General features: G+C 46.1%; 2 long non-coding RNA genes across 2 annotated transcripts; one reads left to right on the forward strand and one right to left on the reverse strand.

Annotated features, from left to right (window-relative positions):
• Positions 1-114,897: 114,897 nt before the first annotated feature.
• Positions 114,898-121,621, reverse strand: LOC141083724 (uncharacterized). The gene is made up of 3 exons (XR_012230803.1): positions 121,483-121,621; positions 115,758-115,838; positions 114,898-115,618 (listed from the first exon to the last, which is right to left on the reverse strand). It is a non-coding gene; the product is annotated as an uncharacterized lncRNA (long non-coding RNA).
• Positions 121,622-122,231: 610 nt separating this feature from the next.
• LOC141083725 (uncharacterized) lies at positions 122,232-208,143 on the forward strand. Its single transcript, XR_012230804.1, has 3 exons — positions 122,232-122,360; positions 192,646-192,788; positions 208,075-208,143. It is a non-coding gene; the product is annotated as an uncharacterized lncRNA (long non-coding RNA).
• Positions 208,144-288,358: the final 80,215 nt, after the last annotated feature.

Consider the following 288,358-nt stretch of genomic DNA (forward strand, 5'->3'; position numbering starts at 1 on the left):
GTCTATACAGCATGAGGCAGGCTCAGACGGTGTTAGGCCCAGTATGGATTGCACGTCATTGCACAAAGGTTAGAAGGGGTACCGTATCCCCGGATAACATGTATGGATAGCGTACACATTCAAAATATATGTCTATACAGCATGAGGCAGGCTCAGACGGTGTTAGGCCCAGTATGGATTGCACGTCATTGCACAAAGGTTAGAAGGGGTACCGTATCCCCGGATAACATGTATGGATAGCGTACACATTCAAAATTTATGTCTGTACAGCATGAGGCAGGCTCAGACGGTGTTAGGCCCAGTATGGATTGCACGTCATTGCACAAAGGTTAGAAAGGGTACCGTATCCCCGGATAACATGTATGGATAGCGTACACATTCAAAATATATGTCTATACAGCATGAGGCAGGCTCAGACAGTGTTAGGCCCAGTATGGATTGCACGTAATTGCACAAAGGTTAGAAAGGGTACCGTATCCCTGGATAACATGTATGGATAGCGTACACATTCAAAATATATGTCTATACAGCATGAGGCAGGCTCAGACGGTGTTAGGCCCAGTATGGATTGCACGTCATTGCACAAAGGTTAGAAAGGGCACCGTATCCCTGAATAACATGTATGGATAGCGTACACATTCAAAATATATGTCTATACAGCATGAGGCAGGCTCAGACGGTGTTAGGCCCAGTATGGATTGCACGTCATTGCACAAACGTTAGAAGGGGTACCGTATCCCCGGATAACATGTATGGATAGCGTACACATTCAAAATATATGTCTATACAGCATGAGGCAGGCTCAGACGGTGTTAGGCCCAGTATGGATTGCACGTCATTGCACAAAGGTTAGAAAGGGTACCGTATCCCTGGATAACATGTATGGATAGCGTACACATTCAAAATATATGTCTATACAGAATGAGGCAGGCTCAGACGGTGTTAGGCCCAGTATGGATTGCACGTCATTGCACAAAGGATAGAAAGGGTACCGTATCCCTGGATAACATGTATGGATAGCGTACACATTCAAAATATATGTCTATACAGCATGAGGCAGGCTCAGACGGTGTTAGGCCCAGTATGGATTGCACGTCATTGCACAAAGGTTAGAAGGGGTACCGTATCCCCGGATAACATGTATGGATAGCGTACACATTCAAAATATATGTCTATACAGCATGAGGCAGGCTCAGACGGTGTTAGGCCCAGTATGGATTGCACGTCATTGCACAAAGGTTAGAAAGGGTACCGTATCCCTGGATAACATGTATGGATAGCGTACACATTCAAAATATATGTCTATACAGCATGAGGCAGGCTCAGACGGTGTTAGGCCCAGTGTGGATTGCACGTCATTGCACAAAGGTTAGAAGGGGTACCGTATCCCCGGATAACATGTATGGATAGCGTACACATTCAAAATATATGTCTATACAGCATGAGGCATGCTCAGACGGTGTTAGGCCCAGTATGGATTGCACGTCATTGCACAAAGGTTAGAAGGGGTACCGTATCCCCGGATAACATGTATGGATAGCGTACACATTCAAAATATATGTCTATACAGCATGAGGCAGGCTCAGACGGTGTTAGGCCCAGTATGGATTGCACGTCATTGCACAAAGGTTAGAAAGGGTACCGTATCCCCGGATAACATGTATGGATAGCGTACATATTCAAAATATATGTCTATACAGCATGAGGCAGGCTCAGACGGTGTTAGGCCCAGTATGGATTGCAAGTCATTGCACAAAGGTTAGAAAGGGTACCGTATCCCTGGATAACATGTATGGATAGCGTACACATTCAAAATATATGTCTATACAGCATGAGGCAGGCTCAGACGGTGTTAGGCCCAGTATGGATTGCACGTCATTGCACAAAGATTAGAAAGGGTACCGTATCCCCGGATAACATGTATGGATAGCGTACACATTCAAAATATATGTCTATACAGCATGAGGCAGGCTCAGACGGTGTTAGGCCCAGTATGGATTGCACGTCATTGCACAAAGGTTAGAAAGGGTACCGTATCCCTGGATAACATGTATGGATAGCGTACACATTCAAAATATATGTCTATACAGCATGAGGCAGGCTCAGAGAGTGTTAGGCCCAGTATGGATTGCACGTCATTGCACAAAGTTTAGAAGGGGTACCGTATCCCCGGATAACATGTATGGATAGCGTACACATTCAAAATATATGTCTATACAGCATGAGGCAGGCTCTGACGGTGTTAGGCCCAGTATGGATTGCACGTCATTGCAGAAAGGTTAGAAGGGGTACCGTATCCCCGGATAACATGTATGGATAGCGTACACATTCAAAATATATGTCTATACAGCATGAGGCAGGCTCAGACGGTGTTAGGCCCAGTATGGATTGCACGTCATTGCACAAAGGTTAGAAGGGGTACCGTATCCCCGGATAACATGTATGGATAGCGTACACATTCAAAATATGTGTCTATACAGCATGAGGCAGGCTCAGACGGTGTTAGACCCAGTATGGATTGCACGTCATTGCACAAAGGTTAGAAGGGGTACCGTATCCCCGGATAACATGTATGGATAGCGTACACATTCAAAATATATGTCTATACAGCATGAGGCAGGCTCTGACGGTGTTAGGCCCAGTATGGATTGCACGTCATTGCAGAAAGGTTAGAACGGGTACCGTATCCCCGGATAACATGCATGGATAGCGTACACATTCAAAATATATGTCTATACAGCATGAGGCAGGCTCAGACGGTGTTAGGCCCAGTATGGATTGCACGTCATTGCACAAAGGTTAGAAGGGGTACCGTATCCCCGGATAACATGTATGGATAGCGTACACATTCAAAATATATGTCTATACAGCATGAGGCAGGCTCAGACGGTGTTAGGCCCAGTATGGATTGCACGTCATTGCACAAAGGTTAGAAAGGGTACCTTATCCCCGGATAACATGTATGGATAGCGTACACATTCAAAATATATGTCTATACAGCATGAGGCAGGCTCAGACGGTGTTAGGCCCAGCATGGATTGCACGTCATTGCACAAAGGTTAGAAAGGGTACCGTATCCCTGGATAACATGTATGGATAGCGTACACATTCAAAATATATGTCTATACAGCATGAGGCAGGCTCAGACGGTGTTAGGCCCAGTATGGATTGCACGTCATTGCACAAAGGTTAGAAGGGGTACCGTATCCCCGGATAACATGTATGGATAGCGTACACATTCAAAATATATGTCTATACAGCATAAGGCAGGCTCAGACGGTGTTAGGCCCAGTATGGATTGCACGTCATTGCACAAAGGTTAGAAAGGGTACTGTATCCCTGGATAACATGTATGGATAGCGTACACATTCAAAATATATGTCTATACAGCATGAGGCAGGCTCAGACGGTGTTAGGCCCAGTATGGATTGCACGTCATTGCACAAAGGTTAGAAAGGGTACCGTATCCCTGGATAACATGTATGGATAGCGTACACATTCAAAATATATGTCTATACAGTATGAGGCAGGCTCAGACGGTGTTAGGCCCAGTATGGATTGCACGTCATTGCACAAAGGTTAGCAGGGGTACCGTATCCCCGGATAACATGTATGGATAGCGTACACAATCAAAATATATGTCTATACAGCATGAGGCAGGCTCAGACGGTGTTAGGCCCAGTATGGATTGCACGTCATTGCACAAAGGTTAGAAAGGGTACCGTATCCCTGGATAACATGTATGGATAGCGTACACATTCAAAATATATGTCTATACAGCATGAGGCAGGCTCAGACGGTGTTAGGCCCAGTATGGATTGCACGTCATTGCACAAAGGTTAGAAAGGGTACCGTATCCCTGGATAAAATGTATGGATAGCGTACACATTCAAAATATATGTCTATACAGCATGAGGCAGGCTCAGACGGTGTTAGGCCCAGTATGGATTGCACGTCATTGCACAAAGGATAGAAGGGGTACCGTATCCCCGGATAACATCTATGGATAGCGTACACATTCAAAATTTATGTCTATACAGCATGAGGCAGGCTCAGACGGTGTTAGGCCCAGTATGGATTGCACGTCATTGCACAAAGGTTAGAAAGGGTACCGTATCCCCGGATAACATGTATGGATAGCGTACACATTCAAAATATATGTCTATACAGCATGAGGCAGGCTCAGACGGTGTTAGGCCCAGTATGGATTGCACGTCATTGCACAAAGGTTAGAAAGGGTACCGTATCCCTGGATAACATGTATGGATAGCGTACACATTCAAAATATATGTCTATACAGCATGAGGCAGGCTCAGACGGTGTTAGGCCCAGTATGGATTGCACGTCATTGCACAAAGGTTAGAAAGGGTACCGTATCCCTGGATAACATGTATGGATAGCGTACACATTCAAAATATATGTCTATACAGCATGAGGCAGGCTCTGACGGTGTTAGGCCCAGTATGGATTGCACGTCATTGCAGAAAGGTTAGAAGGGGTACCGTATCCCCGGATAACATGTATGGATAGCGTACACATTCAAAATATATGTCTATACAGCATGAGGCAGGCTCAGACGGTGTTAGGCCCAGTATGGATTGCACGTCATTGCACAAAGGTTAGAAGGGGTACCGTATCCCCAGATAACATGTATGGATAGCGTACACATTCAAAATATATGTCTATAAAGCATGAGGCAGGCTCAGACGGTGTTAGGCCCAGTATGGATTGCACGTCATTGCACAAAGGTTAGAAAGGGTACCTTATCCCCGGATAACATGTATGGATAGCGTACACATTCAAAATATATGTCTATACAGCATGAGGCAGGCTCAGACGGTGTTAGGCCCAGCATGGATTGCACGTCATTGCACAAAGGTTAGAAAGGGTACCGTATCCCTGGATAACATGTATGGATAGCGTACACATTCAAAATATATGTCTATACAGCATGAGGCAGGCTCAGACGGTGTTAGGCCCAGTATGGATTGCACGTCATTGCACAAAGGTTAGAAGGGGTACCGTATCCCCGGATAACATGTATGGATAGCGTACACATTCAAAATATATGTCTATACAGCATAAGGCAGGCTCAGACGGTGTTAGGCCCAGTATGGATTGCATGTTATTGCACAAAGGTTAGAAAGGGTACCGTATCCCTGGATAACATGTATGGATAGCGTACACATTCAAAATATATGTCTATACAGCATGAGGCAGGCTCAGACGGTGTTAGGCCCAGTATGGATTGCACGTCATTGCACAAAGGTTAGAAAGGGTACCGTATCCCTGTATAACATGTATGGATAGCGTACACATTCAAAATATATGTCTATACAGTATGAGGCAGGCTCAGACGGTGTTAGGCCCAGTATGGATTGCACGTCATTGCACAAAGGTTAGCAGGGGTACCGTATCCCCGGATAACATGTATGGATAGCGTACACAATCAAAATATATGTCTATACAGCATGAGGCAGGCTCAGACGGTGTTAGGCCCAGTATGGATTGCACGTCATTGCACAAAGGTTAGAAAAGGTACCGTATCCCTGGATAACATGTATGGATAGCGTACACATTCAAAATATATGTCTATACAGCATGAGGCAGGCTCAGACGGTGTTAGGCCCAGTATGGATTGCACGTCATTGCACAAAGGTTAGAAAGGGTACCGTATCCCTGGATAACATGTATGGATAGCGTACACATTCAAAATATATGTCTATACAGCATGAGGCAGGCTCAGACGGTGTTATGCCCAGTATGGATTGCACGTCATTGCACAAAGGTTAGAAGGGGTACCGTATCTCCGGATAACATGTATGGATAGCGTACACATTCAAAATATATGTCTATACATCATGAGGCAGGCTCAGACGGTGTCAGGCACAGTATGGATTTGACGGCCCAGATTACACAGCGGAGGAGCAGGGAGAGGTAAAGATTGCAAATGCTGGGGCCCTGGCCAAGCAAGGGGGGCACACTCGTGGGCGTCGGTACTGGCACTGGGCCCCTCATAGTACAGCGGTGTGTCTGACGGCGGGTGTGTACCACCACCGTCAGAGACACTTGATTGCACTATGAGGGACCCTGTGCCAGTGCCCGCGCCCAAGAGTCGGCCTACCCACCTGTCCAGGGCAACGGCACTCGCACGGTGTCGGGCGCTAGGTGGTGACCCCGGCCATGGGGGGGGAGGCAGCACAGTTAGGGAGTTTTAGAAAGTGGCATATGTTGATGTTGGACATTCAACTGATGCAAAAGGCGAAATAGGTGAAGTACCAGGAAGAGGTGGACCAAAGCAAGCCATTTTTCTGTCACCCTATGTGTCATCAGGGGAAGGTGGGACAAAATCCTTGGAAACCCATGCGTGGTTCATTTTAATGACGGTTAGATCATCCACATTTTGGGTTGACAGACGGGTCCTTTTTTCTGTCAGGATTGATCCAGCTGCACTGAAGACTCTTTCCGATAGCACACTTGCAGCTGGGCAAGCGAGCTCCTGTAAGGCATATTGGGCCAATTCAGGCCAGGTGTCCAGTTTAGCGGCCCAATAGTCAAAGGGGAATGACCTGTATGGGAGAACATCGATATGGGAGGAAAAGTAGTTTGTAACCATAGTTGACAACTGCTGTCTCCTGTCACTTTCCATCGATGCAGTATTACCAGTTGTGTGAGCGGTATTTGAAAAATCAGTCAACAACATTGTCATGAAACCCCTGTCTCCAACGCCACTTCTGCTGTGTGCACCACGAACACCTCTGCCAAGCTGCCCCCGGCCCGTACGGCTCGTGTGAGAACCATCACCGCTGCTGTGTGCTGGGAATGCCTCAAGCAACCGATTTACCAGAGTTGCTTGTTTATTAGCCAATATTAGGTCAAGGTTCTCCTGTGGCATGATGTTTTGTAATTTGCCTTTATAGCGTGGATCCAGGATGCTGGCCAACCAGTAGTCGTCATCTTTCATCATTTTGGCAATGCGGGGTTCCCTTTTTAGGATCCGCAAGGCATAATCTGACATGTGGGCCAATGTTCCCAGTGTCAATGATGCACTGCGAGTGCTGGGTGGAGGAGCACTTTCTGGCAAATCCACATCCCTCCAGTCACGCACAAACCCTGTACCAGACCTTGCCACGCCAACATTTTCACTTGCCCCACGAGATGCATCCTCCTCCCCTAAGTAATCATCCCCATCATCCTCCTCCTCCTCTTCTTCCTCCACCTCGTCCAGGAGAGGTCCCTGAGCAGACAATGGCTGAATGTCATCAAGGATTCCCTCCTCCTCTTCCTCCTCATCAACATTGGCTGCAGACGCCTGCTCCTTAAGGTGCGTCAAAGTTTGCATGAGCAGACGCATAAGTGGGATGCTCATGCTTAGGATGGCGTCGTCTGCGCTTACCAGCCGTGTGCATTCCTCAAAACACTGAAGGACTTTACAAAGGTCTTTCAGCTTCGACCACTGCACGCCTGTCAACTCCATGTCTGCTCTCAAAGTGCCTGGCCGTGTATCCTCCCACAAATGCATTATGGCCTGCCTCTGCTCGCTCAGCCGCTCCACCATGTGCAGGGTGGAGTTCCACCTTGTTGCAATGTCGATAATGAGGCGGTGGTTGGGAAGGTGGAGCAATCGCTGCAGCTTCTGCATACGAACGGAGTGTACAGGCGACCGGCGGATGTGCGCGCTCAGTCTTCGCACCTTCTGGAGCAGGGCTGTTAACTCCGGATAATTTTTGAGGAAGCACTGCACCACCAGGTTCAAGGTGTGAGCCAAGCAAGGTATGTGGCTGAGTTTTGAAAGGGCTATGGCTGCCACAAAATTACGGCCGTTATCACTAACTACCTTGCCTGCCTCAAGATGTACACTGCCCAGCCATGACTCAGTTTGTCACTTCAAGTACTCGGCCAGCACCTCGGCGGTGTGTCTGTCGCCCAAACACATCATCTGCAACACAGCCTGCTGACGCTTTCCACTAGCTGCTCGATAGGGGGACACATCGTGTGCAACAGTGGCAGCTGCAGATGGAGTGCTCGTACGACTGCGCTCTGTGGACGAGCTGTCACTTCTGGAGGAGGAGGAGGAGGGTCGAACGCCTACAGCCAACTGTTTCCTAGACCGTGGGCTAGGCAGCACTGTCCCACCACCGCTGTCCCCTATGGACCCTGCATCCACCACATTAACCCAGTGCGCAGTGATGGACACGTAACGGCCCTGGCCATGCCGACTGGACCATGCATCAGTTGTGAGGTGCACCTTTCCGCTCACTGACTGCTTGAGTGCATGGACAATGCGGTCTTTCACATGATGGTGGAGGGCTGGGATGGCTTTGCGAGAGAAGAAGTGGCGACTGGGTAGGTCATAGCGTGGTACTGCATAGGCCATGAGTTCGCGGAAAGCTGTGCTTTCCACCAAATGAAAGGGCATCATAAACGAGATTAGTTTGGCAATGTGGGCGTTCAAACCCAGTGTACGCGGATGAGAGACTGAGTACTTTCTTGACCTACTCATAGTGTCTGGGAGGGTGAGCTGGACTTGAGAGCTGCATATGGTGGAAGTAACGGTGGACAGGGCGGACTGAGAGAGTGTTGATGATGGTGATGGAGTTGGTGTTCTTTCTGATGGCCTACAATCAGTCTTTCGTTGATATAACAGTGGGATTCCCTGACTGCTGTGGCCTTGCAACGACACCTCAACATTTGCTGCTGTGCTAACCGGTGTGCTTACAGTGGGGGAAACAATGTAGCGTTGCTGACTACCTTCGTTGTGATCAGTTGCACATGTGGCACTTGAGGTTTGGTGTTGTGTCCACGCTTGCAAGTGCATGCTGGTTAAATGTCTAAGCATGCAACTGGTATTCAAATTTTTCAGATTTTTCCCTCGGCTAAAGGTCTTTGCGCACTTCTTACAGATAACCTTGGCCTGATCATGAGGATTTTGTTCAAAAAAGTGCCACACTGCACTCTTCCTACTTTGGCAGACATTTTGCGGCCTAGCACGCTGTGATCTTTTGACCCTCTGGACAAGCTGTCCAGCAACTCTTTTGATGTTTGGAACCTGTCTTTGGAGTGCTCCGGGCCTGCCAGATAACAGCTGTTGCGATGTCGATGTCTGCTGTGGATGCTCCTCATCTGAGCTATTGGAAGCAGCACCCTCTTCCCCCAATGGATGCCAATCTGGGTCAACAACTGGGTCATCCATCACCTCCTCTTCTATGTCATGTGCACCTTTCTCTGTGTCACCGTGTATGGTGGTATAGTGTGCGGGAAGGGGCACCTGAGTCTCATCAGGGTCAAAATCTGGCTCTGTACACTGCGAGGACAATGTAGTGCTCTGAGTGAATGTACCAGCAGAATCATCCATCAGCGGCTGTGCATCAGTGCACTCCATGTCAGATTCATCTTGGCCTGGGTAATTCACCATTTGACTTGATAATCCAGGCATGGTATGTGAAAACAGCTCCATGGAGTAATCAGTAGTATGGCCTGCGTCATCCTTCAATCTTGGTTGGGGTGAAGGACACAATGAAAGGTGTGGTTCATGAACATGAGCCTCCAATGACGACTCAGTGCTTTTACTTTTTACAACTGAAGAAGAGGAGGCGATAGAGCTGGAGGCTGAGTCAGCAATGTAAGACAAAACTTTTTCCTGATGCTCTGCCTTTAAAAGCGGTTTGCCAACTCCTAGAAAACTAAGCGTTCGAGGCCTTATGTAGACAGACAATGACGCAGGGTCAGCACCTCCTGCATTTGGTCCTATTTTGCTCTTGCCACTACCATCAGATCCACCACCAACACCATCATTACCAGCTGCCAACCCCCGCCCAATTCCACGGCCTCTTCCACCAGCCTTCCTCATTTTTGGTAGAAATGTAGACAAAATCCAACAAACTATATAGTAATGTAAAACAAGGTACAAGGTGTCTATAGGACAGGGGAGTTTTAGAATTTCTGCACACACTTGTGGACAGTGGACACTTGTGGATTGTGTGCAGCCCACTGATATCTGAGCGCTATGTGACACGCTCGATGGCACAGCTGCCTGTGGCCAAAGTGACGAGAGGATAATGGAGATTTTGAATCTCTGCGTACACTTGTGGACAGTGGACACTTGTGGATTGTGTGCGGCCCACTGATATCTGAGCGCTATGTGACACGCTCGATGGCACAGCTGCCTGTGACCAAAGTGACGAGAGGATAATGGAGATTTTGAATCTCTGCGTACACTTGTGGACAGTGGACACTTGTGGATTGTGTGCGGCCCACTGATATCTGAGCGCTATGTGACACGCTCGATGGCACAGCTGCCTGTGACCAAAGTGACGAGAGGATAATGGAGATTTTGAATCTCTGCGTACACTTTTGGACACTGGACACTTGTGGATTGTGTGCGGCCCACTGATATCTGAGCGCTATGTGACACGCTCGATGGCACAGCTGCCTGTGACCAAAGTGACGAGAGGATAATGGAGATTTTGAATCTCTGCGTACACTTGTGGACAGTGGACACTTGTGGATTGTGTGCGGCCCACTGATATCTGAGCGCTATGTGACACGCTCGATGGCACAGCTGCCTGTGACCAAAGTGACGAGAGGATAATGGAGATTTTGAATCTCTGCGTACACTTTTGGACACTGGACACTTGTGGATTGTGTGCGGCCCACTGATATCTGAGCGCTATGTGACACGCTCGATGGCACAGCTGCCTGTGACCAAAGTGACGAGAGGATAATGGAGATTTTGAATCTCTGCGTACACTTTTGGACACTGGACACTTGTGGATTGTGTGCGGCCCACTGATATCTGAGCGCTATGTGACACGCTCGATGGCACAGCTGCCTGTGACCAAAGTGACGAGAGGATAATGGAGATTTTGAATCTCTGCGTACACTTGTGGACAGTGGACACTTGTGGATTGTGTGCGGCCCACTGATATCTGAGCGCTATGTGACACGCTCGATGGCACAGCTGCCTGTGACCAAAGTGACGAGAGGATAATGGAGATTTTGAATCTCTGCGTACACTTTTGGACACTGGACACTTGTGGATTGTGTGCGGCCCACTGATATCTGAGCGCTATGTGACACGCTCGATGGCACAGCTGCCTGTGACCAAAGTGACGAGAGGATAATGGAGATTTTGAATCTCTGCGTACACTTGTGGACAGTGGACACTTGTGGATTGTGTGCGGCCCACTGATATCTGAGCGCTATGTGACACGCTCGATGGCACAGCTGCCTGTGACCAAAGTGACGAGAGGATAATGGAGATTTTGAATCTCTGCGTACACTTTTGGACACTGGACACTTGTGGATTGTGTGCGGTCCACTGATATCTGAGCGCTATGTGACACGCTCGATGGCACAGCTGCCTGTGACCAAAGTGACGAGAGGATAATGGAGATTTTGAATCTCTGCGTACACTTTTGGACACTGGACACTTGTGGATTGTGTGCAGCCCACTGATATCTGAGCGCTATGTGACACGCTCGATGGCACAGCTGCCTGTGACCAAAGTGACGAGAGGATAATGGAGATTTTGAATCTCTGCGTACACTTTTGGACACTGGACACTTGTGGATTGTGTGCGGCCCACTGATATCTGAGCGCTATGTGACACGTTCGATGGCACAGCTGCCTGTGACCAAAGTGACGAGAGGATAATGGAGATTTTGAATCTCTGCGTACACTTGTGGACAGTGGACACTTGTGGATTGTGTGCGGCCCACTGATATCTGAGCGCTATGTGACACGCTCGATGGCACAGCTGCCTGTGACCAAAGTGACGAGAGGATAATGGAGATTTTGAATCTCTGCGTACACTTTTGGACACTGGACACTTGTGGATTGTGTGCGGCCCACTGATATCTGAGCGCTATGTGACACGCTCGATGGCACAGCTGCCTGTGACCAAAGTGACGAGAGGATAATGGAGATTTTGAATCTCTGCGTACACTTTTGGACACTGGACACTTGTGGATTGTGTGCGGCCCACTGATATCTGAGCGCTATGTGACACGCTCGATGGCACAGCTGCCTGTGACCAAAGTGACGAGAGGATAATGGAGATTTTGAATCTCTGCGTACACTTTTGGACACTGTATACTTGTGGATTGTGTGCGGCCCACTGATATCTGAGCGCTATGTGACACGCTCGATGGCACAGCTGCCTGTGACCAAAGTGACGAGAGGATAATGGAGATTTTGAATCTCTGCGTACACTTTTGGACACTGGACACTTGTGGATTGTGTGCGGCCCACTGATATCTGAGCGCTATGTGACACGCTCGATGGCACAGCTGCCTGTGACCAAAGTGACGAGAGGATAATGGAGATTTTGAATCTCTGCGTACACTTTTGGACACTGTATACTTGTGGATTGTGTGCGGCCCACTGATATCTGAGCGCTATGTGACACGCTCGATGGCACAGCTGCCTGTGACCAAAGTGACGAGAGGATAATGGAGATTTTGAATCTCTGCGTACACTTTTGGACACTGGACACTTGTGGATTGTGTGCGGCCCACTGATATCTGAGCGCTATGTGACACGCTCGATGGCACAGCTGCCTGTGACCAAAGTGACGAGAGGATAAGGGAGTTTGGATTGCTTTTAAAAAAGCAGTTTGCGGAGCAGTGGGTAAACAGCAATGCCAGCGTGTCAGGAAGCCTTAGAAGGCAGCCCAACAACCAACACCACTGATACACCACAATATAGCCTCCCCTTGCACTGCACACACAGTGACTTGTGTGTTGTGCAGGCCAAATCGCTAGCAGCAGAAGCAGTTTTTTTGTCTTCTTCCCTGCCTAACGCTCTCCCTACAGAATCAGCAGCAACCTCTCCCTATACTAAGATCGGCAGAAGTAAGATGGCGGTCGGCGTGCACGCCCTTTTATACCCCCCTGTGACGCCCACCAAAGCAAGCCAATCACTTGCATGCCCTTCTGAAAGATGGTGGTGACCAGTGCCTATGTCATCACGTTGCCCACAGTGTCCGTGGATCCTGATTGGCTGAAAAAGAGCGCAAAACAAACTTTTGAAACGCGACTTTGGCGCGTAAGTCGCCGACCTCGTGGCCGACCTCATCCTAGGGTCGGGTTTCGTTTCATGAAACCCGACTTTGCCAAAAGTCGGCGACTTTTGAATTTTTTCGACCCGTTTCGCTCAACTCTAGTGAAGAGATAAAATCTCATGAAGTTTGTGAGCTAAGAACTAAAGAAGACAGTCACCCGGTCGGGACAGCTGTAGTGAGAGAAGTGTCCGTGGTAAAGCCCGAGTCTTCTGTCCAGGAAGAGAGCAAGACCATAACCTTCAAATCTGTGATTCAAGTACCCGAAGACATGCAAGAAGCCTGCACTGAGGAAGGGGTGCATGAGGCTTTTAAAAAGGCGGTCAAAGCATGTAAGGTGCACTGGGCACCTGAGACTCGGCAGTTGGTGATAATATCAGCCAGGAAAGACACAGCGAACTGGGTAGCTGTCCTGAAAAATATGCATCTGCAATGTCTCCACGCTAAGCAGTTGTTTAGGCAGAGTAATATGACAGCTGCTCGACGCCTAGAGTTAGCAAAGGAAGCAAATAAACGGCTGGGCTTGGGCGAAGATATAATTCCCATACCCAAAGGTCTGATTGGGAGAATCATTGGAAGACTCGGGAAGGTAATGCAAGACCTGGTAAATATCTCCGGTGTGGCGAGGGTGAGGATCCCTCCCGATGATGAAGTCCAGGTGTCGGGTGAAGAGGCCATGGTTCCCATCACTGTGGTTGGCTCCATGGAGAGCCGGAGAAACTTTCGGATTCTCTTGGAGTATCGAGTAGTGTACCTGCAAGAGATTGAACAGTTGAAGCTGGACTGACTGTGGATCAATAAAGAGGTACGAACCCAGGTCGAGGCCACCTACAAACCAAGATGTAAGGACCCGAAGGGTCCCTCCAAGTAGTGACATGGCAGGTGGCCGAAGAATGTCAGCAAGGCAGGGACATCAAAAATCGGTGAGTGGCAATTTTACTGGCAAGACAAAACTGAGAGACCTTAGCTCCTGTGAGACACTAAATGGGTCAGACTCAAGCCAGACAGTTGACACGACTGGGAGTGGAACTTCTGACTGTACCCACCGGAAGAGCTGGTCAGTGAGAGAAAGGTTGGGTGACGAAGCGCACTGCAGACGTGTGGAGACTAAAGAGTGTCTGGTCACGCTGATGGACTTTGACGGGAAGGCCAAAGACCAACGCCGATATTCGGACCGCTGGGGGCGGAGGAGGCCTAACGTGGAGATGAGGCCGTATGATAGACAAAACAGATGGAGACGGTTCTCTTGACTAGTAGGGCAAGGTGACATGGGTGCCCGGTCTCGAGATCCCTGGGTGATGTCGTGTGTTCAACCCCACAAGTTTGAACAGAGGGGGGAGGTATGTGGTGTAGTGACCACTGTGTCCGCTAGGGGGCGCTGTGTGGGTGTCCCAGGAGAGAGGATGAGTGGCAGGATGCTGAATGATCGGTATGTACCCCAAGGTAGGTGGCCTCAGGATGAAGACTTATTTATATGTTGATCAGCAGTGATACTGCTGAGTCTGACTTCTATACCAGGAAAGATCTTTGACCAAATTATTAAACAACATGTATGTCAGTACCTGGATAAGAATGAAGTGATTAAACAGAGTCAGCATGGGTTTGTAACTAATAAGTCATGTCAGATTAACTTAATTTTCTTCTATGACAGAATCACTGACTGGGTGGATCAGGGAAATGCTGTAGATATAGTATATCTTGACTTCAGCAAAGCATTTGACAAAGTATCTCACACAATCCTTATTGAAAAAATGACTAAATATGTAATGGACAAGGCAACTGTTAGGTGGATTCATAACTGGCTTAGTGATCGGACCCAAAGAGTTGTCATAAATGGCTGCAAATCCAGTTGGAAGAATATCTCAAGTGGGGTACCACAGGGCTCTGTCCTGGGCCCTGCATTGTTCAACATCTTTATCAATGATTTAGATGAAGGAATTGAGGGTAAACTGATTAAATTTGCTGATGACTAGAGTTGATCGATACCAGCCGATACTTGAAAATATCGGATCGGAATGGATCGGCCGATCTTAAAAAATTCCGATACCGGGAACCAATGCAAGTCAATGGGGCCAAAATATCGGAATTAAAAAAAACACTTTCTTTCCTTGTAGGTTAATTCTACATGAAGAAAAACAACTAAGAATAATGTAGAATGTATTGTGGGAGGTGGAGGAGACATTAAAGCCATAGAGGTTTAGCCCAATCAAATGGAATAGCAGGAATTAAACTTTTTTTTTTAAAGACGTTAGGAGTTACAAAGATATTGACTATGTTAGCCTCATTTATATTTTGCCAGACATGTATGTCTTCTTCTTCTTTCTTCTTTCTTCTTCTTTCTTATTCTTCTTCCTTTTTTTACCTTCTTCTTATTATTATTATTCCTTTTTTTACATTCTTCTTCTTCTTCTTCTTCCTTTTTTACATTCTTCTACTTCCTTTTTTTACATTCTTCTTCTTATTCCTTTTTTTACATTCTTCTTCTTCTTCCTTTTTTTAAATTCTTCTACTTCCTTTTTTTACATTCTTCTTCTTCTTCCTTTTCTTACATTCTTCATATTCTTCTTATTCAACAATTATTATTCTACATATTCAACTTCTTCATCTTCTTCCTATTCTTCTTCATCATATTCTTGTTTGTGTCAGGCATTCCTGTAGTTGTTATCTAGAAAAGTTAGAAGTTTACACCTTCCGTTCTGCCTGTCACAAAAGATTTACAACAGGATTTGTCCGCGTTCAGTTTGGCCTGCAGCAGCAGGCCTTTTCCAGGGGCACCACGAGGAGGAACGGACTCACCCCCATACACTGCTTAGTCTTCTTCTGCTTATAAATAAGATAATATCATTTGCTCAGAGTATTAGTCTTATGCTTAATGTTCTTCTGCTTTGTTTTTTTATGCTTCTTTGTCTTCTCTCTCTTGTTGTTCTGCATCTTGGTGGTTGTCTTCCTGTTCTTTGTCCTCTTGAACCAGCTGATGGTACTGGCACCCGGAGGGGCAGCAGAAGGAACAAGAGCCAATGGCACAACCGAGGACCAGCTGACGGTGCTGGAACCCGGTTACTAAGCAGGAGGTACCTGTGCTAAAAAGCACTACCAAGGACCAGCAGACGTTGCCGGAACTCGGATACCGAGATGGAGGCACCTAGGCCAAAGGCTCTGACGAGAACCAGTTGACGGTGCTGGAACCCGGAGGGGTAGCATAAGCTGCAAGAGCAAATGGAAATAGCGAGGACCAGCTGACAGTGCTGGCACCCGGAGGGGCAGCAGAAGGAATAAGAGCCAATGGCACAACCGAGGACCAGCTGACGGTGCTGGAACCCGGTTACTAAGCAGGAGGTACCTGTGCTACAAAGCACTACCAAGGACCAGCAGACGTTGCCGGAACTCGGATACCGAGATGGAGGCACCTAGGCCAAAGGCTCTGACGAGAACCAGCTGACGGTGCTGGAACCGGGAGGGGTAGCAGAAGTTACCCCTGAAAAGCAAAGTTGGCATGCCTCAAGCTGGCCGCAGTTACCGAATCACACAGTCCTACAGGGGGTGCTTGTCCTACTGGCACTACGGAACTAGCCTTTCTTACCAGAACACGCAGTCCACATAGGAAGCACCTAAACTGCTGGCACCCTAGCCTCGGCTAACCCAACCGCAACACGACATGGCAACTTGGGGTGGCAAACTGACATTGACACTTCCCGGAAACAGCAGGCTGGGCTGGAACCAAGCTGGGCAGGAGGAAGTACCCATGCCAAAGTCAGTTATGAGCAGCAACTGGCGATGTTGGAGCCCAGGGACAAGCACTTAGCAGGCTGAGGCCTGATGTGCTGTCAATTGGGAGGCAGCAGGACAGATTGCCATCAAAACAGCAGGGGAACAGCTGACGTTACTGAACCCCACAAACACAGGAGCTAGTGTTTTACTCTGTGAAGACGGCACTTCCGAGCAACAACTGGCTGTGTTGAAGCCCAGGGACAAGCACGGAGCAGGCTTAGGCTGCATTGAAGAAATGTTAAGATCGGTTGTAGACTTCTACTAATTTTAACCAAGCTCCACTTAGGCCTGTGGCTTCACTGATTTTCGTATTTCCCCTGTCCTCCAACCCCACCAGTTACAGCTCCGAAGTGGCGTCTGCACAATCCACACTTGTTCCTGTGTTACAGGTGTTCAGTCCGGTCAGTTAATCCCCTGATGTGTGTCCGGCAATGTCGCCTGCTCTGTCCACATTCCCATAACTAGTGGACAGAGCAGGCGACATTGCCGGACACACATCAGGGGATTAACTGACCCGACTGAACACCTGTAACACAGGAACAAGTGTGGATTGTGCAGACGCCACTTCGGAGCTGTAACTGGCAGGGTTGGAGGACAGGGGAAATACGAGAGACAGTGGAGCCACAGGCCTAATTGGAGCACGGTTAAAAATCAGTAGTGGTACGACTGTGTAGGCAGCAGGAGACTTTGCCATCCACACAGCAGGGGATCAGCTGACGTTACTGAACCCCACTGAGACACGGGAGCAAGTATCTCTTTCCGTGTGGACGGCACTTCCGAGCTACAACTGGCTGTGTTGAAGCCCAGGAAATAGGAGGGTGTAGGCAGAGGCCTACTGTATTTGGAATGTGGAGACAGCAGGAGAGACTGCCATCCACACAGCAGGGGATCAGCTGATGTTACTGAACCCCACTGAGACACGGGAGCAAGTGTCTCTTTCCGTGTGGAGGGCACTTCCGAGCTACAACTGGCTGTGTTGAAGCCCAGGAAATAGGAGGGTGTAGGCAGAGGCCTACTGTCTTTGGAATGTGGAGACAGCAGGAGAGACTGCCATCCACACAGCAGGGGATCAGCTGACGTTACTGAACCCCACTGAGACACGGGAGCAAGTATCTCTTTCCGTGTGGACGGCACTTGCGAGCTACAACTGGCTGTGTTGAAGCCCAGGAAATAGGAGGGTGTAGGCAGAGGCCTACTGTCTTTGGAATGTGGAGACAGCAGGAGAGACTGCCATCCACACAGCAGGAGATCAGCTGACGTTACTGAACCCCACTGAGACACGGGAGCAAGTGTCTCTTTCCGTGTGGACGGCACTTCCGAGCTACAACTGGCTGTGTTGAAGCCCAGGAAATAGGAGGGTGTAGGCAGAGGCCTACTGTCTTTGGAATGTGGAGACAGCAGGAGAGACTGCCATCCACACAGCAGGAGATCAGCTGACGTTACTGAACCCCACTGAGACACGGGAGCAAGTGTCTCTTTCCGTGTGGAGGGCACTTCCGAGCTACAACTGGCTGTGTTGAAGCCCAGGAAATAGGAGGGTGTAGGCAGAGGCCTACTGTCTTTGGAATGTGGAGACAGCAGGAGAGACTGCCATCCACACAGCAGGGGATCAGCTGACGTTACTGAACCCCACTGAGACACGGGAGCAAGTGTCTCTTTCCGTGTGGACGGCACTTCCGAGCTACAACTGGCTGTGTTGAAGCCCAGGAAATAGGAGGGTGTAGGCAGAGGCCTACTGTCTTTGGAATGTGGAGACAGCAGGAGAGACTGCCATCCACACAGCAGGGGATCAGCTGACGTTACTGAACCCCACTTAGACACGGGAGCAAGTATCTCTTTCCGTGTGGAGGGCACTTCCGAGCTACAACTGGCTGTGTTGAAGCCCAGGAAATAGGAGGGTGTAGGCAGAGGCCTACTGTCTTTGGAATGTGGAGACAGCAGGAGAGACTGCCATCCACACAGCAGGGGATCAGCTGACGTTACTGAACCCCACTGAGACACGGGAGCAAGTGTCTCTTTCCGTGTGGAGGGCACTTCCGAGCTACAACTGGCTGTGTTGAAGCCCAGGAAATAGGAGGGTGTAGGCAGAGGCCTACTGTCTTTGGAATGTGGAGACAGCAGGAGAGACTGCCATCCACACAGCAGGGGATCAGCTGACGTTACTGAACCCCACTGAGACACGGGAGCAAGTGTCTCTTTCCGTGTGGAGGGCACTTCCGAGCTACAACTGGCTGTGTTGAAGCCCAGGAAATAGGAGGGTGTAGGCAGAGGCCTACTGTCTTTGGAATGTGGAGACAGCAGGAGAGACTGCCATCCACACAGCAGGGGATCAGCTGACGTTACTGAACCCCACTGAGACACGGGAGCAAGTATCTCTTTCCGTGTGGAGGGCACTTCCGAGCTACAACTGCTGTGTTGAAGCTCAGGAAATAGGAGGGTGTAGGCAGAGGCCTACTGTCTTTGGAATGTGGAGACAGCAGGAGAGACTGCCATCCACACAGCAGGGGATCAGCTGACGTTACTGAACCCCACTGAGACACGGGAGCAAGTGTCTCTTTCCGTGTGGACGGCACTTCCGAGCTACAACTGGCTGTGTTGAAGCCCAGGAAATAGGAGGGTGTAGGCAGAGGCCTACTGTCTTTGGAATGTGGAGACAGCAGGAGAGACTGCCATCCACACAGCAGGGGATCAGCTGACGTTACTGAACCCCACTGAGACACGGGAGCAAGTGTCTCTTTCCGTGTGGAGGGCACTTCCGAGCTACAACTGGCTGTGTTGAAGCCCAGGAAATAGGAGGGTGTAGGCAGAGGCCTACTGTCTTTGGAATGTGGAGACAGCAGGAGAGACTGCCATCCACACAGCAGGGGATCAGCTGACATTACTGAACCCCACTGAGACACGGGAGCAAGTATCTCTTTCCGTGTGGACGGCACTTCCGAGCTACAACTGGCTGTGTTGAAGCCCAGGAAATAGGAGGGTGTAGGCAGAGGCCTACTGTCTTTGGAATGTGGAGACAGCAGGAGAGACTGCCATCCACACAGCAGGGGATCAGCTGACGTTACTGAACCCCACTGAGACACGGGAGCAAGTGTCTCTTTCCGTGTGGAGGGCACTTCCGAGCTACAACTGGCTGTGTTGAAGCCCAGGAAATAGGAGGGTGTAGGCAGAGGCCTACTGTCTTTGGAATGTGGAGACAGCAGGAGAGACTGCCATCCACACAGCAGGGGATCAGCTGATGTTACTGAACCCCACTGAGACACGGGAGCAAGTATCTCTTTCCGTGTGGACGGCACTTCCGAGCTACAACTGGCTGTGTTGAAGCCCAGGAAATAGGAGGGTGTAGGCAGAGGCCTACTGTCTTTGGAATGTGGAGACAGCAGGAGAGACTGCCATCTCCACAGCAGGGGAACAGCTGGCAGTGCTGAATCCCACTAACACTCGAACGAATGTGTTTGGCTCTGTGGAGACGACACTTCTGAACACAAACTGACGCTGTTGGAGCCCAGGATTAGGCGTGGAGCAGGCTGGGGCCTACTGGATTTTGGCAGGTGAAGGCAGCAGGAGACTTGCCATCTCCACAGCAGGGGAACAGCTGGCAGTGCTGAACCCCACTAACACTCGAACAAATGTGTTTGGCTCTGTGGAGACGACACTTCTGAACACCAACTGACGCTGTTGGAGCCCAGGATTAGGCGCGGAGCAGGCTGGGGCCTACTGGATTTTGGCAGGTGAAGGCAGCAGGAGACTTGCCATCTCCACAGCAGGGGAACAGCTGGCAGTGCTGAACCCCACTAACACTCGAACAAATGTGTTTGGCTCTGTGGAGACGACACTTCTGAACACCAACTGACGCTGTTGGAGCCCAGGATTAGGCGAGGAGCAGGCTGGGGCCTGTTGCTTTTGGCTGGTGAAGGCAGCAGGAGACTTGCCATCTCCACAGCAGGGGAACAGCTGGCAGTGCTGAACCCCACTAACACTTGAACGAATGTGTTTGGCTCTGTGGAGACGACACTTCTGAACACCAACTGACACTGTTGGAGCCCAGAATTACGCATGCCGCATGCAAAGGCCAATGGGCAGCTGTTTTTATGGAGGTTGTTGACTACTACTGATTCTAACCTTGCTCCACTTAGGCCTCTGGCTCCACTGTCTCTACTATTTACCCTGGCCTCCAACACCACCAGCTACGTCTCTGAAGTGGCGTCAGCACAATCTACACTTGTTCCTGTGTTACTGGTGCTCAGTCCCGTCAGTTGATCCCTTGATGTTTGTCCGGCAAGTTCGCCAGCTCTGTCCTCATTCCCTCTACTGGTTATGGGAATGTGGACAGAGCAGGAGACCTTGCCGGACACACATCAGGGGATAAACTGATGGGACTGAGCCACAGGAACACAGGAACAAGTGTAGATTGTGCTGACGCCACTTCAGAGATGTAGATGGCAGGGTTGGAGGTCAGGGGAAATAGTAGAGACAGTGGAGCCAGAGACCTAAGTTGGGCACGGTTAAAAATCAGTAGTGGTTTGAATGTTGATGGAGCTGGTGACTTTGCCGTCCACACAGCAGGGGATCAGCTGGCGTTACTGAACCCCACTAACACAGGAGCTAGTGTGTTTCTCTGTGCAGACGACACATCTGAGCGACAACTGGCTGTGTTGAAGCACAGGGATTATAGTTCAGGTGGTAGAAAAATGAACACACCAGCAGACCTGGATACAGTTGCCAACCACTAATTTAGTCTGTAAGAGGAATGGCAAAGTCTTTGGAGATCCAGGCCTTGTTCATTTTCAGAAAAGTCAGCCGGTCAACATTATCGGAAGATAGTCGCGTGCGACGGTCTGTTAGTACACCACCTGCGGCACTAAAGACACGTTCCGATAATACACTGGCAGCAGGGCAAGCCAGCACCTCCAATGCATACTGGCTAAGCTCTGGCCAGGTATCCAGCTTAGAGACCCAAAACTTGAAGGGGGAAGAGCCATCTGGGACTACAGTGACAGGGCAAGACATGTAGTCTGACACCATCTGACGGAAGCGTTGCCTCCTGCTGACTCGAGGCGTCGCTGATGGTGTAGACAATTGTGGTGGACACACAAAACTTTGCCACATTTGGGCCATAGTGGTCTTGCCTTGTGCTGCGGCGCTGCCTCTGCTCCCTCTTTGTGCAGAGTTTCCTCCACTGCCTCGACGCACAGAGCTGCTTTGTAAAGCACTAGCAACAATGCTGTCGGGTGGAATGGAAAACATTATGGACTGCACCAGTGACTCTTCGTACTCCCGCAGTTTACGCTCCCGGTTCAACGTTGGTATGAGCCTTTGTACGCTGTCCCAGTAGCGAGGATCTAGGAGGGTGTACACCCAATAATCAGCCGAGGCGAGAATGTGGGCGATGCGGCGGTCGTTTCTCAGGCACTGCAGCATGAAATCAACCATGTGCTGCAGACTCCCAACTGCCAAAGAACCGCTGTCCCCTGTTTGAGGCGTGACCTCGGCCTGCTCTGCATCACCCCACCCTCGCTGTACATACTGAGTAGAGGTTTGTGTACCTCCCTCCTCTGGAGAGATGTCTTCCTCCTCCATCGACTCCTCCTCATCCTCCTCACAAAGTGTCCCCTGCCTAGGACTTTGTGAGGAAACACGTAGCGCAGACTGTCCAGAAGCAGATGGCATTTGGGACTCCTCATCCTCCACCTCTTCCGAAACCTCATCCCTTAGTGCTTGCAGTGTTTGTTGAAGCAGGCAGATAAGGGGGACAGTCATGCTGACTAGTGCATCATCTGCACTCGCCATCCGCGTGGATTCATCGAAGGCACGCAAAACGAGGCAGATGTCCTTCATAGAGGCCCACTCAATGGTGCTGAAGTGTGAACGGCGCACAGTGCGACTTGTTTGCGCCTGATGCAGCTGGTACTCCATGACTGCTGCCTGCTGCTCACACAACCGCTCCAACATATGTAACGTTGAATTCCACCGGGTGGGTAGGTCACATATGATGCGATGTTCCAGAAGGCCAAATCGTCGCTGCAGAGCAGCGAGGCGCGATCTTGCCGTGCTGGAACGCCGCAAGTGAGCGCACTCTATGTGGACCTTGTGCAACAGTGCATCAAGATCCGGATAGTCCCTCAGAAAGCTCTGCACGACCAAGTTAAGCACATGTGCCAGACATGGGATGTGTGTGAGGTTGCCTAGGCCAAGATCTGCCACCAGATTTCGGCCATTGTCACACACTACCAAGCCCGGCTGGAGATTCGCTGGCCCAAACCACACATCGCTCTCCAGCTTGATAGCATTCCAGAGCTCCTGCGCTGTGTGGCTTCGATTCCCCAAAGAAATTAATTTGAGTACAGCCTGTTGACGTTTGGCCACGGCTGTGCTCATATCGGTCGTAACAGGCTCCTGCTCTGCTGTTTCTGAGGAACTTGAGTAGGAGGAGGAGTCTATGTGTACAGACTGGAGTCCTGCAATCCGTGGCGTTGGAAGAACACGTACAGCGCCACTCTCCAGATCTGTACCCGGCTCCACAACATTGACCCAGTGGGCAGTGAGGGAAAGGTATCGTCCCTGTCCATGGTTACTGGTCCACGCATCGGTGGTCAGGTGGACCTTGCTACTAACAGTGTTTAGTAGCGCATGTTTTATTTTGCCCTCAACTTGTTTCTGCAGGGCAGGGACGGCTCGCCTGCTGAAATAAAAGCGGCTGGGCACGTTGTATTGGGGGACTGCCAATGCCATTAAGTCCCGGAAGGTGTCAGTGTCCACCAGCCTGAATGACAGCATTTCAACTGCCAGAAGTTTGGCAATGCCAGCATTCAGAGACTGTGCTCGGGGATGGTTTGCCGAGTAAGGGCGCCTTTTATCCCATGCCTGTGCTACCGATGGCTGTGATGGATGGGAACGTGCAGCTATGGGTGGAATCTGACAGGGTCTCCGGACAACAGTGGCAGAGGTTCTTCCTTGGCGATCCTGAGAGGAAGCCGAACCAGCAGTGTGTGAGCTGGAGGAAGAGGCCCCAACAGGAACTGAAGAGGTGGTAGGTGGTGCTGTACGTTGGCCTACGTCTTCAGGGTGTCTCTGCAACTCCAACTCGTGCTTGGTGCGCACATGTTTCCACATATATGTGGTATTGAGGTTGAGCTGATGACACAGCTTGCATTTGACAAAGCAAATGTCATTTGCAACTGTGTCAAAAAAGGACCACGCACTGCAACTCTTGGGAGCGCCAGTTTTGCCTTTGGAATGAGGAATGCTCCTAACGGGTGCCGAAGTGGAGGGTACAGGCAACCAAGTCTTCCCCCTCCCTCTGCCTCCTGTTTTGGCCGGTAGGGGAATCTCTTCCTCCGAGCTGCTCCCACCACCTTCCTGTTCCTCACGCCATGATGGGTCAAGGACCTCATCATCTTCCCTCCCCTCTTCAAACAGCTGCTTCTCCGGGGTTGTCTCGCCAGCACCGTACGCACCAGAAAGTGGCAACTGAGTCTCGTCATCATCTGATGCGTACTGAGGTGTGCTGACCATAGGCACTGGCCCACTCGCCTCTTCAGATTCAGAGGGACAAAGAAGTTGAGCATCACTGCATACTCCCTCTTCTTCACATTCAGGAATGCTGCTTGGCTGGCCCCCTCTTTCCAAGCCAACAGATTCCGAGAACAGAAGTAGAGACTGTGATGGCTCCTGTCCATGTCTCTCTGACGGCGTGGGCACTTTGGCAGGTGGTGAAGAGACAGATGGTTGCTCTTCGGTGCTCTGGTCCTGAGAGGCTGTGGAAGTAATTGAAGTCGATGCATTAGCTGCCATCCATCCGACAACGGCTTCAATTTGTTCCTCCCGCAGCAGTGGGGTACGTTGAGGTGCTACAAAGCTGCGCATAAAGGACTGTTGCCTGCTAAAACTGGGGGATGCTGATCCACTGGTGCCCGCAGCAGGCCCAGAATCCCCACGTCCTCTCCCTGCAGAATCCCCACGTCCTCTCCCTGCTGAAACTCCACGCCCACGCCCACGCCCATGCGCCTTACTCCCTGCCTTCTTCATCTTGCAAGACTGCTTAAGATAGGCAGAAAAATACAAAGGGGGGCCTTAGTGTGCTTATTCCTGAACAGCTGGTTACAGGTACAAGAAATGCTAATTTTATGAAGTGTGTGTGTGTGGACTACACTTTAATAGGAGCTGATGTGGCCTACACAAGTTCCAAATGTAGTGTTTGGTGAACTTTTTTTGTGGTTTCTTTGTTGGAAACAAACTCAAAGTATGTGAACAAAGAATTGAAACTGATAGTATCACCAACTTTTTGGAGCTATTACAATGCAGGCAGGTAACCTACAATGCAAAAGATGAGGCTCCAAAAAAATTGGGTAATACTAATCTGGCTGCGCCGGCAGGGCACAAGCCAGAAAAAAAGGCTCCTCTATCTACTCCTATATAGTGTTTGCAACCAACCAATGTTGATGGATACGGATGGATGCACACTAATAGGAGAAGAAAAAATGAGCTGCACTCAAAGACAAATATGTGTGAGGCACTGACGCACGTTGAGCGTCCTACAACCAGACGTAGCTGCAGGACACTCTACTCAGCGTGAGCTGCACTCACACACAGTCAGAGACCTCTCAGACAGCCGTCAACAGTGCAGCTAAGTGGGCACTGGCACTGACAGGCTGCAGAAAGGCTCCGCTGTGTACTCCTATATAGTGTTTGCAACCACCGTAGATGGAGACGGATGGATGCACACTAATAGAAGAAAAAATGAGCTGCACTCAAATACAAATATGTGTGAGGCACTGACGCACGCTGAGCGTCCTACAGCCAGACGTAGCTGCAGGACACACTACTCAGCGTGAGCTGCACTCACACACAGTCAGAGACCTCTTAGACAGCCGTGAACAGTGCAGCAAAGTGGACACTAGCACTGAAAGGCTGCAGAAAGGCTCCACTGTCTACTACTAGTGTTTGCAACCAACGTATATGGATACGGATGGAAGCACACTAGATTGAAATTATGTAAAAAATGCAGCTCAAAAATTAAAATATGTATGAGGCAGCAGTGATCACACTGGGTGGCCTACAGCCTGACGTGGCTGCAGGACCCACTCCACAGCGTGAGCTGCACTCACACAGCCCTTGCAGACAGCTGTGAACACTGCTGCTAGGGCAAAGAAGGCTACAGTGGTGGTTTATGTAGCCTGGGTAAAGCACTAGAAGTTTGGTGGAATCGCTATTTCTAACTGTCCCTCACAGTCTTCTACAGCAGCCTGTCCCTAACTGAATTCCCAGCAGAGTGAACCAGAAATGGCGGCTGCAGTGGCTTTTATAGTGCATCATGACATCATTTCAGCAGCCAATCACAGCCATGCCAATAGTTAACATGCCTACATGCCTAACAGGATGTGCCCACACTTCGGAGGATTCCCATTGGCTTAATCAAAGCAAGCAGGCTCATAGCATGATGGGAACTTCCGATTCCGATTCCGGAATCCGATATGACAAAAGTATCGGAAGTCAGTATCGGAATTCCGATACCGCTAATATCGGCCGATACCCGATACTTGCGGTATCGGAATGCTCAACACTACTGATGACACAAAGCTAGGAGGGATAGCTAATACTAGAAAAGAGAGAGAGAAGATCCAAAAAGATATAAATAAACTGGAGCAGTGGGCAACAACTAACAGAATGGCTTTTAACACGGAAAAATGCAAAGTACTACATCTGGGCAATAAAAATGAAAAAAGCATATACAGAATGGGAGGAATAGGGATAAGCAACAGCACATGTGAAAAAGACTTGGGTATACTAATAGATCACAGACTGAATTTGAGTCAACAGTGTGATGCAGCAGCTAAAAAGGCAAATGCAAAAAATGCAATTCTAGGATCTATTAACAGAAGCATACAGTATAGATCACGTGAAGTCATTATTGCCCTCTACTCCTTTTTGGTCAGACCTCATCTGAAATACTGTGTCCAGTTTTGGGTTCCACATTTTAAAAAAGACATCAACAAACTGGAGCAAGTTCAGAAAAGAGCGACCAGAATGGTGACCGGTCTGCAAACCCTGTCTTAAGAGGAAAGGTTGCAGGATTTGGGAATGTTTAGCCTGCAAAAGAGAAGACTGAGAGGAGACTTAATAACTGTCTACAAATATTTCAAGGGCTGCCACATTGCAGAAGGATCATCTTTATTCTCATTTGCACAAGGAAAGACTAGAAGCAATGGGATGAAACTGAATGGGAGGAGACACAAATTAGATATTAGAAAAAACTTTTTGACAGAGTGATCAATGAGTGGGACAGGCTGCCACGAGAGGTGGTGAGTTCCTTCAATAGAAGTCTTCAAACAGAGGCTGGACAGATATCTGTCTGGGATGATTTAGCAAATCCTGCTTTGAGCAGGGGGTTGGACCAGATGGCCCAGGAGGTCCCTTCCAACTCTACGATTCTATGATTCTATGATTCTATGATAAAGGGGATGTATACGACTCAAATAATGATGACCATCATCTGTTAATATTACATTGGTAGGGGTCTGACATCCAACAACCCAACAATCAGCTGTTAGTGTGTCCAGTGACTATAATTGCTGTTGAGAGAAATAGCGCAATAGTGTTTTATCCGAGGTACATATAGCAAATGAAGGTAATACACTCACCAGATGGAGCTTATGACAAGTAATGGAGGATTCTCTGCTGCAGAACCACAGATCCATGAGGGACCGACGTTGAAGATACAGAGTAGGAAAATGTGGTAAAAAATCTGCGCTGCAAATCACTGTAGTCAAGGATTAATATTAAAGTGGTCTTTATTCGACGCATTTCAAAGTTTCACAGAACTCCTTCCTCAGGAAAAAACTACATATGTATGGTGATGGAATTCAGTAAAACCTGTAAGTGTGAGTGCAGGTTGTTGGATTCCGATTGATCTTGTATCTCTATGGTGTAAGGTAGCGCTTGTCATTAAGGTAGGGGATACTTGCTAGGCAGCTGATAAATCAGGTCCGGCACAGGTTTCTCAACAAAACTCAGTCCATTCGGTTTATTATGCAGCATAAACCAAAGCAATATGCAACAAAAAGTTCTTATTAAACAGCATAGCATCCATGACAGAGCTTCACTCTGTTAACCCTGTGGTTACACAGGTTGTTGCTATCTCTGGTGCACAGGCTCTCAAGCCTCACAGATATATCGCCTGTCCGGGTTACTCACAGCTGCTTGTCAGTGCAGACGTTCATTCCCTCCCTTGGGGACTCTCAGACACGTGCAGCCATTACACACAGCCTCTCCACATGCTGTTGGGGCGGCAGCCACATCTTCCTCAGCACAGTCAAGCAAGACCTTTCATATGGATCAATCGGGTCCAAGCATTCACCCATGTGACCCACCCTGGCCACCTTATATGGTGCATAGCCACGCCCACCACATCACATGGCTCTGAGCTCATTGCAGGTCCTTCAAGCACACTCACATAGTCTTTGCTATAGGCATTTTTAGACACACCCCTAGGTGGATTTGTAGGTAGATGGCCGCGCCCGTCTCACCAGCTACTTGAAGACTTCCTTACTACATTGAAACAGAACCTCACTGGCCTATAGTTGCCTGGGTCAACCTTCTTCCCCTTTTTGAAGATAGGAACAACATTTGCTCTTCTCCAGTCTTCTGGGACTTCTCCTGTTCTCTATGAAGTTTCAAAGATTATGGAGAGCGGTTCAAAAATTTCTTCTGCTATCTCCTTCAGTACTCTGGGGTGTAATTCATCTGGACCTGGAGACTTGAATTCATTTAGGTTAGCTAAGTGTTTCCTCATTATATTTCTGTTTATAGTTATCCTGGATTCTTCTATTCCCTTTAATCATTCCAGAGCTAAAGCAACATTGATAAATTCCATTCCCACATTTCTCTTTGGTTTTCTACTATCACTAAACTAAAAATGACTGATCTTCGGTTTACACCCTTTAGAAAATTGCATACTACTACTTTAGGTGACACATTATTATACTTCGAGTAATTCTGATGCCTGTGTGTCGTGGGCACTGATTTAATGTTATCTGCAACTGCTAAAATCTCTAAACTGCTCTGAAAAATATGCAAATCTCATAAAATTGGACACTGCTGTTTTTTATTCAAACAGTTTTTCTGTTATTAGATGCAAATTATATGTCCTTTTGTAGAAGTATAACATATAATAGCTTTTATTCTTCCTTTCTTAGGTACACGCTAACTTCAAAAACAACCTTTGTTCGGCACATCTTTTAAATATATTTTGGTAGACTTCACGTCAGTATTCTGTCTTTGAGTTCAGAATTTTCTTATCCACAATGACATTTTTTAAAAGGTTCAGAACATTAATTTATATATTTTTGGTTTCTTTTGTATATCAAGAAAATACCAAATTACACCTTAATGGAAAAGTGCCCAAAAATCCTGAGCAACAAACAGCTTTCATGAGCTACTTTCACGAGCCAAAATACCAAGCTACCATCAAATATAATTCAGTTAATGAGCTTCAAAATTTTACATCTGAATACCTCTCAAAATGATTCTAATTTATTAATGTCAAATCAAAGGCATTAATTCATCGTTAGCAACAAACTAGTTAATGACTGATGCCTGCATTTGAATGAGCTTTTAAATAAAATTAAGGAACTCAAATGCCTTCTGTTTAGGTAAAACGTTAATGACAACAGGCAATTGTAACGTAAAAGTGTAGGGTTGTTTGTGCAGCTTTCTAAATATCTGAGGATAATTAACACAGTCTACTGACAACTTGATATTGTTCAGCTGGCTGCTTAGACTTTTGGCAGCGTTTCCACATTCTATAAAGATGCATATTGTGTAAGAAAAATGAGAATTTTAAAGATTTTCATAAAAATTATATTGATGCTTTGTTTATATCAGTTAACAGTTTTTGGGCATGTGCTGGGAAAGCTCTTGGCACTTGCGCCGAACATGCAAACTATATTTCCAACATTAATATATCCAAAAGGTGTCCAAAAAGTAAAAGGAGACTGTCACTTCAAAATAGATAAACACAAATTTGGACTAACGTGGTAAGGCACCGAATGAAGAGAACTAGAATGATAAGCTACTTATCATGCTTTATTAATACACAAAAAAAGAGTCAAAAATAGAGAAATATTTCTGTAACAATAAATGGAGCACCCTAACCAGGGAGGGACACTGTGATGTGCTGCTATGCCATAATAAGTATTAAGAAAAGAGTTGCAGTAAAATAATAGGATAGCATAATATCTAATATTCAGATTAGTGACCTCCTAAAAAAATATATAATGCACCAAATATGTAAACTACTCAGTAGAATAAAGGCAAGAATAGTATGAGCGTTTGTAAATGAAACATATTACAGAAATAGTGATGTGGAACACAGCCATGGAAAGACCTCAGTGTTCCTCCTCACCCCGACGTGCGTTTTGCATCCTGCTTCTTCCATCAGTATTTCTACATTGACAGTTTAAAATCTATATGATCAAATGCAGTTTCCAATGTTAAAAATGGCAATGTACATTAGCTGTGAAAACTGGATACTACATGGATTATCCATAGACTTGACTAGGTGAGGTTTATCCGGTACACAGTGCACGTTGCAATTTTTTCACACGGACATTTGGTCTGTGTGAAAAATACTGTCTTCTTGGACAGCCCCATCCAATAATATTAGTCCATGTGCAAACAACGTGAATAAGCCCGTCAAATCAAAGAGCACACTGATAGTACGCTGACCAATGTTATTCAATAGGTCTATTCAAATAACAATTTTGTCATATGGACCAAGTATCCATCTAAAAAAATCACAGCTTGCAACATTCTCTTCTAAACATTGGATGAGACCTGCCTATTTAAGTCTAAAGGTGTGCAAACAAATTTAAAAAACATCACATGGTCATGATTATTCATTCTTGGGAATGATGCAACAAGTTTTTCACACCTGAATTTGGGGCTCCTCTGCCATTCTTCCTTGCAGATCCTCTCAAGTTCCGTCAGGTTGGATGGTGAATGTTGGTGGACAGCCATTTTCAGGTCTCTCCAGAGATGCTCAATTGGGTTTAGGTCAGGGGTCTGGCTGGACGAGTCAAGAATGGTCACAGAGTTGTTCTGAAGCCACTCCTTTGTTATTTTAGCTGTGCATTTAGGGTCTTTGTCTTGTTGTAATGTGAACCTTTGGCCAAGTTGAAATGTACATGATTAAATACGGTTTAAAGTGAACCTGTCATGTTCCAAAAGGTTATTAATGATTCAGAAAAAAGTATGCGGCACTCATCAAGGCAGCTTGAATGAAAAGTCCTTTATTTCGTGACTATCATCTTGGTAAGGTGCAGCAGCGGGCAGAGGTTATTAACCTACAGAAAAGGGATTAATCTGTAGACTAATAGTGTCCAAAGCTGCCAGCCGTCATAATGAAAGCAGCTACTGGAAGAGAATGAACTTAATTTCTCTCAGCAGCCTCTGACTTTCAGTCACAGATTTGTGGCTTGAGCAGATACTCAGTATATAATGATTGGTGGCCGTTAAATATGCCCCGACATTCACTGAGAGCAGGCTCTGTACTGATGCACTGCTGAGCCAGCTAAGATAGGTCACTTCAGTAAAGTACACACCATCATCCGTTCTGCACTTGTAGAGCTTGAAGGTCCAGTAATGTCACCCAGATCATCATTCTTGTAAACAATCATTTTTTTACCCCCTAACTTTATGTGTGCACATTGTGGCTAGCCAATCAGGGCGCAGGAAACGCCCACAATGTCCTGTCACAACAGCTTGTGCCACTGGCTGCTGAAATCACATTTCCCTCTCCAAATAAGTAGAGAGCCATTTTGGTACTCTAAGACTAGTTTCACACTAGCGTTTTTTGCGCTACGTTTTTGCGCAGTGCAAACGCATACAAAAAACGCATCATGCGTTTTGTATGCGTTTGCTCCTTTTTTGCACATGTTTTTTAACCATTTTTTAGCCATTTTTACTCTTAAAACGCATGTTTTTTTAAACGCTGACGTGCGCATATCCATGCGCACATCAGCGTTCCCATAGACTGTAATGTGTTTTTTTGCGCATTCCGTGCGCATTCCGTGAGCATGCGTTTTTTTGAGACAGGTCGGACGGACCAAAAATACAACAGGTAGCACCCGGCACGCTTGTGCGCACACTACAAAAAAACGCATGCATACGTAAAACGCGTACGAACGTGTGCAAACGCTAGACCATGCGCACCCATGTTAAAGATAGGGGAAAAGGATGCATGCGCATGTATGTGCAAAAACGCAGCGCTAAAAAACGCTAGTGTGAAACCAGCCTAACAGTGCAGAGAGGCTCCTCCTGACACTGGCATTGTTAACAGCAATATTTCAGCTAGTTAGTTAGGTGGTTGCATATCAGTCAGATAGTGTAGCTAGCTAGTGTCCAGTGTGGCTGTTAAATTTACCTTACAGCATTTTTTTGGCCATTACTGAGGTCCACAGACAAAGCCAGCAGGGCACATGTCCTACAAGTGTGTTGTGCACTGCTCCATCCACGAGTATAGCATTCTAGTTAATATTTTTTCACTAGCTAAATGTGAAACAGCCTGCTGTATCCCACATTGTCATTGTGTGATGGTGATATGAACTATGTACATAAGGCACATTAGAAAAAATTATAATTTTTTCAGTTGCAAAAAGACAACCCGCTGTATCACACTTTGTCATTTTGTTGGGTTGAAATTAAGCTGTAGAGGTCTGATCCAGTGTAACAACCCTGCTGGCATCACTGCATGGCCTCCCATCCCCCGCACACCAACTTACTTACAGCTCCAAGCCATGCTGTGAATTCTGTCTGCTGCCAGCCCTTTGCTCTGTGACTCTGATCTACTGCATGCTTTCTGGCTATGTGTGTAAAGGGGGGAGGCGCCAGAACTCTCGGGTTCTTATGTAGTCAGGGTGCACCTGGCTAATGGGTCCCTGACCAATTACCTACAGCCCTGGACTATTTAACCCTGCCCCATTCACTGGAACATTGCCTGTGCAATGTCTAAACTCAGTTAGCATATCTTGCTACTGAGCCTGTCAGGTCCTCTCCTGTGTTTCTCCTCCTTCTCTGGAGGAATTCTTGTCTCGCCAAGTACCTTGTCCACCTGCCAGGAGGCTGAATATCCTGGTCCTTGAGTCTTTGTCCCTGTACCTTGTCTGAACTCTGTCCTACCCCTGCCTCCTTGTCTTTGGCTTCCTTCCCTGCTGGCTGTGTCTTTCCTTGTGTCCTCCCTGTCCGTGCCTCTGCACCCTTGCAGCTCTGTCCGTGCCTCTGCAGCCTTGCAGCTCTGTCTGTGCCTCTGCAGCCTTGCAGCTCTGTCTGTGCCTCTGCAGCCTTGCAGCTCTGTCTTCTCTGCTGCTGAAGAACTTCTTGCTGCGGCTTCTCTCCACAGACCTTGTGGTTTAGCTTTGCTCTGCTCCTGCTGCCACTGCAGAACCTCTTTCTGCAGCTTCTCTCGGCACTCCTGCGGCTCCGCCTACTCTGCACTCCTGAGACTCTGCCTAGTCTGCACTCCTGCCTGTATCCATATCTGCACCTCCTGTGTGAACAGGTCCAAAACCTGTTCCTTCATATTCCACTCCTTCCTACCTATATCGGTACCTGTACCTGCTGTGTGAACAGGTCCAAACCTGTTCCTTCATATTCCACTCCTTCCTGCCTGTATCAGTACCTGTCTCTGCTGTGTGAACAGGTCCCTACCTGTTCCCTCATATACCACTCCTGCTTGTTCTGTGTCTCCAAGCCGTGCCTGCCTGTCCTGTGTCTCCAAGCCATGCCCGCCTGTCCTGTGTCTCTAAGCCGTGCCCGCCTGTCCTGTGTCTCCAAGCCGTGCCCGCCTGTCCTGTGTCTCCAAGCCGTGCCCGCCTGCCCTGTGTCTCCAGGCCGTGCCCACCTGTCCTGTGTCTCCAAGCCATGCCTGCCTGCCAGTGTACCAAGCCATGCCCGCTTGCCCTGTGTCTCAGCCTTGACTGCTAACCCTGTGTCTCAGCCTGCCTGTCAGTCACACCTGTCCAATTGACTTGTCCCCAAGTGGGATCAGCAGCCACAGCCAGACACCCCCTGGAGTGGCACCTGACAGCTATCTGCCGCACAAGCCTGACCTCACCATTAGAGGCTCCAGCAAAGACCGAGGTAGCTGTTATAGTCACGCCCCTTCCAGGGTAATCTGGTTTGTGGCACAGTGGGGCCACAACCCCCCGGCTCACGCCATTCAGCCAAGGTGCGAGCGTGACATCCAGAGGCCACAAAATAATTCTTCTGTTCCTAGTGTCATACAGTAGGGAACCTGACTTTCAAATAGTTTGTAGCATCTAGTGTGTTATAGAGGCCTGATCCATAGGCCACCAAAAATTCTTCTGTTCCTAGTGTCATACAGTAGGGGACCTGACTTTCAATCTGTTTGTAGCATATATTCATTGTTATACAGGCCTCATGCAAACTCAAACAATTCTTTGTTCTGTCACTCACACGATACATCCCACAATATTTCTACTTGGAATTCACTGTAGCTGAAACTCAGCTGTTTGCAGAGGTGGTGCAGAGTTTAAAATCAATTTTTTTGTTGCTAATACTGTACTCCTAACATACTATCTGAGCAACATGACTGAGAAAAAGCGAGGCCATGATGGAAGGGGAATTATTAGGCTTGGTGTTCAAGGTGTACGCTTGGTGTTCAAGACATGTACTGTAGCGTTGCAGCCACGATGAGCAATGCATCCTCAGTCACAAATGTGCCTGTGACCGCAGCTTCTGCGGTCTGCAGCTTGCAGGTGTGGCAAGGGTTGCCTAGCCTGGACATTTTTTGACACTGCAAAGGATGAGCCAACTCACATAATCTGTCAACTTTTGAAAAAAAGCTGAGTCGAGTTAAAAAGTACAATAATTTGACTACTACATGTATGAACCTTCATATGTGCAATCAACATGCTTTCCTGTGGAAATCCCACTCCACAAAAATGCGAATCAGAGGACCTCAACAACCATCAGCCACCCCATCAATCGCATCTGCTGCTTCTTCCTCCTCCTCTGCTACCGTGCCAACTATTGAGATGCAGGTCTTCGTCCGCAAACCTCGGGTTCTTTACGCACTCCTGTCATGCTGACTGAGAGCCCACCATCAGCTGTAATGGAAGCAGACATTCCTGCTGTTTTTGACCAATCTCAGAGAAAGAGCACACCACAAGTTTCTCAATCCACCATAACATCTCCACCTGCACCTCTCTCACGGTCCAGCAGTTTGTCCGGTTCACCGTACTCTGGCCTCACTCAGCACTGTAGTCAGCCCATGCTAAGAGGTTGAACACCACCATCTCCAATCTGTTGGCCACGGAAATACTGCCTTTCCTCCTGGTAGATATAGGCGGTTTCTGAAAGCTCATGGCCTTCGCAGTCCACCAGTACCAATTGCCCAGTCGCCATTACTTTTCTAAGAAAGCTGTGCCTGAACTACACCAGCATGTCGCAGACAACATCACCCATTCCTTGACTAAATCTCTGTCTGCCAGGGTGAATTTCACCACAGACACACACTTGGATGAGTAAGCATGGCCAAGGGCATTGCATCTCACTGACTGGGCACTGGGTGACTCTGGTGGCTCTGGGGACAGGCGCTGCTCCACAAATCTTGGAATCCCCAATTCTTGCAGGACAAACCTCTACATTTAACACTTCCTTCACTGCTTCTGCTTCCTCTATGGCCTCCACCTGCTCCTTCAACCTCTGCCTTAATGAGACACAAGTTCCAACAGTGCAGAGCGAAACCCCACCACCTCCGTACTGCTCAGCGAGGGTTCACCGCAATCAGGCAGTCTTAAAATTGATATACCTTGGAGATCGCAGTCAAACAGTTGAAGAGTTGTAGACAGCTCTCCATGTTGAGTTTGATCAATGGCGGTCTCCACTGAACCTGCATCCAAGAAAGGCTGTGTCCGATAACAGTACGAACCTGGTGGCAGTCCTACAGCGAAGCAAGCTCACACACGTGCTTTGTATGGCTCACGTCCTCAAATTGGTGGTACAGCGTTTTCTCCATCACTATCTTAGCCTGGATGAGCTGCTCCAAAAAGCTCGTAAGCTGTGCGCTCATTTCCGCTCTACGCACACCTCTGGTCATCGACCTTCATTGATACATAGGTCTTAGTCCATGCCAGTTAACATGCTGATATGCAATGTGCCAATTTGGTGGAATTCCACTCTGCTTTTGTTGGAGCGTGTGTGGCAGCAGCAACGAGCCTTGACAAAGTATGTCATGTCGTATAGCCTGGGCCAATGCAGCACAGACATGGCGCATATCATGTTTACAGAGTGTGCACAGATTAAGAACCTCTGCACCCTTCTGCACAGTTTCAAAATAGCTACTAAGATGGTTAGTGCTGATGACGCATCACTATTCCGGTCATCTATTTGCTGGAGCAGACTTTGAATAGCCTGTGGAAGGGAAAATATTGTCTCTAAGTTCAAGACTGTTGTCACACAGGTCGGTGCCAAAGGAGGGTGGATTACTGCGATCGAGGGGGGTTGGTGATAACAGACAAACTGTTATCAAAGGTGCAAGATCTGACGAACAAATGGAGGAGGAAGAGGTGATGGGCGAGCAACTGTCAGATGAAGAGGATAAGCCTCCCCGCTCTGTTTTTCGTGGTTGGCAGTAGAGGGAGAAAAAAGCCTCATTGTTACCCAGCCTGCAACACAGCATGGGCTTGAACCTCATTGTAGAGCCCGACATATGAGTGCCTTCTTGCTGCTCTATCTGCAACATGATCCCCGTATAGTTATGATAAGGAATACTGCTGACTACTAGGTTGCCACTCTATTAGAGCCACGTTATAAAACCAAATTTTGCCAGATGATTCCCACCCTGGAAAGGGACCTGCGAATGCTGGAGTATCGAAACACACATATACACAATTTTAAGAGAGCTATTCCCTAAGACAGCAGTGAAGAACACAGTTTGCACCACATCTATAAACTTCCAACCTCTGGCACATCAATTTGTTAATGCTAAAACATTAGCAGCAGCAGTGGTGGAAGTGAAAGAAGCAATTTCTGTGAGCCTTTGACTCTTTTTTTTAGATCAACTCGTGCACCAGCATAACATAGTCCAAGTCTTACACATGGTGAACGAATAGATGGATGGTGCAGGAGTATGTAGAACTGAATGTTACCACCACTGGCCGCTCTCCCCCTGCGGCTGGTCGCGCCACTGTTACCTCTGTTCCTGCTGCTGCCCGCTCCTCCGTTCCTGTCCTTTGGTCCTGCCATGCTCCCCGCACTGCTGGAGGCTCCAGGACTCGGCACTTGCGCTCTGGCACTCTGGGAGGGTGGCCACGCCTCCTCCAAGGTCCTGTAGCTTTTCTGATGTCCTGACCCGGGTGGCCACGCCCCCTCCCAGGTGCTTTATACACTTGGATATCCTGACCCGGAAATCCCAGCAGCCAATCAGGGTAAGGTGGGGGTTATTTCAACCTGCTTCCCCTTTCCTCTGGCTCCTGGTTATTGTTTAAGCTCCTGCTTCTGTGACCCAGGCCCGTGTCTATATTCTGTGTGCACTATCTGCACGTCCGTATCCTTGCTCTCTGCCTGTTGCTCTGTTGTGCCTCCTGGCACAAGCTCAATCCCTGTACTCTGCTTTGTACTCTGTTGTGCCTCCTGGCACAAGCTCAATCCCTGTACTCTGCCTTGTACTCTGTTGTGCCTCCTGGCACAAGCTCAATCCCTGTACTCTGCCTGTTGCTCTGTTGTGCCTCCTGGCACAAGCTCAATCCCTGTACTCTGCCTGTTGCTCTGTTGTGCCTCCTGGCACAAGCTCAGTCCCTGTACTCTGTCTTGTACGCCTTTGTGCCTCCTGGCACAAGCTCTGTCCCTGTACTCTGCCTGGTGCTCTGTTGTGCCTCCTGGCGCATGCTCTACTATACTCCTGTGCTCTGTTCCGTATGTCCGTTCCTAGTGCTCCTGTGTTTGTCAGTCTTCTCAGTTATCCTTCTGTTCCATGTCTCTCCTGCTATCTGAGCTGTCCTTCTTGGTACCGGCTACCGTGGTATTAGAGATCCCTAGGCCTGTCCCTGACGATCCCTGTATAGGGGTCGGTCTTCACTAGGTTGGCTCGTCTTGGTCAATCTGTTCCACGGTCCAGAGGGTCCACTCTTATAGCTTGCCACACTGAGGCGTTACACTGAATATCAATACCATCAGGGATGGTTTGGACCCTTTCACATTTTGGTCTTCCAAAATGCCTGAGCTCACCTCAGACACCTTGGAGATTTTATCATGTCCGGCAGCCAGCGTTCTCTCAGAACGTGTCTTCAGTGCTGCTGGTGGCGTCCTGACAGAAAATCGCAGCTGGCTGTCCCCTGAAAGTGTAGACCGCCTAACTTTTATGAAAATGAACAAGTCATTGATCTCCAAGGACTTTTGCACCCCAATCGCAGATTGTGCAGACTAGGTGATATTGCATTTTTTAGTGTGATGCATTAATATCACGTAGCTGCACTCTGTGATATGTCTAGTGTGTCTTCTGTGCGTGCTGTGGCTCCTGCTGCTGATGTTAACACAAATTTGTGGAAATGTGAGCAGTCATGGTTGGTCTTCATCTGCTGGTTTAGTTGTAGTGGAAGATGTCTCGGTCCCAATTATACTATTTCCATTCTCATGACAGTTATTCCACTTTGGTGGTGTCAGGACCTCATTTTTTAAAAAGTGAACACTCTTGGTTGGAAGTCCATCTGCTGAATTGGGTGTAGCGGAAAACCTGTCGGTCCCTATTATACAATCTATACTGTAGTGAAATTGATGCCATCTTTGTGGTATCTGCCGGTAGTTTGTGGAAACGTGAGCACTAGTGTGGAGCATTCCGATACCGCAAGTATCGGGTATCGGCCGATATTCACTGTATCGGAATTCCGATAATGAGTTCTGATACTTTTAGCATATCGAATACCGGAATCGGAAGTTCCCATAATGCTATGAGCCAGTTTGATTTGATTCAGCCAGTGACAATCCTCAGAAGTGTGGGCACATCCTGTTAGGCATGTAGGCATGTTAACTAATGGCATGGCTGTGATTGGCTGCTGAAAAGATGTCATGATGCACTATAAAAGCCGCCGCCGCCATTTCGGGTTCACTCTGCTGTGAATTCAGTTAGGGACAGGCTCCTGTTCAAAACTGTGAGGGACAGTTAGAGATAGCGATTTTCACAATCATAGTGTGCTTTACCCAGGCTACATAATCAACCACTGTAGCTTTCTTTTGCCTTGCAGCAGGGTTCACAGCTGTCTGCAAGGTCTGTGTGAGTGCAGCTCATGCTGTTAGTGAGTCCTGCAGCCACGTCTGATTGTAGGCCGCTCAGCGTGCATCACTGTCTCATACATATTTTTCTTTTATTGCTGCTCATTTTTCATTCTACTTTTAGTGTGCATCCATCCGTATCCATACACGTTGGCTGCAAACACTATAGGAGTAGACAGCGGAGCCTCTCTGCAGCCTTTCAGTGCTAGTGCCCACTTATCTGCACTGTTCACAGCTGTTTGAGAGGTCTCTGTGTGTGAGTGCAGCTCACGCTGAGCATTGTGTCCTGCAGCTACGTCTGGTTGTAGGCCGCTCAGCGTGCGTCACTGCCTCACACATATTTTTCTTTTATAGCAGCTCATTTTTCATTCTCCTATTAGTGTGCATCCATCTGTATCCATCTACATTGGTTGGTTGCAAACACTATATAGGAGTAGATAGAGGAGCCGTTTTTCTGGCTTGTGCCCTTCAGCTGCAGCCAGATTAGTATTACCCTATTTTTTGGAGCCTCATCTTTTGCATTGTAGGTTACCTTCCTGCACTGTAATAGCTCCAAAAAGTTTGTGATACTATCGCTTTCAAATCTTTGATCACATCCTTTTTGTTTTTTTGAAAAAAACAAAACAAAATAAAGTTCACCAAACACTCCATTTGACAGTTGTGTAGGCCACATTAGCTCATATTAAAGTGTAGGCCACATTAGCTCATATTAAAGTGTAGTCCACACACACACTTCATAAAATTAGTGTTTCTTATACCTGTTACCAGCTGTTCAGGAACACTAAGCCCCCCCCTTTGTACTTTTCTGCCTATCTTTATCAGTCTTCCCAGATGAAGAAGGCAGGGAGTAAGGCACGTGGGCGTGGAGTTTCAGCAGGGAGAGGACGTGGGGATTCTGCAGGGAGAGGATGTGGGGATTCTGCAGGGAGAGGACGTGGGGATTCTGTGCCTGCTGCGGGCACCAGTGAGTCTGCATCCCCCAGTTTTAGCAGGCAACAGTCCTTTATGCGCCGCTTTGTAGGACCTCGCCGTACCCCACTGCTGCCGGAGGAACAAATTGAAGCCGTTACCGGATGGATGGCAGCTAACGCATCGACTTCAATGACTTCCACGTGCTCTCAGGGCCAGAGCACTGAAGAGCAACCATCTGTCTCTTCACCACCTGCCAAAGTGCCCAGGCAGTCAGAGAGCCCTGGACAGGAGCCATCACAGTCTCTACTTCTGTTCTCTGAATCTGTTGGCTTGGAAAGAGGGGGCCAGCCAAGCAGCATTCAAGAATGTGAAGAAGAGGGAGTATGCAGTGATGCGCAACTTCTTTGTCCCTCTGAATCTGAAGAGGTGGGTGGGCCAGTGCCTATGGTCAGCACACCTCAGTACGCATCAGATGATGACGAGACTCAGGTGCCACTTTCTGGTGCGTACGGTGCTGGCGAGACAACCCAGGAGAAGCAGGTGTTTGAAGAGGGGAGTGTAGATGATGAGGTCCTTGACCCATCATGGCGTGAGGAACAGGAAGGTGGTGGGAGCAGCTCTGAGAAAGAGATTCCCTGAACGGCCAAAACAGGAGGGAGAGGGAGGGGGCAGACTTGGTTGCCTGTAGCCTTCACTTCGACACCCGTTAGGAGCATTCCTCTTCCAAAAGCCAAAACGTGCACTCCCAAGACTTGCAGTGCGTGGTCCTTTTTTGACACAGTTGCAGATGACATTTGCTTTGTCAAATGCAAGCTGTGGCATCAGAAAGTCAAAAGAGGGAAAAATGTCAGCAACCTCAATACCACAAATATGTGGAAACATGTGAGGACCAAGCACGAGCTGGAGTTACACAGACACACTGAAGACATAGGCCAACGTACAGCACCACCTACCACCTCTTCAGCTCGTGTTGGGCCTCTTCCTCCAGCTCACTCACAGCTGGTTCGGCTTCCTCACAGGATCGCCAAGCAAGAACCTCTGGCACTGTTGTCCGGAGACCCAGTGACATTGCACCCACAGCACCACGCTCCCAGTCATCCTCACACTCCCAGGCCACTCTACAGCCATCGGTAGCACAGGCATGGGATAAAAGGCGGCCATACTCGGCAAACCATCCCCGAGCACAGGCTCTGAATGCTGGCATTGCAAAACTACTGGCAGTTGAAATGCTCTCATTCAGGCTGGTGGAGAATGACACCTTCCAGAACTTCAATGCATTGACAGTCCCACAATACACCATGCCCAGCCGCTTTTATTTCAGCAGGCAAGCCGTCCCTGCCCTGTAAAAGCATGTGGAGGGAAAAATAAAACATGCGCTACTAAACGCCGTCAGTAGCAAGGTCCACTTGACCACCGATGCGTGGACCAGTAACCATGGACAGGGACGATACCTTTCACTCACTGCCCTTTGGGTCAATGTTGTGGAGCCGGGTACAGATCTGGAGAGTGGCACTGTACGTGTTCTGCCAACTCCACGGATTGCAGGAATCCAGTCTGTACACATTGACGCCTCCTCCTACTCAAGCTACTCAGAAACAGCGCTGCAGGAGCTTGTTACGACCGATATGAGCACAGCTGTGGCCAAACATCAACAGGTCGTACTGAAATTAATTTCTTTGGGGAATCGAAGCCACACAGCACAGGAGCTCTCGAATGCCATCAAGCAGGAGAGCGACCTGTGGTTTCTGCCAGCGAATCTCCAGCCAGGCTTGGTAGTGTGTGACAATGGCCGAAATCTGGTGGCAGCTCTGGGCCTAGGCAACCTCACTCACATCCCATGTCTGGCACATGTACTGAATTTGGTCGTGCAGAGCTTTCTGAGGGACTATCCGGATCTTGATGCACTGCTGCACAAGGTACGCATAGAGTGCGCTCACTTGCGGCGTTCCAGCATGGCAAGATCGCGCCTTGCTGCTCTGCAGCGACGATTACGCCTTCTGGAACATCGCATCATATGTGACCTACCCACCAGGTGGAATTCAACGTTACATATGTGGGAGTGGTTGTGTGAGCAGCAGGCAGAAGTAATGGAGTACCAGCTGCATCAGGCGCAAACAAGTCGCACTGTGCGCCAGTCACACTTCAGCACCACTGAGTGGGCCTCTATGAAGGACATCTGCCTCGTTTTGTGTGCCTTCGATGATTCCACGCAGATGGCGAGTGCAGATGATACACTAGTCAGCATGACTGTCCCCCTTATCTGCCTGCTTCAAAAAATACTGCAAGCACTAAGGGAGGAGGTTTTGAAGAGGTGGAGGATGAGGAGTCACAAATGCCATCTGCTTCTGGACAGTCTGCGCTATGTGGTTCCTCACAAAGGCCTAGGCAGGGGACACTTTGTGAGGAGGATGAGGAGGCGTCAATGGAGGAAGAAGACATCTCTCCAGAGGAGGGAGGTACCCAATGCTCTAGTCAGTATGTACAGCGAGGGTGGGGTGATGCAAAGCAGGCAGAGATGACGACTCAAGCAGGGGACAGCGTTTCTTTGGCAGTTGGGAGTCTGCAGCACATGGTTGATTTCATGCTGCAGTGCCTGAGAAATGCCGCATCGCCCACATTCTCAACACGGCTGATTATTGGGTGTACACCCTCCTAGATCCTCGCTACCGGGACAACTTACAAAGCCTCATACCACCGCTGAACCGGGAGCATAAAATGCGGCAGTACCAAGACACACTGGTGCAGTCCTTCATGTTCTCCATTCCACCCGACAGCAGTGCTGCTAGTGCTTTACAAAGCAGCTCTGTGCGTCGAGGCAGTGGAGGAAGCTCTGCACAAAGAGGGAGCAGAGGCAGCGCCTCAGCACAAGGCAAGACCAGTATGGCCCAAATGTGGCAAAGTTTTGTGTGTCCGCCACATTCCCATTACTAGTAGTGGGAATGTGGACAGAGCAGGAGACATTGCCGGACACACATCAGGGGATCAACTGACGTGACTGAGCCCCAGTAACACAGGAACAAGTGTGGATTGTGCAGACGCCACTTCTGAGCAGAAACTGGCGGGGTTGGATGCCAAGGGAAATACTAGAGACAGTGGAGCCAGAGGCCTAAGTGGAGCACGTTTAAAATCAGTAGTAGTCTACAACAGATATTAAACTTGATGAAATTAGGCCTCAGCCTACACCCTGATTGACCCTGTGCTCCAACATCGCCAGTTGCTGCTCAGAAGTGTCTTTGGCATGGGTACTCCCTCCTGCCCATCCTGGTTTCAGCACGCCTGCTGTTTCTGGGTAGTGTCAACGTCACTTTGCCACCGACTCGTTGTCCGGTCATGCTGTGGTCGGGTTAGCTGAGTCTATGGTGCCTGCAGTTTAGGTGCTTCCTATGTGGGCTGCGGGCTCTGGTAATAAAAGCTTGTTCCGTTGTGCCAATAGGACAAGCACACCCTGTAGGACTGTGGGTTTCGGTAACTGCGGCCTGCTCGCGGCCTTGCAACTTTGTTTATCATGGGTACCTTCTGTTACCCATCTGGGTTCCAGCACCATCAGCTGGTTCTCGGCAGTGCCTTTGGCCTAGGTGCCTCCTTCTCGGTATCCGAGTTCCAGCAACGTCTGCTGGTCCTTGGTAGTGCTTTCTAGCACAGGTACCTCCTGCTTAGTAACCGTTTTCCAGCACCGTCAGCTGGTCCACGGTTGTGCCATTGGCTCTTGTTCCTTCTGCTGTCCCTCTGGGTTCCAGCACCATCAGCTGGTCCTCGCTAGTTCCATTTGCTCTTGCAGCTTCTGCTACCCATCCGGGTACCAGCACCATCAGCTGGTTCCAGGCAGAGCCTTTGGCCTAGGTGCCTCCTTCTCGGTATCCGAGTTCCAGCAACGTCTGCTGGTCCTTGGTAGTGCTTTCTAGCACAGGTACCTCCTGCTTAGTAACCGTGTTCCAGCACCGTCAGCTGGTCCACAGTTGTGCCATTGGCTCTTGTTCCTTATGCTGCCCCTCCGGGTTCCAGCACTGTCAGGTGGTCCTCGCTAGTTCCATTTGCTCTTGTTCCTTCTGCTAACCATCCAGGTTCCAGTACCATCAGCTGGTTCTCAGCAGTTCCTCAGCCTTCTTGTACCTTCTGCTACTTTTCCAAGTTCGAGCTTGTGGAAATGGTTTTTGGTTCTCACTCTGGATCTCCCTGACGACGACCCTGAAGACCACACCGAAGTAGACCAAATAGATGACCCAGAAGAAGATGACCAAGAGGACAAAGAACATGAAGACAACCACCAAGATGCAGAACAACAAGAGACAGAAGACCAAGAAGCAGAAAAACCAAAAGCAGAAGGACATTAAGCATAAGACTAAAAATCAGAGCAAATGATATTATCTAAATTATAAGCAGAAGAAGACTAAGCAGTGTATGGGGTGAGTCCGTTCCTCCTCGTGGTGCCCCTGGAAAATGCCTGCTGCTGCAGGCCAAACTGAACACGGACAAATCCTGTTGTAAATCTTTTGTGACAGGCAGAACGGAAGGTGTAATCTTCAAACTTTTATAGATAACAACTACAGGAATGCTTGTCACAAATAAGAATATGATGAAGAAGAAGAAGAAGAATAGGTAGAAGATGAAGAAGTAGAATATGAAGAAGAATAATAATTGAATAAGAAGAATATGAAGAATGTAAAAAAAAAAATAATAGGAAGAAGGTGAAGAAGAATAAGATGAATAAGGTGAAGAAGAAGTTGATGAAAAAGATGCTGCTGCTGAGGATGATGAAGGAGAAAGTGTGGGAGAAGTAAAAAAGAAGGTGAAGAGCATGGAAGTAGTGAAACATGCATATCTGACAAAATATAAAAGAGGTTAACATAGTCAATATCTTTGCAACTCCGAACGTCTTTAAAATAAAAAAATAATTCCTACTATTCCATTTGATTGGGCTAAACCTCTATGGCTTTAATGTCTCCTACACCTCCCACAATATATTCTACATTATTATTAGCTGTTTTTCTTCATGTAGAATTAACCTACAAGGAAAGAAATGTTTTTTTTAATTCCGATATTTCTGTCCCATTGACTTGAATGGGACTTCCGGGATCGGAATCGGCGATACCCGATACTTTTTGGATATCGGCCGATCCAATCTGATCCGATATTTTTCAATATCGGGTGGTATTGCTCAACACTAGTGAGCACTCCTGGTTGGGTGTCCATCTGTTGGATTGAGTGTAGTGGAAGACCTGTTGGTCCCTAGTATACCATCAATACTGTGGTGAAATTTATGCCACTTTTGTGGTGTTTGCCAGTAATTTTTGGAAATGTGAACACTCCTGGTTGGATGTCCATCTGCTGAATTGGATGTAGTGGAAGACCTGTCGGTCCCTATTCTGCTATATATACTGTGATGAAATTGATGCCACTTTTGTGGTGTCTGCCATTATTTTTTGGAAATGTAAACACACCTGGTTGTGTGTCCATCTGCTGGATTTGATTTAGTCGAAAACCTATCTGTCTCTATTATACTATTTCTACTGTGGTGAAATTGATGCTACTTTTGTGGTGTCTGACAGTAATTTTGAAATGTGAACACTCCTGGTAGGGTGTCCATCTGCTGAATTGGGTTTAGTGGAAGACATATCAGTCTCTATTATACTATTTCTACTGTGGTGAAATTGATGCTACTTTTGTGGTGTCTGACAGTAATTTTGAAATGTGAACACTCCTGGTAGGGTGTCCATCTGCTGAATTGGGTTTAGTGGAAGACATATCAGTCTCTATTATACTATTTCTACTGTGGTGAAATTTATGCTACTTCTGTGGTGTAAGGCCTTCATTTGTTTAAATGTGAACACTCCTGGTTTGTTGTCCATCTGCTGGATTGGATCTAGGGGAAGACCCATCGGTTCCTATTATACTATTTCTACTAACTCCATCCGGTCCCGGTCCAACCTGGCGGTGCTTGCACCATCCCGCTTGAGTTCCTTCCTAGGTCCGATGCCCGAAGCCTGATGACCACAATTTGGAACCTGATGACTGCTGCCTGGTGCCTGGAGGTGATGTCCAGTGTCCGGAGTTTGACCACCGCTGTCTGATATCCGAAGCCCGACCTCTGCCTGGTCCTGTGCCGTCCATGCCTGAAACCATGACCTGAGCTGCCATGCCAGTGTTTCTGGTCCTGTGCCGTATGTGTCTTAGCCGATATCCTGAGTTGCCATGCTGGTGTTCCTGGACCTGCGTTGTCCGTGTCTCTGTCAATGATCTGAGCTGCCACACTGTTGTTCCTGGTCCTGTGCCATCCGTGTCCCAGCCAATGACCTGGGCTGCCACGCCTGTGTTCCGATGTCCAGCCTGTGTCCTGATGTCCTGCCTGTGTCCTGATGTCCTGCCTGTGTCCGATGTCCTGCCTGTATCCTGATGTCCTGCCTGTGTCCCATTGTCCTGCCTTTGTCCTGATGTGTCCCGATGTCCAGTCTGTGGTCCTGGTTGTCCAGCCTGTGCCCAGATGTCTAGTCCGTGGTCCTGGTGGTCCAGCCTGTGTTCCAGAGTCGGTCTCGCCTGTCTTCCTGCATGGACCCCTCCTCCCTGTTCCTTGTTAGTCTCCAGCCTTGTGTCTCTGTGACGGCTCTGCCTGGATCTGACCAGCCGATGACCTGTGTTGCCATGCCGGTGTTCCTATTCCTGTCGTGCCTGTGTCCCGATGTTCCACCGGTTCCCTGGGGTCCACCCTGTGATGACGTCTGTCCTGGGTCGGTATCTTGTATTCTCCTGTTGAGCCTGTGCTACACCTGAGGCTTGAGAGAGAGGCTGTCCAAGTATGCGAATGCCAGATGACCCTGGACTGCATCAACCCATGATGATCCCTGCCATCATCTGACGTCTGTCCGAGGTCGGTCTCTGATGTTCTCCTGCTGAGCCTGTGCTACAGCTGAGGCATGAGAGAGAGGCCGTCCTAGTATGCCCGTGCCAGTTAACCCTGAACTGCATCAACTCGTGATGTCCTCCTGCCTTCGTTTGCTATCCTGAGACATGTACCTTTCCCTGATGTGCGAAATCGGGACCCTGGCATAGATACGTTCCGTTTATGTACTGTGATTTCATTTGAGTAAACTTTATGTTCTTTATGCTTGAAGCTGTGCTGTGTCTTTAAGTTCTGCACGTCGCCATGTCGTCCAAATGCTCAGCTGCCACAGACTCTGCTCGCTGCCCTTCCCTAGTCTCTGTAGGTCCCAGGTTACTCTATGTGGTCCAGTGGGTCAATATTCCACTCACACCTGGGACGCTCGCCCCACGTCGTCGTGATCGGGTGACGTGGAGGCTTCGGCTGGGCCGTGTCCGCAGTTGCAGTCGTAACACACAACTCCAAGATGACTACTACTTTGCTAAAGAAACTGAGGGAAAACTGGAAAATGATGTTAGCCACACAAAATATGGACACTTTGGGCACAATTTAGCCATTTTCACTTAGAGGTAAACTCACATGTTTCCAGCGGTTTAGAAATTAGTGGCTGTGTTGAGTTATTAGAGGGCACACCAAATTTACACTGTTATACAAGCTGTACACTGACTACTTTACATTGTATCTTTATTATTGTTGTCCCATGAAAATATATAATAAAATATTTGCAAAAATGTGAGAGGTGTACTCCCTTTTGTATTATAATATACAAATGATGGTTGGTTGGAGGGCATTGGGAACCTGTTAGGTTTCCTTGAAAATCCCAACTTTGGGAATCACACATAGCTAATGATGAGCGAATATATTCGGCACTATTCATTACTCGCACAAATAATATGGTATTCAGGCTATTGGTTACTTGGTACGAATACACGGATATTAGAAATCACTCTTGCCGATTTTCCCGAATCCAAATATTTCACTATTTGCTCATCACTACACATAGCCTAAAAGGGGTAATTTGGATTAGGCCAATTTTTAACTGAGCTGCATATTAGATTCTTTGCCTATTCATATTGCCTCCAGAAGAAACATTTTAACTATTGATGGGTGATGTTGGATTGGACCATTGATATATTAGAGAAGACCTCCCATGACATTTTTTATTCATTAAATGTGCAATGTGCATATAATGTTGTGGGCGTGTATTAATGTCTACCGCTGCTCTCTCTGGTGTCCGGCGCCATTCTTCGCCTATTCTTAGTGACATCACCACTCTTTAGACACTCCTGATCACTCTGTGCTTTGTGTAACTAGCAAGTGACTTTTACAATGTAAGACTATGAAGTATCAGACTAAGGTCCCAAAGACTTACACTGTAAAAGAGACTTCTAACTCATACATAGTGCATAGGACGAGCCGGCTAGTCACTATTGCAGTAGCTTCACTGAGAAACAAAACAGAATGACGCTGGAACCAGATAGTAGGAATAGTTGAGTATAGAGTTGAGCAAAACGGGTCGGTCAAATTCATAAGTTGCCGACTTTCGCTAAAGTCAGGTTTCGCCGATCGAAACTCGACCATAGCGTGAGGTCAGTCATGAGGTTGCCGACCCACGCGCCAAAGTCGCGTTTCCCATAATGCTTCAAGCGCCTTTTATTAGCCAATCATCACGGATGCACACTGTGGGTAACGCGATGACATGGGCAGCGGCCACCACCATCTTAGAGAAGGTCATTCGAGTGATTGGCTTGCTTTGTGTGGTGTCACAGTGGCTATAAAAGCCCTGACCGCCGACCGCCATTATACTTCTGCCGATCTTAGCATAGGGAGAGGTTGCTGCTGCTGATTCCCAATAGGGAGAGCGTTAGGCAACAAAGAAAAAAAAATCTGTGCTTTTTCTGATAGCGATTTCAGCTGTACAGTTAGTGTGCAGTGACAGGGGAGGATTTTTGTGCGTGCAGCAGCGCTGGTGGTTATTAGGCTGCCTTATAAGGCTACCTGATAGCTGCATTGCTGTGTGCACACTGCTGTGCAGACTGCTTTTTTCAAAGCAAAAAAACTTTTATTCTGATTTTCTGCACAGTTACAGAGCATTCATTTTTTCACACACTGTATAGAGGTGTATGCTTCTCACACACTACCGTGTACCGGCTGGTATCACGGACATATACATGCTATCTGGGTGTGACTCCGTAAAAAAATAGACGGAGATTTTAATTTTTCCATACATACACCGTATAGAGCTGTCCGCTTCTGATACAGTTACGTATATCTGCTGGTTGGATTACGGTCAAATACATACTGCGTGAGCGTCTGTGACTAAGGAAATATATAAGGAGATTTAAATGTTTACCTACACCTTATACAGCTGTACGCTCCTCATACAGTACCATATATCTGCTGGTATTTTTGTTACATTTTCACAAACATGAGAAAGTATGGTGGAAGAGGCCACGAATGTGGGCAGGGGGGCAGCTGGTACTGATGGTGGTGGTGGTGCATCTGCTGGTTATGCCAAAAGCACAATAGCAGCTAAGGCAGGAGGTGTTGAGCCTGCGTCACCGTCTGGTGCAAGAAGGCCTGTAAGGTTCCCTTTTATGGGAGTAGGAAAACTGAATTTAAAGCCGGAGCATCAGGAACAGGTTTTGGCTTACATTGCCGAAACAGCCACCAGCTCTATTGCCTCCTCTCCTGAACGTTCAAAACCTGCAAGCACTGAGTCGTCAGTGCAGGGTTCTGGTCAGGAAAAACAATTTTCCTTGTGTCCTTCACCCCCACCAAAAGTGAAGGATGCGGCAGCCCACATTTCAGATTACTCGATGGAGCTCTTTTCACATACCATGCCTGGGTTATTCAGTCAAATCCTGAATTCCCCAGTCCAAGATGAATCTGACATGGAGTGCACTGATGCACAGCCACTGCTAGATGATTCTGCTTGTACATTGACCCACAGCACTACATTGCCCTCGCAGTCTACTGAGCCAGAATCTGACCCTGATTAAACTCAGGTGCCCCTTCCCGCATACTATACCACCTTACTGGGTGATACAGAGGAAGGTGTAGATGAAATTGAAGAGGAGGTGATGGATGACCCAGTTGTTGACCCGGATTGGCATCTATTGGGGGAAGAGGGTGCCGCTGGCAATAGCTCAGAATAGGAGAAGGATCCGCAGCAGGCATCGACATCGCAGCAGCGGTTATCTGGCAGGCCTGTAGCTGTCTAAAAACATGGAACAAAAACCAAAGGAGTTGCAGGACAGCTTGGCCACACGGTCAAATTAGCACAGAGTGCAAGCCCTGAAAATTTATACCATAGTAGTAAGAGTGCAGTGTGGCACTTCTTTGTCCAAAATCCTACTGATGAGGCAAAGGTTATCTGTAAGAAGTGTGGAAGGACCTTTAGCCGAGGGAAAAGTCTTAGAAATTTGAATATCAGTTGCATGCTTAGACATTTAACCACCATGCACTTGCAAGCATGGACGGACTACAAAACCTCAGGTACCACATGTGCACCTTCTCCGATTGAAGGTAGCCAGCAACGCTCCATCGCTCCGCCCACTGTGAGACCACCGCCACCGGTAAGCACACCACCAACAATAAATGTTTAGGTGTCATTGCAATGCCAAAGCAGTCAGGGAATCACAATGGTTTTGCAAAGAAACACTGAATCTAGGCCATCACCACCAACACCATCACCATCACCAACCCCCTCTCAGTCTGTCTGGTCCACCACTAGTTCCCCCATATGCAGCTCTCAAGTACAGCTCACCCTAGCAGACACTCTGAGTAGGACAAGAAAGTACTCATCCTCTCATCCGCGTACACTGGCTTTGAACGCCTACATTGCCAAACTGATCTCATTAGAGATTATGCCCTTCCATTTGGTTGAAAGCGAAGCTTTCCGAGAGCTCATGGCCTATGCTGTCCCATGCTATGACCTACCCAGTCGGCACTTCTTTTCTAGAAAATCCATCCCTGCCCTCCACCTGCATGTGAAAGACCGCATTGTCCATTCACTAGTGTTGAGCGATACCTTCCGATATCGGGAAATATCGGATCGGATTGGATCGGACCGATACCCCAAAAATATCGGATATCGCCGATTCCGATACCGGAAACCAATGCAAGTCAATGGGACACAAATATCAGAATGAAAATAAACCCTTACTTTCCTTGCAGGCTAATTCCACATGAAGGAAAACAACTAAGAATAATGTAGAATGTATTGGGGGAGATGGAGGAGACATTAAAGGCATAGAGGTTTAGGTCAATCAAATGGAATAGCAGGAATTAATTTTTTTTTAAGACGTTTCGTCTTCTTGTTTGGGGTGGTCTTCAGGGTCGTCGTCTTTAGGGTCGTTGTCAGGGAGATCCAGAGTGATTACCAAAAAACATTTCAACCAGCTTGAATTTGGAAATGTAGCAGAAGGTACAAGAAGGCTGAGGAACTGCTGAGAGCAAGCTGACGGTACTGGAACCTGGATGGGTAGCTGAAGGTACAAGAGCCAATGGAACTACCGAGGACCAGCTGATGGTACTGGAACCCGGTTTCTAAGCAGGAGGTACCTGTGCCAGAAAGCACTACCAAGGACCAGCAGATGTTGGTGGAACTTGGATACCGAGAAGGAGGCACCTAAGCCAAAGGCTCTGCCTGGGACCAGCTGACGTTACTGGAACCCAGGGGGACATATTCAAGATTGACTTCCAAAGAACCAGCTAATGGTACTGGAACTCAGAGAGGCAGCAGAAGGTACACATGAAAAAAAAAGTTGCAAGGCCGCAAGCCGGTCGGAGTTACCGAAACCCACAGTCCTACAGGGGGAGCTTGTCCTATTGGCACTCCGTAACCAGCCTTCATTGCCAGATCCCGCAGCCCACATAGGAAGCGCCTAAACTGCATGCACCATAGAGTTGGCTAACCCAACCACAACACGACAGGACAACGTATTGGAGGCAAAGTGACATTGACATTACCCGGAAACAGCTGGCGTGCTGGAACCAGGCTGGGCAGGAGGGAGTACCCATGACAAAGACACTTCTGAGCAGCAACTGGCGGTGTTGGAGCCCAGGGATTACAGTAGAAACAGAGTGTAGACAGAGACCTAATTGGAGCAAGTTTAATATTTGTAGTAGTGTGAGTGTGGCCGGAGCAGAAGAAATTGCCGGACACACAGCAGGGGATCAGCTGACATTACTGACCCCAATAACACAGGAGCAAGTGTTGACTGTGCAGACGGCACTTCTGAGCAGCAACTGGCTTTGCTGGAGCCCAGGGATTACAGTTCAGGTATTAGAAACATGAGCACAACAGGAGACCTGGATACTGTGGCCAACCAATTATTTAATCTGGAAGAGGACTGGCAAATTGCGGCGAGATCCAGGCCTTGTTCATTTTCAGAAAAGTAAGCCGGTCAACGTTATCGGAGGATAGTCGCATGCGACGGTCTGTTAGTACACCAACTGCGGCACTAAAGACGCGTTCCGATAATACACTAGCAGACGTGTGGGAGAACACTGAGAGGGCAAGACATGTAGTCTTTCACCATCTGACGGAAACGTTGCCTCCTGCTGACTGGAGCCGTCTGTGATGGTGTAGACATTTGTGGTGGGGACACAAAGCTTTGCCACATTTGGGCCATACTGGTCTTGCCTTGTCTGAGGCGCTGCTTCTGCTCCCTCTTTGTGCAGAGCTTCCTCCACTGCCTCGACGCACTGAGCTGCTTTATAAAGCACTAGCAGCACTGCTCTCGGGTGGAATGGAGAACATGATGGAATGCACCAGTGTGTCTTGGTACTCCCGCATTTTACGCTCCCAGTTAAACAGTGTTATGAGGCTTTGTAAGTTGTCCCGGTAGCGAGGATCTAGGAAGGTGTACACCCAATAATCAGCCGTGTTGAGAATGTAGGCGATGCGGCAGTCATTTCTCAGGCACAGCAGCATGAAATCAACCATGTGCTGCAGACTGCCAACTGGCCAAGAAATGCTGTCCTCTGCTTGAGGCATCATCTCTGCCTGCTCTGCATCACCCCACCCTCGCTCTACATACTGACTAGTAGAGCATTGTGTACCTCCCTCCTCTGGACAGATGTCTTTCACCTCCATTGACTCCTCCTCATCCTCCTCACAAAGTGTCCCCTGCCTAGGCCTTTGTGAGGAACCACGTTGCGCAGACTGTCCAGAAGCAGGTGGCATTTGTGACTCATCATCCTCCGCCTCTTCCACAACCTCCTCCCTTAGTGCTTGCAGTGTTTTTTCATGCAGGCAGATGAAGGCATAGTCATGCTGACTAGTGCATCATCTGCACTCGCCATTCGTGTGGAATGATCAAGGCACGCAAAACGTGGCAGATGTCCTTCATAGAGGCCCACTCAGTGGTGATGAAGTGTGAACGGCACGCAGTGCGACTTGTTTGCGCCTGATGCCGCTGGTACTCCATTTCTACTGCCTGCTGCTCACACAACCTCTCCAACATATGTAACGTTGAATTCCAACTGGTGGGTAGGCCACATATGATGCGATGTTCCAGAAGGCAGAATCGGCACTGCAGAGCTTCAATGCGCGATCTTGCCATGCTGGAATGACGCAAGTGAGCGCACTCTTTGCGGACCTTGTGCAGCAGTGCATCAAGATCCGGATAGTCCCTCAAAAAACTCTGCACGACCAAGTTGAGCACATGTGCCAGACATGGGATGTGAGTGAGGTTGCCTAGGCCCAGAGCTGCCACCAGATTTCGGCAATTGCCACAAACTACCATGCCTGGCTGGAGATTCGCTGGCACAAACCACACGTCGCTCTCCTGCTTGATGGCATTCCAGAGCTCCTGCGCTGTGTGGTTTCGATTCCCCAAAGAAATTAATTTCAATACGGCCTGTTGACGTTTAGCCACGGCTGTGCTCATATCGGTCGCAACAGGTAATCGTTCACGGGTCCATGTGGAGGTAGACTGTGACGGCTCCTGCAGCGCTGATTCAGAGGAACTGGAGTATGAGGAGGAGTTAATGTGTACAGACTGGATTCCTGCAATCCTTGAAGTTGGCAGAACACGTACAGCGCCACTCTACCCAATGGGCAGTGAGGGAAAGATATCGTCCCTGTCCATGGTTACTGGTCCACGCATCGGTGGTCAGGGGGACTTTGCTACTGAGGCCGTTTAGTAGCGCATGTTTAATTTTTCCCTCCACATGCTTTTGCATGGCAGGGACGGCTTGCCTGCTGAAATAAAAGCGGCTGGGCACGTTGTATTGTAGGACTACCAATGCCATGAATTTACGGAAGGTGTCAGTCTCCACCAGCCTGAATGAGAGCATATCAAGGGACAGTAGTTTTGCAATGCCAGCATTCAGAGCCTGTGCTCGGGGGTGGTTTGCTGAGTATGGGCGCCTTTTCTCCCATACCTGTGCTACCGATGGCTGTAGACTGGCCTGGGAGTGTGAGGATGACAAGGAACGTGGTGCTGTGGGTGGAATGACACTGTGTCTCTGTACAACAGTGCTAGAGGTTCTTCCATGGCGATCCTGTGAGGAAGCCGAACCAGCTGTGTGTGAGCTGGAGGAAGAGGCTACAACACGAGCTGAAGAGGTGGTAGGTGGCGCTCGAGGTTGGCCTAGGTCTTCAGTGTGTCTTTGTAACTCCACCATGTGCTTGGTCCGCACATGTTTCCACATATTTGTGGTATTTAGGTTGCTGACACTTTTCCCTCTTTTCACTTTCTGATTACACAGCTTGCATTTGACAAAGCAAATGTCATCTGCAACTGTGTCAAAAAAGGACCAGGCACTGCAAGTCTTGGGAGCGCCCATTTTGGGTTTTGGAAGAGGCATGCTCCTAATGGGTGCCGAAGTGGAGGCTTCAGGCAACCGAGTCTGCCCCCTCCCTCTCCCTCCTTTTTTGGCCGTTCGGGGAATCTCTTCCTAAGAGCTGCTCCCACCACCTTCCTGTTCCTCACGCCATGATGGGTCAAGGACCTCATCATCTACACTACCCTCTTCAAACGACGGCTTCTCCTGGGTAGTCTCGACAGCACAGTATGCACCAGAAAGTGGCACCTGAGTCTCATCATCAGATGCATACTGAGGTGTGCTGACCATAGGCACTGGCCCACCCGCCTCTTCAGATTCAGAGAGACAAAGCTGTTGCGAATCACTGCATACTACCTCTTCTTCAAATTCTCGAATGCTGCTTGGCTGGCCCCCTCTTTCCAAGCCAACAGATTCAGAGAACAGAAGTAGAGATGGCTCCTGGCCAGGGCTCTCTGACTGCCTGGGCAATTTGGCAGGTGGTGAAGAGACAGATGGGTGCTCTTCAGTGCTCTGGACCTGAGAGGATCTGGAACTAATTGAAGTCGATGAGTTAGCTGCCATCCATCCGACAACGGCTTCAATTTGTTCGTACTGCAGCAGTGGGGTACGGCGAGCTCCTACAAAGCTGTGCATAAAGGACTGTTCCCTGGTAAAACTGGGGGATACTGAGTCACTGGTGCCCACAGTAGGCACAGAATCCCCACGTCCTCTCCCTGCAGAAACTCCATGCCCATGACCACGTGCCTTACTCCCTGCCTTCTTCATCTTGGTAGACTGATAAAGATAGGCAGAAAAGTACTAAGGGCTTAGTGTGCTTATTCCTGAACAGCTGCTAACAGGTATAAGAAACACTAATTTTATAAAGTGTAGACTAGACTTTAATATGAGCTAATGTGGCCTGCACAACTGTAAAGTGTAGTGTTTGGCGAACTTTATTAACTTTTTTTTTTCACAAAAAGACACTGGATGTGCCCAAAGATGTAAAACCGATAGTATCACGAACTTTTTGTAGCTATTATAATGCAGAAAGGTAACCTACAATGCAATAGATGAGGCTCCAAAAAATAGGCTAATTCTAATCTGGCTGGGGCTGCAGGGCACAAGCCAGCAGAAAGGCTCCTCTATCTACTCCTGTATAGTGTTTGCAAATATTCTAGCCGGATACGGATGGAACCACACTAATAGGAGAAATCTGGAAAAATGAGCAGCACTAATGCAAAAAAAGACAATGTATGAGTCAGTGACGCATGCTGAGCGGACTACAACCGGAGGTGGCTGCAGAACACACTACAGCGTGAGCTGCACTCACACACAGAGACTTTGCAGACAGCCGTGAACAGGGCTGCAAGGCTGCAGAAAAGCTCCTCTATCTACTCCTATATAGTGTTTTCAAGCAATCTAGCTGGATATGGATGGAACCACACTAATAGGAGAAATCTGGAAAAATGAGCAGCACTAATGCAAAAAAGGACAATGTATGAGGCAGTGACGCACGCTGAGCGGACTACAACCGGAGGTGGCTGCAGAACACACTACAGCGTTAGCTGCACTCACACACAGAGACCTCGCAGACAGCCGTGATCAGCGCTGCAAGGCAAAATAAAACTTCTCACACAGCGGTTGCTAAAGTAGCCAAGGTAAAGCACAATAAGGCAAATCGCTAGCTCAAACTGTCCCTCAGAGTCAGAATAGCAGCATCCTGTCCCTAAGTAAATTCACAGCAGAGTGAACCCAAAATGGCGGCGGCGGCTTTTATAGTGCATCATGACATTTCAGCAGCCAATCACAGCCATGCCATTAGTTAACATGCCTAACATGCATAACAGGATGTGCCCACACTTCTTAGGATTCCTCATTGGCTGAATAAAATCAAACTGGCTCATTGCATTAAGGGAACTTCTGATTCCGGTATTCGATATTCTAAAAGAATCGGAACTCAGTATCGGAACTCCGATACCGCGAATATCGGACGATACCCGATATTGCAGTATCGGAATGCTCAACACTACCATGCACTCAAACAATTAGTGAGTGGAAATGTGCACCTCACAACAGATGCATGGTCCAGTAGGCATGGCCAGGGCTGTTATGTGTCCATCACTGCGCACTGGGTTAATATGGTGGATCCAGGCTCCACAGGGGATAGAGGCGGTGGAACAGTGCTGCCTAGCCCATGGTATAGGAAACAGTTGGATGTAGGCATTCGACCCTCCTCCTCGTCTTCCTCCAGAAGCGAAAGCTCGTCGACAGAGTGCAGTCGCATGAGCACTCCATTTGCAGCTGCCAGTGTTGCACACGAGGTGTCCCACTATCGAACAGCTAGTGGTAAGCGGCAGCAGGCTGTTTTAAAGATGATGTCTTTGGGTGACAACAGACACACCGCGGAGGTACTTGCCGACTACTTGCAGCGACAAACTGAGTCATGGCTGGGCAGTCTACATCTTGAGCCAGGCAAGGTAGTCAGTGATAACGGACGGAATTTTGTGGCAGCCATAGCCCTTGCAAAACTCACACACATACCTTGCCTTGCTCACACTTTTAACCTGGTGGTGAAGTGCTTCCTAAATAATTATCTGGAGTTAACAGCCCTGCTCCATAAGGTGCGAAGACTGTGTTTGCACATCCGTCACTCGCCCATAGACTTCAGTCGTATGCAGAGGCTGCAGCGATCGCTCCACCTCCCCAAGCACCACTTAATCATAGACGTTGCAACAAGGTGGAGCTCCACCCTGCACATCGTTGAGAGGCTGTGTGAACAGAGGCAGGCTGTAATGCATTTGTAGGAGGATACACGGGCAAGCAGTTTGAGGGCAGATATGGAGTTGTCGGGTGTGCAGTGGTCAAAGCTGAAAGACCTCTGTAAAGTCCTTCAGTGTTTTGAGGAATGCACATGGCTGGTAAGCACAGACAACGCCAACATAAGCATGAGCATCCCACTTATGCATCTGCTCATGCAAAGTTTGACGCACATTAAGGATCAGGCGTCTGCAGTGGAGGAACAGGAGGAGGAGGAGGAGGAGGGAAGCCTTGATGACAGTCAGTCATTGTCTGGTCAGGGAACTATCCTGGACGAGGTGGAGGAAGAAGAGGAAGAGGAGGAGGAGGATGAGGGAGCTCATTATTTTGGGGAGGAGGATGCTTCTCAGGGGGCAAGAGAAAATGTTGGTGTGGCAAGGTCAGGTACAGGGTTTGTACGTGACTGGAGTGATGTGGATTTGCCAGAAAATGCTCCTCCACCCACCACTGCCAGTGCATCATTGACACCTGGAACATTGGCCCACATGTGTGATTATGCCTTGCGGATCCTAATAAGGCACCCCCGCATTGCAAAAATGATGAAGGATGACGACTACTGGTTGACCAGCATCCTCGATCCACACTCTAAAGGCAAATTACACAACATCATGGCACAGGAGAACCTAGAGATAATATTGGCTAACAAACAAGCAACTCTGGTAAACCAGTTGGTTGAGGCATTCCCAGCACACAGCAGCGGTGCTGGTTCTCGCACGAGCCGTAGTGGGCAAAGTGAAAGAGGTGTTCATGGTGCACACAGCCGAAGTGGCGTTGGAGACAGGGGTTTCATGACCATGTTGTGGACTGATTTCTCAAGTACCGCTCACACAACTGGTAATACTGCATCGATTGCAAGTGACAGGAGACAGCAGTTGTCAACTATGGTTACAAACTACTTCTCCCATTCCTCTTTAACTATTGGACCTGTAAACTGGACACCTGGCCGGAATTGGCACAATATGCCTTACAGGAGGTCGCTTGCCCTGCTGCTAGTGTGCTATCTGAAAGCGGTTTTAGTGCTGCTGGATCAATCCTGACAGAAAAAAGGACCCATCTGTCGATCCAAAATGTTGATGATCTAACCTTCATTAAAATGAACCATGCATGGGTTTCATAGGATTTTGTCCCACATTCCCCTGATGACACATAAGTTGCTAGAAAATTAGCTCGCTTTTGTCCTTCTCTTCCTCGGACTTGTCCAATTCCTCCATTTGCAGCTGCTGAATGTACAGCCTACACATCAACATATGCCATTTTTTAAACCTCCCTAACTGGGCTGCCCCCCCTCAAGTGCTGGGGTCACCACCTGGTGCACCTGGGCAAGTGCCGTTGCTCTGAACAGATGGGTGGGGCCATTCTTGGCCGATGGCACTGGCACAGGGCCTCTCATAGTACAATACAGTGTCTCAGATGGTGGGGGGCCCACTTGCCGTCATACACACCGGCGTACTATGAGGGGCCCTGTGCCAGTACCATTGCCCACGAGTGTGCCCCCCCGCTTGCTTAGGGCCACAGCACTTGCAAGTTGCAATACTTACCTCTCCTTGCTCCACTGCTGTGTAGTATGGGCAGTTAAATCCTTCACAGGGACAGCCACTACAAATTTGGTGAACTGATCGATGATGGTTAAGATGTAGCTATGGCTTGTCCTGCTGGCCTCTACCTTCAGATGATCAATGGCTACCATTTGTAATGGACATCAACTCACAAACAGATGCAAGGGTGCTTTATGATCAGCTTTCACAGTTTTCCTAGTCACAGACGTGTGACATTCCTGTCAGCATTTTTCAATGTCTCCTCTCAAGGCAATCCAATAAAATCGCCCACGGCCTGTGGCTTCTGTCTTTTGCACTCCAAAGTGACAAGACACATCATGATAGGCAGGGAGGACCATGTCTACATCTCTCCCTGTGATCACAATTTGATGGAGACGAGTAACGGTGATGGAATCCATGCTACTGCGATACAGCAATCCTTTCTTCACAAATAACCATTTTCGCTGTCTCCACAGACAAAGTAATTGAGGGTCAGCATCACCTCTGCGAAATCTACCAGGAGGTTTTCCCGTGATTAGCAATTCCCAAATTTCTGCAAACACTCGACTTTCCGTTTGTACTTATATTCATCTAGTTTCCAGCAGCGGAGAGTCTGGACTGGCTTACTGAGACTGAAATATATATGAAGATTTAAAAGTACCCCAACAATGTATACTGTTGTACGCTTCAAATACATTTCCCTTTTTCTACTTTTTATATTCTGGTGTAATCCATACTGAGCCTGTGAGTTTCTGTGTCTGACTCCAGAAATGTAGACGGAAATTTACAATTACCCCTAGACTGGATACACCTGGTATCTGGTGATACAGTACCTTTGTTCTAAATTTTTATTACGGTATAATCCATACTGAGTGAGCGTGTGTGGTTTATTCCTTCTATATATACGGAGATAAAAATTTTGCCCTTTACTATATACAGCTTCTATCTTGTTATACAGTACCTTTGTTCGACATTTAGTATTACAGTCAAATCCATACTGAGTGAGCATCTGAGGGTGACTACGGGTATATCTATACGGAGATTTAAATTGTACCCTATAATATATATACTTGCTATCTTGTTATCCAGTACCTTTTTTTCAACATTTTGTATTATGGTCAAATCAAGACTTAGTGAGCCTTTGAGGGAGACTCCGGAAATATATACCGAGATTTCAAATTTGACCAACACTGTTTACAGCTCTATGCTTCTGATACAGTACCCTTTTTTGCTATTTAGATTCTGGTGTAATCCATAATGAGCCTGTGAACGGCAATTTATTTGGAGATTTAAGATTACACCAACACTGTATACAGCTGTATGCTTGTGATACATTACCCATTTACTGCTTTTTATACTCTGGTAAAATCCATACTGAGCCAGTGAGAGTCTGTTTCTGACTATGGAAATATATACGGAGATTTATAATGCCCCCTATACTGTATACAGCTGTACGCTTCTGATCCATTACCCTTTTACTGCTTTTTACATTGTGGTGTAATCCATACTGGGCTGTTATGACTGAGTCACCGAGGAGGAAAAAACAAAACACAAGCTCAGCCCAGAAAATCAGAGAGGTTGGAAACTAGCGGATTGCAGACCCCTAATCCTATCACACAACTAGCAGTAGCCTTGGAGTGTTCCTATGGTGATCCTAGACACCTCGTCACAGCCGGAGATCTAAATAAGCCTAAAGAGAGAAAAGGAAAAACTGACTGCCCCAGAGCAGCCCCCAAAGCAATAGGCAGCCCCCAACATATAATGACGTTGAAACGAGATGAAAACACTAACACAGATAGAAAGATAGGTTGAGCAAACGATGGGGCCCAAGCTAACTAAAAAGGACAGGACAGAAAAGCTGCTGTCTGTAATCTGAGAAAACCCTGCTAAAAATATTACCAACACAACTGATAATCAAAAAGGACCCTGAAGTCACTAGACTTCAAACCCTATATCAGCACTCAGAATATTCTGAAAGCAGAGCAAAAGAGAACACTGATCAAGGAATAAGAATCCAGCACATCCCCGGCCGGGGATTGCTGAACTCAAAAAACAAGGTAAACAAAACCAAAACTAATAAGTTCAATGACAGAGCAAAATCTTATCTTTGGGAAGCAGGAATCAGACTGGTCTCCAAGAATCCAGCAGAGAAATCACCAGCCACTCAGAAGGGCGTCAGCTGCCTTATATCCAATCTGAAGTTCCTGTTACCCAGTCACAATCCACCTGATCAGGTGTTTGGTTTCTTTCATCCAAATCAGCCTCACTACCTTCCTTCACCAGAAGAGGGAGATCCTCGGACACAAAAGGTGAATGTACAGATGAGCTCACAACACTGGGCCTGAGAGCATCTGTGTCTGCCTCCTCAAATATATGCTGAGATTTAGAATGTTTATACTATACTATATATACCTATTATCTGCTGATACTGTACCCTCTGTCAAATTTCTATATTCTTGTCGAATCCATACTGGGCCTGAGAGCGTCTGTGTCTGCCTCCTGAAATACATACAGATATTTTTTCTACTTTCACTAAACTATATACCTTGTATCTGATACAGTACCCTTTGAGCCAGAAAGTCCTCCTCCACCCACCACTCTAAGTGCATCATTGACACCTGGAACATTGGCCCACATGTGTGACTGTACGCTTCAGATACAGTACCATATATCTGCTGGTATTTTGGGTACATTTTAACAAAAATTAGGAAGTATGGCTTAAGAGGCCGCGGATGTGGGTGTGGGTGGCTAGCTGGTACTGATGGTGGTGGTGGTGCATCTGCTGGTAGTGCCCAAAGTACAATACCAGCTAAGGCAGGAGGTGTTGAGACTGCGGCTTGGTCTGGCTCCGGAAGGCCTGGAAGGCTTCCTTTTCTGGGAGTAAGTAAACCGCTTTTAAAGCTGGAGCATCATGAACTGGTTTTGGCTTACATTGCCAAAACAGCCTCCAGCTCTATCGCCTCCTCTTCTGAAGTTTCAAAAAATGCAAGCACTGAGTTGTCAGTGCAGGTTTCTGGTCAGGAGCAACCCCTTTCCTTGGGTCCTTCACCCACACCAAAAGTGAAGGATGCGGCAGCCCACACTTCAGATTACTCAATGGAGCTCTTTTCACATACCATGCCTGGGTTCATTCTAAATGGGGCAGATTATATATGGAGCATTATTTGGGCCCATAAGACACTGGAGCATCATCCATGGGGCTCATCATATACTGGAGCATTCAAAATGAGGCAGATTATATATGGAGCATTATTTGGACCCATAAGACACTGGAGAATCATCCATGTGGCCCATCATATAATGGAGCATTCTAAATGGGGCAGATTATATATGGAGCATTATTTGGGCCCATAAGATCCTGGAGCATCATCCATGTGACCCATCTTATACTGGAGCATTAGAAATGGGGCTCATTATATATGGAGCATTATTTGGGCCCATAACACACTGGAGAATCATCCATGGCGACCATCATACACTGTAGCATTATGTGGAGCTCATCATATACTGTATGGAACATTATATGGGACCAATTATTCTGTATGGAGAATTATATGGAGCTCATTATTCTGCATGGCACACCATGTGGTGGCCTTAATACTGTATGGAGTAATATACTGTCCGTTTTTTGAGCTATTGTAGAATTTAAAATAGACATCAGTCATGTCATGTAAGAAGTGAAGTATTTTTCATTGTACTGTACCTATATTTCTGTGCCGTATAGGAGCATCATGAATTGTGGTATGTGTTAATGGGGCACACTGACACTCTTTGGCCTGGGGCACACGAAAACCTGGAGCCAGCCCTTAAAGTAAATTAAGGTTGACAAGCTTAAGTAATAAGAATTGATGTTGTTGGCATTGAAATGGGCACTGTAGGTGTGTTTACTGTCCTCCACTTCCTGCCGACTTTGCTTCCCCATTGACTTGCATTGGGTTTCGTGTTTCAGTCGGACCTCCGACTTTTCCCTATAATCGGCCGATTTCATTCGACTCGACTTTTGAGAAAGTCGGGTTTCATGAAACCCGACTTGACCCTAAAAAAGGCAAAGTCGCTCATCTCTAGTTGAGTCTATTAAGACGTACACATTACATTACATGCACATATACACATTTAATGTATAAAAAGCTTATGAGAGGGCTTCTTTAATAAGATATATTGTGGACAACATAGGGAATCATTCAAGATCATGTATTTTAAAAGTCTGAGTGAATATATTGGACATTTTAGAATTATATTTACTTAAAAATTTTGAATCATTTTTTGTTGTCTTTTAGAATATTAATTTTTTCAGATAAATTCTTAATTTGTTGACAGAATGGACAAATTGTAAGTTAAGGCTTGATGTCGCTTTGGATGCTTTCATATTATGGCTTTGAATACAAATAAAGCCAATCATTGGAGAATTTAAAAGAGCTGCTTGAGGCTGTTCAGACCGTAATGTGCCATTACTGTGTGCACCCCTGCCTGAATACAACGACTCAGTGTACTGATCTGTAAAAGACTATCTGCCCAAGGCAACTGGTCAATTTTCTCCAGTTTGTGAGTCAATTTCAGTTGGAAAGAGTTATCATGCAGTTAGATCCCTGCTGAGGACTCGGGACACAGATGAAATTGAACCAAAAGCAATTTTCCCCGATGGCAAAAATATGTGAATTCCTCGTTTGAGATTCTGATATTCAATCATCTCAATTCATCTTTTGTTACTGTCTTTAAGAGTCACTTCTCTTTTTGGACAAAGTAAATGTAAACAAATAAAAAATGAGGTTTGGACTTACACGGACACAGAGCCGTACCTTCTGACCTGGAGATTTTGTATAATGCAACATTTTATTTTTATATGATTGAAAAATCCTATTTTTGTGTGTTTTTAAAGAATAACCAAACCTTTTATAGTTTTTTTAAGTATTTTATGAGTATTTTCTGCACATCAGAGTAGGTCCAGATTCTCAGACCCACACCAATCATTCAAAAGAAAGCTGAAGAATGTTCAGATCATAAGGCAGGAGCTCATAACTCCTACCTGAGCGAGTACACAGAAGCAGGGTATGGAATGGATAATATAAAAAGCCTTAAAAGTATAGGAGAAGTTTTATCATTTATTTTTCTTTATAAGTGAAAAACAATGAAGACAACTGCCGGTAAAAACGGACACATGGACCAAGCACTGATGACACACAGATGCACAACACAGATGACATCGGTACCATTTTTTGATGCACATGTTTAAACACAGAGGCGTGACCTAGAAGAAGTGTTCAGTCAAATATAGAAGTAGTCACTATCCCAAAATTTTTGCTACAAAAAGTAAAACTGACCAGCACCTCTTGGAAAAAAAAAATAAGTCATTTGTGAACAGGATCAAGCTGCTGTGATTGCAATCTATCCAAGATTAAGAGTGGGTGAAAAATACAGAAGTGGTGACAGGTTTCTGTTATGTTTTTCCTTTGATTGTTCCACTGATGGATTTGACTTACAAGTACTGATGTAAAATACTGAACTTGTGAAGTATTTTATTAGCGCTGGATCTTATCTTGCCCTTAAATTTCCAAGCTTTGGCCCGTGAGAGTGAGTTTAAAATTGGTAGAGTAGGTTACCATTTACTAGGTAAATTGGCCAAGAATATGTGCTTAGCACTTCAATACAACAAGTACAGTCTGTATAGCAACAATGTAGTTCAATGTATATTCAAAGTTCGCATTCCGTTTATACTCAAGTATAAGCCGACCCGAGTATAAGCCGAGACCCCTAATTTTGCCACAAAAAAATCAGAAAACTTATTGACTCTAGTATAAGTAGAGGGTGGTGCTGCACAAGTGTTAATGGTGGTCCATAAAGATTCTCCATAGATAAATACCCCCCATAGAATGCTCCACAAGTGTTAATGATGACCCAAGAAGATGCTACATAGATAAATACCCCCCATAAAATGCTGCACAAGGGTTAATGGTGGTCCAAGAAGATGCTGCATATATAAATACAGCTCATATATCACTGCTGCCGCTGCTGCTGCAATTAAAAAAAAATGACATACTCACCTTTCCATCACTGGGTGCCAGGTGCCGGTGTCCTGAGCAGGCGGGGACACCGGCGCTCTATGTTGGCCAGGTGCCGGTGTCACTACTGGCTCAGGCCCCCGGCACTGGCGATATTTACCAATCCCCGTTCCACCGTCACGCGCCGCTCTGTCTCACGGGTCTCTGCAGTGACGTTCAGAAGAGGGCGTGCACTGACTATGTCATCGCTCCCTCTGACCTGAATGTCATTGTCAGAGGACGCGGAGGACAGAGTGGCGCATGGTGAAGGAACAGGGAGAGGTGAATATTGTCCTGCTCCCCGTCCTCCCCCCATCATATTCACCCCCTCCTGGCGCACAGTCTCTGCACCCCCTGCTCCTTCCATGGTCTCGGTGCTGCAGCTCTTCCAGGTTTCAACGGTTACTTGGTACCGCTCATTAAAGTCATCAATATGCGCATATTCATGACTAGTGTTGAGCATTCCGATACCACAAGTATCGGGTATCGGCCGATATTAGCGGTATCGGAATTCCGATACTTAATTCCGATACTTTTTTCATATCGGATTCCGGGATCGGAATCGGAATAGGAAGTTCCCATCATGCTATGAGCCTGCTTGCTTTGATTAAGCCAATGGGAATCCTCCGAAGTGTGGGCACATCCTGTTAGGCATGTAGGCATGTTAACTATTGGCATGGCTGTGATTGGCTGCCGAAATGATGTCATGATGCACTATAAAAGCCACCGCAGCCGCCATTTCTGGTCACTCTGCTGTGAATTCAGTTAGGGACAGGCTGCTGTAGAAGACTGTGAGGGACAGTTAGAAATAGCGATTCCACCAAACATCTAGTGCTTTACCCAGGCTACATAAACCACCACTGTAGCCTTCTTTGCCCTAGCAGCAGTGTTCACAGCTGTCTGCAAGGGCTGTGTGAGTGCAGCTCACGCTGTGGAGTGGGTCCTGCAGCCACGTCAGGCTGTAGGCCACCCAGTGTGATCACTGCTGCCTCATACATCTTTTATTTTTTGAGCTGCATTTTTTAAATAATTTCAATCTAGTGTGCTTCCATCCGTATCCATATACGTTGGTTGCAAACACTAGTAGTAGACAGCGGAGCCTTTCTGCAGCCTTTCAGTGCTAGTGTCCACTTTGCTGCACTGTTCACGGCTGTCTGAGAGGTCTCTGACTGTGTGTGAGTGCAGCTCACGCTGAGTAGTGTGTCCTGCAGCTACGTCTGGCTGTAGGACGCTCAGCGTGCGTCACTGCCTCACACATATTTTTATTTGAGTGCAGCTCATTTTTTCTTCTATTAGTGTGCATCCATCCGTCTCCATCTACGGTGGTTGCAAACACTATATAGGAGTACACAGCGGAGCCTTTCTGCAGCCTGTCAGTGCCAGTGCCCACTTAGCTGCACTGTTGACGGCTGTCTGAGAGGTCTCTGACTGTGTGTGAGTGCAGCTCACGCTGAGTAGAGTGTCCTGCAGCTACGTCTGGTTGTAGGACGCTCAACGTGCGTCACTGCCTCACACATATTTGTCTCTGAGTGCAGCTCATTTTTTCTTCTCCTATTAGTGTGCATCCATCCGTATCCATCAACATTGGTTGGTTGCAAACACTATATAGGAGTAGATAGAGGAGCCTTTTTTTCTGGCTTGTGCCCTGCCGGCGCAGCCAGATTAGTATTACCCAATTTTTTTGGAGCCTCATCTTTTGCATTGTAGGTTACCTGCCTGCATTGTAATAGCTCCAAAAAGATGGTGATACTATCAGTTTCAATTCTTTGTTCTCATACTTTGAGTTTGTTTCAAACAAAGAAACCACATAAAAAGTTCACCAAACACTACATTTTGAACTTGTGTAGGCCACATCAGCTCCTATTAAAGTCTAGTCCACACACACACACTTCATAAAATTAGTGTTTCTTGTACCTGTAACCAGCTGTTCAGGAATAAGCACACTAAGGCCCCCCTTTGTACTTTTTTGCCTATCTTAAGCAGTCTTGCAAGATGAAGAAGGCAGGGAGTAAGGCGCGGGGGCGTGGGCGTGGGCGTGGAGTTTCAGCAGGGAGAGGACGTGGGGATTCTGCAGGGAGAGGACGTGGGGATTCTACAGGTAGAGGACGTGGGGATTCTGGGCCTGCTGCGGGCACCAGTGGATCAGCATCCCCCAGTTTTAGCAGGCAACAGTCCTTTATGCGCAGCTTTGTAGGACCTCAACGTACCCCACTGCTGCGGGAGGAACAAATTGAAGCCGTTGTCGGATGGATGGCAGCTAACGCATCGACTTCAATTACTTCCGCATCCTCTCAGGGTCAGAGCACCGAAGAGCAACCATCTGTCTCTTCACCACCTGCCAAAGTGCCCAGGCAGTCAGAGAGACATGGACAGGAGCCATCACAGTCTCTACTTCTGTTCTCGGAATCTGTTGGCTTGGAAAGAGGGGGCCAGCCAAGCAGCATTCCTGAATGTGAAGAAGAGGGAGTATGCAGTGATGCGCAACTTCTTTGTCCTTCTGAATCTGAAGAGGCGAGTGGGCCAGTGCCTATGGTCAGCACACCTCAGTACGCATCAGATGATGACGAGACTCAGTTGCCACTTTCTGGTGCGTACGGTGCTGGCGAGACAACCCCGGAGAAGCAGCTGTTTGAAGAGGGGAGGGAAGATGATGAGGTCCTTGACCCATCATGGCGTGAGCAACAGGAAGGTGGTGGGAGCAGCTCAGAGGAAGAGATTCCCCTACCGGCCAAAACAGGAGGCAGAGGGAGGGGGAAGACTTGGTTGCCTGTACCCTCCACTTCGGCACCCGTTAGGAGCATTCCTCCTTCCAAAGGCAAACCGGGCGCTCACAAGAGTTGCAGTGCGTGGTCCTTTTTTGACACAGTTGCAGATGACATTTGCTTTGTCAAATGCAAGCTGTGTCATCAGAGAGTCAAAAGAGGGAGAAATGTCAGCAACCTCAATACCACAAATATGTGGAAACATGTGCGCACCAAGCACGAGTTGGAGTTGCAGAGACACCCTGAAGACGTAGGCCAACGTACAGCACCACCTACCACCTCTTCAGTTCGTGTTGGGCCCTCTTCCTCCAGCTCACACACTGCTGGTTCGGCTTCCTCACAGGATCGCCAAGGAAGAACCTCTGCCACTGTTGTCCGGAGACCCTGTCAGATTCCACCCATAACAGCACGTTCCCATCCATCACAGCCATCGGTAGCACAGGCATGGGATAAAAGGCGCCCTTACTCGGCAAACCATCCCCGAGCACAGTCTCTGAATGCTGGCATTGCCAAACTTCTGGCAGTTGAAATGCTGTCATTCAGGCTGGTGGACACTGACACCTTCCGGGACTTAATGGCATTGGCAGTCCCCCAATACAACGTGCCCAGCCGCTTTTATTTCAGCAGGCGAGCCGTCCCTGCCCTGCAGAAACATGTTGAGGGCAAAATAAAACATGCGCTACTAAACGCCGTTAGTAGCAAGGTCCACCTGACCACCGATGCGTGGACCAGTAACCATGGACAGGGACGATACCTTTCCCTCACTGCCCACTGGGTCAATGTTGTGGAGCCGGGTACGGATCTGGAGAGTGGCGCTGTACGTGTTCTTCCAACGCCACGGATTGCAGGACTCCAGTCTGTACACATAGACTCCTCCTCCTACTCAAGTTCCTCAGAAACAGCAGAGCAGGAGCCTGTTACGACCGATATGAGCACAGCCGTGGCCAAACGTCAACAGGCTGTACTCAAATTAATTTCTTTGGGGAATCGAAGCCACACAGCGCAGGAGCTCTGGAATGCTATCAAGCTGGAGAGCGATGTGTGGTTTGGGCCAGCGAATCTCCAGCCGGGCTTGGTAGTGTGTGACAATGGCCGAAATCTGGTGGCAGCTCTTGGCCTAGGCAACCTCACACACATCCCATGTCTGGCACATGTTCTTAACTTGGTCGTGCAGAGCTTTCTGAGGGACTATCCGGATCTTGATGCACTGTTGCACAAGGTCCGCATAGAGTGCGCTCACTTGCGACGTTCCAGCACGGCAAGATCGCGCCTCGCTGCTCTGCAGCGACGATTTGGCCTTCCGGAACATCGCATCATATGTGACCTACCCACCCGGTGGAATTCAACGTTACATATGTTGGAGCGGTTGTGTGAGCAGCAGGCAGCAGTCATGGAGTACCAGCTGCATCAGGCGCAAACAAGTCGCACTGTGCGCCGTTCACACTTCAGCACCATTGAGTGGGCCTCTATGAAGGACATCTGCCTCGTTTTGCGTGCCTTCGATGAATCCACGCGGATGGCGAGTGCAGATGATGCACTAGTCAGCATGACTGTCCCCCTTATCTGCCTGCTTCAACAAACACTGCAAGCACTAAGGGATGAGGTTTCAGAAGAGGTGGAGGATGAGGAGTCCCAAATGCCATCTGCTTCTGGACAGTCTGCGCTACGTGTTTCCTCACAAAGGCCTAGGCAGGGGACACTTTGTGAGGAGGATGAGGAGGAGTCGATGGAGGAGGAAGACATCTCTCCAGAGGAGGGAGGTACACAAACCTCTACTCAGTATGTACAGCGAGGGTGGGGTGATGCAGAGCAGGTCGAGGTCACGCCTCAAACAGGGGACAGCGGTTCTTTGGCAGTTGGGAGTCTGCAGCACATGGTTGATTTCATGCTGCAGTGCCTGAGAAACGACCGCCGCATCGCCCACATTCTCGTCTCGGCTGATTATTGGGTGTACACCCTCCTAGATCCTCGCTACCGGGACAGCGTACAAAGGCTCATACCAACGTTGAACCGGGAGCGTAAAATGCGGGAGTACGAAGAGTCACTGGTGCAGTCCATAATGTTTTCCATTCCACCCGACAGCATTGTTGCTAGTGCTTTACAAAGCAGCTCTGTGCGTCGAGGCAGTGGAGGAAACTCTGCACAAAGAGGGAGCAGAGGCAGCGCCGCAGCACAAGGCAAGACCACTATGGCCCAAATGTGGCAAAGTTTTGTGTGTCCACCACAATTGTCTACACCATCAGCGACGCCTCGAGTCAGCAGGAGGCAACGCTTCCGTCAGATGGTGTCAGACTACATGTCTTGCCCTGTCGCTGTACTCCCAGATGGCTCTTCCCCCTTCAAGTTTTGGGTCTCTAAGCTGGATACATGGCCAGAGCTTAGCCAGTATGCATTGGAGGTGCTGGCTTGCCCTGCTGCCAGTGTATTATCGGAACGTGTCTTTAGTGCCGCAGGTGGTGTACTAACAGACCGTCGCACGCGACTATCTTCCGATAATGTTAACCGGCTGACTTTTCTGAAAATGAACAAGGCCTGGATCTCCAAAGACTTTGCCATTCCTCTTACAGACTAAATTAGTGGTTGGCAACTGTATCCAGGTCTGCTGGTGTGTTCATTTTTCTACCACCTGAACTATAATCCCTGTGCTTCAACACAGCCAGTTGTCGCTCAGATGTGTCGTCTGCACAGAGAAACACACTAGCTCCTGTGTTACTGGGGTTCAGTAATGCCAGCTGATCCCCTGCTGTGTGGACGGCAGAGTCACCAGCTCCATCAACATTCAAACCACTACTGATTTTTAACCGTGCCCAACTTAGGTCTCTGGCTCCACTGTCTCTACTATTTCCCCTGACCTCCAACCCCGCCATCTACATCTCTGAAGTGGCGTCAGCACAATCTACACTTGTTCCTGTGTTCCTGTGGCTCAGTCCCATCAGTTTATCCCCTGATGTGTGTCCGGCAAGGTCTCCTGCTCTGTCCACATTCCCATAACCAGTAGTGGGAATGAGGACAGAGCTGGCTAACTTGCCGGACAAACATCAGGGGATCAACTGATGGGACTGAGCACCAGTAACACAGGAACAAGTGTAGATTGTGCTGACGCCACTTCAGAGATGTAGCTGGCGGGGTTGGAGGCCAGGGTAAATAGTAGAGACAGTGGAGCCAGAGGCCTAAGTGGAGCATGGTTAGAATCAGTAGTAGTCCACAACCTCCATAAAAACCGATGCCCATTGGCCTCTGCATGCGGCATGCGTAATCCTGGGCTCCAACAGCGTCAGTTGGTGTTCAGAAGTGTCGTCTCCACAGAGCCAAACACATTCGTTCAAGTGTTAGTGGGGTTCAGCACTGTCAGCTGTTCCCCTGCTGTGGAGATGGCAAGTCTCCTGCTGCCTTCACCTGCCAAAATCCAGTAGGCCCCAGCCTGCTCCTCGCCTAATCCTGGGCTCCAACAACGTCAGTTGGTGTTCAGAAGTGTCGTCTCCACAGAGCCAAACACATTCGTTCAAGTGTTAGTGGGGTTCAGCACTGTCAGCTGTTCCCCTGCTGTGGAGATGGCAAGTCTCCTGCTGCCTTCACCTGCCAAAATCCAGTAGGCCCCAGCCTGCTCCTCGCCTAATCCTGGGCTCCAACAGCGTCAGTTGGTGTTCAGAAGTGTCGTCTCCACAGAGCCAAACACATTCGTTCAAGTGTTAGTGGGGTTCAGCACTGCCAGCTGTTCCCCTGCTGTGGAGATGGCAAGTCTCCTGCTGCCTTCACCTGCCAAAATCCAGTAGGCCCCAGCCTGCTCCTCGCCTAATCCTGGGCTCCAACAGCGTCAGTTGGTGTTCAGAAGTGTCGTCTCCACAGAGCCAAACACATTCGTTCAAGTGTTAGTGGGGTTCAGCACTGTCAGCTGTTCCCCTGCTGTGGAGATGGCAAGTCTCCTGCTGCATTCACCTGCCAAAATCCAGTAGGCCCCAGCCTGCTCCTCGCCTAATCCTGGGCTCCAACAGCGTCAGTTGGTGTTCAGAAGTGTCGTCTCCACAGAGCCAAACACATTCGTTCAAGTGTTAGTGGGGTTCAGCACTGCCAGCTGTTCCCCTGCTGTGGAGATGGCAAGTCTCCTGCTGCCTTCACCTGCCAAAATCCAGTAGGCCCCAGCCTGCTCCTCGCCTAATCCTGGGCTCCAACAACGTCAGTTGGTGTTCAGAAGTGTCGTCTCCACAGAGCCAAACACATTCGTTCAAGTGTTAGTGGGGTTCAGCACTGTCAGCTGTTCCCCTGCTGTGGAGATGGCAGTCTCTCCTGCTGTCTCCGCATTACAAAGACAGTAGGCCTCTGCCTACACCCTCCTATTTCCTGGGCTTCAACACAGCCAGTTGTAGCTCGGAAGTGCCGTCCACACGGAAAGAGACACTTGCTCCCGTGTCTCAGTGGGGTTCAGTAACGTCAGCTGATCCCCTGCTGTGTGGATGGCAGTCTCTCCTGCTGTCACCTCATTCAAAATACAGTAGGCCTCTGCCTACACCCTCCTATTTCCTGGGCTTCAACACAGCCAGTTGTAGTTCGGAAGTGCCGTCCACACGGAAAGAGACACTTGCTCCCGTGTCTCAGTGGGGTTCAGTAACGTCAGCTGATCCCCTGCTTTGTGGATGGCAGTCTCTCCTGCTGTCACCTCTTTCAAAATACAGTAGGCCTCTGCCTACACCCTCCTATTTCCTGGGCTTCAACACAGCCAGTTGTAGCTCGGAAGTGCCGTCCACACGGAAAGAGACACTTGCTCCCGTGTCTCAGTGGGGTTCAGTAACGTCAGCTGATCCCCTTCTGTGTGGATGGCAGTCTCTCCTGCTGTCACCTCATTCAAAATACAGTAGGCCTCTGCCTACACCCTCCTATTTCCTGGGCTTCAACACAGCCAGTTGTAGCTCGGAAGTGCCGTCCACACGGAAAGAGACACTTGCTCCCGTGTCTCAGTGGGGTTCAGTAACGTCAGCTGATCCCCTGCTGTGTGGATGGCAGTCTCTCCTGCTGTCACCTTATTCAAAATACAGTAGGCCTCTGCCTACACCCTCCTATTTCCTGGGCTTCAACACAGCCAGTTGTAGTTCGGAAGTGCCGTCCACACGGAAAGAGACACTTGCTCCCGTGTCTCAGTGGGGTTCAGTAACGTCAGCTGATCCCCTGCTGTGTGGATGGCAGTCTCTCCTGCTGTCACCTCTTTCAAAATACAGTAGGCCTCTGCCTACACCCTCCTATTTCCTGGGCTTCAACACAGCCAGTTGTAGTTCGGAAGTGCCATCCACACGGAAAGAGACACTTGCTCCCGTGTCTCAGTGGGGTTCAGTAACGTCAGCTGATCCTCTGCTGTGTGGATGGCAGTCTCTCCTGCTGTCACCTCATTCAAAATACAGTAGGCCTCTGCCTACACCCTCCTATTTCCTGGGCTTCAACACAGCCAGTTGTAGTTCGGAAGTGCCGTCCACACGGAAAGAGACACTTGCTCCCGTGTCTCAGTGGGGTTCAGTAACGTCAGCTGATCCCCTGCTGTGTAGATGGCAAAGTCTCCTGCTGCCTACACAGTCATACCACTACTGATTTTTAACCGTGCTCCAATTAGGCCTGTGGCTCCACTGTCTCTCGTATTTCCCCTGTCCTCCAACCCCGCCAGTTACAGCTCCGAAGTGGCGTCTGCACAATCCACACTTGTTCCTGTGTTACAGGTGTTCAGTCCGGTCAGTTAATCCCCTGATGTGTGTCCGGCAATGTCGCCTGCTCTGTCCACATTCCCATTATTGGAATGTGGACAGAGCAGGCGACATTGCCGGACACACATCAGGGGATTAACTGACCGGACTGAACACCTGTAACACAGGAACAAGTGTGGATTGTGCAGACGCCACTTCGGAGCTGTAACTGGCGGGGTTGGAGGACAGGGGAAATACGAAAATCAGTGAAGCCACAGGCCTAAGTGGAGCTTGGTTCAAATTAGTAGTCTACAACCGATCTTAAAATTTCTTCAATGCAGCCTCAGCCTGCTCCGTGCTTGTCCCTGGGCTTCAACACAGCCAGTTGTTGCTCGGAAGTGCCGTCTTCACAGAGTAAAACACTAGCTCCTGTGTTTGTGGGGTTCAGTAACGTCAGCTGTTCCCCTGCTGTTTTGATGGCAATCTGTCCTGCTGCCTCCCAATTGACAGCACATCAGGCCTCAGCCTGCTAAGTGCTTGTCCTGGGCTCCAACATCGCCAGTTGCTGCTCATAACTGACTTTGGCACGGGTACTCCCTCCTGCCCAGCTTGGTTCCAGCCCTGCCTGCTGTTTCCGGGAAGTGTCAATGTCAGTTTGCCACCCCAAGTTGCCATGTCGTGTTGCGGTTGGGTTAGCCGAGGCTAGGGTGCCAGCAGTTTAGGTGCTTCCTATGTGGACTGCGGGTTCTGGTAAGAAAGGCTTGTTCCATAGTGCCAGTAGGACAAGCACCCCCTGTAGGACTGTGTGATTCGGTAACTGCGGCCAGCTTGCGGCATGCCAACTTTGCTTTTCAGGGGTAACTTCTGATACCCCTCCGTGTTCCAGCACCGTCAGCTGGTTCTCGTCAGAGCCTTTGGCCTAGGTGCCTCCATCTCGGTATCTGAGTTCCGGCAACGTCTGCTGGTCCTTGGTAGTGCTTTGTAGCACAGGTACCTCCTGCTTAGTAACCATGTTCCAGCACCGTCAGCTGGTCCTCGGTTGTGCCATTGGCTCTTATTCCTTCTGCTGCCCCTCCGGGTGCCAGCACTGTCAGCTGGTCCTCGCTATTTCCATTTGCTCTTGCAGCTTATGCTACCCCTCCGGGTTCCTGCACCGTCAGCTGGTTCTCGGCAGAGCCTTTGGCCTAGGTGCCTCCATCTCGGTATCCGAGTTCCGGCAACGTCTGCTGGTCCTTGGTAGTGCTTTGTAGCACAGGTACCTCCTGCTTAGTAACCGGGTTCCAGCACCGTCAGCTGGTCCTTGGTTGTGCCATTGGCTCTTATTCCTTCTGCTGCCCCTCCGGGTGCCAGCACTGTCAGCTGGTCCTCGCTATTTCCATTTGCTCTTGCAGCTTATGCTACCCCTCCGGGTTCCTGCACCGTCAGCTGGTTCTCGGCAGAGCCTTTGGCCTAGGTGCCTCCATCTCGGTATCCGAGTTCCGGCAACGTCTGCTGGTCCTTGGTAGTGCTTTGTAGCACAGGTACCTCCTGCTTAGTAACCGGGTTCCAGCACCGTCAGCTGGTCCTTGGTTGTGCCATTGGCTCTTATTCCTTCTGCTGCCCCTCCGGGTGCCAGCACTGTCAGCTGGTCCTCGCTATTTCCATTTGCTCTTGCAGCTTATGCTACCCCTCCGGGTTCCTGCACCGTCAGCTGGTTCTCGGCAGAGCCTTTGGCCTAGGTGCCTCCATCTCGGTATCCGAGTTCCGGCAACGTCTGCTGGTCCTTGGTAGTGCTTTGTAGCACAGGTACCTCCTGCTTAGTAACCGGGTTCCAGCACCGTCAGCTGGTCCTTGGTTGTGCCATTGGCTCTTATTCCTTCTGCTGCCCCTCCGGGTGCCAGCACTGTCAGCTGGTCCTCGCTATTTCCATTTGCTCTTGCAGCTTATGCTACCCCTCCGGGTTCCAGCACCGTCAGCTGGTTCTCGTCAGAGCCTTTGGCCTAGGTGCCTCCATCTCGGTATCCGAGTTCCGGCAACGTCTGCTGGTCCTTGGTAGTGCTTTGTAGCACAGGTACCTCCTGCTTAGTAACCGTGTTCCAGCACCGTCAGCTGGTCCTCGGTTGTGCCATTGGCTCTTATTCCTTCTGCTGCCCCTCCGTGTGCCAGCACTGTCAGCTGGTCCTCGCTATTTCCATTTGCTCTTGCAGCTTATGCTACCCCTCCGGGTTCCTGCACCATCAGCTGGTTCTCGGCAGAGCCTTTGGCCTAGGTGCCTCCATCTCGGTATCCGAGTTCCGGCAACGTCTGCTGGTCCTTGGTAGTGCTTTGTAGCACAGGTACCTCCTGCTTAGTAACCGGGTTCCAGCACCGTCAGCTGGTCCTCGGTTGTGCCATTGGCTCTTATTCCTTCTGCTGCCCCTCCGGGTGCCAGCACTGTCAGCTGGTCCTCGCTATTTCCATTTGCTCTTGCAGCTTATGCTACCCCTCCGGGTTCCATCCACCGTCAGCTGGTTCTCGTCAGAGCCTTTGGCCTAGGTGCCTCCATCTCGGTATCCGAGTTCCGGCAACGTCTGCTGGTCCTTGGTAGTGCTTTGTAGCACAGGTACCTCCTGCTTAGTAACCGGGTTCCAGCACCGTCAGCTGGTCCTCGGTAGTGCCATTGGCTCTTGTTCCTTCTGCTGCCCCTCCCGGTGCCAGTACCGTCAGCTGGTTCAAGAGGACAAAGAACAGGAAGACAACCACCAAGATGCAGAACAACAAGAGAGAGAAGACCAAGAAGCATAACAAAAACAAAGCAGAAGAACATTAAGCATAAGACTAATACTCTGAGCAAATGATATTATCTTATTTATAAGCAGAAGAAGACTAAGCAGTGTATGGGGGTGAGTCCGTTCCTCCTCGTGGTGCCCCTGGAAAAGGCCTGCTGCTGCAGGCCAAACTGAACGCGGACAAATCCTGTTGTAAATCTTTTGTGACAGGCAGAACGGAAGGTGTAAACTTCTAACTTTTCCAGATAACAACTACAGGAATGCCTGACACAAACAAGAATATGATGAAGAAGAATAGGAAGAAGATGAAGAAGTTGAATATGTAGAATAATAATTGTTGAATAAGAAGAATATGAAGAATGTAAGAAAAGGAAGAAGAAGAAGAAGAATGTAAAAAAAGGAAGTAGAAGAATTTAAAAAAGGAAGAAGAAGAAGAATGTAAAAAAAGGAATAAGAAGAAGAATGTAAAAAAAGGAAGAAGAAGAATGTAAAAAAAGGAAGTAGAAGAATGTAAAAAAAGGAGGAAGAAGAAGAAGAAGAAGAATGTAAAAAAAGGAATAATAAGAAGAAGAAGGTAAAAAAAGGAAGAAGAATAAGAAAGAAGAAGAAAGAAGAAGAAGACATACATGTCTGGCAAAATATAAATGAGGCTAACATAGTCAATATCTTTGTAACTCCTAACATCTTTAAAAAAAAAGTTTAATTCCTGCTATTCCATTTGATTGGGCTAAACCTCTATGGCTTTAATGTCTCCTCCACCTCCCACAATACATTCTACATTATTCTTAGTTGTTTTTCTTCATGTAGAATTAACCTACAAGGAAAGAAAGGTTTTTTTTTAATTCCGATATTTTGGCCCCATTGACTTGCATTGGTTCCCGGTATCGGAATCGGCGATACCGATACTTTTTTTAAAGATCGGCCGATCCATTCCGATCCGATATTTTCAAGTATCGTCTGGTATCGCTCAACTCTAGAGTACACATAATCAGGTGCAAAAAAACCCATTTACTTACCATAAAATTAATAACTCTAAAAGTACACACATTTCACAACTCCCACCAAATAGCCCCCAGTTTTCAATGCATAACTATTATTAAAAAGTGAATATATGGGGAAAAGCTTAATTTTAAATTACTTAACACCTTTGAGACCTTGCCCTTTTTCGTTTTTGCATATTTCGCTCCCCTTATTCCCAGAGCCATAAATTTTTTATTAAGCCGTCAATATGGCAACGGGAGAGCTTGTTTTTTGCGGTACAAGTTGTACTTTTGAATGACACAATTGGTTTTACCACATCATGTACTCAAAAACAGGAAAAAATTCCAAGTGCGGTGAAATTGCAAAAAAAGTGCAACTCCACAACGTTTTTTTTTACCATGTTCACCAAATGCTAAAACTGACCAGCCATTATGATTCTTTTAATATTTTTAAAAACATTTTGTTTTTAAATTTGGCATGCTTCAATAGTCTTCTTTGAGACCTCTGGTTGTCATGCTAACCCACTGGTGACCCGCGATCATGTGACGGGGTCACCAGTGGGCAGGTTTCTGGCCCGATGGCCAGAGTGCACGTTAAATGCCGCTGTCAGAGTTTAACAGCAGCATTTAATGAGTTAATAGCCATGGGTGGATCGCGATTCCACCTGCGGCTGTTCTGGACACATGTCAGCTGTTAAAAACAGCTGACAAATACCGGGAAAAATGTGGGCTCACTGCCGGAGACCACATCAAAGGGAGGGAAGTGACCTGCACAGTACAAGTATGACAGAAGTTGCAAAGGGTTTAAAATGGTATTATACACATATTCCTTCAGAATTAGATGTTAAAGGTTCACCAGAAAAAACACATTTGCAGAGCAAAGAGCAAGAATTGCACATCATTTTTGCATGTTTCAGGCAGATTGCAATTTGACATTTGTGACATTCATTATTAGAAAGCATTCTGTGTCGCTTTCCTTCTTTTGGGAGGTGTTAGAGGTGGTGGATTTTCACTATCATCTTCTGGGTGGAATCTTTTGAGCCGAACTTGAAGGCTAAAGGGGATACCGATAGTTTTCATACTTCTCCTGTGCAGCTCTCCAAGCACTAGTTCATGGGCCAATTGTTTTTAGATAGGCTCTTCTACGAAGTGATTCAAGCTGGTTTTCAAGGTAAATCACTTGTGAATTTATACCACACAAATTCAACATAGTGAAAAATATGACCATTGGCCAGCGCCTGGAGTTTCTGCTGGCACTGAAAGTTGAAAACATCTGATCAGCTGTATCCACACCCCCTTTGGTTGCAATATAAAATGTAATTATTTCCGTTTTTTTGTGCTTTAGACCCAGGTTCGCTGGCATCATCATCATGAAACATTGAGACAAGAATTACATTTTCCTTTTTGCGCGGTACAAAGGAAACAAAAATTTTTATATTATTGAATACAAACATACAGCTATACTGTTTTCTCCCTTTCATATTTACAAATTGTGGCAGCAACTCTTTTTTTTTTTTAATTTCAGTGCATACATATGAAAGATTCTGCATTTTCAGATAATCAATCAGATCACAATTTGAAAACCAATTGTCAGCTGATATAGTGTGACCCGATCCATATAAGGGCTCAGCCATTCTTTTCACAACATCATTGGGTTTGTTACTGACATGGTATAGACCTTCTGGCTATTTTTGTGTATAAATTTCAAGGTTGTATGTGCAGGTCTTCCTGGCATTAACAAGGGCATAAATTGTAACTCTGTTTGCTAGGTTTCAATGGAATGTATTGACAAAATGCGCATCTGCCATGAAAACCAGGGAGCATTTCTTCAGTAGTGATGTTCTCCTCAGGTCAATAGCTTTTCAACAAATTTTGGGAATAAATCGAGAATTGTAGCAAGCCGGTCATATGTTTTACATTGGGTTTGGGTAGTTCCGCTGTCAAACCGAAAGCAACAAATTAGAATTTTGAATCTTTTAAACACATAAAAAGGTCAAATTTTTCTATTCCATCACCATCTTTACTCCAAAGTTCCTCCAAACTTTGACGATTTGCCATATAAGCTCCTGCAAGGTATAACAATCCAAAAAAAGCCCTCAGTTCTATTTTGTCTGTGGCTTGATGATTCTGTTGCAGATGAACTTGTCCTTTATAATGTCTATATATTGATTTGTATCTAACAATAGAGTCCAGAATATCATTCATGAATAAACTATTCCCGCATTGAGCTGCAGTTTTAGCATTCCTTTAACTGCATGAAGGTGAGTGGGAAAGTTTTGAGGTTCCCTACGTTTAGTTTGCATGGGTGGTTTATTGCTCCATTTGTTTTTCTTTATCTCTTACAATATAATATATTTCTATATCTTCTTCATCCTCATCGCTCTCACCATCTCTGTTTCAGAATCAATTTCACATACTTCCACCTCATCATGAGAATCAATTTCAATATCTTCTCCTAAATCCTCATGCAGTGTGGGGTCTGCATCATCATTATCATCTAACTGCATCTTCACTTCATCAACAAGAAGGGGTTTTGACAAATAATATATTTTCCTCTCCATTTCAGTAGATAATCTGAAGCAAGAGAGAGAATATGTGTTAGGGAACAATGTGTCAGAGAAGCACAATTTCATTTGTAAGAATACCTGACTTATATGAAATATTCACAAACTTTGCACTATCCATTCATAAAAAAAGCTAAATTAACAATTGTAATGACTAAAAACATAAAATACCAACCTTATATAGTCTGACATGTTCGGGAACAATGTGTCTGAGAAGCCAGTACAGTTATATCTGCTTTCCTGAGTCTCTGCAGTACAACTGTGATATCAGGTGGGGGATTTCCTGACAATCTGGTGAAGAGGAAGAAATGAAACTAAAAGAGCTGCACCTGTTAGATCAGCTGTTCCAGAAAGAGACTTAAGGACTTTATCCTTGTGTATTTTTTTTACAATATGACTATGGCGTTAGTGATGGGGCTTGATGTCAGCGGGCATAAAGCAGCTGACATCAACCCCAGCCATATTACCCCACTTGCAATTGCTACATTGCAAGTGGGAAGAGTGAGGCTGAGCACTAGATTTGGGGCATCTTATTGATGCACCATTACTTGCACCGCTGAGGGTTTATGCTACTAACCTGGGAGGGAGGCCAATATCCATGGTCTTTTCCTTGGCTATTAACATCAGCCCACAGATGTCTTTTTAGCCTTTCCTAGATAGAATTTATAGGGAGACCCTACTTCATTTTTTTCTGGTTCTCTTTAAACTAACCAGTAAAGGCAACGCAAACAGCTGTGAGCGGTTATTAATAGACTGTGAACATTGGATTTCGGCAAAATGGAGATAAGGACTTATAAAATAAAGTTATAATAATAAGAATAATTGTATTTCTATAGCACCAACATATTCCGCAGTACTTTACATTATAGAGGGGACTTGTAAAGACAATAGACATTACAGCATAACAATAAACAGGTAGATCAAAACAGATACCAAGAGGAATGAGGGCCCTGCTCGCAAGCTTACAATCTATGAGGAAAAAGGGGAGACACGAAAGGTGGATGGTAACTATTGCTTTTGTTGTTCGGACAAGCAATAGTGTGAGAATCGAGTATTCATGTAATGCTGCATGAACCGGTTATCAGCCTAAGTGTGTAACAATAGAGACACAGAGGGCTATTAAATGCATAAAGCATGTGAGAACATGATGCGAAAAAACCTGGTTATGGTGAAAATTTTGAATGGGCAACACAGGGATAGTTAGGTTAATGCGTTGAAGCGGTAGGCCTATCTGAACAAATGTGTTTTTAGGGCACGCTTAAAACTGTGGGGATTGGGGATTAATCATATTAACCTGGGTAGCGCATTCCAAAGAACTGGCGCAGGACATGAAAAGTCTTGGAGACGGGAGTGGGAGGTTCTGATTAATGAGGATGTTAACCTCTGGTCATTAACAGAACAGAGGGCACGGGTAGGGTGGTAGGCTGAGACGAGGGAGGAAAAGTAGGGTGGTGCTGAGCCATGGAGAGCTTTGTGGGTGAGGTTAATAAGCTTGTACTGGATTCTGGAGTGGATGGGTAACCAGTGTAAGGACTGGCACAAGGTAGAGGCATTGGTATAATGATAAGTTATGGATGTAGTTAACTTTAGTTTGGAGTTTAAAAACCTGATGAGTTTCCCTTTAATCATGTCCCACAGTATATCAAAGCTGTATATTTAAACCACCAAGAACTGAAACAGAGAATTAGAAAGTTACAAAACCTTCCTTTACATAATAAGACTCCATTATGTGAGAAATTGTTGTCTAATACTTGTTTGGATTGCAGCATTTACCTTTAATGAATAAGTACCATTTTAAGCATGTCTGATATATTTCTCACATGGTACCAATACATTTATTTTGTTATATTTATTTTATTTAGATTCTGCTATAATAACGTCATGGTGGAACAAATCACAGAATTGCATTATTACTGAGGAGCTTTGCAATGCTTCTACACAATTTTGAATTAAGGGAAAGAGACTGTTCTGCTTCAAGTGTTTTTTTTCCGGAGGATTTTGTGATATTGCTGCTGGAATTACAGCACCGGTAAGCTGCAACTCTTCATGTAGAAATGCCTTTATTGCTTGCCTTCCTCACCTGAGCAACCCAGCTGTCATTACTGAGCTCCGAGGATGATTTATATTGCTGTATTAATTCTACATTCAAGGCAAAATGACTTCAGCTGTCTGTTACCATTCTTGTGCATGTATTATCTTCATGCTAAAAAATAGGGCAACACGAAGAGCAAGATGATAAAGTTAAGAGCTTAAAGTGAAAATGTATTCCTTTTTCTTTATCAAGACACCTATGTCGTGTTTTGTAGAAATACAATATCTGGGGTACTGGGCAATAAAGACCTAATAAATAATCCCTTTGACCCCAATTCATCACTTGTTAGGATTTTTGAGTCACTTTTCCATTGCTTTGCCTTGTGTGTTCACTGACGTTTATTGCACCAAATTCATTCAACTGGTACATGTGGGTAGTGAATTTTGCTCAAAGCCAAAAATGGTCTTTCTTCCTGTCACTTATTTTCAGAATTTTTCAAAATATAGTAAAAAATGAAACATTTGGATTTGCAGTAAGCGCAGAAATTTACACCAGGGAATGAATAACTGGAGTAGAATTGCAGCAAATTTTGTGACTTCTTAAAAAGTTTCAATTGATGAATCATACAAAAACATCTAGGATCGCTAGAAATAGAATAATGAATTGTGTGCAAACAAAAGAAAATGGCACAAAGCTAAAGAAGAATTAGGCGCAAAGGCAATGATGAATTAGGGTCTTTATGTCGAAAGTGCTATGACTTATTAAAGACAATTAATGACCATGATATGTGGAGGCCACAGGACAAATTTTGTTTTTGGTAAGGTTAAATTCATACACACATGCATTGCCTTCAAAACATGAAGCGCAGTCCACTGACCAGCCTCGGGTCAACTGACTCAAACACGCAGCTTCATAAATAGTGATGAGGGAATTTGTTCGGAAAACGATCCCCAAACATAAATTCGGCACGAATATGGCACATTCGGATTTGTGATCGAAAACATGAGCAAAATTTTATCAAATCGGAAAAAATCGGTAACATTCTGTTAAAGTGCAGGAAAATATTTGCGTTGTCACAAAAGCATTTTCAGCACTTTAGCAATGATAATGGTGATGTATCATGAGCATTTGGCAGGTGTTTGATGGGCAGAGGGGGGTTTGCAGAGCTCAGAGGTGCGGTGTTCTTGTAAACAGTCATTTTTTTCCTAACTTTATGTGTGCACATTGCGCTAGCCTATCAGGGCACAGGAAACACCCACAATGTCCTGACACAACGGGTTGTGTCATTGGCTGCTGAAATCACATGTCCCTCTCCATATAAATAGCGGACATCTTGTTTTAGCGCCATTTTGACCCTGTAATAGCTAAGAGAGGCTGCTCCTGATGCTGGCCCTGTTAACAGCAACATTTTAGCTAGTTAGTTAGGCAGTTGTATATCAGTCTGATAGTGCAGCTAGATAGTGTCAATTGTGGCTGTTAAATTTACCTTCCAGCACTGTTTTTTTGGCTACAGAAAAAGCCAGCAGGACACATGTCCTACAAGTGCACTGCTACTTCTTTGCTCCATGCTCGAGTATAACAATCTAATTAATATTTATTCACTAGCTAAATGTGAAACAGCCTGATGTATCCCAGATATTACATAGTAACATAATAACATAGATATTAAGGTTGAAGGAAGACTTTAAGACCATCTAGTTCAACCCATATCCTTTCCTAACCTGCCCTAACATGTTGATCCAGAGGAAGGCAAAAACCCCATGTGGCAAACAGTAAGCTTCACATTGGGGAAAAAAATTCCTTCCTGACTCCACATACGGCAATCAGACTAGTTCCCTGGATCAACGCAATATTAAGGAGACTAGTGTATATACCCTGTAATATTATACTTATCAAGAAAGGCATCAAGTCCCTTCTTAAATTTTAGTAGGGAATCACTCATTACAACATCATATGGCAGAGAGTTCCATAGTCTCACTGCTCTTACAGTAAAGAATCCGCATCTGTGAGTATGCTTAAACCTTCTTTCCTCCAGACGTAGAGGATGCCCCCTTGTCCCCGTCACAGGTCTAAGAGTAAAAAGATTAGAAAGGTCTTTGTACTGTCCCCGCATATATTTATACATTGTAATAAGATCACCCCTAAGCCTTCGATTCTCCAAACTAAATAACCCCAAGTGTAATAACCTGTCTTGGTATTGCAGACCCCCTAGTTCCCTAATAACCTTGGTCGCTCTTCTCTGCACCCGCTCCAGTTCAGCTATGTCTTTCTTATACACCGGAGACCAGAACTGTACACAGTATTCTAAGTGTGGTCGCACTAGTGACTTATATAGAGGTAAAATTATGTTCTCCTCATGAGCATCTATGCCTCTTTTAATTCATCCCATTATTTTATTTGCCTTTGCAGCAGCTGCCTGACACTGGCCACTAAATTTGAGTTTGTCGTCCACCATAGCTAGGTGTTTGTATATCAGTCAGATAGTGTAGCTAGCTAGTGATCAGTGTGGCTGTTAAATTTACCTTCCAGCAGTTTATTGGGCCACTACTGAAGTCCACAGACAAAGCCATCAGGGCACATGTCCTACAAGTGTGTTGTGCACTGATTCTATTGTACTTGTAACAAACCCTGCTGGCATCACTGCATGGCCTCCCATCCCCCGCACACCAACTTACTTTCTGCTTCAAGCCATGCGGTGAATTCTGTCTGTTGCCAGCTCTGTGCCTCTGCTCTCCATGTTTCCAGACTGTGTGTATAGGGGGGCGGCGCCTGAACTCTCTGGTTCTTATGCAGTCAGGGTGCACCTGTGTAATCTGTCCCTGACCAATCACCTGGAGCCCTTGACTATTTAGTTTCGCCACTCCCACTGAAACATTGCCTGTGCAATGTCTAAACTCAGTTAGCTGCTTGCTGCTGAGTTAGACAGGCCCTGTCCTATGTCTTGCCTTCTCTGAAGGCTCTTAGTCTGTATTCCTGTGTCTCGGTACCTTGCCTAGCATTTCTCTGTCCGCCTGCCAGGAGGCAGAATATCCTGGTCCTTGAGTCTTGTTCCCAGTGCCTTGTCTGTTCTCTGCCCGCCTGCCAGGAGGATGAATATCCTGGTCCTGGTGTCTTTTTCCCTGTCTCTCTGTCTGAACTCAGTCTTACCTTTGTCTATCAGTCTCCCTTTCTCCTTGTCCGTGGCTCCCTTCCTTTCTGTGTCTTTCCTTGTGTCCTCCCTGTCTGTGCATCTGCACTCTCGCAGCTTTGTCTGTGCATCTGCACTCTCGCAGCTTTGTCTGTGCATCTGCACTCTCGCAGCTTTATCTGCGCATCTGCACTCTCGCAGCTTTATCTGTGCATCTGCACTCTCGCAGCTTTATCTGTGCATCTGCACTCTCGCAGCTTTATCTGTGCATCTGCACTCTCGCAGCTTTATCTGTGCATCTGCACTCTCGCCGCTCTGTCTGCACGGCTCCTGCTGCCGCTGCAGAACCTCTTGCTGCAGCTTCTCTCCACAGACCTTGTGGTTCAGCTTTGCTCCACTCCTGCTGCCGCTGCAGAACCTCTTTCTGCAGCTTCTCTCTCCACTCCTGCCTTCACCTGCACCTCCTGTGTGAACAGGTCCAGATCCTGTTCCAGCATACACCACTCCCTCCTGCCTACTCCTGCTGTGTGAACAGGTCCCAACCTGCCCCTTCTCATACCACGCCAATCTGTCCTGTGTCTCCAAGCCGTGCCCACCTGTCCTGTGTCTCCAAGCCGTGCCCGCCTGTCCTGTGTCTCCAAGCCGTGCCCGCCTGTCCTGTGTCTCCAAGCCATGCCCGCCTGTCCTGTGTCTCCAAGCCATGCCCGCCTGTCCTGTGTCTCCAAGCCGTGCCCGCCTGTCCTGTGTCTCAAAGCCGTGCCGGCTTGCCCTGTGTCTCAGCCTGCTTGTCATTCGCACCTGTCCAGGTGTCCTGTTCCCGAGTGGGATCAGCAGCCACAGCCAGACACCACCCTGGAATGGCACCTGGCAGCTACCTGCCGCACAAGCCTGACCTTACCATCAGAGGCTCCAGTGAAGACCAAGGTAGCTGCCGTAGTTACGCCCCTTCCAGGGTAGTCTGGTTTGTGGCACAGTGGGGCCACAACCCCCCGGCTCGCGCCATTCAGCCAAGGCGCGAGCGTGACAGTACTCTATGCACGAGTACAGCATTCTAAATAATATTTTTTCACTAGCTACAGTAAATGTGAAAAAGCCAGTTGCATAACAAATTTTAGGTAGTTAGCTAGGTGGTTGTATATCAGTCAGATAGTGTAGCTAGCTAGTGACCAGTGTGGCTGTTAAATTTACCTTTCAGCAGTTTTTTGGGCCATTACTGAGGTCCACAGACAAAGCCGGCAGGGCACATGTCCTACAAGTGTGTTGTGCACTGCTTCTATAGTGCTCAGTGCACGAGTATATTATTCCAATTAATATTTTTTCACTATCTAAATGTGAAATGGCCTGCTGTATCCCACCTTGTCATTTAGTGCTGTTGTGATATATAACTTTCTGCAGACCTAAGGCACATTAAAAAATTATATTTTTTTTCTGTTGCTAAATGTGAAACAGCCTGCTGTATCCCACGTTGTTATTTCTGGCAGTGATATGATCCTGTCTGCAAACCTAAGGCACATTAAAAAATATTATAATTTTTCAGTTGCAATAAGTTACACAACCCTCCTTGTCACACTTTGTCATTTGGTTGGTTTTGAAATTAAGCTGTAGAGGCCTGATCCAGAGGCGGCCAAAAAATTCTTCTGTTCCTAGTGTCATGCAGTAGGGGACCTGACCTTAAAATAGTTTGTAGCATTTAGTGTGATATAGAGGCCTGATCCATAGGCCCCAAAAATTATTCTGTTCCCAGTGTCATACAGTAGGGAATCTGATTTTAAAATAGTTTGTAGCATAACTTCTTTGTCATGCAGGTCTCAGCCACACTCAAACAATTCTTTTTGCTGTGACTAACCCGATACAGCATGCCATATTTCATCTTGGAATTTACTGTTGCTGAAATTCATTTGTTTTCAAAGGTGGTGCAGAGTTTAAAATCTAATGTTTTGTTACTAATACTATGCTCCTACCACACTATCTGAGCAACATGACATGGAAAAAGTGAGGCCGTGGTGGAAGGGGAATAAAGCTTGGTGTTCAAGGTGTGCGTGGAGTAGATGGTAATGTTTGTGAAAGCACTAGTGAAACAACATCATGTCCTATGCAAAGACATCTGACAACTTATGCTACTGGACAGGCTACACCACTACCTTTGGCAGACGCACAGGGGTACGCCGTGTCGATGATGCCCAGAAAGAGCATATACTCGAGTGGATGGCAAGTGCAGCATCAAGTGGCCTCTCCTCTTCCTACCCCTCAACATCACACCCAGTAAAGTCTACAGAGGTGACACCCAACTTCCCCTTGCTTCCCCCCGCATCCCAACTATCCAACCGTTCAACTGACTGTACGGAATCACAGATGGGTGAGTCTGAAGAGCTGTTCACACATTTTATGTCATGTTAGCTAAGCTAAGAGTTTGAACTCCACCATTTCCAATCGGTTGGCCACGGATATTCTGCCTTTCCGCCTGGTAGATACAGATGGTTTCTGAAAGCTGATGACCATTGCAGTCCCCCAGTACCAATTACCCAGTCGCTATTATGTTTCTAAGACAGCTGTGTCTACGCTACACCAGCATGTCACAGACAACAACACCCGTTCCTTGACAAAATCTCTGTCTGCTAGGGTGTATTTCACCACAGACACTTGGACGAGTAAGCATGGCCAAGGACATTACATCTCGCTGGATGGGCACTGGGTGACTCTGGTGGCTGTGAGGATATGCGCTGCTCCACAAGTCTTGGAATTCCCAAAACTTGCAGGACAAACCACTATATTTAATACTTCCTCCACCGCTTCTGCTTCCTCTATCTCCTCTAGGGCCTCCACCTATGCCCTCAACCTCTGCTTTATCAAGACACACATTCCAACAGTGCAGAGTGAATCCCCACCACCTCCGTACTGCGCAGCCAGGGCTTACCGCAATCAGGCAGTCTTAAAATTGATATGCCTTTGAAATTACAGTCATACAGCTGAAGAGTTGGTGGTGGTAGTGATGAGCGAGTATACTCATTGCTCAGGTTTTCCCGAGCATGCTCGGGTGCCTCCGAGTATTTTAGCATGCTCGGAGATTTAGTGTTTGTCGACACAGCTGCATGATTTGCAGCTGCTAGACAGCCTGAATATATGTAGGAATTTCCAAACAAACAGGCATTCCTCACATGTATTCAGCCTGTCCAGCAGCCACAAATCATGCAACTGCGTCGACACAAGCTAAATCATCGAGCACGCCCAAATACTCGGAGGACACCCGGGCATGCTCAGGAAAACCCGAGCAGCGAGTATACTCGCTCATCACTAGTTAGCAGCTCTCCAGGCTGTTTGATCTATTGCTGTCTCCACTGAACCTGCATCAAGAGAAGGCCGTGTCCGATAACAAAGCAAACCTGGTGGTGGCCATACGGCGAGGCAAGCTCACACACGTGCCTTGCTTTGCTCACGTCCTCAACCTGGTGGTACAATGTTTTCTCTGCCACTATCCTGGCCTGGGTAAGCTGCTCCAGAAAGGATGTAAGCTTTGTGCTCTTTTCCACCGTTCGCACCCCTCTGGTCATCAACTTGCATCAAAACTGAGGTCTTAGACCATTCCAGTTAACTGGTTGATATGTGATGTGCCGAGACTGTGGAATTCCACTCTGCACAAGTTGCAGTGACTGTAGCAGAAGCAACGAGCTCTGACGCAGTATGTCATGTCATATAGCCTAGGCCAATGCAGTACGGATGTAGCTCATATAACGTTTACAGATTGGGCACAGATTATGGACCTCTGCACCCTTCTGCACGGTTTCTAAATAGAGCAGACTGTGAATAGCCTGTGGGATGAGTTGGTGGTCCCAGAAGAAGAGGAGGAAGCAGAGGAGGCTGTGGAAAGGAATAACTGTCTCAAAGCACCCCAATCACAGAATGTACAGACTAAGTGATATTGCAATTTTAGTGTGATTCATTAATGTCACGTTACTGCACTCTGTGATATCTTTAGTGTGGCTTCTGTGCCTGGTGTAGCTGCTGCTGATTTTAACACAAATTTGTGGAGCTGTGAACAGTCATTGTTGGTATACATATGCTGGGTTAGCTGTAGTGGAAGATGTATCTGTCCCAATTATACTATTTCTATTCTTGTGACAGCTATTTCACTTTGGTGGTGTCAGGCCCTCATTTTTTAAAATGTGAACACTTCTGGTTGGGTGTCCATCTATTGGATTGGATGTAGTGGAAGACCTGTTGGTCCCTATTATACTATCAATACTGCAGTGAAATTGATGACACTTTTGAGGTGTCTGCCAGTCATTTTTGGAAATGTGAACACTTCTGGTTGGGTGTCCATCTATTGGATTGGATCTAGTGGAAGACCTATCGGTCCTTATTATACTATCAATACTGCAGTGAAATTGATGACACTTTTGAGGTGTCTGCCAGTCATTTTTGGAAATGTGAACACTTCTGGTTGGGTGTCCATCTATTGGATTGGATCTAGTGGAAGACCTGTCGGTCCCTATAAAACTATCTATACTGTGATGAAATTGATGCCACTTTGGTGGTGTCTGCCAATAATTTTAGGAAATGTGAACATTCCTGGTTGGGTGTCCATCTGTTGGATTGGGTCTAGTGGAAGACCTGTCGGTCACTATTATACTATTTCCACTCTCGTGAAATTGATGCCACTTCTGGGATATAAGGACCTCATTTATTCAAAAGTGAACACTCCTTGTTGGATGTCCATCTGCTGGATTGGGTGTAGTGAATGACCTGTTGGTCCCTAATTACACTATTTCTACTGTGGTGAAATTGATGTCACTTCTGAGGTGTAAGGTCTTCTTTCTTTAAAAACCACCTCGTCTTACTGTAACGTTCAGTTGAAAGCTGTAAATTCTGTCCCATGCCCCAATACCTCATGCCTGGCTGATTGCTGCAGTTCCATGCTAAAATTTCTACTGTGGCGTGAATTGAGGCCACTTTCGCTGTGTCTGTCCCTCATTTGAGGTGTTTTGGCAGCATTTGGGGCCGTTATAAGGTATTGACCATTGACCTGAATGGCGTTTGGTTATGTACGGCGAATATTAGATGAAATAATTGGCGAATATTGCAAATTCGGCGATCGTAATCCAAACCGAACACTAAAATAATAGCTCATCTCTATTCATAAATACAGTACCTATATGGCGATCAGATACAGTCATATGTAAAAGTTTGGGCACCCCTATTAATGTTAACCTTTTTTCTTTATAACAATTTTGGTTTTTGCAACAGCTATTTCAGTTTCATATATCTAATAACTGATGGACTCAGTTATATTTCTGGATTCAAATGAGGTTTATTGTACTAACAGAAAATGTGCAATCTGCATTTAAACAAAATTTGACCGGTGCAAAAGTATGGGCACCCTTATCATTTTCTTGATTTGAACACTCCTAACTACTTTTTACTGACTTCCTGAAGCACTAAATTGGTTTTGTATTCTCATTAAGCTTTGAACTTCATAGCCAGGTGTATCAAATCATGAGAAAAGGTATTTAAAGTGGCCACTTGCAAGTAGTTCTCCTATTAGATTCTCCTATGAAGAGTGGCATCATGGGCTCCTCAAAACAACTCTCAAATGATCTGAAAACAAAGATTATTCAACATAGCTTTTCAGGGGAAGGATACAAAAAGTTGTCTCAGAGATTTAACCTGTCAGTTTCCACTGTGAGGAACATAATAAGGAAATGGAAGAACACAGGTACAGTTCTTGTTAAGCCCAGAAGTGGCAGGCCAAGAAAAATATCAGAAAGGCAGAGAAGAAGAATGGTGAGAACAGTCAAGGACAATCCACAGACCACCTCCAAAGACCTGCAGCATCATCTTGCTGCAGATGGTGTCACTGTGCATCGGTCAACAATACAGCGCACTTTGCACAAGGAGAAGCTGTATGGGAGAGTGATGCGAAAGAAGCCGTTTCTGCAAGCACGCCACAAACAGAGTCGCCTGAGGTATGCAAAAGCACATTTGGACAAGCCAGTTACATTTTGGAAGAAGGTCCTGTGGACTGATGAAACAAAGATTGAGTTGTTTGGTCATACAAAAAGGCGTTATCCATGCGCTGTATTGTTGACCGATGCACAGTGACACCATCTGCAGCAAGATGATGCTGCAGGTCTTTGGAGGTGGTCTGTGGATTGTCCTTGACTGTTCTCACCATTCTTCTTCTCTGCCTTTCTGATATTTTTCTTGGCCTGCCACTTCTGGGCTTAACAAGAACTGTACCTGTGTTCTTCCATTTCCTAACTATGTTCCTCACAGTGGAAACTGACAGGTTAAATCACTGAGACAACTTTTTGTATCCTTCCCCTGAAAAGCTATGTTGAATAATCTTTGTTTTCAGATCATTTGAGAGTTGATTTGAGGAGCCCATGATGCCACTCTTTATAGGAGAATCAAATAGGAGAACTACTTGCAAGTGGCCACTTTAAATACCTTTTCTCATGATTTGATACACCTGGCTATGAAGTTCAAAGCTCAATGAGGTTACAAAACCAATTTAGTGCTTCAGGAAGTCAGTAAAAAGTAGTTAGGAGTGTTCAAATCAAGAAAATGATAAGGGTGCCCATACTTTTGCACCGGTCAAATTTTGTTTAAATGCAGATTGCACATTTTCTGTTAGTACAATAAACCTCATTTGAATCCAGAAATATAACTGAGTCCAACAGTTATTAGATATATGAAACTGAAATAGCTGTTGCAAAAACCAAAATTGTTATAAAGAAAAAAGGTTAACATTAATAGGGGTGCCCAAACTTTTACATATGACTGTAGATGGTCTGTAGATAATTCATGCCAAAAGCCCCCTACATATAAGATTGTCTTTCTTTTGGCACTAAAGGTTATTTAGCCTTATTTAATAATAAAAAAATGATGTGGGGTCACCTTTATTTTTGATAACCAGCAAACGGAAAGAAGACCGCTGTGGACTTATATTATCAGGCTGGAAAGATCACTGGTAATTGGGCCTGTCCCAGGCTAAAAATACTAGCCCGTAGCCACTCAAGAATTGGTGCATCACACGAGATACATCCAGATTTGCACTTACCTCCTCAAAAAAGCCCAACATGTTAGTTAGACACAACTTATTCTTCATGAATCTGTGCTGTTATCAGTTATTATATTATTATCTACAATATATTTCTGCAGGTCATCTCTTATAATGCCCTCAAAAATTTTGCACACCACTGAAGTCAGGCTTAGCAGACAGTAGTTACCTTGATCCACCTTCTTACCTTTCTTAAATATTGGTACCACATGAGCTATCCTCCATTCCTCTGGCATCACCCCTGTTACAAGAGAATCTAAGAATATGAGATACAGCGGTCAGCAAATTATTGATCGCAATTCCATCAGCATCCGTGGATGAATGTCATCTGGGCTGGGGGATTTGTCAATGTTTAAATTGCTCAGACGTAGATGTACTTCTTTTTGTGTTTAACTAGTTATATCAGGTTGTGAATTTAATTTTGGCCTTGTTGAATGATCCCTATAACAGACAGTTAATTGGTGAACACATATGAAAAGTGCCTGTTTAATATCTTAGCCTTTTCTTTATCCTGTGTAATTATCTTGTTATTGTCTTCTTTTAAGTGGTCGATACCATACCATCTATTTTTTTCTTTCTCGCATTGATGTATTTTTAAAAAAATTTGTGATTTATTTTAATGTTGTTGGCGATTTGTTTTTCTGTAGATAACTTTGCTAGCTTGATTTCTTTTTTTACATTTCTACATTTGGTGGACTATATAGGACCTGCATGAAATTTTTGTTTTCTTTCAATAAATTGGTGATCCAGGGACAGTGTAGGGGAATCTTTATTCAAATAAAGTATCTTTTTCTGAGTGTGTGTTTTTCTTTTTTATTACAGGGTTTGATAGACACCTCTCCGTTACTAACCTCAGGGGTTGATGGCAGCTGTGATTTTTGACAAATCACAGCTGATATCAACCCCAATTATCATTACTCCAATTGCCACCTCAGTAGGGAAATCGGGAAGAGCCAGAATTGGTGCATCTCATGTAATGCGCCAATTCTGGCACAGCAGCCGGCTAGTATTTATAGGCTGAAAAGGGGCTCAATAACCAGTGACCTTCCCAGCATGATAATGTAAGCCTGCAGCTGTCTGCTTTACTTTGGCTGCTTGTCAAAAATAGGGTGGACCTCACGTCACCCGGCATTAAAGGGTACAAGTTTATTATATTTAATGGCCTTGTGATATTATATATCTTCAGGATATCTATCTATCTATCTATCTATCTATCTATCTATCTATCTATCTATCTATCTATCTATCTATCTATACCTGTATATAAGATGGCTTTATTAGTTTATAAGCTAGTTTTAAATTACAAACAGTAATATAGTTTGTAAAAGATTATGTTAAAAATGTGTTGCCTACTGAAATGTAAAGTGCTGCGGAATATGTCAGCGCTATAGAAATAAAATGTATTATTATTATTATTACTGATTGCACACGCATGTCATATAGATGTCATACGAAAGCTAGGTGAGAAAAAACTCATTGTACTTGCATGGCACTCACATTGCACTCATCCTACTTTAACTTGGAGGAGGAAAACACACAACACAGTACTGGCAACTTCCATCACATTTATGGATTCCTGCCTACAAGGACACAGGTAGTCCCTTTCTTTCTTTCTCAGTCCAACCAGCACAATGGTAAGATTTTGACCACATGTCATCTGGATGGCCATGGTTCATCCCACAAGGCACCGCAACTCTGCCCAGACCTCTCTCTCCTGCCGCTTCTTGTCTTCCACTGTCCCCACTATTGACTCTACTTGCTCAGGGGTAGGGACCGGAGCCTCCTTGTGCACAATCTACCTCTTGGGCAGGATGGGTTTTCATGCAATTTTGCTCCATAGAACTTATTGCCCACAACAAGCGGAGCCTCCTCTGGTTTTCACACCTTTGTCCGCCATGTTAGGTACCTCTACAGCCGCCATATTGAAGCCAAAGCTTTCTGGGTACCTCCGCTTTATCTGTGCAAAGACTTTGAATCCTGCAGACTACAACAAGTTGTAAGGAGCACAGGGTGGTGGTAATGGGAGAGGGGCTGCTTTATTCCTAGACCCTGGCACTCTACAAATAAACAGTGTCCCAATTTCCATGCGCTGTGTGTGTGCTGTAGTACACTCACCGTTCAGGCGCAGGTCTCCACTGTCTCCTTGCATCTGGAACCAGGAAGAGCTGCACATAAACCAGATGACACCCGATTCTGCTTGACTAGTTCAATTTCCTTAAAAGTCTCAGTTCAGTAGATGGCATTATACAGTATTGGGCACAATCTTCATTTCCATTACTATGGTTCCTAGCACAGTACATGTTCACATTCACAGTTCTTTTAGCCTGTTCTGTTGCTCCGCTTATTAGACCCTTCAGCTCCAGGGATTTTCTGATAGGCTCTGTAGTACTTACAGAACCTGTCATGTGCCTCTCATACATGTCCCTATAGATCTTCCACATTATGGAAGTAATGTCAGTGCTCTAGATAGCGACTGACTTTAGTTAGAGGCTCTGCACGTTCCAGGATTGTCTGCAGTGAGTTCCAAAGGATCCCACCCAGTGCCCTTGAAAGTCGCTTTTGTTCTTACTAACACTGAACTCTAACACTAGCTAATATAATCAGGAAGTGTTTCTCCTGTTTATCTAACCCTGCTCCCTCCATTGGATGGGCAGGTCCCAAATAATTCACTGTTTCTAAACCTGTGTAACTTACTTTTTACTTTCTATTGTGCTCACAACTGTACTTTTTACATCTCTACCTTAATCACTATATCCTATGCTATCTTAAGGCTATCCTTAAAAGTTTTGCCTAAAATAGACAATACATCCACAATACATTTATTACACAAAAAATGTGCTGCATGGTCTAGTCGCCTGAAGAAAGCCATTACTACGAAAATGCCACAAAGTTTCTCACCTACAATACGCAAAACAGCACAGAGACAAGCCTAAAAACTTCTGGTAATTTGGAGTGATGAGACCAAAATTGAACTTTTTGGCCACAACCATAAACGTTACATTTGGACAGAGGTCAACAAGGTCTATGATGAAAAGAACACCATTCCTACTGTAAACCATGGAGGTGGATAGCTGATGTTTGGGGATGTGTGAGTTACAAAGGCACAGGAAACTTGATCAAACTTGAAGGAAAGATGAATGCAGCACGTTGTCAGCAAATACTGGAGGCAAATTTGCAATCATCGGTCCGGAAGCTGCGCAAGGGACATACTTGAATGTTCCAATATGAGAATGATCCAAAACACAAGGCCAATTCGACCTGTCATTGGCTACAGCAGAACAAAGTGAAGGTTCTGGAGTGGCCATATCTGTGTCCTGACCTCAACATCATTGAGCCACTCTGGGGAGATCTCAAAAATGTAGATCATGCTAGACAGCCCAAGAATTTACTGGAACTGGAGGATTTTTGCCAAGAAGAGTGGGCAGCTTTACCATCTGAGAAAATAAAGAACCTCATTCACAACTACCACAAAAGACTTAAAGCTGTCATTGATGTTAGAGGGGTACACAGTATTAAGAAATGGGGCATGTGAACCTTTGATCAGGGTCATTTGGATGTTTTGGGTTGTAATTAGGATTTAAAAAGAGAAAACATAGTAGTTTGGCAATAAATGACTTCACCCAACCACTAACCATAAGTGGAGAGAAAGTTTTGATGTTATTATTTATATTCTCTAAAAAGAAGGCCAAAAAAGCAAAAATTCTTCTGGGGTATGTAAACTTTTAAACACAACTGTATAATAGAAACAAACGCACCACTTTTGCATTTTTCACCCACTCCTGGTTGTGACTTGCAAATACTGATCTGAAACATTGACAAATTGCTGAACGTGTGAATGGGGCCTTACTTTATGACTAGTTGACTCTGGCTTCATGCCTTCACGATTGCCATTGGCTTTGCATTGCTACATGTGTAGGGAAGGTGGACTGACGTACGGACCTGTCTGTAGAAGAAGGGCGGAGGTGTAGTGTATAGAAGGTGGACTGTAGTAAAAGGGGGAAACAACTGGAGGTAGGAAGGAGGGCTGAAGTATTGGATTTTGACCATTAGAGGGCAATGGAGAGCTGTGAGGTTAGGACTGAACAACAGCCATTGGCTAAGAAAACCGTTGAGTCATGGTGGGCAGGGTTACCAGTACGTGAGGGAGAAAAAATGCTGAGAGAAAGTTCTGAAGAGTCCAGTCAGCGAAGAGATCACTGGAGACAAGAAGTACGTCTGAGGAGAGAGGAAAGAAATGAAGCTCTTGAGAGGACTGACAGTTGTGACGGTTACGGGGGGTGGCCCTGACAGGATTGGCCGCAGACAGAGGCAGCAGAGGCCACAGATGGAGAGCAAAGAGAGGCCGCAGACAGAGACAGCCTGGGGTACCACTAAACCGAATGGACTTGGACTGGTGAAACGCTGTGGTGGTAGGCCTAGGGCAACCACGATGAAGGAGCCGCGAGAGACGTCCATTTGCCAACAAAAGAAAGTTAAGGTATCTAGGCCTGTGTACGAAGTCAGGCAGTTACTGTGTGTGGCTGAGGGGATTGTCGAGCAGCTGCTGTGTTCAGCTGTGGAGATTGTCGGGCAGCTGCTGTGTGAGGCTGCGGCGATTAACGTGCAATTGCTGTGAGGTGCTGTGGGTCGTGGAAAGACGATCAATAAAGACCTGTTGTACATGTTCCTGTCTCTGTCGCTAGTCTGTCTGCGGCTAGTAGCGGACCACCCCCCTGTCAGTTACCCTACCTACATTTGGCGTAGTCAGCAGGATCTCTGCCGCAAATACAACATCTTCAGTGGTAAACCTGCCTTGCAGATTCAAAGGACCCAAGCTGAATGGGTTGAAGATCTTTTCCTGTGGATTACAAACTGGACTGTGAATTGCTGGATTTCTATAGGTGGATCTGGAGCGAAAAAGGCCTTGGTAAAAATGGCTGTGGCGATTTGGTGCCAAAAAGAAGCGCAGGAGCCACCTTGGACTACCAGGAACAGCTGCTAGAGGAGATGTTGCCAACCATCCGTGCGGAGTCATCGGGCCTTAAGGCTGGCCCTGCCGGATTGCGGGGTGAAGAACATCGGCTGCTGGAGGAACTGCGGGATGGACTGTCAGGAGCCGCGGTGCCGGGGAAGGTGAGCATTACTCCGGTTCAGCCGACGGCACCGCAGGCAGATCCCGCCCCATGCCCCATGTACAAGACACCAGCCCCCGGCCTCCCCGCCTGACCTCCCGTTCTTCAGCGACCCCAGCCCCGGAAGACTTTGCGGCTCCTGTCAGCGATCCTGAGCCGCCCCACCCGGCGACACCTCGTTCTGTGTCGCCGGCGCGGAACTGACCTGTAGCCGCCCCTGCCACGCTCCATCTTCCAGTGGTGGCCTATTCATTGAGGCCTGCCGCCATTTCAGCCCCTGTTATGGCCTTCTTGCCAGAGCCCGCAGCCACCTTGATCCCTGCTGCGGCCTGCTCTGCGGCCTATCCGCCGATGCATGTGGCCGCCTCTGTCCAGTCCATGACTGGTTGCGGCCTGCTCCCCAATGTCTGGGGCCACCTCTGCCCCGTTCTTGACCCCGACTGCGGCCCGCCCACTAGACTCTGCGGCCTACACCGGACCCTCCACCTGGGTTGCGGAGATTATTGAACAGAAGGAGGTCAAAGAGCGGGAGGTGTGGACACTGCTACACAAGAAGGGAGAGGCAGCCATGACTACCCCTCAATCATATGGGCGGCTTGTACATACTAACAACGCAAAAGGCTATGGGTTCATACGGGACCTCGCCACCGGCCACAAAAACTACCTTAATGTGACACACATCAGACATGGATGGGTTCTGCGGGAGGGAGACCCGGTCTATTACAATGAATACTGCCCCTGCGGCTGCTATGCGGTAGCAGTCATCACCTACCCTGAGGGGTATGAGCCTCCATAGAAAGAGACAAGGACTCCTGGGTCTCGGGCATCAGGGACACTTGAGGCCCAGAACATTTCAAGCATCCCAGGGACTTCACGGCTGTGGAGTTCCCTACTAATTGGCGAAACATCGGCCGCCAGGAGGTGGCCCGGAGTATCCTGCTAAATGGACTGCCGGGACTGTCGTGTGCCGTTGCACGATCTGGGGACAGTTTGAAGTCCTCAATTGGGTAATAAGTGCCCACTCTTAGTGTAGCGGGGATGCATACGGGGGGAGTGCTCTCCTCAAAGGAAGGGGGAGCACTAGTGTCCTTGTTGGTTAAAAAAAATGCTTTGCATAATTATACTGGTAGATATAGGTAAGAAAACTAGTGAGTAATGTAAGTATAGTATGGTACTTAATGTAGAATGTTGCAAAGAAGAGGGTAAATGTATCCATCAAAAAGTAATGTATGTTGAAGCTATGTGTAATATGTATAGTGAGTTTGAAATGTTATTTAAAAAAAAATATGTTCAACAGGTCACGGGTACGAGGTGTGACGAAGACGCCGACCCTGACGATTTAGAATTGATGGAATAGAGAGAGAGTGAAGAAAACAAAACAGACAGTAGTCCCTAAGTCAGGTCCCCGGTACCACGTACACCCCAGGAGATATGAGAGATGTTACAGAAGGGGAGAAAAGTGGGAGGTAGGCTTCCGTAGAGTAGTCCAGATGGACCTAACCCAACCTGAAGGAATGTGCCATTGCCACATCTCAGAGGAAACCCACACAAATACAGGGAACATACAAACGCATTGGGATTTGAACCCAGGACCTCAGTGCTGTAAAGTAACAGTGCTAACCACTGAGTCATCCTGCTGCCCAAAAATGCACAGAATTGATTTTTTTTATGTTGGCCATGCCAAAGTCTCTACATGTGTAGGTAGGGTAACTGACAGGGGGTGGTCCGTTACTGGCCGCAGACAGACTCGAGACAGAGGCAGGAACGTGTTCAACAGGTCTTCTTTATTGATTGTCTTTCCACGACCCACAGCACCTCACTGCTCCTCATCCACAGAATCTGACTGAGACAATCAGTTCCTTTCAAATAAGTTGGAGGGTGAGAACACATGCAATCTTTGGCTATGTGCACACGTAGTTTTTTGGGTGTGCGGATTTTGTAGAGAAAACCACAGGTAAATCCGCAGGACAAAAGTCCTGCGGTTTATCTGCGGTTTTGCCTGCGGTTTTGCCCTGCGGTTTTACACCTCATAATGGATGAGGTGTAAAACTGCAGCATTTCTGCACCAAACAATTGACATGCTGCGGTTTGTAAACCGCAGCAAAACCGCGCGGAAAAAAATGCAGCATGTGCACAGCTTTATTTTATTTCCATAGGAAATAAAGGTACTGTGCAATGCAGCAGAATCTTCTGCGGACCTGCAGGTGCAGAAACGCTGCAGAACCGCAGCAGAATCCGCACTGTGTGCACATACCCTGACTCTCCCAGTTTTTTTCCCATAATTTTTTCTGGTCATCAGTGAAGACATACAAATTTATGGAAATCTATGGTTTGATTTATTTGTGTGGAGTGGATGGGTTGTTACTGACCTCTGGTGAGAATTTCATGTCAATGGCACCTTTAGAAATATATTTTTTTAGAAAATGAGTGATATGTTCAATACTTATTTCACCCGCTATATGAATAGTCAATGTTCTGAACTAGGAAAAAAGAACAATGGTCTTTTTTAATACTTTAGTAATACAAGTGAAAAAAAATATTATCTTCTGCATATTAAAATCTTTGAAAAGTTCCATGTTTTGTTTAGAAATAGCTGAAAAGAATTAGTAATGGGAAACATCAATTTTTATTAGGTAACAGCAGTGTTTGATAAACCATTTAACTACATTAGTGGGTAAGGTCTACTTATGGGATGTTTCTTCCCCCTAATCCCAAAATGTGATGCCATATGGTATGTTTTATAAGGATATCAGTGTCATGATCCAGGTTGAATCTGACAGTTTAAATGCACAAAGTTACTTTTTTCCTTTGGCTGTGTGCCAAAAGGTGGTTTGGCCCCCGGTGGCCATTAGGGTCATTGCACTGTGGTGATTTCAGTTGTAGTTTTCTCCCGGTGGCCAGTAGGGTCATTGCACTTTGGTTACTTTAGTTTGTGCACGTGATTAAGTAACAGGTGTGATTGCTCTATAAAAGAGTATCGGGTGTGTCAATCTCTGTTGGTGATAGGTCTTCATTTGCAAGCAAGACTGGGTGAAGGATGGAGCTAAAGGAGAGTCACAGGCAGCTCAGTGAGATTCCTGGAGGGTCAGCTATAGTGTCTGCAAGGAGTGCTGGCATAGCGTGGTGGAGTCGCAGCTATGGTGTCAGCAAGGAGTTCGTGCATGGATTGGTGGAGTGACAGCTATGGTGTAGAGCTGCACTCAAAATGCTGGACGTTGTTGCTGAGAGCTGGACTCAAGCATGTTGGACTTTTTGGCAGAAAAGCTGGACTCATTGGCGGGACTCTGTTTCTGGACAGCTGCACGCAGGTGGTGGACTCTGTTTGCTCCAAGGCTGCACTATGGTGATGGATCCGGTTGGAGGAAAAGATGCACGCAGGTGGTGGGCTCTGTTGCTGGGAGCGTAAGCAACAGAGCAAAGCTAAGTGGTGTTCCCCTGTATTGTCATTTTTCCTTAGGTGTGTTTAGTGCAGTGGTGGGATTAGTTTCCACACCGACCAATTCCCTAGTGAGGGTTTAGGTGCAGGGCGAGCTAGGGATATCAGGTATCCAGATCAGCGCCCGGTGCGGAACCGGCCTAGGGAACATTAGGAGTGTAGAGACACTGACTCAGGGGAGTGCAGGAGGTCTCCACTTCCCTGTTCCCTATCATAGGGCCAACATTGTTATTGTTACCCAGGTTTCCTTTATTGTTTAAATTTACCTCACTGGAGGCGGGGTTTCCAGATTTACGTGTTACGTGTATTGCCTAAATTCGCCTGCTGGAGGCGGCGTATCCAGCTGCACGTCTTATAATTTAAATTCGCCCCACTGGAGGCGGTGTATCCAGGGTCATGCATGTCAACTAAATCCGCCCTGCTGGGGGCGCTGTCTCCAGCCGCGCGTGACCGTGACAATCAGGCTCATATTATTGATCATAGACATAACAATCATTAGAAGAGATGAGCAAATTGCTTCAACACTGGAAAGGGCTTAAAGGAACTAAGGAAATGACTAGAAAGATGTTAAAAAAATGAACAACTGCTCTCACATTGGTCTTGCAGCTAATGAAGCTGCGCCAGGTCAATACTGATTAGGTGCCACATGTCATTATGATGTGCATCAGGCTATAATGTCATGACGTCATCAGTTGAAGTCTTTGCCAGAGGTGTCAAAAACTTGTTTGGTCCCATAGAATGAAGAATGTTGGTGGTCTGTGAATTGAAAAATGGACTGTAAAGACCAAGCAGTGAGCTGCATTGACAAGGTGAGGGTAAGGTACAGGAGAGAACTATATATTTTTTTCCTTTCATCCTATGTTTATTATGCTCTTAGGTCTAATAAGACTCCAGAGCATAAGATAACACATCTAGTTGGCATCAAATAAAATAATTCTCAAACAACTTTTTTGGTCAGTTTCAGATGAAATGATTAGTTAACATTTAAAATATTAACTCATATTTTAGCCATGAATATAACAATAAGTATTAGCAATCATTCCTTCTAGGAATAACTTGGGAATTCTCATTACCTTCAAGCCCGAGTCTACAAATCGTCCCCAACGTGTCTGGTCGAGCATGTCTTCCCTGTCGTAGTTCATAATGCCATATCAGATGTACAATTGTAGGGAGTCAGCCCCTGCTGGATACTGAATGACCATGCTCCCCTCGGTGTTGTGTGCAATCGGACTAGTCCTTTCTCCCCTACAGTTTGCTGTGTTGGTTTTGATCAAAAAGCAGGAAGTGAAGAGAGCCTCATGTCTGACAAGATGGGTTTTTGTTGTAAGAGACTGATAAAAGTGAACTAATGGCTTCCAGGTAGAAGATAGGGCCCATCCACTGCAGGATTCATCACCAGGACCGTGTTGAGAGAGGGAAAGAGTCACATCGTGCATCCAGGGCACTTTTCCTGAAACACTTGTAACCTGAGAGGAAAATAACACTGTGGTAGCAACCAGTTTGGCTCAGCTGCATCAGGACCAAATAACAGCTACCAGACTTTCTTCTAAATCTACAAAACTGTGAGTGTATGCCGGTGTAAAGTGTGTTAGGGTGTAGAGCAGGCTTCTTTATCTAGGATGCTGTAGCAGCATGACCCAATTATCAGAAGCCAGTTAGTGATTTAGATTACAGTAGTTTGTGAAATTTGTTTATACTGTTCATATAGAACTTTGCATTGTCTTAGCTGAAGTGCAGCTTATGTGAGATGCTTCAGTTTTCTTTCCCTGTATATAATATTACTGCTCTCATTATAATGACCATCAGCCTTATTGCCCAGGATTTAGCCCTCTGTTGTTTCTGCCTCCTCGTCTACTGTACCTTATTTGAGTCCAACCCGGCAGTGTCGATCAGTCATCGTTTCACAATGCTGACTAATTTGATCAGCTCTATGCAAAGAACTTTTGGAATGAAAAAAGTAAAAAAAATCCCTTTGAATAAATTTACAACAAAATTAGCAAAAAAGCAAATTAGATTTAAAAATTAATGTAGACTTTTCAAATACCTTGACATCAGCTTACAGTTTTATTTTTAAGTCTCCATATGGGAACTCAGAGTAATTTACATAAACCGGTATTTGCATAAAGATGTAATTTACCAACAAATATGTTTATTTTCCTTGACGCTAGTAAGACATAACCATGCATAGTGCCTCATAACCTGTTTTATCATCAGACAGCAGTGTAAATTGTTTATGCGAGGATAAATACTCACCATTTCTGCAGAGCTCTCTCATTTAAAGAGTATCTTTCTTACACAGGGGACACTTTTGTAGGAGAAAAACAGCGAAGCTAACATAGTCTTACATGTTATAGCCACCCATTCTAAGGACCAATAAGTTCACTGAGGTTATACCCCATTGATCATAAAGTGATGGCACATAATAGCTACATTGTATAAAAAAAAGAGAAAAACCTTATAATGGCCAAGATTATGTATTAGGGTACGTGCCCACGATCAGGAAGTAGCAGCACTATGGGCACAGCGTATTTTCGCTACATCCAGAATGCTGCACTCTGAGGGAACCCGGCCGGGATATGCGGGGGGCCAATGACTGGACATAACGAGCAAAGGAGTGAGTTTATAATAATTTCCCTGGGAGCGCAGTTAAGGGTTAAAGAATCTGTTTGCTGGGCTTACCTGAATATGTGCGTGGTTGGTGGAGAATTACTGCTTCCGGGGCTGGTTCATCCTGGAAGGGGTATAAAGGGGAGGGCCGGATGTCGCTCGGCCTCTTTGTCCTCAGGATCGAGAGCGGAGGTGCCACTGTGAGGTGGGTGCAGTAATGGCAGAGTGGGAGGCTGAGATTACAGAAAGAATAGGCAAGGAAGGACTGGGCTGGATAGCAGCGCTAATGCAGGCGCCGGGGGTACCGCAGCAGAACGCGGCAGCAGGTCGGCGTTCAGTGCGGGGGGTTAAACCCAGGAGCCGTTGGAGCCCTGGGACTGGTAAGAGTGGCCATGCGCGTGGCACAGATGTGCCTGTGAGGGAGACACAGGCAGCTTCACAAGAAGGAAGCGAGTCTGTAGCCCCGCCCCCTGTGAAGGAGAGGAAAAAGAGGGGCGGGAAAATTAAGGAGCACGGCCGCCCAGTGCTGCAGCGCTCTGTGAGGAAAGGTGTTCTGTCACCTCAGCAGATGACAACTGATAGCGGGCTCTGTGGAGGGAATAAAGGGAGGGCAGGGATTAATGAACTGTCAGTAGGACATAAGACAGTTACAGAAATGGGGGGTGGTCAGAGCAATAATTCCTCAGCTAGTGAGGAGGTGAGAGATGTGAGGTCTGAGGACCGGCAAGGCACTGCTACGCAGGAACAAAGTGAGAAACGGGCAGCAGAGAATAGTGCAAGTAAAATGACACAAGGAATAGGTAGTCAGCAGGAGACTTTGAGTATGACAGTGATGGACACATTAGCTAGTCAGTCAACCCAGCCACAAGGGAGGCAGAACTTGCAGCCGCAGTTTTTTCTCCCTATGGCCGTTACATCGCAGGCTGTTACCCTCCCTCAGGAAATGGTGGCACCTCCAATAGTGGCGGGTTCGGTGGTTACCTCACAAACAGGTGGGGTGATTTTGAACCCGTCACAGAGTCAGTCCCAGTTAGGGCTGTCATTGACGGATGTTACAGTTAACCCAGCCATGACTAGCTATTTGGGAGCCTGGAATATACCTCAACAGCAGGTTCCGTTGGCTTCATCCTTTGGGGGTATTGCTCCTGCAGGCGTAGCTAGCGGGGATATTTCTGTAGAAACAACGAGGCGTAGGAGCTTGGAAAAAAGGAGACGCAGAAGGTCTTCGTCCTCTTCTTCTGACTCACGTAAAGGGTCGGCTAGCTGTCATAGCCGACACAGTCGTCGCAGGAGGAGGAGGTCTGGGTCCAGGTGCAGTCGCTATTCAAGATCGTCACGACATCACTCATCATCCTCATCTGGGTCACGGGGCAGGAGTCGGTTTCGGCTCGACAGGCGGAGCAGACCCGGCAGGAGAGCAAAGGAGGACATGCAGTAGAAGAGATGTCAAGTCAATCCGCAATTGTCGGTCAGGAGGAGTCGAGTGGTGAGTTTAATTACGCGGGAGCCTGGGGGGGTGTGGGTGAGAGATTTGTGACCATGGAAAATTTAAGGAGTATTTTGGAAGGAAGAAAATTGGTATTGAACCCAAAAGTGGTGCTAGGAGAGAAGGTTTCCAAGCAATCTGAGCCGGCGCCAAGAGCAGATATACATAAGGATGTATTTTATTGTGGTATAGCCCCACTAGGTTCCCATTTGGAGCAGGAGACAATAGAGAAAATTTGGTCGAATGATTATGTGGATATTTGGTCGCTGGTGACGCCGGATCAAAATACGGTGGACCGAGAGAGGCGGCACCTGGACAGGCCTTATGAACGAAGGCCAAAAGTTGCAAAGACAATTAATAACTGGCTGCAAGCCTTTTTCGAGTTAGGATGTGTGATGGGTAAGAAGCATCCGGAGCGTTGCTCAGAGTTGTTTTTATATATGGATAGCATATATAATTCGTATAAGACACATGGGGGTTCAGCGTGGTGGAGATATGACGAGGATTTTAGGAGGAGGTTGGCCATTAACCCACAATTGGGTTGGGGGGTTAAGGCTACGGATTCTTGGCTGAGGCTAATGATGTCGCAAAAAGGAAGTCATCCCTTTCATTCGGGGGCCCCTAGCCAGCAATCCGGCTCGGGGCCAGCAGCCAACCGGAGACCGGGAACGTGTTGGTTGTTTAACGATGGTCACTGCAGGTTCTTTGGGCTATGCAAATATAAGCATGAATGTGCATCATGTGGCGGACCACATGCTGTCACAAAATGTACATGAGGATTCTCAAAAGTCCCAGTTCCCAGGGCATTTGTCCAACAAGATAGCAAGGACTCCGGTGAAAATAACCGAGATGGAGCCTTGGTTAAGCAGGTATCCCAATAAGGCAGCAGCAGCACAGTTGAGAGTGGGTTTCAAATATGGTTTTTTCATACCTTTCAAGTTTTCAGAATGCCCATCGTTCTCGTTAAATTTAAAGTCTGCTAGGGAACTTCCGTTAGTTTTGTCCCAAAAAATCAAGAAGGAAGTGGTATTGGGAAGGATGAGGGGGCCTTTTGTTTCGCCACCATTCACGAATATGAGGGTTTCGCCTTTAGGAATTGTTCCGAAAAAAGAGCCTGGTGAGTTCAGATTAATTCAGCACCTATCACACCCAAAGGGTTCATCGGTGAATGATGGAATCAGCGCTGAAGAGTCTTCAGTGGTATATGTGTCTTTTGACAAGGCCGTAAAATTGGTTCGACAAGCAGGGCCAGGGGCGCTATTGGCTAAGTCGGATATTTCTTCGGCTTTCCGATTGTTGCCTGTTCATCCTGATTGCCATAATTTATTGGGTTGTTTTGTTGATGGGGCCTATTATTATGACACCTGTCTTCCTATGGGCTGCGCTATTTCTTGCAGATATTTTGAACTATTCAGTAGTTTTTTAGAATGGGTGACAAAATTGGAAACTGGATCACATTGGATTACCCATTATTTGGATGATTTTTTGTTTTTAGGACCAGCTGAATCTGATGTTTGTGGGAAAGTTTTGAAAAAATTTAGGGAGATCATGGGTGCTTTTGGAGTTCCATTAAACGAAGAAAAAACGGTTGGCCCAGTATCTTGTTTGTCATTTTTAGGGATAGAGATTGATACGGTGGAAATGGTCTTTCGTTTACCGGGGGAAAAAATTTCTAAGATATTGGATTTGATAGATGTTTTTTTGGCACGAAAGAAAGTGACGTTAGTGCAAATGCAATCGTTGTTGGGGTTGCTGTCTTTCGCATGTAGGGTTATGCCTATGGGTAGAATTTTTTCCCGTCGATTGTCTATGGCTACACGGGGTGTTAAACTACCTCATCACAGGGTTCGTTTAGGTCTTCCGTTGTTAGAAGATTTGAGGATTTGGAAAACATTTTTGCAGGAATACAACGGTCGTACTTGTTTTCAGGATGAAGAAAAGTCATGTCAGGAGATATCATTGTTTGCGGACGCGGCTGGTTCGGTAGGTTTTGGTGTGATTTTTCATAGCCAGTGGTGTGCGGAAAAATGGCCAGAAATATGGGTTAGGAATGAGTGGACAAAGAATCTTACCCTTCTGGAGCTTTTTCCATTGGTTGTGGCTGTTGAGTTATGGGGAATGCAGCTTCGGAACTCTCGGATTTGTTTTTGGAGCGACAATGAAAGTGTGGTTCACGCGATTAATCATTTGTCGTCTTCTTCCATTCCAGTGATAAAGCTTATTCGCTTTCTGGTTTTGAAGTGCTTGCAGCTTAATATTTGTGTACGTTCTCGGCACGTGCCGGGCAAGGAAAATGCCATGGCTGACTCATTATCACGTTTTAATTTTCAGAAGTTTCGGGAGCTTGCCCCAGAGGCCAATCGGATAGGAGCGCAATGCCCAGGATACCTGTGGACAATACCAGAGACCTCTTAATGCCGTTAATTAGGGCATCATTAGCACCATCGACATGGAACGCATATGGTAAGGCCTGGCAGGATTGGTTAAAGTTTGTAGGAGGTCGTCCAGTGGGCTCGTCGAAGGAGGCAAGGTTGGAAGTGACTTTGGGATATATTCAACATTTGCATTCCATTGGGGCGGCGGCTACGCTGGCAAGAAATAGATTAACGGGATTAGCATTCCATTTTAAGCTTCGTGGTTGGGAGGATGTAACAAAATCTTTTGTTCTGCAGCAAGCGCTAAAAGGTTGGAAAAAAATTAGTATACCAAAAAATTCAAAGCGACCTATTTCCTTTTCCTTGTTAGCCAGGATCATAGAAGGTACAAATGCGGTTTGCAGCTCTTCTTTTGAAGCGATAATGTTTTCCGCAGCGTTTGCGGTGGCGTTTTTTGGGGCATTGCGGGTGAGTGAGTTAGTTGCCCCGTCATCTAGGGTTATTGGGGGCTTGCAGCGCAATGACGTGATTTTGTGTAATGGCGGGGTTCGTATTCGGATTCGGCGATCAAAAACGGATACCATGGGTTGCGGTCTATGGTTTTCACTTTTTTCCATTCCGGGCCCAGTATGCCCAATTATCCTGGTGAACAGGTATTTGGAGGTCAGGTCTAACGAGAGTATAACGTTTTTTGCACATGCAAACGGGGCCCCGTTAACTAGATTCCAGTTCTCGACGTTGATGCGTCGTATTTTAGTAGTTCTGGGTCTTCCCGCTGGTGAATTCGGAACGCATTCATTCAGAATTGGCGCAGCGACAGAGGCAGCTCGCGCAGGCTTTAGAGAAGAGGAAATAATGAGAGTAGGCAGATGGCAGTCGTCGTGTTTTTTCAGGTATATCAGACCGGAGCTGTTAATTGCATAAGAAGTGAAGTGTGATGTAATTTTAAGTTTCTTTTCATTTCAGGTCAAGCCAGGCCAAGTGTGTGGATCTTGGGACATTCATATGTCTTTTGGGCTGAGCGGAGGGCAGAGTTGTGTCCTGGCGGGAAGGTTCTGGGGTTTTACAATATTGAAGTGAATTGGAGAGGTATACGGGGTTTGTTGTGGTCTCAAGTGCTCTGTGAAGTGGTGCAAATTTCAAGAATGGTAAACACCCCTGTCATCCTGGTAGTCCATGCAGGAGGAAACGATTTGGGGTCTATACAGTTGACAGAGCTGTTAACATTAATGCAAGCGGACATAGACAAGTTTTCGCGGTTTTTTAATCAGTTGGTTATGGTTTGGTCAGAGATTATTCCGAGGCTCGTATGGAGTGGAGCTAGAGATTGGGCTGGGATTGAGAGGGCGAGAAGAGTCGTGAATCAACGCATAGCTCGTTTTGTGCAATTTAAGCGAGGCGTCGTTGTTAGGCACAGGCAGCTTGAGGGTAATAATGCCAGGTTTATGCGGGCGGACGGGGTTCATTTAACTGAAATAGGGTTGGATATTTTTTTGGCGGGTTTGCGTGAAGGTATTGAGGAGGCGTTGTTTACACTTGGGGGGGGTCGTAGCTCCGTTGAGGCGTAGCTACTCCGTGGCGGAAGTACAAGGCTGGGTAACATGTGCCGGGAGTCCGGTGACATAACCCCACAATATTTCAATGGTTAATACGAGAGCTGCGACCTTACCCCTCCAACAATGGGTGTTATATATAAAAGAAGAGAGTTGTTGTTAAAAGGTTACTCTCCAATAAAATTGTTTTCTGAATTGTTTTGTTGCTGTTTTCGTTGCAAAGGGAAATTGGGAAGGGTTAAGTTTATAAGGTATGGGCAGTCTACTCATGCAGGTAACTACGCATCTGTTAACTCAGCAATGCGTATTTACCACTTCCAATACATTTTATTGTGAAAATTTCTGTTGTGGAGACTAGCAACCATGCCCACTATTTAGTTGCTGTGTGCAGAGGCTGACCAGAATACCCATGAGCGAGTTGGAGCTGATACTCAACCACCAGCCTCTTCTGCTCGCAAAGCCTTGCCAGCATATGCAGTGTGGACTTCCAGCGCATGGTGACGTCACACACCAGTGAGCTGGCACTTGCATGCTCTGCTCCAGCACTGTCAGATCAGCAACAGCTGTAACCAACTTGCAGAAATGAGTGCTGACACAGTGTACCTTAACGAGCAGCCCTAGAAAATCTGGGTATGTTTTCAGAAACCACTGAACTACGAGATTGAGCACATGTGCCAAGCATGGTACGTGTGTGAGCTTGTCAAACTTCACAGCCACAACCAGGTTATGCCCATTATCTCACACGATCATGTCTGGTTGAAGGTTCAGCAGCAAAAACAACAGATCTGTCTGTTCTGTTATTCCTTTACGTAACTCTGTTGTGGTGTGCAGTTCACTTCCCTGTGTCTCCCCCTCTGGTACTGCTTCTGTTAACTTCACTCTTTACCTCACAACCCTTCTCAACTCTTTCTAGAACAATCCAATTACCTTAGAACTAGCTCCTCCCACTAGCTAGCTTCCTAATGGGTTAAACATTTAACTATTACTAGTCTGGCTAAAACCAGTTAACTATCTTATCTTTCATCTAAATCTACATCCCTGCCTCTGTAGTGCCCCCACTGCACTATACTTCACGTAACCTCAGACTATGCTAAACATTAGGCCTAACTATGTTGATAACTGTCCCTACCTTAGTCCCTAACACAATACAGGTATATAAATATTACATCACATGTAAATGTATACTATAAATGACATATACACATAAGCACATTAGTAAAACATCCACAGCATACCTGGTTTGATCCAGCAGATATGCATCGACGTGCAGGGGCGAAATCAGCCACCTGCAAACCCCTTACGTACCTTCCTTCTAAAACCATGGTCGTCCCTGACCATGCGGTACTGGTAAAAACATCAGCAACATAAACAATAGAATAAGTACAAGAATATGGAAAGACATATTATTAAAGCATTAATAACTTTGACAACCATTATACTTTATATCAAGAACCTTGCTCCAGTCCACCACATTTGACCCTACTACAGGTCAGGACTGGTACCGATCCCACTTACTTAGGACCCCAGAGCAAACAGTTCAGTCCACACTAGCTCACCGTCATGTGAGCACAGTTATGATGTATTCACACTACGGGGCTGGGAATCTGGCGCCTGCACAATGAGCAACTATAGCTGCGCCTGCCCCACCTCCCTCCTCCTCTTTCCTTCCTCGGCAGCATCTGATGAGCTGACCTGCCAGCTGACCTGCCAGCTGAGCTCCCCACAGGCAGTTCACTATAGCTGGGGGCAGGCGCAGCTGTAATGCTCACTGTGCAGTCACCAGATTCCCAGCCCCGCAGTGTGATGCACAGTCGCCAGATTCCCAGCCCCACAGTGTGAATACATCATAACACACTGCGGGGTGGGATATGGGGCCTCCGCAACACACAGGAGCGATAGCCTGATGTCAGTTCCCAAGCAGCGTGCACTGCACATGCCTGAGAACTGTTGGCACAGCGCAGGCACTGGCATGTAACAGCAACACGGGAGGAGGCGGCGCACAGATGCAACAAGGGGATGATGGACAGCTGGGAGGCGACTGATACAGGGGGACACACCATACCTATGGGATTCAATACAAGTATGGGGAGCAATTTATAAAAGTCAATATTTCGGCGTTACTAGGGATCAGAAACAGAAGAGCCACCTGCACAGAATGCAGCCTTAGTGCTGCTGAAGGTGACTCTTTTACTTTAAAATGCCCTGGGGGGTTTACAAGTTCCCTTTAAGTCGACAATACCAGTAAGTACATTGGTAAGGGCACAGGTGATGTTCCGAGACACATGCTGGTGCAAGGTGGGGACGTCACACTGGAACAAAATGTGGTGGCTGACGACAGAGTACCGAGGGATGGCTGCAGCCATAAGTCGGTGTAAATCCTCCCTGTCCACCAGCGTAAATTGCAAAATTTCCACTGCAAGCAGTCTGGAAATGTGCATATTTAGTATTAGGCCTGCAGGGGGGTGACTGGGAAATTTCTTTTTCATTCCAAGGCCTGGGTAGGGACAACTGAACTCTGTGCTGGGACAAAGATTTGAAAGTGACTGGTTATGGTAATTCAGAATGTGAAAAGATAGATGCAGGGCAGGAGGAATCTGTGCCAGTGTTTTGGACAGGGGATTGGGAAGCACCTTGCACAGGCGAAGAGGCAGTGGTGCCACCCAATGGCACCAATCATGTACCAAGGCATGCAGCCCACCGAGTTGGTGCTTAAATTACATGTTCCTGTTCATGCTGGTGGTGGTTAGGTTTTAGTGATCAGCCCCCTGCTGATCTTGGCATGGCAAATATTGCAAATGCCCATTTTTATTAACAGAACTTTCTTTAATAAAGACCCAGATAGGGGAACATCTAACGCTTTGACAGAGAAATTCATGAATGTCGCTGCTCTGCGGAACAGTTGTACGCCTTCTCCCGCTGGTAACCCCACTGCCTCTTCCTGTCTGTTTTGGAGTTGCTAAACTGTCAGCGCTGCTGACTTCGCTCTGAAAGCCAGCTTCTCAGTTTGGGTTTTGGGTTTGACTTTGTTTGTCATCCACCACTGCACCCTCGTCCTCCTTATTTCATGACTTAACAACAACACGACTTTGTGGCAACTGTGTCTCATCATCATCTTCCTCCTCCTTATCCCAAATTTGCCAGTCCTCACTGTCATGTTTGTGTGGCCATGGTTGCTCTAAGCTTTGTGCATCACTAAACAGCATGTCCTTCTGTCCTTCTTGGAGCATGCAGGTTGAAATGACACAATCAAATGTTGTGGTGTTGTAGGCTGCTGAGACTGGACTGTGTGGTGCTGCCAAGCCTGCTGGAAGCATTTTCTGCTATCTAACCAACCACATGCTAGCACTGCACTGGCTTCAGAAATAGTGTACTGTGTCTACCTGAAAAGTGGGACAGGAACCTGTGTGTTGCGGATAGGCCTGTTTACTGTCCACTAGCAACAGGAGTAGTCACACCTGCCCCATAGCTTTGGCATGTGCGTGCACCATCATCAGCACTTCCCTTAGCGCACGCCTAATGTATTTTTCAATTGCTAGGTCTCTTGAAACCTAGTTTATTTTTAATAAAAGAAAAAAATTGGTCACCAGCAGCAATCAAAGCAGTTTTTGGGACTTTACTCCACCGTAATTTCACAGAAAGCTAAAATGTATGGATGACAATAAAATTCAATCTAGCAAAATGTTTCAATACTTTTTCCCAGTTTTAGAACTCACAGAAATGTTCACAGACCACTTAACACAATATAGCTGACAAATGGACACCTGCAAAAAATTTTTAAAGCTTTTTTTCAGTTTTAGAGATTAGAAATGAGCTTGAGATTTCAAGGTTCAGTTTGATTCGCCGAACGTTTAGACGGTCGCTGAACAGTGTAAAGAACGTACCCAAACCCCATTAGATTCAATGGGATGCCAAACCAAATGTATTCACAACACCTTAAGGGGTGACAAAAGGCTTCCCAAACCATTAAAATTATGGGCAGACACCATGAAGAGTGGCATCAATTGGCTCACAGTAGAAATTTGCAAATGGCACAGCAGCAGTCAGCCATGCATGAGGTATCAGTGTCTGCCCAGCATTTACATCTTGGAATTGAAGTTTCAAAGAGGACCTGGTGATTAAGGCAGTGGTGTAAAGCTGTGTACCCACATTGAGGATTGGTTTCATTTTTGCCGTGTTTTTTGCCGTGAAAATGCTGCAAAAACGCATACAGAATGCACCCCATGCATTCCTATGGCATTCCGCACATTCTGTGCTAATGCTGTGCTAATGCTGCATTTTTTTCCCACTGCGGAATCGCATAGCAGAAAAAAACGCAGTAGGCTCATTATTTTTGCGGAATCGCCGTGATTCCGCAAAGAATCGCCGCGATTCTGCACACATAGGAATGTATGAGATCCGCTTACTTTCCGCATGTGGCTATGCCCACCATGTGCAAAGTGAGCACTTCATGTGTGGATGGTACCCAGGTTCTGGAGGAGAGGAGACTGCCCTCCAGGCCCTGGGTACCATATCCCTGTAAAAAAAAAATAAAGAATAAAAAATCGGGTTATACTCACCTTCCGTCGTCCCGCCTACTCCCGTTCCCAGTAATGCCTTGTGGCAAGGACCTGTGATGACGTAGCGGTCTCGCGAGACCGCTACAGTATCGCGAAACTGCTACGTCATCAAAGGTCTTAGTCGCAAGGCATCGCTGGGAACGGGAGCATCGCTGAGGCCTAGGGATGCTGTGCGGACGCCGGAACGTGAGAATATCACTATATTTTATTTTTTTTTATTATTTTTAACATTCTATATTTTACTATTGATGCTACATAGGCAGCCTCAATAGTAAAAAGTTGGTCACACTAGACAAACACTATGTTTAACAAGTGTGACCAACCTGACAATCACATTCCAAGCGATGCTTCAAATCGCATGAAAAACACTTTTTCGCAGAAAAAACGCATGGAATTCACATGCGTTTTTCCTGCAGCAGGAGTTGCGGAAATGCTGCGGAAATTTCCACAGCATCTCTGCAACGTGGGTACATAGCCTAAGCCTTCTTTGCAGGGAATCCTGATACCTTATGCAACACCTCCAATATTTTATTTTTTTTAATTCTTGCCACACTAAGATGGCACAAATTAATGCTTTCCTCCTCTGGATTCTGTGAGTCTTTGGAGCAGACCTCTGATGCTCATGGAATAGAATGTGCAAACTGGTCTGCAGAATGGCCCATCCATGGTTCCCCACAGTAAGTTGGGCCATTGGAAATTTATGATACTGGGGGAACCAAGAGTGATTGTGGCCCAACTCTGAGGATTGTACTGTGTGTGATATTAAGGTGGAGGAAGAGGCCACTTGATGCAGTGCTTGCCATCAAATGGTGCACATGATCTTTCTGGCCCTCAAGACGTACCACTGTATGGCTGCCAAAGAAAAGGAGTGGAGTAGCCAGTCAAGTAACAGATGTTGTCAATGGTCTTTGGATAGGACAAGACAATATTGTTCAGTTGAGCTTTCATTAACATTATCACCTAACCCACGTACACGTCGAACACCAAGCCTATTCCCCCTTCCACCATGACCTCGCTTTTTCCCCACTCATGTTCTATGTAGCCTTCCCCTCATGTAACCTGCTCTTTCACCACCTTAGGCACACAGTTGTCAGACACCTGTCACTAAATGAATGATCACTATTTATTTTCTTAGATAGTGTGTCTGAACAACAATGTAATACCTAACGATTTTTTAAGTGTAAATGAGGCCTTCTAATTTTTCACTGAAACACAGTTTTATCACAAACGATTTGGATTAGCAAATGTGTTCTTCCAAGACTCCCACACAGTTTTTGCACAATCGATTTCACACAGGACAGGATCCTGATCCTATCTAGCTAACTGACAAGTTCACTTGCAGCACGATCAGGATCAGGAGCGGCTTCTCTGCACTGTGACACAGAGAAAATGGTGCCAGCAAAATAAGATATGTGTTTATTATATGGCCAGAGACATGTGACTTCGGCAGCCAATCACAGAAGACCTTGTGTCATGACATTGTGAATGGATTCTGTGCCCTGATTGATTGCCGGAACCAACAAACCTAAAGTTAAAGGGGGGGAGGAAGAGCGCGCCGCTCCTCTAACCTCTCTACACCCCCTCAAATACGTCCCCCCATCACTCCCGCTTATCATACAGCACCACTATGTTAGCAAAAATTAATAATGAAAACATTAATGGAAACTGAACTGTGACTGAATTTTACAACAGTGTATGGCTAAGAAATGTAAACCAGGAAAATGTTTCAACGATTTTTTTTATATAACACAATAAAGGAGCTCAAAGACTGTAATACTTGATGGATCAAAATATATTAAATTTGTTCAGCCCTCCCAAAAAAGCTGCAGCTATATATTTGCCAATGGACTGCACAGGCCTAATCCCTGTCTACAGACTGGATTCTGTCACTTTCTCTGCTTCTGCCATTCTCACTCCCTTCCTAGGCTAAATGCAGATTGTATGTGATACAAACTGCAAATAAAATGATTAGCCCATAGAAGGGCTGTTAATATGATGGCTCAGCTTCAGCACCAGTATAAACACTACAGGCCTCTGATTTGCTAAACTGTGTACACTCGGGCCTAGACAAGGACTCTCTCCCTCCAATATGAAGTGTCACAGAGCTGTGCATTGGCGTCAGTTTGCCGAGGCGGGCAGCGCCTGTCCTTTTATAATCCCTGATTATGTCAGACGGCCAGCCAGTCACAGAAATAACACAACCAAGAAGGCTACAGAATGACAGTGACTAATAGGCAATCCCCACATGATTATTGGCTGCATAACAGGTGCCAAAGATGTGTAACGGGAATAAAAGTTTTACATCAAGCACCGCCCACTGCTCATCGAGTAACCAGCACATCAGAGCACAATGATACTCGAGTGATAACCGAGTATCACCAAGCATGTTCGCTCATTCCTATTTATTATTTCACTTGGTGAGGTGAACTCTTGAAGCTTGATTCATGCATGAAGAACATGGACTGGATACAGATCTGCAGTGAGAAGAACAGAAGTACCTGAACGGAAACAGAGAAATTGGTGGTTATAGTGAAAGAAAGGCAGCCGGAGGAACAGATTCTCATAAAAATAGCCGAGTTGAACAAAGAATCAGAATCAACAATGGAACAGTGGATTTGGTTTTGTCAGTGGACTCACTGGTTGTGATGTAGCAGGCCAAGCAGTACGGTAGAGCTTGGTAAGTCAGGAGGCAATCTTGTAGTGATGTAGAAGAGCCCACTGTTGTAAAAGAGGAAGGGAATCTGTTAGTGTTACCATATTTGACCAATCTAAACTATTAATATGAACATACAGGCTATAGAATGCTGGAAACAGTCCTCCTCCTCCCTGTGTGCCTCATATCGGCTGTGTTGTTGCTGAGAAATCCTCTTTTATCACTATAAATACTGTAAGTGACTTCTTTCAGGCTCTGGGGCAGATGGTGTCTGGAGATAAGTCTGCCCCCAAGAGATTAGTTTACATGAAGGAGAGTTACCAGTGAGACAAGTAACCAACACAGAAAGGAGAAAAGAAATTGTTCTTCTTGCAAACACATTTTTTGCTTCTCTCTAAGCTCTGCTTTATTGCAATGATATTGCAGCCCTGTCTGCCTATGAGCTGGAAGCCTTGAGTGGGTGTGTTTCTATGATCCAGTATAGACAGATATACATCAGTGCCTGCTTGTTTTGCTTTCTGCATGAGTCTTTTGGCTGTTTTTAAAACTGACTCTGCTTTCCCATTACTCTGAGGATAACTGGGAGAAGACGTCTGGTGTTCAAATTCCCATTTCTTGCTGAAGGTTTTGAACTCTTCCGAAGTAAACTGCGCCGCATTGTCCGAGAAAACAACATCTGGAATGCCATACCTGGCAAAATGGGCCTTGAGTTTTTTAATCACTGTTCCCACTCTTGTGTCCTACAACAAATCAACCTCCAAGAAGTTAGAGAAATAGTCCACTGTAATCAGGTATTCTTTGTCATTCCATGTGAACAAGTCCGTTCCTATTTTTGACCATGGCCTATGTGGAATTTCATGTGGTTGCAATGTCTCCATTGGTTGCTTATCACTGCAGGATGCACATATTTCACATTGTGCTATATAATTTTTAATGTGGTCATTCATACCTGGCCAATAAACAGATTCTAGACATCCTTCCATGCCTAAGTCAGAAGAGTGCAATGTTTTCAGTATGTCTCTTCTGAGAACTTCTCGTATAACCGCCCTGTCTCCTTTAAAGATGATTCCTTGCTGCACTGACAATTCATCTCTTATGTGGAAGAATGGTGAAACTTCCCTTGGAGCATGTTGCTTGTATTTTGGCCAGCCCTGCAAGATGACAGTCTTTAAACTCTAGTGGCTTTTATCCTTCTCTGTGAAAGTATGGATTTTATTCAACTTTTATTTTGACACTGCAAGATAGTTACACATATTGAGGGTTTCAATGTCTTTCTCATCATCATTTGTGATAGGAAGGTAAGCTCTGCTTAGCCTGTCTGCAATCAGTAAGTCTTTTCCTGGACAGTACCTGATGTCAAAATCATATTTCTGAAGTCGTAACAGCATGCGCTCTAGTCTCTTTGGGGCATTCAGTAGTGGTTTCTTTGTAATGCTCTTCAAAGGTTTGTGATCCAACTGTACTCTTACCCGTCGACCATAGGTGTATTGGTGAAACTTCAACCCAAATACCACAGCCAGTAGTTCCTTCTCAATCTGAGCCTATCCCTGCTCTGTTGTTGTAAGGGCTCTGCTTGCAAATGTGAGTGGGTGTTTGTTCTGCATTAATGTAGCTCCAAGGCCTTTTTCTGAAGCATCACATTGTACCACTTCTTCTTGATCTGGATCAAAATACTTTAGGGTTGTGTGGCGCCCCCAGGAGTATGGTCGCCACAGTGGCATTGCCTTCCTCCAGGGAGGGTGATGTCAGGCTTGGAGGCAATGAAGGGTCTCTCTAGCAGTTAACCATGTCATGCAACACAGTTCCCACTCCAGGCCAGCAGAGGGAGTTCTGAACCAGAATTTGGGGAGGAGTGCTCTCTGAGGGCCAGGAAGGGAAAGGAGGAGTTAGTGTGAGGAGGGCAAAGAGTGTAGATGTGTGGAGGGAAGCTGGGGGTTGAGCTGAGGATAGAGAGCTCCCTCCCAGTGATAGCGCATGATCTGGAGCCTGGTCTCCACGGTTGTATGGATACTGAAGGTCCTGCAACAGAAACCAGAGGAATAGGAAGCTGTAAATGCTCTATTCCCAACTAAGACTCGGAGGCACAACAGCGACGGGTGAGCTAGAGGGCTACAGCTGTCTGCCATACGAGGTAGTTCTAAGAGAAGATAAGAGGGAGGTACTTCGGTGTAACACAGTACTGGATGTACCTCAAGCCAGCGCTAGGAACGAGACTACACAACCCATCTGATAGAGAGATCCCTGAGTTGCTTCCAGGCTAGCCTGCTCCTGTGCCATCTGTTACCAGGACCCTGGACTGCATTTGCCAAGTAAAGGTAAAGAAACTGCACCCTGTTGTGTCCTTGCCTCCTTCATGCAACATCCTCAGCACTGCTACATCTCTGTGCCAAACACTGCACCCTCTTCCTAAACATTCCACTACACTGCTCTGGGACCAACAGCCCTACCTGTGGAGGGCTACAACATCATTGCTGCACTACACCATCTGTCCCAGAGGATCTGCTTGCAGCGTCGGCTTAACACCTCCCTTGCCGAACACCACAGGTGGCGTCACAAATCACTTATAAACTTTATTCGCAACTCAACCCTTTTTACATGGGCGCCCGGGGCCACGGACCGGGTCACCGCTGCTGTGACATTCCCCTCAGAAGGACCGGACCGGTACCGAGTACCCCACAGCCCTGGGAGGGAGACCAAGTTGCTGCATCTGCAATAGCTTTCTTTACTGATTGGAAAGCAGTCTCCTGGATTTCCATCCATTCCTAGAGCACATCTTTGTGGGTTAGCTGTCTCAGTGGCTCACACATGTCTGACAGATGACTGCAAAATTTTGAGAGATAATTTACCATGCCCAAAAATCGTTGTACTCCACAAACATCAGTAAGGGTAGGCAAATCTTTTATTGCTCTCACCTTTTCAGGATCCACTTTTACACCGTTTGAAGTCAGACGATGTCCAATATAGGCCACTTCTGTCATTTTCAGTTTGAATTTGTCCAAGTTCAGTTTTATGTGTTTTGCTCTGTATCTGTCCAAAAATTGTATCATCTTCTGATCGTGATCCTTGATTGCAGATTCCATATCTCCACCTTCTCCCACTATTAGTATATCATCTGCTATTGTCTTCAATCCAGGAAGTCCTTCCAAAGCCTGCATTAACCTCTGCTGGAACACCTCTGGAGCAGATTTTAGTCCCATGGGCATTCTCAGCCCTTTAAAACGTCCAAATGGTGAAGAAAATGTTGTCAATAAACTTGATTCTTCAGTCAGTGCAACATGCCAAAATCCATTTTTCACATCACACACAGAAAATATTTTAGCTTTTGATAGATCTGGTAGAACATCATCTAATGTCGGCATGGGGTAATGATTTCTTTTCAGCGCCTTGTTGAGTGGCTTAGGATCAATGCATATTCTTAACTTGCCAGATGGTTTCTGCACTATGACCAAACTGCTGATCCAATCTGTGCTCTTATGGACTGGTGCTATCATGCCTCTTCTCTGTAAATCTTGCAGTTCTACTTTCAGCGGTGGCATTAAAGCTACAGGCACTCTCCTTGTAGGTAATCTGGTAGGCTGCACGGTGTTGTCAATTTCTATCCTATATCTACCTTCAAAGCACCCATCGCCTTCAAATAAATTAGCATACTTCGTTTTTATTTTCTGAATATCCAAGTTGTGCTCTGCATTTAGTTTGGGATTTGGTATATCTTGGGAAACTTCAACAGACATAATATTCTGAGTCTGTACTTTTACATTGCCTGAACAGCTTTTACTCCCAATAATGGTACATGGTTACCACCACGCAACACGGTAAATTCAACTCTATAACTCTTTCTGTTACATGGGTTCCGTATATTGAGCTTACATGTCCCCATCGGTTTCAGAACACTTTTGTTGTACATCACCAGTACCTTGTCAGCTGGCTCAATAGAAACCTGTTTGTTCAGCAGAGCAGATGGAATTACATTGCAGCTTGCTCCACAATCCAGCTGAAATCTAATGGGCTTCTCATCCAACAAGAATGTTGTATAAAGCTGCTTGGCATTCATGCCTACTGACTGCCTGACTACATTGACTTTCTCTGCTGCAGGCTGCAGTTGTAGTCATGTAATGTCGTCTGCACTGTCAGTGTCTGGTGTCACAGTGTGGAGCTGTCTGTACTGTTTGCCTGTTCCTTGCCTGCAGACAGCTGAGAAATGATTCTTCTTTCCACACAATCTGCAGGTTTCACCATATGCTGAACACTTGGTTTTGCCTCTCTCATGTCTTTTCCCACAATACTTGCAGTGGACAGTGCTTATAGGGGAGCTTGGTCTTGTCTTTCCTTTCATAGATACAGCATGTACCTTATCATCATCATTATCACTGGTGCCTGCCATCATCTTCAGGCTGTGTTTTGTCAGTTCAGCAGCACTGCAGATTTGCATGCATTTCTCTAAAGTCATGTCTTCCTCTCAGTAATCTTTCTTTGAGATGACTGTCTCTTATGCCACACACCATTCTGTCTTTGATTAGACTGTCCTTGATCGCTCCAAAACCACATGTTGTTGCCAGCCTCCTCAGCTCTGTTAGATATTTGTACACATTTCACCATCCTCCTGATGTCTTGTGAAAAAGTTATATCTTTCCACTGTCTCATTCTTCTTTGGGTCACAGTGTTTATCAAATGCCTGCACAATATCTGCTAGAAGGAGGTTGTCTGTGTGTGGGAGTAAGGTGTGGGCTAATTCTCTGCCATTTTCCCCAATAAGGTAATAAAACAGCTTCACTTTTCATTTGTCATCAGTGGGGGCCACTGTGAGATCCACATACAGTGTAAACTCTTCCTTCTAATGTCTCCAAGTCTGGGACAGATTACATGAAGTCACATCCAGTCCCTGAAGGGGCTTCAGACCAGTCTCCATTTTGTAGTACTGTCAGGGAGTCTGTACTTACAGGTGCTGTGATTCTCTGTGATCCTCTATACAGTCCCAGCCTCACACAAGCTCTGAGGATTTGCAGGTTCTGTGCCCAGCTGCCACCATGTTCTGTTATGTATTTCCGGTCAAGGACCACACTCCTTGGAGATCTCCAGGCTTGTTTATTACATGAGACTTGTGATACATTCCTCCATTACAAGATGACTGCTAACAACAACTAACCAACAAGTTCTTACACTCTATAATACACACATCAAAGTAGTGAGACCCCTAGAGGCCACATCAACATATAACAAATTGCTATAGCCATTACATATCACACTTGCAACAGTAGTAACCATGTCACATCACAGTGGGAACGCCCCTTCATATAAAATAATCTCTTGAGGCAGAGTTGTCTCCAGGCACCATCCGCCTGGAGAAGGTTATTTATATAGTGATAAAATATGATTTCTCAACAAAACATCTGATATGAAACACACAAGGGAGGACTGTTATCAGCAGTTTATAGCCTATATGCATATATTAATAGTTTAGACAGGTCAAATGTGGTGGCAGATTCCCTTTAAGAGAAACATAAGTCTCAATGTAGCAAAGTTAAGTGGAGGTTGTTAAGTGGCATGTCTGTGATAAAGCAGATTTCAGACACACAGCAGAGCTTGGTTTGCTAGGAGACATACTTGCAAAAAAAACCCTGTTTGGGAGAGAAGAACAGACAATTCGCGGCGCCCTAAGTGCGTAAACACAATATTGTAGTCTTTAAAGGGTGCACAATTTTATGCACTCACCTGATAGAAGACTAATATAGCTTTAGATTATGTATCCTCAAAAATCCTTCCTTTTGGGATACTTCTCAGTAGACAGGGCTTGCAGCTTGCCTCGGGTGGATCCAAGTGAAAGAGCCAGGTTCAGGCTCACACAGGATGAGTAAATCAAGAAAGGCACATCCAGCCCATAAACGGCAGCGCTTCCCAGGACTCACATCCAATGATGATATTCCATATTTTTTTATTTCATAGGTTAAAAAAGAGATACAACACGTTTCGGATACAGTGTATATCCTTCATCAGGTATCATAAAAACACAGTACAATTGGATTGAATGATATCATAGAGAGAGTTTGAACGTTGCTTTTTTTTTTTCTCTCTGGGTTTTTTTTTTTTTCTTTTCCGTCTTGCATCTATGCTGTCAAGGTTGGATCAATCAGTGGGTGTGTTCCTGAACTATGTTCCTGAACTTGGTCCACACCCTAAATCAAGTATCTGAGACTGGGATAAAAGGTTGCTACTATATATAAGTGTAACTGAATTTTATACTTGTACTGTGTTTTTATGATACCTGATGAAGGATATACACTGTATCCGAAACGCATTGTATCTCCTCTTTTTTAACCTATGAAATAAAAAAATATGGAATATCGTCTTTGGATGCGAGTCCTGGGAAGCGCTGCCGTTTATGGGCTGGATGTGCCTTTCTTGATTTAGGAGACATACTTGTGATGGGGAAGTGTTCAAAGGAGCGATAGTAATGACAAATGTGGCAACTTCCTGAGTATTCATACAAATGTGCCTAGTGTGACCTTAGAGGTGCATGAGGCTTACTATTGTAGCACACAGGAGCAGCAGAAGACTATCATTGGGAGCGGAAGATGGAGAGGTGGGCACAGGTGAGTGATTGGCATACAAATAATTTTTCTATTGAGTGCGGTAATATGGAGGCATTTATTTTAAGGAGTGAATATCTCTCATTACCATGCTGTCGGAGTCATCATATGGCATACATATGTAAGAATATGGACCAGACAGGCGATACCTCTTGCGCCGGTTCCGGAACTATCTGGGCTTTCACCATTGTTGTCTGGGGGAAAGCTTTCCGACCCGGACTGACCTTTGCACTCAACAATAGGGGGCGTGTCTTTGATAAAAGGCGCTGTGCAAGGGAAAGGGAGAGGAGACTTGGTGGGAAAACAGAATACGCAGCAGGGGAAGGTTGGTGCTTCGTCCTTCGAGCATTGTGATAGTGCAGGCCAACGCTGCAGATTCCCTGCATCCAGGGACACTGACTGTGGACAGAAATCTGCTGTGTACCCGTTGTGCCCCATGACCGAAAATTGCAGACGCTCCGAACCAGTTGCTGCACACTTGCCACTAGGTAACTCATTTTGAACTGTGTAATTCCTCACCTGCATACTTCAGCCAAGCTGGAACACGCTCCGGCAGTGGCACAGACTGCTCTGCATCTTGTATGACAAACCGTAGATCAAGGACCCCGCTTAGGACAACAAAGACTCATCCCCATCACGGGGAACTGGACCCCCAACTTCTTCAGGGCGACACCAGACAACATCACATGCCACTTGCATGGGTGCCACCGTTGCAACCTACAGCTCTGCAGCCAGGAAGCCGACGGACTGATAAGTTAACCCTTTCATGAACAGTTGCTTTACCTTATACCTCACTTTGCACCCATACTGTGCTAATACCACCTCCTTTACCTCCCTGCTTAACCCATTATCTCCCTGCGTGGAGTATTCCTCTGTTAATACATCTGTTTACCCTTGCTCTGCCTCCTGTCCGTCACTGCATCCCGCAATCTGCTCACACATACATGCAGTGTCTATCTGCCCATACAAAGCCATGGGAACTATGTTGAGCCCCGCAATAGTTCTGTCTTAAGCCACATTCACACGTTCAGTTTTTCGTCATTACTTAACATCAGTATTTGTAAGTCAAAATCTGGGGGGGATGAAAAATACAGAAGTGGTGACGTGTTCTGTTATACTTTTCCTCTGATTGTTCCACTCCTGATTTTGGCTTACAAATACTGATGCAAAATGCTGACCAAAAACTGAACATATGAACTGGGACTTACTAGAATGTACAGAGATCGTACCCTATGTTTTTTTCTTGAACATTTTATGATCATGCCTTCTTAAATAAGTGAAAAATAAATCCAATTTGCCAGAGCATTAGGGGAAAAGGAAATGCACAAGACAACTTCACAGCAGAGTTCAGAAATGATCATTTCTATTTTCTTACTATTTTCATGGAAATAAAACCAAATTTTTGCAAGTAGGCAGAACAAAAATGTTAACTGTGTGAGCTCTAATAATCTCGACTGCGAACCAGCGTAATAAAATATTTAACATAAGAATACCGACGTCTATTTTGAATTTCTACGAACAAGGGATCCATTCTGTTTGCAGCTGTGCGCTCCGTTTACCATCGTCGCAGAGCGACCCTTAAATAATGTTTCATCTGAAGATTTGATTAACCAGGAGATAAAAGAACAGATTGAGAAGCAGAATCTAAAATTCTACGTGTTATTCCCGTTAATTTAGTCTTCAATGTAATGTGGAGAGGAATAAAAGGTTGATTTAGCAAATGTGACTAAAGCGAAGACTTTAGAGAGAAGGGGAAAGCAACAATATTCACATGGAACATTAAAGTGCTGCCGAGTATAGAAAACATTAGAATGTGTAGACCAGGCCCCGCATGCGTCCTTTATTCTGCAAGGTATTTATATACAGTATGAGTCTTTTTTCAACCCCTTCCTACTTCAACCAATTTCCTTTTTTTGTTGTTGCTCTCACTCCTTCTTTTTCCAAGAGCAATAACTTTTATATTTTTCGTTTCAGCAAAGCTGTATGAAGGCTTGTTTTTTTTTTGGGGAAAAAAATTTCCAAGTTGGGTGAAATGTTAAAAATAAAAAAAAACACTGATTCTGTCATCGTTTTTAGTTTTAGTTTTTACAACATCCATTGTGAATTACAAAAGGACCTCTCACAATGATTCTTCAGGTTAAAAGGATACCAAACATGCATAGTTTTTTTCTTTGTGGCACTGCTGAGGTGTTATGGAAGCCCAAGTCGCTTTGATAGCAGCCTACAGCTCATCTGCATTGTTGGGTCTGGTGTCTCTCATCTTCCTCTTGACAATACCCCAGAGATGCTCTGTGGGGTTAAGGTCAGGTGAGTTTCCTGGCCAATCAACAACAGTGATGTTATTTTTAAACCAGGTATTGGTACTTTTGGCAGTGTGGACAGGTGCCAAGTCCTGCTGGAGAATAAAATTTTCATCTCCGAAAAGCTTGTTGGCAGAGGGAAGCATGAAGTGCTCTATAATTTCCTGTTAGATGGCTACAGTCTTTGGTCTTGATAAAACAATGTGGACCTACACCAGCAGATGAGATGGATCCCCAAACAATCACTGATTGTGGAAACTTCACACTAGACCTCCAGCAGCTTGGATTGTGGCCTCTCCATTCTTCCTCCTGACTCTGGGACCTTGATTTCCAAATGAAATGCAAAATTTACTTTCATCTGAAAACAACACCTTGGACCCCTGAGCAACAGTCCAGTTCTTTTCTCCTTGGCCCAGGTAAGACACTTATGGCTTGTCTATTAGTCATGAGTGTCTTGGCACAAGGAGTGTGACACTTGTAGCCCATGTCCTGGATAGATCTATGTGTGGTGGCTAGTGATGAGCAAGTATACTCATTGCTCGGGTTTTCCCGAGCATGCTCAGGTGCCCTCCGAGTATTTTGTGTTGTGAGCTCATCTGTTCATTCATCTTTTGTGTCCGAGGATCTCCCTCTTCTGGTGAAGGAAGGTAGTGAGGCTGATTACCAAACACCTGATCTGGTGGATGGTGACTGGATAAAGGGAACTTCTGACTGGATATAAGGCAGCCGATGCCCTTCTGGGTCACTGGTGATTTCTCTGCTGGATTCTTGGAGACCAGTCTGATTCCTGCTTCCCAAAGATAAGTTTTTGCTCTGCTATTGAACTTATTAGTTTTGGTTTTGTTTACCTTGTTTTTTGGAGTTCAGCCATCCCTGGCCGGGGGTATGCTGGATTCTTTTTCCTTGATCAGTGTTCTCTTTTGCTCTGCTTCCAGAATATTCTGAGTGCTGATATAGGGTTTGAAGTCTAGTGACTTCAGGGTCCTTTTTGCTTATCAGTTGAGTTGGTAACATTTTTAGCAGTGTTCTTCTCGGATTGCAGACAGCAGCTTTTCTATCCTGTCCTTTTTAGTTAGCTTGGGCCCCATCGTTTGCTCAACCTATCTTTCTATCTGTGTTAGTGTTTTCATCTTGCTTCACCATCATTATATATTGGGGGCTGCCTATTGCTTTGGGGGTCTGCTCTGGGGCAGTCAGTTTTTCCCTTTTCTCTCTTTAGGCTTATGTAGATCTCCGGCTGTGACGAGATGTCTAGGATCACCGTAGGAACACTCCACGGCTACTGCTAGTTGTGTGATAGGATTAGGGGTCTGCAATCCACTAGTTTCCAACCTCTCTGTTTTTCTGGGCTGAGCTTGTGTTTTGTTTTTTCCTCCTCGGTGACTCAATCATAACAATTTTGGCGTGCTCAGAGATTTAGTTTGTGTAGAAGCAGCTGCATGGTTTGCGGCTGCTAGACAGCCTGAATACATGTGGAGATTCCCTAACAAACAGGCATTCCTCGCATATATTCAGGCTGTCCAGCAGCCGCAAATCATGCAGCTACGTCGAAACAAACTAAATCTCCGAGCACATCAAAATACTCAGAGGACACCCGAGCATGCTCTGGAAAGCCTGAGCAACGAGTATACTCACTCATCACTAGTGGTGGCCCTTCAAGCAATGACCCCAGCAGCAGTCCACTCCTTGTGAATCTCCCTAAAAATTTTTAATAGCCGTTCTTTAACAAAGCTTTCAAGGCTGCAGTTATCCGGGTTGATTGTGCACCTTTTTATACCACTCTTTGTCCTTCCACTCATCTTTCCATTAATATGCTTGGATACAGCACTCTGTGAGCCATCAGCTTCTTTAGCAATGACCTTTTGTGGCTTACCCTTCTTGTGCAGTGTGTTAATGACTGCCTTCTGGACATCTGTCAAGTCAGCAATAGTGTTGAGCGATACCGTCCGATACCCTAAAATATCGGATCGGATGGTATCGGCCCGATACGAAAAAAGTATCAGGTATCGCCGATTCCGATACCGGAAGTCCCATTCAAGTCTATGGGACTTCCGGTATTGGAATAAGAAAAACCCTTTTCTGTCCTTGTACAGCCTCTCGGGGGTGTGTACGGACCTTCCGGGGGTCTGTGCCGGCCTGCCGGGGGTCTGTGCCGACTGCCCGGGGATCTGTGCGGACTGCGGGGGTCTGTGCAGGATCGTCCGATGGGACTACAAGTCCCATCGGGCTATGCCTGCTACAATGACAGTGATTGACACATTAGCCAATGATGGGACAGTAGTAGTCCAATCATCCGTACAAAAAAAAATACATACTACATACATACTACATGCTACATACATACTACATACATGCTTCATACATGCAACATACATACTACATACATGCTACATACATACTACATATATACTACATGCATGCAACATGCATACTACATATATACTACATGCATGCAACATACATACATACTACATATATACCACATGCATGCAACATGCATAATACATATATACCACATATATACTACATCCATGCAACATACATATATGCTACATATATACTACATGCAACATGCATACTACATATATACTACATGCATGCAACATACATACATGCAACATATATGCTACATGCATGCAACATGCATATATACGACATATATACTACATGCAACATACATACTACATATATACTACATGCATGCAACATGCATACTACACATATACTACATGCATACTACATATATACCACATGCATGCAACATACATGTATACTACATGCATGCAACATGCATACTACATATATACCACATGCATGCAACATTTATATACTACATATATGCTACATGCAACATGCATACTACATATATACCACATATATACTACATGCATGCAACATACATATATACTACATATATACTACATGCAACATGCATACTACATATATACTACATATATACCACATGCATGCAACATACATATATACTACATGCAACATGCATAGCACATATATACCACATGCATGCTACATACATATATACTACATATATACTACATGCAACATGCAGGCTACATATATACTACATGCATGCAACATACTACATATATATCACTTATATACTACATGCATACTACATATATACTACATGCATGCAACATAAATATATACTACATATATACTACATGCATACTACATATATAAAACATATATACTACATGCATGCAACATACATATATACTACATATATACTACATGCAACATACATACTACATATATACTACATGCATGCTACATACATACTACATATATACTACATGCATACTACATATATACAACATGCATGCAACATACATATATACAACATATATACTACATGCATGCAATATGCATACTACATATATACCACATATATGCTACATGCATGCAACATACATGCAACATATATACTACATGCATTCAACATGCATACTACATATATACTACATGCATGCAACATACATATATACTACATGCAACATGCATACTACATTTATACTACATGCATGCAACATACATGTATACTACATATATACCACATGCATGCAACATGCATACAACATATATACTACATGCATGCAACATGCATACTACATATATACAACATATATACTACATGCATGCAACATACATATATACCACATATATATACTACATGCATGCAACATACATACTTCATATATACTACATGCATGCAACATGCATACTACATATATACAACATATATACTACATGCATGCAACATACATATATACAACATATATACTACATGCAACATACATACTACATATATACTACATGCATGCAACATACATATATACTACATATATACTACATGCAACATACATACTACATATTTACTACATGCATGCAACATACATACTACATACACAAATATACTACATGCATACTACGTATATACCACATGCATGCAACATACATATATACAACATATATACTACATGCATGCAACATGCATACTACATATATACCACATATATACTACGTGCATGCAACATACATATATACTACATATATACCACATGCTACATACATACTACATATATACTACATATATACTACATGCATGCAACATACATACTACATATATACCACATATATACTACATGCATACTATATATATACCACATGCATGCAACATACATATATACAACATATAAACTACATGCATGCAACATACATATATACAACATATATACTACATGCATGCAACATGCATACTACATATATACCACATATATACTACATGCATGCAACATACATATATACTACATATATACTACATGCAACATGCATACTACATACATGCTACATATATACCACATGCATGCAACATGCATACTATATATATATACTACATGCATGCAACATACATATATACTACATGCATGCAACATACAAACTACATATATACCACATGCATGCAACATGCATACTACATATATACTACATATATACTACATGCATGCAACATACACATGTAGTACATACAATACATTCATACAATACATACATATAGACATACAGTACATATAACATAGAGTACATACTCACCATCACTTGTCACTTTGATCCCCGAAGCCATTGTCATCTGTGGAATAAATATTAAAATAACAAACCACCAATATACTTACCCCTGATCCGCAGAAGTCCACGAGTGTCCCACGATGATCTTGCAAGGAGAACAGCAGCATCAGCTGATGCTACCGTTCTCTACGGGCTCCAGGAATCCAATGACGGGAGGTAGGTATCCTTCCGCACTGTATTCCTCCGCCACTGTAAAAAAAAAAAGTCCCTAGTCTCATTTTATGTCATTGCTGTGTGGGAAAGTGGAGGAAGTGGGTAAGCCATGGAAATCCTACGACGGCAGATCAACTGGTGGATCTGGTTGAACGTTACTCCATGGCGGAAGGACTCCGAGACGACGCTACCCCTCCTCGTTCTTCATCATCTCCACATGGAACCGGTAAGACTCTTCCAGGGAGTAGGGGAGAAGGAAAAATCCCTAAGACAGTGGGGGAGGAAACCGGGACTGCCCGCAATGCGAGGCCGAGAGTAACAAACTATGGTCTAAGCAAGGGGCCCGTTAGGTGTTTCCGCTGCCAAGATATGGGCCACATTGCTGCGAACTGTCCGGTCACTACTGGACCCATGCAGTGCGACGTCACAGACTTTAAAAACCGCATGTCTATGGTTGCACGGGTAGTGAGTGTGAATGCCGGTAAAAAGGATGTGGAAAAACACTTGTGTGATTTAACTGTTGATGGCAAAAATGTGGTGGTATTGTTAGACTCGGGAAGTGTGGTGACTCTGGTGAAGGCCAGTCTGGTGTCAGCCCCGACTGGATCATCAGACAAATTTTCTGTAACGTGTGTGCATGGAGACACCTGTTCGTACCTCACCACGGTCATATGCATTACTACTTCCTATGGGTCTGTGCAACATAAAGTGGGACTTGTCCCTGCGTTATTGCATGATGTTATCTTGGGCTGGGATTTTCCCCACTTCTGGCAATTGTGGGAGAATCAGTTGATGCCCTCGGGTAATAGTGTACATGATTCTTCTCCCAGGGCGCGTGTGGGTCCCGAACCTCTGGAAGAGGTCTCCCCGGAAGACTCGGGGGAAGAGTCTGCTGGAAATGACCTGCAGTTCCCGTTTTCAGTCATGGTGGGTGATACGGAGATCAGGGAAGAGGAGGAGGCCGACAGCCGTCCACCTCCCCGTTTGCCGGATTTGGAAGTTCAGAAAGATGACTTCCAAAGTGAGCAAATAAAGGATCCTACCCTTTCTCAGGCTAGGACAAATGTAAAAGTGATAAATGGGGTACCCGTAGAACCTGGCTCTAGGCTGGCCTATCCTTACATGGTCTTGGAGAATGATTTACTATATCAGATAGAGAAAAAGGGGGAAGACACAGTGAAACTATTAGTCATGCCCAAACCCTACCGGCAGCAGGTGGTGGACCTGGCCCACGGACATGTGATGGGAGGTCACCTGGGTGTCCAGAAAACCACCAAAAGGATATTACACTGTTTTGTTTGGCCAGGCAAGCATCACGATATTCGTGAATATTGTGAGTCTTGTCCTGACTGCCAAGCCTCGGCGCCTAAGCCCCGGTTCTGTAGCCCTTTGGTACCCCTACCTATTATTGAGGTCCCGTTTGAGAGGATTGGGATGGATTTAGTTGGGCCCCTTCCACGGTCTGCACGTGGACACCAACATATCCTGGTCATCTTGGATCATGCCACTCGTTACCCGGAGGCCATCCCTTTGCGTAACACGGCCACCAAGACGATTGCCAAGGAACTGGTGCATGTGTTTAGTCGGGTCGGTATACCAAAACAGATACTCACCGACCAGGGGACTCCCTTTATGTCCAGGGTAATGAAGGAGCTCTGCCGGTTGTTACAAATCGAACCGTTACGCACATCCGTGTATCACCCTCAAACAGACGGGTTGGTCGAACGGTTCAATAAAACTCTGAAGCAGATGCTGAGAAAGGCGATAGACAAGGATGGGAAGATCTGGGACTATTTACTTCCGTATTTGCTTTTTGCCATCAGGGAAGTACCCCAGTCTTCCACGGGATTCTCGCCTTTCGAGTTATTGTATGCCCGACGTCCTCGCGGACTGTTAGACATCGCCAAAGAATCCTGGGAGGGTCAGGTCACTCCGTTTAAAACGGTGATAGATCACGTATCCCAAATGCAGGACCGTATTGCGGCTGTTATGCCTATCGTCAAAGAACACATGATGCAGGCTCAGGGAGCCCAAAAAAGAATCTATGATAGGGGCGCCAAGATCTGTACGTTTGCACCCGGAGATAGGGTGTGGATCCTGGTCCCCACGGTGGACAGTAAGTTCCTAGCAAAGTGGCAGGGCCCCTTTGAGATTAAGGAAAGAGTTGGTGAAGTAAACTACAAAGTATACCAGGCAGGTAAACGGAAACCTGAACAGGTTTATCATGTAAATCTGATAAAACCCTGGAAAGATCGGTCTGCCTTGTCCACGGAACTGGCTCGCCCAATCTGCTCGCATACCGTACCGGAGGTACGGGTTGCAGAGACTCTCTCGGAGCGGCAAAAGACTGAGGTCAGGCAGTTTCTACTTCACAACCAAAAGTTTTTCTCGGAAAAACACAGGCAGACTACGCTAATGAAACATGACATCGTAACGGAACCTGGTGTCACTGTTCACGTGAAACCCTACAGAATTCCTGAAGCGCGCCGTGAAGCCGTTTCCCAAGAAGTGAAGGCAATGTTAGAGTTAGGTGTCATTGAGGAATTGCACAGTGCTTGGTCCAGCCCGATTGTGTTAATTCCTAAACCGGACGGCACAATCCGGTTCTGCAATGACTTCAGGAAACTGAATGCGGTCTCAAAATTTGATGCCTACCTTATGCCCCGGGTCGATGAGTTAATAGATCGGTTAGGAAAAGCCCAGTATATTACGACCCTAGACCTAACAAAGGGGTGTTGGCAGATCCCTCTGGCGGAGGCTGCCAGAGAAAAGACGGCATTTGCTGTGCCGGAACGCCTATTTCAGTATGTGTATATGCCGTTTGGACTGCACGGAGCACCGGCGACCTTCCAGAGACTGATGGATCGAGTCCTGAGGCCGCATAGGCAGTACGCTTCGGCCTATTTGGATGACATTGTCATTTATAGCTTGGACTGGGAGACTCATCTCCAGAAAGTACAAGCTGTGATTGACGACCTGTGGGAGGCAGGTCTAACCGCGAACCCCAAGAAATGTCACATCGGGCTAGAAGAAGCCCGGTATTTGGGGTATGTAATTGGGAGGGGTGTTGTTAAACCCCAGGTTGATAAGATTCAGGCGGTTCAGGACTAGCCACAACCTGTCAACAAGAAGCAGGTGCAAGCCTTCCTGGGGATCGCCGGCTATTATCGCTGGTTCATACCCAATTTTGCAGCCATCGCTACCCCCCTGACGGATCTTACAAAAGGGAAAGACTCCGTCATGATTAAATGGAGTTTAGCGGCTGAAGAAGCCTTCCATAGCCTAAAATGGGCACTTTGCGCTCAGCCCGTACTGGTGACTCCGGACTTCCGCAGCGAGTTTGTGGTACAAACGGATGCCTCTGATACCGGTATCGGGGCCGTACTCTCACAAGTGAGGGACAGAGTGGAACACCCAGTCCTCTATCTCAGCAGGAAGCTGAATAAACACGAGCAAAGGTATGCAGTCGTAGAAAAAGAGTGCCTCACCGTTAAGTGGGCTCTAGAGGCCCTCAAATATTACCTGGTGGGCCAAAAGTTCAGGCTGATCACTGACCATGCCCCTCTCAAGTGGATGCACTTGCACAAGGAACGGAATAGCCGGGTGACCCGGTGGTTCCTTGCCCTGCAGGCCTACACTTTTACGGTGGAGCACCGCCCCAGGGTACAGATGGGGAATGCAGATGCCCTGTCCCGAGTGCACTGTTTGGCGGGTGTCATTGCTCGACCGGAGTGGTCTGAGCAGAGGGGGGGATAGGTGAGAATCATGTGGGAATAGTGGATGAGGGCAGGTATATCTTGCCCAGATACCTTTCCTATGTAGCCTAGTCTGGTCAGTATCGCACCTGGTTACTAATGAATAATAGGAGGCGGATATAAAAGGATGCCAGGTGGTTGTGTGAGTGTCTCAGCCTGGGAACACAGAGAGCCTGTCTGTGTGAGAGACACACGTGAGTGAAAGCAGTGCCCACTGCAACTGTGGTTTGGCTGGACGGGAGAAGCCCGCCAGTTGGTAGTTAGGTTGTACCTTGTTTAGTTAGTGCCGGACAGGCAAGGATTTGTTTTATGTTTTATTTCCTTTATGCATTGCTTTCACCGTTAATAAACCTGACCCAGTGTCAGTTATACCCGAACCCCAGCTCTGCGCCTGAGTTTCATGCTGAACGCACGTGACCTATGACCCCAGCAAAGGCGATCTCGGAGTGTTTTATCACAGTATGTATGTTGCATGCATGTAGTATATATGCAGTATGTATGTTGCATGTGGTATATATGTAGTATATATGTATGTTGCATGCATGTAGTATATATGTGGTATATATGTAGTATGCATGTAGTATATATGTTGTATATATGTATGTTGCATGCATGTGGTATATATGTAGTATGCATGTAGTATATATGTATTTTGCATGTATGTTGCATGCATGTGGTATATATGTAGTATGCATGTTGCATGTAGTATATATATTGTATATATGTATGTTGCATGCATGTGGTATATATGTAGTAAGCATGTAGTATATATGTGGTCTATATGTAGTATGCATGTTGCATGCATGTGGTATATATATAGTATGTATGTTGCATGCATGTAGTATATATGTAGTATGCATGTTGCATGTAGTATATATGTATGTTGCATGCATGTAGTATATATGTGGTATATATGTAGTATGCATGTTGCATGCATGTAGTATATATGTGGTATGTATGTATGTTGCATGCATGTAGTATATATGTAGTATGCATGTTGCATGTAGTATATATGTAGTATGCATGTTGCATCCATGTGGTATATATGTAGTATGTATGTATGTATGTTGCATGCATGTAGTATATATGTAGTATGTATGTTGCATGTAGTATATATGTAGTATATATGTATGTTGCATGCATGTAGTATATATGTAGCATGCATGTTGCATGCATGTGGTATATATGTAGTATGTATGTATGTTGCATGCATGTAGTATGCATGTTGCATGCATGTGGTATATATGTAGTATGTATGTATGTTGCATGCATGTAGTATATATGTAGTATGTAGCATGTATCATGTATGTAGTATGTATGTAGCATGTAGTATGTATATAGTATGTTTTTTTTTTTACATTCAACACATTAGCCGGATGATGAGACTACTACTGTCCCATCATTGACTAATGTGTCAATCACCGTCATGGTAGCAGGCATCGCCCGATGGGACTTGTAGTCCCATCGGACGATGCCTGCACAGACCCCCGCAGCCTGCACAGACCCCCAGACAGTCGGCACAGACCACCGGCAGGCCAGCACAGCCCCCCGGCAGGCCGGTACAGACCCCCGGCAGTCCGCACAGACTCCTGGGCAGTTGGCACAGACCCCCGGGCAGGCCAGTACAGACCCCCGGGCAGTCGGCACAGACCCCCCAGAAGGCCCGAACTGACGGCGCATCATGATGCGCACAGACCGCGCATCATGATGACGTCATTTCGGCAGCCAATCAGAGCCACAACAGTGGCTCATTGCATTTTGGGAACTTCCGATTCCGATATCCGATATTGAAAAAATATCGGTACTCGGTATCGGAATTCCGATACAGCGAATGTCGGCCGACACCCGATATTTGCAGTATCGGAATGCTCAACACCAGTCAGCAGTCTTCCCTATGATTGTGGAGCCTACTGAAACAGACTAAGGGACCTTTTTGAACACTTAGGAAACCTTTACAGGTGTTTATTTTATTATTTCTAAACAACATTTTTTGGTGATTGCTTTTTATCTACTTTATATCTCCGTTCATACTACACCCACACACAAATGATACACCATTTGAAAGGTAAACTTGCCCCCTTCAGCAAGAAAATAGCCAAACAAACCACACATCCACGATTTGATCACAAAATACAGTTTAAACATTAGCTTTCATAAACCTTCAGTAAGGAAAAATGACCTGCAGGTGGCACCATAGTACCCCAAAGCACACTACCACAAAGCTGCCTACAGACATCACAAACAAATCCAAACATTTGCCTTGGGGGCTTTCCAGCTTGCCAAACTGCTTGCCCAGCCTATTTTCACCAAATTGGAGGATTGCACACTTCACTGCAGGTGAGGCACATATAGAAACACATTTGCAAACATGCACTGCTGTTATGAATGAGTCACCGTAGGAGGCAAAAATAGTAATGCTAGCTAAGTCCAGAAAACCAGAGAAGTTGGCAGCTATCGGATTGCAGACCCCTGAACCTATCAACACAACTAGCAGTAGCCGTGGGGGGCTCCTACGATGCCCTAGGCCCCTCGATCACAGCCGGAGGACTACATAGCCTAAAGACAGAAAGGGAAATCTAATCTGTCCCAGAGCAGACCCCAAAGTAAAAGGCAGCCTCCCACATATAATGATGGTGAAGCAAGAAGAAAGAACAAAACACAGACAGAAAGATAGACTGAGCAAAGATGGGGCCCACGCTAGCTTAGATAGGAAAGGACAGGAAGGCTGCTGTCTGCAATCCGTGAAAAACCCTATGAAAATAAGAGCCAACAAACTGACAGTAGAAAATGCCCTGAAGACGCTAGACTTGAAAAAAGCTATGTCAGTACTCAGGAATATTCTGAAGACAGAGCAACAGGCAAAAGGAGATTCAGCTAACCCCAGCAGGGAATGGCAGAATCCAGAAAAGCAAGGAAAACAAAACACTAATGCAAAAAAGGCAAAGCAGAAATCTTAGCTTTAGATGAGCAGGAATCAGACTGGTTTCCTAGAATCCACAGAGAAATCACCCGCAGGCCAGAAGGGTGTCGACAGCCTTATATCCAGTCATTAACTCCACTCAGCCAGTCATCATCATCAGCCCCATGTGTTTGACAATCAGGCTCACTACCTTTCTTCACCAGAAGAGGGAGTTCCTCGGGCCTCAGTAGCGAAGGGGAAAATGAACTCACAACAGTACCTCCCCCTTGAGGAGGGGTCACCGAACCCTCAACCACGCCACCAGGGCGATCAGGGTGAGCCCGATGAAAGGCACGCACCAATCTTTTGGCATGAATATCAGAGGCAGAGACCCAGGAATTATCCTCCTGACCATAACCCTTCCACTTAACCAAATACTGGAGTCTCTGTCTAGCCAGACGTGAATCCAGTACTTTCTCTACCTCATATTCCATGTTACCTTCAACCAATACAGGGTCTGGAGGTGCAACCCCCGGAACAACAGGTTCAACAAACCTCTTCAACAAAGATTTATGGAACACATTATGGATTTTAAATGTGACAGGAAGAGCCAAACGAAAAGAGACCGGATTAATAATCTCCAAAATCTTGTAAGGTCCAATAAATCTAGGCTTAAACTTAGGAGAAGCCACCTTCATAGCAATATTTTTTGATGATAACCACACCATATCACCAACCTTAAATTGGGGACCAATGGTCCTATGTCGGTTGGAAAACCGCTGGGCCTTTTCCTGGGAGAGAGATAACTTATCCACCACTTGGTCCCAGATTTGGTGCATTCTCTCCACCACAGTGTCAACCCCTGGGCAGGCAGAGGGCTCCACCTGCCCTGAAGAAAATCGAGGATGAAACCCAAAGTTACAAAAAAAAGGAGACATCAAAGTGGCAGAACTAGCTCAATTACACAGGTCAACGAAAAAAAAATTTTTTTCTGGTGTCCAAAATATTTTAATGAATTTGGGGTATTTTTGGGGTGCTGATTCTGAATATGTCATCAGTTTTGCCAGATTGGCTCAAGTTTTTGAGATTTTTGGTATCTTATTTATAGCACTTGTTGGTAAATGCGACGCATCATCTCATTAATTTCTTTGGATTAGTACTTGAACTGAGCAGTTCTCAATATAGTTTTGTGTTAATTAGTGTTCTAAAAGTTTGTTCATAGCTTGATTTTTGCACTAACTTTATGTTGTTGTCTGTTTTCCAGTGAAAAGCATGAACTCATCATGAAGAAGTTGTCTTAACGATCCAGACTCATTCTGTTACATTTGTGGTGAATATACACTGCCAAAACATAGAAGAAACATAACACACTTCGTAAAAAAAGTGTATTTTGCCTATTTTGGGGTTATGCTTGGGGACCAAGACAAGTTTTGGGCACCACACATAGTGTGCAAAGCATGTATCGAATTATTACGAAAATGGAGCAAAGGACAAAGAAAAAGCTTCAAATTTGGTGTTCCAATGGTGTGGAGAGAGCCAAAAAATCATCATGATGACTGTTATTTATGGTAAACACAGGTACAGGCACATCTTCACAATGAGGGACAGGCCTTCTTGCAGATTCCATGTTACTCCCATTTTCGTTTCTTATGCTTATTGAATCCTTGCACTTGCACTGCACAGAAATAACAGTCATCATGATGATTTTTTGGCTCTCTCCACACCATTGGAACACCAAATTTGAAGCTTTTTCTTTGTCCTTTGCTCCATTTTCGTAATAATTCGATACATGCTTTGCACACTATGTGTGGTGCCCAAAACTTGTCTTGGTCCCCAAGCATAACCCCAAAATAGGCAAAATACACTTTTTTTACGAAGTGTGTTATGTTTCTTCTATGTTTTGGCAGTGTATATTCACCACAAATGTAACAGAATGAGTCTGGATCGTTAAGACAACTTCTTCATGATGAGTTCATGCTTTTCACTGGAAAACAGACAACAACATAAAGTTAGTGCAAAAATCAAGCTATGAACAAACTTTTAGAACACTAATTAACACAAAACTATATTGAGAACTGCTCAGTTCAAGTACTAATCCAAAGAAATTAATGAGATGATGCGTCGCATTTACCAACAAGTGCTATAAATAAGATACCAAAAATCTCAAAAACTTGAGCCAATCTGGCAAAACTGATGACATATTCAGAATCAGCACCCCAAAAATACCCTAAATTCGATGAAATATCTTTGGCACCAAAAATGCTGTTGACCAGTGTTATTTAAAGCAAATTCGGCCAAGGGCAAAAATGAAACCCAATCATCCTGATCAGCAGAAATAAAACATCTCAAATATGACTCCAAGGTCTGGTTTGTTCTCTCTGTCTGCCCATTGGTCTGAGGGTGAAAAGCAGAGGAGAAGGACAACTGAATTCCCAGCTTGGAACAGAAAGTTCTCCAAAAGCTAGACACAAACTGGACTCCTCTGTCAGATACAATGTTCTCAGGAATCCCGTGCAAGCGAACCACCTGTTGTAAAAACAGGGGCACCAACTCAGAGGAAGACGGCAACTTAGGGAGTGGTACAAGATGAACCATCTTAGAGAACCTATCACAAATCACCCAAATAACAGTCATCCTTTGAGAGACAGGCATATCAGAGATGAAATCCATTGAAATATGGGTCCATGGCCTCTTGGGGACAGGCAAAGGCATCAACAACCCACTAGAGCGAGAACACGATTTAGACCGGGAGCACGTCCCACAGGACTGCACAAAATTCCTGACATCACGAGACAAGGAGGGCCACCAAAAAGACCGACTCACCAGATCTCTAGTACCAAAAATACCTGGATGACCAGCCAAAGCAGAGCAATGAACTTCAGACATCACTCTCTTCTTCCACTGGTCAGGAACATACAACTTTCCACTGGGACAACGCTCAGGTTTGTCCTCCTGGAACTCTTCCAGAGCACATCTCAAATCGGGCGAGATGGAAGAAAGAACTACCCCTTCGCCTAAGATGGTAGCAGGCTTGGTCACCACAGGAGAATCAGCAAAGAAGCTCCTAGAGAGGGCGTCAGCCTTGAAATTCTTAGTTCCAGGAAGAAAAGAAACCACAAAATCAAAACGTGTAAAAAACAAGGCCCACCTAGCCTGTCTAGGGTTCAAGCGCTTAGCCGACTCTAGGTAAATCAAATTCTTGTGGTCAGTGAGGACCACGACTTGATGCTTAGCTCCCTCCAACCAATGTCTCCACTCCTCAAATGCCCATTTCATGGCTAACAGTTCCCGATTCCCCACATCATAGTTACGTTCAGATGGAGAGAACTTTCGGGAAAAGAAAGCACAGGGATTCATTTTAGATGTTACAGGATCCTTTTGGGACAAAACAGCTCCTGCACCAATCTCAGAAGCATCCACCTCTACCTGGAACGGAAGTGAGACATCAGGTTGCCGCAAAACCGGGGCGGAGGTGAATCTTCGCTTCTGCTCCTGAAAGGAAGAAGCAGCCTCCGGAGACCAATTTAACACATCAGCACCCTTATTAGTCAAATCAGTCAATGGCTTTACAATACTAGAAAATTTTGCTATAAATTTCCGATAAAAATTAGCAAAACCCAAAAACTTCTGGAGGGCCTTCAAAGAAGTGGGCTGAACCCAATCGTAAATGGCCTGTACCTTGGCCGGGTCCATTTCAATAGTTGATGGGGACAAAATAAATCCCAAAAAAGAAATCCTCTGTACTCCAAAAAGGCATTTAGATCCTTTGACATACAGGGAATTCTCCCTCAAGATCCGGAACACAGTCCGAATATGTTCCACATGAGAATCCCAATCCTTGGAGAAGATCAAAATATCATCCAGATAGATAATCAAAAATTTATCGACAAAATCTCAGAAAATATCGTTCATGAAGCACTGGAAGACAGAAGGGGCATTAGTGAGCCCAAAAGGCATCACCAGGTACTCAAAATGTCCCTCCGGAGTATTAAACGCCGTCTTCCATTCATCCCCATGCTTAATGCGAATAAGATTATACGCCCCCCTGAGGTCAAGCTTGGTAAACCAGCAAGCACCTTTAACTCTGGAGAATAGATCAGAAATCAGGGGTAACGGATACTGATATTTAACAGTAATTTTGTTGAGAGCACGATAATCAATACAAGGTCTTAGTGATCCATCCTTTTTGGCTACAAAAAAAAAAACGGCACCTAAGGGTGACGAGGATGGTCTAATATGACCCTTCTCCAACGCCTCCTTAATATAGGATCGCATAGCCTCGTGCTCAGGTACAGATAAATTGAAGAGCCGACCCCAGGGAAATTTACACCCCGGGCTCAGTTCAATAGCACAGTCATAACTCCTAAAAGGAGGCAGAGACGCAGACTCATTCTCACTAAATACATCATAAAAGTCCGCCAAATAATCAGGAACATCATGCGACTGAGGAGAGGTGGAAAACACCGGAGCCTCACTAAAGGCACACCGACAACCCCAACTCACCACAGACACAGATTTGCAATCCAAAACTGGATTATGAATTTGTAACCAGGGAAACCCCAGAACAATAGTATCATGCAGATTATGTAACACCAAAAACCTGCAATTTTCTTGATGGTCTGGGGCGACCCGCATTACCACCTGGGTCCAAAACTGAGGTTTATTTTTAGCCAAAGGAGTAGCATCAATCCCCCTCAAAGGGATAGGCGTCTGCAGAGGTGTCATCGGAAATCCACAACGTTTAGCAAAATCCAAGTCCATTAGGTTTAGAGCTGCTCCCGAATCCACAAAAGCCTTGGCGGAAAATGTGGACAGGGAGCAGATCAGAGTAATAGCCAGAAGAAACTTAGGTTGAACACCACCAACAGAAAACGTGTGTGCAAAGCGTTTCTCGCGTTTAGGACAGACAGAAATAATATGCGAGGCATCTCCAGAGAAAAAACACAAATTATTATGCCTTCTGAACTCCTGACGCTGCTCTCTGGAAAAAACTCTATCACATTGCATAGGTTCAGACATCTGTTCAACAGGTGGCAACACCTCTCGTGCAGCTCTGCGTTCGCGTAAACGCCGATCAACCTGAATGGCTAAAGACATAGAATCGTCAAGACCAGAGGGAACAGGAAATCCCACCATAGTATCTTTTACGGCTTCTGACAACCCCTTCCGAAAGAGAGCAGCCAAGGCATTATCATTCCAGGTAGTAAGTACCGCCCACTTTCGGAATTTTTGACAGTACAATTCTGCAGAATGACGACCCTGATTCAATGCCAGCAGGGTCTTTTCAGCCTGATCAATGGCATTAGGTTCGTCATACAACAACCCCAAGGCCTGAAAAAATGCGTTCACTTTAGTCAGAATAGGATCATCTGGTTTCAAAGAAACCGCCCAATCCTGGGGATCGCCACGCAGCAAAGAGATGACAATTTTAACCTGCTGCGCGGAGCTCCCTGACGAGTTAGGCTTCAAGGCAAAAAATAATTTACAATTATTATTGAAATTCAAAAATTTAGACAGATCCCCAAAAAATACATCAGGTGTAGGAATCTTCGGTTCAGCAGCATGTGAATAAGCAAGGTAGGCGGAAATTCCCCGCACTTCCGCAGCGAGCTGCTCCACACGATCAGACAATTGCTTCATCTCCATTGAGAGAAAAAAAAAAATTCCCCCTACGGCCTCAGAGATATAGAGGAAAAAATATACACACCCTTTTTTTTTTTTCTTCCAACTCTTTCCTGCTATTGAGTACCCTAGAATCTGCGGTATGGCGGGTGATTCTGTTATGATTGAGTCACCGTAGGAGGCAAAAATAGAAATGCTAGCTAAGTCCAGAAAACCAGAGAAGTTGGCAGCTATCGGATTGCAGACCCCTGAACCTATCAACACAACTAGCAGTAGCCGTGGGGGGCTCCTACGATGCCCTAGGCCCCTCGATCACAGCCGGAGGACTACATAGCCTAAAGACAGAAAGGGAAATCTAAACTGCCCCAGAGCAGACCCCAAAGTAAAAGGCAGCCCCCCACATATAATGATGGTGAAGCAAGAAGAAAGAACAAAACAGACAGAAAGATAGACTGAGCAAAGATGGGGCCCACGCTAGCTTTGATAGGAAAGGACAGGAAGGCTGCTGTCTGCAATCCGTGAAAACCCCTATGAAAATAAGAGCCAACTAACTGACAGGAAAAAAGGCCCTGAAGATGCTAGGCTTCAAAAAAAGCTATGTCAGTACTCAGGAATATTCTGAAGACAGAGCAACAGGCAAAAGGAGATTCAGCTCACCCCAGCAGGGAATGGCAGAATCCAGAAAAGCAAGGAAAACAAAACACTAATGCAAAAAGGCAAAGCAGAAATCTTAGCTTTAGATGAGCAGGAATCAGACTGGTTTCCTAGAAGTCCACAGAGAAATCACCCGCAGGCCAGAAGGGCGTCGGCAGCCTTATATCCAGTCATTAACTCCACTCAGCCAGTCATCATCATCAGCCCCAGGTGTTTGACAATCAGGCTCACTACCTTTCTTCACCAGAAGAGGGAGTTCCTCGGGCCTCAGTAGTGAAGGGGAAAACGAACTCACAACAGGAGGCTCTATTTTTTGTGCATCAGCTCTGTTGGTTGTTAGGCTGCCTTATAAAGCTCCCTGATAGCTGCATTGCTGTTTGCACACTGCTGTGCAAACTGCTTTTTCAAAAGCAAAAATACTTTTCTTCCTCTTTTCTGCACAGTTACCAAGCGTTCATTTTTCCACCCTTTTGTGTGCAGCAGTCCTGCTTATCAGGCTGCGTGCATCCATACTTGGACTGAGAGCATCATTGCCAGCCTCCTAAAATCTCTAGTGAGATCCAAATTCTCCCCAATACTATATACACCCTCCACCTTGTCATACACCATCCAATTTCAGCCTGTTACATTGAGGTGTAATCTCTACTGGGCCTGAGACAATAGTTCAGCGTCCTCAAATCTATAGTGAGATTCAAATTAAAACTATACTATACTATATATACCTAAACTATAAACTATACTATATATATACTATATATACCTGCTATCTGATGATACTGTACACTTTTTCTACTTTTTATATTCTTGTCTAATCCATACTGAGCCTGTGAGCATCTCTGTGTGACTGATGGTATATATAGGGAGATTGACAATCATCCTTTGATGGTATAGAGCTGTACACTTCTGATACAGTACCATATATTTGATGTTATTTTGGGTTCATTTTCTGCAACATTTTGAAGTTTGGTGGAAGAGGCCACGGACGTGGGCGTGGGAGGGCCAGCTGGTGCTGATGGTGGTGGTGCATCTGCTAGTAGTGGCAAAAGCACAATAGCAGCTAAGGCAGGAGCTGTTGAGCCTGCGTCATGGTCTGGCTTCGGAACGCCTGGAAGGCTACCTTTTGTGGGAGTAGGTTAACCGCTTTTAAAGCCAGAGCATCAGGAACTGGTTTTGGCTTACATTGCCGAAACAGACTCCAGCAAATATGCCCTCCTCTTCTGAGTCATCAAGTGCTGGCTCCTGGTCAGGAAGAACCCCTTTCCTTGTGTCCTTCACCCCCATCAAAAGTGAATGATGCAGCAGGCCACACTTCACATTAGTCCATGTAGCTCTTTCAATCATACCATGCCTGAGTTATCAAGATCAAATCGTGAATTCCCCAGTCCAAGATGAATCTGACATGGAGTGTGGGTGGCCAGACAGGCCAGTGGGGTTAATCGGTACAGGGCCGGTGTCTCGGAGGGATGTGTCACGTTGGTGATGATGACCCGTTCCGTGGCCCTGGGCGTCCATGCAAAGGGGTGAATAACGTCTATAGGTGAATGATACATGACACCACCTGTGGTTTCTGTTCAGATTGACCAGCGCTGCAGTGTCACTTCTCTGGGACACATGTTGTAGTGCAGCTAAGATGTAGAAGCCCTGCACAGGTAGGGCCGTAGTCACAGGGCAGATGAAAGAGTTGGTAGATGGTGTGCAGTGCAGGATGTAGCAGAGCCTTGCGCCAGGTGCAGGAGAAAGATGACAGATACAGTCGTGTGCAGTTCCTTTACCTGTACTTGGTAATTGCCATCCAGGACCTAGAGTACAGATGGAGAAGGAGTTGGTCAGCCTGGAAGCAAATTAGGAATTCTGTCTCTGCAGATAGGTAGTGTGGCCTCCGTTCTAGCGCTTGTCTGAGGTTCGCGCAGTACTGAGTTCACTGAAGTTCCCTCTGTTGACTCTCTTTTGGAACTTTCTCGTATGGCAGGCAGCCATAGCCTTTTCCTTCTGGCTCACACACGTCGCTGCTGGGGCCTCCGAGCCTTAGTTGGGAACAGAGCATTTACAGCTGCTACTTCCTCCGGTTTCTGCTGCAGGACCGTCAGTGTCCCTACAAGCTCGGAGACCGGAATCCCGACCATGTGCTCCAGCTAGGAGTGAGCCTTAACTCTGCTCATCCTCCAGCTCCTCTTCTCACATCCACACACTTCCCCTTCCCTTCACAGACTGCCCTAACTTCCCTCCTCCCGACCACAGAGAGCAGCTCCTCAGCAGTCTCCCTGCTGGCCTGGAGTGGGAACTGTGTTGTGTGTTGGTTTAACTGCTAGAGAGATCCTTCGTTGCTCCCAAGCATGACATCACACTCCCTTGGAGGAAGGTAATGCCACTGTGGCGACCGTACTCCTGGGGACGCCACAAGTGCACTGATGCCCAGCCACTGCTAGATGATTCTGCTGGTACATTGACCCAAGCCACTACATTCCCCTCGTACCCTACACAGCCAGAATCTGACCCTGATGAAACTCAGGTTCCCCTTCCTGCATACTATACCACCTTACACGGTGACGAAGAGGAAGGTGCAGATGAAAGTGCAGGTTCCTTGAGCAGGTGGGGGGGCATACTCATGGGCGACGCACTGGCACAGGGCCCCTTATGGTACGCAAAAGTGTCTCTGCCGGTGGGAGGGCCCGCCACCCGCCGTCAAACACACCGCCGTACTATGAGGGGCCCTGTGCCAGTGCCGTCCCCAACAAGTGGGCCCCCCCTGCTTGCTCAGGATCACAGCACTTGCAATGTTGAAATACTTACCTCTCCCTGTTCCACCGCCGTGACGTCTTCCGCGTTTCCTGACAGTGACATTTTGGTCAGAGAGCATGATGACATCACGTCTGTATGTCCTCTGCCTAAACAGTCCAAGTGCAGTGAGATGGAAGATGGGGACGTCGAGGAGTCCAGACTAGTACAGGGATTCCCTAGCGAGGAGACTTATTTAATTGTTTTCAATGTTGGGACAGCTATTTTTGGGGAGCACTATACTCTGGAGAATGATATATGAGGCCCACCATACACTGGAGCATTCCAAAGTTGGACATCAGACACTGGAGCAGCATTTGCAGGGCCCATTATGCACTGGAGCATTAGAAATGGGGCCCATTATATGTGGAGCATTATTTGGGCCCATAACACAGTGGAGCTTCATCCATGGGGACCAACATATACTGTAGCATTATGTGGAGCTCATCATATACTGTTTCAAACATTATATGGGACCAATGATTCTGTATAGAGAAATATATGGGCCTCATTACTCTGTATAGCGCACTATGCGGTGGCCATAATACTGTATGGAGTAATATACTGTCCGTTTTTGGAGCTATTGGAGAATTTAAAATGGATATCAGTCATGAGATGTAAGAAGTGAAGTATTTTTCATTGTACTACTGTATACCGCTATTTCTCTGCCGTATCAGAGGATCATGAATTGTGGCATGTGTTAAAGGAGCCCATTGACACTCTTTGGCCCTGGGCCCACAAAAATCAGGAGCCAGCCCTACCCCCCCCCTCCACAACTTGAGCCAAATAACCCCCAGTTTTCAATGCCTAACTATTATTATAAAGTAAATTAAGGTTGACAAGCTTAATTAGTAAGAATTGATGTTTTTGGCATTAAAATGGGCACTGTAGGTGTGTTTCCTGTCCTCCACTCACTGCCGACTTTTCTTCCCCATTGACTTGCATTGGGTTTCGTGTTTCAGTCGGCCTTCGACTTTTCACGATAATCGGCCGATTTCGTTCGACCCGACTTTTGAGAAACCCGACTCGACCCGAAAGAAGGCAAAGTCGCTCATCTCTATTGCTGACACGTGGAGATGTCCAATTTTCTACTGTTGTGCCAAAAATATATACAGAGAAAGAACAGCAATGTTTAGATCCATAAAACAATGTTTAGACCCTAAAATAGATATTGGATGCTCTAAGGCTAGTTTCACACTTGCTTTTTTTTGCAGCGCGTTTTTCCCGCAAAAAAACGCATTGAAAAAACGCATACATAAGCATACAACTGCTGCGTTTTTTTCAAGCATTTTTATGAGCATGCATGAAAAAAACGCAGCGTTTTTATGCGTTTGTATGCATTTTTAGTGCGTTTTTACCGCGTTTGCGGTTTTTTCCAACATTTTTAGGTAGCCCCTCACACTTCCCAAACCATGACTTTACTAACCCTAACCCTGACCCTAACCCTAACCCTGACCCTAACCCTAACCCTGACCCTAACCCTAACCCTGACCCTAACCCTTAACCAAATCATACTTAACCCTAACCCAAACCCTAAACCCTAACTAACCCTAACCCTAACCCTAACCCTGACCCTAACCCTAACCCTAACCCTGACCCTAACCCTAACCCTAACCCTGACCCTAACCCTAACCCTAACCCTAACCCTGACCCTAACCCTAACCCTAACCCTGACCCTAACCCTTAACAAAACCATACTTAACCCTAACCCTGACCCTAACCCTAACCCTAACCCTGACCCTAACCCTTAACAAAACCATACTTAACCCTAATCCTGACCCTAACCCTGACCCTAATCCTTAACAAAACCATACTTAACCCTAACCCTGACCCTAACCCTAACCCTGACCCTAACCCTAACCCTAACCCTGACCCTAACCCTAACCCTAACCCTGACCCTAACCCTTAACAAAACCATACTTAACCCTAATCCTGACCCTAACCCTGACCCTAATCCTTAACAAAACCATACTTAACCCTAATCCTGACCCTAACCCTGACCCTGACCCTAACCCTAACCCTAACCCTGACCCTAACCCTAACCCTAACCCTGACCCTAACCCTTAACAAAACCATACTTAACCCTAATCCTGACCCTAACCCTGACCCTAACCCTTAACCAAACCATACTTAACCCTAACCCTGACCCAAACCCCAACCCTAACCCTGACCCTGACCCTAACCCTAACCCTAAACCCCCTTAACTAACCCTAACTCTAACCCAAACCCCTAAATTCCATGGTTAATAAAAAAAAACGCATATGCAAAAAAACGCATACATGAGCATGCCAGTGCGCACATATGCGCATCCATAGGCTATAATGGCCATTTTTAGCGCAAAACGTGCGCATATGTGCGCATGCGCTTTTTTGCAGGGCCAAAAAATGCAACATGCTGCGTCTGGAAAATACCAACGCACACCCCAAAAAAACGCAGCGCATGAAAATCGCATACATGCGCTTACCAGCGCGCAGGTATGCGCACCCATGCTAAATATAGGGGAAAAAACGCATGCGCAGGTATGCGTTTTTTTCCAGCGCTAAAAAGCGCAAATGTGAAACCAGCCTAACAACTTTCTTCTGCTTTGGATTATTTTGAGGATGGGGAATCCCTCTTTATTAAGCAATCGGCATCCACATTTGATACAAGGGTTAGTGCTGTCTCAAAGCAGCCTATTTGATGTCAGTACCCAAAAGGAAGTAATTAGAGCCAGATTGCGTCCAGATGTGGTTAATATCAATATCTCTACTGATCTAGTTTACTGATGAAATAGGCGAATATAGCTACAAAGGCTAGGTGAAAGGTATTATTGGTGTGAGGAGGTCATGGGTTTCCTGGTAGTCCAGAGCACTTAACACCTACATACTGCTTAACCCCTTCCTGACCTTTGACGTACTGTTTCGTCCATGTGCCTTGGACGGACCACTCCAGGCACTTTAACCCCAGGAACACTGCAATCAAATATGAGTCAAGCGGTGCTCCTTCCCTTCCAAGCTCTGCCATGCGCCCAAACAGTGGTTTACCCTCACATGTGTGGTATCAGCATACTCAGGGCAAATTGCACAACAACTTTTCAGTTCCAATTTCCCCTGTTACCATTGGGAAAATAAAAAATTTGGGGCGAAAAGATCATTTTTGCAAAAAAAATAAGATTTTTTATTTTTATGGCTCTGCATTATAAACTTGTGTGAAGCACTTGGGGGTTCAAAGTGCTCACCACACACCTAGATAATTTCCTTAGGGGGTCTACTTTCCAAAATGGTGTCACTTGCGGGGGGGGGTTACCACTGTTTAGGTAAATCAGGGGCTCTTCATGCGCAACATGGCGTCCAATCTCAATTCCAGCCAATTTTGCATTGAAAAGTCAAACAGCGTTCCTTCCTTTCTGATCTCTGCCATGCGCCCAAACAGTGGTTTACCTGCATATATGGGGTATCAGCATACTCAGGACAAATTGTACAACACATTTTGGGGTCCAATTTATCCTGTTACCCTTGCTAAAACAGAACAAATTGGATCTGAAGTACATTAAACTTCTTGATTGTGGTTTTGAGCACCTGCAGGAGTGCAGCTTTTAGAATGGTGTCACTTTTGGGTATTTTCTATCATATAGACCCCTCAAAGTGGCTTCAAATGTGATGTGGTCCCTAAAAAAGGATGGTGTTGTAAAAATGAGAAGTCGCTGGTGAACTTTTAAGCCTTTCAACTTCCTAACAAAAAATAATTTGGGTTCCAAAATTGTGCTGATGTAAAGTAAACATGTGTGAAATGTTTTTTATTAACTACTTTGTGTGAGACATTTCTCTGGTTTAAGGGCATGAAAATTCAAAGTTGGAAAATTGCGAAATTTTCTCCAAATTTCTGCTTTTTTTTTCACAAATAAACGCAAGTCATATCAAATAAATTTTACCACTATCAAGAAGTACAATATGTTATAAGAAAACAATGTCAGAATCACCGGGATCCATGGAAGCATTCAGGAGTAGAGTTGAGCGAAACGGGTCGAAAAAATTCAAAAGTCGCCGACTTTTGGCAAAGTCGGGTTTCATGAAACGAAACCCGACCCTAGGATGAGGTCGGCCACGAGGTCAGCGACTTACGCGCCAAAGTCGCGTTTCAAAAGTTTGTTTTGCGCTCTTTTTCAGCCAATCAGGATCCACGAACACTGTGGGCAACGTGATGACATAGGCACGGGTCACCACCATCTTTCAGAAGGGCATGCAAGTGATTGGCTTGCTTTGGTGGGCGTCACAGGAGGTATAAAAGGGCGTGCACGCCGACCGCCATCTTACTTCTGCCGATCTTAGTATAGGGAGAGGTTGCTGCTGATTCTGTATTGAGAGCGTTAGGCAGGGAAGAAGACAAAAAAACTGCTTCTGCTGCTAGCGATTTGGCCTGCACAACACACCAGTCACTGTGTGTGCAGTGCAAGGGGAGGCTATATAGTGGTGTATCAGTGGTGTTGGTTGTTGGGCTGCCTTTTAAGGCTTCCTGACAGGCTGGCATTGCTGTTTACCCACTGCTCCGCAAACTGCTTTTTTAAAAGCAATCCAATCTCCCTTATCCTCTAGTCACTTTTGTCACAGCTGTGCCATCGAGCCTGTCACATAGCGCTCAGATATTCATTGGGCCTCACACAATCCAAAAGTGTCCAGTGTCCAAAAGTGTGTGCAGAGATTCAAAATTTCCCTTATTCTCTAGTCACTTTTGTCACAGCTGTGCCATCGAGCCTGTCACATAGCGCTCAGATATCAGTGGGCCTCACACAATCCAAAAGTGTCCACTGTCCACAAGTGTGTGCAGAAATTCAAAATCTCCCTTATCCTCTAGTCACTTTTGGCACAGCTGTGCCATCGAGCCTGTCACATAGCGCTCAGATATCAGTGGGCCTCACACAATCCAAAAGTGTCCACTGTCCACAAGTGTGTGCAGAAATTCAAAATCTCCCTTATCCTCTAGTCACTTTTGTCACAGCAGTGCCATCGAGCCTGTCACATAGCGCTCAGATATCAGTGGGCCTCACACAATCCAAAAGTGTCCAGTGTCCAAAAGTGTGTGCAGAGATTCAAAATCTCCCTTATCCTCTAGTCACTTTTGTCACAGCTGTGCCATCGAGCCTGTCACATAGCGCTCAGATATTCATTGGGCCTCACACAATCCAAAAGTGTCCAGTGTCTAAAAGTGTGTGCAGAAATTCAAAATCTCCCTTATCCTCTAGTCACTTTTGTCACAGCTGTGCCATCGAGCCTGTCACATAGCGCTCAGATATCAGTGGGCCTCACACAATCCAAAAGTGTCCACTGTCCACAAGTGTGTGCAGAAATTCAAAATCTCCCTTATCCTCTAGTCACTTTTGGCACAGCTGTGCCATCGAGCCTGTCACATAGCGCTCAGATATCAGTGGGCCTCACACAATCCAAAAGTGTCCACTGTCCACAAGTGTGTGCAGAAATTCAAAATCTCCCTTACCCTCTAGTCACTTTTGTCACAGCAGTGCCATCGAGCCTGTCACATAGCACTCAGATATCAGTGGGCCTCACACAATCCAAAAGTGTCCAGTGTCCAAAAGTGTGTGCAGAGATTCAAAATCTCCCTTATCCTCTAGTCACTTTTGTCACAGCTGTGCCATCGAGCCTGTCACATAGCGCTCAGATATCAGTGGGCCTCACACAATCCAAAAGTGTCCACTGTCCACAAGTGTGTGCAGAAATTCAAAATCTCCCTTATCCTCTAGTCACTTTTGTCACAGCAGTGCCATCGAGCCTGTCACATAGCGCTCAGATATCAGTGGGCCTCACACAATCCAAAAGTGTCCAGTGTCCAAAAGTGTGTGCAGAGATTCAAAATCTCCCTTATCCTCTAGTCACTTTTGTCACAGCTGTGCCATCGAGCCTGTCACATAGCGCTCAGATATCAGTGGGCCTCACACAATCCAAAAGTGTCCAGTGTCCAAAAGTGTGTGCAGAGATTCAAAATCTCCCTTATCCTCTAGTCACTTTTGTCACAGCTGTGCCATCGAGCCTGTCACATAGCGCTCAGATATCAGTGGGCCTCACACAATCCAAAAGTGTCCAGTGTCCAAAAGTGTGTGCAGAGATTCAAAATCTCCCTTATCCTCTAGTCACTTTTGTCACAGCTGTGCCATCGAGCCTGTCACATAGCGCTTAGATATTCATTGGGCCTCACACAATCCAAAAGTGTCCAGTGTCCAAAAGTGTGTGCAGAAATTCAAAATCTCCCCTGTCCTATAGACACCTTGTACCTTGTTTTACATTACTATATAGTTTGTTGGATTTTGTCTGCATTTCTACCAAAAATGAGGAAGGCTGGTGGAAGAGGCCGTGGAATTGGGCGGGGGTTGGCAGCTGGTAATGATGGTGTTGGTGGTGGATCTGATGGTAGTGGCAAGAGCAAAATAGGACCGAATGCAGGAGGTGCTGACCCTGCGTCATCATCTGGCTACATAAGGCCTCGAACGCTTAGTTTTCTAGGAGTTGGCAAACCGCTTTTAAAGCCAGAGCATCAGGAAAAAGTTTTGTCTTACATTGCTGACTCAGCCTCCAGCTCTATCGCCTCCTCTTCTTCAGTTGTAAAAAGTAAAAGCACTGAGTCGTCATTGGAGGCTCATGTTCATGAACCACACCTTTCCTTGTGTCCTTCACCCCAACCAAGATTGAAGGATGATGCAGGCCATACTACTGATTACTCCATGGAGCTGTTTTCACATACCATGCCTGGATTATCAAGTGAAATGGTGAATTACCCAGGCCAAGATGAATCTGACATGGAGTGCACTGATGCACAGCCGCTGATGAATGATTCTGCTGGTACATTCACTCAGAGCACTACATTGTCCTCGCAGTGTACAGAGCCAGATTCTGACCCTGATGAGACTCAGGTGCCCCTTCCCGCACACTATACCACCATACACGGTGACACAGAGGAAGGTGCACATGACATAGAAGAGGAGGTGATGGATGACCCAGTTGTTGACCCAGATTGGCATCCATTGGGGGAAGAGGGTGCTGCTTCCAATAGCTCAGATGAGGAGCATCCACAGCAGACATCGACATCGCAACAGCTGTTATCTGGCAGGCCCGGAGCACTCCAAAGACAGGTTCCAAACATCAAAAGAGTTGCTGGACAGCTTGTCCAGAGGGTCAAAAGATCACAGTGTGCTAGGCCGCAAAATGGCTGCCAAAGTAGAAAGAGTGCAGTGTGGCACTTTTTTGAACAAAATCCTCATGATCAGGCCAAGGTTATCTGTAAGAAGTGCGCAAAGACCTTTAGCCGAGGGAAAAATCTGAAAAATTTGAATACCAGTTGCATGCTTAGACATTTAACCAGCATGCACTTGCAAGCGTGGACACAACACCAAACCTCAAGTGCCACATGTGCAACTGATCACAACGAAGGGAGTCAGCAACGCTACATTGTTTCCCCCACTGTAAGCCCACCGGTTAGCACAGCAGCAAATGTTGAGGTGTCGTTGCAAGGCCACAGCAGTCAGGGAATTCCACTGTTATATCAACGAAAGACTGATTCTAGGCCATCAGAAAGAACACCAACTCCATCACCATCATCAACCCTCTCTCAGTCCGCCCTGTCCACCGCTACTTCCACCATATGCAGCTCTCAAGTCCAGCTCACCCTCCCAGACACTATGAGTAGGTCAAGAAAGTACTCAGTCTCTCATCCGCGTACACTGGGTTTGAACGCCCACATTGCCAAACTAATCTCGTTTGAGATGATGCCCTTTCGGTTGGTGGAAAGCACAGCTTTCCGCGAACTCGTGGCCTATGCAGTACCACGCTATGACCTACCCAGTCGCCACTTCTTCTCTCGCAAAGCCATCCCAGCCCTCCACCATCATGTGAAAGACTGCATTGTCCATGCACTCAAGCAGTCAGTGAGCGGAAAGGTGCACATCACAACTGATGCATGGTCCAGTCGGCATGGCCAGGGCCGTTACGTGTCCATCACTGCGCACTGGGTTAATGTGGTGGATGCAGGGTCCACAGGGGACAGCGGTGGTGGGACAGTGCTGCCTAGCCCACGGTATAGGAAACAGTTGGCTGTAGGCGTTCGACCCTCCTCCTCCTCCTCCAGAAGCGAAAGCTCGTCCACAGAGCGCAGTCGTACGAGCACTCCATCTGCAGCTGCCACTGTTGCACACGATGTGTCCCCCTATCGAGCAGCTAGTGGAAAGCGTCAGCAGGCTGTGTTGCAGATGATGTGTTTGGGCGACAGACACACCGCCGAGGTGCTGGCCGAGTACTTGAAGCGACAAACTGAGTCATGGCTGGGCAGTGTACATCTTGAGGCAGGCAAGGTAGTTAGTGATAACGGCCGTAATTTTGTGGCAGCCATAGCCCTTTCAAAACTCAGCCACATACCTTGCTTGGCTCACACCTTGAACCTGGTGGTGCAGTGCTTCCTCAAAAATTATCCGGAGTTAACAGCCCTGCTCCAGAAGGTGCGAAGACTGTGCGCGCACATCCGCCGGTCGTCTGTACACTCCGTTCGTATGCAGAAGCTGCAGCGATTGCTCCACCTTCCCAACCACCGCCTCATTATCGACATTGCAACAAGGTGGAACTCCACCCTGCACATGGTGGAGCGGCTGTGCGAGCAGAGGCAGGCCATAATGCATTTGTGGGAGGATACACGGCCAGGCACTTTGAGAGCAGACATGGAGTTGACAGGTGTGCAGTGGTCGAAGCTGAAAGACCTCTGTAAAGTCCTTCAGTGTTTTGAGGAATGCACACGGCTGGTAAGCGCAGACGACGCCATCCTAAGCATGAGCATCCCACTTATGCGTCTGCTCATGCAAACTTTGACGCACCTTAAGGAGCAGGCGTCTGCAGCCAATGTTGATGAGGAGGAAGAGGAGGAGGGAATCCTTGATAACATTCAGCCATTGTCTGCTCAGGGACCTCTCCTGGACGAGGTGGAGGAAGAAGAGGAGGAGCAGGAGGATGATGGGGATGATTACTTAGGGGAGGAGGATGCATCTCGTGGGGCAAGTGAAAATGTTGGCGTGGCAAGGTCTGGTACAGGGTTTGTGCGTGACTGGAGGGATGTGGATTTGCCAGAAAGTGCTCCTCCACCCAGCACTCGCAGTGCATCATTGACACCGGGAACATTGGCCCACATGTCAGATTATGCCTTGCAGATCCTAAAAAGGGACCCCCGCATTGCCAAAATGATGAACGATGATGACTACTGGTTGGCCAGCATCCTGAATCCACGCTATAAAGGCAAATTACAAAACATCATGCCACAGGAGAACCTTGACCTAATATTGGCTAATAAACAAGCAACTCTGGTAAATCGGTTGCTTGAGGCATTCCCAGCACACAGCAGCGGTGATGGTTCTCACACGAGCTGTACGGGCCGGGGGCAGCTTGGCGGAGGTGTTCGTGGTGCACACAGCAGAAGTGGCGTTGGAGACAGGGGTTTCATGACAATGTTGTGGCCTGATTTTTCAAATACCGCTCACACAACTGGTAATACTGCATCGATGGAAAGTGACAGGAGACAGCAGTTGTCAACTATGGTTACAAACTACTTTTCCTCCCATATCGATGTTCTCCCACACAGGTCATTCCCCTTTGACTATTGGGCCGCTAAACTGGACACCTGGCCTGAATTGGCCCAATATGCCTTACAGGAGCTCGCTTGCCCAGCTGCAAGTGTGCTATCGGAAAGAGTCTTCAGTGCAGCTGGATCAATCCTGACAGAAAAAAGGACCCGTCTGTCAACCCAAAATATGGATGATCTAACCTTCATTAAAATGAACCACGCATGGGTTTCCAAGGATTTTGTCCCACCTTCCCCTGATGACACATAGGGTGACAGAAAAATGGCTTGCTTTGGTCCACCTCTTCCTGGTACTTCACCTATTTCGCCTTTTGCATCAGCTGAATTTCCAACATCAACATATGCCACTTTCTAAAACTCCCTAACTGTGCTGCCTCCCCCCCCATGGCCGGGGTCACCACCTAGCGCACGACACCGTGCGAGTGCCGTTGCCCTGGACAGGTGGGTAGGCCGACTCTTGGGCGCGGGCACTGGCACAGGGTCCCTCATAGTGCAATCAAGTGTCTCTGACGGTGGTGGTGCACATCCACCGTCAGACACACCGCTGTACTATGAGGGGCCCAGTGCCAGTACCGACGCTCACGAGTGGGCCCCCCTTGCTTGGGCAGTGCCCCAGCATTTGCAATCTTTACCTCTCCCTGCTCCTCCGCTGTGTAATCTGGGCCGTCAAATCCATACTGTGCCTGACACCGTCTGAGCCTGCCTCCTGAGACATATATTTTGAATGTGTACGCTATCCATACATGTTATCTGGGGATACGGTACCCTTTCTAACCTTTGTGCAATCACGTGCAATCCATACTGGGCCTAACACCGTCTGAGCCTGCCTCCTGAGACATATATTTTGAATGTGTACGCTATCCATACATGTTATCCAGGGATACGGTACCCTTTCTAACCTTTGTGCAATCACGTGCAATCCATACTGGGCCTAACACCGTCTGAGCCTGCCTCATGCTGTATAGACATATATTTTGAATGTGTACGCTATCCATATATGTTATCTGGGGATACGGTACCCTTTCTAACCTTTGTGCAATCACGTGCAATCCATACTGGGCCTAACACCGTCTGAGCCTGCCTCCTGAGACATATATTTTGAATGTGTACGCTATCCATACATGTTATCCAGGGATACGGTACCCTTTCTAACCTTTGTGCAATCACGTGCAATCCATACTGGGCCTAACACCGTCTGAGCCTGCCTCATGCTGTATAGACATATATTTTGAATGTGTACGCTATCCATACATGTTATCTGGGGATACGGTACCCTTTCTAACCTTTGTGCAATCACGTGCAATCCATACTGGGCCTAACACCATCTGAGCCTGCCTCCTGAGACATATATTTTGAATGTGAACGCTATCCATACATGTTATCCAGGGATACGGTACCCTTTCTAACCTTTGTGCAATCACGTGCAATCCATACTGGGCCTAACACCGTCTGAGCCTGCCTCCTGAGACATATATTTTGAATGTGTACGCTATCCATACATGTTATCCAGGGATACGGTACCCTTTTTAACCTTTGTGCAATCACGTGCAATCCATACTGGGCCTAACACCGTCTGAGCCTGCCTCCTGAGACATATATTTTGAATGTGTATGCTATCCATACATGTTATCCAGGGATACGGTACCCTTTCTAACCTTTGTGCAATCACGTGCAATCCATACTGGGCCTAACACCGTCTGAGCCTGCCTCATGCTGTATATACATATATTTTGAATGTGTACGCTATCCATACATGTTATCCAGGGATACGGTACCCTTTCTAACCTTTGTGCAATCACGTGCAATCCATACTGGGCCTAACACCGTCTGAGCCTGCCTCATGCTGTATAGACATATATTTTGAATATGTACGCTATCCATACATGTTATCTGGGGATACGGTACCCTTTCTAACCTTTGTGCAATCACGTGCAATCCATACTGGGCCTAACACCATCTGAGCCTGCCTCCTGAGACATATATTTTGAATGTGAACGCTATCCATACATGTTATCCAGGGATACGGTACCCTTTCTAACCTTTGTGCAATCACGTGCAATCCATACTGGGCCTAACACCGTCTGAGCCTGCCTCCTGAGACATATATTTTGAATGTGTACGCTATCCATACATGTTATCCAGGGATACGGTACCCTTTTTAACCTTTGTGCAATCACGTGCAATCCATACTGGGCCTAACACCGTCTGAGCCTGCCTCCTGAGACATATATTTTGAATGTGTACGCTATCCATACATGTTATCCAGGGATACGGTACCCTTTCTAACCTTTGTGCAATCACGTGCAATCCATACTGGGCCTAACACCGTCTGAGCCTGCCTCATGCTGTATAGACATATATTTTGAATGTGTACGCTATCCATACATGTTATCCAGGGATACGGTACCCTTTCTAACCTTTGTGCAATCACGTGCAATCCATACTGGGCCTAACACCGTCTGAGCCTGCCTCATGCTGTATAGACATATATTTTGAATATGTACGCTATCCATACATGTTATCTGGGGATACGGTACCCTTTCTAACCTTTGTGCAATCACGTGCAATCCATACTGGGCCTAACACCGTCTGAGCCTGCCTCCTGAGACATATATTTTGAATGTGTACGCTATCCATACATGTTATCCAGGGATACGGTACCCTTTTTAACCTTTGTGCAATCACGTGCAATCCATACTGGGCCTAACACCGTCTGAGCCTGCCTCCTGAGACATATATTTTGAATGTGTACGCTATCCATACATGTTATCCAGGGATACGGTACCCTTTCTAACCTTTGTGCAATCACGTGCAATCCATACTGGGCCTAACACCGTCTGAGCCTGCCTCATGCTGTATAGACATATATTTTGAATGTGTACGCTATCCATACATGTTATCCAGGGATACGGTACCCTTTCTAACCTTTGTGCAATCACGTGCAATCCATACTGGGCCTAACACCGTCTGAGCCTGCCTCATGCTGTATAGACATATATTTTGAATATGTACGCTATCCATACATGTTATCTGGGGATACGGTACCCTTTCTAACCTTTGTGCAATCACGTGCAATCCATACTGGGCCTAACACCATCTGAGCCTGCCTCCTGAGACATATATTTTGAATGTGAACGCTATCCATACATGTTATCCAGGGATACGGTACCCTTTCTAACCTTTGTGCAATCACGTGCAATCCATACTGGGCCTAACACCGTCTGAGCCTGCCTCCTGAGACATATATTTTGAATGTGTACGCTATCCATACATGTTATCCAGGGATACGGTACCCTTTTTAACCTTTGTGCAATCACGTGCAATCCATACTGGGCCTAACACCGTCTGAGCCTGCCTCCTGAGACATATATTTTGAATGTGTACGCTATCCATACATGTTATCCAGGGATACGGTACCCTTTCTAACCTTTGTGCAATCACGTGCAATCCATACTGGGCCTAACACCGTCTGAGCCTGCCTCATGCTGTATAGACATATATTTTGAATGTGTACGCTATCCATACATGTTATCCAGGGATACGGTACCCTTTCTAACCTTTGTGCAATCACGTGCAATCCATACTGGGCCTAACACCGTCTGAGCCTGCCTCATGCTGTATAGACATATATTTTGAATATGTACGCTATCCATACATGTTATCTGGGGATACGGTACCCTTTCTAACCTTTGTGCAATCACGTGCAATCCATACTGGGCCTAACACCGTCTGAGCCTGCCTCCTGAGACATATATTTTGAATGTGTACGCTATCCATACATGTTATCTGGGGATACGGTACCCTTTCTCACCTTTGTGCAATCACGTGTAATCCATACTGGGCGTGAGAACGGCTGGCGAGCTGTTAAGCAAGCTAAAGCACCTGTCCAGACAAGTACAGGGATTCCCTAGCGAGGAGACTTATTTGATTGTTTTCAATGTTGGGACAGCAATTTTTGGGGAGCACTATACTCTGGAGAATGATAGATGGGGCCCACCATACACTGGAACATTCCAAAGGTGGACATCAGACACATTTACAGGGCCCATTATACACTAGAGCATTAGAAATGGGGCCCATTATGTTTGGAGCATTATTTGGGCCCATAAGACAGTGGAGCTTCATCCATGGGGACCAACATATACTGTAGCATTATGTGGAGCTCATCATATACTGTTTCAAACATTATATGGGACCAATGATTCTGTATGGAGAAATAGATGGGCCTCGTCATGAGATGTAAAAAGTGAGGTATTTTTCATTGTACTATACCGCTATTTCTCTGCCGTATCGGAGCATGATGAGTTGTGGTATGTGTTAAAGGGGCGCTCTTTCGCCCAGGGCACATGAAAACCTGGAGCCAGCCTCCCCCCCCCACAGTTTGTAGCCAAATAACCCCCATTTTTCAGTGCGTAACTTGTATTATGAAGTTAATTAAGGTTGACAAGCTTAAGAAAGAAGAATTGATGCTTTTGGCATTCAAATGGGCACTGTAGGTGTGTTTCCTGTCCTCCTCTCACTGCCGACTTTTATTCCCCATTGACTTACATTGGGTTTCGTGTTTCGGGACGACCCCGACTTTTCCCTATAATCGGACGATCTTGCTCGACCCGACTTTTGGAAAAGTCGGGTTTCACGAAACGAAACGCGACCCTAAAAAAACAAAAGTCGCTCAACTCTATTCAGGAGTTATTACCTCATAAAGGGACAGCGGTCAGAATTGTAAAAATTGCCATGCTGAATATTAACCCTGTCGGAAGGAGTGCAGAGAAAGGGGAGGTGGATTTAAAATCTACTTTTTATTGCATAGTGCACATCTGCCTTCCTCAGGTGGCAGTACTTCATGACCGTTATTACCACTATCAGAATTGTAAAAATTGGCCTGGTCATTAACGTGCAAACCACCCTTGGGGGTAAAGGGGTTGAAGTAGGTTGAAGGTTTGTTGCCAACTTTTGCAACAATCTAGAGTGGTAAAGTTGTTAAACAGTCTTTCCCTAATGGACTAAGTTTCCATCTAGATACATGCTAAAATTCCTTTCACACAAAAATGAAAAATTATACGATTCCCGAAGGTCTAGGGAATTAAACATGTTGTCCACTACTTGGTCAAACCCTTGTCAATACTCATGTTTCTCCCTTGTAAAATGATAACACTTATAATCACCTCTGGTGCCATCACTGTTCCAACAGTGTCAGCACTGGCTCTCTTGGAGCTCATGTAACAGTGTTGTATGTGATTCATCCCAAAGTGGGGTAAGTGAAGCCAGCGCTGACTAGCCATGACATAACAATTGTACGTAAGACCCCGGGAGAACCAGAGTGATCACCGCGAGAATGGCGTCGGCACCGGAGGTGAGTATAAGTGCTTTTATTTTACAATGTGGAAACACAGGGATTGAGAAGGGGTTTTCTGTGTTGATGGACAATCCATTTAAAATTGTTAAGTAGTTAATATTCATAACTGGTGTCCAATGGTTTAATTTACCCTCCAGTGTTGTCCTGTGATTTTCCCAAGCTGACTGCTGATCATTTAGCTTCCTTTTCCTACTCAAGTAAGAGATAGAGGTGTCTGTGCACGTTATGTCCTTATAATTGTGGCTACATGTCAGATCACTTATAGCAATGTTGAACTTTCTGCATGGTTTCATTTTTTGCCTTACATTTACAGGATTCTAAGTTTAATAATATTTTTTAAGTATCTGTTAAAATTTATAATAACAAAACCTTGAGCCTAGGTACAGATCATTGGCAGAAAGAGTGAAATGAAGAATGAGATGATTCATTACAGTGGCCTGTAGACCATCTGGTTTCGGCAGTTAGCATTAGAAATCTTAATGACTTTGGCTGTTTCTCTGGCTGTATTAGGATCATTAGGCTTATTTACGTGACTTTGAGTTATGCAATTCTCCAACTAAACCCCAAGGCTTTCTGTGCTAATGTGGGTTTTATACAGGTCATAATGTCAGAAAATCTTAGTGGGTTGTTGTGTTGTTCCACTTCAACTGAGCAATTTGAACGTCAACCGTTTGGAATAGTTGATCTTTTTTCTAAAATCTGCTCTGAAGAGCGGACTGCATTATTACTAATTTAAAGTATAAATACAGTGTGTCCGTAAAGTCATGATGCACTTTTGACCAATCACTGGAAAGCAACAAAAGACGATAGAAATGTGAAATCTGCTCCAAATAAAAGAAAAACTCTCCCAGTTTCATACCTATTCAGTGCAGTTCGATGTGGGCTCCATTTGTTGCCCTACACATATCCAAACTTGTGGTTGCATGATGCCACAGACCTGGCAGTGTATTAATCAGAGTTCAGTTTATCAGGTGTTAATCTGACTGTGGGCTCAGCAACAGCTTAAATGAGTTTGTGTTGTTTGATTGGTTCTTGTTATCTCTCATCATGAACAGGTCTGATATGATTGGGCCAGAGAAAGGGCACCAAAATGTAAACTATAAAAGTGCACCATGAGTTTACAGACACACTGTATACTGGACACAAAAGGGCTTCTTTGAAAAAACTTTCCTATGTGCTTCAAGATACAACATACTGCAGTATACCTGAAAAATATTAATTATATTAGAGATAGCCTGAACATTTGCTCCATACACATTAGAGTAAAGAACTCCTTACATGTTGAATTTGACAGGAATGGCCATTCATCTAATGTGTATGGTGGTGATCCCGTGTCTCTGCTTTATCTTGTTCCCGTCATGACTCAGTGTTTCCTTTTAGGATACTGACTCCCTGGTTTTGACTTGGCTTGCTTCCTGACCTGCTTCTGTCTTTTGTCTTATCCGCTTCCTACCGTTGCTGATTCCCTAACTTGTCTCTGACCGTGAGTTTTCTTGTTCCTTTGGTACTGCGCTACAGTCTGGGATTTGACCCAACTTGTTTGAATATTCTACTGCCACCTGTGGTAGTCTTGCTGCTGCACTGCAGGCCAGCTCTGTTTAGGTGCAGTCCTGCTTTCACTTTACTAGCATCTTGTGGAGCCTGCAGTTTCCTGCATTACAGGGGCATGATACAGATGTTTTAAAGATAGTTAAGAGCTGGGCACAGTGATATGCTATCAATTACCACTATGAAGCCCATGTGTATCTGGAGAAAAGCAGTCCTGTGTCTTGGCTGGTAGCCACCCACTCCTTACATCAACCATATATGTATGGCAGAAGTTGGCCGGATGTTTATGAAATGGGTTCCTGTATTGAGTTTACTTCATATCTGGGGAATGCCCTCTGTTTTACACAACAGGCACACACTTGTAACTACTATGAATGGAGTTAGCTCTGAGTACAGCAGTTTAAATGCCTATGCCATGATAAACAGTGGCCATGGATTCTATGCGATTAGATGTCTGCCCCTAGTTCATTAGTTAAATTTAATGACTGATCCTTTTGTTTTCAGAGGCAATAAGCCAATGTCAGAGGTGTCTGTCTGTCAATGCCTTTTTCCGATGTGTCCACTAACCTGAGCATTCATACTGTATGTGGAGAGTCAGGAAAGATAACTAAGGACTCAATAAGGGTTCAACTGACAGCCATCTCTTGTGTATGGCTAATTTAATACCGTTCAGATGTTATGTAATCCCTTACAAAGAGATTTGATAAAAATTAGAAAAAATTAAGAATTTCTAGTAGTATTAGAAAATGAGGCAACCATGCTGGCACTGCCAATACATCCACTGCAACAGTTTCAGGAAGCAATAGTGGCAGAGAGTTGCAAAATAATCAAGGAAACTAGAACTTGCAGTGCTCAGCTGTTGAGAATCAATACCAGAAGATTATCAGAGAATAAATGTACTAGATAGCAGGACTCACCTCACCACTAGTACATAAAATCATCACTTTTATTCAGTCAATGCATGAGGAGCACAGGCATGGAGGAAAGACGAGCGACAGTTGTTTCACATGATCTCACAATTCTTCCAGCTCTGACGTAATTGTGAACACACTCCATTTTAGATGCTACCTCCTATAACCCCATAATAATTAATAATACAAATACATAAAAGAAAAACAATAACAAACCAAAATTCATCTGATTAAAAATATATATTTGGAAACATGGGGGTCAGTGGGTGCTCTCGTCCGCAGGTACTTGTATAACAAAATTGATAAAATTTAGAAAAAATGAAGCAGCACTGGTAGTATGTTATTGAGTGCATGACTTAAGAGTATTAGCAAAACCCCTACAAACAACTAATCAAAAAATAAAGTTGTAACTTCAAAAGATAATGTGCAAAAAAGACAGACTCTTTATGATCTATTAAATAGTCCATCTATTTTGCACATTTAAGCAAACCTGTCACCAGGTTTGTCCAATATGAGTTACAGGCACCCAATCTGCAAGACAATAAAAAGAGCTTTTATTATATATATTATACACATTAAACATGTGGAGTGGTCTGGTCTGAGGGCTGTCACTGCTCTTGGTCTCCCTTCTTCTTGTCATGCTGTCCTCTTTTTTGCTTCATATGGATAATACGTCCCTATGACATCCACACAAACTCCCCGTCATAGCGCTCCTGCACAGGCATACTTCTCAGCCCTTTCTCACACAGCGAGTGGTGCCGTAAGTGAGGTCACCAGGATAATAATAATAATAATAATCTTTATTTTTATATAGCGCTAACATATTCTGCAGCGCTTTACAGTTTGCACACATTATAATCACTGTCCCCGATGGGGCTCACAGTCTACATTCCCTATCAGTATGTCTTTGGAATGTGGGAGGAAACCCACACAAACATGCGGAGAACATACAAACTCCTTGCAGATGTTGTCCTTGGTGGGATTCGAACCCAGGACTCCAGCGCTGCAATGCTATCCACTGAGCCACCGTGCCGCCCCATGTTTCATCACCTTTGAACTCCGGTGAACTTTCTAACACCAGCTCAGCCCTACACACTGTAGGAGTGATTATGCTCCTGCGTCAGTGTGAGCTGACTGCTGTGGATAGCTAATCGGATCACTTATGTGACCGCTATCCAAATCATTTGGATTATCTTCACATCGGACCAGTTAGGGATACGGCTGTTTATCATTTTTCTTCTTTTCCAGGGCATATGGGTATCAGTGGATTAGGTGTTAAGGTGAGTATTATGGTTGTTTATTATTTTCATTTTTTTACAGGTGACACGGGGTTCAATGGATTAGGTATAAAGGTGAGTATAACTGTGCTTTTTATTTTACAATAAATGAGTCTGTATCTTTATTTCAATTAAAATATTTTAATCTGGCTGTGACTTTTTACAATCAAACTTTAGGGTTAGTAATGGGGCATCTCATAGTCATCTCTCCATTATTAACCTGTGGGTTTGATGTCAGCGGCCATAAAACAGCCCACAACCATTACCCCACTTGCCACAGCACAAGAGCAAGTGGAAAGAGCCAAGTTAAATGCCAGAATTGGTTCATCTAATAGATGCTACTTTTCTGGGGCAACTGCAGGCTGCTATTTTTAGGCTGGGGGAACCATATATCTATGGCCCCTTACAGGTCTGAGAATACCAGCCCAAAGCTGTTTGCTTTAGTTTGGCTGGTTGTTAAAAATGGGGAGGACCCCATGCCTTTTTTTATTTATTTATGTGTGAGACCCCTATATTTTTGATAACCAGCCATGATGAAGCTGACAGCTGAGGGTTACAGTCCGCAGCAGTCAGTTTTGCCATGCTGGTTATAAAAATAGAATAGACATCACATCATTTTTTTATTTATTGATTTATTTATAGCACACGCTCCAGATGATGAATACGCTTTAGTGTGAGCCGGTCACTGCTGCTGGCTCACACTATCATCTGACAGCATTGGAACTGCAGCTCTCTGGCCAGCGGTAATGATCTCTAGTAATGAAGCTATCTTTTCTGGAATTATGTCATATATTTGGCTGTGCCTGGTATTACAGCTCTCAATAGCAAGAATGTAGAGCAGACTCTTAATTTATTTGATAAGGGAAGAAGGGTAAGGATCAGATATCAATTGTCTACCCTCAAGACAGACCATTGACATTCGTTGGAAAATTTTGTAAATAAATGCCTGTAACCTAGACCTTGTGTCAATGCAATAGATTCACACATAGCATTTTTGGGGGGCTTGAAGCTGAATTGAGAGCCAGCTATCTGTCTACAAATGCTGCAGCAAGGTTCACATAGAGCATTAAGCTATCATTAATCAATAGACTGACAATCTCCATCTATGATCATCAGCCACTTAGAAGCTCTTAACATGGTTATTGCATAAATGTCTGTTTTTTTCCTATTGTATTTTTGATATATTTTCTCAAAACTCCATTAGTAAACAAATGAAGGGAGCAAAATATTAGCTCTATTTGATACAAATCTAGGATTTATCTTCAAATGAAATCAAACAACATTTATGTTAGAACTTTCCAGATGATTGAATAAAAAAGGTTCATTTATTTGAAGAATTTATTCTAAAGAACATCCCAAATCTGCAGGTATAGAACATCATAATATTGTAGAGATAACAGCTAATTTGCAAAGCCTAACGAAGAACTTTTCAATGGCACTATGATCATTTTCAAACACTGCAAATGGCTTTATCGCAACCAATGATTGGAAAAAGAGAAGAGTAAAGACAGTGCGCAATACTAGTTTCGACAATAAATATTCCCCTAGTGCATAATGTTCCTTTCTTTGCAATGCTGCTGTGACACCAAATGGCTGGCACTAACACTGACAAATTTAATCTCTGACATTCATTCTGGTTATATTTTTTTTCTATTTTGAGAATGACATTAAAAAGTAATGAGAACTCTTCCTGAATGTAAAATTAATTTGCAACTAAGATCTACCGTTTATCTTGCGCACTCAAGAAAACACTGCTTTGATTTCTATAGCAGACCAAACTACACAAAAGTTTTTCTTTTCAAAATATTAGATACACAAGAAACAAACCATACAAGGCCATCAAAATATTAACATTGTAGATATCCTTATACACCGGGTCGGCGTCATCACCAGGCACACCTGGACAAGTGCCGGGGCCCCAAGCAGGCGGGGGGCAGTCACCATTGGGGACAACATCACACTATGGGGCCCATGAGTCAGGGGAGCATAGTGCCAGCACCTGCAAGTGGGACCCCTCGCTTGCTCTGGGCCCTGGCACTTGCCCATGTGCGGGGCTGAGAAGTACGGATCTGCGGTTAGCAAAGAGAGGGGAGTATTTGATTTTTTTTAAAGCCCGAAACACCATGTCTGCAAATTGAGATTCTGATTTGGCTTTAATCCTGAGTCATATTGCAAGACTCGTTAAAGGTTCGATTGCAACTTGTAGGATCGCTACTTCCAACAGGTGATGCTATAGAGTTCAAATCCTCTTTCTCTCTGAAGAGGCAATTTGCATATTTAATTTCTCAGAGGAGCAATGCACGGTGAATAAGCCTCCTTACCTTGACAAGCCAGAGCTGGTATGTCACTCTCCACAAGGAGAAACCTTGCACCTTAGGCCCCAGTCCAGAGCCTCTCACCTAGCCAAATCAATTCTCATACTTTGCACTGATGAGGGCCAATAGCCCGAAACACCGTGTCTGCAAACTGAGATCCTAATTTGGCTTTAATCCGAAGTCATATTACAAGACTCGTTAAAGGGTCGATTGTGACTTATAGGATCGCTACTTCCAACAGGTGACGCTATAGAGTTCAAGTCCTCTTTCTCTCTGAAGAGGCAATTTGCATAGTCAGTTACATTCCTTTGTTAGGTGGGTCATCTGTTTGGACATTTAAACTTCAATGACCTTCTGCGAACTCCATGGAAGTAATGATATATATATATATATATATATATATCTCAAACTGATTGATCAATAATTAGTATTATAATTAATTGGAGTGTTGAAACCATTAAAAATATAACTCTTACTACAGGGACCCATTCTGTAAGGAGCAATATATGGGGCCCATTTTGTAAGGAGCATTATATGGGGCCCATTATTCTGTATGAAGCATTATATGGGGCCCATTGTTCTGTATGGAGCATTACATGGGGGCCATTATTCTGTATGGAGCATTATATGGGGCCAATTATTCTGTATGGAGCATTACATAGGGCCCATTATACTGTATGGAGCATTATATGGGGTCTATTATCCTGTATGGTGCATTATATGAAGTCCATTATTCTGTATGGAGCATTATATGGGGTTCATTAATCTGTATTGAACATTTTATGGGGCTGATTATTTTGTATGGAGCATTATATGGGGCCCATTATTCTGCATGGAGTATTATATGGGGCCTGCTGCAGCTAATAACACTGAGAGCAGGCGAGACTGCAGGAAAGATTCATGAGCCGGCGCCTGCGCTATATATAAATAAATAAATGAATGAAAAAAATTACGTGGGGTCTTTCTATTTTTGATGACCAGCATATTATATATAAAAGTTTCTTATAATAATAATAATAATCTTTTATTTTTATATAGTGCTAACATATTCCGCAGTGCTTTACAGTTTGCACACATTATCATCACTGTCCCTGATGGGACTCACAATCTAAATTCCCTATCAGTATGTCTTTGGAATGTGGGAGGAAACCAGAGAACCCGGAGGAAACCCACGCAAACACAGGGAGAACATAAAAACTCCTTGCAGATGTTGTCCTGGGTGGGATTTGGACCCAGGACTCCAGCGCTGCAAGTATAAGTTATACTCACTTATACTATTGATTTATGCAAAGTAATTTAAAACTACAATGAGCACTTAAGTTTAAGGCCCTGCTCATATTGTGTTTCTGCAGTGCATCCAGGGTTCCGTCTTAATCCCCCTAAAAAAAATAAAATTTATATAATTAATACAATGGGATTTTCTGGATTTTATTTTTCATATTTGATCTCTCAATGTTAAAATTAACCTACCCTTAAAATTATAGACTGTTCATGTCTTTGTCAGTGGGCAAACTTACAAAATCAGCAAGGGATCAAATACTTATTTCGCCCATTGTAACTATAGGAATTGCTCAGGCACCTCCCTATTGGGGAGGATGCTTTTTATACAAGATGTCTCCAAGCTATTGGATGGGAGACATGTTGCAAGTGAACACACATTTAACTAAATGCCTCCCAGCTGTTGCTGGAAGCATTTACCATGTGCGCGTGATGTCCCTTTTAGAACAGGGGAGCGTGCGCACACACACCCTAGGTACACTGTCAGGACACAGTGCAGTGAGCATATTGGGGGGAGGAGGCAAGAGCATGCTGTGGACAGCGCCATGGTTAGCTGGCATCCCTGCATGGTGGGAGGAGGGGACACCATGTCTGGCATAGCGTTACATGCCCCTTTCTCTGATAATTTGTCTTGTTCTTCTGCAGCACATGAAAAAAACAGATTCTACTCACCTTTCTTCACTCCCACGCCACATGGCATCCTCTTCTGCAACCAGCGCAAGAGCCGCTAGCTGACTTCGGCATCCCCACCATTGCTTATGTCTTCACTGCCATATGCCGCCCAGTCATAGGTACACTGAGATCAGATGCTGGATGCAAATTGGTCAGTGGCGTGTACTACAGCGGAACTGGTGGATCCCTGGCGCTGTAATATATTTCAGCTGAATGTGCGTCCGAGGATGCAGATTGAGCTGAAATATTTGCTGGTGTCAGTGGCCTCACTCCAATTCTTGGCCCGATGCAGCCGCATCGGTGATTTGTCTGGCCCTGGGAATGCTCCGTTAAAGTGAACCTTTCACTAAGTTTCGCCGATATAAGATGCGGCCACTGCCTTTCAGGGCTTACCTACAGCATTAGTGCTGTAGATAAGCCCCTGATCCGATCTGAAAGATAAGAAAAATAACTTTTATTATGCTCACCTGCTGGGCGGTCCAATGGATGTCGCAGGTCCGGGTCCAGCGCCTCCCATCTTCTTATGATCGCCACCCTCCTGCTTACTTCATAGCTATCCTGGAATTGCGCTCCTGCACAGGTGTACTTATCTGTCCTGTTGAGGGCAGAGGAAAGTACTGCAGAGCAGGCACTGGGAAAGGTCAGCGAGACCCAGCGCCTGTGCACTGCAGTACTTTTCTCTGCCCTCAACAGGACAGATAAGTACACCTGCGCAGGAGCACGATGCTGGGGAGCAATGAAGTAAGCAGGAGGGCGGCGATTATAAGATGGGAGGCGCTGGATCTGGACCCGCGACATCCATCGGACCCGACCGCACTGGACTGTCCAGCAGGTGAGTATAATAAAACTTATTTTTCTTATTTTTCAGGTCGGATCAGGAGCTTATCTGCAGCATTATAGAATGCTGCAGACAAGCCCTGAAAGGCGGTGACCGCATATTATATCTGCCCAACCTGGTGAGAGGTTCGCTTTAAGTGATATTTACCTTTACACATACGGTCTACTGTGTCTTAGGTACTCTTGTACTCTTACCAGTGTGTGTGTACACACATACATGCACAGATAACCAAAGTACACACCGATACATGAAAACATATATATTTATGTATAGCTGTTATATATATATATAATTATACACACACAGATAACTACTGTACACTCAGGTTCTAATACACATACATATATATATAGCATACTGTGATTATCACACATACACTTACAGTTTGGCACAGTACTGGTATATATATACATACTTTTACAAACGGATAATAGTAAGTCTGTACACATTTTATTACTTGCACATGTGGACCCCCTGGCAGGTGCATTCTTCCATCGCCATCCTGTCCATCCTGGGGGTCTTCAGTCCATCCAACAGCACTTACTGGCCCGATCACCAGCTGTCACCGGTCCTTCTGCCTCCTCACTACCTCTGATAGCTGTAGAGAGCAGCCTCCCAGCAGTCAGTACATCTGACACTTCTCCTCCTTCCTCCTGACAAGTTCTGGCAGCTGCCTGACCCATGTGAACATCGGCCATCACATCACCCTCTCCTCCTCCCTGTAGCCACTTACCACCCCTGTACTGAGGGGGCTTTTTTGAGGAATGGCTGCACTGGTCCACTAAGGCAGCATTCACACTGCAGCTCCTGCTTCTGAATAGGCCAGTGTAGCGGTTTCCTAATAAAGCCCCTTCAGTACAGGGGGGTGCAGGCAGCTGCAGGGCGATTTATGTGATAACTCATGTGAACATTGATCAGGCAGTTCAGTTGGCAACACTGCTCAGAAGGAAGGAGAGGTGTCAGCCGTACTGACTGCTCGGAGGCTGTTCCCAGCAGCAGTCAGAGGCAGTGAGGAGGCAGCAGACAGGATTGGCTGTGATCAGCCATACTTACCAGGCCTGACCCTTCCTGCGCCACGCAGAGAAGCCGGGGGCATTTCCAGGGATTCCGGGGGCGTGTCCAGGACTCCCTAGAGCGAACGGCAGCATCAACTCAGAGGAGAGGAAGGGGCCCCTCTCTGATAGCAAAAGACTCCGGTATGGGCCCCTTCCTCTCCTTTTAGTGTAGATGCTGCTGCTGGCTCTATCAGAGAACAAGATGTTTCAGCAGCTGATTGGGCCCCCTGTCCTCCTGGGCCCCTGTGCAGCTGCACTTGTGGTATGTCCGCCCATGGAGAGAGTCCCAGCAGTGATAGTAGGCAGGCGTGTCCTCGCTGTGTGCGATGGCTGGAATAGGACCTGGCGTGACGTAGATGGTCATGTGACTCCTCGCTACCAGGGCTACCTCCTTGCTCAGAAAGAGTACAGATGGCAGAAAGGACGCAATTAATCCAAGTCTCTTCTCTCCTCCTTGCTCCTCCACTCCGCGCACTCCACATAGCTAATTTGAAAATCGAAAATTAGCCATGCGGTGCAGGAGGCTGGAGGGGCCCCCTCTCTCCCGGGGCCCCCGTTGAATGAACAGCCTGCACGGGCGGTAGGTCCACCCCGGTAACTGTACATGTTAAATATTATGATTGCATATAATTGATAGCTGACCTATAAAAGGAAACGCTACAAAGATCCTAATTTGAGACCACCAATCGGAGCTGAGGGGGCGTTGAAAAGACAAAGCAAAATCACGCCTGCGTCCCTGAGTTCTGAGTCGCCAACGAGGTCGCTCGTCGTTGTTATGGCATCAAACACAGCGATGCATGCTGGCCAGTGGGACACCAACGATCAAAAAATGGCCTAGGACATTCAAGCACGATCAGCGATATCGCAGCGGGGGCCGGACGCCGATATGTGTCACACGTAGGGAGATCGCTGGCGAGGTCGCTGTTGCGTCACAAAACCTGTGATGTTTCAGCGATCTCGCTAACGATCTCGCTTAGTGTGAAGTACCCTTTAGGCTCTGTGCACACCAAAAATCTAACATTATTATTAAAACTGAGCTTTATGCTTGCTGTAAAGAATATAAGAAGTCAGAAACTTTTTATTTTTACTTTTACTAAGTATTATTAATTTTAAACCATGATTATATTAAACTAATCAAATAAAGTGCCTGCCTGAATGGTGGTATCATTAAAGTGTAACGCAGCTCTTTTTCTTATTACATATCAATCATACTTCATTAGTGGAGTAAGGAAAACACTCTTGAGCTGCTAATTACAGATTTCGGTAAGTACATGGTACTAATGCAGAGCTTTGATCTAACTGCTGTTGATCTTACATAACAGCCTCACTAGTTTTGTTTTGTGGCTTTTGCAGTGTACGTGTACATAGATGGGGTGATACTATTGGTTGCATATTCTTTCTCTTGGTTAAATACATATAAAACCCCACATATAATGAGTAGAGATAAGTGAATATATTTGATGCTAATCAAATATTTGTTGAATTGTATACAATTCTCAGGTCCCTGCGAATTCAATCTGCGTCCCGCCCTTTTTCACATTGCAAAAGAGACCATGATAACCTATATAAAAGTTAAGGCAAGAAATGCAGCAGCCATTTTTATGGTAATTTAGAATAATGAGATGGCATCATAGATAACATGGGTGCCACCAATAGCAGACTAAGCAGCACTACAGGCACCAACCATCCAGGATGTAGTGCGACCAAATGTAGGTGACAAATAGCCTCCTTTGCCTCCGACAAGTGTATTAATAGTGAAAAAAAAACAATAGGCGTTATGGAATATATGGCACCATTTGTTGTAGTCACAGCGCTATGATGTTGACCTCTGACAGTGACACTGTCAGTTCTCATGGTCTCATCACAAATAACTCAGAGGGATAATTTTTGGTTGTTTTGTTTTCATGTAAGAAAACATGAAATGTCTGCTAATACACTGTGTTATTAAATGGACTGTTGGTTACAACAAAGTTATCATCTGTTTCTTTAGTGAGGTCACTTTGGCAATACAACGTGACCTCACTAAAGGCTGTGCTTAAGCTGGTTTGGATACATTACTCTGAATCCTCAGAGCATGTTTGTTTGTGATTAGTGGTAAAAGATTTTTTTTGCAACTATGTATATATTTTTTTAATTTGTTGAACCTGAGAACTTTGGATTTCAAAAGATTTAATCAACTCTAATAATAAGATTCACTGAAACACATCAGCTAATATATGTAACACCACTGATTTTTACATACTAAGGCCGGTTTCACATTTGCGTTAAAGGCCGCAGCGTCGGCCTGCGCATGCCCGTCGCTAAGCCCTGCCCCTGCCACGCCTCTGCCGGTAGCTCCGCCTCCGGGCGCATGACGCTGCATGTGTCATGCTTCCCCTATCTTTATCACTGAGGACGCAGGCCGTGCGCAGTATGCGTTTTCGCGGCGCTTGCGCCATTTTGACGGTGCGCTGACCAGCACCAAACGCAACCTGTTGCAATTTGGTTGCGCTCAGCGCACCGTCAAAAGGACGCAGGCGCCGCCAAATGCATACTGCGCACGGCCTGCGTCCTCAGTGATAAAGATAGGGGACGCAAGACGCATGCAGTGTCATGTGCCCGGAGGCGGAGTTACCGGCGGAGGTGCGGCAGGGGCAGGGCTTAGCGACAGCCGTGCACAGGCCGACGCTGCGGCCTTTAACGCAAATGTGAAACCGGCCTTAGGCAATGGTGGTCCTAAGCAAGTCAAAATTAATTATAGAAGGCCAGCGGTAATGCTCTTACCGCCCTATCAGAACAGTAAGGTTTGTAGAAGATTGAAAATGAACAGAACACCTCAGAAAAACAAAAATAAAATAGCGTTGTTATACTTGGTGATGCATTAGTGAAGATAGCCAATGGGAAAAATGTGACGTTCACAGAATTATATTAAAATATATACCCATGTACCAACTGCTTCTTTACAAATAGAAGCATAATAGAGGGGAAAAAGAAAGAAATCTCTAAGCTTTTGCAGATCTGAATAGAAAATGCATTTGTTCATTTACACAAGAAGACACATCTTGAAAAATGCGATATCCATTTATCTCATTAATCCCATATCCTTGATCTCATATCAATAAATTCTCATTTTTAGCCTCCCATCACAAAAGCAAGCCAGTATTCCTACACGGACAGCATTCCATCTATTTTCACTCCCAGTGTAGACATGTCCACGTCTGAATAATGCCACACCGCAGACATTACTTTGTCCATCTTCCCATTGTGCTACGTGATTTATCTTAACAAAACCCCTGATGAAATATGTTATGTACAGTAAGTAGCGGAATATATCATGAGAAAAGTAACTGGGAAATGTTAATGCTGATATCCAAGTCTTTTAAACCATCATCCCCTGCTGCTACCAAATGGTCCTTCTCTCCGCCGGCTGCTGAAATGGCTTTACAAGTAAATAGACGTCTACAAAAAGGCAAGACCGGTAGATTGCTGGTTTCCTGTTATTAGCGGCATTATATGAATTCTGTGGCATTTTACTTCCACGCTTTTATGCTTGTACATTTGTAATGAAAATAAAGCACAAATCAGGTCATTTATACCTGTGCTGTATGGTTTATGCAGATGAATGCTGACTTTCTGTACCACAAATGGCTTTTATTGGCTAGCACGGAGTACAATGTAGAGAACGAAAGCTGAAAATAAAAGTTGGTAGTAATATTTAGGTTTTCCCTTCTAGTGAATGATAAGTTATGATGGTTAAAATGGATGGCTGAAATTAGGATCCAATATCAGCTTTCTTTTTAGCTATCATTCTAGATGCTCATGCACCCAAAATGCCAAGTCTATACAAGCCTCAACACCCGTCCCACTTGCTATAAAACATATGCTTTCTCTTGTGATTGAGGGATCTTTGGGGCCCGTCAGGCAACAAGGACACAACAAGCAATATTATATTGAGCCATTGATGCAAATAGGCAAATAGCATAGAAAATCTTGTCTTCCAAAAATAAATAATAAAAAAAACTGCAGCTGTTCTAAGCTTAGTTGGTGGCTTAAGTCCCTCCAGAAACCTATCTTCAGTAGTAAGTGTAGTTGTCCCAATAGACGGGGTCAGAGAGATCCTTAAAATGAGTGCATGTGATGCATCTATTCTCTTACACTCATGAGCTGTTAAGATATAGGACAACCTCCCTCCCTCTTTCAGGATTAAGGGAAGCTGTATGGGATTGAACACCTTACTTATTTATTTTTCTGTGTCAATTTCGCATAGCTACATAGATCTCTTCTACTTTTTCTGCTCTCCATGCTTGGTGTGGCACACACAGACACACAATGCAAAGACAGAGTCAATTTCTCCCCTTTTTTTCTTGTTACATATGTGAGCTTCATATTTCCCACACCAGTTACTCACCACAGAGGGGTTTGAACGAGCATCACATGCTTGAAACAAAATCATTTACCCAAAATTTTGGAAAGCTGGCAACAATTTTGTCCTTCCCATTTTGGGGCTTTTGTGTGAAATTATGTCACACAAAATAAAATGTATGTTCTATTTTCATTTTTTAGTGTGTTGTTCCAATACACACAAAGGAAATAAACGTGTGTATAATGAAACGTGTAATTTTAATAATGCTAGCTGGAAAATAATTTCAAGGCTACCAAAACTTTCGCCCATGAATCAAGTTCAGTCTTTTCCCACCAGTTCTACATTCTCTCATTCTATATTGCTAGAGTACTTATAGCACATAATACCATTTGTTGTCAGAAAAGCCTCAATCTCTTTTTTTAATACTGTTATAGTACAGTTAGGTCCATATATATTTGGACAGAGACAACATTTTTCTAATTTTGGTTCCAGACATTAATTTACCACAATGAATTTTAAACAAAACAATTCAGATGCAGTTGAAGTTCAGACTTTCAGCTTTCATTTGAGGGTATCCACATTAAAATTGGATGAAGGGTTTAGGAGTTTCAGCTCCACCCTGTTTTTAAAGGGACCAAAAGTAATTGGACAATTGACTCCAAGGCTATTTCATGGACAGGTGTGGGCAATCTCTTCGTTATGTCATTCTCAATTAAGCAGATAAAAGGCCTGGAGTTGATTTGAGGTGTGGTGCTTGCATTTGGAAGGTTTTGCTGTGAAGGAAACATGCGGTCAAAGGAGCTCTCCATGCAGGTGAAACAAGCCTTCCTTAAGGTGCAAAAACAGAAAAAACCCATCCGAGAAATTGCTACAACATTAGGAGTGGCAAAATCTACAGTTTGGTACATCCTGAGAAAGAAAGAAAGCACTGGTGAACTCATCAATGCAAAAAGACCTGGGCGCCCACGGAAGACAACAGTGGTGGATGATCGCAGAATAGTCTCCATGGTGAAGAGAAACCCCCTTCACACAGCCAACCAAGAGAACAACACTCTCCAGGAGGTAGGCGCATCAATATCCAAATCTACCATAAAGAGAAGACTGCATGAAAGTAAATACAGAGGGTTCACTGCACGGTGCAAACTATTCATAAGCATCAAGCATCAAAAAGCTAGACTGGACTTTGCTAAAAAAAAATCAGAAAAAGGCAGCACAGTTCTGGAAGAACATTCTTTGGACAGATGAAACCAAGATCAACCTCTACCAGAATGATGGAAAGAGAAAAGTATGGCGAAGGCATGGCACAGCTCATTATCCAAAGCATACCACATCATCTGTAAAACACGGCGCTGGCAGTGTGATGGCTTGGGCATGCATGGCTGCCAGTGGCACTGGGTCACTAGTGTTTATTGATGATTTGACACAGGACAGAAGCAGCCGAATGAATTCTGAGGTATTCAGAGCCATACTGTGCGCTCAGATCCAGCCAAATGCAGCCAAACTGATTGGTCGTCGTTTCATACTACAGATGGACAATGACCCAAAACATAAAGCCAAAGCAACCCAGGAGTTTATTAAAGCAAAGAAGTGGAATATTCTTGCATGGCCAAGTCAGTTACCTTATCTCAACCCAATTGAGCATGCATTTCACTTGTTAAAGACTAAACTTCAGACAGAAAGGCCCACAAACAAACAGCAACTGAAAACCACCGCAGTGAAGGCCTGGCAGAGCATCAAAAAGGAGGAAACACAGCGTCTGGTGATGTCCATGAGTTCAAAACTTCAGGCAGTCATTGCCAACAAAGGGTTTTCAACCAAGTACTAGAAATGAACATTTTATTTACAATTATTTAATCTATCCAATTACTTTTGGTCCCTTTAAAAACAGGGTGACACATGTTAAGGAGCTGAAACTCCTAAACCCTTCATCCAATTTTAATGTGGATACCCTCAAATGAAAGCTGAAAGTCTGAACTTCAGCTGCATCTTGTCATGTCCGCCATGTCTGCCATGTCTGTTTTGTCACAAGAACTCCTGGAGCGATGTGCATGCGCATATCTTGTCTGCTATCCTGCATGTTCCCTAGAGCAGTGTGCACACTCACCTCATGTCTGAGCTGCAGGATGCCTGCATTTTTGCTCTGTCTTTTGTGATCATCTCATCATGTCTGGAACGCTGATCATGTGACCTTTCCTAGGATCTTGCACTGTCTGGTTTGGTAATCATCTTGTCATGTCTAGAACTCTGATCATGTGACCTGTCTAGGTTTCAGCACTGATTCTGCAGTCATCTCGTCATGTCTGGAAAACCGATCATGTGACTACGCTCTGTTATCCTGTGGATCTGAACTCGGAAGTGCTCCCCTGGTCCTGACCTGGAAGAGGAGGTGCTATGCCCTATATCAGGCTGCCCCTTCCTATACTCAGGGCCTGAGTATTGTGTGGTGTCCCTGCATGGCTGCTTGGTCTGTGGGGTGCTCCCTCTATTCTGTGCCCTTGCACTCTGCTCTGTCGTGCGTCTCTGCACACGCTCCGTGCTCGTATTCCGTCTCTGGTCTTGTGTCTTGTCTAGTGTTTGTCCTTCGTGCCATGTTTTGTCCCTGCTCTGCTTTGCCTTGTAGTCCTTGTTTGCTCTGATTCTGTTCCGTGTTTCTGTCCACGTGTCATGTCTCGCTCTGCTTTGTGGCTTCAGGTACCCTGCCTCTGTCTTTGTCCCTGGCGTGTCCTTACACGTGCAGGTCTCTGTCTCTGTACCCTGCCCTGACGTGTCCTTACACATGCAGGTCTCTGTCTCTGTATCCTGCCATGACGTGTCTCCCTACACGTGCAGGCCTTTGTCCCTGTCCCTGGTGTGTCTCTACACGTGCAGGCCTCCACTCTGAACCTCTCCCTGATGTGTCTCTACACGTGCAGGCCTCGCTCTGTACCCTGTCTAGTCCCAAGGTCCTTCCTTGGCCCGGCTCTGGGCTTCAGCCTAAGCTCCGCTGCTAGGCTGTCCCTGTCGTGTCTCTACATGTGCAGGCTTCCGCTCTGAACCTCTCCCTGGCGTGTCTCTACACGTGCAGGCCTCGCTCTGTACCCTGTCTAGTCCCAAGGTCCTCCCTTGGTCCGGCTCTGGGCTTCAGCCTACGCTCCGCTGCTAGACTGTCCCTGTCCCTGGCGTGTCTCTACACGTGCAGGCCTCCGCTCTGAATCTCTCCCTGGCGTGTCTCTACACATGCAGGCCTCGCTCTGTACCTTGTCTAGTCCCAAGGCCCTGCCTTGGCCCGGCTCTGGGCTTCGGCCTACGCTCCGCTGATAGACTGTCCCTGTCCTTGGCATGCTCTCCGCATGCGCAGGTCTCTGCCTCATTCTTTGTCTTGTCCCTGTTGTTTCGTGCGCTCTTGCACATTTTGTACTAGGCTTTGCCATGCTGTCTCGCATGTGGCTCTGTCCTGTACCCTTTGCCTAGCCCTGCCTTGTGGCTCCGTGCCTCCGTGCACATGCCTGGTCGCCTGTGCCTGCCTGGTGTGCTTCAGCCGTGCCGCCTCTAGCCGTGCTCGCCTATGTGCCCCAGCCGTGCCCCGTCCAGTGCTATAGTGGTCTGGCTGCGTGGCCCCGCAGTGGTGTCGCCTCTTGTCGTGCCCGCTTGCAACTGCCATCGTCGGTACCACCTGCCGGTGCTCCCAGCCGTGGTCTCTGTGCTTCCTTGCACTCACGCTGGTTCTCACACTGTGCCTTTTCGTGCTACTCTTGCACAAAGCCTTTGTCTCTTTTGCTCTTCTCTGACCCCTAGTTTGCCTGCCGGATTCCATTACCTGCCGACCGCTGCCAGAGGTCCGGACCTAGATGACTGCGGCCTGATGTCCGGAGCTGATGTCCGTAGCCAGATACCAGGACCCTGTCGGTCGATGCCAGCACTTGGATTCCGATGAAACCATACCCTGTGTCTCTCCCTGGCATGCCCCTTGGCATGCGCAGGCCACCGTCCTGTGAACCTGACCCATCCCTGGTATGCCCCTCGGCATGCGCTGGTCTCTGTCCTGTGAACCTGATCCTGACGTGTCCGGTGACACGCACCATGTCATTAACCCTGTCTTGTTTCCTTGCATGGAACCCTGGTTGACTTCTGGATGTCTGGATCCTGCCGATCACCCTCTGAGCTACAGGCCCTGATATCCTGGTGGATCGTGGACTGTTGTCCGGAGTCCGATTACCATCTGCACATTCCATGCTTGGACCTCGGTGTGCCATTGCACGCACCCTGTTCTACGAACTCTGTGTGTTCACGTTTGCTCCTGTTGCACCCTGAAGAGTTCCTCAAGTCTTGGACCTCGGCGTGCCCTTGCATGCACCTTGCTTATGTTCTGTGTGTCCACGTTTTGCACCTGTTGTACCTGAAGTCTTCCTTAATGAAGTTTCTTTGAATTAATGACTCGTCTTGCCTTGTCTTGTTTCCCTGAGCCGGTCGTCTGGTCCAGCTGCCGTGGTGGCTCACCCCCTTGGTCTTGCCCCTGACACTCCCTATATAGGGGGTGGTTCTCATTAGGTCAGCTCGCCCTAGGTGGGTGGGTGCCACGGCCCAGAGGGTCCACTCTTTCTAGGAAGAACGACTCAGTGTAAGCTGACACTCGTCACACATCTGAATTGTTTTGTTTAAAATTCATTGTGGTAATGTCTAGAACCAAAATTAGAAAAATGTTGTCTCTGTTCAAATATATATGGACCTAACTGTATTTATCCAACTGGGTTCGCCATGAGTAATACATTTTCTTTTATTTAGAACATCATTTTTATTACGCAGATTTCACAACTGTGCTTCTGGATATAAGACATATGAAACACATGCTAAGCTGCTATTGCTCCCTGAGGCTTTATGAGTGAGGAATGGGCCACTCTTCATCTGTGCTGTCTACTGACCTGTACCTTTGCCTGTGAGCAACTGGAGAACACATTTTCATCTTAAAGTATCATTCCATTTCGCAAGAGAGGTCGCGATGAATTTGGTCCTGGAGTATTATTGTTCTAAAAATCTATGAAGCAAATCAAAACCTATGCAGTTAAAGCTTGATGCTCGTAAACGTGGATCATCAACGTACAGGCATGCAGTGGTGTATCATTAAAATCCATGTCACCGCCTGCCCTGGCATTTGCTGAATAATGGGGCATAAACTAGTTAGTTACATTATTCTTTAAAGCGCAGAGCTTTTGATTCCTTTATGATGCAGATGAAAACAAATCTCCACCTTTCCTTTGTATATGCTGGATTATCTGTGTTTGTAAAAACCAATTTAATAGAAGACTTTTCAAAGTGTGAGCACAACTTCACTGCTAATTACTCACTCAATGTGCAAATTTAGCGAACATGTGAATCAATCAGTGAAGATGGTGCATGGTATCGTAAAATAAACGGGTATAATAAATTAATATAGAAAAACAGTACATTCTTAGCAACTAAAGTGACTTTTTTTGTATGAAGAATATGGGTTAATTGTAATAAAATCCAACAGCAGCCATTTATAAAGGATGAGATACATATTCCATTACTGGCAGACTTGTGATTGGCATAACTTACATTTATCAGTAATGCATTGGAGGATTAATGCATAAATATGGTAGAAGCTCTTATGCATAAATGAATATGCAACAATAACCAAGGCAATTATTATAAATTCTTAGACTCATCCAAATCAATAAACTGGACTTCCTGTGACAATTTCAACATAATTTCCATTATCTCTACAAGGGTGCAGTCATACGACAATATTTTATGGTCCATGTTACAGCTGCGAGCCCAACCCAACCCTAAGTGTTGTGAGTTCATTTTTCCCTTCACCATTGAGGTCTGATGAACTCCCTACTCTGGTGAAGGAAGGTAGTGAGGCTGATTACCAAACACATGAGCAGCTAGATGATGACTTGGTGGCTGGAATTGAGGACTGGATATAAGGCTGCCGACGCCCTTCTTCCTGGCTGGTGATTTTCCTGCTGGATTCTTGGAGACCAGTCTGATTCCTGCATCTCAAAGCTAAGTTTTTCTGCTCTGCTTTGTACACTTCAGTTTGGTTTTTGTTTTGCCTTGTTTTTTGGGAGTTCTGCCATCCCCGGCCAGGGGTGAGCTGAATTCCATTTTTTGTCTCTGATCTGTTGATCTTTTGCTCTGTCTTCAGAATATACCTAAGTGCTGATATAGTCTTTTGAAGCCTAGCGTCTTCAGGGCCTGTTTTTCCTATCAGTCGGTTGGCTCATTTTGATAGGGGTTTTGCGGATGGCAGAAAGCAGCTTTCCTATCCTGTCCTATGTAGTTAGCTTGGGCCCCATCATTTGCTCAACCTATCTTTCTATCTGTGTTAGTGTTTTCATCTTGCTTCACCGTCATTATATGTTGGGGGCTGCCTATTGCTTTGGGGTCTGCTCTGGGGCAGTTTAGTTTTTCCCCTTTCTGTCTTTAGGCTATATAGTTCTCCGGCTGTGATCGAGGGGTCTAGGGCACCGTAGGAACCCCCCACGGCTACTACTAGTTGTTGTGGATAGGTTCAGGGGTCTGCAATCCGATAACTGCCAACCTCTCTGGTTTTTCTGGACTTAGCTGTTGTTTGTTTATTCCTCCTTCGGTGACTCATCATAACAGAATCACCAGCCATACCGCAGATCCTAGGGTACTCAATAGCAGGAGAGAATTGTAAAAAAAAAAGTGTCAGAATTTTTTTTTTTTTGTGTGTGCATATTTTTTCCTCTATATCTCTGAGGCCGTAGGGGGAATTTTTCTCTCAATGGAGATGAAGCAATTGTCTGATCGTGTGGAGCAGCTCGCTGCTGAAGTACGGGGAATTTCCGCCTATCTTGCTCATTCACATGCTGCTGAACCAAAGATTCATACTCCTGATGTATTTTTGGGGGATCGGTCTAAATTCTTGAATTTCAAGAATAATTGTAAATTATTTTTTGCCTTGAAGCCTAACTCGTCGGGGAACTCCGCGCAGCAGGTTAAAATTGTCATCTCTTTGCTGCGCGGCGATCCCCAGGATTGGGCGTTTTCTTTGAAACCTGATGATCCTATTCTGAATAATGTGAACGCATTTTTTCAAGCCTCGGGGTTGTTGTATGATGAACCTAATGCTATTGATCAGGCTGAAAAGACCCTGTTGGCATTAAGCCTGGGTTGGGATTCGGCAGAGTTGTACTGTCAAAAATTCCGAAAGTGGGCGGTCTTACTACCTGGAATGATGGTGCCTTGGCAGCCCTCTTTCGGAAGGGTTTGTCAGAAACTGTAAAAGATACTATGGTGGGATTTCCTGTTCCCTCTGGTCTTGATGATTCTATGTCATTAGCCATTCAGGTAGATCGGCGTTTACGTGAACGCAAAACTACACGAGAGATGTTGCCACCTGTTGAACAAACGTCTGAACCTATGCAATGTGATAGAGTTTTGTCTAGGGCGCAACGTCAGGAGTTCAGAAGGCGTAATAAGCTGTGTTTTTTTTGTGATAGATTCTCTAAGATGGTCCATCTTGTACCACTCCCTAAGGTGCCATCTTCCTCTGAGTTGGTGCCCTTGTTTTTGCAACAGGTGGTTCGCTTGCACAGGATTCCTGAGAACATTGTATCTGACAGAGGAGTTCAGTTTGTGTCTAGATTTTGGAGGACTTTCTGTTCCAAGCTGGTAATTCAGTTGTCCTTCTCCTCTGTGTTTCACCCTCAGACCAATGGGCAGACGGAGAGAACAAACCAGACTTTGGAGTCGTATTTGAGATGTTTTATTTCTGCCGATCAGGATGATTGGGTTTCATTTTTGCCCTTGGCCGAATTTGCTTTAAGTAATAGAGCTAGTTCTGCCACTTTGATGTCACCTTTTTTTTGTAACTTTGGTTTTCACCCTCGATTTTCTTCAGGGCAGGTGGAGCCTTCTGCCTGCCCAGGTGTTGATACTGTGGTGGAGAGAATGCACCAGATCTGGGACCAAGTAGTGGATAAGTTGTCTCTCTCCCAGGAAAGGGCCCAGCGGTTTTCCAACCGGCATAGGACCGTTGGTCCCCAGTTTAAGGTGGGTGATATGGTTTGGTTGTCATCAAAAAATATCGCTATGAAGGTGGCTTCTCCTAAGTTTAAGCCTAGATTTATTGGACCTTACAAGATTTTGGAGATTATTAATCCGGTCTCTTTTCGGTTGGCTTTTCCTGTCACATTTAAAATTCATAATGTGTTTCATAAGTCCTTGTTGAAGAGGTTTGTTGAACCTGTAGTTCCTGTGGTGGCACCTACTGACCCTATAATGGTTGAAGGTAACATGGAATATGAGGTAGAGAAGATACTGGATTCCCGTCTGGCTAGACGGAGACTCCAGTATTTGGTTAAGTGGAAGGGTTATGGTCAGGAGGATAATTCCTGGGTCTCTGCCTCTGATATTCATGCCGAAAGATTGGTGCGTGCCTTTCATCGGGCTCACCTGGATCGCCCTGGTGGCATGGATGAGGGTTCGGTGACCCCTCCTCAAGGGGGAGGTACTGTTGTGAGTTCATTTTTCCCTTCACCATTGACGTCTGATGAACTCCCTCCTCTGGTGAAGGAAGGTAGTGAGGCTGATTACCAAACACATGGGCAGCTAGATGATGACTTGGTGGCTGGAATTGAGGACTGGATATAAGGCTGCCGACGCCCTTCTTCCTGGCTGGTGATTTTCCTGCTGGATTCTTGGAGACCAGTCTGATTCCTGCATCTCAAAGCTAAGTTTTTCTGCTCTGCTTTGTACACTTCAGTTTGGTTTTTGTTTTGCCTTGTTTTTTGGAAGTTCTGCCATCCCCGGCCGGGGGTGAGCTGAATTCCATTTTTTGTCTCTGATCTGTTGATCTTTTGCTCTGTCTTCAGAATATACCTGAGTGCTGATATAGTCTTTTGAAGCCTAGCGTCTTCAGGGCCTGTTTTTCCTATCAGTCGGTTGGCTCATTTTGATAGGGGTTTTGCGGATGGCAGACAGCAGCTTTCCTATCCTGTCCTATGTAGTTAGCTTGGGCCCCATCATTTGCTCAACCTATCTTTCTATCTGTGTTAGTGTTTTCATCTTGCTTCACCGTCATTATATGTTGGGAGCTGCCTATTGCTTTGGGGTCTGCTCTGGGGCAGTTTAGTTTTTCCCCTTTCTGTCTTTAGGCTATATAGTTCTCCGGCTGTGATCGAGGGGTCTAGGGCACCGTAGGAACCCCCCACGGCTACTGCTAGTTGTTGTGGATAGGTTCAGGGGTCTGCAATCCGATAGCTGCCAACCTCTCTGGTTTTTCTGGACTTAGCTGTTGTTTTGTTTTTTCCTCCTTCGGTGACTCATCATAACACCTAAGTTTCCTAATTTAGACTATTAGCAGGACAAGCATATTTGAAGCTATTAGTTTACAGAATACACAAATGATTTCCCACCACCTTAATCCCATCCCCACACACATAAGATTGCCTATGACTATGGATGAACGAACCCAAACCGGGAAGTTCCGGGTTCGTAGCAGACATCTAGTGTCCGATACCGAACACAGACATTTCATTGTATGTCATGATTCGCCAGTCAAATAAAGCTTGTTGAATGGCTTTGGTGCAGGATATCAACACACTTTTAGACTGGGACCATAATTCAGATGTGGAAAAACTTGATTTCACCATAAACCAGCAACGACCAGGTGATCCCTGCAATATTTCAGACAGAGGAGTGAAAATAACTATCAGAAGAGATGTCCAAGAGCCAATGACCACCTGTGGAGAGCTACATAAAGACCTAGAATCAGCAGAAACAGTTGTTTCAAAGAAAACTGTAAGTAATGTATTCAACCTCCATCGCCTGGATGCATACTCTCCATGTAAGACGTTATTGTTGAACAAAAATCATGTTCAAGTATGTTTAAAGTTTGCTCATCAACATTTAGGCAAGCCTGTGAAATACTGGGAGAATATAATATGTTCAGAGGAGACCAAAGTTTAACCCTTTGGAAGCTAAAATACACACCATGTTTGGAGGCCAAAAGGCATTGCATATCTCCTGGCATATAAAACATCAGTTCCATCATGTCAAATATACTGTAGCTGTTGTTGGTGCGTGCTGCCCCTGCTACTTGTTCTAGTCCTAGTGGTGGCACAGGATGATTTCTTGGCCATAGGCATTAAGTTCTTCAGGTAGTTATATTTCTTTACAAAATTTTGAATGATTAAATTGAGGACATGTGCCATGCAGGGAGTATGAGTTACTTTTCCCAAACAAAGGACAGCCACAATATTCCAGGCAGTCACTCATGGCAATGCCTAAACGCAGTTGATAGGAAACCATTTAGTAGGAGATTTACTTCTCGATGCATAGCAACAACTTGTTTGCTGTATTGCTTTTGTCCCTCATGCTTTTAACCTGCAAAACTACTTGGCAATGCATTGTCTTACGAGAACATAAAAATGAGGGCAGTGTATGGAATCAGTGCTGTATCCTGTGACTGTTGGCGATAGGGTCATGCCTGTTGAAGAAAAGTGGAGGAGGTGTAACAAGATACAGATAACTGGCTGGAGATGGAAACAGTTGCAGAAGTTTCACCATCTGTCCTGGTTGCCGTGATGCATTGCTGCCGCTCAAAACATTTACCAAGTTGGCCAAAAGACTCATGTATTTTTCCTACCTCATTTACTATAATGCCTGTGATAGTCCCACCGGATTGGCCACCCTTGATCATGTGATAAAATAGTTGCAAAGTATTATCGGGAAAAGGGTCGCCCTCCCTGGGCTGTGGGGTACTTGGTACCGGGCAGGTATCGGTGGTATATGTCACAGCAGCGGTGACCCGGACCGTGGCCCTGGGTGCCCAAGTAATAGGGGAAGTGTGAATGGTGGAATGTAGATAAATGAATAGTTCGTGACGCCACCTGTGGTGTTCAGCAAGGGAGGTGTTAAGCCGACGCTGCAGACAGATCCTCCGGGACAGATGGTGTGGTGCAGCAATGATGTTATAGCCCTCCACAGGCAGGGCTGTTGTCCCAGGGCAGTGTAGATGTGGAGACACTTAGATGGTGTAGTGTTTGGCGCAGGGGATGTAGCAGTGCCAGGCGGACGGACGCAGGAAGGAATGGAGGACACCAGGGCATGTAGTTCCAAAGCTTTACTCACAGTCTGTAGTGCCTGCTTCTGTGCTGTGTCCTCCGGGTCAGGGACTCAGTCAACCCCCAGGCAAGATGGAATGCTCCCTTCCATGCTCCGCCAACTTAAGCGCCTTTTCTGAACATCTCCTCTATAGCGCCTTTAAGTGTGAAGATCACATAGTACTGAGTTACACTGGAGTTCCTCCTGACAGATGTTCCCAAGAACTCTACTTGCACGGCAGACAGCTCTAGCCTGCTTCGGGGACTCTCTACTCCTAAGTCCCGGCTCTCTATCTGTGTTGCTGTTGTGCCCTCAAGTCTTAGATGGGAGTAGTGCATTTACAGCCCACTACTCCACCGGTGTCTGCTGCAGAACCATTAGTGTCCATACAACCTCGGGGACCAGGCCCCGGCCTTGCGCTTAGAACTTCTAGGCAGGGTTCTTCCTCTAACCCACGTCCTCTGTGTTCCCTTTTACTCCTACATTCCGTACTTGTCTTTCTCTCCTATGGAAGCTCAGGCTTCAGTTCAATGTCCTTCTCTTTCTTTCCTTTCCCGTGCCAGCTGGCTCAGATCACTGAGGCAGTGTCATGGTTTGAACAGGGTTCTTGCCCTGCACTCACAGGGTTAAGTGTTCGTGGCCTCTTTCTGGATTTGGGAGGGGTATTTATACTCACTCTTTACCAGGGTTCTCTGTCAGCTATACTGTTGTTCTGGTGTGTCTGACCCCTGGTGTGCGTGTATTCTGCGTTGCTTGTTTGCTTCCCGTGTATGACCTGGCCTGTTCCCTCACTCTGTACTCCATCTCTCGCTTTGGTACTATTGTCTTCTCCGGTTCTGACCTCCTGGCTTGGCTATCGTTACTCCGTTACAGTTTGTCCCTATTGTACCGTATATTGCCCGTTCTGGTTTTCTGACCTATTGCTACGTCCTGACTATATATTCTGTCTAACCCTTTGGTACTGTATTGCTATCTTGTGCTTTGACCCTGGTTTCATCTGGTTTCTGTCTCTGTCTATGCCCCTTGGTAACATTTTCCTGTAGTTACCTTTCTAGGAGTTTCCCTGCAGCTCCTAGATCTGTGGAGCTTAGGCCACGCCCCCAGCAGTCATGTGCTTCAGATCCTGATACTCTGAAGCACGCATCATCACCGCTGCTGCCCTGCTCCACAGGTATCTTTGAGCACTGTCTTTGTACTCAGGACACCCGCACTGGCTCAGTGAGCAAGTGCAGTGCGGGGATCCTGACAGGCAGCTGCAGCACTCCTTCCTCCATCCCTCTTCCAGGGATCCCCACTCCTCTCCGAGTTGCTTCCTCTCTCGGCCTCACTCACCGACTGACTGACTGACCTGTAATCCTAAACCATCCCGCTCTCTTATGTATTCTCAACTCCATCCACCTCCCAGCACATTTTGTGTTCCAAGCAGGGAACCACCAAAGGTGCTCTGCTTCTCTCTAAGCAAGGAGCCGCAATGTGGTTTTGCTGAACTACTCTATTGTGTGGGGTGCGAGTGTTGGAGCGTGGTCAGGAGCCTCCAACTTACCTGGATGGTGGGGCACCACACCTTAGGAGAAGGTGCAGTACCTCTGTGGCGACCGAGCCTCAGGGGAACCACAGAAGCCCTTGCGATCACATCATGTGAGCCCACTTTATAGTTTAAGCACTTTTCAGCATATCCAGCAATCATTAAGTATTTTTTAAAGTTCCATCGTGAATCAAATTTTAAATTGTTGAAATTCACCATGATCTGCAAATTGAATGAAATACTGCATCAGTGTCCACATTAGTTAGTGTTTGCTATTAATTAGATGATCTGCTTTTTTATCATGGTATGTGGCACCTACTATATGGTTTTAAATACTTTTATTTGTGTGTTTTTTGATTATAGTCCAAGGTTTAATAAAACAGGTTTTATCATACTTGATTGGCCTCATGCTACAAGTCTGCAGTCACTCTATGTGAATGCACATTGTGTGAATTGTGGAATTGTGCACTGTGCGGATTCTACAGTGCCTCTAGTATGTGATATTCATACATGCTGTTACATGCCGACAAGGTGGACACTTCCTTGCTCAATGCAAGTGTATGCGTGAGGTCAGACATAGTCTATTCGGAATGTGGGCAATCTTCCATCCTCCCAAGACCTCCTACTCTCCTCATACTTATTCATTCCTCACACAACTGCCTCCAAGACTTCTCCCGAATATCCCCTATCCTCTGGAATTCCGTGCCTCAACATGTCCATTAATCCACCAGCCTTGGATCCTTCAAACGGAACCTGAAAACCCATAATTTCAGTAAAGCTTAGGGCCTGCAATAACCATTCTGCCGCCTCACCACCGCCCGAGCTGCCGCCTCATCACCACCAGAGCTGCTGCACCCGCGACCTTCTGTCTCTTCCCCACTATCCCGTAGAATGTAAGTCCTCAAGGACAGGGTACTCTCCCCTCTGTACCAGTCTGTTATTATAAATTTGCTTACTGTTAATGATATCTATAACTTTGTATGTAACCCCCCTTCTCATGTACAGCACCATGGAATTAATGGTGCCATATAAATAAATAATAATAATAATAAATAAAAAGTATGCAAATCATATACTTGTAGTCACATGACCTCCCCTTCCCAGCACTGGAATAATCATCACAGTGCATGGTGGGCACGATGTGAGGATTCAAGTCTACAGAGTAACTGCAGACTTGTTGCCTAAGGCTGGACAACCCCATTTATTTTTGTGAATAGCTTTTCCATCATCCTTCCTATAAATTTGGATTTTTTTATATATATATATATATATATGTTGGCAGCATCTTTTCATACTCTTTGCCAACATTCTATAGTTTCAATTATTTACTCCATACTTGATTGGATACTTATGTTGGTTGGTTAGTAATTCATCAAAATTTGAGTCATCTATTGGAGAAACTTTAAAATTGAATGTTCCACCCTGGAATAGGAAATCTCAGGAAACTCGGGTCAAGAAGACTGTCCTGACAGTAATACATTCTCTATAATTCCATATTAAATTCAGGCAGTCAGTCAGTAATAGTGATACTATGACACAGACAGAATTGATAATGTGTCTGTTTTGATTTACCAAATTACTTGTCAAGCAATGGCAACACTTTGGCATTTTAGGTGTTGATTTATAGGGAATATGCTCGCTCTTTGCCTTCATTTTTTTTTCTTTTTTTTTTTCAAAACCTACTGCTCGGGGAATGTGATCACAGAATCCACAACAGCGTGTGACACGGCCAGAGTTTTTAAATAAAGGAGGAAAAGATCAGAGGATCTGGAAGAAACAGCTGCTATCTGCTGTAGCATTTCATGTTTCCTTGTGCTGAAGTCAAGCAGAGCTAAGTGGAGCACTGTTGCTGAAACACAGAAAAGTACAATAAAGAAAGGGATTTTCCTTGACGAAGGCTGGCTCCCATTTATCAAATGCTCCACTAAGCCAGTAGATGAAATGCAAAAACACCTACAAATCTTAACTTCTTCAGTTCTAAAAGTTGGGAAACAGACCATCACAAAATTCATCTCACCACTGAAGCCAATTACCCAGTGGAAGGTATTGGACAATGTGCCTAGTTAGCAAGTTTTGTGGTTGGCAAGCCCTAGGAGGCTAGAATAACGAAAAAAAAAAAACTTTTTGCAAACTTTTTATTTTCTGCAAGTCACAAAAACGTCTCTGCTATCAAAAAGAGATAATCAATAGCATCCCTGCTGGACCCTTTCACAATTTTATACCACAGTTGTAGACAGGCCTTCATTGATCCATGAAATTGAGTTTCAATCTACTGCCGTTACCTTATTTGTGAATTCTACAGCCAAGGCAAAATGACTTGTTGGCACCCCCTTACACACAGCACACTAGTTATATCCAAGGTTTTACACAATTACAGGGCAACAGACTTGCAGTAATTGTCCAGAACTAAGATATTGAGCAGCTAACTTCAAGACATGTCATTAATCAGCTCAGTGGTGGTCCGAAATCCAGGACACCTACTGATCAGCTGTGTACAGCTCTTTGTGCCGCTGGAAGAAAACTGTGTAAGGAGCTGGAACACCACACTGTGTAGTGTTCGTACTCCAGCTCTGTTCCAATTCACTTCAATGGAACAATGCAGAGTTGTAATGTATATCTCCATCTGCATTTTTGGTGATTAACAGTACTGGCTTGACCAAAGCCCTCACTTTCGCAGGCGAAACCTGGTATTTGCATTTGCTCACACTGGAAATTCTTATATTATCGCGTGTGCACACACATCTCTCATCTCTTTGCAAACGCAGACACAAGATTTCTCCTGACTGAGCCAGAGCTGTCAATCACCAGAGAGATATGGAGGTATTCAAACTCAGCGGGTGAAATGCTGCCCAAATAGAAATAGAAAGAAATAGCCAGCTCACCAGAGATCAAGCGCAGAAACTCGGAGCTCCATGCGGACCAACGTCATAAACCATGGAAGGAAAGTTCTGCTCCAGCTGCTATTAAAATCTTCTTTAATGAAAAGCCATTAAAACATACAATGGTGAAGACTCTCCATATAACCACACCACAACAGAGATGACAGGCTACGCGTTTCGACCAGACGGTCTTTGTCAAAGACAAAGACCGTCTGGTCGAAACGCGTAGCCTGTCATCTCTGTTGTGGTGTGGTTATATGGAGAGTCTTCACCATTGTATGTTTTAATGGCTTTTCATTAAAGAAGATTTTAATAGCAGCTGGAGCAGAACTTTCCTTCCATAGTGAAATGCTGCACCTCAGCCATGCCAAGGTTGGACCAATCACCCTAATTAGACCATGGAAATAAATGCTATTTTCTTGCACAACAAATGAATTTATTTATAAAGTACATGTATGATTAATATAAGAATTAAGTCCCTACATAAGTAAATTCTTATTTAGAATTGTATTTTAGGGCTGACAAAATCCCATAAATTGGTATGACTTCACCAAACTTCCCTTTAAAGCCCCTGCTATTTCTGCAATAAGAGATATTGGTGGCCTTTTTGATGGAATTGTCTTAAAAATCATAATTTAGTCTCTAAGAACAATTTGAGTGATAGTGTTCTTTGTCATTGAGATTTAAAGGGATATTTCAGTAAAATACACGCATTACTAGAATTAAGCATCCTGATGGCTCTGACCTACATGGGTGTGGTTAGGATGAGTTTTGAACAGAAAGGTGGTCAAGCATGCTGCTGCTTTATGCAACTATATGGGAGTTATGGAAACATCTGAGTTAGACAGAGGTAGGGCACCACTGATATCCCACTATCAAGTAGGTAGCTGATAAATGCTTTTGGCTTTGATCCTCTTTAGATTTTCATTTGATCACAAAATTGGCTGCAAGAAGAAACTCTATGGTGCTTCTCCCTTACATTTGGGGCCTTATGTCATGGCATCAAACTCACTGTCAAGCTCATAGATAATAAAACCGCTTTTGGCCTCCTATCCACCACCTATTTTCTAGGTGATTGAGTCATCCAGTTCGGACCTCTTTGACAGGTCACCTTCAATTTCCATACACTGTATGTGGAAGATCTACATCTCTCCTCTAGTAGTGCAAAACCTCACCTTTTCGCTACCATTTTAGAAATTACTCAAACCTCTGGTGATCAGCGGTAATCTTTATGGAAATGCGACAGTAAGTGTTCAATTTTCCTACAGCGCCACCAATGGGACAAATAAAAATTACATTACATCACCTATTGGATTTATAATAGAAATCAATAGTCTGTTAATGTAATAAAGGACAGGATAGAGAAAGAGAAATAGAGAGAGACCCTCTTGTAACCAATCTGACTTCTGGTCAATGATGGGGATCCTGCAATGGGAAGTCCCTTCCATTATTCGTCCTCACCTCAACCCCTATCTGTCGGAGTCCCACAAGGTTCAGTCCTAGGACACCTGCTCCTTTCCATTTACACCTTTGGCCTGGGACAGCTCATAGAATCTCATGGCTTTCAGTATCTTCTCTATGCTGATGACACACAGATCTACATCTCTGGAACAGATATCACCTCCCTACTAACCAGAATCCCTCAATGTCTGTCCACTATTTCATCCTTCTTCTCCGCTAGATTTCTGAAACTTAACATGGACAAAACAGAATTCATCATCTTTCCCCATCTCACGTGACCCCCCCAATGAACCTATCCATTACAGTAAATGGCTGCCCACTCTCCCAGTCCCACAAGCTCGCTGCCTCGGGGTAATCCTTGACGCTGATCTCTACTTCAAACTACATATCTAAGCCCTTTCCACTTCCTGCCGACTTCAACTCAAAAATATTTCACGAATCTGTTCATTCCTCAACCAAAAATCTGCAAAAACCCTAGTCCATGCCCTCATCATCTCTCGCCTTGACTACTGCAACCTCTTGCTCAGTGGCCTCCCCTCGAACACTCTCGCACCCCTCCAATCTATTCTAAACTTTGCTGCCCGACTAATCCACCTCTCCCCCCACTATTCCCTAGCTTCTCCCCTCTGTCAATCCCTTCACTGGCTCCCCATTGCCCAGAGACTCCAGTACAAAACCCTAACCATGACATACAAAGCCATCCACAACCTGTCTCCTCCATACATCTGTGACCTCGTCTCCCGGTACTTTCCTGCATGCAACCTCCGATCCTCACAAGATCTCCTTCTCTACTCCCCTCTTTTCTCCTCTTCCCACAATCGCATACAAGATTTCTCTCGCGCATCACCCCTACCCTTGAACCCTCTACCACAACATATCAGACTGTCACCTACCATCGAAACCTTCAAAAAGAGCCTGAAGACCTACCTCATCCGACAAACCTATAACCTGCAGTAACCACCGATCGACCAAACCGCTGCATGACCAGCTCTACCCTCACCTACTGTATTCTCACCCATCCCTTGTAGATTGTGAGCCTTCGCGGGCAGGGTCCTCTCTCCTCCTGTACCAGTTATGACTTGTATTGTTTAACATTATTGTACTTGTTTTTATTATGTATACCCCTCCTTACATGTAAAGCGCCATGGAATAAATGGCGCTATAACAATAAATAATAATAATAATAATAATAATATTTATTCAGAATTACCTGATAGTTTATGTGAGATTGGGTTTTATAAACTGTAAAACCCATTTAGTCTTTTAAAAAGGTATTTTATATTACTATTTGCAGTAATGAATGGCATTCAATGCCTCTGACGTATTTTCTCCGATTATTCTTTTACACAGGGCAATGCTGCATATTATGTCGGAATGTAACATCAAATCATCTGAGTTCGTGGCTTACACAAGCATCTCTCTTACACTTGATCCACTGAGTTTTACTTACTTCGGTGCTACAGATTTTATAACAGCTGCTGCAAGGAATTACGGTAAGCATTTTGCTTTTCGCTGAGAATACAGAAATCCTCAGGAAAGTAAAATATTAGTGTCCTCTATGTTAACTGCATGGGTACAGTAAATGATCAGTGATTATAATTATTAGGACCACAAGGATCTTCATTGCGCCCAATTTTTTTCATCTCTAGTAGCCCTTTCCCAAATATTTTCCCATTTTTTGTGTTTTCACTTATTCCTCTTCTTCCAATACCTTTTTAATTTTTCCATCGACCTAGCCATATGAGGGTTTATTTCTTGCGAGACGAGTTGTAATTTTGAATGACACCATTAATTTTTTCATGTAATGTACTGGAAAACAGGAAAGAAAGTCAAAGTGTGTCAAAAGTGAGAAAAAAGTGCAATTCCACAATTATACATTTTTTTCTCTTTGCAACGTTTACCAATTGGATTAATTCATTTAATATTTTGATAGATCAAACTTATATGGATGTAACAATAAAATGTGTATCTTTTATTTTTATATTTCATTATTTTTATGGGGCTAACGGAGTCGATTTGAAATTTTATACATTTTTCTCTATATTTTTAAACACTTTTTTTTTTATTTTTCACTGTTAATCCCCTTAAGGGACTAGAACCTGTTATTGTTTGAGCTATAAACAGCAATACCATAGTACTGCTGTATAAAAATTATGCTCTCCCATGAACACCAGACTTTGGCAGACTCCCAGTCAATTGCTAACCCATCAGCATCCAACTATCACGTCATGGGGCGCTAGTGGGAAGATGGAATTATGTCAATGGTACTGTAAGAGATTGACAAGATAGCAGCTCCACCCACGGCTGTTAGAGGCAAATGATATCTTAATAACAATGCCATCATCTGCCGAGAAAAATGTGGGCTCAATACAATGTACTGGCACATGATTTATTCCTTCCAAAGAACTTACAAGGACCAGGGGACATTAAAGAGGTTGACCCCTTCTTAAACTAAATCTTTGGCCCCGATAAAATAATAAAGCTTACACCCACCTCCTGTGGCATCAGCACTCTCTCTCCCCTGGTCTGTGATGCAGCGTTGTAACATGTGATGCCTGGCACCCAATCAGCACTGGTGTCACTGTCTCTGCCTTTGGGCAAACTGAACATGAAGAAGAAGCCAGGGCTGCAGCTGATCTCAGAATTCCTCTTCCTGTTCAGTTTGTCCAAAAGTGAGGACAGTGACGCCAGTATCACGTCACAACACTGCATCATAACCTTGGGGAGAGTGAGTGCCGACACCGCGGTAACGGTGCTGGTACGGGAGGTGAGTATAGACTTCATTTTATCGAGGATGAACATTTAGTTTCAGAAGGGGTTGTCCTAGTAGTGGACAACCTCTTTTATTATGTGTAGAGGAAAGACGATTTCTGTAGCTGAAGAGTAATGGGTTCTTTACAGTTAGAGCAGTTTGACTGTGAAATGCCCAACAAATGCCCAACCACAAGACAGAGTGATGGCACATACTGTATAATAACCAATTATCTATTTATTAGTGATAAGAGAATCTTCTGAATTCCAAATTCACCAGATTTTCACAAATTTTAACAAAGCTATTCTCTGTAAAATTAATGTTCCTTATTATGCTATGGGGTCTCTCATAACCTCATAGTATAATAGACATGATATGTAAAAAATAAGAGAAATCATTATTCTCACCTCACTGCTCACCTCTCTGGCCCTTCCGCTACTCACCATCAACTGTTCAGTCTTAGCTGCATCTTCTGATCCCTCTCACACTCTGATGGCCTTCCGGATTTTATGGTGAATGGGAGGGTTCTGCACAGGCTTGAGGTTAACGGTATCATGACATCAGTATGTGCACCATGACCTCCTTTGCACCTTCATAGAACCCTCCCGGGCATCCTGACTCCCAAAAGTCTGTCACTGTGCGAGAGACCCAAAGATTCCAATAATGGGGTATCAGAAGATGAGGAAAGGACCCGACGGCTGTTGGTGAGTAGTGGAGGAGCAGGAGATGTAAGCAGTGATGTAAGTATAAAGGTTTTTTATTTTTTTAACTTTTTGATGGCCCATTAAGGTTCAGAAAAATGTCATCCAGCTCCCGCATTTTGCTGAATCTGCGCAAAAGAGAATGACAAAAATTTGACTTTTTGGCAAATGGATCTTTAGGGAATTTTGAATCTTGGAAATATTCAACCAAAATTTATGTCTTATCATTCCAGTGGGATGGGTCGGTAGATCAAACTCTAGAGTCTATGACCATTTGTTTCCAAAAATAAAGCAACCTAATTCCTAGGGATAGCCATAATTTTTAAAAGTGAAACGACTCTTAAAGATTTTTAATAATTGATCGCTGTTTTAAATAATAAATTAATAAGTGTAGCAGCATACTAACTGCGCTAAGAGATACCGTATATACTCGAGTTTAAGCCGAAATTTTCAGACCATTTTTTGAGCTGAAAGTCCCCCTTTCGGTTTTTACTCGAGTCATATACGGGGATCGGCGGGGGAGGGGGAGTGCAGGTGTCAGAGATCATACTCACCCCTTCCTGGCTCATCTCTTCACCCCCTGCTCCTTCCATGATCTCGTGCCCCAGCTCTTCCTGCGTTCAGTGGTCATGTGGTACCGCTCATTAAAGTCATGAATAGAGTTGAGCGATACCAGCCGATACTTGAAAATATCGGATCGGAATGGATCGGCCGATCTTTAAAAAAAGTATCGGTATCGCCGATTCCGATACCGGGAACCAATGCAAGTCAATGGGGCCAAAATATCGGAATTAAAAAAAAACCTTTCTTTCCTTGTAGGTTAATTCTACATGAAGAAAAACAACTAAGAATAATGTAGAATGTATTGTGGGAGGTGGAGGAGACATTAAAGCCATAGAGGTTTAGCCCAATCAAATGGAATAGCAGGAATTAAACTTTTTTTTTAAAGATGTTAGGAGTTACAAAGATATTGACTATGTTAGCCTCATTTATATTTTGCCAGACATGTATGTCTTCTTCTTCTTTCTTCTTCTTTCTTATTCTTCTTCCTTTTTTTTACCTTCTTCTTCTTCTTATTCCTTTTTTTACATTCTTCTTCTTCTTCTTCCTCCTTTTTTTACATTCTTCTACTTCCTTTTTTTACATTCTTCTTCTTCCTTTTTTTACATTCTTCTTCTTATTCCTTTTTTTACATTCTTCTTCTTCTTCCTTTTTTAAATTCTTCTACTTCCTTTTTTTACATTCTTCTTCTTCTTCTTCCTTTTCTTACATTCTTCATATTCTTCTTATTCAACAATTATTATTCTACATATTCAACTTCTTCATCTTCTTCCTATTCTTCTTCATCATATTCTTGTTTGTGTCAGGCATTCCTGTAGTTGTTATCTGGAAAAGTTAGAAGTTTACACCTTCCGTTCTGCCTGTCACAAAAGATTTACAACAGGATTTGTCCGCGTTCAGTTTGGCCTGCAGCAGCAGGCCTTTTCCAGGGGCACCACGAGGAGGAACGGACTCACCCCCATACACTGCTTAGTCTTCTTCTGCTTATAAATAAGATAATATCATTTGCTCAGAGTATTAGTCTTATGCTTAATGTTCTTCTGCTTTGTTTTTTTTATGCTTCTTGGTCTTCTCTCTCTTGTTCTGCATCTTGGTGGTTGTCTTCCTGTTCTTTGTCCTCTTGAACCAGCTGACGGTACTGGCACCGGGAGGGGCAGCAGAAGGAACAAGAGCCAATGGCACTACCGAGGACCAGCTGACGGTGCTGGAACCCGGTTACTAAGCAGGAGGTACCTGTGCTACAAAGCACTACCAAGGACCAGCAGACGTTGCCGGAACTCGGATACCGAGATGGAGGCACCTAGGCCAAAGGCTCTGACGAGAACCAGCTGACGGTGCTGGAACCCGGAGGGGTAGCATAAGCTGCAAGAGCAAATGGAAATAGCGAGGACCAGCTGACAGTGCTGGCACCCGGAGGGGCAGCAGAAGGAATAAGAGCCAATGGCACAACCGAGGACCAGCTGACGGTGCTGGAACCCGGTTACTAAGCAGGAGGTACCTGTGCTACAAAGCACTACCAAGGACCAGCAGACGTTGCCGGAACTCGGATACCGAGATGGAGGCACCTAGGCCAAAGGCTCTGCCGAGAACCAGCTGACGGTGCAGGAACCCGGAGGGGTAGCATAAGCTGCAAAAGCAAATGGAAATAGCGAGGACCAGCTGACAGTGCTGGCACCCGGAGGGGCAGCAGAAGGAATAAGAGCCAATGGCACAACCGAGGACCAGCTGACGGTGCTGGAACACGGTTACTAAGCAGGAGGTACCTGTGCTACAAAGCACTACCAAGGACCAGCAGACGTTGCCGGAACTCGGATACCGAGATGGAGGCACCTAGGCCAAAGGCTCTGACGAGAACCAGCTGACGGTGCTGGAACCCGGAGGGGTAGCATAAGCTGCAAGAGCAAATGGAAATAGCGAGGACCAGCTGACAGTGCTGGCACCCGGAGGGGCAGCAGAAGGAATAAGAGCCAATGGCACAACCAAGGACCAGCTGACGGTGCTGGAACCCGGTTACTAAGCAGGAGGTACCTGTGCTACAAAGCACTACCAAGGACCAGCAGACGTTGCCGGAACTCGGATACCGAGATGGAGGCACCTAGGCCAAAGGCTCTGCCGAGAACCAGCTGACGGTGCAGGAACCCGGAGGGGTAGCATAAGCTGCAAGAGCAAATGGAAATAGCAAGGACCAGCTGACAGTGCTGGCACCCGGAGGGGCAGCAGAAGGAATAAGAGCCAATGGCACAACCAAGGACCAGCTGACGGTGCTGGAACCCGGTTACTAAGCAGGAGGTACCTGTGCTACAAAGCACTACCAAGGACCAGCAGACGTTGCCGGAACTCGGATACCGAGATGGAGGCACCTAGGCCAAAGGCTCTGACGAGAACCAGCTGACGGTGCAGGAACCCGGAGGGGTAGCATAAGCTGCAAGAGCAAATGGAAATAGCGAGGACCAGCTGACAGTGCTGGCACCCGGAGGGGCAGCAGAAGGAATAAGAGCCAATGGCACAACCAAGGACCAGCTGACGGTGCTGGAACCCGGTTACTAAGCAGGAGGTACCTGTGCTACAAAGCACTACCAAGGACCAGCAGACGTTGCCGGAACTCGGATACCGAGATGGAGGCACCTAGGCCAAAGGCTCTGCCGAGAACCAGCTGACGGTGCAGGAACCCGGAGGGGTAGCATAAGCTGCAAGAGCAAATGGAAATAGCGAGGACCAGCTGACAGTGCTGGCACCCGGAGGGGCAGCAGAAGGAATAAGAGCCAATGGCACAACCGAGGACCAGCTGACGGTGCTGGAACACGGTTACTAAGCAGGAGGTACCTGTGCTACAAAGCACTACCAAGGACCAGCAGACGTTGCCGGAACTCGGATACCGAGATGGAGGCACCTAGGCCAAAGGCTCTGACGAGAACCAGCTGACGGTGCTGGAACACGGAGGGGTATCAGAAGTTACCCCTGAAAAGCAAAGTTGGCATGCCGCAAGCTGGCCGCAGTTACCGAATCACACAGTCCTACAGGGGGTGCTTGTCCTACTGGCACTATGGAACAAGCCTTTCTTACCAGAACCCGCAGTCCACATAGGAAGCACCTAAACTGCTGGCACCCTAGCCTCGGCTAACCCAACCGCAACACGACATGGCAACTTGGGGTGGCAAACTGACATTGACACTTCCCGGAAACAGCAGGCAGGGCTGGAACCAAGCTGGGCAGGAGGGAGTACCCGTGCCAAAGTCAGTTATGAGCAGCAACTGGCGATGTTGGAGCCCAGGACAAGCACTTAGCAGGCTGAGGCCTGATGTGCTGTCAATTGGGAGGCAGCAGGACAGATTGCCATCAAAACAGCAGGGGAACAGCTGACGTTACTGAACCCCACAAACACAGGAGCTAGTGTTTTACTCTGTGAAGACGGCACTTCCGAGCAACAACTGGCTGTGTTGAAGCCCAGGGACAAGCACGGAGCAGGCTGAGGCTGCATTGAAGAAATTTTAAGATCGGTTGTAGACTACTAATTTGAACCAAGCTCCACTTAGGCCTGTGGCTTCACTGATTTTCGTATTTCCCCTGTCCTCCAACCCCGCCAGTTACAGCTCCGAAGTGGCGTCTGCACAATCCACACTTGTTCCTGTGTTACAGGTGTTCAGTCCGGTCAGTTAATCCCCTGATGTGTGTCCGGCAATGTCGCCTGCTCTGTCCACATTCCCATAATGGGAATGTGGACAGAGCAGGCGACATTGCCGGACACACATCAGGGGATTAACTGACCGGACTGAACACCTGAAACACAGGAACAAGTGTGGATTGTGCAGACGCCACTTCGGAGCTGTAACTGGCGGGGTTGGAGGACAGGGGAAATACGAGAGACAGTGGAGCCACAGGCCTAATTGGAGCACGGTTAAAAATCAGTAGTGGTATGACTGTGTAGGCAGCAGGAGACTTTGCCATCTACACAGCAGGGGATCAGCTGACGTTACTGAACCCCACTGAGACACGGGAGCAAGTGTCTCTTTCCGTGTGGACGGCACTTCCGAACTACAACTGGCTGTGTTGAAGCCCAGGAAATAGGAGGGTGTAGGCAGAGGCCTACTGTATTTTGAATGAGGTGACAGCAGGAGAGACTGCCATCCACACAGCAGGGGATCAGCTGACGTTACTGAACCCCACTGAGACACGGGAGCAAGTGTCTCTTTCCGTGTGGACGGCACTTCCGAACTACAACTGGCTGTGTTGAAGCCCAGGAAATAGGAGGGTGTAGGCAGAGGCCTACTGTATTTTGAAAGAGGTGACAGCAGGAGAGACTGCCATCCACACAGCAGGGGATCAGCTGACGTTACTGAACCCCACTGAGACACGGGAGCAAGTGTCTCTTTCCGTGTGGACGGCACTTCCGAACTACAACTGGCTGTGTTGAAGCCCAGGAAAAAGGAGGGTGTAGGCAGAGGCCTACTGTATTTTGAATAAGGTGACAGCAGGAGAGACTGCCATCCACACAGCAGGGGATCAGCTGACGTTACTGAACCCCACTGAGACACGGGAGCAAGTGTCTCTTTCCGTGTGGACGGCACTTCCGAGCTACAACTGGCTGTGTTGAAGCCCAGGAAATAGGAGGGTGTAGGCAGAGGCCTACTGTATTTTGAATGAGGTGACAGCAGGAGAGACTGCCATCCACACAGCAGGGGATCAGCTGACGTTACTGAACCCCACTGAGACACGGGAGCAAGTGTCTCTTTCCGTGTGGACGGCACTTCCGAGCTACAACTGGCTGTGTTGAAGCCCAGGAAATAGGAGGGTGTAGGCAGAGGCCTACTGTATTTTGAAAGAGGTGACAGCAGGAGAGACTGCCATCCACAAAGCAGGGGATCAGCTGACGTTACTGAACCCCACTGAGACACGGGAGCAAGTGTCTCTTTCCGTGTGGACGGCACTTCCGAACTACAACTGGCTGTGTTGAAGCCCAGGAAATAGGAGGGTGTAGGCAGAGGCCTACTGTATTTTGAATGAGGTGACAGCAGGAGAGACTGCCATCCACACAGCAGGGGATCAGCTGACGTTACTGAACCCCACTGAGACACGGGAGCAAGTGTCTCTTTCCGTGTGGACGGCACTTCCGAGCTACAACTGGCTGTGTTGAAGCCCAGGAAATAGGAGGGTGTAGGCAGAGGCCTACTGTATTTTGAAAGAGGTGACAGCAGGAGAGACTGCCATCCACACAGCAGGGGATCAGCTGACGTTACTGAACCCCACTGAGACACGGGAGCAAGTGTCTCTTTCCGTGTGGACGGCACTTCCGAGCTACAACTGGCTGTGTTGAAGCCCAGGAAATAGGAGGGTGTAGGCAGAGGCCTACTGTCTTTGTAATGCGGAGACAGCAGGAGAGACTGCCATCTCCACAGCAGGGGAACAGCTGGCAGTGCTGAACCCCACTAACACTTGAACGAATGTGTTTGGCTCTGTGGAGACGACACTTCTGAACACCAACTGACGCTGTTGGAGCCCAGGATTAGGCGAGGAGCAGGCTGGGGCCTACTGGATTTTGGCAGGTGAATGCAGCAGGAGACTTGCCATCTCCACAGCAGGGGAACAGCTGACAGTGCTGAACCCCACTAACACTTGAACGAATGTGTTTGGCTCTGTGGAGACGACACTTCTGAACACCAACTGACGTTGTTGGAGCCCAGGATTAGGCGAGGAGCAGGCTGGGGCCTACTGGATTTTGGCAGGTGAAGGCAGCAGGAGACTTGCCATCTCCACAGCAGGGGAACAGCTGGCAGTGCTGAACCCCACTAACACTTGAACGAATGTGTTTGGCTCTGTGGAGACGACACTTCTGAACACCAACTGACGCTGTTGGAGCCCAGGATTAGGCGAGGAGCAGGCTGGGGCCTACTGGATTTTGGCAGGTGAATGCAGCAGGAGACTTGCCATCTCCACAGCAGGGGAACAGCTGACAGTGCTGAACCCCACTAACACTTGAACGAATGTGTTTGGCTCTGTGGAGACGACACTTCTGAACACCAACTGACGCTGTTGGAGCCCAGGATTAGGCGAGGAGCAGGCTGGGGCCTACTGGATTTTGGCAGGTGAAGGCAGCAGGAGACTTGCCATCTCCACAGCAGGGGAACAGCTGGCAGTGCTGAACCCCACTAACACTTGAACGAATGTGTTTGGCTCTGTGGAGACGACACTTCTGAACACCAACTGACGCTGTTGGAGCCCAGGATTAGGCGAGGAGCAGGCTGGGGCCTACTGGATTTTGGCAGGTGAAGGCAGCAGGAGACTTGCCATCTCCACAGCAGGGGAACAGCTGACAGTGCTGAACCCCACTAACACTTGAACGAATGTGTTTGGCTCTGTGGAGACGACACTTCTGAACACCAACTGACGTTGTTGGAGCCCAGGATTAGGCGAGGAGCAGGCTGGGGCCTACTGGATTTTGGCAGGTGAAGGCAGCAGGAGACTTGCCATCTCCACAGCAGGGGAACAGCTGACAGTGCTGAACCCCACTAACACTTGAACGAATGTGTTTGGCTCTGTGGAGACGACACTTCTGAACACCAACTGACGCTGTTGGAGCCCAGGATTACGCATGCCGCATGCAGAGGCCAATGGGCATCGGTTTTTATGGAGGTTGTGGACTACTACTGATTCTAACCATGCTCCACTTAGGCCTCTGGCTCCACTGTCTCTACTATTTACCCTGGCCTCCAACCCCGCCAGCTACATCTCTGAAGTGGCGTCAGCACAATCTACACTTGTTCCTGTGTTACTGGTGCTCAGTCCCATCAGTTGATCCCCTGATGTTTGTCCGGCAAGTTAGCCAGCTCTGTCCTCATTCCCACTACTGGTTATGGGAATGTGGACAGAGCAGGAGACCTTGCCGGACACACATCAGGGGATAAACTGATGGGACTGAGCCACAGGAACACAGGAACAAGTGTAGATTGTGCTGACGCCACTTCAGAGATGTAGATGGCGGGGTTGGAGGTCAGGGGAAATAGTAGAGACAGTGGAGCCAGAGACCTAAGTTGGGCACGGTTAAAAATCAGTAGTGGTTTGAATGTTGATGGAGCTGGTGACTCTGCCGTCCACACAGCAGGGGATCAGCTGGCATTACTGAACCCCAGTAACACAGGAGCTAGTGTGTTTCTCTGTGCAGACGACACATCTGAGCGACAACTGGCTGTGTTGAAGCACAGGGATTATAGTTCAGGTGGTAGAAAAATGAACACACCAGCAGACCTGGATACAGTTGCCAACCACTAATTTAGTCTGTAAGAGGAATGGCAAAGTCTTTGGAGATCCAGGCCTTGTTCATTTTCAGAAAAGTCAGCCGGTCAACATTATCGGAAGATAGTCGCGTGCGACGGTCTGTTAGTACACCACCTGCGGCACTAAAGACACGTTCCGATAATACACTGGCAGCAGGGCAAGCCAGCACCTCCAATGCATACTGGCTAAGCTCTGGCCATGTATCCAGCTTAGAGACCCAAAACTTGAAGGGGGAAGAGCCATCTGGGAGTACAGCGACAGGGCAAGACATGTAGTCTGACACCATCTGACGGAAGCGTTGCCTCCTGCTGACTCGAGGCGTCGCTGATGGTGTAGACAATTGTGGTGGACACACAAAACTTTGCCACATTTGGGCCATAGTGGTCTTGCCTTGTGCTGCGGCGCTGCCTCTGCTCCCTCTTTGTGCAGAGTTTCCTCCACTGCCTCGACGCACAGAGCTGCTTTGTAAAGCACTAGCAACAATGCTGTCGGGTGGAATGGAAAACATTATGGACTGCACCAGTGACTCTTCATACTCCCGCATTTTACGCTCCCGGTTCAACGTTGGTATGAGCCTTTGTACGCTGTCCCGGTAGCGAGGATCTAGGAGGGTGTACACCCAATAATCAGCCGAGACGAGAATGTGGGCGATGCGGCGGTCGTTTCTCAGGCACTGCAGCATGAAATCAACCATGTGCTGCAGACTCCCAACTGCCAAAGAACCGCTGTCCCCTGTTTGAGGCGTGACCTCGACCTGCTCTGCATCACCCCACCCTCGCTGTACATACTGAGTAGAGGTTTGTGTACCTCCCTCCTCTGGAGAGATGTCTTCCTCCTCCATCGACTCCTCCTCATCCTCCTCACAAAGTGTCCCCTGCCTAGGCCTTTGTGAGGAAACACGTAGCGCAGACTGTCCAGAAGCAGATGGCATTTGGGACTCCTCATCCTCCACCTCTTCTGAAACCTCATCCCTTAGTGCTTGCAGTGTTTGTTGAAGCAGGCAGATAAGGGGGACAGTCATGCTGACTAGTGCATCATCTGCACTCGCCATCCGCGTGGATTCATCGAAGGCACGCAAAACGAGGCAGATGTCCTTCATAGAGGCCCACTCAATGGTGCTGAAGTGTGAACGGCGCACAGTGCGACTTGTTTGCGCCTGATGCAGCTGGTACTCCATGACTGCTGCCTGCTGCTCACACAACCGCTCCAACATATGTAACGTTGAATTCCACCGGGTGGGTAGGTCACATATGATGCGATGTTCCGGAAGGCCAAATCGTCGCTGCAGAGCAGCGAGGCGCGATCTTGCCGTGCTGGAACGTCGCAAGTGAGCGCACTCTATGCGGACCTTGTGCAACAGTGCATCAAGATCCGGATAGTCCCTCAGAAAGCTCTGCACGACCAAGTTAAGAACATGTGCCAGACATGGGATGTGTGTGAGGTTGCCTAGGCCAAGAGCTGCCACCAGATTTCGGCCATTGTCACACACTACCAAGCCCGGCTGGAGATTCGCTGGCCCAAACCACACATCGCTCTCCAGCTTGATAGCATTCCAGAGCTCCTGCGCTGTGTGGCTTCGATTCCCCAAAGAAATTAATTTGAGTACAGCCTGTTGACGTTTGGCCACGGCTGTGCTCATATCGGTCGTAACAGGCTCCTGCTCTGCTGTTTCTGAGGAACTTGAGTAGGAGGAGGAGTCTATGTGTACAGACTGGAGTCCTGCAATCCGTGGCGTTGGAAGAACACGTACAGCGCCACTCTCCAGATCCGTACCCGGCTCCACAACATTGACCCAGTGGGCAGTGAGGGAAAGGTATCGTCCCTGTCCATGGTTACTGGTCCACGCATCGGTGGTCAGGTGGACCTTGCTACTAACGGCGTTTAGTAGCGCATGTTTTATTTTGCCCTCAACATGTTTCTGCAGGGCAGGGACGGCTCGCCTGCTGAAATAAAAGCGGCTGGGCACGTTGTATTGGGGGACTGCCAATGCCATTAAGTCCCGGAAGGTGTCAGTGTCCACCAGCCTGAATGACAGCATTTCAACTGCCAGAAGTTTGGCAATGCCAGCATTCAGAGACTGTGCTCGGGGATGGTTTGCCGAGTAAGGGCGCCTTTTATCCCATGCCTGTGCTACCGATGGCTGTGATGGATGGGAACGTGCTGTTATGGGTGGAATCTGACAGGGTCTCCGGACAACAGTGGCAGAGGTTCTTCCTTGGCGATCCTGTGAGGAAGCCGAACCAGCAGTGTGTGAGCTGGAGGAAGAGGGCCCAACACGAACTGAAGAGGTGGTAGGTGGTGCTGTACGTTGGCCTACGTCTTCAGGGTGTCTCTGCAACTCCAACTCGTGCTTGGTGCGCACATGTTTCCACATATTTGTGGTATTGAGGTTGCTGACATTTCTCCCTCTTTTGACTCTCTGATGACACAGCTTGCATTTGACAAAGCAAATGTCATCTGCAACTGTGTCAAAAAAGGACCACGCACTGCAACTCTTGTGAGCGCCCGGTTTGCCTTTGGAAGGAGGAATGCTCCTAACGGGTGCCGAAGTGGAGGGTACAGGCAACCAAGTCTTCCCCCTCCCTCTGCCTCCTGTTTTGGCCGGTAGGGGAATCTCTTCCTCCGAGCTGCTCCCACCACCTTCCTGTTGCTCACGCCATGATGGGTCAAGGACCTCATCATCTTCCCTCCCCTCTTCAAACAGCTGCTTCTCCGGGGTTGTCTCGCCAGCACCGTACGCACCAGAAAGTGGCAACTGAGTCTCGTCATCATCTGATGCGTACTGAGGTGTGCTGACCATAGGCACTGGCCCACTCGCCTCTTCAGATTCAGAGGGACAAAGAAGTTGCGCATCACTGCATACTCCCTCTTCTTCACATTCAGGAATGCTGCTTGGCTGGCCCCCTCTTTCCAAGCCAACAGATTCTGAGAACAGAAGTAGAGACTGTGATGGCTCCTGTCCATGTCTCTCTGACTGCCTGGGCACTTTGGCAGGTGGTGAAGAGACAGATGGTTGCTCTTCGGTGCTCTGACCCTGAGAGGATGCGGAAGTAATTGAAGTCGATGCGTTAGCTGCCATCCATCCGACAACGGCTTCAATTTGTTCCTCCCGCAGCAGTGGGGTACGTTGAGGTCCTACAAAGCTGCGCATAAAGGACTGTTGCCTGCTAAAACTGGGGGATGCTGATCCACTGGTGCCCGCAGCAGGCCCAGAATCCCCACGTCCTCTACCTGTAGAATCCCCACGTCCTCTCCCTGCAGAATCCCCACGTCCTCTCCCTGCTGAAACTCCACGCCCACGCCCACGCCCCCGCGCCTTACTCCCTGCCTTCTTCATCTTGCAAGACTGCTTAAGATAGGCAAAAAAGTACAAAGGGGGGCCTTAGTGTGCTTATTCCTGAACAGCTGGTTACAGGTACAAGAAACACTAATTTTATGAAGTGTGTGTGTGTGGACTAGACTTTAATAGGAGCTGATGTGGCCTACACAAGTTCAAAATGTAGTGTTTGGTGAACTTTTTATGTGGTTTCTTTGTTTGAAACAAACTCAAAGTATGAGAACAAAGAATTGAAACTGATAGTATCACCAACTTTTTGGAGCTATTACAATGCAGGCAGGTAACCTACAATGCAAAAGATGAGGCTCCAAAAAAATTGGGTAATACTAATCTGGCTGCGCCGGCAGGGCACAAGCCAGAAAAAAAGGCTCCTCTATCTACTCCTATATAGTGTTTGCAACCAACCAATGTTGATGGATACGGATGGATGCACACTAATAGGAGAAGAAAAAATGAGCTGCACTCAGAGACAAATATGTGTGAGGCAGTGACGCACGTTGAGCGTCCTACAACCAGACGTAGCTGCAGGACACTCTACTCAGCGTGAGCTGCACTCACACACAGTCAGAGACCTCTCAGACAGCCGTCAACAGTGCAGCTAAGTGGGCACTGGCACTGACAGGCTGCAGAAAGGCTCCGCTGTGTACTCCTATATAGTGTTTGCAACCACCGTAGATGGAGACGGATGGATGCACACTAATAGAAGAAAAAATGAGCTGCACTCAAATAAAAATATGTGTGAGGCAGTGACGCACGCTGAGCGTCCTACAGCCAGACGTAGCTGCAGGACACACTACTCAGCGTGAGCTGCACTCACACACAGTCAGAGACCTCTCAGACAGCCGTGAACAGTGCAGCAAAGTGGACACTAGCACTGAAAGGCTGCAGAAAGGCTCCGCTGTCTACTACTAGTGTTTGCAACCAACGTATATGGATATGGATGGAAGCACACTAGATTGAAATTATTTAAAAAATGCAGCTCAAAAAATAAAAGATGTATGAGGCAGCAGTGATCACACTGGGTGGCCTACAGCCTGACGTGGCTGCAGGACCCACTCCACAGCGTGAGCTGCACTCACACAGCCCTTGCAGACAGCTGTGAACACTGCTGCTAGGGCAAAGAAGGCTACAGTGGTGGTTTATGTAGCCTGGGTAAAGCACTAGATGTTTGGTGGAATCGCTATTTCTAACTGTCCCTCACAGTCTTCTACAGCAGCCTGTCCCTAACTGAATTCACAGCAGAGTGACCAGAAATGGCGGCTGCGGTGGCTTTTATAGTGCATCATGACATCATTTCGGCAGCCAATCACAGCCATGCCAATAGTTAACATGCCTACATGCCTAACAGGATGTGCCCACACTTCGGAGGATTCCCATTGGCTTAATCAAAGCAAGCAGGCTCATAGCATGATGGGAACTTCCTATTCCGATTCCGATCCCGGAATCCGATATGAAAAAAGTATCGGAATTAACTATCGGAATTCCGATACCGCTAATATCGGCCGATACCCGATACTTGCGGTATCGGAATGCTCAACACTAGTGTACTCTCTTTTATTACATCAATATGAAGGTCACTGATCACTTTTAGAGCACTGAAATTGATAAAATTAGATATTGTTCTGTCTCCGAGACTTAATTCATAACCTTTGACTGTCTATTTGATAATATTTCCATTGATGTATTGAGAATATATAGAATGTTCAGTTTTCTATAGATTCTATTGTTTTCATTGTTTCTGGCTCCATCTAGTGGCCAGAGTCATATCCGCAGTGTTATTCTATTTTACTTTCACTTTGCATCTTTCTCCCCATTCACAATGTATTCTTGGAACGTTGCAAAGCACCACGGTAAGTTTTGCAAAGGATCATGGTCAGTCCAGCCCCCATTTTTCCCTCCAGTTCGCAATTTTCTCTCAGCCTGCATTCTGTAAGCATCTCATTCCTCCTCCCCAGCATCGCTGGTAAGCAAACATGCTTCCTGTGTCTAGTTTCTGTCTCAGATCAGCCTGTTCAATTAGTTTCCCCCTCTTCAGCTGTTCAGTTAGTTTTCCCCTACTCAGCTAGTAGTGCAGATGTTGATTCTTATTGTGTTATGTATGATATGTATCCCTGATGTACCCTGTTTTGACTCAGTGTATGCATATGTTTTATTTGTAGTTTCCCTGCATCAATATACCTGTTATGATTGGGTCACCGAGGTGGAAAACAAGACCAAGCTAAGCCACAGAAAACCAGAGAGGTTGGTAACTAAGCGGATTGCAGACCCCTCATCCTATCCACACAATTAGCAGTAGCCATGGAGCATACCTACGATGATTCTAGATGCCTCGACACAGCCGGAGGACTAAATAAGCCTTAAACAAGTAAAGGGGAAATCTAAACTGCCCCAGAGCAAACCCCAAAAGAATAGATAGCCCCCAAACATATATTGTCGGTGAGACAAGATGAAAACACAAACAGAGGTAGGAAAATGGACTGAGCAAACGATGGGGCCCACACTAACTAGAAAGTACAGGAAAGGAAAGATACTGTCTGCAATCACGCCAAAAAACCCTGCAAAAATGTCCAACACTTCTGATAGCAAAAAAACCCCTGAAGTCACTAGACATCACCCACTATATCAGCACTCTGGCATATTCTGAAAACAGAGCAAAAAGAGGCCAATCTAATAAGGGACAAAAAGCAAACTGGCACAAACAGTAACATAAGGATGGAAATTCAGCACAGCCCCAGCCACGGCTGGCTGACCACACAAAACTGAACAGACAAAACCAAATGAAATGTGAACAATAGCAAAGAACACTTAGCTTGAGAATGCAGGGACTGAACTGGAAACTAAGACCTCAAGAGGCAGGAAAAATCACCAGCAGGGATAGAGGGAGTCGGCTGTCTTAAATCCAGTCAGAGACTCCAGATGTCCAATCGTCATCCTCATTATCAGGTGGCAGGTCTCTGTTAATTAGATCAGCTTCATTACCTCCTGAAACCACCAGAGGGAGCCCGGAAAGAGAACTCACGACTACTCTGTCAATACAACCAGCTCCACCACCCTCAATAGCAACCAGAGGTAGACCAGAAAGTGAATTCACAGCAATACGACTACGTTCAATAAAGCACAGATTCAACCTACAGTCTCCTTATTGCACCCCCGGTATAGCGGTTTAGCTGCCTGTATAAGCTACATGAATTCCGGTTCATTTAGTGAGGACAGAAAAGAGAAACAGCGGCTCTCTAGCTAGTGGGATTACAGAGAGGAGAGCCTTCCATCTTGCTGGACCGCAGTTAAACAGCAGCTCTCCATCTAGTGGGAACTCAGAGATAGAAGAGTCTTCCATCCTGCAGAGGCCAGTTACACAGCACTGTCCAGCTAGTCCAATTCAGGGAGAAGACAGCCCTTCATCCAGCTTGCAGGAACTAGTGAAACTGCAGAAATCTATCTAGTGAGATCCAAGTCACCGGCTACACAGAGACTAATACAGCTACAGCAATCTCTGCACAGCCAAGCATCCCTCCAAGACACTATGTCCCACAAATCACACTGGACAAAATCTGCTACATGCGTCTCCTCAAACACTGTATCCATCTGCAGCGTGGTCGCCATTGCCCGCGCAAATGCTGAAGCCGCCAAAATGCGAGCAAGTTATGCTGAAGAAGAGATGCAACTTAAATTAGAGAAGGCACATGTGGATGCCGCCTTAGAGAGCTTAGCAGTAAAAAGAGAGGCTGCTGCAGCACTAGCCGAGGCAGAATCACTATAAGCCGTGCACAACCCTGAGCTGCATAGCCGTAGCAGTATGTCAAGTCTGAAGTTGCCACTGTAAGATTCACCACAACGCACATCTCAGTAAGTAAATGAACTTCCTGATCCAAACTATAACCAAGATCACGACATATCCAGTGAAGCGAGTGAGAGTCATCATGAGGCTTAGCTCCAGAAAAACATGGAGCAAAACAACTCTGCTAATGTCTACCTTGCCCCTCGCCAGGTAACCAATGTGAATCACCTTGCTGACACACCGCATGTCAGACCAAAGCAATATGACAGCGTCTGGCGCCACCCTGAGGATACTAACAGGTATGAACGCACCTCACATCACTATCAGGGTGATCCACCACCAGTATACTCTGCTGACAACCAGTTCACACCAGAATTTGCTAAGTTCTTCACACGACGTGATCTGGTTGCCAGGGGACTCATGAAATTCAGTGACCACGCTGAAGGTTACAGAACTTGGAAAGCTTCCTTCCAAAATGTCACTAGAGACTTGGGGCTACAACACAGGGAAGAGATAGACCTCTTAGTCAAATACCTAGGAGAAGAGTCAGTCAAACACACAGTAAGCATCAGAGACATTAACATAAATCACCCTCAAATTGGCCTCAAAGAGATCTGGAAGAGGCTGGATGAGTATTATGGTTCAGCAAAGGTAATAGAGAGAGCCTTGTTCAAAAGAATCGATGAATTTCCTAAAATATCTAACAAAGGTCTCCCAAAAATTAGAGAACTTGATGATCTGCTAAAGGAAGTCCTAGCCAAATGTGAAGGTGACCTGCAAGGACTTGCATTTCTAGACATAGCCAAAGGTGTTAAACCCATAGTCCAAAAGTTGCCCTACAATCTACAGGAGAGGTGGCTCACACGTGGTTCCACGTAAAAATACAAGCAAGTGTTCCGTTCCCTCCCTTCTCCATTTTTGTAGACTTTATACACGAACAAGCGACAAACAGAAATTATCCCAGCTTTGATTTTGCAATGTCATATGCCACATCATCACAAGCTGCAAACCCGCGCAGAACATCCATGGCAGTGCACAAAACTTATGTTTCTTCTCCAAGTTCCAATTACAGGTCTGCTGGCCACTCTCAATCAGAGACAAAGGTACAGGACCCTGACAAGCAGTGCCAGCTCCATCAGAAGCCTCATGCTCTCCTGAAATGCAGAGCCTTCAGAGGAAAATCTATGCCAAATCGCAGAGACTTCCTGAAAGAGAATGGTATCTGCTACAAGTGCTGCTTATCCACAACTCACCTCGCCAAGGATTGTAAGGTCAGTGTAAAATGCACAGAATGTGGCACCACAGATCATAACACAGCCCTACACCCTGGCCCAGCTCCATGGAGTGCACAAAACACGCCAGCTGACAGTGAGCATGGTGGGGAGGAAAGGAGCACGGATGCAGCTATGCCAGAGATCACTTCACAATGTACTGAAGTCTGTAAAGAGACAACAAACAGTAGATCCTGTTCAAAAATATGCCTTGTCAGAGTCTAACCAAAGGGCCATAGATACAAAGCTGTAAGACTGTATGCTATCTTGGATGATCAAAGTAATTGATCCTTTGCTAGATCAACATTCTTTGACCTATTCAACATCAAAGGGCCAAGCACCCACTACACATTAAAGACATATACAGGTACTGTGACAACAATAGGCAGGAAAGCCACTGACTACGAAATTGAGTCCTTAGACGGACAATTCTGCCTACCACTACCTACAATCATCGAATGTAATCAGATCCCAGACAACAGGTCTGAAATACCTACAGTATGCCAGATTTGGCAATCCATCACGCTCACTTAAAATGCATAGCACACTTTATACCAGAACTCGGCCATCAGGCACAGATAATGCTGATGTTGGGAAGAGATATCCTACAGGATCATAAAGTGAGAAGTCATATCAATGGACTCCACAATGCTCCCTATGCCCAAAAGCTAGACCTAGGATGGGTCATTATAGGAAACGTATACATGGGACACATGCACGCCTCATCTTCTGTGACAAGTATGCTAACAAATACATTGGAGAAAGGACGCCCATCTCTGTTTCAACCTTGCAACAATAAGATCCATGTCAAGGAACTACCACACAGCATCCAACTACCCAATCATTTAATAGACTTTACTCATGACAGCAGTATGGTGTCAGGAAGCTATGAGGATCAGTTGGGGTGCACAGTCTTCCAGAGAACTAAGCAAGGCAACCAATAGCAATGTCGGTAGAGGACAAGATGTTCTTAGAGGTAATGGACAAGGGACTCATAAAAGATGAGACCAACAGCTGGGGCGCACCTCTTTCCTTCAAAACCCACAGACCACGTCTACCAAACAACAGAAATCTGGCATTAAAACTTTTTTCCTCTCTTAAGCATAATCTGCAGAAGAAACCAGAGATGAAAGATCACTTTTTCTCCTTCTTGTCAAAGATTTTTGAGAAGTGCCATGCAGAACTAATTCCCACTCTCAAAGATAATAACAAACCATTCAAAGCACAATGTATGATAGAACACCCACTCGACCCATATCAGTGATAGGTAATAGAGGGCTTCCACACTAATCCTGTTCTGGTGAGTGTTCCTTTACCCCCCATTACGACCAGATGTACCACATTTCCCCCCTTATCTATTTGTCCACAAGTGGAGATCTTTACCCGTCTAGTTACGGAGGACCTCAGATCAATCAATAATAGAGGTAAAAGAGACAATTTGTCGTCATCTGAGAGATTGGCCCTCGAGGATATTAGGAAATGGGATGATGTGGTAATAAAACCAGTTGACAAGGGGGGGAATGTGGTGATCTGGTCAGTGGATAAATACGAAAGGGAGGCTATGCGACAATTGCGTAATAAAGAAACATACTCCTTGCTCTCACATAGCCCTTTATCGACTGTTCAGAGCCAATTGTTTAACATTTTGGAGATGGCTTTTGAAAGAGGGATAATTTCTAAAAAAGTATTGAAGGGATTGTGTGTACAGGCCCCGGTTGTGCCCACTTTCTATCTCCTCCCCAAGGTCCATAAGGATCCGATCTCTCCTCCTGGCCGTCCAATTGTTTCTGGTGTGGGGGGGTTATGTGAACCTACTTGTAGGTTTATTGAGTATTATTTACATCCCCAGGTGGAGACTCTACTCTCACATATCAGAGACACCAATGATATTCTTCGCCGCCTGGATGGGCTGTTTGTGGATTCTGATATGATCAATGTCACAGCGAATGTGGAGGCACTCTACACGAGTATTAGACATGAGGGCTTCCAGATTTTTCCTTGAAAATAGTAACCTGGACCCGGACATGCGTGTGTTGGTGTTGGAGTTGTTGCAATTCATCCTTACTCATAATTTTTTTACTTTTAATGATAAATTTTATTTACAGAGACAGGGGACCGCCATGGGGGCGGCTTGTGCGCCATCTTATGCTAATTTATTTTTAGGGTTTTGGGAGCGTGGTATATTTTTGGATGGTGCACATGCCGCTCCCCAAATTATAGCATGGTTCAGATATATCGACAACATCCTTTTTATATGGCAGGGCCCCATTGTGGATCTACATACATTCATGATGGGATTGAATTGCAATGATTCCAATATCCGACTCACGTATGTTTTTGATAAGAAGAAGATTTCTTTTCTTGATATTACAATAAGGGTGCAGGATAATGGTCTGATACATACTGACCTATATCGCAAGGAGACTTCTGTGAATGCCCTCTTACATGCGTCCACCTCCCATCCACGACCCACAATCAGTTTCATCTCGGTTGGTCAGTTTCTTAGGGCCAGGAGGGTCTGTACTACTGATGACTTGTTTGAATTACAATCCATGGACCTGGGGGGAGATTTAGAGAGAGGGGATACAGCAATCAGGCAATTAAGAAGGGCTATTGGAGGGCGAAGAGTTCATCTAGGGCTGGTCTTTTGATGAGAGGGGTGAAGTGTCCGAGGGCTGTTAAAACTGAAGTTGATTTACGGTTTATTTCAACCTTTAACCACAGATGGGATGTGATGATAACGATCCTTAATCGTCATTGGTCGGTGCTTCAAACAGATCCCATATTGCGTCAATGTCTTCCAAAACGCCCCTTGATGACGGCACGAAGAAGCCAAAATTTATGTGATACTTTGGTTAAGAGTCCCTTCGTGAAGAACATTCCCAGGCTCTTTGGTGCAGACGAACCGAGGGTGGGTTTTTACCCTTGTGGTGATTGTTTGGCCTGTAAAAATCTGAAATGTGCTGTGTCCTTTTCTTCTTCGAGTGGCCTCAATGTCTATAAGATCAGAGAATACATTACTTGTAGAACCACCTTTGTGGTGTATTATGCTACATGTCCATGTGGACTAATATATATATTGGTTTGACATCCAGAGAATTACATGTAAGAATAAGGCCTCTTTCACACTTCAGTTTTTTGCATCAGTTCAAATCCGCCAAAAAGGCAGACAAGCGGATCCGTTCTCAACTGATGTGAACGGATGGCACAGGATCTGTTTTCAGACGGATCCTGAAAATGAGAAAATTTAAAGGAAACGCTGGCCGGGAAGGGGAGAGAGAGAAAGAGAGAGAGAGAATTTTTTTTTGTCCGGCACCCAGAAAGAATTTCGGGTTAAATTAGTGTCTGGAGGATCCGCCAGAAAAAAAACGTTGCAAGCTCCGTTTTCAAATCTTTGAGGATGGTGACGGACAGCAACTTTTGGCGGATCCGCAAAAAAAACAGATGCAACGGACGGCAATCCGTCACAATCCGCCAGTAATGGAAGTCAATGGGGAAAAAAAACAGATCCTCAAAATAAAATTGAGGATCCGTTTTTTTCAAAACCTGGCGGATTGTGACTGATTGTAAAAAACTGAAGTGTGAAAGAGGCCTTATAGGGGGTTCTTTGATCTCCTTAGCATCCTGGTTTTCTTTTAATTGCTGTGTCCTTGTTTGTGTTTTGTCTCTTGTATTTTAACTTGTTGCTTTTTCTAGTCTTCTAGTTGTTATATGCGATGGATTGGATTTTGGAGAGATGAATCACATTGCAGGCCTTTCATGATCCTTTTTTCACTCTGGCGTGGATCCGTCTATTCTACATGATAATTATGTATTCATAATATATAATAATTTTCACTTATTGTACATATATCTATATGATGTACCGTATATATATATATATATATTGCTCTGATATATATATTTTTGCACTGTTTTATATTACTATATTTATTCTTTTTGTGGTGCTATCACTTCACATTTTTATTATATGACATTGTTTTTTTTATTGTGTCATTAATGTATATAATTGTAATTGTTTTTTCACTTCACTTTTTTATATGTATTTTTGTGATACATAATTTATAATATGTGGTTATTGTATGTATTTTCGGATCAATGTCTTGGTGCCCTTTGGTTGTTTCACAAGTGTGCATACTTCTGGTTGTCTCTTACATGGAGCATTGCGGGGGCGCTGGGTGATGACGTGTATGTGTCGGTGATATCTGTTGACTTGCCAACATACAACGTCGTTTGCCATGCCTCCTGTGTGTATGCACTGTGACTTGCATTAGGTTACTATGACGCTGATGATGTAACTTCCGGAGGCGGTACCAGTTGTATGTGCTGTGATTGACAGTATGTTACCATGACGCTGATGATGTAACTTCCGGGGGGGCGGTACCGGTTGTATGTGCTGTGACTGGCATTATGTTACCATGACGCTGATGATGCAACTTCCGGGGGCGTTACTGGTGGTATGCGCTGTGACTGACATTATGTTACTATGGCAATTGTGATGTAACTTCCGGGGCTTTACTGGTTGTATGGTTGTGACTGGCATAATGTTGCCATGGTGCTGATGATGTAACTTCCGGGGGGCGTGACTGATTGTATGCTCTGTGTCTGGCATTCTGTCATTATGATGCTGATGATGTAACTTCCGGGGAGCGTTACCATTGACATACGCTGTGATTCGTAGATTGTGAAATGGAGGGTTATAAAAATCGGCCTGGTGTGACACACAGTACGGCACCTTGAAAAAGAGCAGCGAAACGCGTGTCGGTGGTGTGGGGCTTTGGTCTTGATTCATATCGCTTATGGGTAAGCACTTGGGGCATTTATTTATGATGTATATTTAATTGTATTTTGGCCGGTTCCAACAGTGGAGGATTTATTACATATACTGGCCAGTACTTTTATAATCTATTCCCATGGTGGTATAATGCACTTTGGCATTTTTTACATGGTATTTAATCTGTGACCTTGCCTTCATTACCTGATCCTTTTGTATGTATTCATGCTTGTGACAATTATGTCTAATAAAATTATATATATTTTATATTCTTTGGACTTTGGACTCCTTATGGTGTCTTTGGTTCCCACTCTCAAAGACTCTGAGGAATGCTGGTTCCTACCCATGTTTGGAGTATACCACCCTAAGAAACCAGGCCAGATTAGAGTTGTGTTTGACTCCAGTGCTAAGTTTGATGATGTCTCCCTGAATGATGTTCTACTGACAGGGCCAGACCTCAATAACAAACTGCTGGGAGTACTTATGCGCTTCCATAAGGATTCCATTGCCTTCATCGCTGACATCCAACAAATGTTCCATTGTTTCCTTGTGAGAGAGAGATACAGGAACTTCCTAAGAGTCTTCTGGTACAGAGACAATGATCCTACCAAAGAGGTCACAGAGTATCGCATAAGAATGCACATCTTTGGCAATAGCCCTTCTTCTTCAGTTGCCATTTATGGACTCAAAAGGTCAGCTCAAGAAGTAGAAACAGAATACTGATCAGATGTCAGACAATTCATAGAAAAAGACTTTTATGTTGATTTGTAAAAGAAGAAAAAAAGAAGAAAAAAGAATTGAATTGCATACTTTTGTGTTGATGACTGCCTGAAAGCCATGCCTTCAAATGAAACTGCCATCAGTCTTCTCAGGAGAGCCCAAGAGATGCTAGCTTGCTCTAACCTCAGGCTTCACAAACTAGCCTCAAACAACCAAGAACTTATGAAAGTATTCCCTTCACAAGACTTGTGTAATGGTTCAACCTGGACCTGGGGTCAGACTGCACACCAATGTAATGCAGCCTCAGGCTTCTCTGGAATCTACAGTCAGACACTTTTACCTTTCAGATCAGCCAGGAAGAAAAGCCTTTCACACGCAGAGGTGTCCTGTCTACCATCAACAACCGGTATGATCCCTTGTGCTTTGCAGCTCCTGTCACTATACAAGGCAAAGTCATACTAAGAGACTTATCTATGGAGACATCTGACTGGGATGTACCTCTGCCACCTGATAAGAGAATCCAGTGGGAAGTATGGAAGAACTCATTAGCAGCCCTCTCCAACCTGAATGTTCCTAGACCATACACCCCTTTGCCGTCTTCAGAAATACAAAGCCAATGACTGTACATATTTGCAGATGCTTCTGTTAAAGCAATTGCTGCTGTTGCCTATCTCAAAACTGTGGACTCCAAATGTCAGGGCCACATTGGATTCGTTATGGGAGAGGCCAAACTTGCTCCACAACCAGAGTACACTGTGCCAAGGTTACAGCTGTGTGCTGCAGTCTTAGCCGTTGAGTTAGCGGAGTTCATCGAATCCGAGATAGATATCGACCTGGCACAGGCCAAGTTCTACTCAGACAGGAAAGTGGTCCTAGGATACATCCTCAACGAAACTAGATGATCATATGTTTATGTCAACAACAGAGTGCTACGAATTAGGAGATAAGTTCATCCAAAACAGTGGTATTACATTCCCACGGACCAAAACCCTGCAGATCATGCAACTAGAGCAGTTGACGCAAGTCGACTAGAGAGCACAACATGGCTCCCAGGACCCAAACTATTGTACACTGAGGAACATTGTCCAGACACCTTTGAACTAGTAGGAGAGGACTACGATGCTTAAGTCCGCCCTTAGGTGTCTACACTTCATTCAGTGACTTCTGCTATCCAGCTTGGATCTCACAGATTTAACAAGTTTTTAAGTTGGAAGTCACTTACTCAAGCCATTACCTGCCTGACTCATATAGCTCGCTCATTCAAGATCACCAGAGCTTGTGACACAGAAAGATGTAAAGGTTGGCATCTCTGTAAAAACACCTATGTTACCTCCGACATAGAATCTTCCAGAAACCACATCATCTCCAGTGTTCAGAGAGAAGCCTACTCTGTGGAAATCCAATGTCTCTTTAACAAAACTTCAATACCAGCGAGCAGCGCATTGAGAAAACTCGACCCATTCATCAACAACAATGGCCTGCTGAGAGTAGGAGGCTGACTCAAAGAATCTAAAATGGAGTTTGAGGAGAAATTCCCTCTTATCATTCCCAGAAAATTTCATGCTGCCTACTTAATCGTACAACACTACCACAATCTAGTCAAGCACCAAGGAAGATTAATTACAGAAGGAGCCATCAGAACTGCTGGCCTGTGGATTGTTGGTGCAAAGAAACTCATCAGTAGTGTCATCTACAAATGCATTACCTGCTGTAAGCTTTGTGGTTCCACTCAAACCCAAAAGATGGCTGACCTATTCAGCCCAGACCCTCCTTTTACCAGCATTGGTCTCCATGTGTTTGAACCTTGGTCAGTTGTTACTCGTCACATGAGAGGCGGACAAGCTAATAGTAAACGTTGGGCTGTCATGTTTACCTGTCTGTCAATCAGAGCCATCCACATAGAGCTCATTGAGTCACTTGACACTTCAAGCTTCATCGATGCTTTGAGAAGTTTCATTGCCATCCGTGGTCATATCAAACATATACGTTCAGACAGAGGTTCCAACTTCATTGGTGCAGCAAAGGAATTGGGAATACCTTCAAATCTAGATCATGACTCTCGAGAGGTTCCTCAGTGACCAAAGTTGCACATGGTCATTCAACCCACCTCACTCCTCGCATATGGGTGGATGTTGGGAATGAATGATTGGCCTAGTATGGAGAATTCTTGACTCTACTCTTCTTCAGGAAGGAGAAGCAAGACTTTCCCATGAAAGCCTAACCACCTTCATGGCAGAAGCCGCAGCTATAAACAACGCAAGGCCCTTAGTTCCAGTCCCTAATGACCCTGAGGAGCCCTTGTTATTGACTCCAGCTACTCTCCTCACCAAGAAGACAGGACTATCCAGTGTCCCTCCAGGAGGATTCGATGCTAAGGACCTCTACAAATGCCAATGGAGACAGGTACAAAGTCTTGCCAACACATTCTGGTACAGGTGGTGCAAACAGTATTTGTCTACCCTGCAGCCAGTGAATCTGCCAGGAATCATCTAGGCATTGGTGATCTTGTCTTTGTGAAAGACTGTCAAGTCCATCGAAACCAGTGGTCACTTGGTATAGTGACTGCAACATTCCTGAGTAAGGATGGCAACGTCCTCAAAGTTGAACTGAGGATGGCCAAAGGGAATGAACTTAAGACATTCTCCAGACCAGTAACTGAGCTGGTCCTATTGTTGTCTTCGGAGAATAAGAATAGCGACATCCGTTTGATACCAGATGGGGAGTGTTCTGTATCCGACACTTAATTCATAACCTTTGACTGTCTATTTGATAATATTTCCAATGATGTATTGAGAATATATGGAATATTCAGTTTTCTATAGATTCTATTGCTTTTATTGTTTCTGGCTCCATCTAGTGGCCAGAGTCATAACCGCAGTGTTATTCTATTTTACTTTCACTTTGCATCTTTCCCCCCATTCACAATGTATTCTGGGAATGTTGTAAAGCACCATGGTAAGTTTTGCAAAGGATCATGGTTAGTCCAGCCCCCATTTTTCCCGACAGTTCGCCATTTTCTCTCAGTCTGCATTCTGGAAGCATCTCATTCCTCTTCCCCCTTTGTGACAGCATCGCTGGTAAGCAAACATGCTTCCTGTGTCTAATTCCTGTCTCAGATCAGCCTGTTCAGTTAGTTTCCCCCTCCTCAGCTAGTAGTGCAGATGTTGATTCTTAATGTGTTATGTATGATATGTATCCCTGATGTACCCTGTATTGACTCAGTGTATGAATATGTTTTATTTGTAGCTTCACCACATCAATATACCACTACATTCAATAAAGCACAAATTCAACCTACAGTCTCCTTATTGGACACCTCGGTATAGCGGTTTAGCTGCCTGTATAAGCTACATGAATTCCGGTTTATTTAGTGAGGACAGAACAGATATTATAGAGTTTTTTTAGCCTGCTCCTGATAGGCGCATTGTACCTGAACTCATTAGTGAAGCCATTGTTCCTGACAGAGGGTTAAATTGAAAGAAAGAGACAGACTCTTTTATTTGAAATAAACACTCCACACCATCAATTACCTATTTATTAGTATAAAATAAAATAAAAAAATGCCTTGTTTCCACAGTTCGAAATATAATTAAGAAATGACAGTTAACAGGAACAATGGAGGTCAAGATAAGGTATGGAAGACTGTGGTAGTTCAACTCATGTGGCGGTATACAGAGTTGGAAAATAGGAACACCGTCTCTTTATCCCTTTCGCGCCACAGCAATTTTCATTTTCGTGCTTCTGTTTTTCACTCCCCTTCTTCCCAGAGCCATAACTTTTTTATTTTTCTGTTAATATGGCCATGTGAGGGTTTGTTTTTTGCGGGACAATTTGTAATTTTGAATAACACCATTGGTTTTACCATATAGTGTACTCAAAACAGGAAAACAATTCCAAGTGCAATGAAATTGTAAAAAAAGTGCAATTCCACAGTCTTTTTTTACCATTTTCACCAAATGCTAAAACTGACCTGACATTATGATTCTCCAGGTCATTAAGAGTTCATAGACACCAAACATGTCTAGGTTCTTTTTTATTTAAGTGGTGAAAAAAAAAAAATTGTTAAAGAAAATGCGCCATTTTCTGAGACCCATAGCATCTCCATTTTTCGGGATCTTGGGTTGGGTGATGGCTTATTTTTTGCATGCTCATTTTTGCATTTTAATTCTGGTGTCTCTACTTTTTTACTCGCTACGTCGTTTAGCGATCAGGCAACCACTATGCGGCGTTCATAGCAATCCAGCATTGACATCCATGGAGGTCTGAAGGAGACCTATGGTTGTCATGCCAACCCATCAGTGATTTGCAATCATGTGATGCGGGTAACCAATAGGCGGATTTCTGGCCCGATGGAGAGTTTGACAGCGGCATTTAGCAGGTTAATAGTCTGGGTTGGAACAGCTGACATGTGCTGAGAAAGATGTGGACTCACCGCCTGAGCCCACATCAAAGAGGGAGACACGACAATCTTTGGTTGGTTTATTGGCATGCAGCATAAACCAACAAGAAGGGAAAATAAACACAGCCTTTCCGGTTGAACATTCCAACATGATAACAATCCAAAACACAGGACCAAGTCGACCTGTCATTTGCTACAGCAGAACAAAGTGAAGGTTCTGGATTGGCCATCTCAGTCTCCTGACCTAAATATCAATGAGCCACTCTAGGGAGAGCTCAAGGGTGCAGTTCATGCTAGACAGCCCAGGAATTTACAGGAACTGGAGGCTTTTTGCCAAGAAGAGTGGGCAGCTCTACCCTCTGAAAAAATTAAGAACCTCATCCACACCTACCACAAAAGACTTCAAGCTGTCATTGATGTTAGAGAGGGGAATACACGGTATTAAGAAATGGGATATGTGAACTTTTGATCAGGGTCACTCGGATGGTTTGTGTTGTCATTATTATTTAAAAAGAGAAAACACAGTAATTTGGCAATAAATGGCTTCACTCAACCACTAACCATGAGTGGAGAAAAAGTTTTGGTGTTATCATTCAGAGAATGAAAAAGATCAATAAAGCAAAAATTCTGCCGGGGTATGTAAACTTTTGAGCACAACTGTATGCTGGTGGCACCCCTCTCTGGGGCAATATAGGTTCAGACTCTTTTCAGGACACAAAACCACAAGCGAATCCTCTCTCCAGTCTAGCTGAACAAAGACTGCCTCTAGAGCCCAGTTATTTAAACCCCAGACCATGTGATTCTTTCCATCATGGGACTGACCACATGATCATGATATCACACAGGTCCTTGCAGCTCTGCAGGTGGAGATGAAGTGGACCTCCTCCCTCCCGCTCTATGAAAGTACACACGAAACCTGTACATTATGCAACTTTAATTTAACCCTCATATCACGTAGTGTGCTGGAGGAAAATACTCTGGTTTCATATCAATGACGCCATTAAGTGCAGTGACAAATATCTCCTCTCTATTACATTACCACTGACTTTGTCACAAGACCAAGAAAAAATTTCAGTAAGAGCTGCTTGAAGGAGCCCGTGCTTGACTTTGACTGTAAAAGACCTCCATAAAGATTTAGCACACTCTTGACTTGTGATAAGTGTTGAGCGATACCACCTGATACTGAAAAATATCGGATCGGAATGGATCGGCCGATCTAAAAAAGTATCGGGTATCGCCGATTCCGATCCCGGAAGTCCCATTCACGTCAATGGAACAGAAATATCGGAATTAAAAAAAAACTTTTTTTCCCTGTAGGTTAATTCTACATGAAGAAAAACAACTAATAATAATGTAGAATGTATTGTGGGAGGTGTAGGAGACATTAAAGCCATAGAGGTTTAGCCCAATCAAATGGAATAGCAGTATTTTTTTTTTTAAATGACGTTCGTAGTTACAAAGATATTGACTATGTTAAAGTCTTTAATATTTTGTCAGATATGTATGTTTCACTACTTCCATGCTCTTCACCTTCTTTTTTACTTCTCCCACACTTTCTCCTTCATCATCCTCAGCAGCAGCATCTTTTTCATCAACTTCTTCTTCACCTTATTCATCTCCTTCTTCTTCTTCTTCACCTTCTTCCTATTTTTTTTTTTACATTCTTCATATTCTTCTTATTCAACTATTATTCTTCTTCATATTCTACTTCTTCATCTTCTTCCTATTCTTCTTCATCATATTCTTATTTGTGTCAGGCATTCCTGTAGTTGTAATCTATAAAAATTTGAAGATTACACCTTCCGATCAGCCTGTCACAAACGATTTACAATAGGATTTGTCCGTGTTCAGTTTGGCCTGCAGCAGCAGGCCTTTTCCAGGGGCACCACAAGGAGGAACGGACTCACCCCCATACACTGTTTAGTCTTCTTCTGCTTATAAATTAGATAATATCATTTGCTCTGATTTTTAGTCTTATGCTTAATGCTCTTCTGCTTTTGGTTTTTATGCCTCTTGTTCTTCTGTCTCTTGTTGTTCTGCATCTTGGTGGTTGTCTTCATGTTCTTTGTCCTCTTGGTCATCTTCTTCAGGGTCATCTTTTAGGTATTCTTCTGTGTGGTCTTCAGGGTCGTCGTCTTCAGGGTCATTGTCAGGGAGATCCAGAGTGAGAATCAAAAACCATTTCCACAAGCTTGAACTTGGAAAAGTAGCAGAAGGTACAAGAAGGCTGAGGAACTGCTGAGAACCAGCTGACGGTACTGGAACCCGGATGGGTAGCAGAAGGAACAATAGTAAATGGAACTAGCGAGGACCAGCTGACGGTGCTGGAACCCGGAGGGGCAGCAGAAGGAAGAAGAGCCAATGGGACAACCATGGACCAGCAGACGGTGCTGGAACACGGTTACTAAACAGGAGGTACTGGTGCTACAAAGCACTACCAAGGACCAGCAGGTGTTGCAGGAACGTGGATACAGAGAAGGAGGCAACTAGGCCCAAGGCTCTGCCGAGAACCAGCTGACGGTGCTGGAACCCGGATGGGTAGCAGAAGGTACCCATAATCAACAAAGTTGCAAGGCCACGAGCAGGACGCAGTTACCGAATCCCACAGTCCAACAGGGGGTGCTTGTCCTATTGGCACTACGGAACCAGCCTTTAGTACCAGAACCCGCAGCCCACATAGGAAGCACCGAAACTGCAGGCACCATAGACTCGGCTAACCCGACCGCAACACGACAGGACAACGTATTGGTGGCAAAGTGACGTTGACACTACCCAGAAACAGCAGGCGTGCTGGAACCAGGTTGGGCAGGAGGGAGTACCCGTGCCAAACACACTGCCGAGAACCAGCTGACGGTGCTGCAACCCGGATGGGTAGCAGAAGAAACAAAAGCCAAAGGCACAACTGTGGACAAGCTGACGGTGCTGGAACACGGTTTCTAAGCAGGAGGTACCTGTGCTTTAAAGCACTACCAAGAACCAGCAGACGTTGCTGGAACTCGGACACCGAGAAGGAGGCTCCTTGGACAAAGGCTCTGCCGAGAAACAGCTGACGGTGCTGGAAACCGGCTGGGCAGGAGGGAGTACCCGTGCCAAAGACACTGCCGAGAACCAGCTGATGGTGCTGGAACCCGGATGGGCAACAGAAGGTACCCATAATCAATAACGTTGCAAGGCCGCGAGCAGGACGCAGTTACCGAATCCCACAGTCCACAGGGGGTGCTTGTCCTATTGGCACTACGGAACCAGCCTTTAGTACCAGAACCCGCAGCCCACATAGGAAGCACCGAAACTGCAGGCACCATAGACTCGGCTAACCCGACCGCAACACGACAGGACAACGTATCGATGGCAAAGTGACGTTGACACTACCCGGAAACAGCAGGCGTGCTGGAACCAGGCTGGGCAGGAGGGAGTACCCGTGCCAAAGACACTTCTGAGCAGCAACTGGCGATGTTGGAGCCCAGGGGTCAATCATGCAGCAGGATGAGGCCTACTTGGAGCGAGTTTTATATTGGTTGTACACAACTACTGATTGTAACCGTGGTCCACTTCGGCCTCTGGCTCTACTGTCTCTAGTATTTCCCCTGGCCTCCAACCCCACAAGTTGCTGCTCTGAAGTGTCATCTGCACAATCCACACTTGTTCCTGGGTAACAGGGGTTCAGTCACGTCAGTTAATCCCATGATGTGTGTCCGGCAAGGTCTCCTGCTCTGTCCACATTCCCACTACTAGTAATGGGAATGGGGACAGAGCAGGAGACATTGCCGGACACACATCAGGGGATCAACTGACGTGACTGAGCCCCAGTAACACAGGTACAAGTGTGGATTGTGCAGACGACACTTCAAAGCAGTGACTGGCGGGGTTGGAATCCAGGGGAAATACTAGAAATAGTATAAACAGAGGCCGAAGTGGACCACCGTTAAAAATCAGTAGTAGTGTGACGGTGTAGGCAGCAGGAGACTTTGCCATTCACACAGCAGGGGAGCAGCTGGCGTTACTGAACCCCACAGACACAGGAGTAAGTGTTTCTATCTGTGCGGACGGCACTTCCAAGCTACAACTGGCTGTGTTGGAGCCCAGGATCAATGCTCCGAGCAGGCTGAGGCCTACTTGGAGCAAGTAGAAAATAAGATGTTGCGTGATTTTGGAGGCAGCAGGAGACTTTGCCATCCACACAGCAGGGGAACAGCTGGCGTTACTGAACCCCACAGACACAGGAGCGAGTGTTTCTATCTGTGCGGACGGCACTTCCAAGCTACAACTGGCTGTGTTGGAGCCCAGGATCAATGCTCTGAGCAGGCTGAGGCCTACTTGGAGTAAGTAGAAAATAAGATGTTGCGTGATTTTGGAGGCAGCAGGAGACTTTGCCATCCGCACAGCAGGGGAACAGCTGGCGTTACTGAACCCCACAGACACAAGAGCGAGTGTTTCTATCTGTGCGGACGGCACTTCCAAGCTACAACTGGCTGTGTTGGAGTCCAGGATGAAGCATGCAGCAGGCGGAGGCCAACTTGCAGCTGGTTTTATAGAGGTTGTAGACTACTACTGATTGTAACCTTGCTCCACTATGGCCTCCGGCTCCACTGTCTCTAGTATTTCCCCTGGCCTCCAACCCCGCCAGTTACAGCTCTGAAGCGGCATCTGCACAATCCACACTTGTTCCTGTGTTACTGTGGCTCAGTCACGTCAGTTGATCCCCTGATGTGTGTCTGGCAAGGTCTCCTGCTCAGTCCTCATTCACACTACTAGTAATGGGAATGTGGAAAGAGCAGGAGACATTGCCGGACACATATCAGGGGATCAACTGACGTGACTGAGCCCCAGTAACTCAGGAACAAGTGTGGATAGTGCAGACGCCACTTCAGAGCAGCAACTGGCGGGGTTGGAGGCCAGGTGAAAAACTAGAGACAGTGGAGCCAGAGGCCTAAGTGGAGCACGGTTAAAAATCAGTAGTAGTTTGAATGTGGATGGAGCAGGAGACTTTGCCGTCTACACAGCAGGGGAACAGCTGGCAATTCTGAACCCCAATAACACAGGAGCTAGTGTGTTTTTCTCTGTGAAGACGGCACTTCTGAACACCAACTGGCGTTGTTGGAGCCCAAGGTTGAGGCATGGAGCAGGCTGAGGTTGTTGGCATGTGGAGGCAGCAGGAGACTTTGCCGTCTACACAGCAGGGGAACAGCTGGCATTACTGAACCCCACTAACACAGGAGCTAGTGTGTTTTTCTCTGTGAAGACGGCACTTCTGAACACCAACTGGCGTTGTAGGAGCCCAGGATGAGGCATGGAGCAGGCTGAGGCCTGATGTTTTGGGCATGTGGAGTCAGCAGGAGACATTGCCGTCTACACAGCAGGGGAACAGCTGGCGTTTCTGAACCCCACTAACACAGGAGCTAGTGTGCTTTTCTCTGGGAAGACGACACTTCTGAACACCAACTCGCGTTGTTGGAGCCCAGGTTGAGGCATGGAGCAGGCTGAGGCCTGATGTTTTGGGCATGTGGGGACTGGGAACGTGGCATGACTGGGAACGTGGTGCTGTGGGTGGAATGTCACAGGGTCCCCGGACAACAGTGCCAGAGGTTCTTCCTTGGAGATCCTGTGAGGAATCCGAACCAGCTGTGTGTGAGCTGGAGGAAGAGGCCCCAACACGTGCTGAAGAGGTGGTAGGCGGTACTGTATGTTGGCCTACGTCATCAGTGTGTCTGTGTAACTCCACCTCGTGCTTGGTCCGCACATGTTTCCACATATTAGTGGTATTGAGGTTGCTGACATTTTTCCCTCTTTTGACTCTCTGATGACACAGCTTGCATTTGACAAAGCAAATGTCATCTGCAACTGTGTCAAAAAAGGACCACGCACTGCAAGTCTTGGGAGCGCCCGTTTTGCCTTTTGAAAGAGGAATGCTCCTAACTTGTGCCGAAGTGGAGGCTACAGGCAACCAAGTCTGCCCCCTCCCTGTCCCTCCTGTTTTGGCCATTCAGGGAATCTATTCCTCAGAGCTGCTCCCACCACCTTCCTGTTCCTCACGCCATGATGGGTCAAGGATCTCATCATCTACACTCCCCTCATCAAACACCTGCTTCTCCTGGGTTGTCTCGCCAGCACCGTATGCACCAGAAAGTGACACCTGTGTCTCGTCATCATCTGATGCGTACTGAGGTGTGCTGACCATAGGCACTGGCCCACCCACCTCTTCAGATTCAGAGGGACAAAGAAGTTGCGCATCACTGCATACTCCCTCTTCTTCACATTCTGGAATGCTGCTTGGCTGGCTCCCTCTTTCCAAGCCAACAGATTCAGAGAACAGAAGTAGAGACTGTGATGGCTCCTGTCCAGGGCTCTCTGACTGCCTGGGCACTTTGGCAGGTGGTGAAGAGACAGATGTTTGCTCTTTGGTGCTCTGGCCCTGAGAGGATGTGGAAGTAACTGAAGTCGATGCGGTAACTGCCATCCATCCGACAACGGCTTCATTTGTTCCTCCCGCAGCAGTGGGGTACGGCGAGGTCCTACAAAGCTGCGCATAAAGGAATGTTGCCTGCTAAAACTGGGGGATGCTGACTCACTGGTGCCCGCAGCAGGCACAGAATACCCACGTCCTCTCCCTGCAGAATCCCCACGTCCTCTCCCTGCAGAATCCCCACATCCTCTCCCTGCTGAAACTCCACGCTCACGCCCACGTGCCTTACTCCCTGCCTTCTTCATCTTGCTAAACTGATAAAGATAGGAAGAAAAGTACAACGGGGGGGCTTAGTGTGCTTATTCCTGAACAGCTGGTTACAGGTAGAAGAAACACTAATTTTATGAAGTGTGTGTGTGGACTACACTTTAATAGGAGCTAAAGTGGCCTACACAACTTTCAAATGTAGTGTTTGGTGAACTTTATTGTTTTTTTTTGTGAAAAAAAACTAAAAGGATGTGACCAAAGATTTGAAAGTGATAGTATCACCAACTTTTTGGAGCTATTACAATGCAGGCAGGTAACCTACAATGCAAAAGATGAGGCTCCAAAAAAATTGGGTAATACTAATCTGGCTGCAGATGAAGGGCACAAACCAGAAAAAAGGCTCCTCTATTTACTCATATATAGTGTTTGCAACCAACCAATGTAGATGGATGCGGATGGATGCACACTAACAGGAGAAGAAAAAATGAGCTGCAATTAAAGAAAAATATGTGTGAGGCAGTGACGCACGCTGAGCGGCCTACAACCAGACATAGCTGCAGGACACACTACTCAGCGTGAGCTGCACTCACACACAGTCAGAGACCTCTCAGACAGCCGTGAACAGTGCAGCTAAGTGGGCACTAGCACTGAAAGGCTGCAGAAAGGCTCCGCTGTCTACTACTAGTGTTTGCAACCAACATATATGGATATGGATGGAAGCACACTAGATAGAATTTTTGAAAAATAAGCAGCTCAAAAAGAAAAATATGCTCAAGTTGAAAAGAAAATGGCTTCTACAAATGGATAATTTAATGATCCTAAACACACATCAAAATCCACAATAGACTACCTCAAAAGGCACAAGCTGACAGTTTTTCCATTGCCCTCACATTCCCTGAATCTGAACATCATTAAAATCTGTGGCCAAACCTCAAAATAGCAGTGCATGCAATTTAACCCAAGTCCAAAGACTCTTGGCTGAACACAAAAAGCATTTGCAAGCTGTCATATTTTCAAAATGGGGTATTACTAGGTACTAACCAAGCAGGATGCCCAAACTTTGGCCTCAGCCCAATTTATTTTTTGTGATTTTTCAAATGTAAAAAATGATTGCACTTATATATTGTAGTGCAGCGGTATCCACACTTTGCAGTGATGAGGCAGTGACCCATCAAAGTTCAAAACAAAATGTATTTAATGTCCAACTCACAGAAATACACAGCATCAATATCATCTGGATCACAGCTGGGAAACAAGACAGTCCACCTCCGAGTCCGTTGCACTGGGCGTCTGCACCACAGTGTACGCTGTGGGTGCCATGTCTTTTGGCTTTGCTTGGCCTTTTGGCTCCGCTTACCTGTGTTGCCTCACACAGGTGGAGCTCTTCAGAGCCTTCTGCTTTGAACACTTGCAAAACCAAACTGACACACCTAACCCTCTGCTGCAGGGGCTCTCGTAAGGAACCTGTGGCCGTAGGCCACATGGAAAACCTGGCCGGGAAGGAAACAGACTGTCCTACTACCATCCTGTAGTCCATTTAAAAAATAAAAGCCTAGAAGAGCCTACCAGGGGAAGAGTCCTGAAGAGAGAATTTGCATATTCCCAGTGCCTTCTGGGGTAAGTGAAGAGTCTTCGTGAGCTCAACGATCACTAGATTTTGGCAGTTGCAGCTGAAAAGAGGAAATCAGTAAACCAGGGGAAGAGTCCTGAGGAGAGAATTTGCATATTCCCAGTGCCTTCTGGGATAAGTGAAGAGTCTTCGTGAGCTCAACGATCACTGGATTTTGGCCATTGCAGCTGAAAAGAGGAAATCAGTAAACCAGGGGAAGAGTCCTGAGGAGAGAATTTGCATATTCCCAGTGCCTTCTGGGATAAGTGAAGAGTCTCTGCGAGCTCAACGATCACTGGATTTTGGCCGTTGCAGCTGAAAAGAGGAAATCGGTAAACCACGCGCCGATGGAATTTTGGTTAATTTTTCATCGCTTTGAAATCTCTTTAACAAGCCATTTGGTGAGCTGCATTTCTTGCTACATGTTCACAGACTTACCAGTGGAAAAGCCTAACTTCAAATTCCACAAATGCAAGCTTGTGTCCCTGTTGGAGGAAAAGTTGCAAAATCTCGAAGAGAGGTTAGCAACATTGAAGATCATTAAGGAAGGTGAAGAGTTCTTAGACAGAGCAGAATTATCTCTTCATGTTACAAAAAGATAAGAAATTCGAAGTGCAACTGAAGAAACAGAGGAATGGAAACATGTGACCCAGAGAAGCAGGAGGATCGGGAGGCAGTCAGCGCCCATACTGCTAAGGAACCAGTACCAGGCTCTTACACAGGAGAACGATGAAGAAATACATCAGTATAAGACTTTGCCCACAAACAGCAACCTTGTACGCCTTCAGAATCTTCCTGGATGGAGAAAGAAAAATGTGAAGAAGAAACGGAGAGTGGTGTCATGGGGGATTCCCTGTTGAGAGGAACAGAGTCCGCTATCTGCAGACCAGATATAACCTCAAGAGAAATGTGCTGTCTTCCAGGTGCAAAAATTAAAGATGTGTCTGACAGGATATCAGGACTCTTCAGACCTACAGATGACTACCCATTCCTGCTAATACATGTGGGGACAAATGACACAGCAAGAAACGACCTGGAAACCATCTGCAGTGACTTTGAAAACTTAGGAAAGAAAGTGAAAGAACTGGGAGCACAGGTGATCTTCTCTTCCATCCTCCCAGTGGATGGCCATTAAACAAGTAGGTGGAATAAGATTTTGCAGGTGAACAACTGGCTACGTCGATGGTGCCGTCAGCAAGGATTTGGATTTCTGGATCACGGAGTGAATTACCTATACGATGGACTACTTGCTATAGATGGGGTGCACCTTACGAAGACTTCAAAACATGTATTTGGAAGTCGCCTTGCTACACTTATAAGGAGAACTTTAAACTAGAACAATGTGGGAAGGGAAGCAAAAGGCCAGAAAAAGCCATACACCTGACAAATGCTATTGAGAACTCTGCTATTAGAAGTGGGAGGAAAGAACAAAGACAAAAAAATATAAATAATAAAAATATTGGATAAAGAGAAACCAATCACAAACTAAAATGTTTCTATACTAATGCACAAAGCATGGGCAACAAACAAGGAGAATTGGAACTACTAACGCAGGAAAAGAAATATGATGTCATTGGAATCTCTGAAACTTGGTGGAACAATACATATGATTGGAATACAAGGCTAGAAGGATACAACTTATTTGCAAGAAGCAGACTTGATAAATGAGAAGAAGGTGTTGCATTGTATGTTAGAAACGCATATATCTGCAAAGAGATTGAAGCTTCAGAGACCGGGAGTTCTGTGGATACTGTTTGGGTAAGAATACAAGGACCGAACAATGGAAAGGACACCATTGTAGGCATTTACTACAGGCCGCCTGTGCAAGCTGAAGATGTGGATGAACTCTTTATGCATCAAATGGCCAAGTTCTCCAAAAAATATGACATAGTTGTCATGGGAGATTTCCACTATCCAGACATTTATTGTGAATCTCTCTAAGGCAAAACTAACAGGTCAAAGAAATTCTTATCCTCTCTTGCTGAAAACTTTATCTTCCAAAATGTACGGGAGAAAACAAGGGGAACTGCTACATTGGATCTAATCCTTATAAACAGGGAGGAAATGGTTGAGGAGGTAAAAGTGGCTGGGACCCTAGGAGGTAGCGACCATGCTATTTTAGAATTTTGGATAACTAGAGGAGGAAGACCTGTGAAGACTTAGACGTCAAGGTTAGATTTCAGAAAGGCAGATTTTAAGGGATTCAGAAAGAGAATTGGAGGGATCCAATGGCTGGATATCCTTAAGGACAAAAATGTCCAGGAAGGATGGGAAATCTTGAAAAATGAAATTCTCAAAGCACAATTGTTAGCAATTCCGAAAAGAGGGAAGAATAGGAAGCATTTAAGGAAACCAGGATGGATGAACACAGAACTTGAGCACATGCTAAAAGGGAAGAAAGAAATGTTTATAAAATGGAAAGAGGGAGGCATATCTAAAGAAGAATATAATGCTGTCTGCAGAACTTGCAGGGAACAAATCAGATTAAAGCTGACACTGAATTGAGGCTTGCAAGAGACCTAAAACTGAACAGTAAATTTATAAGGTGCACTACCAATGGGGTAATACTAGCTGATAGGGTGCTGCATAATGCATTGTACAAATAGCAAGGACAAAAGCAAGGGAAAATACCAATGCATAAAAATAGTGCACACCGAAAAATGAAATATATATATATATATATATATATATATATATATATATATACAGTGGGGCAAAAAAGTATTTAGTCAGTCAGCAATAGTGCAAGTTCCACCACTTAAAAAGATGAGAGGCGTCTGTAATTTACATCATAGGTAGACCTCAACTATGGGAGACAAACTGAGAAAAAAAAATCCAGAAAATCACATTGTCTGTTTTTTTTTTCATTTTATTTGCATATTATGGTGGAAAATAAGTATTTGGTCAGAAACAAGCAATCAAGATTTCTGGCTCTCACAGACCTGTAACTTCTTCTTTAAGAGTCTCCTCTTTCCTCCACTCATTACCTGTAGTAATGGCACCTGTTTAAACTTGTTATCAGTATAAAAAGACACCTGTGCACACCCTCAAACAGTCTGACTCCAAACTCCACTATGGTGAAGACCAAAGAGCTGTCAAAGGACACCAGAAACAAAATTGTAGCCCTGCACCAGGCTGGGAAGACTGAATCTGCAATAGCCAACCAGCTTGGAGTGAAGAAATCAACTGTGGGAGCAATAATTAGAAAATGGAAGACATACAAGACCACTGATAATCTCCCTCGATCTGGTGCTCCACGCAAAATCCCACCCCATGGGGTCAGAATGATCACAAGAACGGTGAGCAAAAATCCCAGAACCACGCGGGGGGACCTAGTGAATGAACTGCAAAGAGCTGGGACCAATGTAACAAGGCCTACCATAAGTAACACACTACGCCACCATGGACTCAGATCCTGCAGTGCCAGACGTGTCCCACTGCTTAAGCCTGTACATGTCCGGGCCCGTCTGAAGTTTGCTAGAGAGCATTTGGATCATCCAGAGGAGTTTTGGGAGAATGTCCTATGGTCTGATGAAACCAAACTGGAACTGTTTGGTAGAAACACAACTTGTCATGTTTGGAGGAAAAAGAATACTGAGTTGCATCCATCAAACACCATACCTACTGTAAAGCATGGTGGTGGAAACATCATGCTTTGGGGCTGTTTCTCTGCAAAGGGGCCAGGACGACTGATCCGGGTACATGAAAGAATGAATGGGGCCATGTATCGTGAGATTTTGAGTGCAAACCTCCTTCCATCAGCAAGGGCATTGAAGATGAAACGTGGCTGGGTCTTTCAACATGACAATGATCCAAAGCACACCACCAGGGCAACGAAGGAGTGGCTTCGTAAGAAGCATTTCAAGGTCCTGGAGTGGCCTAGCCAGTCTCCAGATCTCAACCTTATAGAAAACCTTTGGAGGGAGTTGAAAGTCCGTGTTGCCAAGCGAAAAGCCAAAAACATCACTGCTCTAGAGGAGATCTGCATGGAGGAATGGGCCAACATACCAACCACAGTGTGTGGCAACCTTGTGAAGACTTACAGAAAATGTTTGACCTCTGTCATTGCCAACAAAGGATATATCACAAAGTATTGAGATGAAATTTTGTTTCTGACCAAATACTTATTTTCCACCATAATATGCAAATAAAATGAAAAAAAAAAACAAACAATGTGATTTTCTGGATTTTTTTTTCTCAGTTTGTCTCCCATAGTTGAGGTCTACCTATGATGTAAATTACAGACGCCTCTCATCTTTTTAAGTGGTGGAACTTGCACTATTGCTGACTGACTAAATACTTTTTTGCCCCACTGTATATATATATATATATATATATATATATATACACTCACTGGCCACTTTATTAGGTACACCATGCTAGTAAGGGGTTGGACCCCCTTTTGCCTTCAGAACTGCCTCAATTCTTCGTGGCAGAGATTCAACAAGGTGCTGGAAGCATTCCTCAGAGATTTTGGACCATATTGACATGATGGCATCACACAGTTGGCGCAGATTTGTCGGCTGCACATCCCTGATGCGAATCTCCCGTTCCACCACATCCCAAAGATGCTCTATTGGATTGAGATCTGGTGACTGAGGAGGCCATTTGAGTACAGTAAACTCATTGTCATTTTCAAGAAACCAATCTGAGATGATTCGAGCTTTATGACATGGCGCATTATCCTGCTGAAAGTAGCCATCAGATGTTGGGTACATTGTGGTCATAAAGGGATGGACATGGTCAGCAACAATACTCAGGTAGGCTGTGGCGTTGCAACGATGCTCAATTGGTACCAAGGGGCCCAAAGAGTGCCCAGAAAAAATTCCCCACACCATGACACCACCACCACCAGCCTGAACCGTTGATACAAGGCAGGATGGATCCATGCTTTCATGTTGTTTACGCCAAATTCTGACCCTACCATCCGAATGTCGCAGCAGAAATCGAGACTCATCAGACCAGGCAACGTTTTTCCAATCTTCTACTGTCCAATTTCGATGAGCTTGTGCAAATTGTAGCCTCAGTTTCCTGTTCTTAGCTGAGAGGAGTGGTACCCAGTGTGGTCTTCTGCTGCTGTAGCCCATCTGCCTCAAAGTTCGACGCACTGTGCGTTCAGAGATGCTCTTCTGCCTACCTTGGTTGTAACGGGTGGCAATTTGAGTCACTGTTGCCTTTCTATCAGCTCGAACCAGTCTGCCCATTCTCCTCTGACCTCTGGCATCAACATGGCATTTCCGGCCACAGAACTGCCGCTCACTGGATTTTTTTTCTTTTTCGGACCATTCTCTGTAAACCCTAGAGATGGTTGTGCGTGAAAATCCCAGTAGATCAGCAGTTTCTGAAATTCTCAGACCAGCCCTTCTGGCACCAACAATCATGCCACGTTCAAAGGCACTCAAATCACCTTTCTTCCCCATACTGATGCTCGGTTTGAACTGCAGGAGATTGTCTTGACCATGTCTACATGCCTAAATGCACTGAGTTGCCGCCATGTGATTGGCTGATTAGAAATTAAGTCTTAACACACAGTTGGACAGGTGTACCTAATAAAGTGGCCAGTGAGTGTATATATATATCAATAATTTTATTCAAGTACAAGACCACAAGAAGATGCAAACATGATAAAACACCATTAAAAAACTACAAAGACAATAACACATCACCCAAGGTCCCATGCTTATAACTAGAGTTGAGCGACTTTTGCTTTTTTAGGGTCGAGTTTTGTTTCATGAAACCTGACTTTTCCAAAAGTCGGGTTGAGCAAAATCGGTCGAAGGCAAAGTGTTTGTTTTACGTGGGCAGTATGGTTGCAAAGCTGAACCTTAAAGGAATGTCCAGAAGGGCACCACCAGGAGTGGTGCCTACGGCGTAATTTGACTCAACATGGGCAACCTCAACCATCCAGCCACAAAAAAGATGCACACATTGCAAGCTTAATTCCGTTAACGAATGAGACTCCGTCATGCCCCGCGGTCCGAGTCCGGCTTACTAGAGGGACACGCGAGGCTCTGGCACGTGAGATTGGCCAATAACTGGTGTGTCATGCCCTTACATGTCCGTGGCTGCATGTGCACTACACTGAAAAGGCCAGCGTTTGTCGCTTACAGGTGCAGATAACCCGCTGAACAATGTTAGTGATGGGGATCTGGGATTACAATTATTACCCGCGAACGATGATTTCCCAGTAAGTGCAGGTCAACCGCAGTTCCGGAATTAGGCCTAACTGTCATTCCTGAAAAAATGAAAAACTTACGTGTGCAAACCACAGGTGCTGTAGCTTGCTTAACAGCTCGCCAACCGTTCTCAGGCCCAGTATGGATTACACGTGATTGCACAAAGGTGAGAAAGGGTACCGTATCCCCGGATAACATGTATGGATAGCATAGTGTACACATTCAAAATATATGTGTATAGATCAGGAGGCAGGCTCAAACGGTGTCAGGCCCAGTATGGATTACACGTGATTGCACAAAGGTGAGAAAGGGTACCGTATTCCCGGATAACATGTATGGATAGCATAGTGTACACATTCAAAATATATGTCTATAGATCAGGAGGCAGGCTCAGACGGTGTCAGGACCAGTATGGATTACACGTGATTGCACAAAGGTGAGAAAGGGTACCGTATCCCCGGATAACATGTATGGATAGCATAGTGTACACATTCAAAATATATGTCTATAGATCAGGAGGCAGGCTCAGACGGTGTCAGACCCAGTATGGATTACATGTGATTGCACAAAGGTGAGAAAGGGGACCGTATCACCGGATAACATGTATGGATAGCATAGTGTACACATTCAAAATATATGTCTATAGATCAGGAGGCAGGCTCAGACGGTGTCAGGCCCAGTATGGATTTGACGGCCCAGACTACACAGAGGAGGAGCAGGGAGAGGTAAAGATTGCAAATGCTGGGGTCCAGCCCAAGCAAGGGGGTCCCACTCGTGGCGTCGGTACTGGCTCTGGGCCCCTCATAGTACGGCGGTGTGTCTGACGGCGGGTGTGCACCACCACCATCAGAGACACTTGATTGCACTATGAGGGACCCTGTGCCAGTGCCCGTGCCCAAGAGTCGGCCTACCCACCTGTCCAGGGCAACGGCACTCGCACGGTTTCGTGCACTAGGTGTGACCCTGGCCATGGGGGGGAGGCAGCACAGTTAGGGAGTTTTAGAAAGTGGCATATGTTGATGTTGGACATTCAGCTGGTGCAAAAGGCGAAATTGTACAAGTCCCAGGAAGAGGAGGACCAAAGCAAGCCATTTTTCTGTCACCGTATGTGTCATCAGGGGAAGGTGGGAAAAAATCCTTGGAAACCCATGCATGGTTCATTTTAATGAAGGTAAGATCATCCACATTTTGGGTTGACAGACGGGTCCTTTTTTCTGTCAGGATTGATCCAGCTGCACTGAAGACTCTTTCCGATAGCACACTTGCAGTTGGGCAAGCGAGCTCCTGTAAGGCATATTGTGCCAATTCAGGCCAGGTGTCCAGTTTAGCGGCCCAATAGTCAAAGGGGAATGACCTGTGTGGGAGAACATCGATATGGGAGGAAAAGTAGTTTGTAACCATAGTTGACAACTGCTGTCTCCTGTCACTTTCCATCGATGCAGTATTACCAGTTGTGTGAGCGGTACTTGAAAAATCAGTCCACAACATTGTCATGAAACCCCTGTCTCCAACGCCACTTCTGCTGTGTGCACCACGAACACCTCTGCCAAGCTGCCCCTGGCCCATACAGCTCATGTGAGAACCATCACCGCTGCTGTGTGCTGGGAATGCCTCAACCAACCAGTTTACCAGAGTTGCTTGTTTATTAGCCAATATTAGGTCAAGGTTCTCGTGTGGCATGATGTTTTGTAATTTGCCTTTATAGCGCGGATCCAGGATGCTGGCCAACCAGTAGTCGTCATTGTTCATCATTTTGGCAATGCGGGGGTCCCTTTTTAGGATCTGCAAGGCATCGTCTGACATGTGGGCCAATGTTCCCGGTGTCAATGATGCACTGCGAGTGCTGGTTGGAGGAGCACTTTCTGGCAAATCCACATCCCTCCAGTCATGCACAAACCCTGTACCAGACCTTGCCACGTCAACATTTTCACTTGCCCAACGAGATGCATCCTCCTCCCCTAAGTAATCATCCCCATCATCCTCCTCATCCTCTTCTTCCTCCACCTCGTCCAGGAGAAGTCCCTGAGCAGACAATGGCTGAATGTCATCAGGGATTCCCTCCTCCTCTTCCTCCTTGTCAACATTGGCTGCAGACGCCTGCTCCTTAAGGTGCGTCAAAGTTTGTATGAGCAGACGCATAAGTGGGATGCTCATGCTTAGGATGTCGTTGTCTGCGCTTACCAGCCGTGTGCATTCCTCAAAGCACTGAAGGACTTTACAGAGGTCCTTCAGTTTCGACCACTGCACACCTGTCAACTCCATGTCTGCTCTCAAAGTGCCTGGACGTGTATCCTCCCACAAATGCATTATGGCCTGCCTCTGTTCGCACAGCCACTCAACCATATGCAGGGTGGAGTTCCACCTTGTTGCAATGTCGATAATGAGGCAGTGGTTGGGAAGGTGGAGCAATCGCTGCAGCTTCTGCATACGAATGGAGTGTACAGGCGACCGGCGGATGTGCGTGCACAGTCTTCGCACCTTCTGGAGCAGGGCTGTTAACTCCGGATAATTGTTGAGGAAGCACTGCACCACCAGGTTCAAGGTGTGAGCCAAGCAAGGTGGCTGAATTTTGAAAGGGCTATGGCTGCCACAAAATTACGGCCGTTATCACTAACTACCTTGCCTGCCTCAAGATGTATACTGCCCAGCCATGACTCAGTTTGTCGCTGAAAGTACTCGGCCAGCACCTCCGCGGTGTGTTTTTCGCCCAAACACATCATCTGCAACACAGCCTGCTGACGCTTTCCACTAGCTGCTCGATAGGGGGACAACTCGTGTGCAACAGTAGCAGCTGCAGATGGAGTGCTCGTACAACTGCGCTCTGTGGACGACCTTTCGCTTCTGGAGGAGGAGGAGGGTCGAACGCCTTCAGCCAACTGTTTCCTAAACCGTGGGCTAGGCAGCACTGTCCCACCACCACTGTCCCCTGTGGACCCTGCATCCGCCACATTAACACAGTGCGCAGTGATGGACACGTAACGGCCCTGGCCATGCCGACTGGACCATGCATCTGTTGTGAGGTGCACCTTTCCACTCACTGACTGCTTGAGTGTATGGACAATGCGGTCTTTCACATGATGGTGGAGGGCTGGGATGGCTTTGCGAGAGAAGAAGTGGCGACTGGGTAGGTCATAGCGTGGTACTGCATAGGCCATGAGTTCGCGGAAAGCTGCGCTTTCCACCAAACGATAGGGCATCATCTCTAACGAGATTAGTTTGGCAATGTGGGCGTTCAAACCCAGTGTACGCGGATGAGAGACTGAGTACTTTCTTGACATACTCATAGTCTCTGGGAGGGTGAGCTGGACTTGAGAGCTGCATATGGTGGAACTAGCGGTGGACAGGGCGGACTGAGAGAGGGTTGATGATGGTGATGGCGTTGGTGTTCTTTCTGATGGCCTAGATTCAGTCTTTTGTTTATTATAACAGTGGGATTCCCTGACTGCTTTGGCCTTGCAACAATACCTCAACATTTGCTGCTGTGCTAACCGGTGGTCTTACAGTGGGCGAAACAATGTAGCGTTGCTGACTACCTTCTTTGTGATCAGTTGCACATGTGGTACTTGAGTTTCGGTGTTGTGTCCACGCTTGCAAGTGCATGCTGGTTAAATGTCTAAGCATGCAACTGGTATTCAACTTTTTCAGATTTTTCCCTCAGCTAAAGGTCTTTGCGCACTTCTTACAGATAACCTTTGCCTGATCATGAGGATTCTGTTCAAAAAAGTGCCACACTGCACTCTTCCTACTTTGGAAGACATTTTGCGGCCTAGCACGCTGTGCTATTTTGACCGTCTGGACAAGCTGTCCAGCAACTCTTTTGATTTTTGGAACCTGTCTTTGGAGTGCTCCGGGTCTGCCAGATAACAGCTGTTGCGATGTCGATGTCTGCTGTGGATGCTCCTCCTCCTCATCTGAGCTATTGGAAGCAGCACCCTCTTCCCCCAATGGATGCCAATCTGGGTCAACAACAGGGTCATCCATCACCTCCTTTTCAATGTCATGTGCACCTTCCTCTGTGTCACCGTGTATGGTGGTATAGCATGCGGGAAGGGGCACCTGAGTCTCATCAGTGTCAGAATCTGGTTCATTACACTGCGAGGACAATGTAGTGCTCTGACTGAATGTACCAGCAGAATCATCTATCAGTGGCTGTGCATCAGTGCACTCCATGTCAGATTCATCTTGGCCTGGGTAATTCACCATTGCACTTGATAACCCAGGCATGGTATGTGAAAACAGCTCCATGAAGTAATCAGTTGTATGGCCTGCGTCATCCTTCAATCTTGGTTGGGGTGAAGGACACAAGGAAATGTGTGGTTCATGAACATGACCCTCCAATGACGATTCAGTGCTTTTACTTTTTACAACTTCAGAAGAGGAGGCGATAGAGCTGGAGGCTGAGTCAGCAATGTAACCCAAATCTTTTTCCTGATGCTCTGGCTTTAAAAGCGGTTTGCCAACTCCTAGAAAACTAAGCCTTCGAGGCCTTGTGGAGCCAGACGATGACGCAGGCTCAACACCTTCTGCATTCGGTCCTATTTTGCTTTTGCCACTACCATCAGATCCACCACCAACACCATCATTACCAGCTGGCAACCCCCGCCCAATTCCACAGCATCTTCCAACAGCCTTCCTCATTTTTGGTAAAAATGTACACAAAATCCCACAAACTATATAGTAATGTAAAACAAGGTACAAGGTATATATAGGACAGGGGAGACGTCGAATTTCTGAACACACTTGTGGACACTGTTGGATTGTGTGAGGCCCAGTTAATATCCCACCGCTATGTCACAGGCTCAATGTCGCAGGTGTGAAAAATGTCACTATAGGACAGGGGAGATGTAGAATTTATGAACACACTTGTGGACACTGTTGTGTGAGGCCCAGTTAATATCACACCGCTATGTCACAGGCTCAATGTCGCAGGTGTGAAAAATATCACTATAGGACAGGGGAGATGTAGAATTTCTGGACACACTTGTGGACACTGTTGTATTGTGTGAGGCCCAGTAAATATCACACCGCTATGTCACAGGCAGAAATTGGCTAGTGTATGACAAACTACAAGGTGTATATAGAATTGGGCAGAATAGGAATCTCCCTAGAGTGTGGGTCTGTAAGAACGGAACATGTCCTCGACTTATTCTTACAGAGTGACACACAAATAGCTTCGCTGTGGCCGTGATAACAGCCGTTACACGGTACTGAGAGAGGAGCGTGCACGTACACTGCTGTCCGGTGTCCGTAAAATTGTCAAGCTCCGTGTTTTTTAAGTATACGGACTGACACACGCTTTCTCTCTATAGTTTTGAATGTGATCAAACAGCAAATATACTTAACTGTTTGAAAAGCAGACAAAACTAGAAGGTGTATGTCTGTAAGAACGGAACATGTCCTCGACTTATTCTTACAGAGTGACACACAAATAGCTTCGCTGTGGCCGTGATAACAGCCGTTACACGGTACTGAGAGAGGAGCGTGCACGTACACTGCTGTCCGGTGTCCGTAAAATTGTCAAGCTCCGTGTTTTTTAAGTATACGGACTGACACGCTGTCTCTCTATAGTTTTGAATGTGATCAAACAGCAAATATACTTAACTGTTTGAAAAGCAGACAAAACTAGAAGGTGTAGGTCTGTAAGAACGGAACATGTCCTCGACTTATTCTTACAGAGTGACACACAGATAGCTTCGCTGTGGCCATGATAACAGCCGTTATACGGTACTGTGTGAGGAGCGTACACCGCTCTATGGTGTGAAAAAATGCACGCTCAGTACCTCACCAGGACAAAAAAAAAAATTGAATTGTAAAAAAGCAGTTTGCAGAGCAGTGGGAAAACAGCAATGCAGCTATCAGGAAGCCTTATAAGGCAGCCTAACAACCAACACAGCTGATCCAGCAAAATATAGCCTCCACTTGCACTGCACACACAGTGACTGGTGTGTTGCACAGGCAAAATCGCTAGCAGCAGAAGCTGTTTTTGGTGTCTTCTTCCCTGCCTAACGCTCTCCCTACAGAATCAGCAGCAGCTCTCCCTATTCTGAGATCAGCATGAGTAACATGGTGGTCGGCGTGCACGCCCTTTTATACCCCCTGTGACGCCCCCCAAAGCAAGCCAATCACTTGCATGCCCTTCTCAAAGATGGTGGTGACCCCTGCCTATGTCATAACGTTGCCCACAGTGTCCATGGATCCTGATTGGCTGAAAAAGGGCGGAAAACAAACTTTTGAAAAGCGACTTTGGCGCAAAAGTCGCCGAGCTCGTGGCCGACCTCACCCTAGGGTCGGGTTTCGTTTCATGAAACCCGACTTTACCAAAAGTCGGCGACTTGAAATTTTTCGACCCGTTTCGCTCAACTCTACTTATAACAAGTGGAGTATAAACCTGATCCTACATGACACAGACATATGTATGATAAAATGACCAAAACACATGAAAACATGACTACACTCCAATGAATGAACCTTATGTTAGCATATGAATAAAAAATCCAAAATTGGGCATCCCCAAGATTGGGAAAAAAAAGGAGGTTAGCAAATGACCCTATAAACCTAACAAAATAGCACCAAATGAGGAGAATACGACAATCAAGTATAGTGATAGACCACTAATAGGAATATACAAATGGTCTAGCATAAAATAGCATCCAAGCACAATAAATGTGTGTATGGATGGTAGGCTATAGGGCAAATTACCACAAGAGCAGTCCAGTCAAGCTGTCAGGGAATAGTCATGATAGAAAGCAAGGTCCCGGGACCGAAGTTTGTGCTTGGATGCTATTTTATGCACTTTTCGTACTTTTTAGCAAATTCAGGCAGATGCTACTTATAGTGATATTGAAGATGAAGCTTCTTCGCCTTTTTTTGACCAATCATTACAGACTTGTGTAATGTGCATCGCATTGTTCTTGCACCTCTATGATCTAACTATTATGAAGCATGCGAGCCACCTCCACTGCGGTGTTTGTCCCTCCTGAAATGATAAAGCTTAAGATTAACTTTTTGACTCCAATATTTTCCTGGAGGTCGATCTCGTGGCTTGGATGGACTTTATTTCGTATTCTTTCAACTCTCCTGGCAGTCACTTGATGCAGTTTGGCAATTTTCTTGACCGACAGACCTGTTGTGAATTCTCTCTCTGGCTTCCCTCTGGTGATTACTAAAGGTAGTGGAGCTTGTCAGATTGACAGAGGGGTTGTGAGTTCTCTTTCTGGGCTCCCTCTGGTGGTTACTGGAGGTAGTGGAGCTGATCTGATTGACAGAGGCTTGCCACCTGATAATGAGATAGACAATTAGAGATCTGGGGTTTCTGATTGGGATTTAAGACGGTTGACTCCCTCTATCCCTGCTGGTGATTTTCTTCCTGTGCCTTCTGAGGTCTGATGTCTCCTGCTAATTCCCTGCATGGTTCAGCTAAGTGGTTCATTTGCTATTCTGTTTGCATTTGATCTGGTTTTGTCTATCTCTGCTTTGTGCGGGTCAGCTAGCTCCGGCTGGGGCTGTGCTGAATCACCGCCCATATGTTACTGCTTGTGCCAGTTTGCCTTGTCCCGTTTTATTGGTCTCTTTTTGCTTTGCTCTCAGAATGTACCAGAGTGCTGATATAGTGGGGGCGAAGTCGTGCAACTACAATGTTTTTTGTGCATCAGACGTGTTGGACTTTTTGCAGGGTTTTTTGCATGATTGCAGACAGTGTCTTTCCTTTCCGTTCCTGTCTAGTCAGTGTGGGCCCCATCATTTGCTCAGTCTATTCTTCTGCCTGCGTTTGTGTTTACATCTTGTCTCACTGAAAATACAGTGGGGAAAAAAAGTATTTAGTCAGTCAGCAATAGTGCAAGTTCCACCACTTAAAAAGATGAGAGGCGTCTGTAATTTACATCATAGGTAGACCTCAACTATGGGAGACAAACTGAGAAAAAAAAATCCAGAAAATCACATTGTCTGTTTTTTTTCCATTTTATTTGCATATTATGGTGGAAAATAAGTATTTGGTCAGAAACAAAATTTCATCTCAATACTTTGTGATATATCCTTTGTTGGCAATGACAGAGATCAAACGTTTTCTGTAAGTCTTCACAAGGTTGCCACACACTGTTGTTGGTATGTTGGCCCATTCCTCCATGCAGATCTCCTCTAGAGCAGTGATGTTTTTGGCTTTTCGCTTGGCAACATGGACTTTCAACTCCCTCCAAAGGTTTTCTATAGGGTTGAGATCTGGAGACTGGCTAGGCCACTCCATGACCTTGAAATGCTTCTTACGAAGCCACTCCTTCGTTGCCCTGGCGGTGTGCTTTGGATCATTGTCATGTTGAAAGACCCAGCCACGTTTCATCTTCAATGCCCTTGCTGATGGAAGGAGGTTTGCACTCAAAATCTCACGATACATGGCCCCATTCATTCTTTCATGGACCCGGATCAGTCGTCCTGGCCCCTTTGCAGAGAAACAGCCCCAAAGCATGATGTTTCCACCACCATGCTTTACAGTAGGTATGGTGTTTGATGGATGCAACTCAGTATTCTTTTTCCTCCAAACACGTCAAGTTGCGTTTCTACCAAACAGTTCCAGTTTGGTTTCATCAGACCATAGGACATTCTCCCAAAACTCCTCTGGATCATCCAAATGCTCTCTAGCAAACTTCAGACAGGCCCGGACATGTATAGGCTTAAGCAGTGGGACACGTCTGGCACTGCAGGATCTGAGTCCATGGTGGCGTAGTGTGTTACTTATGGTAGGCCTTGTTACATTGGTCCCAGCTCTCTGCAGTTCATTCACTAGGTCCCCCCCGCGTGGTTCTGGGATTTTTGCTCACCGTTCTTGTGATCATTTTGACCCCACGGGGTGGGATTTTGCGTGGAGCACCAGATCGAGGGAGATTATCAGTGGTCTTGTATGTCTTCCATTTTCTAATTATTGCTCCCACAGTTGATTTCTTCACTCCAAGCTGGTTGGCTATTGCAGATTCAGTCTTCCCAGCCTGGTGCAGGGCTACAATTTTGTTTCTGGTGTCCTTTGACAGCTCTTTGGTCTTCACCATAGTGGAGTTTGGAGTCAGACTGTTTGAGGGTGTGCACAGGTGTCTTTTTATACTGATAACAAGTTTAAACAGGTGCCATTACTACAGGTAATGAGTGGAGGAAAGAGGAGACTCTTAAAGAAGAAGTTACAGGTCTGTGAGAGCCAGAAATCTTGATTGCTTGTTTCTGACCAAATACTTATTTTCCACCATAATATGCAAATAAAATGAAAAAAAAACAGACAATGTGATTTTCTGGATTTTTTTTTCTCAGTTTGTCTCCCATAGTTGAGGTCTACCTATGATGTAAATTACAGACGCCTCTCATCTTTTTAAGTGGTGGAACTTGCACTATTGCTGACTGACTAAATACTTTTTTTCCCCACTGTATATGTTTGGGGGCTATCTATTCCTTTGGGGTCTGCTCCGGGGCAGTTTAGATTTTCACTATCTTGCTTTAGGCTTTGTTAGCTCTCCGGCTGTGCCTAGGTGTCTAGGATCATCGTAGGTACGCTCCATGACTACTGCTAGTTGTGTGGACAGGATCAGGGGTCTGCAATCCAACCTCTCTGTTTTTCTGTGGCTTAGCCTGAGCCTGTTATCCTCCTCGGTGACCCATTCATAACAGAATCACCAGCCTAACTGTAGACTCTAGGGTACTCTAGAAGAAAAGAATTAAAAAAAAAAAGTTTCAGAATTTTTTTAATATATTTTTTCCTCTTTTTTTTCTGGGGTTGTAGGAGGATATTTTTTGTCTAAATGGAAACTAAGCAATTGTCTGATCATGTTGAGCAGCTCGCTGCTGAAGTGTGGGGAATTTCTGCCTATCTCACTCAATCATCTGCTGTTGAACCAAAAATCCCTACTCTTGATGTGTTTTCTGGGGATCGGTCTAAATTTTTGAATTTTAAGAATAATTGTAAACTATTTTTTGCTTTGAAACCTAACTCATCGGGGAGCTCTGTGCAGCAGGGTAAAATTGTCATCTCCTTGCTGCACGGCAGTCCCCAGAATTGGGACTTTTCTTTGACACCCGGAGATCCTATTCAGGCTAATTTGGACGCGTCTTTTCAAGCCTTGGGGTTGTTGTATGATGATCCTTCTTTTGCTTTTACATGTATATCATTTTCTTATACACATTAGGTTTGTTTAAACTTTAGAATTTCCATCTTCAAGCTACACTGAATAATAAGGAGGCTGTCAATGCTTATTAGCATTTCTTATAAAGTAAATAAAGTTGTAAAACTGTTAATCTTCAATCCGATCTTGGGGGATTTGTGGTGTTACTAGAAGTGCCAAAGTGGCAGAGATGAAGAGATGAATATTTGATGTCCCGCTTTTGTTTCATGTGTACTTGGAAATGAGCAGAATATATATAAAAAAACCACAGGCCAGCAAGTCTTCATAACTATTTAAAATGTGTACTTTGGTGACATACTCACTATGATGGGATTTGTGCTGGAACATAACCTTTCAAGCAATACTAGTCAGTTGCTAATAATACATGTGAAGTTTCCAATCTCTCTTATTTGCTCTCAGCGAAAAGTGAGAGAAAGGTGTTATTATTTACAAATACTAAGAATTAGAGATGAGCCTAAAAATATCACAGAAAATAAGATCCATACCTACAATAGCTGGTCACAGTACCAATATACTGCAGGATGCAGAAGCCTCCATGATAAAAATCAGAAGTAACAAAGTTGCATAATAGTGATGCCCAACCACCCATATACCTGTCATTAGAGTTGAGCGAAACGGGTTGGTCATATTCAAAAGTCGGCAACTTTCGCTGAAGTCGGGTTTCATGAAACGAAACCCAACCATAGCGTGAGGTCGGCCACGAGGTCGGCGACCAGAGCGCTAAAGTCGCGTTTCAAAACATGCTTCCAGCACCCTTTTTCAGCCAATGATGGAGGACGCGCACTGTGGGCAATGCGATGACATAGGCATCGGTCACCACCATCTTTGAGAAGGGCATGAAAGTGATTGGCTGGCTTTGTGTTGCATCACAGGGGATATAAAAGGGCGTGCATGCTGACTGCCATCTTACTTCTGACGATCTTAGCATTAGGGAGAGGTTGCAGCTGCTGATTCTGAATAAGGGAGAGCGTTAGTCAGGGAAGAAGAACCAAAAAACTGCTTCTGCTGTTAGCGATTTCCACTGTACAACACAACAGTTTGTGTGCAGTGACAGGGGAGGCTCTATTTTTGTGCATCAGCTCTGTTGGTTATTAGGCTGTCTTATAAGGCTCCCTGATAGCTGCATTGCTGTTTGCACACTGCTGTGCAAACTGCTTTTATAAAAGCAAAACTACTTTTCTTCCTCTTTTCTGCACAGTTACCAAGCGTTCATTTTTCCACCCTTTTGTGTGTGCAGCAGTCCTGCTTATTAGGCTGCCTCCGTCCATACTTGGACTGAGAGCATCATTGTCAGCGTCCTCAAAACTCTAGTGAGATCCAAATTCTCACCAATCCTATAGACACCATCCACCTTGTCATACACCATCCAATTTCAGCCTGTTACATTGAGGTGTAATCTTTCCTGGGCCTGAGACAATAGTTCAGCGTTCTCAAATCTATAGTGAGATTCAAATTCTCACCAATAGTAGATACACCTTCTACCTTGTTTTACAGTACCATATAGCTGGTGGTATTTTGGGTACATTTTCACAAAAATGAGAAAGTATGGTGGAAGACGCCATGGAAGTGGGCGGAGGTTGCCAGCTAGTCCCGATGGTGGTGGTGGTGGTGTTGCATCTGTTGGTAGTGGCAAAAGCACAATAGCACCTAACGCAGGAGGTGTTGAGCCTGGGTCATAGTCTGGCTCAACAAGGCCTCGAAGGCTCTCTTTTCTGGGAGTAGGTAAACCACTTTTAAAGCAGGAGCTTCAGGAACAAATTTTGGCTTACATTGCTGACACAGCCTCCAGCCCTCTCGCCTCCTCTTCTGAAGTTTCAAAAAATAAATGCACTGAGTCATCAGTGGAGGCTCCTGGTCAGGAACAAAACCTTTCCTTGTGTCCTTCACCCCTACCAAAAGTGAAGGATGTGGCAGGCCACACTACCTATTACTCCATGGAGCTCTTTTCACATACTATGCCTGGGTTAGCAAGTCAAATCGTGAATTCCCCATTCCAAGATGAATCTGACATGGAGTGCACTAATGCACAGCCACTGCTAGATTTTTCTGCTGGCACATTCACTCAGAGCACTACATTGTCCTCGCAGTGTACCAAGGCAGAATCAGACCCTGATGAAACTTAGGTGCCACTTTCTGCATACTATACCACCTTTCAAGGTGACAAAGAGGAAGGTACACATGAAATTGACGAGGAGGTGATGGATGACCCAGTTGTTGACCCAGATTGGCATCCATTGGGGGAAGAGGGTGCCGCTGCCTATAGCTCAGAAGCGGAGGAGGAGGATCCGCAGCAGGCAATGACATCGCAACAGCTGTTATCTGGCATGACCGTAGCAGTTCAAAAACGTGTTACAAAAACCAAAAGAGTTGCAGGACAGCTTGGCCAGACGGTCAAATTAGCACAGCGTTCAAGGTCTCAAAATGTCTTCCATAGTATGAAGAGTGCAGTGTGGCACTTTTTTGAACAAAATCCTAATGATCAGGCAAAAGTTATCGGTAAGAAGAGCGCAAAGACCTTTAGCCGAGGGAAAAATCTGAGAAATTTGAATACCAATTGCATGCTTAGACATTTAACCACCATGCACTTGCAAGCATGGATGGACTACCAAACCTCACGTACCACATGTGCACCTGCTCCGAATGAAGGTAGTCAACAACGCTACATCGCTTCCCCCACTGTAAGCCCACTGGTTAACTCACCACCAGCAGCAAATGTCGAGGTGTCGTCGAAAGGGCAAAGCAGTCATGGAATCACAATGTTATTGCTATGAAAGACTGAATCTAGGCCATCAGCAACACCACCAACACATCACCATCACCAACCCTCTCTCAGTCCGCCATGTCCACCGCTAGTTCCACCATATGCAGCTCTCAAGTCCAGCTCACCCTACCAGAGACTCTGAGAAGGACAAGAAAGTGCTCATCCTCTCATCTGCATACACTGGCTTTGAACGCCCACATTGCCAAACTAATCTCGTTAGAGATGATGCCCTACCGGTTGGTAGAAAGCAAACCTTTCCGCGAGCTCATGGCCTACGCAGTACCACGCTATGACTTACCCAGTTTGCACTTCTTTTCATGAAAAGCCATCCCAGCCCTCCACGTGCATGTGAAAGACCGCATTGTCCATGCACTCAAGCAATCAGTGAGTGGAACGGTGCACCTCACAACAGATGCATGGTCCAGTAGGCATGGCCAGGGCCGTTACGTGTCCATCACTGCGTACTGGGTTAATGTGTTGGATGCAGGGTCCACAGGGGACAGCGGCAGTGGGACAGTGCTGCCTAGCCCATGGTATAGGAAACAGTTGGCTGTAGGCTTTCGACCCTCCTCCTCCTCCAGAAGCGAAAGCTCGCCCACAGAGCGCAGTCGCACGAGCACTCCATCCGCAGCTGCCAGTGTTGCACACGAGTTGTCCCACTATCGAACAGCTAGTGGTAAGCGTCAGCAGGCTGTGTTGAAGATGATGTGTTTGGGCGACAACAGACACACCACAGAGGTACTGGCCGACTACTTGCAGTGACAAACTGAGTCATGGCTGTGCAGTCTACATCTTGAGGCAGGCAAGGTAGTTAGTGATAACGGCCGGAATTTTGTGGCAGCCATAGCCCTTTCAAATCTCAGACACATACCTTGCTTGGCTCACACCTTGAACCTGGTGGTGCAGTGCTTCCTCAATAATTATCCGGAGTTAACACCACTGCTGCATAAGGTGCGAAGACTGCTCGCACATCCGCCGGTCGCCCGTACATTCCAGTCATATGCAGAAGCTGCAGCAATTGCTCCACCTTCCCAAGCACTGCCTAATTATCGACAATGCAACAAGGTGGAACTCCACCCTGCACATGGTTCAAGGGCTGTGCGAACAGAGGCAGGCTGTAATTCATTTGTGGGAGGATACACGGGCAGGCAGTTTGCAGGCAGACATGGAGTTGTCTGGTGTGCAGTGGTCGAAGCTGAAAGACCTCTGTAAAGTCCTTCAGTGTTTTGAGGAATGCACACGGCTGGTAAGCGCAGATGACGCCATCATAAGCATGAGCATCCCACTTATACGTCTGCTCATGCAAACTTTGACGCACATTATGGTGCAGGCGTCTGCAGCCGAGGAGGAAGAGGAGGAGGGAAGCCTTGATGACAGTCAGTCAATGTCTGCTCAGGGAAGTCTCGTGGATGAGGTGGAGGAAGAAGAGGAAGAGGAGGAGGATGATGGGGATGATTATTTTGGGGAGGAGGATGCTTCTCAGGGGGCAAAAAAAAATGTTGGCGTGGCAAGGTCAGGTACAGGTTTTGTGCGCGACTGGAGGGATGTTGATTTGCCAGAAAGTGCAATATGCCTTACAGGAGCTCGCTTGCCCTGCTGCTAGTGTGTTATCTGAACGAGTCTTCAGTGCTGCTGGATCAATCCTGACAGAAAAAAGGACCCGTCTGTTGACCCAAAATGTTGATGATCTAACTTTCATTAAAATGAACCATGCATGGGTTTCAAAGGATTTTGTCCCACCCTCCCCTGCTGACACGTAGGTTGCCTGAAAAATGGCTTGCTTTTGTCCTCCTCTTCCGCGGACTTCTCCAATTACTCCATTTGCAGCTGGTGAATGTCCAACATCAACATATGCCATTTTTTCCACCTCCCTAACTGGGCTGCCTCCCCCCACAGGGCAGGGGTCACCACCTGGTGCACGCACCTGTGCGAGTGCTGTTGCCCTGGACAGGTGGGTGGGCACACACTTTGGCAACGGCACTGGCACAAGGTCCCTCATAGAAGAATCAAGTGTCTCTGACGGTGGGGGTGCACACCTGCCGTCAGACACACCGGCGTACTATGAGGGGCCCTGTGCCAGTACCGCCGCCCACGAGTGGGTCCCCCTGCTTGCTCTGGGCACCAGCTCTTGCAATACTTACCTCTCCCTGCTCCACCACTATGTAGTCTGGCCTGTTAAATACTTCACTGGGACTGCCAATACAAATTTGGTCAAATGATAGATGATGGTTAAGGCCTCTTTCACACATCAGGTTTTCGCCGTCAGGCGCGATCCGGCGCTTTTGACAGAAACCGGATCTGGCGAAATGCAATGCCGGATCCGGTTTCCCCCCCCATTGACTTGCATTTGCGCCGGATCGCGCCGGATGGCCATGCGTTTCATCCGGTTTTCGCCAGATCCGGCAATGTGTCGCGATCCGGCGTCTGGAAAAAACGGCTACTGTAACGTTTTTTGTCTCCGGCAAAAAAGCCGGACACACCGGATCCGGCGCATCCGGCTTTTTCACACAATGAAAGCCGATGAGCGCCGCAATGCACCTGATCCGGCGAAAGCCGGATCCGGTGGCCGGATCCGGTTTTTTTGGTCTGAGCATGCTCAGTAGCTCTGCCCACTACAACCTGTCAAAGAAGGGCTGTAGGAACATGCTATATATAGTTTTCCAGTAGCCAATCCCGTTCAGAAGGCCACAAGGGTCAATTTTAAAAACCAGATCCGGCGTAATCCATCGAAAAACGGATAGAAAAACGGATGAACCGGATGAGACGGATCCGGTTTTGTCTGTCAAGAACAAGACGGATCCGGCGGAAAACCGGATCCGGCACATCAGGTTTTACAAAACATTTGCCGGATCCGGCATTCCGGCACGACGCCGGATCGCGCCTGACGCAGAAAACCTGATGTGTGAAAGTAGCCTAAGGCGTAGCTATGCCCTATCCTGCTGGACTCTATCTTAAGATGATCAATGGCTTCCATTTGTTATGGACGTTGACTCACAATGAGATGCAGTGGTGGTTTATCATCAGCTTTCACGGTTTTCCGACTCACAGACGTGTGACATTCCTGCCCACATTTTTAAATGTGTCCTCTCATGCCAATCCAATAGAATTGCCTACGGCCTGTGGCTTGTGTCTTTTGCACTCCAAAGTTAACTGACAGATCAAGATAGGCAGTGAGGACAATGACTAAATCTGTCCCTGTGATCACAATTTGATGGAGAGGAGTAACGGTGATGGGTTCCACGGTACTGCGATACAGCAAAAATTTCTTCACAAGAACTGTTTTCGCTGTCTCCACAGACAAAGTAATTGAGTTTCAGCATCGCCTCTGAGAATTCTCCTGGGAGTTTTTACCGTGATTAGTAATTCTAAAATTTCTGCAATCAGTCTACTTTCCGTCTGTATTTATATCCATCTTGTTTCCTCTTGCGGAGAGTCTGGACTGTCTTACTGAGACTGAAATTTATATGAAGAATGAAAAATACCCCAACAGTGTATACTGGTGTACGCTTCGAATACATAACCCTTTTTCTACTTTTTAGATTCTTGTCTAATCCATACTGAGGCTGTGAGTGTCTTTGTCGAACTCTGGAAATATACACGCAGATTTTTAATGTTTAAACTATGCTATATATACCTGTTATCCGGTGATACAGTACCCTTTCTCAACTTTCAGTCTGCCTCCTGATATATAGACATAGGTTTTTCATGTATAAACTATGCTACATATACAGTGGGGAAAAAAAGTATTTAGTCAGTCAGCAATAGTGCAAGTTCCACCACTTAAAAAGATGAGAGGCGTCTGTAATTTACATCATAGGTAGACCTCAACTATGGGAGACAAACTGAGAAAAAAAAATCCAGAAAATCACATTGTCTGTTTTTTTTCCATTTTATTTGCATATTATGGTGGAAAATAAGTATTTGGTCAGAAACAAAATTTCATCTCAATACTTTGTGATATATCCTTTGTTGGCAATGACAGAGATCAAATGTTTTCTGTAAGTCTTCACAAGGTTGCCACACACTGTTGTTGGTATGTTGGCCCATTCCTCCATGCAGATCTCCTCTAGAGCAGTGATGTTTTTGGCTTTTCGCTTGGCAACATGGACTTTCAACTCCCTCCAAAGGTTTTCTTTAGGGTTGAGATCTGGAGACTGGCTAGGCCACTCCAGGACCTTGAAATGCTTCTTACGAAGCCACTCCTTCGTTGCCCTGGCGGTGTGCTTTGGATCATTGTCATGTTGAAAGACCCAGCCACGTTTCATCTTCAATGCCCTTGCTGATGGAAGGAGGTTTGCACTCAAAATCTCACGATACATGGCCCCATTCATTCTTTCATGGACCCGGATCAGTCGTCCTGGCCCCTTTGCAGAGAAACAGCCCCAAAGCATGATGTTTCCACCACCATGCTTTACAGTAGGTATGGTGTTTGATGGATGCAACTCAGTATTCTTTTTCCTCCAAACACGTCAAGTTGCGTTTCTACCAAACAGTTCCAGTTTGGTTTCATCAGACCATAGGACATTCTCCCAAAACTCCTCTGGATCATCCAAATGCTCTCTAGCAAACTTCAGACAGGCCCGGACATGTATAGGCTTAAGCAGTGGGACACGTCTGGCACTGCAGGATCTGAGTCCATGGTGGCGTAGTGTGTTACTTATGGTAGGCCTTGTTACATTGGTCCCAGCTCTCTGCAGTTCATTCACTAGGTCCCCCCCGCGTGGTTCTGGGATTTTTGCTCACCGTTCTTGTGATCATTTTGACCCCACGGGGTGGGATTTTGCGTGGAGCACCAGATCGAGGGAGATTATCAGTGGTCTTGTATGTCTTCCATTTTCTAATTATTGCTCCCACAGTTGATTTCTTCACTCCAAGCTGGTTGGCTATTGCAGATTCAGTCTTCCCAGCCTGGTGCAGGGCTACAATTTTGTTTCTGGTGTCCTTTGACAGCTCTTTGGTCTTCACCATAGTGGAGTTTGGAGTCAGACTGTTTGAGGGTGTGCACAGGTGTCTTTTTATACTGATAACAAGTTTAAACAGGTGCCATTACTACAGGTAATGAGTGGAGGAAAGAGGAGACTCTTAAAGAAGAAGTTACAGGTCTGTGAGAGCCAGAAATCTTGATTGCTTGTTTCTGACCAAATACTTATTTTCCACCATAATATGCAAATAAAATGAAAAAAAAACAGACAATGTGATTTTCTGGATTTTTTTTTCTCAGTTTGTCTCCCATAGTTGAGGTCTACCTATGATGTAAATTACAGACGCCTCTCATCTTTTTAAGTGGTGGAACTTGCACTATTGCTGACTGACTAAATACTTTTTTTCCCCACTGTATACCTGTTATCGGGTGATACTGTACCCTTTCTCAATTTTCTACAATCTTGTCGAATCCCTACTGGGCCTGAGAACGTCTGAGTCTGCCTCCTGATTAGAGATGAGCGGTGTTCGAGTCGACCTGTTTGCCAAGTTAAAATTCCAGCTGTTTTGGGCGGTGTTCGAGCCGTTCGTAGTACTCGAACACTTTGCTTAAAATTCGGCTGTTCGAGGTTCCATTCGAGAACGGTTCATTCACCAAAAGTGTAACTTCATTTTCACATTAATAATGGTTTTCAATGTTAATAGACTGTTTCATGGCATAGTAGTGGTGTGTGGTAACAAGCGGTGTAGTACACCTGTCAAGGAGCTACACCGTGTGTGTTTCTAATTATTTTTTACCGCATCTTGTCCAGAAAATCCTTTTGGGCCTTGTAGCACTGTCTGCTACTCAGCAGAGGAGCCCACCAGTGAACCAAGCTATGCCGCCTGTTTATGTAAGAACTGCGTGCTACTCAGCATAGGAGCCCAGCTGTTAAGCAAGCTACAGCACCTGTGGTTTGGACACTTAATTTTTTCATTTTTTCTGGAATGCCGGTTAGGCCTAATTCCGGAATTCCGGTTGACCTGCCCTTACTGGGAAATCCTCGTCCGCGAAGAAGAATTATAATCCCAGATCCCCATCAATAACGGGGTTCAGCGGGTTATCTGCACCTGTAAGCAGCACACGCTGGACGTTTCAGTGTAGCGCGCATGCAGCCCCGGACATGTAAGGGCATGACAGACCTGTTATTGCTCAATCTCGCGTGACAGAGCCTCGCGTGTCCCTCTAGTAAGCTTGACACGTACCGCAGGGGCATGTCGAAGTCTCGTTCGTTAACGGAATTAAGCTGACAAATCGCTAGCACAACTAAAAACGGACATCCACCACCACCCACAGAATCAACAAAGCTTGCAATCTGTCAATCTTTTCTGTAGCTGGCATAGTTGAGGTTTCCCAGGTGAAGTCGAATTAAGCCGCAGGCTCCACTCCTGGTGGTGCCCTTCTGGACATTCCTTTAAGGTTCAGCTTTGCAACGATACTGCCTCCGGAAACCAAACACTTTGCCTTCATGAACGCTGTTCGGAGGTTCGTGAGAATAATGCCGCCCGATCAGCAGTTGGCCTAATTTATGGTGGGAAGTCCGACGGTATATGATCGTCTTCAATTTCAGATTTTTACTGTTTTTTGGTATTTTACATTTTTATTCCAGCCTTTGTTGACTTCATAAGGGCATGTCATGCCTATATCTGTGTCTCCTCCTCCTTTTACTCCTCCACCTCGTTTCTATATGTAGTTGCCGTTTTCCATATGTTATTTTTGTATTCTGAGCATTTTGTCTGCTTTGGGACACCTTTTAAGGTGTTTTGTAATTGTTTTCTATGTGTTTGTATTGTTTGTGTTTGCCTGCCATTGTTTTCAATGGCGTTCGACATTGTTTGTCGAATGTTCGACAAACATTTGACAAACTTGCCTGTGTTCGACGAACCAAAATGAACTGAAACACTAGCGGCGTGGCTCAACACTACTCCTGAATATATAGCCGTACATTTTAATGTTTAAACTATGCTATATATATCTCGTATCTGGTGATACTGTACCTTTTCTGCCAGGAAGTCCTCCTCCACCCACCACTCTAAGTGTATCATTGACACCTGGAACATTGTCCCACATGTGTGATTATTTCTTGCGGATCTTCTTGTTATATTGTGGTGTGATCCATCCTGAGCGTGTGAGTCTGTGGGTTACTCCTGCAATTTAGATGTACATTTAAAAATTACCCCAACACTAGTGTATACAGCTCTAGGCTTGTGATACATTACCCATTTACTGCTTTTTATATTCTGGTCTAATCCAAACTGACCAAGTGAGAGTTGTTTTCTGACTGTGGAAATAAATACTGAGATTGACAACAATGACCCCTACACTGTGTACAGCTGTACGCTTCAGATCCATTACCGTTTTACGGCTTATTATATTGTGTTGTAATCCATACTGAGCCTGAGAGCGTCTGTGTCTGCCTCCTGAAATATCTACGGAGATTTAGAATGTTTAAACTATGCTATATATACCTGCTATCTGATTATACTGTACACTTTTCTACTTTTTATATTCTTGTCAAATCCATGCTGAGCCTTTGAGCATCTCTGTGTGACTGATGGTATAGATAGGGAGATTGACAATCATCCTTTGACTGTATAGAGCTGTACGCTTCTGATACAGTACCATATATCTGATGTTATTTTGGGTTCATGTTCTGCAACACTTTGAAGTTTAGTGGAAGAGGCTGCGGGCGTGCGGGGGCCAGCTGGTGCTGATGGTGGTGGTGCATCTGCTGGTAGTGGCAAAAGCACAATAGCAGCTAAGGCAGGAGGTGTTGAGCCTGTGTCATGGTCTGTCTACAGAACGCCTGGAAGGCTACCTTTTCTGGGAGTAGGTTAACCGCTTTTAAAGGCGGAGCATGAGGAACTGGTTTTGGCTTACATTGCCGAAACAGACTCCAGCAAATACGCCCTCCTCTTCTGAAGTTTCAAAAAAAATGCAAGCACTGAGTCGTCAAGTGCTGGCTCCTGGTCAGGAAGAACTCCTTTCCTTGTACCCTTCACCCCCACCAAAAGAGAATGATGCAGCAAGCCACACTTCACATTAGTCCATGTAGCTCTTTCTATCATACCATGCCTGGGCTATCAAGTCAAATCGTGAATTCCCCAGTCCAAGATTAATCTGACATGGAGTGTGTGTTGCCAGCCAGGGCAGTGGGGTTAATCGGTACCGAGCCGGTGACTCAGAGGGATGTGTCACTTTGGTGGTGATGACTCGTTCCGTGGCCCTGGGCGTCCATGCAAAGGGGTGAATAACATTTATAGGTGAATGATATGTGACGCCACCTGTGGTTTCTGATCAGATTGACCAACGCTGCAGTGTCACTTCTCTGGGACAGATGTTGTGGTGCAGCTAAGATGTAGAAGCCCTGCACAGGTAGGGCCGTAGTCGCAGGGCAGATGAAAGAGTTGGTAGATGGTGTGCAGTGCAGGATGTAGCAGAGCCGTGCGCCAGGCGCAGGAGAAAGATGACAGACACAGTCATGCAGTTCCTTTACCTGTACTTGGTAAGTGCCGTCCAGGACCCAGAGTACAGATGGAGAAGGAGTTGGTCAGCCTGGAAGCAAATTAGGAATTCTCTCTCTGCAGATAGCTGGTGTGGCCTCCGTTCAAGCGCTTATCTGAGGTACTCGCAGTACTGAGTTCACTGAATTTCACCCTGTTGACTCTCTTTTGGAACTTTCTTGTATGGCAGGCAGCCATAGCCTTTTCCTTCTGGATCACACACGTCGCTGCTGGGGCCTCCGAGCCTTAGTTGGGAACAGAGCATTTACAGCTGCTATTTCCTCCGGTTTCTGCTGCAGGACGTCAGTGTCCCTATAAACTCGGAGACTGGAATCCCGACCATGCACTCCAGCTAGCAGTGAGCCTTAACTCTGCTCATCCTCCAGCTCCGCTTCTCACGTCCACACACTTCCCCTTCCCTTCACAGACTGCCCTAACTTCCCTCCTCCCGACCACAGAGAGCAGCTCCTCAGCAGTGAGGATCAGAGGTCTCCCTGCTGGCCTGGAGTGGGAACTGTGTTGTGTGTTGGTTTATCTGCTAGAGAGATCCTTCATTGCTCCCAAGCATGACATCACACTCCCTAGGGGGAAGGTAATGCCACTGTGGTGACCGTACTCCTGGGGGTGCCACAAGTGCACTGATGCCCAGCCTCTGCTATATGATTCTGCTGGTGCATTGGCCCAGACCACTACATTCCCCTCGCACTCTACGCAGCCAGAATCTGACCCTGATGAAACTCGGGTTCCCCTTCCCGCATACTATACCACCTTACACGGTGACAAAGAGGAAGGTGCAGATGAAAGTGCAGGTTCCTTGAGCAGGTGGGGGGGGCATACTCATGGGCGACGGCACTGGCACAGGGCCCCTCATAGTACGCAAAAGTGTCTCTGCTGGTGGGAGGGCCCACCCGCTGTCAGACACACCACCGTACTATGAGGGGCCCTGTGCCAGTGCCATTGCCAACGAGTGGACCCCCCCGCTTGCTCAGGATCACAGCACTTGCAAAGTTGAAATACTTACCGCTCCCTGCTCCACCGCCGTGACGTCTTCCACGTTTCCTGACAGTGACATTCTGGTCAGAGAGCGTGATGACATCACGTCTCTATGCCCTGTGCCTAAACGGTCCAAGTGCAGTGAGATGGAAGATGGGGACGATGAGTTGTCCAGACTAGTACAGGGATTCCCTAGCGAGGAGACTTATTTGTTTTCAATGTTGGGACAGCTATTTTTGGGGAGCACTATTATCTGGAGAATGATATATGGGGCCTACCATACACTGGAGCATTCCAAAGGTGGACATCAGACACTGGAGCAGCATTTACAGGGCCCAGTATGCACTGGAGCATTAGAAATGGGGCCCATTATATATTGAGCATTATTTGGGCCCATAACATAGTGGAGCTTCATCCATGGGGACCAACATATACTGTAGCATTATGTGGAGCTCATCATGTACTGTTTCAAACATTATATGGGACCAATGATTCTGTATGGAGAAATATATGGGCCTCATTACTCTGTATAGCGCACTATGCGGTGGCCATAATACTGTATGGAGTAATACACTGTCCGTTTTTGGAGCTATTGGAGAATTTAAAATGGATATCAGTCATGAGATGTAAGAAATGAAGTATTTTTCATTGTACTATACCGCTATTTCTCTGCCGTATCAGAGGATCATGAATCGTGGCATGTGTTAAAAGAGCCCAGTGACACTCTTTGGCCCAGGGCCCACGAAAATCTGGAGCCAGCCCTACCCTCCCCACAAATTTAGCCAAATAACCCCCAGTTTTCAATGCCTAACTATTATTATAAAGTAAATTAAGGTTGACAAGCTTAAGTAATAAGAATTGATGTTTTTGGCATTAAAATGGGCACTGTAGGTATGTTTCCTGTCCTCCACTCCCTGCCGACCTTGGTTCCCCATTGACTTGCATTGGGTTTCGTGTTTCAGTCGGCCTTCGACTTTTCACGATAATCGGCCGATTGCGTTCGACCCGACTTTTGAGAAAGTCGGTTTTCATGAAACCCGACTCGACCCGAAAAAAGGCAATGTCGCTCATCTCTACCTGTCATCTATGGGGGATTAATTACTTAGTAGGGCTGCTTCTGCAAATGAGGGGCTTCTGCCATCCAGCCTTCAGCAGCCTCATCACTACTGATGGCTAGATAGTCAGTGTTCCACAAGAGCAGAAGATGGTTATTGTATACGGGGACGGTGGTGTTAATGTGATAGGGAAATATGGGGAAACAGGGTGCAAGATGAGGAAGAAATGTGAGAGCGGAAAAGAGGACAATGTGGAGTATTAGTTTGTAGGGGACATTATGGAGAGGTCAGCAGCATCAACTAGGAACAGTGTGGAGGTCATAATAGACAAGGGGGGCAGTGTGCTAGTTATCTATTTATATAATTGCCTTGTAATGTTTTCATTTCCTGTTCTGTCCAGATGTCACCGTATCCCAGAATTCCAAGCGGAGGAAGTTCACCGACCGCCATATTGGGACACCCAAGTGATGGGTATCTCAGTATGGAAACTGCTGCTGGTACCAACCTATTGCTCAGTACCACCAGCGGAGCACCATCGCAACATATTCAAACTCACATGGTACCATCAGCGGAACACCGTTGCACTGTACCTGCGCGAATTCCATGCAGGCGCAGTGAATCATTTGGCTGATCCTGGCAGCAGATGCGCGACGTATCTACAGGCAGAGGAAGCCGGTCACAATAAAGGGGTTTTCCCATGAACGAAAGTTCATTTTAAAAATTGTCTGTGTCTGACCGATGATGGAGCATATCGCATCTCCTGAGCAGGGAAGGAGGCAAAAGACAATACTGACAATACAGCAGGGGATCACAGAGGATCCATTTTGTGAGGTAAAATATTACACTGTTTTTAAACAATATTTTACCTCACAAAATGCATCCTCTGCAATCTCCTGCTGTAATGTCAGCATTGTCTTTTGCTTCCTCCCCTGCCCAGGAGCTGTGGTATGTTCTGTACATGGTCAGACACAGGGATGAGAGAGACAAACCACAGGGGGGAGACAGCTCAAACAGGGCAGCACATGAGGGGAGAGCACAGCACAGGAAGGAGAGAGACAGCAGACAAGGGGGAGAGCACATGGAGTAGACAAGTCAAAGAAGAGAGCACAGATGGGAGAAGTTAGCACATGGGGAAAGAGAGAGTGGATAGGTGGGTGAGCACATGGGGGGAAAGATTCTCAACGCTGCAAAGCCTGCCCCCATCGTGACATTACCGCTCTCCCGATGCGATAGCATCGAGCCTCCATCTAGTAATTAATAAGGGTTAAGTGTGGTGGTTACACTTCATATAGTAGGTAGTCATAGTTATTAAGGGGGGAAGTGCAGAGGCATTGTTTTATAGAAGAGTGCATTGTGGAGACCATGTACCTCAAGATGGACAGTGCAAGAGACATATTGTGTGCAGGGAGCTCATTTATTTGTTCAGGAGCACATCATAATCCAGATAATTTTATTCAGGGACATTATAATGATTCTGCTATTTTAAGGGCACCATATCAGGATGTGCTGCCAAAGACATAATGTCAGTGCTGCAGTCAATTCCAGACACTGGAGCAGAGGAGGAAACTCACCATTTTGTTTTTATGTAACAAACAGGGACCAACATTTTTTGAAAGAGGACAGCACTATAATCTCAGTGGTGTTATCTTGTACTGATGGTGGTCCTGGAGATATATTTCTGTACATTTGATAGGTCTGGTGTTGGGTTCATTTGCTGATGGTTCCTTTGGTGCTGTATTCATGTATTGATGGCTGTTCTGGTGATCTACTTATGTACTGATGGTAGTTTTGGTGATGTTTTCATGTATTGTTGGTAGTTCTTGTACTGTATTCGTGTCCCGAGAGTGGTTCTATTTATGGTTGCATCACAAAGTAAATATTTGTATTTTCTTTTAATTATAAAATATTAAATTAAAATTTTCTATCACCTTGATCTTACTAACTTTGAGAATCATGTTCACAGGTCACTTTTAGCATACAATGAATACCTTAAAAGCTATATCCAAAAATCAATTACAGAATTGAATTTATTTACTGCAGGCTTATATCTCACTGCAGTGATGGGCAGCATTTCAATTTTCGCCTCAGGCAGCAGAAAAGCTGGAATTATCCCTGCTGCTTAGGCTAATAAATACACACAGATAAGGCTTGAATAAGAGGCCAGTCCCACAGATACGTGTAGTGCACCATGGAGATACCCAATTTACCCTTCCACCAGTTAAGAAGTGTTCAAATTCTTATACATTTTCTACCACAATAAAATCGGACAAAATCTGTGTAATCAAAAATTGTTGACATAAATTAACTTATGTAAATATGTGTAGCTGGGAGCCAGGGGTTAAGTACCAGCACCACATAGTTATGAGAGGTTCTATTATTAAAAATCACTACTCTATAGGAACAGAAAACTCAACTCTCTGTTATTCCTGCTTTACAATCCTCCTCCAGTGATGGAGACACAGACATTGTCAGAGTGGGGTGCCTATGTCTTATCCATACAAGCAGAAGCCTTTCAGTCAATTTATTCTTATGCACTTGTGCTTCTTTATTGAGTCCAAATTGATTTAGTTACACAATGATGAGAAGCCATGTGCATGCTGTAAATAAAATTCACTCAATAAAGAAGCACAAGAGCAAAAGAACAATGGGAGTGCCAGTATTTTACTTATTTAAAGGGAACCTGTCATGTAAAATACTGCTATTAAAACAACAGATATGGAATTAAGCTGCGGGTTATTAGCATTATGTCACCGGCACTGAAAGCCCCTCTGCCTGGAGGAAATTAACTTTATTTCCCCCAGCAGCATTTGGCTTCCAGCCATATGGGTGGCGCCAGCATGGTTTCAGTTACTGCTCTATTGCTGTGCCTGCTTTCAGTCAGTGATATCTCTATGCACCACTATGAGTGGAGACTGCAACTGCCCCTATGACTGAAAGTCGAATGCTGCCGAGGAGGGATAAAGTTAATTTCCTCCCTATAGCGGAGCTCACAGTGTGGAGTGTCAGAACATTATTAACCTGCAGATTAACTCCATATCTGCAGGTTAATAGCTCTATTTTACATGATAGGTTTTCTTTAACATTCTCATGTGCATCACTCCAAAGCAGATTCTCAACCACTACAGGTAAAAGAGACTTTACGGGTCCATTTTCAGTTACACAGAAATTTTGCCAGTTAACCCTATTCCTTCAAGGTGCAACATTTTGGGGTGTTATTTTATCAAATCAACATTCATAGAACCTTAATTTTTCATTTTCCCATTGACTCTGAGCTGGAGAGTTATGAATTAAGCACTAAGGTGAGATAAACACTTACTAGAAAGTGAGAAAGGGAGAAAATAAAAAGAAGAAAATAAAAGGTATATTTTCTTCTTTTTATTGTCTCCCTTTTTCTTCTCTCTACTTCTCTTACCTTCTCTTTTCATTTCTTTCTACCTACTGCTCTTCCCTCCATCATTTTTTCATTGTTATTTTTCCTTCCTTTTGATTGTCCTTTCATTATTTCCCACTCTCTTTATCCTTCCCCCTCCCTCTTCTCTTCTTTATTTTCCTTACATATTCCATTTTCACCCTCTTCGCTTATCCCAAATCTCTCCCTCTAGCCTTGTCTCTCATTTTATCGCCTTCTCCAGTTGCCCCTTCCTTTACTAAGTTTCACTGTCCACTGCGCAGACTCCACCTATCCTGTACGCTCCGTCGGCTTTCCATAGATACTTCACAGCCGCTCAGGCGCCCTTGAATGCCTCTGCCCTGACCCTCCACAGTGCGTGCTCCATCTGGCCACTCATTCCTCCTGCGTCACAAGCCTCACACTGGCGCTCTGACACCTGCGCCCTGCACCTCCCCTCCTCAAGCCTCATTATGGCCCTGAGCATATATTAACTGCGCCAGCCTGGGTCTACACCCAGGTCACCGCATTTCCATGCTTCCCACAAGCCACCAGGTCAGTACAACAGCAGCTCCTGGCGTCCCTGACATCTTTCTCTCTGCACTTTCTCACTATGTCTTTTTTCTCCTACAGCCCCAAACTGGGACTCTGAAAATAATTTATTTATCTCCCACTCTGAAACTTCTATCTGAGGTCAGTACTAACTTTATCAGCCTTGCTTTCCCATGTTTGCCGCTCTCCTCCATCACCCCCTTTGTCCTAAATGCTGTTAGGAATGGCGGAACGCACTAAATACAGAATGTCCACCATACAGAATGTGTTATAACCTCTGCTGAGTAATGGCAGACGTGCTATAAGGCAGTATAATGCACACGGGGTTAAACGTCACCCAGGTGCGCAGAGCAATCACCGTTTAACCACAGAGATGCCAGTAGGAGAAAACACGAAAAGGCTGAGCCTGTTAGCGTCACAGGTCTCAGATAAATGCACACACAGTATCAGGTCACAGGTGCAGGACCCAAGGCAGGAGGAACTGCGTCCGTCTAGACCTACCGTGTGTGCAGCGCCGCTACTGCGGGCGCCAAAGAGAGCTGCAACTGCAGCGCGGCGTAGGACACTGCCATGAGACGATAGTGCCGTGTGGAGTAGCACAATCGGACGCTGGTGTAGAGGCGCGGTGTGCACAGTGGCCTAAGGCTTGCCACTGACTGGTGCTGACTGCTGAAATAATTCCCTATCCACATACGTAAAATCAGAGGGAAGGGGTTTCAAATGAGTCAGTCACCAGAATCATACATCCGTCACCATTCACACATCTAGCAAGTAAAGTCTATACTAGCGCATGGCCGAACGGCCATGCGGTCCTTTTATAGCTGTGCGCTGACGGGACCTTCCAGATCTCTGAGATGGACCAACCAGATCAGGGGAAGGACCTGAGCACGTGACTCCCGAGCTCCAATGGGAGATCGTCTCATGAGCATGCTCAGTGGAGCGGCAGCGGGACAGCCTCAGGAATGACTTGCTGCAAAGCAGTATGTGAGGCTCTGGACTCCTGCTGTGTAGCTACAGGAATCTGACGCCTAACAAAATGCATCACTTAGCAAATATAATTTAATATGATCCTTTTGGCAAACAGCCTGAAACGTCCTCTCTGTCTACTCTAGTAGCAGCATTGTACCCTCCTTGATTTTTTACTGATCCCGATGTTGTCATTGTCTATGTATGTAAATGTGTGCTATATTTACAAGGGCTCTTCAATTCTTTTCATTTTATCTGTACATAGCTATACCTAATATGTTCGTTTTTTCTGACATTACATTTACTCTGTTCATTTTTGTAATTATTGCTCATATTTTATTTTGCAGTATGGTTTGAAAAAGACCTATGGTTAGGTCGAAACGTAACCATATAAAGTACGCTGCTGGGATTTATTGCGGTGTTACACTATTTGTTGAATTGTAAAACAAAACATAAAAATTACAAAAATTACAATCATTCTTCAATAAGACCAAGTCTTTTTTGAGTGCGACTGTCTATTTAGTGACTATTACTTGTGGATTTTCCATGCTCAGTCAGCACCTATCTACATAGCAAGAGTGCGCGTCTTTTTCTTCTACGTACACTTTTAAAAATGATGGTAAATAATATTATAGCATGCAGTAAAATCCCAAACTCCTCTTCACTACGGTCTACAATCACCTAGAATTATCCATCTAAGCAGGTTCTTTATAACTCTATATTAGAAAAATGGAATCTCGACAAGTATATCTGCAGACATGTTAAGCCATTAAAGAAAATAGAATGATGAACGTGGAAATTACAGGAATGAAAGACAGACATTCAATTTTAAACAGATTTACACAAAAAAAGATTTCCTTGCTTCCATCAGTATCTTGTTTTCAGGACTATGGTTCAATTATTTTACTATGTTGTGTAGTAATTAAGTTAAACATAAAATACAAGTTATTATTGATCAACACAAGGTACAAAGATATTGCTTTGGTGTTTTTCTAATGAAATACTGAAAAATAGTGTAAACTGCATTAAACTGAAAAGAAAATGTAAATATAAAAAGTAAGAGTTTAGCTAAGTTACTGTAAAAACTTGCCAGGCTTGTTGTGACGACTCCTGGAGTGGACCCTCTGGGTCGTGACACCAACCCTCCCAGGGCGAGCTGACCTAGTGAAGACCACCCCCTATACAGGGAGAGTCATGGGCAAGCCCCAGGGGGTGAGGCACCACGACTGCTGGCACCAGGCGGCCGGCTCACAGGAGACACGAGTGGGTGAGTGTGTCTGCAGGAACGTGTAAAGCGTGGACACGGGAACACGTGGTATACAGAGACTTCGTTCGTCCGGGTGTGAGTGAAGCAGGATGCGTGCAAGGAGCACGTCAGAGCACTTAGTCAGGCAGCAGGTGTGCCAGGAAGTGTAACAGAGTATAGGAGCAGGGTGTGTGCCAGAGGGCACAACTGAGCATAAGACAGAGCGCAGGATTGGTACATGTGCCAGGAGGCACAACAGAGTAAGAGACTGAGTACAGGATCAGAGCATGTGCCAGGAGGCACAACTGAGTATGAGACAAAGCACAGGGTCCGAGTGTGTGCCAGGAGGCACAACTGAGTATAAGACAGAGCACGGAATCAGAGTGTGTGCCAGGAGGCACAACTGAGTATGAGACAGAGTACAGGATCAGAGCACAACCGAGTATGAAACAGAGTACAGGATCAGAGCATGTGCCAGGAGGCACAACTGAGTATGAGACAAAGTACAGGGTCAGAGCGTGTGCCAGGAGGCACAACCAAGTACAAGGCAGAGTGCAGGTTCAGAGCGTGTGCCAAGAGGCACAACAGAGTGCAAGGCAGGGGACCTGAATACAGTGCACAGCCAGGCAGGGACATGGCAGACCAAGCCAGGAAGCACAACATTAATCAGGCACCTCGCCTAGGAAGAGGTAGCCTGATATAGCACATGATCACGAGAGCTTCCTGGGTCAAGTCCTCCAGTACCATAGAGAGGACTGACCTGGAGACCGAACTGAGAAAAGCACTCAAGCGCAGACATAACATGAAGGAGACAGGGACCTAGGTACGAGAGGTGCGCGTGCACACCCAGCAGGACCCCCAGAGTGACCGAGGCTCCGGAAGAGATGATGTCGGGACCGAGGTCCCGCCCCCAGGTGAGCGCGGCATGACACTTGTTTTTCTGAGTTTATTCTTATGCTTTTGGCATGCCATTACACCTTAGAGTAAGTCAGTGCAAATGGGTGTAAGAGAGTGCCAGAGCCATAGTCATGGCCGAGCACTCCGGTGCATCTGTGCCCTGACCTCCTCTCACATGAAAACAGCATTCATTATCCAGCGTACCTGTGCCTTCTCTCACTGTGCCATCAAGGATACCGCTGGCGTGTTGGAGCAAGAATTGAATAACTTGGCAGCACATTCTTGTCAGTTACAACATCAACAGCAAGTTCCATGCAGTTCTCATTCTGCTCTTTCCCTGCACTCAGTTCCACGTCCTCAAGTACATTACGGGGTAATAGCGCATTAGGCGGTACCACAGCATTCTCCCTGTTCAGACTTCCTGTGCTTGGGGATTCTCTAGTCCATTTCGCCCCAATCCTGAGAGCATCGGCCCATGCAACAATCTGCCTCAAGTTTAATAATCTCCGCCCTGTTCTATCCTGGACCTCTTTCTTCCTCCAGCTTTGAACTGCCGCAATACTGCTGCTTGTCGCCATACTGTCCTATAGACTCCAAATGGCTGAGCTTCTCTACTTAGAATGTTACGTGGCTGCTTTGGTGTCCTGGGCCTAGAGCCCTTATGGACTATTCAGGTGCCCAGACCCTTCTGACTACCTGAGGGAACATTCCTAGCTTACCACACAGCAGCCCCTCCTATAGTTAACTCTTTCCTACCCTTTACACTAGCTGAATGTTCTGTAAACTATACTGCCACCATCTAGTGGCCAATCCAATAACTGTACTTACCTTATACATTATACATATATACATTTAGCAAGACACAGTAATATACATAACAGTGTAGCAGTGCCATTACATAGGAGTGTAGCAGTGCCATTACGTAGGAGTGGTAATACACTAAATCATGTAGCAGTACCATCATATATTACAAATATACATACACTAATAATGTACGGCACTGGGACGAAATGGAAAGGCAGTGGTATAAACAAACGTAATATATAATATCCCCTACATGGGCCCCAAGCTAAATTTGTTAGGATCCATCCAATAAATATGCTATTCCTAAACATTAGGTCTAATATGTGCATTTGTGCTTGCTGTTAACTTAACTTGTTTTTACGACCATGTTCTTTTGCCTTCTTCCTGACACACTTCAGCCACATGAGACCTAGCATTGTCATGCATCAGAAGGAACCCAGGGCCCCGTGCACTTGCATATGGTTTCACAATGAGTCTGAGGATCTTATCCTGATGACTAATGGCAGTCAGATTACCTCTGGCTAGCACATGGAGGGCTGTGTGGCCCTCCAAAGAAATGCTTCCCTACACCATTACAAACTCACTGCCAAACCAGTCATGTGGGAGGATGTTGCAAGCAGCAGAATGTTCTCTATAGCGTCTCCAAACTCTGTCACGTCTGTCACATGTGCTCAGTGTGAACCTGCTCTCATCCGTGATAAGCATGGGGTGCCAATATTGAATCTGACAATCTTGGTGTTCTCTGGCAAATGCCAATCACCCGGCACGGTGTTGGGCTGTGAGTATAACACCCACTTGTGGATAATACCTATGTGTCCAAAAAGTAAGTAACTGTTAGACACTTCAAACAATATATATCAAAAATTGTCACAGCACAATGGTAATAATAAGTATCCGAACCGACTGTATATGTATATGGGTCGCCCTCCCAGGGCTGTGGGGTACTCGGTACCGGGCCGGTGTCAGGGGGATGTGTCACAGCGGTGGTGGTGACCTGGTCCGTGGCCCTGGGCGCCCAATATCAATGTGATGGTTTTTGTGGTTAATGGAATAGTTTGTGACGCCACCTGTGGTGTTTGGCAAGTAAGATGTTAAGCCAACGCTGCTTGCAGATCCGCTGGGACTGATGGTGTGATGCAGCAAAGATGGTGTAGCTCCCCACAGGTGGAGCTGTAGTCCCAGGGCAGTGTAGGTGCAATGAATCTGGAGAAGTGTAGGATGGTGTGGATGCTGGTACGCAGATGCAACAGTGCTGAAGGTGTTAGCGATGAATGAATGGAGGACACCAGAGCTTGCAGTTTCAAAGCTTTACTCACAGTTCGTGGTACACACTGGTGCCTGCCTCCGTGCCGTGTCCTCCGGGGTAAAGTCTCAATCAACCTCCCGGGCAAGTCAAGGCTCTCCTCTCCAACACTCCGCCAACATGTACCTTCCTGAACGACTCCGCCAATGCGCCTTGTGGTGTGAAGCACTCCAGTACTTAGCTACACTGGAATACCTCCTGTCTAGATGTTCCTAGAACTCTACTTGTGTAACATTTTTAGGTAAAAACTACGTCAGAGAGTGGACCCTCTGGATCGCGGATCCGGAGCCCCTGGGCCGAGCACGCCAGGTGAAGACCGACCCCTATACAGGGATCGTTTGGGGCAGGACCACAGAGGATGGAGGCGCGACAGCCGGAACCAAGAGGGACGGCTCCATGGACATATGAGGACTCGGGAGACGGTGGGCTTAGATACGGCCAAGGACCGGAGGGCACAGAGGAAATGCAATACGGGGGACGGCAGGAAGGCTGGCCTGGACTGACTGGAGACAGAGGGAAAGGAACACAGAGGACGGCAGGGGAACTGAGCCTGGACAGGCTGGAGACAGGGGGAATCAAGACCGAGGACGGCAGGGAGGCTGAGCCTGGAGGGGCTGGAGAAAGAGGAGATCAAGGCAGAGAACGGGAGGACTACAGGTGTACTGTAGCGGCCAGAGGGTGCAGTAAAGCTACACAATCATCAGGCGTCCTCCTCACAGCGAGGACGCCTGAAGTATCCTAACACCCGGAAGTGCGTCCCCCTGTCCTGCCCCTCAGCGCCGCCCACCGCTGGAGGGAGAGAGCGGGAGGGGGCGTGCGCGCGACAGGGAGCGGGTGCCAGGAGCCGCTGTGAGGGGGAACGCAGGACGGGCGCGCGCCTGGACGGGGGCATAGCCGCCGATGTCACAACTTGTATGACAGACAGCTGTAGCCTGCTCGGGGATGCTCCTGGATCCTGGCTCTCTATCCGTGTTGCTGTTGTGTCCCAAGTCTTGGATGGGAGTAGTGCATTTACAGCCAACTACTCCACCGGTGTCTGCTGCAGGGGACCGGGCCCCGGCCTTGCGCTGAGAACCTATAGGCAGGGTTCCCATCCAACCCACTCCTCCTCTCTGTTCTCTTTACTCCTTCGTTCTGTACTTGTCTCTCCTTCTGATGGATGCTTAGGTTACAGGTCTACGTCTCTCTCCTTCTCCTTGGACCTGTCCTCAGATTCTCCTGACTGACTGTCCTTCTCCCGACTGACCTCCCGTCAGACTGACCTCTAAGGGCTGACCTCTAATTCTAAACCTTCCCAACCTTTTATATGGATCTAAACTCCACTCACCTCCCAACACAACTCGTGTTATGAAGCAAGGACCCACGAAAGGTGCTCTGCTACTCTCTAAGCATTGAGCTGCAATCTGGTCCTTTGCTGAACTATCCTGTGTGCGGGTGCAGGTGTTGGAATGAGGAAAGGAGTTCCCAACTTACCAGGATGGTGGGGCACTACACCTTAGGAGAAGGTGCAGTACCTCTGTGGCGACTGAGCCTCAGGGGCACCACATATAAATATATCACTATTCGGACTATAAAGCAGCCACTATATAATGCAAATTAATTCTGTAAATCAATAATATGTAATGGTATTATCCAGGAAGAACTCCAGAGACGACATGCAGTAATTCATTGCAAATATAGTGGAAAGCTAATAAGACCAAGGGGATGTTCCAAGGTAAGGATAAGCATAGTGCAGGAAAGTAAATGGGCAAATATATTATTCCCTAAGCAGTGGCTATCCTATACTAGTTAACAATGGTATCTGAAGAGTCTAAAAACTGTTTGCCATAATATCCTGGTAAATGACGCTAAGAATACGCCCCTTATAATACATTTATTACCTGAGTAGGGGTAGTGGGTGACTGTGTGGCTGGTAGTGCTGGCCAAGGGTGGTGTAGCAGAGCTGTGCTTTCCCTCCCACCCAACAGAAGAAGCGAGCAGTGAAACGGCGCCCATCGGGCGGAAGGGCAAGCACAACTCTGCTACACCAACCTTGGCCAGTACTTTTTGGAGGTTTCAGCCCTGTCCATTTTTAGTATCCATTCATCATTTAACCTTGTTATTAATCAAATCTAATTTCTATCTTACACTTGTTGGAATCTCTTCTGGTCTAGTGGCAAATTGGCCACAATAGACAATTTTTGATATACCCACTTGTGGGTGTCGGGTATAATAACCTTTTAAATATTATAGCTAAATTCTTTACTTGAGCTGTTTTAAAATAATTTCACATGAAAAGTGCAGTGACTGCTATTCACATGTAATTAAAGTAGCATAAAGTGTCCCATCATTACCTCTCACATACAGATGCTACAGAGAAACTGTGAATTAACACATTAAATCAGTTAATATTGCCTGCTTTAATGAATTTCTTAGTATGGAACACCGTGAAAAACATGAATCAAAGAGTCCATGAAAAGATGCAGCATCAGAAAGGCTTAGAATTTATAAGACAATAATCCCTGTCTAGATGCCTGTCATACACTATACCTACTGCCACACCTTACCACACCCCTACATGAATTGCAGATAAGAGCGGTATTATTGTAGAATATAGAAGGGGTTTGAACCGGCCTCAAAAAGATTTTTTCTTGTACGTGGCTGGAGCAAAGTCTGGAGAAACACAAGTAAAACTGTCAGCTTTGATGTATTTCAGAGTACAGATTACTGTAAAAACATGAATCGGTCAATGAGTCCTTAACTATAAGGTGGATCCACAGAAAAGCACTTATTCCCATTAGTAAGGAGTGGGACTCCTACACTGGTAAAGAGTATGTACTAAGTGCAAGGGATGGCAAATATTAGGAGGCACTCTAATACCCCTTTGAAGAGATGTAGCAGAAAGCCTAATAAAACATTGTTTTCCCATTATTAAGTAATGGGTATCCTAGACTGGTAATGTCCATGCGTTAAGTGCATGGCCTGAAAAACATTTACCCCTTGGGGGGTATACATATACAAGTATATAAAAGAATGTTCGAGGTAGACCTTTGTAATTTTTTATCTATTTGTCTATATATTGGCCATGGTGGGTCGTGCAACTGCACATTAATTTAAAGGGAAGCTGTCAGCAGGTTTTATCTATGTAAGCTGAGAGCACAATGATGTAGGGGCAATGTCCCTGATCCCAGAGTGTATCACTTGATAGGCTGTGCTTTCCTGTTTAAGTACAATCAGTGTTTTATTAACAGGAGTTATCACTACAGGACTAGGTACCTTGTGAGTCCTAGTCCAATCACACCCCTAGCACTGATTAGCAGCTTTTTGGCGCTATACAGTATATACAGAAAGCTGTAGTGTGGGCAAGGTTACATAGAGCTCAACAACTGAGCTCTCCTAGATCTGCAGCAGAGGACCCTGTCAAACTACTGCATCCAGGATACTTAGGGTATGTCTCCACGGGGCATTATATTTCAGTATTTGCTACAGATTGGACGCTGTGTACAGCCTCAGGGTCCAATCCGCAGCATCCAGATCATACAGCAATGTGGCAAGGATTTAATGAAATCCCATCTCCACTATGCGTGTAGAGCATATCTTTCAAGACCGCAGCATGTCTATTCATCTTGCGAAGGTTTCCCTTTGTACCTGAATCAAGTTGCTCGCTGTCCCTGTACGCTGACAGGGGGAAGGACTGCTCTGTCCGGCTCATCATTTCCTGACACACCGATCACCGACCGGACCACAAGGAATAGTCGCCGCCAGGAGCCAAGACGTCATCTTTTCCAGGACCATCCTGGACCCCTTATGCACCACTGCTTTGGTGCCAATGTCCACATCCTGAACTAACCACATTCTGAAGTCGTCAGACTGATAAGTTTGTTATCCTTGAACTTCCTACCCTATGCTTCACACCCTCTTCCCCTGAGTTACGTCCCCTGTGTTCCTTTATACTGTTTTATTTGTTTTCTCCCTCTGAGGAGTACACCTGTTAAATTAAACCCCATGTTAACGCTTGCTCTGCCTCCGACCCGTTACTGCATCTTCCTACCTGCTCTCACGTACAACAGGGTGGGGCGTTTTGGGCGGAGCAGGGTATGCGCTGTGTCCGAAGCGCAGGGATTACGCCCTGTGGAGACATATCCTAAGTGATAAATTGCTGGAATCAGGATCTCTGTTTCTACCTCATGGTGCTGCCAGATTACATAGCAAACACCTGCTGTAGATTAATTTTAATATCATTGGAGTGCTGGCCTTGTCCAATGTCTTCTCCATTGTGCTACTGGGATACTAGAGACTTAAAGCAGCTACATGATTTCCATAAATAGACTAACAGCAGGTAAATGTCATGTACACATTTTGTAGAAAGATATGGAATGTAAGCATTTTAGTAATAAAGGTAATGAAAATAAAGAACACTTTTTTAACTTTTAATTACAAGTATGCTGAGCTGCTGACTTTGTTGGATACCATTAGGCCAAAATAGTAAAAAAAAAAAAAAAAAAAAAAGTCATATTCGAAAGAATCAGGTTTTGGCACAAAAAAAGTGCAGCAAAACATAATACCTGCGCTTATGGTGCATTTTTTTTCAGCTTTTTTTCAACACTCATTCAATGGGTGAAAAATGCTATAAAAATGCTGACAGAAGTGACATGCTCCAAGCACAAAGCACTGACAAAAAAACAATGTGTGTGCATGAGATTTCTGAAATTGCATTGGATTTGTGGGTATTGTAACACGCAGCTGAAAATTAACATAAAAAAATAAAAAATGCAGCAAAAATGACTTGTGAGAACATAGCCATACTATATGGAGAAAATATTGTAATAGGAATATGTTGCGAATAATGGTTCCTCTCACTGGTTACCTATTTTACACTCCTTACTGGAAAATTGCTTTAATGGCTATAGACACCATTGTGATGACATTTCTGTTGCTTTAAAAATGTGTTTACACATTCTTGTTATTTTGCTGCTGTAGGTCTCTGCATAATTCCTTCACATAGATGAAGCATGAAAATATTCCCAGTGCTCAATTATCACAACATTCACAAATATATTGACTCCAATAATACAATGCACAAAAGAGGAGAACCTGAGTCACCATATATTATGAAATATAGTATTTATTAGTAATACAATGCACAAAAGAGGAGAACCTGAGTCACTATATATTATGAAATATAATATTTATTAGTACAAAAAGGATTATTTTTTGAACAGTAAAAAATACAATATTAAAAAGATTTTTTTCATATAATAAATGTGGATATAGAGCATAATGATCCACAAGAATAGTGGCCGCAGACTACGGGCAGAAAAACATAACAAGGCTCTGTTAGTGATATATTCAATACAATAGCTAAACAGTGGCAGCCAAGTGAATAAATGGGATAGATCCTGAGCAGTAGGACTGACCGGATCATCCTTGGTCAAAATCACACCACTGTAGTATCAACAATCAGAAAAAAATACAAAAGTACTGTGCTTGCTATGCTTGTGCATAAGAAATGAAAGGGTTAATTATCCATAAGTGCAGTGACTGCTGCCCGTGCTGTGGCCACGGACCCCGACGCACGTTTCGCGAGCAGTATCGTCGCTTCCTAAAAAACCTAAATAAGTCAGTGTTGCTGTTTAGCAGCTCAAACAGAATCAAGTATATACTAATAAGTTCCCTCCAACACCATTTTTTTCCCATTGGCTAGGCTTCTTCTGGGTCTTGAGTATCAGAATCTTAGGCCCCTTATGGCATATGTGAGGCTAATTAATTAACTCCTTTTGTAGGGTTCGAGCAGGCTCACAGGATGCAGTGACGAGACACGAGACTGAATGTGGGGTGAAATAAACTTTTATAAGTTTTAAAGCCACAAGGGCTAAAACTGCTTAAATCAGACAAAACGGGAAACACTTATTTGTCCTCGCAGGGACTCGTAAAACAACATAAAAAAAACAAAAAGGGTCCTTATTTTCCCTATAATACACTTAGCCTTCCGGGCGTCGCTCGAGTTCACGACCACTCAGGGGTTGCAGATGTGGCTGCCTTGTAATCCACGACTTCCCGGAAGGACTTGTGCTTGTCCAGCCCCGAAGAGACCAGAACGATGGGGCGCAGCAGGCCCTTAAGAAACTGGACGGTGGGGCGCAACGGGCCCTGTAGTAACCGGAACGATGGGGCACAACAGGCCCTGAAGAAACCGGAACGATGGGGCACAACAGGCCCTGAAGAAGCTGGGCGGTGGGGCGCAACGGGCCCTGAAGAAATGGGGTCGGTGGGGCACAACGGGCCCTGAAGAAGCTGGCACGGTGGGGCACAACAGGCCCTGAAGAAATGGGGTCGGTGGGGCACAACGGGCCCTGAAGAAGCTGGCACGGTGGGGCACAACGGGCCCTGAAGAAGTGGGGTCGGTGGGGGCACAACAGGCCCTGAAGAAACTGTTCAGGGGGTCAATCTCCCAGGCGTCCGTTTAGAGGCGCTCGTTCCCCAGCCAGGTCATGACGCAGTTTAAAAAAAAGACATAAACGTTAACAAATTCTGCTCAGTGTCCCCTCAGTAACCGGGACGGGCTCTGCGGCCGCCTATAGCGAGGTGACGTCCCCTGAGGTCGGTGATGACGGGGCCGCAGCTGTGGGAGAAGACAGGGGGGTAGTGTCCTGGCCACTGTACCGGATTGCTGTGTCGTCGCAGCGGTCGCCTGAGATCCCGGTCCTGTCACACCACGGAGGGAATCAGCGGCCGTCACTTTATCTGAATCTTTGCGGGGGGAAACTCCCGGGGAGAGTCTCTTACGCGTCAACCTTCGGTCAGTCTCAAATTTCCCTTTTTCAGACTCCTGCCTGTCTCTCTTTTCCACACCGTCAGTTGCCACAGTCCTCTCTCTGCCGCACGGCTTCCTCTCTCCTGTCAGGCTCTCTGCCAACTGCCACCTCAGCGCGTCCCCTGCTCCTTTTACCCTCGCCCCGCCCCCTGTTGCCCTGACAACTTCAGTCGCATGTCTCCCTTTGTAATCCCCCTGATGTGGTTTCTTCAACAACCCTGATGGCGGTCCCCCTGGTTCCAGCCCAATCACTGTATGGGGGTCCTCCTCCCCACATTCCCCCACCCTGTAAGCTCGCCAGTCCTCGGGCGAGGGTGTTAGTCTATTGAGATTGGTCTGTAAAGGTGTCAATATTTGTTGCCATACGAACTGGTCTTGTTCATACCGTTCGGGGGGTTTGCCGGCTGTTGACCGCTCGGAGCGTCTAAGTTCGACTGGGGTGGAATCTTCTGGGGTGGTGGACGTCGGTGAGCTGCAAGATGCCGGTGGGTTAATTGTGTCAACTGGCTCATTATTGGGTGGAGGGCCCTTGGGAACTGGAGGGAAATCCTCGTCGTCTGAGTCCCAGCATATGGACTCCGGTTCGGATGTCTTCGGGACGGGTTCCAGTTGCTTCGGGTCGGAAGAAATACACAGGCGTAACATATTACGATGCACAATGCGAGTAGGCAGTGTTTCATCCTGCTCGGGCTGTATTTCGTACACAGGTCCTTCTGAATGGATACGGCGTAGTACCCGATAAGGACTCTCTTCCCAACGTGACTCCAGTTTATTCTGGGGGCGTTGATCTAGTACAAGCACACGGTCCCCGCTTTGGAGATGGGGAGGGGAGGTTGTATTCTTCCCGGGGTGTTCCCAGTCTTGAAGTTTGGTATGTACAATTCGGTGAAGAGTTTGCAACCTGTGGCGATGATTTCGGACCCAAGACGACACTCCGGTCCAGGGCCGAGGCTCTTCGGGGTCCAACTCTACCTCCGTGATCCCTTTACCCTCTCGTCCGAACAGCAGGAAATAAGGAGTATAGCCCGTTACTCGATGTACCCGATTATTATAAACCCACACTAATTCAGAAACATATTCAGGCCAACGAGCTTTCTTGTCACTCTCCAGAGTGCGTAGCATTTGAATCAATGTCCGATTAAATCGCTCACAAGCCCCATTCCCTTGCGGGTGATATGGTGTGGTCCGGGATTTATCAATCCCATAAAGATGATGTAGTTCCTCCATAACTTTCCCCAAAAAACATGCTCCCTGGTCGGAATGTATGCGTTGAGGACAGCCGTACACTTGTATAAAATTTCTGCAAATTGCGGAGGCGGCTGACTCCGCGGTCTGGTCTCGAGTAGGGGGGACCACAGCGAATTTAGTGAAATGATCCACCATGACGAGGCAGTGTTCGTATCCCTGGAATGCGGGACCAATGTGCAGATAATCCACCGTCAAGAGCTCCAAGGGTTCTGAAGTCACAATCGTCTGTGTTGCGGCCCTCTGAGCAGGCGGTTTGGCCAATTCACATAAGCGGCAAGTACGACAAACTTCGTCCACAACAGCCGACAAGCGTGGGTGATAAACTTTCTGTTGTAACTATTGCAAAGTCTTTTTGACTCCAAAGTGGGCCCCTTTTTCGTGAGCTTCTCGAGCCAGTTCGTGTAGTTGAGCTCCGGGCGTAACCACCTGCCAAACAGTCGTTGAGGTTGTTTGCGAAGTGATCTTACGATACAGTAATCCCCTTCGGATAATCAGTCTCTCCCATTGTCGCAGCATCAGCGACAGGTCTTGGGTCAAAGCTTGTTGTTGAGTATCAGTGGGTAATTGACCAGCGGCGACCCATGTCTGGAGAAGTCCAACTTCTTCATCTTCTTGTTGCTGTTGTATCCACTTATTACGAGATTGTTCCAGGATGCCCCTGTGGGCCTCTGGGGAAGATAATTTTGCATCAACATTGGTGAGCATGGCAGCGGTAAGAGCGAACGGTATTTCCTCTCCTTCTAATTCTTCGTCTCGATTCTGTCCAGGAGTTGTATGTCGAATCCTAGAGAGAGCATCTGCATGAACATTCTCGGCCCCTCTTTTGTAAATAATCTTGTAATTGTACTTCGCCATTCGGGCCACCCATCGCTGCTCCAAAGCCCCCAACTTGGCGTTTTCCAAATGAGCCAGTGGGTTATTGTCAGTTCGCACTACCACCTCGGAGCCCGCTAGGTACTCTGCGAATCTCTCCGTCATAGCCCACACCACTGCGAGGAGCTCGAGCTTAAAAGAGCTGTAATTGTCAGGGTTACGCTCGGAGTCATGGAGTGAACGGCTTCCATATGCGATCACCCTTTCCCGGCCATCCTGAACTTGTGACAACACAGCTCCTAGCCCGTGAAGACTCCCGTCAGTGTGCAGGATGAACGGCTGAGAAAAATCCGCATAAGCCAACACTGGGGCATCCGAGAGCGCAGCCTTGAGATCTCGGAAGGCCTCTTCCTGAGGGTGTTGCCACTGGATTTTTCGCCCATTGGCCCCAGCGGGAGCCCCCTTCAGCAGGTCATGTAGGGCTCGAGCTCGACATGCAAAATTCTTTACGAAACGACGGTAATATCCAGCTAACCCCAGAAAAGCCCGCACGTCTTTCACCGTCTCGGGGGTAGGCCATTCCTGGATAGCAGCAATCTTCTCCCGGGATGGCCTCACACCTTCTGCCGAAACGACATGACCCAGATACTCAATCTGAGAGCGAAATAGGTGACATTTCTGAGGCTTCACCTTCAACCCGTACTTTTGCAGCCGGCTGAGTACCTGTCCCAACCGCTTCAGGTGGTCCTCGAAGGAGGCGGCATAGACGATGATGTCGTCCAGGTAGATTAACGTGGCCTCAAAATTGAGATCCCCTAGACATCGCTCCATCAATCGCTGAAATGTCCCGGGGGCGTTGGCCAGCCCGAATGGCATTCGATTAAACTCAAACAGTCCCATGGGCACTATGAACGCCGTCTTAGCTCTGTCCTCTTCTGACATAGGCACCTGCCAGTACCCACTGGCCAAGTCCAGGGTCGAAAAATATGTTGCTTTACCCAATGCAGACAGAGATTCTTCTATGCGGGGCAGTGGGTATGAGTCTTTAATAGTGCAAGCATTCAATTTACGATAATCAACACAGAATCGTAGTGTACCATCTTTCTTCCGGACCAACACGATGGGGGCCGCCCAAGGGCTTTGACTTTCCCGTATCACCCCTTTTTGTAGCATCTGAGCCAGCAAAGTTTTCACCTCCTGATAGAGTTGTGGCGGGATCTGTCGATATTGTTCTCGGATAGGGGCCGCTCCTGCTGTGGGGATCTCATGAGTGATGGTGGTGGTACACCCAAAGTCGTCCTCATGACTAGCAAATACTTCATGGTACTGTCCCAGCAATGCTTTTACTTGTGAAAGTTGGGCCGCAGTTAGTCCAGAAAGCTCGGCCCGCATCTGCTCCAAAATATTTCGGCCCTTCTCTTGTGTCGAGACTTCGTGGGCCTGTAGGGTTCGTATTGTTACCTCCCCAGGATCCTCGGGGTGTACTCGTAATTGAACCGCAGCAGCGGGCAGCACTTCTTCTAAAGGCTTTACTAGTTTGGCCAGTACAGTCCGTGCTTTCAGAATGATATCTCGGTCTTCAAGGTTAACGCAGCGGACCAGGGCGGTTCCTTTTCGCACCGTAGCGAGGGAACGGGCCACCAGTATGCCAGGAGGTAAGTGCTCTGAGTGACACGGCTCCACCTGCACCTCTACGCCTTCCAAAGGTATCGGGGCCCGAATTGGCAGGGCCACCACTGTCTGTCCAGGAGGCAGCACAAGCAGGGGTGCCGCTGTCGCGATGACCTTGCCCAGAGCCTCACCCTCCTGGCAGTCCCGATGCACCCGCGCACCTCGCACCAGCTGCTGGAATACCTGTCCCTGAGCTGTGCGAGAACCCCACTGCTTCAGTGTCCTTTGTGTGGGATCATTAAGCAACAGGTTACCAAACTCTTTTAAAATATTCATGCCTAGGGTGACGGGGTGTCGTTGATCAGCTTCTCCTTGAGTCAGCACCACCCCTCTGCGGCCGAGGGGTTTACCGCACAACGTCACCTGCACCCACACTACCCCGGCAACCGGAACCGGCAGTTGGTTGGCGGCTACTAGTCTAATCATGGGCCCCCACTGAGGCCTTGCTGCCTCCGGAAAGTTTTGTTGAAAGTACGCTGCGGGCATAGTGGTTGCTTGTGACCCAGTGTCCACCAGACACCGGACGGCCCGGCCCTCTACTTCTGCCCAAACTTCAGGACACTTTGCTACCAAATCTTCGGGACTTCCACCACCCCTAGTTGTGGTTTTCGGCTCCGAGCGGCGTCCCCCCAGCCCGGAGCCCTTTAGTTTAATGGCCGCCGGGGTGGGTATCTCCCACGCCGCGGACACTCTCGGGCGAAGTGGCCTGGTTCTCCACACTCATAACACCGGGCCGGTAGAGATTGACCACCTCGCGGAGAGCGTGACCCCCAGGGACCGGGATTAGCACTGGGTCGTCCAGTCTCCGGTTCGGTTCTTCTCTTTACTTCAGCCAACTCGCTCTTTATATTTTTCAATTCACGCTTCATCTCCTCCACCCATTGAGGTTCCTCAACTGTGTTCGAGGAGGCCTCCACACCTCGGACCTTCCCCACGGGGACCGCCATCCCCTGCTCTTGCTCCTGAACCCGTGCCTGACTTCCCACTTCTGAAAAGTCGATTTGGGGATTCATTCTGATCCGTTCCCTTAAAGCCTGCTTTATCAGTGGATCTCGCAGTCCAGTCACCAGTAGGTCACGTAGGGTTATGTCAACAGGTCCTACCCCTACCCCATCTTTTCTTTCAATAGCCGTATGCAACTCTTGGAGTACATTCATATACTGAGTAATCGTCTCCCCCTCTGCCTGCATCCGGCTAAACAGTCGGGTCCTTAACTCTCCCACATTAGTGGGATCCCCGTGGGTCTGTTCCACTATCTGCAACACCTTTTCAAAAGTGTTGCGGTGCCCCGGGGGTTTCAACATCACTGACCTCCGCACCTCCCCGTCTAGGGCCATGAGTGCCACTTCAGCTTCCAGGTCAGGGGTCATTGGGTGCATCCGAAAAAGCCCCCTCATCTGCTCTGTCCAGCTCCATAGCATAGCATTTGAGCCAGAGAATCTAGGCAGGTTGTTCAACATGGCCCCCAATGAGATGCTGGTACGGGGACCCTCATTATTTACAGAGCTTACAGCTCCCCCATGTTCGGGGCTACCACTGTCCGCGCTCGGAGACTGCATCCTGCCGACTACGCCAAGTGTAGGGTTCGAGCAGGCTCACAGGATGCAGTGACGAGACACGAGACTGAATGTGGGGTGAAATAAACTTTTATAAGTTTTAAAGCCACAAGGGCTAAAACTGCTTAAATCAGACAAAACGGGAAACACTTATTTGTCCTCGCAGGGACTCGTAAAACAACATAAAAAAAACAAAAAGGGTCCTTATTTTCCCTATAATACACTTAGCCTTCCGGGCGTCGCTCGAGTTCACGACCACTCAGGGGTTGCAGATGTGGCTGCCTTGTAATCCACGACTTCCCGGAAGGACTTGTGCTTGTCCAGCCCCGAAGAGACCAGAACGATGGGGCGCAGCAGGCCCTTAAGAAACTGGACGGTGGGGCGCAACGGGCCCTGTAGTAACCGGAACGATGGGGCACAACAGGCCCTGAAGAAACCGGAACGATGGGGCACAACAGGCCCTGAAGAAGCTGGGCGGTGGGGCGCAACGGGCCCTGAAGAAATGGGGTCGGTGGGGCACAACGGGCCCTGAAGAAGCTGGCACGGTGGGGCACAACAGGCCCTGAAGAAATGGGGTCGGTGGGGCACAACGGGCCCTGAAGAAGCTGGCACGGTGGGGCACAACGGGCCCTGAAGAAGTGGGGTCGGTGGGGGCACAACAGGCCCTGAAGAAACTGTTCAGGGGGTCAATCTCCCAGGCGTCCGTTTAGAGGCGCTCGTTCCCCAGCCAGGTCATGACGCAGTTTCAAAAAAAGACATAAACGTTAACAAATTCTGCTCAGTGTCCCCTCAGTAACCGGGACGGGCTCTGCGGCCACCTATAGCGAGGTGACGTCCCCTGAGGTCGGTGATGACGGGGCCGCAGCTGTGGGAGAAGACAGGGGGGTAGTGTCCTGGCCACTGTACCGGATTGCTGTGTCGTCGCAGCGGTCGCCTGAGATCCCGGTCCTGTCACACCACGGAGGGAATCAGCGGCCGTCACTTTATCTGAATCTTTGCGGGGGGAAACTCCCGGGGAGAGTCTCTTACGCGTCAACCTTCGGTCAGTCTCAAATTTCCCTTTTTCAGACTCCTGCCTGTCTCTCTTTTCCACACCGTCAGTTGCCACAGTCCTCTCTCTGCCGCACGGCTTCCTCTCTCCTGTCAGGCTCTCTGCCAACTGCCACCTCAGCGCGTCCCCTGCTCCTTTTACCCTCGCCCCGCCCCCTGTTGCCCTGACAACTTCAGTCGCATGTCTCCCTTTGTAATCCCCCTGATGTGGTTTCTTCAACAACCCTGATGGCGGTCCCCCTGGTTCCAGCCCAATCACTGTATGGGGGTCCTCCTCCCCACATTTTGATACACTGATTTTTTTGATATAATTAGGAAATTAATTTTGACAAAAATATTCTGAAATAATTATGAAGTCTTATGTAATTTTAGTTTCATAATGCCTCACTTTGTAACATTGCTCTTCTTAAATACATTAACCGTAGCAGGGATTCCTGTAAAGTTGAAAGTCAAAGCCAGTTGTAAGTTAATTAAATTATCTTATGCATCAATAAATATTTTACATAGAAATCAATTTACAGACCATGCAAACAAAGAATTTGGCTTCTGAAAGTCAAGATAATTAATGACAAATTTCAGCGGTATTATCTAGCCAGAAAGACAGATGAAATAAGCCAACATTACGGTTGGCCTTTCACAGATCCTCTATAAAGACACTCATTAATCATCCCCAGCACCTCTCTAATCATCATCACACGAGTTTTGAACTTGACATACAATAATCAATGCAAAATCTACTAATAAACTGGCAGATATTGAATTCCAAGTTGTCTTTGGACTCACATGGTGGAGAATAAAATGACAAGGGTCACATGAATTTTGAGTTCCTGGCAGCATGGAAATGTAAGTTATGATAATGTGTTCATTGTATGAATGCTACGAACAATTGTCACAAATTCATTAAACACTGATAGGAAAAAAAAAGTGTACAGTATAATTACAGAAAGTTCCAATCTCATTAAACTAAAATTAACAAGCATAAAACAATATTTACCTATTAATGAGCCAAACCATTATACTAGTGATGAGCGAGCACTAAAACGCTCTGGTGCTCAACCTAAGTGATGAGTATAATGGAAGTCAATGGGAAACTCAAGAAGCATTTTTCCTGCTGCTCTCCTGGAGGTCTGGAGGAGGCTAAAGATTGCTGAAAATGAGGAAACCAATGCTGAAATGTCATGCGAACAGCATAGGAAAGACGCACGTGGAAGTATCTCTGAAACCAAGGTCGCTGATGGGAACAATGTCGTCAGAGTATTACGCCACTTTTACGGACGGAGAGTAAAGCATACAAAACTGCAGTTAGTATATATTCAGCTGGAAGATATGTTAAGAAGCATTCTGTCCAGGATAATGACTTGTATATAAGGAAACATAAGTAAGAGAAAAAAAATACTCATCCACCGATCCGGGTGCGAGACTCTTCCGAGTTTCTCGCATGTGTGATCCCTGCCTAACACAAAGCACTCATGCAATTGATGTCATAATCTGGCACATCTGGATGTGCTTATTGTGGCCTAGGACTTAGTAAACAGCACAGACTATTATTACTTTATAAATTGGAGTAAATAATACTGTAGTGAGGAGAATTTGACTTTTTTTTTCTAAACTGTGTGAGAGCTTATTTCTAGCAGGGTGAGACAATGTTTTTATTGATACTAAATTTTAATTTTGGTGTTCTTGTTTTTTTTTGGGTTTTCTATGTTTAATGATTGGGTTATTTTTATATTTTGATAGATCAAACTTTTCTGAAAATGTTTTAACTTTCCACTATTCATAGTTGAAACTGCAATTGTCCGATGGCTTGTGCTATACACAGCGATGCCACAGTGTATATAGTGAAAATTACGGTCTCCTTGAAACCCGGCTACAGGCAGGGTTTCAAAGGAGCTCCATAATGACAAGAACGGAGGTCTTCAAGAGGTCTTCAGCAGACCTTCTGCTGTCATAGCATCCCATTGGTGATGCACAATCACATCACAGGCATGCCGATGTGCGATTAGAAGGATGTGCCCCTCTGCCAGTGCATGTTAAATGTGCCCGTGACAGTTTGACAGTGATGTTTAACAGGTTAACAATCGTGTGTGGAGTGGCAGGTCCTAGCTGTAACCTGCTCACATCATGATCTCTCCCTATGCACCCGCTTCTAACTTGAGCTGTACATGCACAGCGCATGTTGTGAAGGGGTTAAGGGTTGTAACAAAGCTCATTCAAATAATTGTATATTTGGTCAGTATGAGACCAATGTTCAATGGACAGAAAACAGACCTAATAACAACCAGTGCACCCGAGGACACGAGCGATTCTTCAAACAGATTTATAGTCTATGTAAAAGAGATCGCAGCTGGACAAAGACCAGGCGGGTGGATGTCACTAGCAGGCCACGGTGCACAGAATTTGAGGATACGTCACTTTCCTTGGGTCATTAGTGATTTTGCGAACGTGCTGGGATAAGGTGTTATTTGAGTATGCTCTGGTGCTAACTGAGTGACTTTGGCGTTCTCTAATAATATGCTCGACTCCCCACGACTTCATGTCTCACAACTGTTTGACAGCTGCCACACATGCAGGGATTGCCAGCAAACAGGCTATCCCCATGTGCTGCATCTGTAAAACAGCCACGAATCATGGAGCAGCGGGACTCAAACATATCATTAGAGAATGCCAAAGATGCTCTATTAGCACTTGAGCATGCTCGGATAATGCCTTATCCGAACATGCTCGCTCATGACTAGCAACCACTACTCCCAACATGGTTGCTTACAAAATTTCCACAAGGCAGCAGAGATCCTGTCAGCCTGGTCCACAATCGTCAGACTCCTCTGCAGCAGCTTCCTGCTCCAATCTGCGACTTCAGTGCACAGAAGATGCTTACAGATCATCCCGTCAAACAATCACAGGTGTGTTTGTAAGGCCAGGATCACACTACCGTGTGTGATGCGAGAAAATTGCACGAGTCTCTCGCATCAACACCCGGCGCTACTGCCGGCACTCAGGACCGGAGCTGTGACTGCAAAGAAATACATGCAGATGCAGCTCTGGTCCTGAGTGGCGGCGGTAGTGCTGGGTGTTGATGCGAGAGACTTGTGCGAGTTTCTTGCATCACACACTGTAGAGTGATCCCGACCTGATTGGCTGAGAGGTAACGATATACAAATGTCACTGTGCACTCCATATAATCTTAGACATTGTAACGGGGAACATTTCTATCCCATCCCCCTATATAGTGGATCATTTCAATACATTTATTCCCTGCCCTTCCTCTACCTAGCCTAGTGATCCCTCCTCACCCCCTATTCTCATGTATCCCAGTCCTGCGGATCTCTGAGAAGCTGAGAGGAGTGCACACATCAGCAGCAGTGAATCACAAGCAGAGCTGCAACTTCAGTGACTAACTGAGACTACCTCCCTCTCCGTCACTCCTCTCTTCCAGCGTCCACCTTCACCATAGATATCGCATCACACCAGTGACAGCTGGACCGCTGCATAATAAATACTAACAGGTGAGGTCAGGAAAGGGGCCCATCTGACTGTCATATAATATGCTTGCAGCAAAGTGGACACCCCCACTTCTCCTGTTAGCAGTAATACTGCTACCGGCTGTCATTCACCACATTGCTTTCTCTGTTCTTCGGAGGCCCCTTCCCGCTCGGGGCCCTGTTGCAGTTGCAGTGGTTGAAACGGCGATGTCCACCCCAGTTAATACCTTATCTGTCCATGTAGTGTAAGACATTATAACACACATCCTGTTTAATTTAAGAAGGAGGGACTCTAAATGTCACAATTTTTTTTCTGGGCCATTAGTGTTGTGAGTTCATTTTCCCCTTCACCATTGAGGTCTGATGAGCTCCCTCTTCTGGTGAAGGAAGGTAGTGAGGCTGATTACCAAGCACCTGTGCAGGATCATGATGACTGGGTGACTGGAATTGCTGACTGGATATAAGGCAGCCGACGCCCTTCTGCCTTGCTGGTGATCTCTCTGAGGGATTCTAGGAGACCAGTCTGATTCCTGCTCCTCAAAAGCTAAGATTTCGGCTCTGTTTTTTGCATGTGTGTTTTGGTTTTGTTTTGCCTTGTTTTTCTGGATTTCTGCCATTCCCTGCTAGGGTGAGCTGTATTCCTTTTTGGTCTGTCTTCAGAAGATACCTGAGTACTGATATAGTCTTTTTGAAGCCTAGCGTTTTCAGGGCTTTTTTCCCTATCAGTCTGTTGGCTCTTGTTTTGATAGGGTTTTTGGCGGATTGCAGACATCAGCTTTTCTATCCTTTCCTATTTAGTTAGCTTGGGCCCCATCATTTGCTCTGCCTATCCTTCTATCTGTGTGAATGTTTTTTCATCTTGCTTCACCGTCATTATATGTTGGGGGCTGCCTATTGCTTTGGGCTCTGCTCTGGGGCAGTGTTTTGAGTTCATTTTCCCCTTCATTACTGAGGCCTGAGGAACTCCCTCTTCTGGTAAAGAAAGGTAGTGAGCCTGATTATCAAACACCTGAGGCTGATTATGATGACTGGCTGAGTGGAGTTACTGACTGGATATAAGGCTGCCGACGCCCTTCTGCCCTGCGGGTGATTTCTCTGTGGGATCCTTGGAGACCAGTCTGAATTCCTGCTCCTCTAAAGCTAAGTTTGCTGCTCGGCCTTTTGCATTGGTGCTTTGACTTTGTTTTGCTTTGTTTTTCTGGATTTCTGCCATTCCCTGCTGGGGTGTGCTGAATTCCTTTAGCTCTGTCTTCTGAAAATACCTGAGTGCTGATTTAGTTTTTGAAGCCTAGCTGCTTCAGGGCCTTTTTCATATCAGCTTGTTGGCTTATGTCTTTGATAGGGTTTTGGCAGATTGCAGACAGCAGCCTTCCTGTCCTTTCCTATCTAGGTAGTTTTGGGCCCCGTCTTTGCTCAGTCTATCTTTCCGTCTGTGTTAGTGTTTTCATCTTGCTTCACCGTCATTATATGTTGGGGGCTGCCTATGGCTTTGGGGTCTGCTCTGGGGCAGTTTAGATTTCCCCTTTCTTTCTTTAGGCCTATTTAATTCTCCGGCTGTGATCGAGGGGTCTAGGGCATCGTAGGAACCCCCCACGGCTACTGCTAGTTGTGTTGATAGGTTCAGGGGTCTGCAATCTGATAGTTGCCAACTTCTCTGGCTTTCTGGACTTAGCTTGTATTTTTGTTTTTGCCTCCTACGGTGACTCATTCATGACAGAATCACCCGCCATACCGCAGATCCTAGGGTACTCAATAGCAGGAAAGAATTGTATAAAAAAAAAGTGTGTATATTTTTTCCTCTATATCTCTGAGGCTGTAGGGGGAATTTTTTTCTCTCTCAATGGAGATAAAGCAATTGTCTGATTGTGTGGAGCAGCTCGCTGCGGAAGTGCGGGGAATTTCCGCCTACCTTGCTCATTCACATGCTGCTGAACCAAAGATTCCTACACCTGATGTATTTTTTGGGGATCGGTCTAAATTTTTGAATTTCAAAAATAATTGTAAATTATTTTTTGCCTTGAAGCCTAACTCGTCAGGGAGCTCCGCGCAGTAGGTTAAAATTGTCATCTCTTTGCTGCGTGGCGATCCCTAGGATTGGGCGTTTTCTTTGAAACCAGATGATCCTATTCTGACTAATGTGAACACATTTTTTCAGGCCTTGGGGTTGCTGTATGACAAACCTAATGCCATTGATCAGGCTGAAAAGACCCTGCTGGTATTGAACCAGGGTCGTGATTCTGCAGAATTGTACTGTCAAAAATTCCGAAAGTGGGCAGTACTTACTACCTGGAATGATAATGCCTTGGCTGCTCTCTTTCGGAAGGGGTTGTCAGAAGCCGTAAAAGATACTATGGTGGGATTTCCTGTTCCCTCTGGTTTTGACGGTTCTATGTCATTAGTCATTCAGGTTGATCGGCGTTTGTGCGAACGCAAAGCTGCATGAGAGGTGTTGCCACCTGTTGAACAAATGTCTGAACCTATGCAATGTGATAGAGTTTTTTCCAGAGAGCAGCGTCAGGAGTTCAGAAGGAGTAATAAGTTGTGTTTTTTCTGTGGAGATGCCTCGCATATTATTTCTGTCTGTCCTAAATGAGAGAAACACTTTGCACACACGTTTTCTGTTGGGGGTGTTCAACCTAAGTTTCTTCTGGCTATTACTCTGATCTGCTCCCTGTCCACATTTTCCACCAAGGCTTTTGTGGATTCGGGAGCAGCCCTAAACCTAATGGACTTGGATTTTGCTAAACGTTGTGGATTTCCAATGACACCTCTGCAGACGCCTATCCCTTTGAGGGGGATTGATGCTACTCCTTTGGCTAAAAATAAACCTCAGTTTTGGACCCAGGTGGTAATGCGGGTCGCCCCAGACCATCAAGAAAATTGCAGATTTTTGGTGTTGCATAATCTGCATGATACTATTGTTCTGGTGTTTCCCTGGTTACAAATTCATAATCCAGTTTTGGATTGGAAATCTGTGTCTGTGGTGAGTTGGGATTGTCGGTGTGCCTTTAGTGAGGCTCCGGTGTTTTCCACCTCTCCTCAGTCGCATGATGTTCCTGATTATTTGGCGGACTTTTATGATGTATTTAGTGAGAATGAGTCTGCGTCTCTGCCTCCTCATAGGAGTTACGACTGTGCAATTGAACTGAGCCCGGGGTGTAAATTTCCCAAGGGTCGGCTCTTCAATTTATCTGTACCCGAGCACGAGGCTATGCGATCCTATATTAAGGAGGCGTTGGAGAAGGGTCATATTAGACCATCCTCGTCACCCTTAGGTGCCGGTTTTTTTTTTTGTGGCCAAAAAGAATGGATCATTAAGACCTTGTATTGATTATCATGCCCTCAACAAAATTACTGTTAAATATCAGTATCTGTTACCCCTGATTTCTGATCTATTCTCCAGAGTTAAAGGTGCTTGCTGGTTTGCCAAGCTTGACCTCAGGGGGGCGTATAATCTTATTCACATTAAGCATGGGGATGAATGGAAGACGGCGTTTAATACTCCGGAGGGACATTTTGAGTACCTGGTGATGCTTTTTGGGCTCACTAATGCCCCTTCTGTCTTCCAGTGCTTCATGAACGATATTTTCTGAGATTTTGTCGATAAATTGTTGATTATCTATCTGGATGATATTTTGATCTTCTCCAGGGATTGGGATTCTCATGTGGAACATATTCGGACTGTGTTCCGGATCTTGAGGGAGAATTCCCTGTATGTCAAAGGATCTAAATGCCTTTTTGGAGTACAGAGGATTTCTTTTTTTGGATTTATTTTGTCCCCGTCAACTATTGAAATGGACCCGGCCAAGGTACAGGCCATTTACGATTGGGTTCAGCCCACTTCTTTGAAGGCC

This window comes from Dendrobates tinctorius, unplaced genomic scaffold (assembly GCF_039654945.1).
Source record: "Dendrobates tinctorius isolate UK_male_01 unplaced genomic scaffold, ASM3965494v1 ptg000021l, whole genome shotgun sequence".
Lineage (NCBI taxonomy): Eukaryota > Metazoa > Chordata > Amphibia > Anura > Dendrobatidae > Dendrobates > Dendrobates tinctorius.